Source organism: Balaenoptera acutorostrata, chromosome 3 (assembly GCF_949987535.1).
Source record: "Balaenoptera acutorostrata chromosome 3, mBalAcu1.1, whole genome shotgun sequence".
In the NCBI taxonomy this organism is placed as follows: Eukaryota; Metazoa; Chordata; class Mammalia; order Artiodactyla; family Balaenopteridae; genus Balaenoptera; species Balaenoptera acutorostrata.
Genome location: NC_080066.1, coordinates 134674901 through 134963258, shown reverse-complemented (window position 1 = coordinate 134963258; position 288358 = coordinate 134674901). Strand labels below are relative to the sequence as shown.

The 288358-nt window shown below is 43.7% G+C and overlaps 1 protein-coding gene across 3 annotated transcripts; it reads right to left on the bottom strand.

Moving 5' to 3' along the window:
• Nucleotides 1–51906: 51906 nt before the first annotated feature.
• On the bottom strand, nucleotides 51907–275615 carry SAMD4A (sterile alpha motif domain containing 4A). 3 transcript variants are annotated; one of them, XM_007192885.2, is made up of 13 exons: nucleotides 275474–275615; nucleotides 273617–274253; nucleotides 134450–134968; nucleotides 104554–104817; nucleotides 93284–93393; nucleotides 90985–91071; nucleotides 82973–83306; nucleotides 80612–80697; nucleotides 75610–75728; nucleotides 71069–71270; nucleotides 69501–69627; nucleotides 61729–61812; nucleotides 51907–56275 (listed from the first exon to the last, which is right to left on the bottom strand). In XM_007192885.2, the coding sequence occupies exons 2-13, from the start codon at nucleotides 273810–273812 to the stop codon at nucleotides 56247–56249; spliced, it is 2157 nt and encodes a 718-aa protein (XP_007192947.2). In that variant the 5' UTR covers nucleotides 273813–274253; nucleotides 275474–275615; the 3' UTR covers nucleotides 51907–56246. The 3 variants fall into 3 exon arrangements, with proteins under 3 accessions (XP_007192947.2, XP_057399912.1, XP_007192948.2); XM_057543929.1 differs by lacking the exon at nucleotides 275474–275615 and adding an exon at nucleotides 226468–226540 and having other exon boundaries at nucleotides 273617–273742; XM_007192886.2 differs by lacking the exon at nucleotides 104554–104817.
• Nucleotides 275616–288358: the final 12743 nt, after the last annotated feature.

The following is a 288358-nucleotide window of genomic DNA, read 5'->3' as shown; positions in this document are numbered from 1 at the left end:
CTGACACATCATAATCACTCAAAGTCCGTAGTTTACATTAGGTTTCACTCTTGGTGTTGTACATTCTATGGATTCAGACAAATGTATAATGATATGTATCCACCATTATAGTGTCATACAAAGTAGTTTCACTGCCCTAAAAATCATTCATGTTCCACAGTCATCACCTATTTTATTCTTGCTGATGCTATTGTAAATGAAAGTATTTTCTTAATTTCTTCTTTATTTTTTATTGTTTTATGAGTTAACTGCATATTTATTCATAGCAAATTCAAGGACATTCATTTGCAGTTGCCATTCATATAGATGTCAAAAATGCCACTTTTTGTTGTGTATACTGTGAGAGGTTAATTTCCTCTTTAGATTGTTCATTGGTTGATGTGTTTTCAAAGCCTTTTAAAAATATATTTTATTTATTTATTTGGCCACGTTGGGTCTTAGTTGTGGCACATGGGATCTTTGTTGCAGCATGCAGGATCTTTTCGTTGCAGTATGCAGGCTTCTCCCTAGTTGTGGTGCGGGCTCCAGGGTACACAGGCTCAGTAGTTGCAGCATGTGGGCTCTCTAGTCATGGCGCACAGGCTCTACAGAGCACGGGCTCAGTAGTTGCAGCATGAGGGCTTAGTTGCCCCATGGCATGTGGGATCTTAGTTCCCCTACCAGGGATCGAACCCACGTCCTCTGCACTGGCTGGAAGGCGGATTCTTAACCACTGGACCACCAGGGAAGTTCCTCAAAGCCTTTTTTAAAGCTGTAGATTCACCTCTTGCTCCCTCAGTCCCATATTCTCCTTTACAATTTATTTGGTCATTTGCTTTTGAGAAGCCCTATGTTTACCCCAAGGAATGTCAAATGCTGGAATGTCCATGGCTGTCCAACTAAGTGAAACTTCAGCTGACCAGAAGACAAAAGGGTTGTTCTCTTCTACAATACTCCTCCATGACCTTGTATTCCTACTCCTGAGGCAGCCCCCCCTCAGCCTGGTCCTGCTCAGCCTTTACCTTGGACACAGCTCTCCTTTGTTTTGTAACTCAGAGTCACCCTCCCAGGTATGGAAGAGTTCTTTCCTTTTTTTGGGAGGGTCTGTCCTTTCTGGACAGGCTTCAGTTTTAAAACATCTACCACATGACTTCCTTGGCTTCATCGTGGTGTGTTCCTTGGCTGTCAAGATTTGGGTTAAGGAGGAAGTGTTATTGTAGGACTGGAATCGGTGAACCCCACAAGACTGGACATCACTTTGTGGGCCTATTCCTGGGGAATTCCAAGGTTTGGGTTGGACGGTCGGAGTGTTTGGGTGCCTGACTTCAGTTACATGTCCATGGCCCTCTGAGTAAGAATACCAGGCTCTGGCTGACTGGGGTGGGGAGGGAAGTGACACACCCAGTCTTGTATTTAGGTAGCTTCCTTTATGCTCTCCATAACAGTGTAGTTATGACTTGCTTACAAATCCTGTTGGGATGACTCCTAGCACATGCAGTACACAGCCCTAATGCGTCCATCTGCTTTTCCTCTTATTTCTACATTCTCCTGTTTGGTTTAAGCAATGTGTCCACAACTCTGACCTTTTGAGAAATCCTTGAACTTCAGGAACTGACCGTGCTGCCCAGAGAGCCATGGTTTGGCTGTTGATCAGTGTTGAGAAGGCTGTGTTGAGGGAGAGCTGTGATGAAATGCCGGGGCGTGTATGAAAACTTCCTCTGAGGCTGTCACACTTAGGCTTTGTTGATTTTCTCCTGATTTTAGAATGAGTTTCTTCTTCTTTCTCCTTTTCCTGGATCTTTTCATGTTTGAAAATTTGCCAAATGAATAGACAAATGAGATACTTTTCTTTCTAATTTGTCTTTTTGCGGGGTTTCCAATGTCACCCATGTGATGACACTAATCTTTAAAGTCATATTTGATCTTGACTGGTAAATTTCTTTATGGGGATTTTTCTTTTTTAGAGGGCCATTTCACTTCTAAAACCCAGAGATAAACTGAATAGGAAACAGAAAAGCTAGTAGATAAAAATCAGTTTAAAACGATCAGGGACCACAGAATTATTTCATAGTGGCCATTTGGAAAGTACCTTTAACTAAGGACAGCTAATCTCAGAGAAAAATTTCTCATTTCTGGGTCCTTCTGAAAGCTGATTCATCTGTGAGCAAGGAACATGTGAGCTTGAAGTTCTCATCCAAATCTTATCTGACCTTCTCTTGTTTAACAGTTGTCAAAATCACCTCCTAATGAAGGGGTAGGAAAGAGAGACTTCTTATGTCAATGCTTGATTATTTTAACAGAATTTCCATATAAATTTAATATTTAGAAAATAATTAGAACATTAAAAGTATCTGGTGCACTTAAAGTATCGATAGGTCAACAATGAATTCTCGGGACTTCTCGGGTAGCTCAGTGGTTAAGAATCCGCCTGCCAGTTCAGGGGACACGGGTTCGATCCCTGGTCTGGGAAGATCGCACATGCTGCGGAGCAACATGCCCATGTGCCACAACTACTGAGCCTGTGTGCCACAACTACTGAAGCCTGCGTGCCTAGAGCCCATGCTCCACAACAAGAGAAGACACTGCAATGAGAAGCCCACACACCGCAACGAAGAGTAGCCCCTGCTTGCCACAACTAGAGAAAGCCCTCGCACAGAAACGAAGACCCAACACAGCCAAAAATAAATAAATAAATAAATAAATTAAAAAAAAAAAAAAAGAATCCGCCTGCCAATGCAGGGGACATGGGTTCGAGCCCTGGTCTGGGAGGATTCCACATGCCACGGAGCAACTGGGCCCGTGCGCCACAACTGCTGAGCCTGTGCTCTGGAGCCCACGAGCCACAGCTGCTGAGCCCTCGTGCCACAACTGCTGAGGCCCCTGCGCCTAGAGCCCATGCTCCAGGCTCAATGAGAAACCCCACGCACCGCAACGAAGAGTGACCCTTGCTCTCTGCAACTAGAGAAAGCCCGCGTGCAGCAACAAAGACCCAACGCAGCCAAAAATAAATAAATAAATTAATTAATAAATAATAAATAAAATCAAGGTGAAACCCTGAATCCTGAGAACTGATAATTTACGTTTCCTGCATTTTAGTTTTTTTGAGGATGGAAGAGAAATCTTCCAGATTTAATGTTGTGTGTGTGTGTGTGTGTGTATATATGTGTGTACACGTGTGTATTATGTGTGTATGTGTGTACATGTGTACATGTGTGTTTGTACCCTACATTAAATCTGGAAAAATTGTTATAAAGTGCCACTTCTTTTATGGGATGTATTAAACTTTTAATAGTACTTTCCACAAGTAGTATTTCCTCAACAGCTTTCTTAAGAATATTTATTTCATTTTATCGGTGAGCAAGTTGGGCCTCAGGGAGGATTAAATGACTTGCGTTCCTGCCACTGGGTTAGAGTGGAGGTTCCTGTCTTGACTCTCCATCTGTTGGTCATCTTGTTAACCAATGGGCCTAAACCATGAGGTCACCTCTAGCTCACCACTGTAGCTGGTTTATCTTTTCCAGTTGACCTCTGTAACTCTGAGGCCCCACTTTTTTGAATTGGAATCAGATTTGTTTTTAAATTTTAGATTTTGCGATCATGGCCCAGCCACATTTAATTATTGTGCGGTATTTGCTAAAACTGAATTTCCTGTCCACAGAATGTATTGGCCTCAACCTGTGGAATCAGATTTTTGAAGATGTATGCAATTGGCTTTGCCCTTTGAACTCAAAAGTGCTGCTGGGAGTAACTTTAAGATAGGGGTGTGAACTGGCCACCTGTAGTTCCATCTGATCACACAGTCTTAAATGCTCATATTTTAAAAATACCGTGTAGAGATTTTAAACTGGTAATATGTGTACTTAGCACAAAATTCAAACAGCACAAAAGGATGTTAAGGAGAAGCTTACCCACCTCCACCCTTGAGTGAGCCAGGCAACTGCTCTCACCAGGGATATTTTATGAAATGCTTTACTATTCCTGCACAACGAGAACCCTTCCCTTCTGCAGCCGGCTGACTGTATGTTCTTCCCGATGGTAGGCTGCGTGGCTCTAAAGTGGTGAGTGGTCTCCATAACTGTCAGAATGTAAGATCCACTACAATGATTATTTCTTTTTAGTGTTCTTTTTAAGTCAATGTTAGGTGCTTTCTCAAAAAATTGTTTAGCAAAAACTTCTGCCCTCAAAATGTGTTCATTTTACAGAACTTTGACTATCTTAGCAAAAGAGAAGTGCTTCTGGTGAACCGAGTGTCTAAAGCAGAGACTCTTTTAAAATTTGGTTTTGTTTCACTTTTCACCCTTTTTTTTGGAATAGGCAACACATTCGTTTGCATAAAATGTGAAAGCACAAAAGGATATACAGTGAAAAGTCTCTCTCTTTTCCCAGCCACTGCTGGGGACACCCAAAACCACTATTTTTGTATCACCTTCTTAAATATACTTCCAAAAATATTTAAGGCACATGTAAGAAAAGTCATACACACAAAATTATTTCTATATTATATATATTACATATCTGTTTGCTTATTTAAATCAGGGGTGCTTGACCATGTGTGTCCATCAAAATCACATGGGGAACTTTTAGATAATCCATGTGCCTGCACCCTAGGAGGACTTATTCACTATTTGTAATTGTTATTTTGAAATAAATCACAGGACTTCCCTGGTGCACAGTGGTTAAGAATCCACCTGCCAATGCAGGGGACATGGGTTCGAGCCCTGGTCTGGGAAGATCCCACATGACACGGAGCAACTAAGCCCGTGTGCCACAACTACTGAGCCTGTGCTCTAGAGCCCGAGAGGCACAACTACTGAGCCCGCGTGCCACAACTACTGAAGGCTGCACACCTAGAGCTAGTGCTCTGCTACAAGAGAAGCCACTGCGATGAGAAGCCCACGCACCGCAACGAAGAGTAGCCCCCGCCCTCCGCAACTAGAGAAAGCCCGTGCGCAGCAACGAAGACCCAATGCAGCTAAAAGTAAATAAATAAATAAATAAATAAATGTATTAAAAATTGCCCTTGATTATTCTGGTGGGCTCCCCCAGTTGTGAACCACCAGCCTAAGATACAACCATTCAGACACGTGGAACCCACCAGGAAGCTACTGGGCCCATACCCAGGCGATTTGGGCTGGAGAACAGCTGTGTGGATCATTCTGTGAGAGATCGGTTCCACCACCCAGGGTTAAGGGCGTCTGCAACCACTCAGCTGATAAGTCTAAAGGTAAATTGCCCCTTAAAAGGGACTGTCTCCAGATTAATATAATCAGTGCTGCAATTACCTGTGTATAAATCACTTAGTTCTCTGGCCTGATTTTTCTAAACATATCCTACTTTTTTTCCTCTGATTTTTAGTTGTTCATCATACAAAACATAGAAAATATAGTAAGGCATAAAGAAAAAGATGAGGTACCCATAATTACATAGCCCAGAAAGAACTACTGTTAACATTTGTTTTATTTTACTTACTTTTTAAATTGTGCAAATAATATATGGACCCTTCTGGAGTATTGAAGCAAATCTATCCAGACATAACCTGTATGTGCTTCAGTATGTAACACTAACGGATAAAGGGTAAGGAAGGATTTAAAATACACACACACACACACACACACACACATTATTACACCCAACAAAAATCTACCATGATTACTTAATATCATACCCATACTGCACTGACTCCCTGGATTGTCTCAAATTTCCTTTTAGCGTTCATTATTAACACTTTGATAGCTACTCTGCCAGTCTTTGCCTCCTGCTTCTCCCCATGTAACTGTCTACAATACTTGGATACTGTAAAGTACACATAGCCTTTCCCTCTCTTATCTTGGTATCTTATCTTGTAGATTTGTTTAAATGGTCACATGACATTCCATGGTAGAAATGTCCTAATGTCACGATCAATTTCATAATGATGGACTTTTAGGTTGTCTCTGGTTTTTTATTACTATAAATAATGCTACAGTAAACATCTCTATTTCTCAAGAATAAGGCTCTAGATATGGATTTAACTGGGACAAAGAAGTCACCACCTTTTCTCTCTTCCCCTCCCCTAAGTGACAAGAATAGATGGCTTAGGATGAGCTATTCACTGCTCAGCCCCTGCAATGTCTAGCTATCCTCTGTCTTATAGCTAAAATTTGTATAGCACACAAATTCATTTCTTTCTTTACCTAAGGGTACCTTATGCCTCATTTATCTTGGCAGGTTCACATTTTTTTTTTTTTTAATTTACTTATTTATTTATTTATTTTTGGCTGTGTTGGGTCTTCGTTTCTGTGCGAGGGCTTTCTCCAGCTGTGGTGAGCGGGGGCCACTCTTCATCGCGGTGCGCGGGCCTCTCACTATCATGGCCTCTCTTGTTGGGAGCACAGGCTCCAGACGCGCAGGCTCAGCAGTTGTGGCTCACGGGCCCAGTTGCTCCGCGGCATGTGGGATCTTCCCAGACCAGGGCTCGAACCTGTGTCCCCTGCATCGGCAGGCAGACTCTCAAAAACTGCACCACCAGGGAAGCCCGGTTCATATTTTTAAATGGAACATTTTATCAAAACGATTGTAGATTTACATACAGTTGTAAGAAACACTATGCAGAGATCCCTTGTATACTTTGCCAGGTTTTCCCCAGTGGTAAATTTAGCAAAACTATCATACAATCTCTCACAACCAAGATGTTGACATTGATAGAATTCACCAGTCTTATTAAGTTTTCTCCACTTATACTTGTACTGACACATGTGTGTATTAAGTTTAATGCAATTTTATTTTTTTATTTATATATTTTTAAATAAATTTGTTTTATTTATTTATTTATTGGCTGCATTGGGTCTTCATTGCTGCACGCAGACCTTCTCTAGTTGCGGCGAGCGGGGTCATTGTGGTGCGCAGGCTTCTCATTGCGGTGGCTTCTCTTGTTGCAGAGCACGGGCTCTAGGCACACGGGCTCAGTAGTTGTGGCTCACAGGCTCTAGAGCGCAGGCTCAGTAGTTGTGGTGCATGGGCTTAGTTGCTCCGCGGCATGTGGGATCTTCCCGGACCAGGGCTCAAATCCACATCCCCTGCACTGGCAAGCAGATTCTTAACCGCTGCGCCACCAGGGAAGCTCAAGTTTTATGCAATTTTATCACACGTATGGGTTGGTGTATCCACCACCATAGTCGATATTGAATGGCTCCAATGCTGCAGGTCCAGAGATAAAGCCACGCACCTATGGTCACCTAATCCATGATAAAGGAGGAAAGAATATAAATGGAGAAAAGACAGTCTCTTCAATAAGTGGTGCTGGGAAAACTGGACAGCCACATGTAAAAGAATGAAATTAGGACACTCCCTAACACCTTACAGAAAAATAAACTCAAAATGGATTAAAGACCTAAAGGTTAGGCCATATACTATAAAACTCTTAGAAGAAAACATAGGCGGAACACTCTCTGACATAAATCGCAGCAAGATCTTTTTCGATCCACCTCCTAGAGTAATGAAAATAAAAACAAAAATAAACAAATAGGACCTAACTAAACTTAAAAGCTTTTGCACAGCAAAGTGAACCATAAACAAAACGAAAAGACAACCCTCAGAATGGGAGAAAATATTTGCAAATGAAGCAACCAACAAGGGGTTAATCTCCAAAATATACGAACAGTTCGTGCAGCTCATTATCAAAAAAAAGACCCCAAACAACCCAATCAAAAAATGGGTGGGGGCTTCCCTGGTGGCGCAGTGGTTGAGAATCTGCCTGCTAATGCAGGGGACACGGGTTCGAGCCCTGGTCTGGGAAGATCCCACATGCCACGGAGCAGCTGGGCCCGTGAGCCACAATTGCTGAGCCTGCGTGTCTGGAGCCTGTGCCCCGCAACGGGAGGGGCCGCGATAGAGAAAGGCCCGCGCACCGCGATGAAGAGCGGTCCCCGCACCGCGATGAAGAGTGGCCCCCGCTTGCCGCAACTGGAGAAAGCCCTCGCACGAACCGAAGACCCAACACAGCCAAAAAAAAAAAAAAAAAAAAAAAAAAAAAAAAATGGGTGGAAGATCTAAATAGACATTTCTCCAAAGAAGACATACAGATGGTTAAAAAGCACATGAAAAGATGCTCAACATCACTAATAATTAGAGAAATGTAAATCAAAACTACAATGAGGTATCAGCTCACACCGGTCAGAATGGCCATCATCAAAAAATCTACAAACAATAAATGCTGGAGAGGGTGTGGAGAAAAGGGAACCCTCTTGCTCTGTTGGTGGGAATGTGAACTGGTACAGCCACTATGGAGAACAGTATGGATGTTCCTTAAAAAACTAAACCTAGAGCTACCATATGATCCAGCAATCCTACTCCTGGGCATATATCTAGAGAAAACCATAATTCGAAAAGATACATGCAACCCAATGTTCATTGCAGCACTATTTACAATAGCCAGGACATGGAAGCAACCTAAATGTCCATCAACAGAGGAATGGATAAAGAAGATGTGGTACATATATACAATGGAATATTACTTAGCCATAAAAAGAATGAAATAATGCCATTTGCAGCAACATGGATGGACCTAGAGATTGTCATACTGAGTGAAGTAAGTCAGACAGAGAAAGACAAATATCATGATATCACTTATATGTGGAATCTTAAAAAAGGCTACAAATGAACTTATCTACAAAACAAAAATAGAGTTACAGATGTAGAAAATAAACTTATGGTTACCAGGGGGTAAAGGGGGAGGGATAAATTGGAAGATTGGGGTTGACAAATACACACTACTATATATAAAATAGATAACTAATAAGGACCTCCTGTATAGCACAGAGAGCTCTTCTCAATGCTCTGTAATGGCTTATATGGGAAAAGAATCTAAAAAAGATTGGATATATGTACATGTATAACAGATTCACTTTGCTGTACACCTGAAACTAACACAACATTGTAAATCAACTATACCCCAATAAAAATTTTTTTAAAAATCCTGTGTATTCCCTTATTGTAATCACACCTCCTCCCTTCACATTTTAAAGACTCTTGATAAATATTCCAAATTACTTCCTGGCAAGGTATTACCAGAATTGGGTATCATTTAAAAATGTAATATATTACTAGGGGGACAATATTTTCACTGTCCTACCTTTATTTAACGTAAAAGACTTTAACAGTCTTTTAATGCATTTATTATCAAATTGGGTCTCAAAGAGTATTACAAATCCTCTCCTAGAGAATATGGGACAGCCGTTTCTTTCATTTCTCTGGTTATCCAATACTTTGAAACATTATTTTCAGCAAAAATCAAGTCACTGAAGCTGCCAAATGCAGTAAGCATACAGACTTCTACCTTCAACAAAACTGGTACTAACTTCATAGAAACTCTTTTCATGGAGTTGAGACAATAGTATTTTGCTTAATGGGGTTTTCTGGCTAAGGACAGACTGGAAGACTTTGCTAAAATTATTTCTAAAAGGGATTTGATCTAAATCAAAGGATATTTACCTTTTCTAAGTACACCTTAATGAAAAATAGTTTTATTTTCTTCGAGTGGGAGGTAATCTCTGGGAGGAGGGGCCCTCACAGTCTCTGTCTCTGAGAAATGAGCATATTCTTTCTGCTTGTTACTGGTCAGGGTAATCCAGGTCCTCATGGCAGCAGGCTCCTTTTGTGGGGTCAGAATTCTTACTGGTCTAAAGTGAATCAGTGGGGATCTACCTTTTATTATAAGCTATCATTTCTCCTAAAGGCAGAGCATTGCTGAACTTGGAATTGAGGCGATCATAAACAACAATATAGGGATGAACTTGGACTAGAAAGGATCTAAAGAACAGTGTAGGGGGGATAGGTGGAATTAGAAGGGACTGTCCTCAAACAAATACATCATGGGGAGTTACGTGGGCCAGAAAGGCAATTTAGGATAAATCATTCCCCAGTTAGCCTGGAAAAATGAACACATACAATGCATAGAAGATACAATTTAATTTTAGCCATGTTGTCGTGAACATTTTAGATCTAGAAATCATATATGGAATATAAGCAAAGAAGATCTGATTCTGAAAGGCTCTCTCTCTCTCTCCATATAGATATATTTAAATTTAAAACATTAAATGCATATATCCCTTGCCTCAACAATTCTACTTTTGGGAATTTATCCTCTACATGTATTTGTATACATGTGAAGGTGACATTTGTGTACAAGGTTATTTGTTGCAGCATTGTTTGTAATAAGAAAGCTCTGATTTATAAGTCAGCTCTGAACCCAAAATATGTGAAATGATCTCATGAAGTTTGGGTTGTGATTTTTAGCATCCTTCTACCCAGAGATAGATCAGAGTTTGATCCACTGTCCGTTTTTATCCCTTGGGCTCCCATGGAACAAAGTTCTGAGGTTGGGCAGGACTCTTGGTTGGTTCTTTTTGAGAACCCTTCAAGAAGTTAGTTAGCTTTTCATTATAAGTGTAGCATGTGGCCGGGCGCTGTGGCGTTCTCGACTGTATTTTACATTAGAGATTCGAGCAAGGAGGTTTTGGGGGAATTTGTTCTTTGATAAAATGTTCTGTAAGCAGAGGAAGTGAGGGATGCAGAACTGTCTTCATCATCCTTTCCTTCTTTTCCCTCAGGATCAGAAGCAAAAGGCCAAAATCTACCTTATATAAATGCCACATGAGATATTACAATTTGGAAGGGAAGTTCAGGCCTGAGTTCCTGTAATTTTGAACAGACTTTGTTTTTTTAAGCAACATCTGTGTTTCATGGTCTGTTTTAAAGACATGTAATTGCTCTCATAATTTGCAGTGTCCTGAGTTTGGGGAAGATCATTGTTGGAGGTCTAGAACTTCTGATAGTATTGGGACACAGCGTTCCCCTTCTTAGCTTTTAAATACATGGAACAAAACAAAATGAGGTATAACTTAGAAATATAACCATGGAATACTACTTGTCTTTGTGGTGAGAAATATTTACGTACTCATCATGTAAACACTGATTACTGAGGTATCTAAAAATTGTGAGAAAACCTCTCTTAGAGGAAGGAATATGAGTTAAATCCTCATCTGTCATGATGCAGCTTAGATAACATCTAAATTGAACAAGCAAGAAAGCAATTATGCTCAATTTTTAGGTAAGTAAATACAGGAGAAACAGCTAACTTTTCAGCTATTAAGACTTAACAGGGACTTTTAAGGAGTTGTCTGTGTAGCTGGGGCGGTGGGGAGGACTTTTGCTTGAATTATAAGCCTTCTGTCACTATTTGACTTTTAAAAAAATCATATGCCTGTACTTCATTAAAAGTTAAAAATATATCTATATCTTTACATATATAGAGCCAAGAGAATAGGGTGACTATAGTGTCTGTAATGATTATTTGAAATATCTTTGAATGTTACAACTAAAGTAAAGTTTTGGGGGAAAAGAGATAGAAGTGAAGTATGTGAATTCTTGGATGAAATAAAGGAATCATTGCTTTCATCTAACCTTAGTTGGCCTGAATTTTCGCATCTTTATTTCTCTGTAATTCATGGGCCCTCTGTGTTCTAGATCAGGGCTTGGCAAACTTTTTCTGCAAAGGGCCTAATAGTAAATATTTCAGGTTTGGCAGGTTACATGGTTTCTGTTGCGGCCACTCATTATAGTATGAAAGATACCCTAGACAATACATAAGTGAATGAGTGTGGTTGTGTTTCAGTATAACTTTACCTATGGACACTGAAATTTGAATCTCATATCATTCTTATGTGAATATCTAATATTCACATATAACTTAGTGTTCTTTTGGTTTTTCTTCTTTATCATTAAAAAATGTGAAAATCATTCTTAGCTCCTGGACCTTACAAAAGCAGGTGGTGGGCAGGATTTGGCCAACAGGCTGTAATTTGCCGACCTCTGCTCTAGCTGTAACACAATTATGTGGTTCCCCCCAAGCACAGCAAAGAGCTGTGGCCGTCTGGGCTTCAAGGAGGAATTGTCATGGAATAGGTCAGCATCGGTTCCCCAGCATTCACAGCCATGGAAATGATCTTTAAATTCCTCACAGGCTGTAAAGAGTTAAACTCTGTTTCTTGTCTCCTCCTCCCTTATTCTCATTTATTTTTAATGTCTAATTATAGAAACATCTCTGTGAATGAAGCTATATTTCAGTGAGTCCATCATTGCTGGAAATTTCATTACCAGAGATAGGAATAATAAGGTGGTCATAGACGTAGAGCCCTGAGTTCCCTTTGCTCCAGGAGAGCTGGATTGGGCCACCTTGGCTCCAGCAGCTTCTGAAGGGTTGGGCAGAAAGGAGGCTTCATGGATGTCAGGCTCTGTCTCCACCCACAGGTGACCAGCCCAGGTGAGTCCTGGGAGTGAGGTCCTGCCTGCCCTGAGAAGACCTCCCTAGAGACAGCACATAGCCCCCTTCCTCGTCACCATAGTTGCCATCAATGGGGAGGACACAGATCTTCCCTACATGGCTTTGTTCCCTTCAGTCTGTGTTGTGTGTTGGAATATAAAGATGAGTGAGATTGCCCTGTCCTCAAACCTAGTGAAGGATGCATGTCAATAAATATTTGAAGCATATAAAGAGCTCCAATATATGTGGAACCCACAATGGAGAGGGGAGAGTGGAGAAAGAGGGTGGAAGAGGTAGGCAGAGGTCCAATCACAGAGGTCCCTGCCTATGTCCTACCCAGGAACTGATCTGGAAGCTGTGGAAAGCTGGCGGAAGTGTGGGCTGTCATCAGAGTTGGAGGACAGTGAGGTGAGCTATTGCATTAATTCAGAGAGGATAATGAGGCCTCAGCTAGATCAGTGGCAGTGGAGGCTGAGAAGGGGATAGCAGACAGATTTAGGAGGTAGAACATGAAAGAGCTTGTCTGCAAACAGCTGAAGACAATTAGTGCGGGACAACCCCCAGTTTGGGGGGCTTGAGTGTCTGGGAATCACAGCATCACTGATCTCTGAGGTAATGATAGTATGAGAAATGGGCTTCGGGGGGTACTGGGAGTGGGGAGAAAGGTGGCTGTGGAGCCTTCGCTTAGACATGACCATTGAGATGGGACATCCGAGGGCAGATGTCTAGTAAATAAAGTTTAGGAGTGAGGTCTGGGCTGGAGGCAGAGATGTGAAAGACAAGTGCAGACCAGTGGAGCCGAGGTCAGCCAGGGAGAGGATACAGAGTAGGGAGACTGGAGATGTGAGAACTCCCCAGAGACCATCCACAAAGGGACTCAGGGAACCCTGAGAGATGGGTGTGCCCAATGCCAAGGATGGGGTTTCCAAAAAGAGTGAACGTGAGGAAATCAAGATGGATGTGTGCATAGATATGTGTCTGTGAGGATGTTTATTCTGGAGTTGTTCATAATATTGAAAAGTTGACATTGCTTAAATATCCAACAACAGGAACTAAATCATGACATGACCCTATGGTAGACTACAGCTATTAAAATATGAAAATGTATATGTAAAACATCAGCAGCAAATATACCAAAGTGAGTAATAGAAAATTCTATTTTATTATTTATTTAGTACTCATACAAGTTTTCCTATTTACCTCTTCTCTTTTTCAAATTATATACCATGAACTTGCATTGCATTGATAAGCACACCCATGTAAGTAGGCAGGACCACACTGCAGAAGTGCTCTTTGGGTCTAGTACCGGAGAAATCATTAACCTGGTAGCGCCAACACTGCTCGAGGAGCGGATGGGAACAGAGGAGGTAGAGGCTGCAAGTGTAGATTCCTTTTTGAAGAGGGTTGGTTCTAAAGGGAGAGTGAGATAAAGGGGCCATATCTAGAGTGGATGAGGAGTCAGGGGACTACTTATTCAGGTAGGAGAGTCTTGACCAGGTTCATAGGTTAAAGAAAAGAATTAGTCTCTAGGGAGATGTTGAGGGTTACAGGTATGAGACGAGATTATTGATGGGCTAGGGGCTCAAGGAGAAGGAAGGAGGAAGGGTCTAGAACTTATTTTAGGGATGACTTGTGGGCAGGATATGGGAAAGAGGATGGAAAGAATGCAAAGACATTTGATGGTGTATGAGTATGGGGAGCAAGGGTGGAGCCGGGTACTTACTGAAGCATTTCTGGGTGAGATGACTTCATGTCTGGGATTTGCTTTTAAGTACTCTGTTGGGGGGTGGGGTCAGGATTGGGGGTTGGGATAGATGAGACAAGACTAGTAAATTATTGATAATCGTTGAAGCTGGGTAATGGCAGCTCACCATATAGTCCTAAATACTTTTGTGAACTTTCAAAACGTTCCAAAATTAAATATTTAAAAAGCAGTCTTCTTACCTGAGGATAGCTGCTGGGTCTGATCTGACTCCTACCTGTGGCTATTAACCCAACTGTTTCCATTTACCTACCCCTGCATCCCAAACAGTAGATGCTTCAGCTTCCTGGCTACCTCATTCTTGTCCCAGCCCCTCTGGGCAGGAAGGGGCCCAGGGCAAGTCCCTGCTACAAATGGCTGGCTGTTTCTGAAGCAAGGGTTCAGTGGCCAAACTAGACACCTTAAAAAAGAAGGGAATTTTGAATGCAGACCCCCCAAGTAATCTTGGGCCAATAGCATCGAAACTTGCAGTAAACAGTGGGCTGTGGCACCACTTGAGCCCCCCTTTTACCACCCCCCACCCCTGTATTATGCTGTCCAGAGGTTCTGTGGGCCGAGGGGTCTCTGGGCTTGAAATCACAGTAGAATGATAATTTGGGGAAGAATCATCACATTTGTGCTGTGCTTAGGTGTCCAATTCTCCACCCCAGCAGCCGGGCATCATTCTTAGAAACTCATCTTCTCATGTAATTATAGTACCCAGAATAAAAACTTGAGACCTTTTTTCTTGAGATGATGCTTTTAAAGATTTTGGCACAGAATGAACGTTCAGTGAATGCTACCTCATCACCATCATTCCCCGACTGCCTAGAATAGAACTTTCAAACGTCATAAAGTTTTAGGGCTGATACCTCAGAGCTCATTCCTTTTAGGTCACTCATTTTGTAGATGAAGAAACTGGGGGAGCTTGACTGACTTGTCCCAGGTCACACAACTGTTAGTGGCAGGTTTGATGACAAACTTTTCTCCTTGAACATCCCAGAGTGAGTAAATCTGTTTGTAACCCTTTCAAAGCCTGGGCCCAAGTGAAGAGTGATATGGTAAAAGAAACAGTGTCCAGGATCCCAAGGCAACTTAAAAACAGCTCAAGTCCATTGCTTAACCTTCTTTACAACTGTCAAGAGCAATACTACAAAGCTACAGTAATCAAAACAGCGTGGTATTGGCACAAAAACAGACATATGGATCAGTGGAACAGAATAGAGAGCCCAGAAATAAACCCACACACCTACGGTCAATTAATCTTCAGTAAGTGAGGCAAGAATATACAATGGAGAAAAGACAATCTCTTCAGCAAGTGGTTTTGGGATAGCTGGACAGCCCTGTGTAAATCAATGAAGTTAGAACACACCCTCTCACCATACACAAAAATAAATTCAAAATGGCTTAAAGACTTAAATATAAGACATGACATCATAAAACTCCTAGAAGGGAACATAGCCAAAACATTCTCTGACATAAATTGTATCAATGTTTTCTTAGGTCAGTTACCCCAGACAATAGAAATAAAAGCAAAAATAAACAAATGGGACCTAATCAAACATATAAGCTTTTGCACAGGAAAGGAAACCATAAACAAAATGAAAAGACAACCTACTGAATGGAAGAAAATATTTTCAAATGATGTGACCAACAAGGGTTTAATTTCCAAAATATACAAACAGCTCATATAACTCAATAACAAAAAAACAAAGCAAAACAAAAAGCAACCCAATCGAAAAATGGGCAGAACACCTAGATAGACATTTCTCCAAAGAAGACATACAGGTGGCCAACAGGCACATGAAAAGATGCTCAACATCGCTAATTATTAGAGAAATGCAAATCAAAACTACAGTGAGGTACCACCTCACACCAATCAGAATGGCCATCATAAAAAAGTCTACAAATAACAAATGTGGGAGAGGGTGGGGAGAAAAGGAAACCCTCTTACACTATTGGTGGGAATGTAAATTGGTGCAGCCACTATGGAAAATAGTATGGAGGTACCTCAAAAAACTAAAAATAGAGTTGCCATATGATCCAGCAATTCCACTCTTGGGCATATATCCAGAGAAAACTATAATCCAAAAAGATACATGCACCCCTATGCATAGCAGCACTATTCACAATAGCCAAGACATGGAAACAACCTAAATGTCCAACGATGGATGAATGGATAAAGAAGATGTGGTACATATATACAATGGAATACTACTCAGCCATAAAAAAGAATGAAATAATGCCATTTGCAACAACATGGATGGACCTAGAGATTATCATACTAAGCAAAGTAAGTCAGAAAAAGAAAGACAAATTCTATATGATATCACTTATATGTGGAATCAAAAATATGACACAAATGAACTTATCTACGAAACAGACTCACAGACATAGTGAACAGACTTGTGGTTGCCCAGGGGGCTGGGGGCAGGGAGGAGGGATGGATTGGGAACTTGGGATTAGCAGATGCAAACTATTATATATAGAATGGATAAACAGCAAGGTCCTACTGTATAGCACAGGGAACTATATTCAGTATCCTGTAATAAACCATAACAGAAAAGAATATATATATATGTGTATAACTGAATCACTTTGCTGTACAGCAGAAATTAACACAACATTGTAAATCAATTATACTTCAATAAAATAAATTAAAAAAAATAAAACTGTCCAGAGGATTCCATAAATCACATAATAAATCATAAATCACAGAAACAATGATAAAACCACTTGCCTTCATCTACCACATGCGCAGTGTTTCCAACTGCCCAAGAACATCCCTCTCTGTAATTCAAACTCTCCCCAAGTACTGCTCCTCTCTCCCTCCTCTCACCCATTCCTCCAGAGGAAAGGACCCTCCCTGTTTGGGAGGGGGAGGCAGAGGGGAAGTCTCTTGGCACTTGCAGGCTTGGTTTTTGCAGGCTGGCAGAGGAGGCAAGGCTGTGGACACTTTCATGATAAGATCTTATCATATCCTTAGAAAAGCAGCTGTGAGTGAGAGGGTAGTGATGATAGGTGGGGCATACATGCCCAAAGTGGGGCCTTTTCAACAAACATTCAAGGAAAAAACATGGACTTGCAAGTTCTGAGACAATGATGAAAAGATGTTGAGAGAGCAAGACTGTGGGATACAGAGAAGGTAGTCAAATGGAGATGCTTTTTTCACATGCTGGGTCCCTCAGCAAAATGACAAATGGTCCAGTGCATCCCCCACCCATGGCTTAGGACTAAGCTACACGTCTGTACACCTTCCTAGATCCTCTTCCATCAGCTTTAGAGTTGGTGCTGCTAGATGAAGCCTTTCCCTGCCACACATGGGTATGTCTTATTGGGCCTCTTGGCTATGCTTCCTTCCCAAGTAAACCTGAGATTTGGGGCCAGTCATCCTGATGTCCTGGCTTACCTTCTTGTTGAGCTGGAGCATTTAGTGGCCAAGGAAGGATGAATATCCAAGACATCACCTATGGCTAATCAGGGCGGGCCCTGCCCTCTAGGGATCCCGTGGAGGGCTGACCATGCCGTGCTGGGTTCACGGAGGTCCATGGAGGGAACACGTGTCGAATTACTGCAGCTCTGTCCAGGCTTTCCAGAGGATTTGGATGGAGTTGGAATCATTCAGTCTATAATTCTCTGTTTCTGTCTATGTGAAAGAAATATGAAGGACTGAATCATATCTACCTTCCTAGAATATATGCGCTTTCAAATAAATATGAAATGAAATTAAGGCCAACAAGCAAATACACACATTCTGCAGATAAATGAGTAAAGAGCTTTTATCTAGTCTTGTAATTAAGGATTAAAGTGTTCTATTCTAACGCAAAACCTGCCATGTCTCATCCAGAGTAATTATAAAATTCATCATCATCGTGACTGAGCCGTGGTTCCTTCCATCCAGAGCAAGATGCTCCCAGATCACCAGCTCCTATTCCACATGGCAGGTGGGCGAGAGCGAGGACTGTCTCCTGGTCAATCAATCTGGCACCCTACTGAGCTGGGATTGTTAAGCAGCAGCCATGGTGGAGACAACAGTCCCCCAGGTGCACGCAGAGTGTAGAGAAGATGGGGCCAAGGTGTGTATAGCGATCTGAGAAGGGAGCGTCTCTCATAAGCGCCCACTGTGTTCATTTCTTCATTCATTCAACAAATCTTTAATGAATGTCTACTATATACCAGGCACAGTTCTAGACACCAGGGGTGGAGCAGAGAAGAAAACAAATTCCCACCTTTTATGAAGGGTGCCTTCTAGTGGGAAGAGAGAAAACAGGAACAGATGATATATGGCATGTCCTAGGGCTGAGTGAGAAGGACAAGGGGAGGGAGAGTGATGGGGAAATTGCTATTTGGGGTAAGTGTCCAGGAAGATCTTTCCAAATAGGTGGCAATTGAACAGAGTGAAGAGAGGATGAGAGATAAGAGGATACCTGTGGGGAGAGACTCCGAGGGAGTAGGAGTGCCAGGGCCTGAGGTGGGAGCGCATTTGAATCTGGTATATCTGAGCTACAGCAAGGAGGAAGCAGTGTATCTGTAGTCCAGGGAGAGAGAGGTGGGAGGTGGGGCCAGTCCGAGGGCCGCTTAGGACTTTCACTGAGTGAGATGGAGCCATTGGAGGGGGGTGATCAGAAAAGTGGCCAGATCTGACTTAGGTTTTACAGGGGCGGGGGAGCTGTTCTGGGGAGAATGGAGTAAGGGGGGAAGCTGGGCGTAGTTGGTGGCTCATTGGCTCATGATTTCCAAGTAAGAGATGATGGTGGCCTTCCCTGGTGGCTCAGTGGTTAAGAATCCGCCTGCCAATGCAGGGGACGCGGGTTCGAGCCCTGGTCCAGGAAGATCCCACCTGCCGCGGAGCAACTAAGCCTGTGCGCCACAACTACTGAGCCTGCGCTCTAGAGCCTGCGAGCCACAACTACTGAGCCTGCGTGCCACAACTACTGAAGCCTGCATGCCTAGAGCCCGTGCTCTGCAACAAGAGAAGCCACTGCAATGAGAAGCCCGCACACCGCAACAAAGAGTAGCCCCCGCTCACTGCAACTAGAGAAAGCCCGCGTGCAGCAACGAAGACACAACGCAGCCAAAAATAAATAAATAAATAAATAAAAATTTTAAAAAATAAAAAATAAAAGTCCCTTAAAAAAAAAAAAAAGAGATGTTGGTGACTTGGACCAGGGTGGTTTTGTTGGGGGTGAGAAAAGTGGAAGATTCTGGATAAATTGTAAGGGAGAGCCCACAAGACCTGTTGACAGATTGCCTATGAGATGTGAGAAAAGAGAAGGTTCCGAGGGTGACACTAGGACCGTTATCCTGAGCTACTGGAAGAATGGAGCTGAGGCTCTAGAAGGGACACAGCTAAACGAGGCTGATCCAAGGGCTGGGGGGCCAGGGGCACATGGAAGCAAGGCTGAAAAACTGGAGTGTACCTATTTATTTATTTATTTTTTACATATACATGTATCTCTTCTTTTTCAAATTCTTTTCCCGGTTAGGTTGTTACAAAATATTGAGCAGAGTTCCCTGTGCTATACAGCAGGTCTTTGTTGGTTATCCATTTTGGAGTGTACTTATTGATGTACAAGTGTAATTGTTCTAATGAGGAAGAAGTTGCAAACTGGTGGCCCATGGGCCAAATCTGGCGGGCAGATGTCCTTGGTTTGGTTCTCAAAGTATTTATTAAACAGCTGAATTAGCTGGTGAGGTTTAAAACTCATGGCATTTTATATAAAAATCTGGATTTCCTGCTCTTTTAGAAAAGTGGCAGATCCGGCAACCAGGTAACAGCTGATTGGCCCTGAATGACAGCTGTTCCCTCTGGCAGGGCGTGCCCTGTTTAGTGGGCAGTCACGCCACTACTCCCTATTATCTTACAACTGGGGCTACCCTTTCAGTGCCCAGTCTTCTCATTTGAAAATGGGAATAACAGTAGTACTACCTCTTGGGGTTGTTAGGAAAATTAACGGAGATAACTCATGTAAAACAACTAGAACGGTGTCTATTAGTTGTTCAGAAATGTTTGCTCTTATTGCTGTCAGTACTGTTGTTGTTATTATTAGCTGTCCGTTCTTACAGTGCTCTGAGTTTGTAATGCTAGCAATGAGGATTTCAGAAAGCTGGAAGAGGATTCTGACAGGGGTTGAGAGGTGAGCGAAGCTTCCCTTAATAAACGATGGCACCAAACCAGAAAGCAGGAGAGGAGGCAGCACAACTCCCAGACACTTCAGAAAACCGTGACCGCCCGAGCGCCAGTGGCCCCACAGATCAGGGTTCATTTCCCTTCTTCCGCCGAGCTCGGCACAGTGGCCTCAATCACCCGGTGACTCATCTAATAGCCCCGTGAGTTTGCCCAGCTTGCGGCGTCACAAATTACATTTGCAGCCTCCTTATCAGGCAAGCTAGGAAATTAAACCTAAACGGCTATGGTGTTGCTAAGTAATATGGCTGCATACACAGACACCCGAGGCTCAGACCATCACAGCCCCATTAAAGCATCATTTCCCACTGTGGCTAATAAGGTTTGAAACCTTCAAAGGAAACCTGCTGTTCTTTTTTAAGGTCAGAAAATGGGGTAACTTGGTTATAAGCAAGAGATAGAATTTCCCTTCCTAGATGCTAGGGGTGTGTGTGTGTGTGTGTGTGTGTGTGTGTGTGTGTATGTGTGTGCATGTGTGTGTGTGTCTGTGTGTATGTGTGTGTATGTGTCTGTATGTGTCTGTGTATGTGTGTGTGTGTGTATGTATGTCTCTGTGTGTGTGTGTGTCTGTGTATGTGTGTGTATGTGTGTCTGTGTATGTATGTGTGTGTCTGTATATGTGTGTGTATGTGTGTCTGTGTGTGTATGTATGTCTGTGTCTGTGTGTCTGTGTGTATGTATGTCTGTGTATGTGTGTGTGAGTCTGTGTGTGTGTGTCTGTGTGTGTGTGTGTGTGTGTGTGTGCGTGCTGGAGATACTAGCTCATGGCTGATGGAGGCAGAGGGCGGGGGTGGGGGGAGATCAGAGACAGCCATCTTGCCCTCAGGACCCCTCTGCCCTGGGCCATGAGGGCCTGGTCAAATCTACCTCTGTGTCTGGCACTGGCCCTCTGGAGGTGTTTGCAGAGTGGCTGTTGGCTTCCTTCTTCCTGGGGATACTTCTCAGTGGGTGTGGCACTAGATGATGGGAGCATTCCTGGCAATTTCTCCCTCAGGGCAGTCTTTTCTTTAGGGGGCTTTTCTCTTTCTACAACGGAGCCCTTGAGCCCAGAGTGGGGATCCTGGCCCATGGGATGCTTGGGCAGCTGAGCTGGTCCAGGGGTTTCCTTTCCTCATTTCTCTCCGGTCAAACCATCTGTGTCCATTTCAGGGTTTGGCTCCTCCTGGATCCACCAAGTTTAGAGCTTGAGGGCACAGCTCCAGAGTGAGGCAGTAGCTCCATGGCCGCCTTAGGTCAGGCAGGTAGGGACTTAGCATCTTAGTATCTTCACCCACCCCCCGTAGCTCTTCTGCAACCCCATAGTTACGCTGGGTGGGGAAGTTGTCCAAAGATTTGGGGCCGTGTGGTCAGAGGTTTGGGGCGTCTGGAGCCCTCCCCAGCTTCCCTCTCTGGGACGACTCCCTCCATCTTCTCTGATTGGACTCCTGGGATGGGGCAGGAGGGTGAAATTCCTCCTCCTTAATTTGTATTTTAAATCACGTCTTCTCCACAATGCTGAGGATTATTCTTCAAGACTCATTCAGATAGGCTGGGCCTCACAGGACTTCTGGTTGCTGAGAAGAGGGTGGGGCTCGTAGGCCCCCTGGAGGGAGATTCCTGCAGCACAGAGGATGCGGCCAGGTCTGAGCTCTTGATAATCTGGCCGAGCCCGTCCCCGTGTTCGCCAAACAGAAGAAAGTGGAAGAGAATCCCTTCTGGCATTTGTTGTATGATATGAGACTTGGCTGTGCCCAGCAGGGACAAAGACTTTCAGATTGGGGATGTCTCCCAATCAAACTTTCCATAAGGATGCATTCTTTCCCCTTTTTTTGGCCAGCTGCAGGCTTGGAGCCATCTCCCTGGGGAAGAGAGCTGTCCTTGCTCGAACCAGACTGCCCTGGGGGGCTATCTGGGCCGGTCAGTGGTCTGAAGGTTTTTTTGACATCTCCCTGTTCCACCCTCGCATATCACACCAGGAAGCACTTCACCAAGCAGGGGTCAGATTTCAGTTCAGCCTTTTGTTTTAACAAATAATTGAGTTTAGATATTGACATTCAATCGTTTACCGCTAAATCCCATTTTGTAGAGCTTTGCAAACCTTGTGTAGCTGGGGACTGTGATTTGTTTCATATGAATGCGCGTTGGCGCTTGGGTCTCATTGGTTAGTTCTAATATAACTATTTTTGCCAACTGTTTTCACTACTAATTGGCTACTTAATAAGTTAAAGAGCCGCATGATTTCTATCTCCTCTTCCACTATTTCCATGGAAGAAAATGCTGGCTATATTTAAACAGCGCCCATTTTATTTCTCTGGAGAGCAGACACTTGCTGGGTTGAAAAGATGTGTTTCCTTGGATGGTTCCTTTATGACTTCTGTTTGTCCTGCTGCTGGAAAAACTTCCAAAGTGTGAGCTGGCTCCAAGCTGAGTGTCTCCATGGCTCTGCTGACCTTCTGGTGAGTTGCTAAGCACATACATCTGCCTGTCTATGTACTTGTCCATTTCCAAGATTGTCAACTGCAGCTGAATTCCCTGGGCTGGTAAAGGGACAAGGGGAAGGGACCAGAGGCCCTGCCCCCACTGGCAGGGTCCCAGGCCAGGACAAGAGCAGCTTCAGGGCATCCCGATTTTCTGAGGGCCTTCAAGGCATCACTCTCACCTGTGGAGAGCAGCTCCTTGGTGGAGCAGCCTTTCATTCTTGAGACAGTCCCACCTCATTTAGAATTGTTTCCATCACTACTGCTGTTGGAATATCCTGGCCAAGTCTAGGGTACCCACCCTTCCTTCCTTTCCTTCAAAGTGAAGACTTGTAAGAACCCTAGAGATGGTGAAGCACCTTTAACAGTGATAATCTTTTACAAAATTCAGATCATAAACTGTTGCATATTCATGGTGGAAAAACGCTGAAAAAATAGAAAAGCACTATAAAGATGTAAAAATCACCCATAACCCAACGTTAACCCATTGATAACCACTAATAACATTTTGAAACATTTATCTCAGAATATATATATCTATATATACTCATATTTACATAGGTGTATATATAATCTTTAAAAATGGGATCATACTATTTTGCACCTGCTTTTCCCGTTTAACATTGTACTATAAACATTTTCCCATGTCATCAGGTTACACTACATCATCATTTTGATTGCCTAGCATTCATGATATGAACATGTTCTGATTTATTTAACCAATTCCCTGTTAGGTGAACTTTAGGTTGATTCCAATATATATATTTTTGCCATTATAATCACTGCTGTAATGAACATCCTTGAGGTTTCCTCTTTATGTCAAAGTTAAGCACATTTTAAAAGACTTTGATTGATATTCCTAAATTATTCTGAAAGTGCATATTCCTGACCAGCTGTGTATAGACGCTTTTTATTGCAATTTAAAATATACTTGTCGGGACTTCCCTGGTGGTTCAGTGGTTAGGAATCTGCCTGCCTAATGCAGGAGACACAGGTTCGAGCCCTGGTCCGGGAAGATCCCACATGCCGCGGAGCAACTAAGCCCGTACGCCACAACTACCGAGCCTGCGCTCTGGAGCCCGCAAGCCACAACTACTGAGCCCACGCGTCTAGAGCCTGTGCTCCGCAACAAGAGAAGCTACCTCAAAGAGAAGCCTGCACACTGCAGTGAAGAGTAGCCCCTGCTCGCCGCAACTAGAGAAAGCCTGCGTGCAGCAACAAAGACCCAATGCAGCCAAAAATAAATTAATTAATTAATTTATGGAATAAAGTTATAAAAATTTTTTTAAATAAGAAAATAAAATATACTTGTCAATTTTATAGGTGAAAAATGAACGTCTCCTTGTTAATTTTAATATCTTGGATTCTGCGAGGTTAAACGTTCTCCTTGCGGTTAATTGGCTGGCAGAGATATCTTGTGCTCCCTTGCTTCCAGACGATGGAATTTAAGCGTCATTAGTTATCACTTAGTAAGATGAAATTGGGGCGTGCTGCCAGGGAGCTGAGGGCCGTTAAAGTAGTTGCTAGTAGCCTTCGGATCCTAAAACCAATCTTCCTAAGTGTCTGTTTTCAGTCTTCCCTGAGTGGGCCTTCTAATCTGAGGGCAGGGCTGGATGGAGCATGATATGGGACGCAAGAGGCTTGGGGTGGCTTTGGGATGCAGGCAGGGCGCCTAGCTAACTAATATTGACTGATTTTCTACAGCTCCAGTCTTTCCCCCTTTTCTTCCCCTCATTCATGCAGAAAATCATATGTCAACATTTTTTCATTGCGTTTTGTGGTGTCTGTTCCCTTGACGATGGGGTAAATAGAGTGTTTGGGGCCAGGGTTGATATTTGGAGTCTGAGGTTGGTGAATAATCTGTTGAGCAGGTAGTTTAGGAGCAGCTGTGTGTGGATGCCAGGCTTCTGGTGTTTCTGTGTATGCAGGTCCTCAGGCCCAGGTGAGGGGAGAGGTAGGAGCAGGGAAGCCAGATTTGGAGGTGGTGGTCATTGTGGGCATGGGATCCACTCTGAATCAGACCTATAAGCTGTAATATGTAACCAGCAATGTGTGGGGAGAACTAGCAGTCCTGGGGTGGTGTGGCTGGGCTTTGAGGAAAAGTAGATACTCTGTGCTCCTTTCATAATACACAAATGACTTTAGTGCAGCTCATTCTAGTTAGAAGGTCCAGGGATGGATCTGGATGGCAAAATCACAAGGTGTTTTGCCCCCAGTTCCAATAACTGAGTTTATGAGGAGAAAAGCAATGGCTGTGGCCAAGGCCTGGGAGGCAGGGAAGTCTGAGGAGACGCTGGTTTCCCTCCAGCCGAAGCAGGTGGTGTGAGCTACGCCTGTGAAGCCTGGGCTAGAATGGCCCCTCCATCATCCCAAACCGGCAGGTTCTCCCAGAAGAGCTGCCAAGGTGTGAGAGAAACTGCATCATTACCCGGAATGTGGGAAAGAGGATGGAGGTTTCATGTATAATTTCCTGTCATCAGAATCCAATATAGTCATAAATAAGCTCGGAGAAGCAACCTGTAGGAGAACTAAACACGAACGCCTCTCGTTTCTGAGGCGCTGGAAACTGAGAGGAATTCAAATTGCATCTTTCACGTTGGGTTATGACTCTCAGGTAACTTGGCCAAAGCTAACTATAGTCGGCTGACATAAAGGGCCCTGCAAGGTGACATGATGCCATGGGGATGAAGACTTTTCACAATGGAAAAAGCAGGTTTGGCATAGGTAAGCTCTGAACTCTTCTGAGGTGATAATCCTGGACTCCCCATAGTTCTTTGAGGGTCAGAGACTAAGAATATCAGAGCATCGTGACGGGGATGTACATCAGCCCTCCTTGTTGGGAAGGGACTTGGGGTCTTTTGGTGTTGAGTGCACAGAGGAGAGGCTTTGGGAGGATGGGTGGCACACACAGTTGGCTGCCATGGAGAGGAGAACTGCCTCCTGGAAGGCATTTGGTCAAACTTAGCACTGTGCCAGTATTTATTATTAATTACCATGAAACTGCTTTGTGTTTTTCATAGGGCTTTCTTGTAGATCTGGTTTGATCTTCCTAATACAGAATATTTTTCACAGGGTTATTTAATTTCAGTTTTTCAGTCGGTATTTGACCAACTGCTCAGCCTCATGGATGGGCAGTTTTATAACAGGCGTGTTGAGGAAGCTACGTGTGTTTTCCAAGCCACGGCAGTGCATGTTTGAGGAGTCGGGCATGGACCCCCAGTCCTGATGGGGGCTGCGTACGGCAGGGTCAGGATCACAGAGTCAGAGCACAGTAGATGCCATTGGAGGCTTAGCTTCCCTCCGCCTTGTAGGCATTGGGACCTTGTTTTCTGCCCCAGGATGTATATGTAACTAGAATAGAGATCCTTTCACCTGAGAGCTGTTGTCTTTGCTGTTTCTGGCAGGTTATTTAAGCTCTCCAGCCCTTAGTTCTCATTTGTAAAATGAGATAATAATAGTATCCATCTCAAGGAATTGTGTGAAGATTAACTGAGTTAATACCTTAAAAAAAAGAGCGGTTAGCACAGGGAGTTTGCACTCAATGCATATTAACTATTATAATGACAATGATGATGACCATGAATATTGGATTTCACAGATGGAGGCAGCCTAGGATCCTTAGACAGTTTCCCTGTCTCCAAGCAGCGTTCCAACCAATACTTATTTTACACCTTCATGGCCTTGCCAGGGACATGGTGAACAGCCTAAGGGGAAAGGGCTATGGTTCTATCTACTTCTGGAAGGGGCTGATGGAAAAATAATCAAGCCTATGAATTCATGAAATAAAAGGTCAAATGGGAAACTTGACCTTGAGAATTTCATTAATCTCTCCAACTACATTGAAGGCAGCAGAGAAGTGACTTCTCACAAGGAACCCCAAGAATTGAAAAAGCAGATGCTGTCCTCAAACTCTTGGCTCTGCTCCTTATCAGCTGTGTGACCTTGGGCCAGTTACTTAACCTCTCTGAGATTCAGTTTCCTCATTTGTAAAATAGGAATAATACATTACAGGATTGCTGGAATTACTAAATCAGATGATATCTGTAGAGTTCTTGGAATCTGCTGAGGGCTCAATAAAAGCCAGTTTTCATGTCTGTTGTTGTGTTTATTATTATAAGCTACTATATAGCTTACAATTGACAAGTTGGAAACTGGTTACTTTCGCAACAGGGATTGTCCTGTGATGGTCCTCTCTCTCACCTTGAAAGATGTTAACACTCAGAGGAGTTCCCCCAACTTGGCTGGACCTGACCTTCTGAGCTTGGTGCTTGTGCATGTGAAGATGGGGAGAAGGTACTTCCCACCTGGTTGCACAAGGGCTGGGACCAAGTCATCTTGCCTCTGCACAGGTCAGAAATGGGGAATGTCGCATGGCTCCTATTGGATGATAGGGACTTCTGAGGATTTTTGAGGTGTCCAGACTCAAATCTTCCTCATCACTGGCTCATTTTGCTGGGCAAATACATAGGAGTAGAATGGAAGGATTACAGGGTAGATGTGTGCTTAACTTTGTAAGAAACCGCCAACTGTTTTCCAGCCTGGTTGTCCCATTCGATGTCCCCACCTGTTCAGTTTTATAGTCGCTTTGGCCACATTTTCTGGTCTTCCCCATATATCAAAGTCAGTTCTTTTAAACTTTAAAAAATAGATATATATTTTTTAAGAAGCAGAACCTTAAAAAATAAAAAAGGTCATACCTACACCCTCAATAAATAAAGCAGATAAGGAGATAGAAGTTTGGCTGAAGGGTTGGGGAGGTGCATGGAGCCTGAAGGCCTCTGTTTGCTCCGGGGCCCAGGGGAGCCCAGAGTGATGACACCACTCTAGGTACAAGTTTGAGTCAGCTTTCATCAGATTTAACTTTCAGTTGAGTTCTGAGTCGATCACAGGAACCGTGATACTGGCCAGGCCTGGGCTGCCCGCATCTCTGCCCGCCGCGCCCAGAGCTCTCCTTGGGGCCCTCCAGGCTGGCGGCAGAGCCGAGGCCCCTGGAGGCTGACCAGGCACAGCAGCCCGGCTGTGGGGATGTTTCCTGCTGGTTGGCATTGGTCTTTCCACCACCACGCTGTGTTACTTAAACTAGCTCCATCTCCAAGACAAACATCAGAAGCTGTGCGACTCCAGACACCAGGAACAAAGAAACAAATTGGGAACATTGTGCGCAAAAAAGATTTTAATAAAGATTAAACTGGCTCCGTGCATAGATTCTGCTACTCTTCTTATTGTGATCTTGACAGTGATGTGGGGCAAGCAGGTAAAGGCTGAGCCCGAGGCGGTTCACATTCCTGGCACTGACGCTGAGTGTAGCCTGAGTGGCGGCTGACAGAAGACGGGCCTTTGCAGGGGTGCTCCAGGGGCACCCAGCCTCCCAGCCTCGACTGGCTCAGGGCTCCAACCCTGAGCTTTCTCAGGGCGTCTGTGAGGGCAGATGCCTGCGCCCTCAGCTTCACTCAGCAACCCCGGGCACGGGCCTGAGACGCTGCATTTCACCAAGCTCTCCGCACGCTCCCTCCTCCTCCTTCTACTTTTTATTATGGAAACATTTAAACATGTACAAAAGTAGATAGAATCGTATCATGAGCCCCCATCTACCCACAGCCCAGCTTCAGCAGTTACCAATATGACAATCTTGTTTCATCTCTACCCCGACTCATGCCCCTCCAAGTTATTTTGAATCAAGTCACAGACATCCGATTATTTCCTCCATAGACAGCTCAGTACATATGGCTAAGAGATAACTTTTTTTTTTAAAGGCATAACCATAGTATCATTATTACGCCTAAAAAAAATGAGCAATGGTTTCTGGGTGTTTCTAATGCAGAGTCAAGGGTGAGGACCACAGGTCAACTGGGAGATCACATCCTCTGGTGGCAGGAGCCATGCCTGACGTGTTAAGAGGAAGCTTGGCATTTTTAGAGGAAGCTGGCAGGGGCCTGACTTCTTAAAATCCACGCTCACAAGAGAAAATAGAGCAAAGTCAGGCTGACAACTTGCATTGCACAAGGGTCCCTGAGTATCAGGCCCAGGAATCTTGTCATCTTGTAGTCGAAGCTCTCTAGTTATTTTTCAGACGAATTTTGTATTTTAACCTAAAGGGCAGCTGATGTTGGGTTCCATCGGGGACAGTCTCTTGAGGGCTGCCGGTCTGATGTCACTCTGCGGGCTCCCTGACATGACCCTAGGTTTCAAATGTCCAGTCAGAAAACCGGGGTTTGATTTGCGGCTCTGCCGTATAAAGGGCTGGGTAGTTTCCTTGTCTGTGTTATAAGGATGGCAGCACTGCCCCAGTCAGCAGGCAGGGGGTGTGTGCCTGAAGTAATGACAGTAGCCGCTGTGCCAGGGGAGCGCGCCGGGAGAGTTCTCCCCGGCCTGCCTGTGCTCACCGCCTGCCCCAGAGCCCGGAGCCCGTCCAGGCAGTTTTCCAGGCCCCGCCTCCACGCCCAGATCTCCAGTCATGGCTTCCTCCAGGTGCTGAGTGGGAGCGAGCTGGGCTTGCCTGACACCCAGAGCCCCCAAGGCTGGTGGGCTGCACAGGCCCTGCTGGGACTCTTGCTTCACCTCCCCACCTTCTGGAACCCTCCAAGTGTATGGTGTGGATCTCCTTGGCGGACTGTCTTCTGTGCTGGTGAAGGTGTCCTTGCCCACACCTCCCAGTCCCCTCAGCAGTAAGGCTGCTTTGGCCTTGGCTCACCAGGTGTCCCTGGCTTCCAGTGGGGGACCGGGAGAGAGGCAAGGGAGCTTTGCTGGTGAGGGAGGCTGCACGAGGGGGCAGCGAGTCGCCAGGGCCTTCTCTTGCCGTCTCTCCTCCCAGGCGCATGCTGCTTGGTGGTAGAAGCATCCAGCAAGACGGGCTCGTCCGAGTGGAAGACCGTGCAGTGAGGCCAAAGTCTCAAAGGCTCCCTGGCAACGGAGCCTCTTCCTCTCAGCAGGGGCCGGAGTGCGTGCAGATCCTTGGAGAGTGGCCGAGGGAGGGGCTGGTGACTCTGAAGTCCGGGGATAGAGGTCACTTCTCTGCCTCCTTTTAGATGCTTGGGGAGACCGAGGTGCGTCCCCAAAGGGCCTTGTCTGTCCAGGAGATACGGCTGGAGGGACATTCTACCTTTAGAGCCAGGAAGGCCCCCCTCCTCCATGAACCCCGTGCTTCCAAGGTGGTTCACGAGAGCCTCCTGGCAGAGCTCTGGCAAAGGTGCTTAGGGCCTGTCCAGCGGGTCCGAGTTGTGACTTTGAGGGTTTGTCGAGGAGGGGCATGCTGTAGGAGAGACAGCCTTGGCTGTGGAGTCAGGAGGCCCTGGGTTCCATTCCCTGCCAGTGGTGGAGGCTGGGGTCAGGTGGTACAGCCATACTGGAGGGAAGATGGTGACATCTCTCAAAATCACAAATGCACATATCCTTTGACGCAGCAATTCCACTTGTGTGAAAGGGACATACGTGCAAGGAGGTTCATTGTGGTGTATTTGGTTTTTTTTTTAAAGAATGGATGCACTTATAAATTCATTTTATTTTTGGCCGCATTGGGTCTTCGTTGCTGCGCACGGGCTTTCTCTAGTTGCGGTGAACGGGGGCTGCTCTTCGTTGCGGTGTGCGGGCTTCTCAGGGCGGTGGCTTCTCTTGTTGCGGAGCACCGGATCTAGGCGCACAGGCATCAGTAGTTGTGGCACACGGGCTTGGTAGTTGTGGCTCGTGGTCTCTAGAGCGCGGGCTCTTTAGTTGTGGCGCACGGGGTTAGTTGCTCTGTGGCATGTGGGATCTTCCCCGACCAGGGCTCGAACCCGTGTCCCCTGCATTGGCAGGCGGATTCTTAACCACTGTGCCACCAGGGAAGTCCCCATTGTGGTGTATTTGTAATAGCAGCAGACTGGCAACATCAAAATGCCCATCCATGGGCAATTAAATGACCTGTGGTTATTCCATACAATAGACTCTTGAAAAGAATGAGTCAGCTCTGTACATTTACTGTTACAGAATAACCTTCAGTGATATTGTTGAGTGAAAAAGGCAAGGTTGAAAAGAGCGTATAGCATGCTACCTTTTGTGCTTTTTAAAAAGGACTCCTTTGATACGCATAGAATATTTGTGGGCAAGTTGCAAGAAACTAAAAACTGAGGTTGTCTCTGGGGTGGTGACCTGGGGGGACAGTGGTGGGGGAGATGTGTTTTTACTGTGAACTCCTTTGTAAGATTTGAGTTTTGCACCATGTGTATGCATTTTAAATAAATACATGTAAATAAAATCTCTGGCATTTCTCTGGTATTTATGGGCTGGCTGTGTAACTCTGGGCAAGTTGCTTACATGCTCTGAGCCTCGTCTGTAAAATCAGATAAGATTAAAGTCACAGTGAGAACTGGTGGATGAGAAGAGCCTTGTGCAGGATGTGGACATAATGGGGATTCAGTGAGAGGAGCTTCCATGATTGTTTATTGGTTATGTTTAAGCTGTTACCATCCGGATGCCAGGTCGGGGAGAACAAGTCAGGCTAGGAGAGACATGATGGGGGAGGCTGTGGGCACCTCAGAAGCGAGCATCGCCTCTTTCTCACCCTCGCCTTCTCTGCAGCACCCCCATCAGGCACAGAAACGTGTACTGACTTGAGTTGTGCTGTTGATTTGTGCTGTGCTGTTCCCGAGCACATGTACGGACAGCTGAGCCAAGACTGTCCACCAGAGGGCATCAGCCGCCGCGCTGCCTCCCCTCCCGTTTCGGGAACCACTTCTTCAGCCGCCAGACTGTGACAGGAGGTTTGCCAGGGAAAAGATTTAAGGTGAGCTTTTCTTCCTTTTTACGTCCACTGAATACGCTGATTGGTTTCACTTAGGCCTGGGGGATTCTAGTCACCAAGGTGCTGCAGGAACTGGAGTAACACCCCTGGGGATGGGTGTGTGTGTGTGTGTGTGCATGCGTGGGCTCGCAAGGTGTATGACGTGTGTGTGTGTGTGTGTGTGTGCATGCGTGGGCTCGCAAGGTGTATGACGTATGTGTGTGTGTGTGTGTGTGTGTGCATGCATGGGCTCGCAAGGTATATGACGTGTGTGTGTGTGCATGCATGGGCTTGCAAGGTGTATGACGTGTGTGTGTGTGTGTGCGTATGCAGGACCCTGGGTTGTGAGTTCCGGGTCAGTTAGCATCTGCCTGGAGGTTGAGTCTGCCCGGAAACGACCAAGCCGCCCCACGCCTCTCTGCCCCCAGCAGTCAGAATGCCTATGTTCCCAGATCCCACCATCCCACCCTGGACCGCGACCTCTCCCTGGCTCTGAGTCTCCCTCATTTCTCACCTCCCTGTGGCTTTGTCAACAACCTCTGCCCAGACAGGAGAAGGAAGTAATCCCCAAGGAAATGCCATGTCCCAGGATCATCATACTCCAAATGTTCTTCCCTCTGCAGGATGACGTCCCCCAGCCCTTGCTGGCAGGGGCACTTAATAGGCTGTGTCAGCACCCTTTGCCTCCACCTGCCTGCTCACAGGAGATACAGGGGCTAGAGGACGTTTTCTCTCAGCAGCCCCTGGGTGGCATCATCGCGGGAGCTCATGGTTCCTGTCTCTAAGCCTACAGCCACGGCTGTAGATTCCGAGGGGAATGAAGAGATGGTCAGTCCATAGGATGCTTGGGTTTGTGGGTTTTTCTAGGCTGGGAAGAGCTCTGGGAACAACCCCGAGTTCTGACTTTGTAGCTTATGACTCTTGCCATTGGCTGGTGAGGCTTGGACTGGACCGCACTTGGGGTTTGTAATAATGATAATAATGTTAGCCACTAACAGTCAATAAAAGCACAACCTATGTGACAGGCACTGTTCTAGGTGCTCTGCACACATCAACTCATTTGCTCCTCTGAACAGAGGACTAAATATTTACCTCACTATGTATTTAGAACCCCACTGGGTATTATACCCTTATTTCACAGATGAAGAAACTGAAGCACAGAGAGGCAGAGTAATTTCCCCAAGGACACAGAGCTGGTAAGAGGCATAGCTGGGACCTGAACTCAGGAAATTGGGCTCTGAAGCCCCAGGGATTTGAAGCCAGTCTATTCAGTCCTGCAGCACTTTCTTCAAGGTACCCAGACGGGGAGCAATCCCATTTTCAAGGTGAGAGAAACTAGATTCCAAAATGGGCACAAAGCTTCTGCGTTCCTAGGATCTTCTCGGCATCCTGGTCAAGGAATACCCCCTTCAGAAAAAATATGGAAAGCAAAGTGTCTTGAAAATGTGCCCAAGTTGGGATTTGGGGCCCATCTGGGAGAGCTGGAGGCCCTTTCCGGCTCAGGGCCAGGGTCCTGTGGGCAGCTTCTCTGAAGGGACATCTGAGACCACAGGAGGCACCAGGCACCTCCCACACCTCTGTCGGCGGCAGAGCGGAAGTGGGAAGCAGCTCGTCCTCCTGGGGCTCCGCTGGCTGCAGGGAGGGGTTGGGCTGAAGCCTCTTCACTGCCGGCACATCCAGTGGAAGTGGGTAGGAGGCCGCTGCACGCACTTCTGCTCTCTAGCACCTGTTCCTTTTTATTTTATTTTTTGGGTCAGTCCCTCAAACGGTCAGGTTGCTGGCTTCCTGCTGGCTCTCCATTAAACCCAACCTTTGAATGGGAGACTGAGTCAGAGCTGCCTCAAATGTGCCTGGAAGGTGAGAACCGCTGCTCATAAAAGCACTTTTCATAGCATTAAATTCCGCTGCTCTGGAGTCTTTGAACCTGGAGTGATCCACAGGTTGCAGCCCAGCTGGAGACGTACGATAAAAGAAATTGGCCTACTCAGAGTCCAGTGGGAGCTGACAGAGGAGGAGAGTTGAACAAAGGTGAGGCTGGGTCTGATTCTGAGGTCTGGCGATTCCACAGTGTGCCACGGGTGGGACAGGAGGTCAACCGGCCACTCAGGATACCACCTGGTCCCATGAGGCCACTTCAAGCTCCTCCAGACTTTGAGAGCTCGAAGAGAGACAGTGAACTTAGATGAAGTGACCAGAGTTTGTCTTGATAATGTGCCCAGGTTGGGAAGGACACTGGCCAATCAGGGAGCCTAGGACCTTACCCACCCGGGCACGGGGGAGGATTACACTTCCCTGTGCCTGTGAGCAGACAGTGAGGAGAACTTGGGGCTGAGCAGCTGAGCAGTGGCCAAAGTGTTCGCGGTGGAGATGGCAGGAGGCCCGACTACCTCCTGTGGGCAGTTCCAGGCACCCTGGGAATTGGGAGCTGCACTGACCATTGCCTCAATCTCTCTCTTTTTTTTTTGGCTGCACCGTGCGGCCTACAGAATCTTAGTTCCCTGATCAGGGATAGAACCTGTGCCCCCTGCAGTGGAAGCACGGAGCCCTAACCACTAGACCGCAAGGGAAGTCCCCAGTGTTGCCTCAATCTTAATGAAAGTGTCCCTGACAGCGTGGAGTCAAGGCCCCTTCTCAGCCCATCATGTCCTTGAGTTCTACTTGGTGTTTGTTCTCTTGCACAGACTGTATTTTAGTTCCCTAGGGAGCACTCCACTTCACCAAAGCTGGATGCCCCAGAGCGCCCTCCTTTCTCCACTTGTCTGGCTTCACCTACTCTTGCTGCTCTCATTCTGCAGAGGACTCTTTGCAATTCCTCTTGAGGAATTGGGAAGAATGCATATTTATTAGGCACTGTCATAGTCTGCATTTAAAAATATATTTTAAAATGCCTGAGAACTTATTAACCACCTTTGTGCATGCTGTGGATTTGATATTTGATCTCAGCTACCTCATTAAATTTTTTTTTTTTTTTTTTTTTTTAATGAGGATCTTGAATCAGATGCGTATGTTTGATTGATTGATTGATTGATTGATGATTTTGGCTGTGTTGGGTCTTCGTTTCTGTGCGAGGGCTTTCTCCAGTTGTGGCAAGCGGGGGCCACTCTTCATCGCGATGCGCGGGCCTCTCTCGTTGCGGAGCACAGGCTCCAGACGCGCAGGCTCAGCAGTTGTGGCTCACGGGCCCAGCCGCTCTGCGGCATGTGGGATCTTCCCAGGCCAGGGCTCGAACCCGTGTCCCCTGCATTAGCAGGCAGATTCTCAACCACTGTGCCACCAGGGAAGCCCTCATTAAATATTTTTGGAAAAAAAAATCGTCAACAGGAGATCAGCCAAGATGGCAAAGTAGAAAGACCCTGAGCTCACCTCCTCTCACGGTCACACCAAAATCATAACAATTTGCAGAACAACCACTGATGAGAAAGACCGGACCCTACCAGAAAAGATGTTCTACAACTAAAGACATAGAGAAGGAACCACAATGAAACAGGTCGGAGGGGTGGACTCGCGATATAGTCAATTCCCATATCCCCTTGGGTGATCCACAACCTGGAGAATAATTACATTGCAGAGGTTCTCCCACAGGAGTGAGAAGTCTGAGTCCCACATCAGGTTCCTCAGCCTGGAGGTCCTGCACTGAGAAGATGAGCCCCCAGAGCATTAGGCTTTGAAGGCCAGCAGGGCTTACTTTCAGGAGTCCCAGGGGGCTGGGCAAAATAGAGACTTCACTCTTAAAGGGTGCACACAAAATCTCACATGGTCTGGGACCCAGGGCAGAAGAAATTTGATAGGAGCCTGAGTCAGACCTACCTGCTAATCCTGGAGAGTCTCCTGGAGAGGCAGAGGCAACTGCAGCTCACCCTGGGGACACAGACACTGGTGGCAGCCATTTTGGGGGCTTGTTCTACCATATGGACACTGATGCTGGCAAGTGCCATTGTAGAATCCTCCCTCTAGCTTATTAACCCCAGGACCCAGCCTTGCCTTGGCCCTACAGCCTGTAGGTGCTGGTGCAGGGACACCTCAGGCAACTAACTGGTGGGGACACAGCCCCACTCATCAGCAGACAGGTTGCCTTAGGACCCCCAGGCCCACAGCCACCTCTGGACATGGCCTGGCCCACCAGAGGGCCCAGGACCCAGCTCCACCCACAGTGGGTAGGCACCAGCCCCAGAATCTCCTGGGCCCTGATCCAGCCCTCCAGGAAGCCTGCTCTAGGCCCTCTACCAGCTTCAACCATCAGGGGGCAGACACCAGACTCAAAAGATCACTATCTCACAACCTGTGAACCCAGTCTACCCACCAGCAGGCCAGAACCTGCCCTGAAAGCAGCTAGGCCTTGACCCTGCCCACTAGCAGGTCAACACAAGCTTTGAGACACCCCAGACACTGTACCCAACTGTGTCAAGAACCACCCTACCCCACTCCCAGAAATCTGACACAAGCTTGGGGACCCCTGGGCCCTGAAACCAGACACCAGGACCTGGCTCTGCCCACCTGTAGGCCAGCACTAACCCCAGGACCTGGCTCTGCCCACCAGTGGGCAGGCAACAACAACAGAGTCTTTTGGACCCTGACTCCATCCATCAGTGAGCCAGCACTAGCCCTGGAGCCACCTCCTGGGGTTCTGTAGTCAGCCACCTCATGACATGGTCCTGTCCACCAGCAGCTGGCGGCCTCCACAGGAGGCAGAGCCTGGCAACCAACTGGAATGGGGGCCAGCCAAGTCTACCAGACCACCCACATAGTCAGCATGCCACAATAGAAGGACACACACAGCCCTTGTAGGGGGAACCCTTAGGGCATACAACTCAGGTGACGAGGGGAGTGTGCTGCTGGGACACATAGGACATCTCCTACAAAAGGCCACTTCTGCAAGGTCGGGAAACATAACCAACCTACAAGATACATAAAAATACAACAGCAAATTAGGCAAAATGAGGTGACAGAGGAACATGTTCCAGATGAAGGAAGAAGATAAAACCCCAGAAGAAGAACTAAGTGAAGTGGAGATAGGCAATCTACCCAAGAAGGAATTTAAGGTAGTGATTGTAAAGATGATTAAAGAACTCAAGAGAAGAATGGATGCACAGAGTGAAAAGTTAGAAGTTTTCAACAAAGAATTAGAAAATATAAAGAAAAATCAAACAGAGATGAAGAATACAATAATTGAAATGAAAAAATACACTAGAAGGACTCAACAGTAGACTAAATGATACAGAGGAATGGATCAGTGAGCTGGAAGACAGAGTAGTGGAAATCACTGATGCTGAACAGAAAAAAAAAAAAGAATGAAAAGAAATGAGGACAGTTTAAGAGACCTCTGGGACAACATCAAGTGCACAAATATTTGCATTATAGGGGTTCCAGAAGGAGAAGTGAGAAAGAGAAAGGGGTTGAAAACATATTTGAAGACGTAATAGCTGAAAACTTCCCTAACTTGGGAAAGGAAACAGACATCCAAGTCCAGGAAGCCCAGAGATTCCCACACAGTATTAATCAAAGAAGAACACACCAAGACACACAGTAATTAAAATGACAAATATTAAGGATAAAGAGAGAATATTAAAAGCAGCAAGGGAAAAGCAACCAATAACACACAAGGGCATTCGCATAAGGCTATCAGCTGACTTTTCAGCCAAAACTCTGCAGGCTAGAAGGGAGTGGCATGATATATTTAAAGTGATGAAAGGGAAGCACCTACAGTCAAGAATACTCTACCCGGGAAGGCTCTCATTCAGATTTGATGGAGAGATCAAAAGCTTTACAGATAAGCAAAAGCTAAAACTTCAGCACCACCAAATCAGCTTTACAAGAAATGTTTAAGGAACTTCCCTAAGTGAAAAAGAAAAGGCCACAACTAGAAACACAAAAATTATGAAAGGAAAAAGACCATTGGTAAACATACAGTAAAGTTAGGAAATCATCCACACACAAAGCTAGTAGAAAGGTTAAAAGACAAAAGTAGTAAAATCATCTAGATCCACAATAAGCAGTTAAGGGATACCCAAAACAATTAGATGTAAAACATAATATCAAAAACAGCAATCATGAGGGAAGGACAGTACAAATGTGGGGTTGTTAAAATGCATTTGAAATTAAGAGATCAGCAACTTAAAACCTCATGGTAACCACACACCAAAAACCTATACTGGATACACACACACACACACACACACACAGAAAAAGGAATCCAAACATAACACTAAAGATAGTCATAAAATCACAAGAGAAGAGAACAAAAGAAGAAGAAAGAAACAAAAATAGACCTACAAAAACAACCCCCAAACAATTAACAAAATGGCAATAAGAACGTATATATCAATAATTACTTTAAATGTAAATGGACTAAATGCTCCAATCAAAAGACATGGAGTGGCTGAATGTATACAAAAACAAGACCCATATATATGCTGTCTACGAGAGACTCACTTCAGATCTAAAGACATACGCAGACTGAAAGTGAGGGGATGGAAAGAAAATCAAAAGAAAGCTGGGGTAGCCATACCTCTATCAAATAAAATAGACTTTAAAATAAAGACTGTTACAGGAGACAAAGAAGGATACTACCTAATGATCAAGGGATAAATCCAAGAAGAAGATATAACAATTGTAAATATATATGCACCCAACATAGGAGTACCTAAATATATAAAGGAAATATTAACAGACATAAGGGGAGAAATCAACAGTAACACAATAATAGTAGGGGACCCCACTTACATCAATGGAAAGATCATCTGGACAGAAAATCAATAAGGAAACACTGGCCTTGAAGTAAGTCAGAAAGAGAAAAACAAATACTGTATGCTAACACATATATATGGAATCTAAACAACAACAACAACAACAAAATGGTCATGAAGAACCTAGGGGCAAGACGGGAATAAAGACGCAGATCTACTAGAGAATGGACTTGAGGATACGGGGAGGGGGAAGGGTAAGCTGGGACAAAGTGAGACAGTGGCATGGACATATATACACTACCAAATGTAAAATAGATAGCTAGTGGGAGGCAGCCACATAGCACAGGGAGATCAGCTCAGTGTTTTGTGACCACCTAGAGGGGTAGGATATGGAGGGTGGGGGGGAGGGAGATGCAAGAGGGAAGAGATATGGGGATATATGTATATGTATAACTGATTCACTTTGTTATAAAGCGGAAACTAACACACCATTGTTAAGCAATTATACTCCAATAAAGATGTTTAAAAAAAAAAACTGAACAAATTTTTAACAAAAAGAAAAAAAAAAAGGAAACACTGGCCTTAAATGATACATTAGACCAGATGGACTTAATAGATATATAGAGAAAATTCCATCTGAAAGCAGCAGAATACATTCTTTTCAAGTGCACATGGAACATTCTCCAGGATAGATCACATGCTAGGCCACAAAACAAGCCTCAGTAAATTTAAGAAAATTGAAATCATATCAAGCATCTTTTCTGACCACAACGCTATAAGACTAGAAATCAACTAAAAGAAAAATACTGCAAAAGCACAAATACGTGGAGGATTAACAATATGCTACTTAACAACCAATGGGTCACTGAAGAAATCAAAGGGAAATTAAAAAATACCTGGAGACAAATGAAAATGAAAACACAACGATCCAAAATCTATGGGACGCAGCAAAAGCAGTTCTAAGAGGGAAGTTTGTAGCAGTACAATCCTACCTCAGGAAACAAGAAAAATCTCAAATAAACAACCTAACATTACACCTAAAGCAACTAGAGAAAGAGGAACAAACAAAACCCAAAGTTAATTAAAGGAAAGAAATCATAAGGATCAGAGCAGAAATAAATGAAATAGAGACTGAAAAAACAATAGAAAAGATCAATGAAACTAAGAGCTGGTTCTTTGAAAATATAAACAGAATTGATAAACCTTTAGCTAGACTCATCAAGAAAAAAAGAGGGCCCACATCAATAAAATCAGAAATGAAAAAAGAGAAGTTACAACCCAAGCCACAGAAATACAAAGGATCATAAGAGACTACTATGAACAACTATACACCAACAAAATGGACAACCTAGAAGAAATGGACAAATTCCTAGAAAGGTACTATCTCCCAAGACTGAACCAGGAAGAAATAGAAACTATGAACAGAACAATTACCAGTACTGAAATTGAATCAGTAATTTAAAAACTCCCAACAAACAAAAATCCAGAGCAATATTGCTTCACAGGTTAATTTTACCAAACATTTAGAGAATAGTTAACACTTATCCTTTTGAAACTATTCCAAAAATTTGCAGAGGGAGGAACACTTCTGAACGTATTCTATGAGGCCACCATCACCCTGATACCAAACCCAGACAAAGATATCACAAAAAAAGAAAATTATAGGCCAATATCACTGATGAACATTCATGCAAAAGTCCTCAACAAAATACTAGCAAATCAAATCCAACAATACATTAAAAGGATCATAAACATGATCAAGTGGGATTTATCCAAGGATGCAAGGATTCTTCAATATCTGCAAATCAATCAGTGTGATACACCACATTAACAAGCTGAAGAAAAAAAATCATATAATCATCTCAAAAGATGCAGAAAAAGCTTTTCATAAAATTCAACATTTATTTATGATAAAAACTTCAGAAAGTGGGCATAGAGGGAACAAACCTCAACATAATAAAGGCCGTATATGCCAAAGCCACAGCAAACATCATACTCAATGGTGAAAAACTGAAAGTATACCCTTTAAGATCAGCATCAAGACAAGGATGCCCACTGTCACCACTTTTTTTTTTTTTTTAAATTCACGAACTGTACTTCTTTTTTTTAAAATTAATTAATTTATTTATTTTTGGCTGTGTTGGGTCTTCGTTTCTGTGCGAGGGCTTTCTCTAGTTGCGGCAAGCGGGGGCCACTCTTCATTGCAGTGCGCGGGCCTCTCACTATCGCGGCCTCTCTTGTTGCGGAGCACAGGCTCCAGACGCGCAGGCTCAGTAGTTGTGACTCACGGGCCCAGTTGCTCCGCGGCATGTGGGATCCTCCCAGACCAGGGCTCGAACCCGTGTCCCCTGCATTAGCAGGCAGATTCTCAACCACTGCGCCACCAGGGAAGCCCTGTCACCACTTTTATTGAACATAGTTTTGGAACTCCTAGCCACAACAATCTGAGAATAAAAACAAATAAAAGGAAACCAAATGGAAAGGAAGAAGTAAAACTGTCACTGTTTGCAGATGACATGATACTATACATAGAAAATCCTAAAGACACCACTAGAAAACTACTAGAGCTCATCAATGAATTCAGTAAAGTTGCAGGATACCAAATTAATATATAGAAATCTGATGCATTCCTATACACTAACAGGTACTATTAGAAAGAGAAATTAAGGAAACAATCCCATTTACCATCACATCAAAAAGAATAAAATACCTAGGAATAAACCTACCTAAGGAGGTAAAAGACCTGTACCCGGAAAACTGTAAGACACTGGTGAAAGAAATTGAAGACAACACCATCAGATGGAAAGATATTCTGTGTTCTTGGATTGGAAGAATTAATATTGTTAAAATGACCATATTACCCTAGGCAATCTATAGATATTGCCTAGGGTAATATGGTCATTTACCATAATATTTCTAGAACTAATAATTTAAAAATTTGTATGAAAACACAAAAGAACCCAAATAGCCAAGACAATCTTGGGAAAGAACAGAGGTGGAGGAATCATGGTCCCTGATTTCAGACTATATTACAAAGATACAGTAAGCAAAACTGTGGTACTGGCACAAAAACAGACACATAGATCACTGGAACAGAATAAAGAGCCCAGAAATAAACCCACACACTTATGGTCAATTAATCTATGACAAAGGAGGCAAGAATATACAATGGAGAAAAGATAGTCTCTTCAATAAGCAGCCAGCTACATGTAAAAGAACAAAATTAGAACATTCTTAACACCATATACAAAAATAAACTCCAAATGGATTAAAGACCTAAATGTAAGACTGGAAACCTTAAAACTCCTAGATGAAAACATAGGCAGAACACTCTTTGACATAAATCATAGCTATATTTTTTTGGATCTGTCTCCTAAAGTGAAGGATACAAAAGTGAAAATAAACAAATGGGACCTAACTAAACTTACAAGCTTTTGCACAGCAAAGGAAACCATTGACAAAACGAAAAGACAATCTACTGAATGGGAGAAAATATTTGCAAATGATATGAACAGTAAAGGGTTAACATCCAAAATACATAAACAGCTCATGCAACTCAACAGCAAAAAAACAAACAACCCAATTAAAAATGGACAAAAGATCTAAGTAGACATTTTTCCAAAGAAGACAAGCAGATGGCCAACAGGCAAATGAAAAGATGCTCAACATCATTAATCATCAGAGAAATGCAAATTAAAATCACAATGAGATATCACCTCACACCTGTCAGAATGGCTATCATCAAAAAGAACACAAATAACAAATGTTGGGACTTCCCTGGTGGCTCAGTGGTTAAGAATCCACCTGCCAATGCAGGGGACACGGGTTCAATCCCTGGTCCGGGAAGATCCCACATGCCATGGAGCAACTAAGCCCATGCACCACAACTACTGAGCCTGCACTCTAGAGCCCACAAGCCACAACTACTGAGCCCTCGTTCCATAACTACTGAAGCCTGCATGCCTAGAGCCCATGCTCTGCAACAAGAGAAGCCACCACAATTAGAAGCCCACACACCACAACGAAAAGTAGCCCCTGCTCGCCGCAACTAGAGAAAGCCTGCGTGCAGCAACGAAGACCCAACACAGCCAAAAATAGATAAATTTTTTAAAAAAACCAAAAAACAGGGCTTCCCTGGTGGCGCAGTGGTTGAGAATCTGCCTGCTAATGCAGGGGACACGGGTTCGAGCCCTGGTCTGGGAAGATCCCACATGCCACGGAGCAGCTGGGCCCGTGAGCCACAATTGCTGAGCCTGCGCGTCTGGAGCCTGTGCCCCGCAACGGGAGGGGCCGCGATGGAGAAAGGCCCGCGCACCGCGATGAAGAGCGGTCCCCGCACCGCGATGAAGAGTGGCCCCTGCTTGCCGCAACTGGAGAAAGCCCTCGCACGAACCGAAGACCCAATACAGACAAAAATAAATAAATTAATTAATTAAAAAGAAAATCCTTAAAAAAAAAAAAAAAAAAAACCAAAAAACAAACAAATGTTGGCAAGGATGTGGAGAAAAGGGAACCCTCGTACGCTGTTGGTGGGAATGTAAATTGGTGCAGCCACTGTGGAAAACAGTATGGAGGTTCCTCATAAAACTAAAAATAGGGACTTCCCTGGTGGCACAGTGGTTAAGAATCCACCTGCCAATGCAGGGGACACGGGTTCGAGCCCTGGTTCAGGAAGATACCACATGCCATGGAGCAGCTAAGCTCGTGCACCACAACTACTGAGCCTGTGCTCTAGAGTCTGCCAGCCACAACTACTGAGCCCACCTGCCACAACTACTGAAGCCCTCACGCCTAGAGCCCATGATCTGCAACAAGAGAAGCCACCGCAGTGAGAAGCCCACGTGCCACAACGAAGATTACCCCTGCTCGCCTCAACTAGAGAAAGCCCACTTGCAGCAATGAAGACCCAATGCAGCCAAAAATAAATAAATAAATTTATTTTAAAAAACCCTAAAAATAGAGTTGCCGTATGATCCAGCAATTCCACTCCTAGGTATAGGTCCAAAAAACAAAACAAAAACAAAAACAATAATTCAAAAAGATACATGCACCCTGATGTTCATAGCAGCATTGTTTATCATTGTCAAGACAGGGAAGCAACCTAAGTGTCCATCAACAGATAAATGGATAAAGAAGATGTGGCGTGTGTATATATATATATATATATATATATATATATATATATACACACACACACACACACACAACGGAATACTACTCAGCCTTAAAAAGAGTGAAATTTTGCCGTTTGCAACAACATGGATGAATTTGGAGGGTATTACACCAAGCGAAATAAGTCAGAGAAAGACACTGTGTGATATCACTTATATGTGGAATCTAAAAACTAAAACCAACTAGTGAATATAACAAACAAGAAACAAACTCACAGATACAAAAAACAAACTAGTGGTTACCAGTGGGGAGAAGAAAGGGTATATTGTACAACACAGGGAATTTAGCCAATATTTTATAATACCTATAAATGGAGTATAATCTTTAAAAATTGTGAATTACTATGTTGTACACCCGTAACTTAACATAATATTGTACATCAACTATACTTCAGTAAAAAAATAAATTTCCCCAACAGTTGGGAATTGGCCAGACAGGGACGCCAGGACCTTACCCACCTGGGTGCAGGGTAGGACTATGCATCTCAGCTCCCTTGAAGTCAGATGTGGCCGTGTGACTAGCTTTGGCGGATGAAGTATGAGCCGCGGCGATACTTCTGGTGGAAGCCTCATCCTTCCTTTCCTCTGCCGTGGCAAACATCAACGCTCCAGGTGGTGGCAGTTGTGCCAGCGTCAGTTCCGGAGTGAGCTGTGTGGAGCAGAGGCCCCAGCTGAGCTGGGATGGACGTGCGCCTCAGTGAGAAATAAGTCTTTGTGGTTTTAAGCCACTGACATTTTGGGGGTGTCTGTTGCTGCAGCATAATCTAACTTATGCTGACAGATATGTGGATAATCAGCTGGATGAATTCTGGCTGATGGATCCTTCGGCTAATGTGTTATATATCCCAAGAAACAACATAGATTAACCTAATTAAAGTACAAGTCATTTCCAAAATTGAGTCTTTGTGGTAGGCATTGCAAGCACAATTGCAGGTTAGTGGTGGGGGGAGAAATTTGGGAAGTGGCTCTGAGCCTGCTGAAACCCCACTGCTTACTCTGCCGGGCCTCGAGGATTCCCATAGGTAGGGCGCCCAAGGACGGTGATGGGTCAGGTGCTTAGTTCTCTAATGAGTGAATGGAGACAGCTGCCTTTTACCCTCATCTATTAAAGAGGCAGAAGCACGGTCACAGACCACTTTGGTAAAAGAGGAGAAGCAGGTCCCTTTAATGGGTGGGTCTCACCCTCGGCTGCGCATTAGAATTACCTGGGAGCTTAAAATCCCCACCCCCGGGTCACGCCCCAGACTAAGTCAGAGTCTCTGGAGGTGGGATCAGCGTGGGCAGCTGGTGAAGCTCCCTACGTGATCTGTGTGTGTTCCAGGCTGAGCACCACAGCTGTGAAGCCTCTTCGTCCTCCAACAGGGGCCATATTTTAACCAATGTTTGAGGCAGTCATTTTATAGAATTCTCCTGCCTATACCTGTGGCCTGTGTCTCAGGCTGCGACAGATGTTGGAAGGAAAAGGCCTGGAGATTCACCGCAGTCTCCTAAGTGCAAGTGCTCATATGGGGAGATCTCGGAGCCTGACAGCCAGCCATGGTCCCCTCCTGGCAGAATTTGAGAGTAGACAGACCTGGACTTGAACTCCTGCCCTGCTCTTCCCCATAACAGTTCTGTGACCTCGGACAAGTTGCTTGACATCTCTGAGCATCAGTTTCCTCAGCTGCAGTGTGGGGATGATCTAATACCAACCTAGCTGGCTTAGCACAATTGTCTCTGCATAACTACCAGCTAGTTATTATTTCTCCCAGGTGACTTTTCTTGAATGATGAGGTAGGTTCAGTAATACAACAAATTCCATCTGCTGCCTTGGTGCTCACTCCTTCAGTGGTGAATGGAACCTCGACTCCCCAGCTGCCCCAGTCAGAAACTGGGGAGGATTCTGGACTCTTCAATTTCTCTTTCAATCCCCACATCCAGTCCGTCATTAACCATGATGCTGCTGCCCGCTAAGAATGTCATAGACCCATCCAGTTCTCCCTATCCCTCCCGCCACTCACTCAAGCTTGTGCGTTGTCTGAATAATGCAGTAGCCCCTGGTGGGTCTCCCCACCGTCACTCTGCCTCTCCTCAAATCCATTTCCCAGAATGTAGTGAGAGTGATCTTTCTAAAATATAAACCTGCCTATTAGATATTAAAGCAAATTTTTAAGTTGTAATAAATAAAACAGTGGGGATGCTGGTAGATGAATAGACAAACTTATCAATGGAAAGAAAAAAATTAAGTCTAGAAATAGACCTACATACATAGAGGAAGTTGGTATATTACAAAAGTGACATTTCAAATCAGTGGAGGAAAGATAGATTATTCAATAAACAGCATAGGCACAACTGGGTAGCCATCTTTGCATAGAAATAAAATTGGATCCATACCTCATACTTTACACAAGGAATGGTTCAAATACATAAATGTAAAAAAGTGAATCCATAAAAGTACTAGAGGAAAACATAGTATATCTCAAAGCAAAATGGGCCTTTAAAAATAACATTCAAAATACAGAAGCCAAAAAAGAAAGCATCAAGAAATTCCACTACATTAAAAAAATTCTCAATGGAAACAATCACTATAGGCAAAATCAAAAGACAAACTGGGAAAAGTATTTTCACTCATATCACAGACCAAAGGTAATTTCCACAACATAAAAAGAGCTTCTACCAATTAATTATTAGGAAAAGACCAACAACCTGATAGTAAAATGGGCAAATATGTGGACAGACAGTTCAAAGGAAATTACGAATGACTATTAAGCATATAAAAATATGCTCACCCTCACTCAAATAAGTGAAATGCAAATGAAAAGGACATATATTATTTTTCACCTATTAGATTGGAAAATATTTTTTAAATTGGTGACATAGGAATTGCTGAGAGGGTAAGAAGTAAAGCACTGTCATCCATTGCTGCCAGATGTATAAATCTATGGAAGGCAACTTGGGAAAAGTTAGCCAAATGACAAATGATCAATGTGATGGTTATCAGCTTGGCAAGGCTCTAGTACCAGTTATTTAATCAAACACTAATCTAGGTGTTGCTGTGAAGGTATTTTGTAGATGTGGTTAACAGCATCTATAGTCAGGTGACATCAAGTAAAGGAGAGTGCCCTTGATGATGTAGGTGGGCCTCATGCAATCAGTTAAATGTCTTAAGAGCAAAAACTGAAGTTTCTAGGAGGAGAGATTCTGCCTCAAGACTGAAGCGTCAGTTCCTGCCTGAGTTTCCAGTCTTCTGGCCTTCTCTACAGATTTCAGACTTACCAGCCCCTACAAATGAGTAACTGCTTAAAATAAGTCCCCCATATCTATCTATCATCTATCTATCTATCATCTATCTATCATCTGTCTATCTGTAATTTATCTATCTGACTGGTGTTTCTCTGGAGAACACTGATATAATACCCTTTAATCTGGCAATTCCACTTTCTCACTTGTGGGAACACTTGTACATATGTGAAACGACCCATGTACAGTGTATTTCATCATAGCTGTGCCTGTAACAGAAAGAATGAAGGCAGCATGAGTGCCCATCAGCACAGGACTAGTGAAATCCCACTAGCTCAGAGAGTCGAGCCCTGAGCAGTCATCAGAAAGTATGAGGCAATGATAGAGAGTGTTTTCCAAAACTGATCTAAGCGGAAAAAAAGAAAAATAGCACACAATGGCAAACACTCTGCACGTTGTGCTCTTTTGTGTGTAAAAAGAGAGAAAATATATCAGTGTTTGTAAATGTATAAAATATCTCTTGGTGGCTACAGAAGAAACTAACTCTGAATGCCTGGGGGTGGGGTGTGCTGAGAGCCTGGGGCAGGAGGGAGGCTTTTCACTTAGGTTCTTTGTTCTACAAAACCAGAAACCTCGGGCTTCCCTGGTGGCACAGTGGTTGAGAGTCTGCCTGCCAATGCAGGGGACACGGGTTCGAGCCCTGGTCTGGGAGGATCCCACATGCCGCGGAGCAGCTAGGCCCGTGAGCCACAGCTACCGATCCTGCACGTCTGGAGCCTGTGCTCCGCAACAAGAGAGGCCGCGATAGTGAGAGGCCCGCGCGCCGCGGTGAAGAGTGGCCCCCGCTTGCCGCAACTAGAGAAAGCCCTCGCACAGAAACGAAGGCCCAACACAGCCAAAAATAAATAAATAAATAAAATTCAAAGTACGTTTAAAAAAAACAAACAAAAAAAACAAACAAAAAATGTGCTAAGCAAGATAAGCCAGACACAAGAGACCACGTAGTGTATGATTCCATTAAAAAAAAAAGAAAAAAGAACCAGAAACCTCATATCTGATCATATTGCGGGCAGGCAAGGGCAGCTACGGTCGTTAAGGTGCAGTTTACACTTTTCACCATGGTTAACGAGGCCCTTTATGACTCTGCCACTGGCTCCAGCCAGTCCCCAGCCCCTAAACCCACCACTGCCCATTCTCCATTCCAGTCGTCTGTTTACTTATTTCTGTTCCTCAGATTCACAAGCTCTCTCTTGCCCCCAGATCTGGAATGCTCCCAGGCTCTCTACAAGAACTACTTTTCATCAGGGTTGCTCCCTCTCTTCAGAGGAAGCTGGGAGGCTTGGTGGGTGTTTGACTTCCTGCTGGGAAGAGAGCAGCACCCCTTATTCCCCTGCTGCCCCCTCGTGGACACCCTGACCCCTGGGCTCATATCATTCAGGCTAAGAGACTAAAAAGACCCCCCAAGGGGCCTGATGGGGCATCTCAGGTTTTCTCTGGGTGGCACAGGACAGATGGCTCACTGTCACTGGACGTTACCTACTGGGTCCAGAAGGACCTTGGTTCTTGTCCCCTGCAAAGTATCCTCTGTTTCTAGACATGCAGCTGGTCAGTACCTGGTCCCCAGGAAATCCTGTTGTAGGAGGAAGACAGCAAAACTGGGGTCTGTTCCCTGAAGCCTTTTCTGGGAGATGGGTTGGATATGAACACTTTGGAAGCACCTCTGGATAAATGCAGTGACTGCAGTTGAACAAGGGCTTGGATTCTGTGTCTTAGGAGAGCAAAGTGGAGTCAGCTAGGAGATGAAGCCTTCTAGACCCCAAAGCACAGAACAGGAGAAAGCATGTAGGGTGTGTTTTCTCCACCCCGGGTTGGATATACGCATTTGGTAATGGAGGGAGGGAAATGATGTTATGTATGCATTTTATTTCTCTCATCCACAATTTGCTGTCTTTGGACATATTCCATCTTGGATGAGTAACACAGTTATAGGTCAATGCCAAAAGGGACTCAGTCAGGTAGAGGTACTGGAAATCCATGCTTAGCTTTTTCCCAGTGAACAGATCTGGGATAAGCTTAACAGAAAGCAAAGTGGAGAGGTCCAATTGGATAGATTTGATCTTGGGGTTTTGTAGGTTCATCTGACTTCACTCCAAGCCTGTTAGAATTTTATGGCATGGAAAACTGGAACTATCTTCCAAGGATGTTGGCACAAACAGGGACACCCAGTCCCAGCTATGGTCCCCACAGGGAGGTTTAACTGGAACCTTTCAGCTGTCTTGAGTTCCAATAGTTCTGGTGGGACCATTTCACTCACCAAAGCTCCGATTTTGTTTCTCCTGGATTGGACTTAAAAACATAAAACCTCAAAAAACTGTGGAACACACTATTTAAAAACATGTGCTCTGAGTCAAATGTCAACACAAAGCTGTCTTTTTATAAAGTCTGAGCTTTATAACGTTGCCAAAATATTTCTCTGTGGGTTTTAAAAGTTGAAGTAGAAACCACTGAAGAATGAAAAATATTCCTTGGAGGAAATTCTCAGTCATCAAATGGCCAGGTTCATATCACAGAGAAGTCACTGTCTGTGCACAAGGGCCCCTTGGGCAAGGCTGGTGGGCTGACACCCGGGAGGACAGGGAAAGATCACGGGCTCCAGCGGAGCCCCTTGGTCATAACTGAGATGTCGTGCTGACGTTTGCCAAAGTTTGCAACTTCCCAGGCACCTGCATTTCCTACTTTATGTACCTGTGTCCCAAATGCGTGGGCAGACCACCCCCCCCGCCCCCCCCCCCACACACAGAGGGGCCACCCTCCGGTCTCAAGACACCTGGGCCAGAAACTGAGAGGAGGAGAGTGAAGACCACTGCTCAAAGTTACCATGGAAACGGTGCTCTTTCACGTGACCCATTTCCAAGCCCTTTAGGTTTGGGCTCTAACCTCCCACCACCGGTCCCATTACCTTATGGACCCTCCTTTTCCTTCCCTGCTGACATGTCCCCTTTCTCAAGGATTGAGTTTTTAGCTCTTAGAAATGCCCAGTGAACAAAGCCCTTGCCACTTCTTTTAAAGATTTTTTTTTTTTGATGTGGGCCATTTTTAAAGTCTTTTCTTGAATTTGTTACAATACTGCTTCTGTTTTATGTTTTAGTTTTTTGGCCCTGAGGCATGTGGGATCCTAGTTCCCCAACCAGAGATCGAACCTGCACCCCGGGCATTGGAAGGTGAAGTCTTAACCACTGGACCGCCAGGGAAGTCCCAGCACTTGCCGTTCTTGAGCCAATGTCTATGCATCTCTCAGATGTGATGGTTACTCCTCTGCTGTATGGCAGGCACTGTTAGCCCAGGGGAGGGAGATGTTGGCGTCAGGATTTCCACCGTCTCATCCTGAGGGCGATCTCCCAGTCTGATTTTGCAGGCTGATCCCAGAACTTAGGGGGCCACAACAGGACTACTTTTTAGCAATTTAGCAAAAAAATAATTTTGTCTTTTGAATCTAGCATGAGATTGGGGGATTGTGATTTTCTTTCTTTTATTTTTCTTGTATTTTAAAAAAGAATTAGACTATGTGGGTTGGAAATAAACAGCCACCCCCTACAACTAAAATTCACAGGTGGTTTGAGAAGCACCGAGTGAGCTAGGCCATCCTAGAGCTACAGTTAAGCATCCAGAGGCTGAAATGCCCAGGGAAGGGGTAGTTTTCAAGTTTTGTGATGTGTGCATGGAAGATAGAAAATGAGAGTGCTTGCAGAAGCCTGTGGAACGGTATCTGTGAGATCAGTGCCTGAGTTTGATGTGCTAGCACAGCTCACTGGGAAAAGGGGCCTGGACAAAGTGTGGGCTGACACACTGTGCTTGGTGGGGGGGGCCAGATCCACCCTGACTGGTCATCTTTCTAGAGGATTAGGTTCTGGTTATGGATGAGATTTTCGATACCCCCAGGCCCTCCCCGCAGCCCCTGGGGACAATAGGTCTTGGACTGATCAGGAGTCAGGGCTACATATAGATGTAGTGACTGTTCAAGGGACAAAACCAAGGTACTTTCACAGGAGTTTGGTCTCTTTTTCTGTTCCCCCGGGCTGCCATTCTCATTAGCTTGGAGAGTATGAGTTGATTGTACCCATCTGTGCTGCTTCTGGATTCTTGGCTCAAACCCATTGCAGCCTCCTCCGAGCCAGTACGCTATATAGATATTCATCCCCCTTCAGTAAATGCAATTAAATCTTTTTGGGAGGGGCTGCTAGGGGGATTCCTGAAAACTTTACTACAGGAGTAACCTTTTCTCTAGGATTGAACATTCCATTACAAAGATGGCTGACAAAGAGCTACAGCTCTACAGATAAATTGCTAACTAACCCTGTTTTGGGCACCGTGCTGAGCCCTTTATGGTCCCTCTAATCTCACAACTCTCTTATCTCCCCTCATTCCACACATTTCAAAAGTGAGGCTCAACTTTTCTCTTGTACACTATCTCCTCCTCACAGAATACCGAGATAGAGCTCATTTGGGTTATGGGAATTTAACTGTAGGAGGAATTTCATTTAATGTCTCAGCTTACGAGGCATTTCTTCACTTTTCCAGGGATCGTTTTGGATCTTGCCAGTCTCTTGAGCAGCTTGAGCCTGGCAGAAAGGCAGTCACTGGATGGTCACTGTCACAATGTTAAGCTGTGGTTGCCTCAGAGAAATCTCAGGTTGCTAGGTTTTGGTGGTAATAACCTCTGTATCCTATGTTTTATTTTGTCTTTACCTTTCTTTCTTTCTTTTTTTTTTTTTGGACTAGAGTTTTAACTACACAAACCTTGAGTGTCATAGGCCAAAACCCAACCCAAACCAAACCCAAGGCTCAGAGAGGTTAAGTAACTTGCTCAAGATCACACAGCCAGAGAATGCTGGAGCCAGAATTCAAACCCAGGTTTGTCTCTCCAACCATATGCTTAACTGACACATTATTTAGAATTTATATTAATGTATATTATATATCTTACTGGAATTAGAAGTATTAAAATAAGATTCAAGCCATGTGTATTTAAAACCACAAGGCTCCAAGGAGGCTACTGTTTATGCTGTGGTTAAGGGGTAAAATATGATTTCAAAGGCACTGAGGGTGGAGAGCAAGCTATAAACAGTACCACCTGCAAGGTTAGAGTTTTAATTTAGAAACATGCCCCTAAGTCAGGTGATACATTTATTGGTTACTCTGGGCACAGATCAAGCTGCATAAAATTTTACACCTCTCTCCCTACCTTTTCGTTAAAAAAAAGTAGCTCATGGTTGGAAGACACAGTTTTCATAGAATGGTCAGGGGGGAACAGTTTACAGGGATGTCAGGCTTATTCTTCCTGGCTGGCTTATTTCTAAGATTCAGTTCTTGTTTTCTAATCGATCATATTGACGAAAATGAAAAAAGACACACACCAGTGTTACAAAACCTTGTATTAATCATTTCCCTTCACTTTCAATATAACGTTGATATGAAATATAGCCATGATTCTTAGTTACATGGGAGGAAATGAGTAATAAATACATTGTAGCAAGTTTAAACCACAAGGGTGTTTCACTGGTAACATTTGAAAACTGTACACTTGCAAAGAACAGCTTCTTCAAACATTAGTATATCTGTATATCAGTAAAGCTTTTACATGTAACAAACATGCTATTTCCATATATGACAAATTTAAAAAATATGCATTGCTTGGCAACATGAACTAGGCAAAAATAGTTCTTTGTTCACTAACTTTATACAGGAAAACAGGACGAAAGGCATGCATGTACAATAGGGATGCCTGCACGGGGCATGCAACAAAAGAAAGCTTTTTAAGTCAGCTTACATTAGGCATAAATACATGAGGGTTATATATTAATAAGGGAGGAAGTCTTCTGTTTGACATTATTAACATTCCTGTTTTCTTCCTATTCCTCCCAGAGGAATACACATTCACCTTTAAGTAAAGATAAAGGAATTACAAAAAAATAAAACTCACTTTGCAAACATCTCTGATGACTTGTAAAACAAAAAATCAACATTAGTGTTATCATAGCCCCATGTGCAAATTATCCTTCCCCAGGGCCTTCTTGTAACAGGCACACCTGAACGCCTTGGTTAGGCTGCTTCCCTGCACCCAAGCTGGGGCCACCTGCCCAAGACATCCCCAGAGGGCCACCGAGATGGGGGCTGCTTTCTCCTCCCCTCGCTGCCCTTCTGGTTGTGCGCCTATGCATTCAACCCAGCTCAGCCCCCAGCCCAGGCTCTCAGGGAGATCCCGGTTCCAGAGGGGGAACGTGCACCTACAAACCTTGCACTGGCAGTAGCTACAAGAGGGGCAGAAGAACAGAAGACCCGGAGAAGGCTCCCATTCCGTAAAAGGCAGCCGACGACACCTCAAAAGAAAACCTTGTTTCCCTCAGTGTCTCTTCAAATGAATGGGAGAGGGGGCCCAGCTCAAGCTCCAATCCTGAGTACCAAAAAGGGACCGTCAATACACAGCATTGGAGAGCTTGGTGCAAACAGCCGCCCTCTTCAGGGCATCTATTTTGTTTGCTGGCCCTTGGTTTAAAAAGTGAAACTCAAAAAGCATGTGGAAAACAAAACAAAACATATCAGCAGCAATGTTTCATTTCTTGTACACAGTTCATGTGTGTCTTCCTACTGTTTCTGGTAAGAAACCACTATGAATAAAAAGCACCAATAAAACATCATACATGATAACAATATCGTAGAACACCACTGTCCCTGGGACAATGTAGAGATGTCAAATACACACTGCTTAAATCAGAACAAGGGGAGAAAAAAAACCCATGTAGTGAAATAGATTTTACTCTGAGATTTTTAATGTTTACTATTTACTTAATATAAAACAGTTGCATTTGGGGGTCAATGGGTAAATACAAAAAAAGGCACTGCCGCTTTATTACTAAATATCCGACTTCACAGCCTTATATGCATGCAACTGTTTGATTTTTTTTTTTTTTTTATAAATAAAGTTCTTTTGCTTTAGGATTTTTAGATTGAGCTGTATACCTGCAGTCAACACAGGACTCAAAACAAGGTGGGGACAGGCTCCTAAAATTTATCAGAACACTCAACTTAAAAAAAAATTAAAACTAAGAGCAAAACACAACTAAGTAGATAAATCTATACACAGTCAATGAAAAATAAGCTTTTCTTTTAAAAAAAGAATTATGTTGTTATTAATAACAGACTTTATCATGGTTACCAGCCATAGCAAGTTAATAAGTAACATATCCAAAATAATATCTCTAATAATCAGATAACCATTGTTTCTATATTCAGTGAAGGAATAAATAGAAATTCAGATTTGCAAATACGTTAAGGTCTTCTTCCTTTTAAAGGATTCATGCTAATGTGATTGTGTTCACAATCTGTTTTCTGAACAACCCGAGTGTTTATGGATATATGTGTTTTGCAGCAGATCTGAATGCTTTTTAACTTCTCCACAAGATGTGTTATACCATTGTTTTTTTCTTCCATTAACGTTCTTAGCATCCAAAACACCCCTTCGCAAACCCTCTGGTCTTGCCTTTGGCCTTCAACATCTTTGACCTGTCCTTCCCGGCTCACACATGATCGTCCATCCCAACACATTCCCCAAGTAACCCTAAGCTTGCTTAGAAAAGGGGAGTGGAGGATGAATGTTAATGGCACTTGGTTAAAAAATATCAACTAAAAAATGCTGCCTCTTTCTGCAAATGAATTTGCATCTTTAGAACATAGTCACCCATGGAGAGCCCCACTCTCTTTAAAAAAATGCAGTGCAGGATGTTGTGGATTCATGTGTTCTTTGCTTGCTAAAGGCTCTCTGTGATTAAGATGTTCCCACATTTTAGACCTTAAGAAGACTTTGCAAGCTTCACAACATCCAAGGCTGTGTTGGGTGTACATTTTCAATCTTGAAGGTAGAAGAAAGCTGTTTGGATTTCATTAAGGCCTTTTAAATTGTATTTACTTCATTATTTAAAAAAATAACCCCAAGCAAACGCAGTGATTTTCATGGTCTGATCTCTTTAATTTCGACTCTGACTTTGCTAAAAAACAAACCCAAAAAATTGCACCAGACACCCATTCAATAAACATGCCTCCTACCATCTCCCTGATCCCGCCTCTGGCTGAGCTGTCACACCATCACTTACACAACCCAATTTTCCAGCGCAGAGCACATTTCCTCTTGGATTTCCTCTAATACCCTCCATTGCATCAAATTCCAAACGTAGTCTTTCTTGCCCTTAAGAAATAGAGCTATTACTTCGTGGTAGCGTAGTTTGTTAATCTCTCACCATGTAAGTAGTAGTTTTGTCTCCCTTCCGTGTGGGTGGATAAATCAGCCGACAACACAGCAAATCCCTGACGTACGTGATAGAATCATCATTTCCATCATGAAGTCGACCTTTCTCACATCTTCTTCCACTGCCCACCTGGGACGTCTCCCCGCAGCTCTCTCTGCCACTTGCTGACTGACCGTTTATACACTGTTGCCGGACCTTGCTCTTCTCCTCTTCCTCAGCGGTGAGCGAGCCAAGGGGCTGCAGCCCCCAGGCTGGGGTTCCTGCGAGCAACCCCCCAAAAGTGGCCTTTTGAGCTTATTATCTGGGTATTAAGGCCTCTTGCTAGGGAAAAATATCCATCCTTGCCTTTTCTCCTCCAGTGAAACTTGTACCCACCTGTGTGTGTGTGTGTGTGTGTGTGTGTGTGTGTGTGTAGCGAGGCTAGGAGTGATAGGATGACACCCCATGGTAGGGTGGGGAGAATGAGGTTCTCCGGGTGAGAAGCAAATCCAGCGTAGAAAGGGCAGCAGGATTCCTTTAGACTCTCTAGGTGACTGCGCGCAATCCCATAACCGATCACATGGTGGCGCCCTTCCCACTGCTCCGCCCACTCCAGCCACATCCTCAACTCCACCTACACACTTCTCCCACCCACAGGTGGGAGACACAACTCAGGCCTACGTGACCGCTCCGTCTTCCCGAGAAGCAGAGCTTGGCAGCCATTTAAAAAGACGACCCTGCTGCTATTATAAAAATAGAGGAAATAAATGAATCCATAGCAACAAATCCTTTACAAAAACCATAGTATGAAGAAAAGTTCTATCCCAACTCTTTACACATTATGTACCCTTTAAAATTGTTATGTAAACAATACACAAATCAAAGTTTATCTGAAATTTTGTTGGAGGGAATTTCTCCCTTCCTGCCCCCGTTGCCATGTGGACTTCTTCTGCGGCTGGATTTCAAGCAGGGGCCTCAGGGAATCCAATCAGGGGAGACATAAAAGAGCGAGCCGCCGTTGTGCTTTGGTCGCAGGCATCCGTGCCTTCCTCCTGGGGCCTGACTCTGAAGGCAGGCTTCTGAGAAGGCTCCCAAGGGCTGGGGCTTCTGCCTCCCTCCCAAGTCTCTCATCTCTTTCCAAGCGGTACCCTCTTTTTTTTCCCCCTCATTTCCATCCAAGAAGCCACTTGCATTCCCTCCACCCGCTCCCAGTCCTATGTTTCCCTTAGAGATCCCTCCCCATGCCCCACACCAAGCCATCCCACGACAGAAACAAATGACAAAATAACCAATCCCAGGTCTACTGATATGTTTACAAGGACGACCTACGCTCTCATAAAATCAAAATGGGAGAGGGACCAGGGGGAAAAAAAAGGTTGCAAAGTATCTTGGAGGATTCTGTGCAACCCTGAAGATGGCTAACACTGGACCCGCAGCAGTCGATTTCACGGCCAGCGCGGTCACTCTCATCTTCAGCTCTAGATTGTGGAGGTCCGGTCAACCCCGTCTGGGAGAGAAAGAAGGACACAATGGGCACAGGTGAGCAAAGCAATTCCGTTCATGCCCACCGATTCCAGCGTCATGCATGTTGGACCTGCCAGTCTCTGAGGACAGATAAGGGTTAAATTCATCCATCCATCCATTCACTCATTCTTCACATACCCACCCACTCAACATAGCTATTTTTGCCAGGAGCCATACTGAGCCTGGAAACCAAGACGAAAAGACCTAATCCTCACACTTAGTCCAAGTATATATATATCCTAGACAGGACACAGACATGTAAACTGACAATGACATATGAGGGATAGTTGCTGTAATGGAGTATGTACCAGGCACAGCAGGAACATGGGGGAAGGAGTGTTTAGGTTGCCCTTGGAAGTCAAGGATGGTTTCACAGAGAAAGGAAATGACTTTGTAGATGGTCTGGTAGGAGAAGAAAAGAGGAGGCAGGAGAGTATTAGGGTGGGGAGGGCATACAGCTCATGTACAGGCGTGATGCTGCTCATCAAATGGGGGGCCTGGGGGCGGGTTGGAGGTTTAGGATGAAGGACAGGAGGAGTGGCAGGAGGTACGGCAGAGAGCCAGCTAGGTTTTGCAATACACATGCAGGTGGACCTGTCCAGCTCATGTCCCTTTCTTTGGGAGCATCTCCCTCTCCCCCTGAGTCCCTGCTAAAAGGCTGGGGACGAGGTGGTGGTGATTGCGATCCCTGATCACAGCTGAGCAGACCAGGGGGATGCAGCTGACCCAAACTGATCCAGATTCTCTGTCTCAAGAATCTGATCGGGGGCAGAGACACCAGGGTGAGATATTTTTTTGGCACCTGGAACTGAAAGATCCAGTGGACATGGAAGAGCGCTGAGGCCACCCAGCATATGCCATGTCAGTGTTATGGAGAATTGGTGAAACCAGGCTATAGAGAAGGTGGGGGACATGCCTGTCAGAGAGGAGAGGCCATGAGTGAGCCAGACCACAGAGGGAGCGGACGGCTGCCCAACCCCTTTTCACACGGGACTGTGGGAGAGTCCCCAGAATCAGACCATGAGGGTCTTGTGTACTACTAACAGGAGCTTGGACATAGGTATTTGGGGATTTATAAGTGGTAGAGTAACCAGATTTGACTTCAGAATGGTTTCTCTGGCATGGCTGGTGGCAGGAGGACCAGTTAAGAGGTCCCTACAATGGTCCATGCTAGAGTTTCTCCAGTGAGCAGAGAGAGGCATGGATTAGTCATAGGAGGTAGAAATGACTATGTTCAGTGACCACTAAATGAAGGCCAGGATGGGATGCAGGATGCCTCCCTGGTTTCGCTGATGTCCGCATGTCAGCAGATGTGTCTTGGTCTAAACCTCCGCGTCACAAGGCCCGTCTAGCAGAGGTGCGTCTAGATGCAGTGGGCAGAGCTCAGGTGTGAGAGGGGCGTGGCCGACTGTTCCAGGGAAAGCTGGAGGACCTAAGTGACACAGAGGAGCACTGAGCCCACTGCAAGGGTCTCCTGGCCACCTCATGGGTGGTGCCAGGCTGGCATCTTGCCAGCAGGCACTTGGAGGAAAAGTGTTTCTTTCATTCAGATTTTTAATGAGATCACTGTAGGTCCACATAAGAAATAGCACTCTGTTTCTGGGTTTGCCCCTAAGGTAACATTTTGCAAAAGTATAGTATAGTATTACCACCAAGATAGTGACATTGATGTAATCTACCCATCTTACAGATTTTCCCAGTTTTACTTGTACTCATGTGTGTGTGTGTGTATAAAGTTCTACATGATTTTTTGAGAGATTTTAAAGAAGGGAAGCAAATGGCCCCTGAGAGCATCTGTTGTTTCAGATTATCAATCCTAGAGGTCCCCAGATGTGAACGAATCACCTCTTCCCGCCTTCCACGCATGTCAACCTTAGCCTCTTGAGTGGTGGCTCGGCACTGGTAACTGGCTGTGGGAGAACAGTGAGTGTGTGTATGTGTGCACACACACGCGTGTGGGTGGGGTGAGGGTGCAGAGGCCACTCCCTCGTCTGTAGAAGCGCAGTGCGCACTCTTGCTGGGCCTCACTCGTCCATTCATTAATGTCAACTTTTCATAGTTGCTGAAATGAGGAGCTGAAAACAAGAAAATCTCAACTAACCCAGCCCCAAGTTGCATTTTCACAGAATTCTCACCCTATACCTCATCCTCCAAGGGTGATGGTCGGTATTCACCTGCAGGGAAATGACCAGTAGGTTAAGTCCAGACTCACCATTTACAGTTGTGCGGGTCGTGCACTGCACAACTCAAAGGGGCACCATTCACATGCAACCATCATAGGTTTTATAATTATTATGGCAAATTTCAAATGAAAGGCAGAATAATGTCTTGAGAAAGTGGAGCCTTTTCCCGATTTGCACTTATATCAGCTATAAGTGGAGCTTTAAGTCCCAAGAAGAAGTGAGGAGAGAAGGTGAGAAGGAACGACAACGGGATCAGGTGAAGCACAAACCCCAGAACATCCAAGGATGGACCGTGCATTCGTCTTTATGGTTTGATTCACTATGGACGCCATTCTGCCGGGCGGAGCCTCGCAGACTCATTCTGCTGGTACTGAGTCTCTCTGAACACCTGGGGCCACCAGTCAGGAGCAAGCCCAGCAGAGCCAGATGAAAGCCTTAAATAAAGACTCACAAACCAAGATGGCAGAGGCAACCCACCCCCTGGGCTTCCTCACCGGTTCTGTCGGAGGGGCCTGGGGAGAGAAAAGAAGAGATGGATAGGGAAGGCCAGGGAAAAGTAGCTTAGACGAACACCGAGAGGGCAGCAGTTTCTGGAGGAGACTGAAAGAGCAGAGATGCCAGCACAAAACGATGGGCCCCAAGGCTTGGGGCCCGGGGAGCAGCCCCATTAGAATGGCCATCCTGGGATGTGGTGTCCTAGGAACTTGGACACCTCTCCCCTCTTTTCTTGAGATGCCAGCAGAGGAACATCTTTTACTACTCTGCTTTCCTCTCCCTAGTCATTCATCCTCGTGTAAGATAAGTTCACTCACTGGCAGAAATTCTGTTCCCAGCAAAGTCATCTCTGTTGGCACCTGGCAGGGGTCGACCAGCAGAAAGGTGCTGTCACAGTGGGAGGGCACACTGCTGCCACTGCACCCAACTGGGCCACCCTGAACCTAATTTGCATTCCCTGCTCAGGAAGCTGCTTACGAGGCTTCCCACCAGAGAGGATTATTGAGAAAAAACACAGCAATAAAAAGGCTTAGGAGATTAACAAGATGAAAACATTAGCAAAAAAAAACAGTTCACAGATGTTTCCTGTAAAAATAGAAGAACAGGCTAAAAATGAAGTCTTTCAATGAAGACCTCCCTTTAATAAAGAGCATTTGGCATTACTGCTATTAATGATGATGACGATGTTAGTACTTGGCGGATTGATAAGAGCTTCCAACACACCAATTACCTGAGATCTGTCAAGCCCGGGGGGAGGTCAGTCCTCCTGGCTGACTCTCACAGGCAATGCAGGACTGAGTGGCGTTGCCCCGCAAGCCAGCCCCTGTCAGGTGTCAGGTGGGAGGGCACCTGGGCTGCCTACAGGGGGCTGAGCTTGGCCTGAAGGCTCAGGTCCGGAGGCCTTCCGTTTAGGACAAAACTGAGATATAATTTGCACACCACAAATTTCACCCTTTTAAAGTGTACAATTCAGTGGTTTTGAGCATATTCACAAGAGTTGTGCAGCCATCATCACCATCTAATTCCAGAATATTTTGTCACCCCCCCCAAAAGAAATCTGGTGCCCATTAGCAGCCACTCTCCATTCCCACCTCCCTCCAAACCCTGGCAACCACTGATCTGCCTTCTGTCTCTGTAGGTTTGCCTCTTCTGGACATGTCACATTAAGGGAATCATACGCGGTGTGGCGTTTTGTGTCTGGCTTTTTCACCCATTAGCATAATGCTTTCACAGATCAGCCACGTAACAGTACTTCATTCCTTTCCAAGGCTGAAGGACATTCCACTGTGTGGCTAGAGTGCATCTTGTCCGTCCATATTCATCTGCTGATGGACCTTTGGGTTGTTTCCCATTATTCCTCAGGGGCTGTCAGGGTGCTGACCCAACCTCCCCGGTTACCTGGAGAAGAGGCGCTGGTGGCACCACACGCAGAGGTACCAGGAGTGAACCAGTGATGCTGCGAAGCTTCTAGGATCTGAACTGAATGGCCAAGGGAGAGAGTGGTGTTTGCAAAGGGGGTTCCCCGGAACCCCAGCGGGGGGTCACGGGGGGAGCTGTGCACCCCACCGTCTGTCTGCTTCAGCTAGCTCCCTTCTGGTACTGAGCGGAGGCTTGCTCCCAGGCTATGGAGAACCTCGCATGGGTGAGGTCAGGTGGGTGCAGTCCCGGCCTGTACTCTGCTCCACACAGAGCATTTACCTTTGTCCTATTTGGTTTCAGCATAAGACTGTGTTTGTAGAGACTAAAAATCTAAACATCCCTGGTCAGGAGGACAAAGCTCTCTGGAGCAGTGGCTTATGACAGCCTTTCTTTTTGCTGCTGCTGCTGGGCTAGCACAAATTGTGCCTCTCCGTGTACCCATCTCTGGCTCTGGGGTGGGTGAGCACGTCCAGACCGGACAGGGCTGTCGGGAAGGGTCACAGGAGGCCTGTCTCAATCTCCATGAGTCACAGCCTCCCTGGAGGTTGGCAGGAAGGGACGGACATCTCTCCTCTGCCTGCCAAACATCCCCAGGGCTGGCAGTGAGTCCAGGCCAGAGAAAGGCACACGTTTAGTACCAGGAGGGCACTGAAGGCCTCCCAGGGCTGTTGTGACGATGCAGGGCTGCAGACCAAACACACAGTGGGACGACCCAGCTGCTTCTGGGAGCTCCTCCAGGGGCTGCAGCCCTGCACACCACTGGCGCATCCAACTAGACCGTCCCCGTCACACTGCGAAGGACGCCTCGGACTGCTTGGGGCTCTGGGCGTCGTGGAAGCCATTGGAACAGGGAAATGTAAAAACAAGGAGGGATTTTGGTTTCAGAAATTCTATTTTTAGAGCAAGTTGGGATATGCTTGGACCGGACTGGGGGATCTAGTGCCGAGAAGGAAGGAATCCAGTGCTGTGGGGGAATGTTTCCACTAAAAGCCACGTCTTGTGTTCCTGGCTCCTCCAGCGCCCGCATTGGGCTAGGACAGCTGCGGGGCTGGGACTCCAGTGTGCCCTGGGGGGTGGAGCCTCTGGGGAAAGAGGGCAGCCTCGGTCTCCAGGGACCCGAGTCACCTCCCAGAGAAGGAGGAGGAGCAGGGCGCTGGGGGCCACTGTGTATGGTGTGGCTTGACAAGGGTCCGACAGCACCCTGCAGCCACTGTCCCTCTCCCTCCCTGTCCCCTGCCTCCCCGGCCTGTGCCCTTCCCTCTCTCCCGAGCTGTGGAGGATGGCACGTGGCTGGGGGTTCTCCCAGGTGTGCAGTGCCATGCGGGGAAGATGCACTCACCTCCCAGGGCGTGCTCGGTCATACTGAGGCACAAGGACTCCAGCCTGTTGTTGATGTCAGGTTCAGTCACGGGAAGCTGGAATTCTGCAAGGGACAAAGGGTTCCGTTGGTGACAGGGGCTCTGAGAGCAAGGAGGAAGTAGGCATGGTGTCGCTGGCTCCACCTGCCAGGGTGAGGGTTTGGAGTGCCTCCCTGGGAGGACTCGGGGGACGGGGTGGGAGAGACCAACAGGGCCGGCGTGGAGGGTGAGCTGGACTCGGGTTCAACCAATCTCTGAGTCTGTTAGACACACTGAGTCCATTGCAGCTGGAAGAAAACTGGTGACTAAAAATAGCTGTCATGGTCACAGTCTGCCAGGTCTCTGCTCAGATCCCTCCAGCGGCTTCCCATCGGAGTAAAAGCCAGCCCCTTGCCATGGCCTGCAAGGCCCCAAAGACCTGGCCCCTTGTTACCTCTCTGCCCTCGTACAGCAACCCCTTCCTTCACTCCCTACCAGGCCCTTTTCTACCCCAGGGCCTTTGCACTGCTGTTCCCTCTGCCCAGAATGCTGGTCTCTGGACATTTCCATGGCTAGCTCTCTGCCTGCTGTCACGTCTCTGGCTCTATTGTCTCCTTGGAAAGGACTTTCTGTTCATTGTATGTGAACAGAATTTTCCCACCCCATCCCTTTTCTCTGCTTTATTTTTCTTCATAGCCATCATCAACACCCGACATGTGTGTATTTGTCACCTCCTCCCAGTTGAATGTTTGCTTCATTGGATCAGGACTTGGCTTTGCTCCCTGTGCCTAGAACTGGGGCCTGGTGCATTTCTGCTTCATTGCAAGGAGCAGGAAATGGAAACCACAGCCTGGCAAGAGCCTCTTCTGAGTCCAAGACCCTGCTCGGTATCCAGTTCTCAAGTGGGGCTCCCAGAGGCTAAGTGACTTGTCAAGGCTAGCCAGCTGACACGGAGCTGGGACAGGAACCCACATGGGTCTCACCCCAGAGCTGGTGCTCCACTGCACACTGCATGCCTGCCATGCCTGTCAACACTCTCAAACTCCAAGCACTGAGAAGCAAGGGCTGAGACATCTGCTCTGCGGGTTCCCGCTACCCAGGACGATACTGTGCATTCGAACCACAAAGCCCCCCCTCTACCATGTGCACCCTCCCTATCTCTCCAGGCTCTGATCCCTCCTCCTCCAAGGGGGAGGCACCCCTGAGCCTCCTCTGTCGTGCTGGGGCTCACCATCAGCACCTTCCCCATCCTCCCCATCCTGTGGAACTCTTGAACATCCTTAACTAGTTTGGAAGTGCCTTGCAGACAGCGACGATGCTCTCAGATTTCTCTGACTCTCCCATGATACCCAGCCATGGCCTTCTGCACACCTCATACCTGTCTATGGAGTGATGAAAAAGACGGAAATAGAAGGAAACTGACAGCTATTGTGAAACTCGGACAGAACTGTGAAAGCCTATGGGGGAGGGCAGAAAAAATCAGCAGTGGGATATGTTCTGAGTGCCTGGGGAGCCTCAGCCTTGCCACTGCCTTCCTGTGTGACCCTGGGAAGCTGTTCCCTTCTTTGGGCCTTAGCTCTTCCATCTGTAAAGTGGGGAAAGGATCCTGCGGCCCAAACTGCAGGCCATTTCCTGGCTCCTTCGCATCTCCACTAGGGGGCGCTTGGGGCCAGAGCGGGGAGGGAATGAAAAATGAGGTTGATGGTTTGGTGGGAGAGGAAGTTGAAACCAATGGTGAAACCAAAGTATTTGTTTTCCTCGAGGAGCTATGCATTTCAGCCTTCCCTGCAATCTGTGTTCACCATTACCAGCTAATTCAGAGGCAGATGTCGTTTCCGTTATTTAAAATTCTCAAAAGAGAAGGTTGGCAGAATGGATCGATATGAAGAACACCGGGGAGCAGATAAGGTTCTTTCTGACACCAGTTCCAGCATCGATGGGTCTGAAAGAGAACTGTGCCAGTTCATGAGCAGACAGAGGACGACTGGGCTTCTAGGGAAGCTGGTTTCCCCACACCCGCATCCACCACTGCTCTGAGTAGGGTCGGGCAATTAGACAACCCAGAGGGAAGAGTATTTTAGTATTTTCATCCATTCATGTGAAAATCATATGCATGCAAAAATTAGCAGCCTTCAGGGTGTGAAATCTATAAAATAGAAACACAATTTTATATATAGCCAGTAGGCAAATAAAAAAAAAAAAAAACCCCAGCAGTTACAGCCATCCATATGCTCATTGTAAAATTTAGTTTACTCTCTAGCACTCCCCTTTAAACAAACACTGTGGAGAGATTTGGATAAATAAAGATGCTCGACATTTGGAGAGAAGTGTTTCAGCTGCAGGATTTCTTGCCAACACGCAGCAAAATGGCATTTTCCAAGCCTGGGATCGCGTGTTCCAAAAAAAGGGGGGCTGAGAAATGTGGGGCTCTCTGCTCCAGAATCTCCAAACCCTAGTGGCTGCTCTTTTAGGCTGAAAGTCGGCGTGCTTGCTTTTTATCCTCCAGCTCTCCCTCTGTTGCATGGGGGAGTCATGGCTCCCAATCACTCTCAGAGCAGCTTTGAAAAATTCTAAGTCTTGGAAGAAGCCCGTATGTTCACACTCCAGAGTTTCCTAATAGTGTGACTTTTTAATTGTGTATTTGATAAAAACAGATCCGTGGCATCTCCCTGCACACATGAGACAGCGGGAGACCAGACGGGTGAAGAGCGGCTTCCATCTCGGCTGGAAGCCCTCAGCCACGGGTGGCTTGGTGGGTAGAGCTCTCAACGCCCGGACTAAGCGTTTGGGCAGCTCCTGCCCACAGGTCCACATGGGCCACAGGCCAACTCTTGTCCTTGCTCCTGCTCAGCCTAGGGGCTCATCGCGTTTATCCTGGGCCCCCAGCTGTAACGGACTGGGCAGGTGTAGTTTCGAGTCTTTGGGAGGGCAAAAAGGATAGACTCTGAGCCTTCTGTCCTGTTGCCCTAGCAGGCCTGTTTCCTTAGCTCGGATGGCATCTCTGAGTACGAGGGATTCTTCCCCTCCCCATCAGACCCTTCCAGTATTTAGGATGTATTTGAGGATCCCCAGTTCTAGGATGCCCAAAGTCTAGGCTGATGTGGGACTTTCAAATTGTGCCTTTTCAGAAGTCCCACAAGAACAGGGACCACCGTTCAGGCCCAGGGTCAAGAGGATTCCGGAAGGAAGCAGCGCCCATCCCTAATGAGGTGTTGCTGCAGGGTCCACCTGGGGGACCCCCACGTGGCTTTTTCTTGGCCGAAGCAGCCATTGCAGCTGAGTCTCATGGCTGTGGCACCTGAAGTGTCCTTCTGCCGCTCTCTCCAAGTCCCTGAGGCTGAGGTAAAGGGGCCAATGTTTTTAGGACTTTAGAATAAGAAACAGGTTGGGGCATTCTAGGAAAATCCTTGAGAATCCCACTTTGTCAAGGACAGCTGAGGCCACTCTGCTGAGTAAACCAGGAGGGCTTTGAGTCTGGTTGAGTGAGAAGTGGGTTGCTGGAAGGCGAGAACTTAGGAAAGTCAGGCTCTTGAGGAAGGGGCAGGGAATGCAGAAGTGAGAGCTGCACAGCTGTGATGAGGGGAGGAAGGAAGATAAAGGGAAGGCGGGAACCAAGAGGAAAGGGGGACAATGGTGTCAAAAGGAAAAGAGATCAGTGCGGGCAGGGAAATGGGCCAATGCGGCCGTGCAGAGCTGGTAGTGGTGGGCGGGCGGCAGGGAACACAGGTACGCAGTCGTTCCCTGAATCTGCTGTGGGGAATGGAGCTCTTCTCTGGGGACCTCACTCCTAGACCTGCAGAACTAAGTGCTGCGGAAATCCTATGGGACCCACATTTTCACAAAAAATGATGAGGAGACTGGCACACGACACTATTGTACCATCTTGCCCCAAGTCGGTCTCCCTGAATTTGGCTCTCAGAAGCAGCGGGGCACAGACCCAGCTGGGTTCTTGGCTGTGAAAGAATTGATTCATTTGCCAACCTCTCTGCCCATTCTCTGCCAGTCCTGAGCAGGGCTGTTTGCCTTGGATTACTAGAAGGAGGGAGCAAATGTTGATCGGGTGCTCTAAGTGGGTCCCTGTTCTGGCCTCTGCTTCCGCAGCGCAGCCCCTTCCGTCCCCTCAGCGGAGCCAGTGCTCTGACGGCCCTCCCCCTCTCCCCTCTCTTTCTAAAGGCAGTTCTCTGGAAGGAGTCCGAAACTCACTCACACTAAGGAGAAAGGAATGATAACAGCTTTGTGCACTATGCTCCCAGGTATTCTAACGATGGAAGGATTCCAGTCATGAGCTGCTGCACAGGGGAGGTTTGCGATGGAGAACAGATACGTCACATCATGAAATGCTGCCAGGTAAGGCACTGCCTTACCCGTCTCACATCTGGGTGGTCCAGTACCAAAGGTAGTTTGCGCATGGTTTTGTGCAAGGGAAGGATGAGGTCCCCTGTGAGGCTGCCCAGTCTACCTTTCTCCATGCTTTTCCTTTGAAGTCAGCTGCTGGCCCCCCTCTGCCCTTTCCCATCAGGCCATCAGGCCCTCTAGGTGGCGAGGAGCCTCCATGGCCTCCTAGTGTCATGCCAGGGCTGCTCTGAGATCCTCTCTGATCCCAAGGGTGGCAGAGCCCGGGTCAGCAGGCTCTGCTTCCAAGATAAGGTGTCATTCTGCAAGCAGTTTCCAAACTAATTTTCCAGTTGGGAAAACACCCTACCTCTTGGAGAAACATGACCCCTTTCGCCAGGCGCCACCCTGATTTTGAGCTCGTCACCCCCCGGTGATGGTATCAGACCCTGTCCTCCTCTCTCTGGGAGGACCAGCTTCGTGTTTCTTACTCATCCCACAGGCCAGCAAGAGGCAACAATCACCGATGGCTCTCCTGGCTTGTCCTGAGAAACATCTCAAATCTGTCCACATGGGAATGAAGTGAAGAACCACCCCTCCTGCCCTGGCCTCCAAGGGGCCCACGGATTCTGTAAGTCCAGGAAAGAAAGAAGTGTCTCGCAGATTCAAGCAAGGTGACTGATGAATTGATATACAACTTGGAGGCTGGTTCTAGCCCCCTGGCTTTTCTTTATTCTTTGGAGACATTCCATCATCTTGATGGGATTATTTTAAGTTTATAGAATCCAAACTTCCTTAGAATGTACTGTAGTCTTCAAGATTTGCTCAGATGTTTCAAAATGGGTGCTTTGAAGACATCTAATGGCCAGGAGGAAACCACTATGTTGGAATGTAGCACAGTTTTCTGAGTATTTAATTTTGGGTTGGTCACACATCTCTATTCCACTTTGCGTTCACAATTACTACTGCTTGTGTAAAGATGAAAGCCGCTTTCTGTCTTCTTGATTTCTGCCTCCCTGATGTGATGCTTATGGTCTAGTCCCAGCTCCTGGCCCTCAGGCCCTAGATGCAAAGGCTGAGGAGGAACTTTCTGCGCCCATGGGGGGACTTTCTGCAGCCTGCTTTCCCTTTAGCCAGGGATCCTGGGTCACAGCTGTGCCCTGCCTTGCCCTTCATGGCCATGTCTCAGGAGGAGCCTCCCCACATAGGCCAAGGGTGCTGGGCAGGACTTAGGAGTGGCTTCTGCTGAGCCCTACCCAGGGTATTTGCAATCAGGAAATACGGAGCCGGCCTGTCCCCGTGCCGTGGTTACTAGAAATGCCGTGCCTCATCAGGGCCTTGCTGGAAGTGGGTTTGTCATGCTCGGGTGAGAGGTTAATTAAAACAACAACAACAACAACAATAACCCAAGGGTTCTAGAGTTCTAAGTCCAGTATGTGAAGAACATTATTGAGAGACTTGCAGATAACTGCCAGGAAAACTGAAAACAGTTGGAAGTGCTGCTTCTGGAGATGGGACTATGGGCTGGGAGGGGAGGGCGGGGGGAGTCACTTTCTCTTACAAGCTGTTTGGTATTATTTGATTCTTTAACTGTGGGAACAAGAGGCTTCATGGGAAGAGGGTGGAAACAATCTTAGGGTCATAACTGACCTGAGCATAAGCCAACTGTTCAGCATTGCTGTATAACAGCAGAGGGGAAACATAGTGCAGATGTAGGATTCATATCAACAGACCCAAATGGTTCTTCTCCCAGGGATGGCCCAGCTCTTCCCGGTGGGCCTGGTCTGCCCAATTAAGATGGGGGACAAAGAGGATGACTGAGGACTTGGAAGAGAGCTTCAGGGAGGTAAAAAGAGGTAGGAAAGAATGGAGAAGGCCGCAAGCGTGTTAGGATTGGCAGAGAGTGGTCGGCTACGCGAGGGCTCCCGTGAGGTTGCACGGCGGCTGGGCTGCAGTCCTGGGGCTGAGGTCAGGGTGAACTATTCATTTAAGGTAAAAGGTCTCGTGCCCAGGATGTCTTCAAATCTTGTCCAGATTCTCTTTCTACTGGGAATGGATTCTACATAATTCTACATGAAAACAGAGGCTGGGACTAAATGACCCAGGGAGAAGGCCTTCACAACCCCCAAATTTTATCAAGTATTTCTTCCTGGGAAGAAAAATAGCAAGTATCAAAATGAAGAAAAGGAGCTTTAAAACAAAAATGCACAAATAGGTATAGAGTTCTAGAAGTCAAGAAGCAACTTTCAACCAGCATCTGGACTATGTGGATGTCCCCTCCTTTCCTGACATACCTTGTGCCCGGGTGGGCTCCCTGCTATCAACACCCGCCCTTCTCCCTCGCGGCCTCTCCTCCTCCAGCCTGCCCGCCCTTCACTCCTCCATGCTTAGCCCTGTCTCACCCCCCCTGCTCAAAATCTTTTATCGATTCCCCACTGACAGCAGCTGGAGTCTGAGCTCCTCGGCCTTGGATTCAGGGTCCCACCTTTGGCTGCAGTCTTTCCAGCTCCCTTGGTCTACTTGCCGCTACTTCAGCCTGACCCCTGTGCCGAACCGCTGCGGGACTCGCCGTGGGACTTGATACCCTTGCAGTCTTGCTCTCTCAGCTCCTTCGGCTTGCAACGCCACCCTCCTCTTTCCATCTCTTCACCCTCTGCTCCCTGAAGCTCACCTATGACTCTAAGAAGCTTCCTTGCCCACCCAGGCCACAGTGACATTTCCCCTCAGACTCCTGTTAAGACATGGTACAGAGCACGTCTACCCAGGGTGAGGACCTTCTTCCAGGTGCAACCCATGTAGTAATTGCTTGCGGGGCTTTGTATGACTCATGGAGTCTAAGAGGTCACTGTCTGCACAGAAAAAGGGTGCAGGCATCTGTTGGCCTGCACATGTATGTAATTCTGGCTACTCTGTTTGAGGAGGCGTGGTCAAAAGGTGAAATTGACACGAGGTGCACCAAGCTGCTCTTTAACCAAGTAAAGGGAAGATGGCTGGACCAGCGGTCACGTGTGCCAGGAACTCCCAAACCAGGGAGAGGTCTCTCAGCATCAGCACTGTCAAGTTTTCTTTCTCTGTCTCACCATCTACACATTCCCCCACGTGTATACCAACGACACACACACTACACATGAAACCCCTCCCAACTCCCCCCTGAAAACCCCCCAGTAATATCTCTGGGTTAATCAATCTAGAAATATAGCTAGGATCAAAAACACCCCCAACAGATCGCAACCAACTCGAGCTCCGTGTGCTGGCTCCCAGCCAACCAGCCGCTATTCATGCTGGCAAGGCACGGTTTAAAAAAGGAAAGGCTTCTATAAGCTCAAAAGAATGCATGGTGACAGTTGAGGCTAAGCGCTTTCTGCCTGGGTTCACTGGGGCATCTATTTTGGCGACCTGGCCTCCCCGAGAGGAGAGCGCGGGATGGAGGGCCGGGCCCTACCTGGCTGCTGGAACATCAGCATATTCTGTGGTGAAGTGTGCACAGGCAGCGAGCGGGTCCTTTGGACTGAGCTGTGGGTGCGGCTTGGCATGCTATTGCTGCCCCCGGGGTTGGCAAACCAGAGGTTCTAGGGAGAAACACGAAAGCAGAACCCGTTAGTCCAGACACCTGGGGGGGCCCCCAGCCAGAATCCAGGAGGCAAGTACCCTGGGAGGACTCTCTGCTAACTTCTGGGAAAGGGCTTATAGGCCAGTGCAATCCATCTGCTTATTTAGAGAGAGGGGCTTCAGATTCCGTTCAATCCCCCCCTTCCCCCCTGGCGAAACCTCCTCAGCCCCAGGCTCCTTTCTAAGCCTCAGCTTAATCTGGACACCAATCTCCCTTGCTAGCTCCAAAACTCTTTTTATCCCTTCTGTTGCCTTTGCTTTTCCTATCACTTTTCTAGGAAATGGGGGGAGTTCTATAAATGTCTGCAACGAAGAGCACAAACTATTTCAGGGCTCTCATTTGATTTTCTCTGTGAGATTCTTACAATTTACTACAAAGCAAGGAGGAGAAAAAAGAACCTCTCAGCTGGCAAAGAGCTGGCACAACTCAGCTTGTGTGTTTATTATTACACGGGTGTCCTAGCAGTGATTTCCTCTTGGACCCATCTGGGGGCTTCCCACAATGGTCAGAGAGTGGGGCTTTTTCCTACCCTGTGCTGCTTCCCTGGGGGAAGCAGGGAATGAATCCTGCCCGTCTTGCCAAGGGGCAAGATCTGTGCCCCTTCCTTCAGACCACAGTCCGGTTCTGATGTCTGTCTGTACAGCAGACTTGGAAGGAGTGAATCCTGCCCGTCTTGCCAGGAACTGTTTCCTGTTTTTAAATCAAGCTTTCATCCCTTAGTTTCTCATGACAACCCAGAACCTCAGACTCACTTGGTGTCCCTCTAACCCCAGCCCCGACCTGCAGAGTCCCCACAAAGCAGGGGCTACACAGGTGGGAGGCACTGGGTGGGAGGGTGGGACTAATGGGACAAGGAGCCAGGGGACAGAGGTTGGCTCTAAATCCCACGGCGAGAATCTCTGGCAGCCTGGCCTTGACCGACTGAGAATGTTTCAATTCTCCCTCTGACAGCCTTTCTCAGGCTCCTTCCTGTGGGTTCTCCACCACAGCTGGGACCACGACAAAGGAGCTATTTGCCTCAGATAAAAAGGCTAAGAAAGCCCTTAGATGCTCTGGAAGCCAAATTTGGAAGGCAGTGGGATCTGCTGGGGCAGGTCAAGGATCAAGGCAAAGAAGAAATAGGTCTTGCATTTCTTCCTGAAGGCCCCCCGTGTGCAGGGCCCCCAAGGTTAAAGCGGTCGTGGGGCAGCCTAAACAAATCCCCACAAAGCCAGTTGCTGCCGTGGCCTCGCTTTGTCTTCCCGAGAAACAGTGCAAACAACCTCTGAGCCACAGGGACAACTGTCCTCAGTCTAGCCCCCCTGGGCCTCTCCTCTCGCCTTGGGGTTGTCTGGGGGTACGTCCTGAGCCTCAGGCCCTGAGCTGGGCCCGCCCACCCTCCTCCCCGGGGCCAAGCAGACCTGTCTTCCTTGTTTCATGATGGTGGGGTTGGCTGCGGTGTTGCGCTGGGTGGAGCTGACGAATCCGCTGGTGCCCAGGAGGCCAAGGCGGGCGGAAGGGACATTCCGGGAGGGGATCTGGTACTGGCGTGGGTTCCGTCTGCCCATGCCACCGCCCACAGAGCCAGCCGTCGGGAGGGAGTTGGACTGCCCGAAGCCGCGGCTGTGAGAGCCAAGAGGGAAGAACAGAGGCCATCAGTCACCCTCAGCCCTTCCCAGCCCCCGGGCTGCCAGCAGGATGCCTCCTTGGGGTCTGCTCACAGTTTGACCGTTATGAGGTCTACGGGGGTCAGGGTTCTATGACTAAATGACAGCTAACATCTGAGAGCTAACATCACGGGCACCGCCCTGGGACTTTGATGTTGATTCTTCAGTCCTCACGACAATCCTATGAAGTAGGCACTCTATCTCCATTTACAGCTGGAGAAGTAAAACAGAGAGCTTAATAATTTCTCAAAGGTCACACAGCCATTGGGGGGCAGGGCTGGAATATGAGCCCTGAAGGTTAACCCGTGTGCTCTACAGCCTTCTTCCACTGTGTCACGGGCCCTGAGCACTCACGTTCCCGTCAAGAGGCCACACAGCAAGAAAGCGGCAGAGCCAAGATCTGTGCCCCTTCCTTCAGACCACAGTCCGGTTCTGATGTCTGTCTGTACAGCAGACTTGGAAGGAGTGGCCTCTGAGCCCCACTAGGACGTAAGCTCCATGAGAAAAAAGATGGTGTCTGTCCTCATCAATCCTGCAGGTCCCCCCTGCCTAGATCAGCTCTTGGCAGTAAATGCAGGTTGCGTGAACGAATGAGTGAGTCTCTGGCATTATAATCACCTCTCCAAATGGGAGAGCTGACCCCATGTCTAGGGCTCTGACTCCAGGTGAAGAGGAGGGATATGAGAATGAAGATGATGATGTTTGCAATCGCTCTGGACCTAGGACACCGACTGCTCCCCACTCCTCAGGCCCTCCCCGCAGAAAGACCCGGAGGTCACAGGCTTCGCCTGGGTCCACGCAGGGAGGCGGCCGCGGACCCGTGGCATCATGCTCGGACACCGTGCTCCCATTGGTCTGGTGACCTCAGCGCTGAAGAACTCGTCCTCTCCAGCAGGCCTCAAGTTCTGGGAGGGCGCACAGCAGCCAGCAGGGTTTCAGGAACCAGCACATTCTTTCCAAGAAGAGTCAGCTTTAGTCATTCACTGATGTTTCAGTCAAAATGCTTTACCTCCGATGGCCACAAGATGGAATAGACTCGCTTTCCCAGCTACACAGGGGAGGTTTGTACCAAGCCTGTGAGGAGACTCCAGGAGACAGGGCTGACGTAGTTTAACCAGATGATGGGGAGGGGAGGTGCTGCAAAACAGTTATTTCCTGAGGGAGAGAGAGGTGTGTGTGTGTGTGTGTGTGTGTGTGTGTGTGTGTGTGTGTGTGTGTGTGTGTGTGTGTGTGTGTGTGTGTGGTGGGGTGGAGTATCTAAGTCATCAGTACAGTTGATCTCAGAAAGTGTTTCTTCCTTAGAATTCCTAAATTTCCTGGGTGGGGGGAGCAGGGAAGAGAATGCCACAGTGAGCTGGTGGCAACTGATTTCTGGGCTGTGTTTTTCCACTTCTAGGCTTTTGTGACCCAAAAGAATGGTTCCCGATTCCAGTCAGAGGCTCACGTACACGTGGTGAGAAGGACACTCACGGGTTCTAGGTCTCTTGGTTTATCTCATTCTTTCTCCCATTTCCCCCCTTTCTTCCTTCTTTTACTAAGGTATAAAATGTTTGGTTTGAAAGAAGAAATTCGGGCCCAGAGGAGTAGAAGTCATCTCAAGTGATGGAAGAGACCTCCTCTGGAGTATGGACAACGTGTGACAGGTGGGGATAAGGATCAAGTGGCTGTTTTTTGGGGGGTTTTTTGTTTTTTTTGTTTTTTAAACTATGAAAACTAGTCCTTTGGTTTTTGGAGTCAGAATTTTGGCCACCTGGTATGATGATTTAGTATTCTCCTAAGATTTTTCCTTATTTAGTGCAGACAGCTTTTTTGCTCATCTTCCTTTTTGGTTGGATTTTTCAAAAGTTATTTCATATGCAAAACAGAGCAGTCAGCGAGTGATGCGAAAATGATTTGTGCTTCCAGGCAGGCAAGACTATATTCTTAAGCAATATAACGTAGGCAGAGGATTCTGTAATGGGACACTTAGTCACGGGAGAAACGTGGACTCCTAAAGTTAGCATTCACAGAGCTGGTAGAGCCCAGAACATTTTGGGGATAGGCTGGATGGAGGGGAGAATTTGGTTAGGCCATCGAATGATGGTGGATCTCACCGTGGTGTCCTAAACTTGGTTATTACAAAGTCAGACTTATTGAGGGTTGCCACTGCTGGTAACCAGAGTGAAAGCTTAAGTCACTTAAGATCACTAGGCTTAATGAAATAATCATTCTTTCTAGGGAGAGAACAAAGTGACAAACGTAAGTTTTCACTTCTCATTCTCTTGCTCTGCCCATCTGTGTCTTTCTGTGCTTTCCTAAACCTAACCAACTGAGTTCATTTCCTTGAAATGCATGAAAAGACTGATAAAATAACATTAATAAGAACCAATTAATTTGGGATTTGTGATAGTTCAAGGAGGGGCTGGGCTGCAGTTACCTTTGTATTATGGGAAAAACAGGTCTTCAAAGCAAATTAATAGCATAAAAAGATCCCAGAGGTAATATTTATGAGAATGAATTATTTTCTGGAGCTTTAGCAACTTCCAATTGACCATCCATAATTGATGACTGAATTCATTCTGATCTAATCAATAAAAGGAGGACCAATCTGGCAAACCTTGGGTTAGCCCAATTCAAGCGTCAGTTAATAACACTGTAGAGAAGTCAAGGTTAAGGGCAACAGTGATGTGGACCAAGGACAAAGCAGGGCAGACAGAAGCAGCGGATGGCACTTTGGGGAGGAGGAGCAAAGAGCCTGAAAGCTCTGTTTTCATCTTCAACTTCTGAATTCCTTCTTCCTCTTGGAACTTGTCTCCCAAGCGCCTGGTGTTGCAAGAGGGGTCCGGATCTTCCTCCTCTTTCTTGGGGGTTTTGCTGACCTTACAAGAAGAGGGAGAGCCTGGGAAGGGGGCAGCCTCAGGGAAGAAGGCTAAGGAGCAGGGCTTGCCTTTCATCTGGGCCCCCAGGAATCCTCAGGGTGCACAGGTGGTCCAGCCCAACCCTCCAGGGAGGCTTGGGGCCAAGGAGCTGGCAATAGAGTATTGTTTTGTCTGACTCTCTTTTCTGCACATCATCCGGGGACCAGGAAAGCTGCCCACAACCGCAGTGGTTAAGAGCACTGACTCTGGAGCTGGCGCTGGCCTGCCTGGTCCAAATCCCGGATGCCACTGCCTCCCAACTCTTCTGTAAATTGGGGTTAATAATAGCACCTCTACCTCATATGGCTGTTGCAAGGATTAAATGTATTAATATTCTTAAGTGCTTGGATACCCACTTGGCACAAAGTACATGCTAAATGTTTGTTTAATAAATAACTGTGTTATATATGCTGGAATATGATAACACTTCAATTTTTACATTAATCTTCAATGAAGACTTTTCACAGATTCCAACTGGCCTTATCTCCCTGAAGTAATTTATAAAACAGTGATGTTTCAAGGCACACTTATGTAAATAAATGCCAAACATTTTAACACGGACAGAGCTTCTACATATGCACTGAGAAATGAATTCAGAACTTTCTAGGTGCAAGCGAAAAAAATGAGTATTTATCTGCTCACGTTGAAAAAAGTAAAATAGAATGTTGATTTTTCAGCATATCTGCATCATCATCATTCCCTTGTCTCCCCCAAAACTCCCTGTCATTGTTCAAGGCTTCACTCTACCCCTCCCCATGATTCCTCCCCCAGATTGTCACTGTAATTCACCTTTAATATGCAATTAGATTCCTCAATTTCAAACCAGATTAAGGTAATGGGTTCTAAAGTATGACGAGGCTTATGTTTAACTGCATCCAAGAAGCTGAAGTACTATGAAAAATCAAGAATGGTACTGCTTTACTCTTAGATTGCAGCTCAGACCAAAATAGACCAGCACTGGGCTCTTCACCCTGCCACCAACTATAATTAGCTTGTCTGCAGCAAGAAGGGAGAAAAAATTACACTACCACTTAAGGTGCGGAGAGAACAACCCGTTTTTGTCCTTTCAGAGCCCCCTGTTGTGGATAAACCACCAAGTGTTTTGTGGGCATTCATTAAATCATACCCACTCCCCACTCGATGCCCACCCGGACTAACACCGTCATTTTGACCATGTAAATTGAGTTGCCAAAGATCACATTCAGCTCTTTCTCTGGGAATCCTTTCCCTCTACAGCTTTTTCCCAACCCCACCTGTTTAAGGAATGCGATCTGGACTTGTCATAGGGCGCCCTGATAAACAAGGAATGATGCCCTGTGTAGTCCTGCCCCTGGAACCTAAGCAGACAATGAGGTACTGGAACCACCATGCATTACAAAGACTGAAATCCCAACATACTTTCTCTGCTGTCGATATCCTGATATGTCTAGAAGGGTTTTCCGAGGGAAAGACCGAAAGAGCTTCTGCACCTGCTGTTTCCATGACAACAATCGTTTTTTCTGTGTCTCTGTAAATGCCTGCAAAAACAAACAGGACTTTTTAATGGGTGACGCAGCCTGGCATTAGAGGGAGAAACACGCGATTAATAGGGGAAACATAGGAGTCCTCCAGCTGCCTTTTCTTCACCTTGTTTCCAACCTGGTCCAAACAGCAGTCAGTTTTATTTGGGAGCTGCCTGTACTGACAATTCAAGTTATTTGACATTGGAGGTGCCTGGTAAGGTACATGCCTTAAGCTTTTGACAACCCTCGATTTTGGTTGCATTTCTGGCAAATCCATACCCACCTTCCACTTTCCCCTGACTCCACTCTGGACTCTGTTTATTAACCAAGAATGAATTGCAAAATTGATTGTTGACTACTCGGGCTTTTACAGGCATTTTCATAATCCATGGAAATGCTAAACCACTCCAAAAAATCAATCTGCTTGATGGTGTGTGTTCACCCTGGAGTGGTCTGTGGGGCTTCAGAAAAGGGAATGTACTCTCTGAGTGTCTGGGCTCTGCTGAGAAATCTCCAGTTAAAGGGCCCCATGCTCTACACAACCCCAGTGCACCATTCCTCACCTAAATTTTGTCTAAGGTTTAGGAAAATGGGTAGATCTGATGCCTTCTCAAGTCTTTTCTAGTAAAACTGGTGTTTGGGGATGCTTTGCCTACTGCCCCGTACGTAACGCACTCTCACCTATATCACGTGTCTTTGTGTGTACAGCCTATGTACTCAAGCGCAGCCCAGGGAAGGACTTCACAGGGGCTATGAGACCCCAAGGCGGGGACTCTCAAATTCATGATATATTAGGATCCCCCCAGGAGACTGTTAAAATGCAGATTTCTGAACCCCCTCCCCCAACCAGAGCCTGATTTCATAGATATGGAGAGGAGTCTAGGGCGTTTGTGTTTGCAGCAAGTGCCCTGGGAATTCTGCTGCAGATAGGCCATGGCCATGTAGTGTTCTAGATGGTGAGGACCACACATGCAATATAGGAAACCCCTGTCAAGTGCCTAGAACTGTGGTCCACGCACTGTCATAAATCCACCAGATCTGACTGATTAGCAGTAACAGTGATGGAGATATCATACCCAAGTAGTTTTGTCAATAAAGCATGAAATACTTTAAGTAGAAATAAATGAATACTTAAGAGTAACAGACTATATGTCTGTTTCCCGTAAAGGAAACAGATTCCTTAAACAGGCAGAAAAAAATGACAGCTTTATTTTCTTCCAATGACATTTCATCTTTAAGGACCTGAACACAGGAGAGCTATGTGAACAAAAGCAAGAAGACGTTAGTCATATTGTGGAAAAGGTACTGACGACTTGCCAACCCCTTCCTCCTGGGTGACCTTAGCCAGATGCCACTGAGCAGAGTCATCAAGGAGGACTTCCCCAGCAGGCACTCAGTGCCCCGTTACAGAAAAATGTGCTGACACGCCTTAAGGTGCATGGTGGATGGTCTCACGGCTAAAAGGTGAGTATGTGGTTCTCCTCTGTGGTCCCTCTCATTTGCTGGTGACGCTCAGCGAGTGTCCAGCTATACAGGAATAGCTCCAAAAGCTGCAAAAGGCAAGCATTTCTGCTAGACTAATAAAGGGACGGGTAGATTTTGCTTTTGACCAGCTTATTCAGCCAAATGTTGAGCGAGGACACAAGATGCAGGTGCGCTGCTCAAGATGACTTGGGGAGGAGAGTCCAGCCCAGTGGGTCAGTGGAAGCCTCTGGATGCAAATGGGCAGGGCTCGAATCCCTGCACATCTTTATGCAAGTTCCTTTACCTGAGACTCAGCTCCTTCTAAAAACTCAGGTTAATAATACCTCATCAAAGGGATGTTGTAAGGATTAAATGAAATTCACACACAAAGGGCACTTAGGACACTCAGGACACGCCTGGCTCTTCGTCATGGTTCACCGTGTGCTGCCCACAGACACTCTGACTAGGTTTCTCGGTTGCATGGACCGGCCCTTTGGTGGCTTCATAAGCTTTGGTATTCAACCATGGCCTTAAACTCCAACCAATGACTTCGAGGTCTCAAAACGACAACATTGAGCTGGTCTGGAGCCCACCTGAGTTTCCAAGTGACAAAGGAGTAAATGGCTCACTTTACAGATGTGCATTCAAAGTGCTTCCAGGGACACTGGTTCATATGTGACATTTCCCATGGTGGCCAAGAGCACCCAAGAAGATGGAAATGTTTACGCCCCCTCAGAGAGGTCAGTTTAGCCACTCAGCAGCGGGCCAGCAGCTCACATAGCTGGGGCTGCAGATGGGAACGGGCCCCTTAGGCGTGCTGAGTGTGTGGCTCTTCTTCTCAGTCCTGGGAGCTGCGGCTGGGAGGCCTGGAGAGGAGCTAGACCCTGGCTGGTAATGAGCGATTTCTGAGAGCTGGTTCCCGTGTGCACCTGCAAATAGCACTCAGTTGTGGGAGCTCTGCTCTCGGCTGGGATGCCAGCACCTCATCTCAGCCCGCTCCAGGCAGCTCTGGGCTGCGCTGGCAGCAGCTTCCTCGGGGGCTGGAGGGGAAGGAAGACTCCACACTCCAGAATGCCCAGACACAGCTGGTCAGCCACTTCTGAGTTCTCTGCCCCTGTCAGGCCCAGACCCATATGTCTGTCTGGATGAAGATGTGTCCTACAGCGCTTGTGGCTGGATTACAGGGGTCATAAAGGGGGCAAGAGCTCATCTTCCCAGAACTTTCTCAAGACGGCGAGGAGGCGAGAAGCCTGGGCTTATAATCCAGGAGATGAAGCGACTGGTCTCAGAAATAAGATTCAGAACTTTCCTGTCCTTTCACTCCTCTAGGGAGTTGGCTCCTTTGTCCCTGGGGAGGAAGGAAGGTGTCTCGGCAGTCGACACCCTCCCATCCGCTGCCTAAAGAACAGCACGCTCGGGCTGTGAAAGGGAGCCCTGGGTCTCGGAGCCCCGGCCAGTCTTCAGCCCGGATGGAGACTGTGCCTTGACAGGGCCTCACAGGGAGGGTGGGTTCTGCACACACAGAATAACCCGAGGCTGTGGAAAATTATTCACACGTGTTTCCTCTACTCAAACTCAAATCATAAAAAGCCTCAAACACCATTTTCCCTCCCGAAGCAGAGAGCAGGCCCCTGCATCCTGACACGCATGCAGGCAAGCAGACGGGGCACGAGCTCCTTTCTGCCCGTGACTCCTGTCAGTGACGCGCCCCCCTCCACTGCAGTCGGGGGAGATGAGCCCACACGGGGCCACCTTGGCGCCTGTCACTTGGAGCTCCAGGGAGGAAAAGGGGAAAGACACAGAAAGGAGAGCCAGGATGCCCAGGGAGGGCATGCATGACGGCAGGAAAGGGAGAAGCACCAGGCCACAGCGTTGGGGCTGGTGTGGACCAATAAGGAAGCTAGTGCTCCATCCAACGGAGGCAGCTGCAGGGCTCGTTACTCTGTCTCCTGGGCTCTGCAGACTGGAGGCGAGGTGGGAGGGAACTTGTCCTCCAGTATCTTCAAGGCTCAGTGCTGAGCGTGGGCGTGGGAGAGGAAGCAGGGTTCTGGTTTGCTTTTTCAGAAATTTAAATGCTCCCCTGATCAGACCCCGCTGAAGCCTACTCCAAGCGTCCTCCTCCCCTCCGAGCGCTGTTCCCTCTGCCTGACTGCTCTCTTCCGCTTCCTCACGGACCAAGTCTTTCCCACTAAGATTCTGCTCGCCTTTCCGGTCTAGCTTGGACGGAGTGCCTCTGGGCTCTGGGTGGGTACCCACCACACCTCCTGGGCTCCAGTTCCTCGGAGGTGGCCTTATTGTCATATGTGTGATGACCTGTTTTCCTTTTGTCCCACCCACTCCCCTCCTACAGGAAGCTCCCTAGCCAGGGGCACGACCTAGGTGCTTAATAAATATCTACAGAATGAATGAGCTCTAAAATCCATCCCCTGTTCTTGCCTTCTCTCCTTCCTATTGTTTTTTTGCTGGCCCAAATGAGAGCAGCGTCAGGATTGGACATTGAAAAGGGTGAGTGGGAGGTTGGGTGGAGGCTACCTAGAGATTGTCATACTGAGTGAAGTAAGTCAGATAGAGAAAGACAAATATCATATATCACTTGTATGTGGAATCTAAAAAAATGGTACAAATGAACTTATTTACAAAACAGAAACAGAGTCACAGATGAAAAAAAAAACCAACTTACAGTTACCAAAGGGGAAAGTGGGGTGGGGGGGTGGGATAAATTGGGAGATATTGGGACTGACATAGACACACTACTCTATATAAAATAGATGACTAATAAGGACCTGCTGTATAGCACAGGGAACTCTACACAATACTCTGTAATGACCTCTATGGGAAAAGAATCTAAAAAAGAGTGGATATATGTATACGTATAGCTGATGCACTTTGCTGTACAGCAGAAACTAATGCAACATTGTAAATCAGCTCTACTCCAATAAAAATTAAAAAAAAAAACAATTCCTATAAGAATCACAAGTCAAAATACAGCAGAATAACCACCAAACCACATACAACATACACACACACACACATTATTTCTTCTGAACGCTCTCCTTTTCTCCCCGCCCTCCTCCAATTTTCCTGAGCTCAAAGGGAAAATGTTTCCACACCCCCGGGGCTAGGTGGCAGGACTGTGGTCGGCCACCCCAGGCTCGGTCCCTCGGGCAGGCTTCCGGAGCCGGACGTTTCTCTCAGGCATTTGCCCCCAAGTCAGAGCTCAGTCCAGGCGAAACTTTGGACCCCAGAGTAATATGCAAGCTGCGTTTAGGTTTGAAGCCACCACAGCCAAGTTCTGCCCGAGCTATTATTAATGACCCACCCCCCCCACCTCAAACACAAGGTGTTGGAGACGCAAATGATCACAGCACAGAAACTCTGAGAACCACTTCTAAGCAATGAGAAAAAGCAGTTTCGTGAAACCTGTCACTACTCACCTCATGGATTAGACACTTGTCTATGAGCTGTAAATAGGAACTTATATTCTCCTCGTCGGGTCTGGAGACCAAGAGTTGTGTGCACACTGGGAATTAAAAAAAAAAAAAAAAAAAGGGAAGGTGAATTAGAGAAATGCACACCCATCCTAACCTCTGAGATCTGCCTCTGATTTCCTTTCAGGACCAATATTTTGAGAGATATGTGCGACTGTGGCTTTATGTCACGTTCACAAAAAAGGCCAGGAGGCTCCTCATTCCACTGAAGTCAAAGGCTTGGTCACCACAGGAGCCCTTGCCTCCAGAAGCCCCTTTGGTTAATTCCACGCATACCATTCTATATTAAGCCTTCTGCAACCCAGCCCGAGACAGACACTCTGGGAGAGGAAGAATGCAGCAGCGTCCCCGAGCCCTGTCTTTGAAAGAGGTTCCTTTTGAGAGGGAGTTCAAAGGCATTAAAGACCATCAGCCCTTATCAGAGAGCAAGAGCCATAATTTTATGAATGAGCCGCACATCTCATTTGGAGGAGTGAGGCTGGTACATCTTTCAGGATGTGAGGTGTGTGGGCACGCACATGAGCAGGGAGCCTGCTACTCAATCAGAGGAGGGTGATTTTCTCAAAGCGATACCCACATTTATACACGCACAGGCTCACGTTCACCTACACACTCAAGTAAGTTCTCGTAGAGACAGAGCAGAGCTAGTCTGCAGGTGGAGGACACCCCCCCTCCCCCCCGGACAGGTCATGGCCACGCTGGTGTAACCCATTCTATTCTCATCCTAGAGGTCCTGATGCTCTGATTTTGATGGGAATGTTTAGAAGGCCAGGTGGAGATGGTTGGACAAAGACGTCAGTGAGAAGTAAAAATGCCTCGCCATGACGCTTGAAACCGGGCATCAGGATTCCTTTCTCTCCCTAATCCTGCATAACCAATCTGTCATAGAATCCCATTTATACCATTTCACATAGATTTTCAGTATAGCATTGTCGGGAATAACAAAACATGGAAACCATCTCAATGTCCATTCACTGTGGCCCTGTTAAATTACGGTTTATGCATACAGGGGAATAGTATGCAGCCTTTAAAAAAGAATGAGGTAGTGCTTTTGTATTGCTAGAAATACAAAGCATATAATGTAAAAAAAACAAGCTGCAGAGAAACATGTAAGCAAGACCTGTTTGTGTGTAAAAAGGATGCTCATGTGCTTATATATGATTATAATGTTTCTGAAGGGATATTCCACACCGTTTAGAGTGGTTACCTCTGAGGAGGAAGATGGCAGGGCCTGGGGTGGAGGTGGGCGTATTTTTCACCTTTCACTATCTTGTTTAGCTTTGATTTTTTATGTAGAGCGTGAATTAATTTTATAATTTATTTGAATGTAGTTAAATTTTAAAAAGACACCATGTCAGAGGACTGAGAGTCCCCTGAGGGCAGAGCCCACATGGGTCTTGTCACAGGGAAGGGGGGTGACACACCACACCCTCAGATAACCACGCCCACCTGTACCTCCACCCACGGGGCCATCTGCTCTAATCCACACAGCAAAGAGCCCACTTGGGGTTGGGGGAGAGTGAGAAGGTGGCGGGACCCACCGTGACCAGGAAGCGACTGGCATTTCAGCTCCAAGGGATGCTACAAACCATCTCCTCTGCGCCAGATTTCTACAGATTTCAGTCTTTTTAAGGACAGGTACTATAGGGAAACTCTCACTGCGCCTATAAGATTCAGCTGTCCGTTTCGTTAGAACCCAGTCTTAAATGGTCTGAAATATTGCACAATGGAAGAGAAAAAACTTGTTTCCCCTTCCCAAAGGAAAAGTACTGACTACATTCACTACATTTTTTAAATAATCGAGATTTTTGGAGAAATACCCCATCAAGCACAAATTATTCTAGTGTCAGACAGGGTCAAGGATATATGCATAAGGGCCCGGCACAGGGCAGTCACAGGCAGAAGGGGCGCTCTTACCCAAAGGACCACGTGGGAATTCTATGCTGCCTTACAGACACACACAGCGTGGCTGTGGTACCTTCCGTGGCCCGTGGGGAGGCTGCCTTCAGCCTGAGGGTCCAAAGGCCCAATGAGCGCTCCGCCAGCAGGGCCCAGCAGGCCCTGGTCTGAGGAAGCGGGAGAGAAGGGAGCCAGGGTGAAGGAAGACGCCTTTGGGGATCAGAGAGCTTGGAATTCAGATCCAAATACCTTAACCTCTCTGGGCCGCACTTTCCTCATCTGTAAAATGGGCTAATGACATGTACTCTGGTAGTTCGCCCAGCACCCTGGGGAAGGTCCTCGGGAACAGGGAGCTCTGGTCAGTGGTGTCGAGAAGAGGAAAGGGGAGGCGGGAGAATCGGGTCCTACCTTTCCCCATGACACGTGTGAACTGCCCAGGGAGATCCCCCTCTGGCAGGGGGGTGACAGCCAGCTCCCCGTCACAGCTGCTCAGCTGGTGCGGTTGGAGCCCGCCACTGGCCCCAGCCGAGGCAGTGGCCGTGGCTCCGGCGGCCGCAGTGCTGTCTTTGCAGTCGGGGCTCTGGCTCTCCGGGCCCATCAGCGAAGGCGGGTGTGAGGCCTGGGACTCCCGGCGGCGAGCCTCGGGGGTGGTGCTCGGGGAGCTGTAGGCCTTGATGGGAGTCAGGATCATTTGGTGCAGCTCCTGGAGGGGGATGCGCAGGTTGCCCCCCTCGATGATGTCCTGCATGGTCAGAGGGAGAAGACCTCCATGAGGGTCAGGAACTGGGTGACCCTCCTCCATGCCGCCCCGCCTCTTCCCCGAGCTGTTCCCACGCAGGGCTCAGGGCTGCTGACCCCTTCATTAGAATGTTCTTTGGAAGAGCAACCATTTAAAACTGAATCATTCTATTGTTAGCCCAGGTAGAAAACTTGGAAAATACATACAGGTATAGCGAGGAAAATATGATCACTTTAAAATCCCACTATCTAGTGATGATCACTAAAATGATTTTGGTACATTTCCTTCCCTGGCTTCCTCAATGCCTTTCTTTAAAATGCATTTATTTAGTTTACATCCACACACTTTAGAAGCTGTAAAACAAAGTTATACAGGGTCACATGGTGGCTTCCTGACCTGAGTGTGATTTGTTTTAGATGAAGGAACATGCTCATTCACACCTTCGTTCAGCGCATGATACAGGCAACATAGGGAGTGGTTAAAAGCACAGACTCTAGGACAGCTGCCTGGGTTTGAATTCTGACACTGCTGTGTGACCTTGGGTAAATGACTTAACCTCTTTGTACCTCAGTTTCCCTGTGGATAAAATGAAGGTAACAGTAGGACCTGCCTCATCAGCTGGTTGTGATGATGTTAATATTTGTAAAGCTGCAGGTTTCAGTGTTATGTGCTTCTTTGTTAAACCTATAAGTATGTTTTGGGTGCTCTGACCTGCTGTGCACTGGGCTAGGCATGGGGATATGGCAGGAAAGCCAGTAGGGTTCGCTCAGGGAGTTTACATCCTGCCATGAGAGGAACATTCGTCATGCTAGAGACTAAGGCACAGGGCAGGGCTGCTGGGAGGGGAGGCTCCGTGATGGGGTGACATGGGAGCAGGAACCCAGTTGAGCCTGAGCTGCAGGTTCCCAGGAAAGAGCGCTCCAGGCAGAGGGCACTGTGAGGGCACAGGCACTGAGGTGGGAGCCTGGAGGGTGTGAGGAACAGCAAGGAGGGCTGGGGTAGAACGGGGTGGGGGAGGGGAGGGGGTGGAAAATGAGGTCCAAGGAGCCATGGGGGCCTGAGTGTAGGAGTCAGCAGTCTGGGGCAGGGATGCAAGAATTTCTTCTCCAGGAGATGAGAACTGTACATACTATACAGGCAGACCTTGGACATATTCCGGGTTTGGTTCCCAACCACCTCAATAAACCAGTTATCTCAATAAAGCAAGTCACACAAATTTTTTTTTGTTTTCTGGTGTATATAAAAGTTATGTCTACACTACACTATAGTCTATTAAGTGTTCGATAGCATTATGTCTAAAAAAGACAATGTACATACCTTAATTAAAAAATACTTATTGGGGCTTCCCTGGTGGCGCAGTGGTTAGGAATCTGCCTGCCAATGCAGGGGACACGGGTTCGAGCCCTGGTCCAGGAAGATCCCACATGCCGCGGAGCAACTAAGCCTGTGCGCCACAACTACTGAGCCTGTGCTCTAGAGCCCGCGAGCCCCAACTACTGAGCCTGCACGCCTAGAGCCCGTGCTCCGCAACAAGAGAAGCCACCGCAATGAGAAGCCCGCGCACCGCAACTAGAGAAAGCCCGCAAGCAGCAACGAAGACCCAACACAGCCAAAAAATAAATAAATAAAATAGAAATCTTTTTTTTTAAAAAAAAGACTTCATTGCTAAATAATGCTAGCCATGACCGGAGTCTTTAACGAGTCATAATTTTTTTGCAATAGTAACATCAAAGATCACTGATCACAGATCACCATAACAAATATAATAATAATGAAAAAGTTTGAAATATTGTGAGAATTACCAAAATGTGACATAGAGACATGAAGTAAGAAGCAAATGCTGTTGGAAAAATGTCGCCAAAAGCCTTGTTCAACTAAGGGCTGCCACAAACCTTCAATTTGTTAAAAAGAAAAAAGAAAAAGGCAGTATGTGCGAAGTGCAATAAAGCGAGGTATGCCTGTAATGTATATAATTGTCTGTAATACATACATGACTTTATATAATACAATTAGATCCTCCTGTACATTGAGTTTTATATCCTGGGCATTATTTATTAGGAAAAGGAGTGAAAGTTGATTCTGATAGACATCTATCTGTTTGCCAGATGCTCACAGAGGCGCAGAACAGGCTCAGATGCTTGGGGCTGGAGGTCAGGGGTTGGGGGGTCTTCGCTGGTGTGGTGGGTGGACGTGCCCTGCCACAGTGCTGCCCAATGCTTATGCAGGAGACCTCTCCCCGGGACCCGGGAAGGACCATGACTATCAGGGCCCTGATTACTAATGAAGTATTTAATCTTCTGAGCGCCCAGAATAGCAAGGACATAATTTTAAAAGCCTGAAGCATGAGTACCAACCCGTTCCGGGGATCCTCTCTTACCAAGAAAAATTGCTTGATGATGTCAAGGAACACAAGCTCATGGAACGTGATCATTTCTACACCCAGACCGCCCATCAATCAGAAAGAGGAAATCTGAAGACGCAGCCTTGGACAGGCGTGTTTCAGTTCTGGGCAGCAAAACACCGACAGCCCGCCCCATCGCTGGCGGGAACCTGCTTTGTTCGTGGGTTGGAAGCAGAGCCTCAACTGTGCCTCAGCCTAGTTGGCACCCAGGGATTCGGAGGGAAGTGAAACGTTAAGTAGCCACCAGAACTGTCTCAAACCTGGCCAGGGCCACTCTCCGGCCTATTTCAGGGGAGAGAATCCCATTTTCCTTGTAAAGAGGCAGGCTTCAGAGAGTCTACCCTCTTCCTTCTAAACCTTGTGGAGAGGGCCGTGTGTGGTGAGACCAGCCTGCAGCCTGTCTCTGCCAGCCTGATGCGTGAGTCAGGACGCTCCTGGTCATTCCCAGTTTTCCCACTTCCCCAGGCTGGACCAGCCCTTTCCCAGAGTCTGATGCTGTTACGTGACTGGTTCCTTGACTTTGGACCTGGTGGTCTATCAGGGCATGACACAGGGAGGCAAGCTAGCTGACCTATGCCAGGAGAGCCCCTGCCGCCTTTTCTGACCAAACTGTGTGCCAACTGGGCGACCCCTGCCTCGAGGTCCTCCAGTTTCTGCCAACCGCCCAGCCAGCACCTGGGTGTGGAAGGTCAGCCCTGATTGAGGAGGGGAAGGGAGAGGAGAGAGAAGGGATGAGGCTTCCCCACGAAAGGGGGCTGGGCAGGCGGAGCTGGCAGGCCCGTCTGGGTGACCACATGTACCCCTGCTGTCCCATCCCACGTGGCAGCTACCACTGAGGGGAGCTAATGCACGCTTGTGATACTCTGTCAGCTGCCACTGAAACCTTGTCTGCTCTCGTCACGTGGCATGAAGGCTTCTGTAGTTACTCAGTGATGGGGAAGGAGATCTGGGTTATGCTAAGAGCTGAACTCCTTCAAACAGGGAACATATACTCATCCCAAGTTCAGATCTTATTCTACTGGGGACAACTACACCAAGAAGGAAACCATAAACATAATGAATAACGTTGGACACTTTCTGAAAATATCACAATCATGCTTTGTTTGACTTCTGTTTTGACTTCAAAGCCACTGTCTCAAAGACAACACCTGGCTTGTGACCAGTTGGCCATACTCCTGCTTATGCCAGCCTCCGTGGGGTGGCACTATGACCATCCGGTTACATTCCTGACTCTTCAGAGTGAAGTCCGGAACTTAGCACTGGGGGCCCAAGTTGAGAAGAAAGCTAGCTCAATCCTGTACCCTCGACTGGCTGTGGGAATGAATTCTCCATGTTGACCAAAACAGGGAATCAGCCCAAGTCTCTACTGATCCTTCATACCCTAAATATAATCCTGTATTATGAACACAAAGAAGCAAAAATGAACACAAAGAAGCAAAGCTGCCCGTTAACTCCCGTGCGGAGCCGAGGAGCTCACGTGAGAGCAGAATTGGGAAGGCTGGTCCTTCCTGCACAGCAGTCCGCTCAGGCAGGCACAGCTCAGGGCCGACAAGTGGGAAGGAGGCTACCATCTGACTATCCCAGCCTTCCTGGCCTGGCTTTCTTAGGTCTTGGAGGAAGACTGGTTCAGAGCCTCTCTAGGGGCATGTAACAGCCACAAGGGGTACATCATCTGGAAGCGAGAGCTTTGGCTGCCAGTGGCGGCCCTGGCACTTACGTAACTTCCCACGGCCCTATCCTTCTCTCTGGGTGAGAAGAACTGGACTCCTCACCCAACAGATAGCACTCCTGCATCTACTTAACTGTATTCTCCCTACGGGCCGGGCACTGTCAGACACGGGGGGTCTAAAAACAAATATGACAGAATCTTCGCCCTAAGATGCTTACGGTTACCGGGACCCAGGCAGCGCGAGGGTGCTGCCAGGGCAGGGAGCAGTGGGAACACAGATGTGTATGTGTGTGAGTGTGTGTGTGTGTATCTCCTTTCCCCAGGCCAGGTTCCCAGGCTCAGAGAATGGTTCAGCTGCATCATTTGGGAGTCAGTTGAAAAAAGAAAGTAAAAGCACATGGAAACATTTTCATTATTAAAGATAAATGCTGGAAAATCTGCCCTGGTGACCATTCTAATCTTCCCTTTTCCTTTTCTACCAAATACCTTGAGAAGGCTACACTGCCTGACCCCACAGCCTCGATATCCTTTCACACTCCCCGGTTCTTGGGTTTCTGCTTCCCCTCCCATCTCTCTGAAACCCTACTCATCACGGCTACCAGTGAGCTGCTGGTGGCCACTTCTGGGGGGCAGTGACAGTCCTCATGGGACGTGACCCCGCCACGGTCCCTCCCTCGCTCTCTGACCCTCGGGGGTCTGTCGCTGTTTGGTCCCTCCATGTCCTCTGCTGCTCCCCACCCAGGGTCTGTTCTCGGCTCTTATCACTCGCCACACACTTCTGGGGGTACCAACCACCATCCACACACAAACGACCCACAGCTGAGCCTTTCAAAGCCTTGTGGACTCTAGACTCGTTCTCCTGGCCACTGACTTGCTGTTTCTGCCTGGGTGTCCCACAGGCACCTCAGACTGCATCTGCCAAACTCAACTCCATTTCTCCCACGCTATAGATCCTCCTCTATTTTCAGTTCCCAAATGGCATGACACCCAAGCCCACACCTCCTGCCAATGCCCGTCCGCTAACTGACTCTCTCATCCTTCTCCACCGTCACGGCGCCCGCCCTGGCTCAGGGGTCCACCACTGGCCACGGGCTCCCAGCGAGTCCTCCCGCCAGCACTGGCTCCCCTCTGCTTTCCATCCTCACCGCGGTGGAGTGGTCTGTTTCATCCCAGGAAGACATCCCCACCAGCCTCAGCGATGACGTGGATCACGCTGGATTCTGAGAGCGCCCCTACACATCTATCTGTGGTACCTCGTGTCCCGGGCTCCCCGAGGGTGGGGACCACGAGTTCCTCAAGGTTAGCCTCCAGTGGACAGGGGAAGTCTAGTCCAAGGCAGCTGCTTAGTAAGTGTTCAGTAACTGAGTGGTAGCGCTCTGGACCTAGAGCTTATCTGCAGCGGCTGCTGGTTGTGAACTAGCCACCGGCGGGGTCCCGGCCATCTCCTTAGAAATCTCTGTGAGGTAAGAATGCCATAGGAGGCAAGGGCATGATGACAGCGTTTCCAACAGCATGATCAGCTGAGGATGTCTGGGCATGTCCGAGAAATGGCTGATTGGAGCCTGTCGCTGGTGGCCTATGTGGGGACGGGTTACCGACAACCCTCTCCCTGGCAGGGCGGGAGAGGCGCGGCTCCCAGAGAAGAGGGAACAGAGCCAGGGGCTGAGTCCTCAGTGGATGCTGAGGAGAGCTGCCCTCCCACCCCCAGGCCATCAGCTCCTGAAGGGACAAGCTCGCAGGTGCCTGGACTCGGGTGTTCCCAAGCAAGCCCAACGTGGTGGTCCACAGCTTCCCTCCTCAAAGAAGTCACACCGAATAAACTCATCATGCTTTCCGCTTGGCCTGTAGCTGCTTTCAGACTCTGTATTACATCTGTCATCTTTGTAACATTCCCAGTCCAGTGACCCAGGGAGAAGGTCTTTTTGTGGAGTCAACATTATTCTAGGTGTGAAATATAGGACACAGAAAGTGTCACCGACTTATGACAGGCTAGATAGAAAGTCAGTGGCACGTGAGGGCCGCCCGAGCCACCTTGCTGCCCTTGTGTTTCCACGTGCTGATTTGGCCCAATGTTGCACGCAGTGGAGCTGACAGCAACTCCATCTCTCTGTCCCCCAGGTGGGTGCATATCCTCAGTGACAAGAGGATATGAATGAGTTCTTGAAGGATGCTCCAGAAATAAGTGCGGAAAACATCGCTCTTTTACCATAATGCTTAGCAATCTAATCCTTATGTAAAATGTTTTCTGTGCTTTTTAACAGATAAGGAGAAAACTGGCCTGTTGAATGTTCCCCCAAAGAGAACAGTTATATAAAAACGGCAGTAATCACTCTGTTAGACAAACTGCCTGGTAAAGGAGTTGATATAAAATTAAGAACAACAACAACAACTTCAAGTTCACTTGGATAGGTTACTTGTCATTTGTGATTCACTTTAATTAAGAACAGGCCTTTCATCAAGGAGGTGCCTATGAGTAGCCTCTATCTATCCATCCAGAGGCTTAAAAACCCACCTTCCTTATAAAGAGGCATATTCTGTAACTACATATTACTTTATATTTTATAAGATATGCATTAAGCATAATTTTATATGTTGTCACACATCTTTGTGAATAAGGTAAAAAAAAAAATCCCCACGACATTAAAATGTTTATGTGCTTACAAAACTTTCTTTAGCCTCACCTACCTCAATACTTTGCTCCCTTTCAAAGGCACCCTGGGATTACTGGAAGAGATTACAACTCAAGCTCTGAAGGCAGCAAATATCAGTACCTTCCCACCCACCACTCCCAACAGCAATATACAAGGATCTCCACACTAGGGCCGAGGCAGCACTGGCTCACAACGTCTGCTCTCTTTTGGACCTTAGATGAACTCATAAAGTCACCAAGCCCTAAAAATGACATCCTTACTATGGTGACATCCAGATACCATGATAGGAAGAGAACATGCTTAGGCAGCACACAAAAAGGGATGGTAGCAGCAAATAAACTGATTTTAACAATGGAATAAACTCTTTTTCAGCACTGTGCATTTTTGAGATGGTTCCTATTAGAGTCATAGGGACCCATTCCGGTAAGTTAATGTCTGAAATTTTTCTCTGGAGAGCCTACCATGCCTGTCCGTCAAATGATTTTGATCCTCTCTGTTGAAGCCTGGGGTTTACTTGGTGTTTGCCACTCTGGGGGCAGCTTTTCTCAAAATAAGATCCTTCCCTGGGAGGACAGCAGGAATGAAGCACATCTGTATGTTCCCTACACTGATGTGTCAAGATTGCAGCCTCTGATTGTGGGCTGAACACCTCCTTCATCTCTACAAACGTATAAAAGGCAGAAGGGAATATATATAAAACATTTCCTTAGAGCTCTGGGGTGGCCAGTTGTGGGATGCCTGGATGCAGGGAATAAGTACATTTCAGCGGTTAGATTACATAGAAGCATGTATAACCAGGAAACTTCACTTCAAAATCATTTCATTTTTTTCTGACTTTGGTAAGGAAACAGCATGATACTCCCTACAAGATCTGCCGATGACACTTTCAACTGAGAATCTCCCTTGGCCCATTTTCCCACGATGAAGGTGGAAGTGGTTCATGACCCGGTAATAACTTACCCTTTCCAAAGACTTCAGGAGGTTTTGTCTCTCTTTGAGCTTCTGAATACTGATGACAATTTTGTGTCTTGCACCTTTGGTAACATTCTATAATGAAATAAAAGTTATATTTAAAAACATATTTTTAAGCATCAGCTTAGAGATTCTTGGAAGCTATTTAGTACTTTACTGTCTTCTTAGTTCCCACATGTGTGCAGACTAGTAAATATCCATTTGTCTCTCTCTTCAACATCCATTGTCATCAACCTCTTCTTACTAAATATTATAACTCCTCAATATCCATTATCATCAACCTCTTCTTACTAAATACTTTAACTCCATCTGGCTACACATTTGCCTGTGTCTTTTGGCTGTGACCTTTAGGAGAATGAGAAATAGCCAATTATCCCATTCAGCATGAAACTTCTTCATAGTCTTAAAAGATCACTTTTAGGTCATACACTCACTCCTTGTGTCCAGGTTTTATCATTTCGGTCCCTTCCAGTTTTCCTGAAGGTTCCAACCCTGTACAGAGATACGCATTGCTTTCTCAAAGCTTTCCTATGTTTACCCATCTCGAGGAGACATGAAATCCAGAGCAGTTCTCACCTGGTGTCAGACAATACAGGCTGGTTTTTGTCAGTTTGCAGCCCCTCTTGGTTCTCCATAAGGAAAACTAAAATAGAGAACTTAAACCTGTATTTCAGTCATCACTTCAGAGAGAGGATTAGGATTCACAGTTAGGATTATGGATTTTATCTTCTTAACTGTGCATCAGTGGTGAGCCCAAGGATTCAGTTAAACATTTGCTGACTAGAGAGACTGCAAATTTCCAAATAGAAGATCCTTTCTCAAATCAGGTCTCTAATATAAACTTCTGATGACTCTCACAAATATTCATAAAATTTCTCCTAAAGATGGGAACACCAGAGGTATTGCCTTTACTGAGGAAAATTAAGACCCAAATGATGTCTAAACCCACTCTTTAAGATGAAGCACTGGGGGCATATTTCTGTTTAGCCTTGACTTTGGGTTCAAGTGAATTTTTACTCTGAAAAGTCTGTGCTGGCCTCTGGCTTTGCCCTCTGTGTCAATTATTTCTTGTTTTTTCTCATGTCGAACAACTGATGACCAAGATTTTTTTCTCAACTCTGACCCAAACACAAGAATGCTCTTAGAAGAAGTTCTCATCAGTCCTGGGGATCTCAAGGAGTGATCGAGATAAAAAAGCAGTGGGAGAAGTGTTAGGAAGTTGAAATTAGGGCCTTTCATTCTCTGAGAATGTGCAGTGACTCTGGGCTTTGTCTTACAACTCAATACTGGTATTCAGCCAGGCCTGCAGAGGTTAACTGTGGATACTGAATATGCAGTGGGAAACCAGGATCTGCTGGGAGGTCTGCGTCCAGACCAGCCATGCCCCAAATGGTATAATCTCCTCTTCCTGCAGGGGAAATACTATTAGCCCATTCAGACCATTAATTCTGTCAAATCACCGCTCAAAGGAAACTGAGGTCAATTTGAAACATGCAAATAGCATTTTAAACAAGGGAAACAAAGACATTGGTCAGATCTATTTGCCCGAGCACAGCATGGTAGGAAACATGCTTAGCTTCAGGGGCTCTGCTGACTGGCCTGGGCTTTGGTATCCACAGAGGGAAGGAGGAACTTTGTCCTTTTATGGCACTCAGAGGGAACTGACATCTGAGACCTGGGGTAATCCCATTCTCGATGGCTGTCCCATGTTATTTAGGGTGGTTAGAAGAAAATATTTTGTACAACTTTCTCCATTCCAACTAAGATCTGTCTGAATGTGTTTTTGGACAAGTGTTGGGGAAGGTCTGAGACGGGAGCTGGTGCTTCTACTTTCTAACTACTAGAAGTCAGGTGATTTGTAACTGGACTGGACAATACACAACCAATCTGTCATCCTCCAAACCAGCCCTGGCTGGGCAGACAGAGGGAGGGGCCCAGGAAAACAAAAGCAGGGACACGGACTCTTTGAGGTCTTGGTCAATGTTACTTCTTCTGATTCCCCCCTAGCACCCTAGAAGTGTGCACCTAGGTTATTTCTTTTTCATAACACTCCTTCTCACCCTCATTTGCCCTGTGGTTACCTGCTCATCTTCCCATCTCTTACTGGACCCTGAAGGCAAGAACCCAGCCCTACTCACCATGGCATGCTGGCCAGCACCTGGCAGTTTCTAGAACAAGGCAAGCTGCTAGGTGGGTACAGGTATGGGTTCAAACAAGGTTTGCCTTGGACTTGAACGTCAGGTTCCACCCAGGGTACCTTCTCGGGGATAGCCAGCCAAGCACATACCTGAGCCTCCAGCTGGCACTCAGTGAGGGCCATCATCTCCTCGTAGGTCATCTGGGAGAAGAGCGCAGCATACTTGTGCAGGCGGAGGCTTTTTAACCAGGCTGGAACATCTGTGGTGCGAGATGCACAGGAGATGGGGAGAGAAATTCAGAGGGAAAGAGAAGAGATGACAAGAGATGTGGGAAGAGAGAAAGGAAAAGAAGGTGGTGGTCAGAGGGAAAAAAATGAAAGAAAAAAAAAACCTTTATGTTATTACTTGTTTAATTTTGGCAGCAAATTACAGACTTAGAAGTCTTGATCTAGTTCTGATATTCCCACTGTTGGGCTCCCTTACTCTTTACACCAGGAGGTGGCTAACTTGGGGTCCATGGGTTTCAGAGCATACAGCAATTCTCTAAAATTACATCCCAATTTGTGAATATATGGGTGCTTTTCTGGGCAGAGGGTCATCCACAGCTTCTATAAGATTCTCAAAGGGATTCACGACCCAAAAAATGTCAGGGATTCACTGCTTTAGCCAGACGACTTCATTTTTGATTTCGAAAGAACTGACTTAGAACGTAAACTACATATGATGAGTCTTCATCCTCAAGATAATTTCTTTCTAGGTTTAGTGCAGATCCCCATATGCTGTTTCTGCCACTTCCACAGTGACAGGAAAAAATCCAGGCAGCAGCACTTTCCGCATGGGTGGAGCTGCTGTCATTCTTAGCCTCATCTTTCTTCTGACTTCCTATACCCCAGTGGGAATAAGGGCATCCTGGACTCCAAAACTACCACATAGTGTGTGTGTGTGTGTGTGTGTGTGTGTGTGTGTGTGTTTGCTGACCATTTCTCCTAGCCAAGTCATGTATCTGGATGTGTCTTTGACATTCTCCTCGAATGTCAACCACATATCAGGACTTGAAAGGCCCAAAGACTGCCTAGACTATGGGATAATGGGAATTCCAAAGCACATCTGAAATAATTCCTACATTTGGGATTCTAGATTTAGGAAAATTAAACAGTAACTGTATTGAAAATCCACAGGAGAATTATTACCTTGGTAAGCACAACCAAAACAAAGCACTTGCTCATGCTCTTTAAAGTCAGGGTTTTTGAGCTGATAGGATCTTTGAGAAGTCTCTAGAATCATCTTCCCCCACCCCAGCTCATTCTACAGATGGCAAAATTAAGTCATTAAATCTAGATCACAGGGCAAGTATGTGGTGAAATGGGGACTAGAGCCAGGTTGCCAGATTCCCAGATTTTTCCTACATTGCATCAACTTTTTGTAGAATGAGGACCAAATAGTCCATCAGTGGGAAGGCTGAATAAACAGTGACTGTAAAGTCTTTGAAATGCTGAAGCATTGGATAAACGTTATTCATGCTTTCTATGAATTATTATCCATTACTAACCATGTTGATTGCAAGATACTATCTATCGCTAAGTGCTTTATTCTGAGGTGCTGACAGAATCCACAAACACTACAAAATAAGTAGGAAGCTTCTAATTTTTTAGTGTTTAGAGTAGCTAACTGGGATTGATTAAAGAGGCCTGGCCTACTCTGATATCTGCCACCTGGGTGAACCCAACCTAGTTTTAGGGAATATGGGTATGGGATGATCACCTGAAACTCAAAGATATAGCAGGGGAGAGTGGGCCTGGTGAGGTTATTTCTTGATTTGCAGTAATGTGAAGACTAAAGAGGAGGAATTTCTGGAGAAACAGAATTGGATAGCCAATGGCATTTTAGGAACAGACTCAGTCATCTCAGGCAAGAAATCACTTGACTCTGTGCTTGGAGGCCCGGCCCTTCATTCTACTGCGGCAAATGGAGAGTCCTTCTGGGACCATTGTTAACCACAAGAGACAGGGCTTCCCCAGCCACATAGTACCAATCCTCACATCCTCCTCAACTCAAGCTGTGGTTGGATCAAGAGTTCAGGACATCTGCCTCCCTCCGGTGACATCCTGGAACTATTCGACCAGACTTGATTCTCCGTCATGCTTTTGTTGCTGTTAAAACAATGCTAATACTTCCACAGAGTGAGCAGCAAATAGATGTATCTCTGGCTTTTAGGCCACTGACATGTTACTGCTTTGTCACCAGGTTTCACGTTTGTTGTTTACATCTTTGAAAGGCCCCAAGTAGCTGCTCAGAAAACTCAGTGATCATGATTCAGAGAAGTCTGGGTAACCCAATGCCACGCTTGGGTACAATCTGTCATAAAAGAATATGGAGTAACTTCATGGGCTAAATTTTCACTGGGTGCCCTACAGCTTAATCATGCAAAATCCACTGATGATGAAACAAATAGAATCCCGAGCTACTAAATCATGCTGCAAACTGGGTGCTTTATAAGCCAAGGTGACAATACGGTGTTTTAAGAGTCGGGGAGAGTGGGGTGCAAATCTTGTCTTGGCAAGTCTCAGTCCAATCAGTACTCATTCCTTTCTATAAAAGTATTTTGACAACTAGAATTTCCCTGGTTAGAGGGATGAAGAGCCTGCCTCACTCATTTAATCAAAATGTACGTCACTGGGAGTCGTTTCCCCAGAAAAGGTTCCTACACAGCTTCAGAACATGGTGAGTTAGGCCTTCCTGAAGAGTTATTTCTGGCTATGTTCCAGGGAAATGCAAGCTCTTCTTGGCCATATGTGCCTTGGGTAGGCATGTTGAACCTTCTCCTAGAGGGTCAGTTCCTAGCTCAGTGCCACGTGCCATCTCCTCCTGCAACGTGAACTGATGAACAAAGAAGAGGAAATCCCAGTTCTTAAGAACGTAGTTTACTAACCTTTCACCCCCTGGTTGGCGGTGAGGCACCTTCCTTTGCCAGGGATTAAAACAAAACTCCATTAAGAGGGAAACACACCAGAGAACTGAGTGCCTTGACCATTTCACTCCTCTGAAGCCAGGAATTCCAATGACTTGGAGGCTAGATTCTGTAAGATGTTGGCCAGGGGCAAATTCTAACTAAAAGCTCAGGTCCTTTCCCATGGTCCAGATACTACATGGTTGGATGCAAAGCTGAGAACCAGCTAACATAACCTCAGGCCTATGGTTGGAAGACACAGACCAACAGGGGTGTTTCCTGGAGTGGCTGATACGTGATTGAAAGCATGCATGCCGCCTGGACTCCTGCCTCTGGCTGGTACATAGCCATTTAACTTCATCTGGGCTGTTTCTGATAGACATGCCAATGGAGGTCCCAGACTAGAAAGTTATTCTCTTATGCAGTGTGAGAAAGATAAAGATGATTTTACTATATGCTGGAGCTGACTTCCTTGCCAAGTGTGGGAATCCTGATATTTGCTCACTCAACATTTATTGAATGCCTATTATGGGGGCTAGGCATGTCCCTGCCATCAAGGAATTTTTAATACAAAAAAACAGGTAACTCACAAAAAAATTATAAAAGTTGCAGAACAAGTGCTAAGTCTACCCAAAATTCTGTGGGGTGGGGGGTGGGGGGCGGGGGATGGGCACAGAACAATGGGCATTTGGGTTTGCCTTGAGGAGTGGGATAGCTTCACAGTAGCATTGGTCCTGGAGTCACTGGGCAGACCATAATGAGGAAGCCGTCTGAGGAAGCCATCTGAGGATGCAGGAGCAGTGCATAAGCAAAGCAGAGATGCAAGAGAGCATTCCAGGCCAAGCAAAGGCTTGGGTGAATTCTAGAGAAGAGCTTAGACATAAGACGGGACAAATAGGCAAGGGTCAGATGATTGGGATTTCTAATGCCGAACCAAGGAGAGTCAACCTTGGCTTGGGTGATGAGAAACTGTTGAAATCTGAGCAGTAGAGGTACAATCAGATGAGTATGTAAGAATGATGATGGCTGTCGATGTAAAGGCTGGGCTGGATGAAGTGGGAGTGGAGGCCAGGAGATGAAGCCAAGCTCAGGAGGGCAGTGGCAGAGGAGAAGGAAAGTATGTAAATCCACAGCACTTGAAGATTAAGGAAGTACAGGGAATAAGGGAGAGAAAGGAGTCTAAAATGGTTCCTCTGAGTAGGTTTGGTAGGAAAGTATAGGGGAGCATCAGATTTGGGGTGAGAGGAGAGAGATGGTGAACTCCATTTTAGGTCAGCTGAGTGTCATCACCTTTGAGCCACCCAGGCGGAGAAGTCAGCTGGTCAAGACCTCTGAAGAGGGGGCTGAGCTGGAGAACCACTTTCCTTGTCAGTAGCACATGGTAGTTGTTTTAGCCACGGAAGTGGGTGAGATTACTCAGGGAAGAGGGGAGAGCCAAGGTGGAGCCCTGGGAGTACCAGGCTTTTAGGGGAAGGTGAAGGAAGAGAAGCCCATGAAGGAAACTGACAAGGGCAAAGAGTAGGAAGTTTCTGGGAGAAAGCAGCACCACCCATGTGTGGACAGTGGGCTCCCATGCCACAGTGTCCATCCTTATAAAGCTCCTCTACATCTTGCTGCAGTCCACGGTGGTTTATCTTCTCATGGGCGTTTTTGATAATAGTGCTTCACCCATCTTTTATACCCTGGTATGTCTACCTCTTGGTCTTTACCAATGGGTCAAGTTCCCCATTACGTTTTCTATTTACCTTTTAGAGTTTGGATAAATCAGCCACAGAGAGGCTTTGTGGTGCACATTACAGCTCACACAGAAGCTGCGCTCCAGTTAGAACTTGGGCTGCTTTGCTCAAATGCCTGCTGCTGGAATGGCTGCAAATATCATTCAGGTCAACAGGCCATGCAGTACCTGCCCCACAAACAAGGGGGCCCCACAAGAGAGAAAGATGGAACCAATATTGCAGAAGAGCTCAATATGGGGAGCAATGTAAAGGGCAGGGAGTAAGGCATCCCTGGAAGACAGAACCATGAACAGCCGCCTTTTCCACAAGAGGCTTCACTGTGGTGGTCCTGGTACCTGCAAATGGAAGAGCAACTCCCACTCGCCACGGAGAGCCAGGCTAATCTCAGACAACTCCCTCTCTCTCTCCAAGACACGACTGCATCCTTGATCTTTGAGGGAGAAGAGCCAACGTAGGAGCAAGAAGGGACTAACTCTTCAGGGTTGAAGCAAGAAGGAAAACACGTCTTTCGAAAATGAAGAAGTCTAGCAGCATCATTAAGATAACTGAAGCCTGTTTATTTTTGGCCAGAGCGGAATGAACAGCCCCATTCTGTACCAGCCTCTGAGCAAAAGAAAGAAGGTGCCTTGGTCGCGGGTCCCTGTGGAGCTGGAGCGGGCTCCGCCATCCTGGGACGTGCCCATGGTGGCCTCCGGCTTCCACACTTGTGGGGAGTATGTGTGGGTCTTGGAAGGCACAGAGATGGTCGAGTTTGGGTAAAATACCCTCTTTGAAGGGTTTGATACAAACAGAAGGACTAAATTTCTCGCAGTTTCCATCGGCTATGACACCCGTAAGTGGTGTTCTACTCTTAGCCTGCTTTGCGTCAACAGCAGCTGGGTTCCACATCGACAGCTGTCCTTAAAGCACTTTAGCTGAAGACATGCACTTTGTAAGAAATAGCAGCTATAAGTCTCACAAGCTTTAGAATTTGGGGGAATCCTGGGGATTTACTTTTCAAAGATATCAGGGCCTCTCAGACTATCTGAAAAGAGGAAGCACAAGTCTGAGCCCATTAGGACCTATCCACACAGGTTGTATGTTGGCATTTGGGAATAAAGAAAGTGAAGTAAGCTTACTAAATCCTGGCCTTTAAGTTAGATGAATTCGAGGCAGCATCTAGAAAGTCAGCACTCAGAAAATAGTAACTTGTTCCCATAACAGCCATGCTGAAAAGTGTCCCAGCCACACACGGGGACTGTGTCACTCCCTCTCCGTCACTCACATCCTTATGACCCTCAGAAATGCTGTATTCACAACCTTTCTTACAAAGGTTTCTGATGGGTTCCTTTGTCTTACCAAAATAACACTTCTCAATATTTTTTTTTCCTCATCTCATTCTAAGACAGGCAGAAGTTCAAAGGTCTACATTTCAAAACCAACTCAAAACCCCAAACCAGCTATTTCAGAATAGGCAATATATTTCCTTTGTTATGGAGAAAAAAAGTTTACGTAAGTTTCATCTAAGAAAGATTCTTTAGAAAAGAAAACCTGAGCCTATTTTCATGGTTCCCTCCGCTCTTAATCGCTATGTTTCTATCAAGGTTACTGGACCCAAAGATTTCTTTTTTACCTTTATCATGTCTATACGCAAACAATGTAAGTTTAAATTACCCCTATATTTTTATACTAACATAGTGCCATACCTCATAAGTATACCAGCCAATGTTAATTCATAATGGGGAGGTTGAAGCTCATCTCAAGAGAAACAGACCCCACCCCCCATCTCTACCCCTCTCACACCAACAACCGCAATGAGAAAATCATGGAGCTTCTCAGTCTTAGGAGACTAAATCTACGGGCCTTACTAGCCAGAAGTCTAGTGAATTCCCCAAATGAACTTCACCGCAGGGAGGCAGAATGCTTACTGTGCAGGTGAGGAGGGGAGCCAGGGCTCTTAGGAGGGCTGAGCCAGGGGAGAGCATGGTGCACTGTGGTCCTGGCTGGAGCGCCTCCACTGGAATCTTCTACAGGTGCCCACGCTCAGCCCCCGCCGCACGCTGTCCTCCCAGTCTGTTTCTTTCCCAATTTACTCTTTGCTGTCGATGACATCATGGGCTACCCAGATGTCCCAGGCAAAAAGCTGGGCATCGTCCTAAATTCCTCTTGCTCCATCCCTGTCTACATTCAATCAGTACGATTCAATTCAGATCTCTCTCAGGTCTATCTTACAAAGACCCCACGAACACACTAACTTGTCTCCTTTCTTCGTCTTGGTCCAAATTCATTGTCCTCCTCAGTTACTGAAACATCCCCCACCTCCCAGCTGGCCTCCAAATCCAGGATCCCCTGCCCCTCCCCTACTTTGATATGCCTCCCACTCTTCTGTTCAGGTCCTATTTCTAATATGTAAATCCAAGCAGGTCATTCTGCTGCTAAATTCCTTCCATGTCAGGATAAAAGCTCCAATCTTTTGCAATGCCTAGCGTCTGGCTCTTCCCTCTCCAGACATTGTTACCATGTGCCCCTAACACACAAGCCATCGGATGATGCACTTGGTCAAGCTGTCTCATAACCATGCTTTCACGAATAACATTCCCTCTGCATAGAATGCCCTTCCCTCACCTTATATATTTGGCTAATCTGTAATCCTGCTCCGAGCTGAAGCTCCAGGCCTCTCCCTTTCCAGGAACTTTCCTTGACTTCCCTCCACTTTGAATTAGGGCCCTCCTTGCTGCCTGCCTCGACCCAAGGCAAGTCTCTGAGACAAGATATGTTCACAGATGTGCACATGCATCAGGTCTCTGTTGCTCACATGATAGCGAGTCCCTTGAGGCAGGAACCATCTCCTTCACCTCTGTCTCCCCAATAACCAGTCCAAAGCCTCTCTCAGCAAGCGCTCAAGAAAGGCAGCTGACTTGCTGAGGACAAAAATGAAACCTGTTAATCAGTCTTTCTTCCCTCATCTCTGTTCCCATAGAACAGCCATATCACTCATGAACACCCCTTGCCTTCGGATGAGTCTTTAGGTGTTGGGTTTATACAAAATTTCTGAAGACGTGATGCTAATAGGAGGGGCAAATGTACTTCTCCCACCAATGAAATTCTGTTCTCTATTTTCTTTTCCTTTCAGGAATTTATGGGAATGTCATTTTTTTCCCTCTTGGCCACCTGGAGGCTTTGTATGAGCGAAGGGGTAAGAGAGCACATTCTACTCATGTGATATGGAGGGGGAGAAGAATATGATTGAGTGTCAACTTAGAATCAAGAATCTTTCCCCTGGGATAAGTCACAGTGAAGCTTTTGCAAGGAACAAGGACAACTGAATTTAGAAACCACAGTCAGCCTATTCAGTGCAAACATGTATAACCAGTAGCCTCCACAGGGCATGTTGAAGGGGAAACTTCCATGTTCCCACTCAGTGTCCCACTTCTGTTCATTAATTTCTAGTTGAGTAGCTGATTCCATGCTTCCCTGAGCCTGAGATATTAGTTTGAGATCCCTACTGCCAGGGACATCCACTCTGTGCTTCAGAGCTGACTTAAACCTTCAGGATGTGTGTTTACTATAAAAGGAAAAACAAAGCAAAGCAGGCAGATGATGTTAATCCTCTGAGAGCAGGAGCTGGTCTACTTGGGAGAGAACTTAGTGACAATCCCTGGCAGGGAACGCTGACACCAAGACAAAAAGAGGGAGAGATGGTTGTTTGTGAAAAATCAAAAGGGCAAGAATGCTGGGCTGTGAGCTTTATTTCCCACTCTGGACCCAAGAGGCACATTCCTAAGGGACGATGTGTAGCCAAACCTGGCTCATCTGTCTGGATGAAAAGGAAGCCTCAGATGAACACAGCGTTTCGGCAAAGTATGCACAGCTGCTGTCAAGAAAGATGAATTCACACTAAATTAAGCTCAATTACGGGAATTTTTATTCTTTTCCCAAGGTGTGGGGTGAGGGCTGACATGAATCCCCTGGAGATTTGGAACTCCTCCAAATTCTACTACAGATTCCTTGCTGTTCTCGTAAACTGGGTGTCTAAAAAGTAGGAAAATAGCAATTAGATGATGGCATCCTGAGGTGGACCAGAAAGTAGCTTTAAAAGGCTGACACTCCTGCCAAAGGGCCAGGTCACAGAAAGGAAGAGACGTGGATCCAAGAGGAAGAGCTAGCTCTCTTTAAAAGCACTTCATTTGATTTCAGATTCCATTTCTCAGAAAAATACAAATTAATTTGGAAATTTAAACTGGTGTCTGCTCTTGGACAGGGGAATTGGATGACACACTCTTAGGACAGGCTCATTAAGGGTTGCTTCTGCGCTCTCCTGGGAGGCCGTCCTGAGCAGCGCTAGATGGTGGGAGCCCTCAGGGGTGGCCTTTGAGGGAAGCTGTTGCCAGGTGCAGCGGGGGAGGGGCATTCGTGTGGCGTAAACACTGGCCCCGACACTCTGGAATGATGCTGTTTTCAGGTGTGGATGTTTCTACGGCTTGACCTACCAGCTGAACTGCAAATATACTTTTCCCACACATAGAACCCTCATCGTCTATCATGTTCCTTCCTTCAAATAGGCTTTGCCATTTAATTCACTAAGGACTGTATACGTTGGGAGAAGGACCATTCAGTAGGTCAGCAGAAGGTGGATATACACAGAAGAGGGTCCTCTGTTTAGTCCTGTCATGAAAGAGCCTGTTTTCTGATCACATGCCTTGGGCCTATAAAGAAAATCTTGGCTATCAGATCTTATCTGCATCATTTTCAGATCGAAGAAGCTCTGAGGGGACAATTCTCACCAGTTCTAAAAGAAGGAATCAAAGAAGCTGATATACGGGATGTTCCTTGAACTTTGGAATATTTTGTCTTTTATTCTAAAACAGGGACAGGACATTTATTCCATTTTTCTCTCATTCATTTCTCTTTAAAAGCCTGCTCTCATTACTCATTTCTCACCTCGAAAGGCCAGCATGCAATGAGCACACATTTACCTGCTTTGGGAGAATATCTAAGGTATACAGAGGGCTTCACAACCAAAAACAAAGAAAGAAAACCAAGAAAAGAAAGCAAAAGGAAAAAAGGAAGAAAAGATAACGAAGCTCCTATGAGCAGACAGCAGACCCAGCATTCCTCTGGGCGAGGCCTGTGTCCTGGAGAACAACAGGCTTCCTGCAAGACCCTCCAAGCCCTTCAACGTAAAGGCCAGGCCTCCTTCCCAAGGTTACCAATTAGAACCACACGTAGCTTTCTTGGAAACCATCTGTCCAGACACTTGCCCAGATGCTCCACTTCACTCGGCAAGAAGCTAGTCCTGAGTAACCACGACTTCTACCCCTCTTGGGCCAAGCATGGCTGAGCCTCCCCTGCTACCCATCCCCCGCCCCGGGGCTCAGCTGCTTGAACACAGAACCATGTAGCATGAACTCAAAAATGGGTTTGGGTAGGTCTCCAAAATTACGACACATTTCCCCGAGAACTGTGAAAGAGAAAGAAAAGAGGACACACATCCCCACCGTGCCAAAAGGAGCCATTGCTTTTGCTGCCTGTTAAACACCTTTAATGACTCATTTGTATCACCAGAGAGAGGAAAACACCAAGATGTGTCCCACCTGCTCTGGGCACTCAGCACAGTACCCACCACAGATTGCGGTGGGATGGGAGGATGCTGGCCTGAGCAGCTGGGAGGAAGGAATGCTCCAGGGAAGTGTCTTTGTGTCAGATTCATGTCCCCTGGTGGACAAGCTCCATTTTTCAGCCTGGCGCTCACTTACAACCAGCACCTGGGCAATGGCGGGCATCTCCCTGTGCCACGCTTCTGTGGTGGGGAGGAAACTCAGTACACAGCCTCCTATGTCAACACTAGTTCTTCTCAAGGGTACGATCAGAAACAGCACAACCTCAGGACTATGCATGCCAGCAACAAGGGCACCCTCAGAGCCTCCCCTCAGCATCGTGGTCCCAGGAGCACGACTAGCTCTTGTTTCTCCATCTAAAATTGTTATTAGTGTGTCTCTGATGACCATCTTTCCCTAAGGGCTTCCCAGCCCTTGAACAACTTGCATCTAAAAAATACAGAATGTGCCTATCCTCTCTGAACCTACCATGGGTGATTTGGAAATCTCTATCTCCCGATGAGTATCTTTAGAAGAGGAGAGATTTACAGGGCAATGTAGGAACATTTATTTATGCTGCACAAAAAGGCCTTTATCACCTGTATGCAAATCTGTTATCAGGCTTAAAACACTGTCAGAGAGTCTCAGTGGTATTTTTTTCATGTCCCTTAAACAGATGCAGAGAAAAAGGGTTTGCAAGCTTCTTTGGATATCAAAGGAAAAGGGAGAGAGGAAAGAAAGCAACACTACGATTGCACACTAAGAGAGATTTGAAAAAAAGATCCTGTGGTTTGTTTTGCTAAATTATTGACGGTTCCCTGGCCAGAGCAGTGAGGTAGAAGGCTGGAGCAGCTCAGCGTCTTTACAAACAGGGCAGACCGAGGAACGTACGTGCAAACAGTAGATGCTGTCACCGCCAGCTGTGACACATTTAATTGTCTGCAAGTCACTGCATTCAAAAAAAAGAGGGTGTTGACCTCTCTTGCTCTTCCCAGGTTTTGGCAAGAAGCCCTGGAAGGGGAATCCGAGCCCTTTCCTCCACGGTCAACTCCATCAGCCTGGGGAGGGGCGGGCTCCTTCCTCCTTGCTGCCTACCTCTCTTCTCACCCTCCTGATTCCAAATAAAGGGATGGACTCTGTTGCCAGTGGTAGTCACTCACCTTTCATACCACTACCTTCTTCTTGGAATGTGTTACGAGCAGTGGTCTGATCTTCTAAGTGTTCACTCCCACCACTTCCTGAAGAGGCTACACTGCTTTGTGGTGACAGGGGGGCATGATCGGATGGGAGGCACTGGGGTCCTCTAGCTCGTAAGTCCTCATGAGACATCCATCCATGTCCTAGAGGCTGGTTTGGCACATTCATGGGTGGGGTAAGGGACACAGATCGTTTCAAAGGGCTGTGGTGTGCCTGGCCTGAGAGAACTGGAAAAAAAAAATAAAATGAAATAGGTTATTCCCCCCCCTTTAGCCTGGGCCGCAGAAGAACCCACAGTACCTCTTCACCCTGAGAGATGGCGCTGTCTTATTACTGCATCAGTGGGCATGGGGTGGCCCTTCCCTTTGGGGTGATTAAAAAGGATGCTGTCTGTACCTCTGGGTGGGTTGGGCTTCTCCAGGGAGGCTACATCTATAGTGCCCAGACCTGTGCTTTTGTGGGTTGGGATCTGGGTTTAGTTCCAACTCTAGAAATCAGGATTTGGAGTAGTAGCCCCATAAATCAGGTGAGGCTTGACAGCCTGGCTAAGTGGCCATCTGCCAAGACTGAAAAGAACATGTCCTGGATAATTTTTTTGCAGGGGAGGAAACACACAAAACCCGACATTACCCATGTCATTAAGGGTGGACTTCTGGAAGGGCAGGCAGGCCGGTCATCATCGTTGGGGATCTTTGCTGGGCTGAGCTAGACGAAGTGGACTAGTCCTTCCAACCAGGAATCGGGGGAACCATCACCTCTGAAGGGGGTGCAGGCTCAGCGAGGGGCCCAACACTACCAGGGGTACGGGACACAGCAGCTGTGCGTGAAAGGGCCGATTCTTTCTCTTGGCTTCGCAGGTTAATGCCAAACTTTATATTGAAAACACTTCGAGGTAACAAGGCGTTCATTCAGAAGCCAGTGGGGTGCGTGTTCAGCCCTTCCGTGCAGTGGGCAACATCTGTGTAGCCCCCATTTTTAATTTCTTTTCCAGAAAACCAGGAAAAAGCAACAACTCACATATAACTAGCCAAATTAAATTGAGGTCATTCAAGGCAGGGATTTAACCAAAATCAACGCCGAGGGAGCCGACGTTACCCTTGGTTGGTTTTTCTGGGCGTGTAAAGTGACAACCTTACAAAATAAGTCTATTCATAACTTTCTCTCTGCGCTGGCTACTGACAGGTCCAGTTTATTTTGACTGCTGCAGTGTTAACATGGAATTGAGCCACATGCATTTTTAAACATTTTTCAGGGAAGCCATTAAGTTCCATCTCAGGCTCTATCCCCTCCAGTGAGGTATGTACTCTCCCAAGTCCGGACTAGCAATGCTTTGCTGGTGTTCATCTTTGTGTGTTTTTTAGTCAGCAGACCTGACATCCCCATGTAAGAAGTTCCGCTTTCTGTTAAACCGCATTCTGCTGGGGCAGCACCCACATAGAGACCTGAACAGCAGGCTCCCTTGCCCCCCACTTAAAAAGATAAAGACCAGAGCCAAAAGTCTGAGTGTTTGCAAAAAGTGTGTTTGGGGCAGTAGAGGTGAGCGCAAGCTGCTCATGGTCAGCTGGCATTAACCAGGCCCCGAGAGCCATGGGGCTCACACCTCTGCTGTCAGTGTTTCCGTTTGGCTTCATGTGGCCAGAAGGGCAGTCTTGTGTGTGAAAGAGGGACAATCAGAAGGGGTAGAAACTTCCTTATTAACAAAAAAGGGAGGGAAAAAGGGAGCTGCCGAGTTTAGTATCTGTAACCCGAGAAATTTCTAATTTGGGTCGATTCTATCAAAGGCAAAGAATTATCATCTAACTTCAAAATAGGCAAAGGGAACACCGTTAAAAATTTTTTTTGGATCCTAACAGGCTGAAACAGCTTGCATTTCCACTAAATAGACTATGGAAGAAACTATTTTAAAAGGCTCCCTGGAAAATGCATTGCTACCTGGTTGGATCCGAATTAGCAAGAGAAAAAGAAAAAGAAAAAAGAAAAAGCAGAAAAAGAAAAAAAGAAAAAGGAAGCAGCAGCAAAAATGAAGAGAGAAGCCAATAGGAAGAAAAGCCAGACATCCAGAAAATTCATTTCATGCCTGTCTAAGTATTTATACAAAATTGGGCAGACTTGTTCAGGGCTGCCCCAAGTGCTGGGACTTTCCAGCTGAGATGTCTTTGCTTCCTGGTACCTCTGCAACCATTTCAGAATATCTGGTGGATGCTCTGAATGGTGCCAGCCAGGTGTGCCCAGAGTGGAAACGGGGCTCCTCTTCACAGCCAGGATTAGAGTGAGCCCGAAACCATAAAAACAGGCCTTGCCAAAGAGAGACACACAGCTCAGAGCTGCTGGAACCCTTAGCATTCCACCTGGTTAGAGGCTATAACTGAATCCATAACCATGAGTGGTGACACTGCTAAGAGAGTCCCCGTTTTTGGATGTGGAGAACAATACCACACACAGGTAGCAGTTGCATTCCGTTATTAGATGAAGCCAATTTGCTTCTTTCCACTGAAAGTTTTCTTAAAATCCATGCTACCTCCCCACTGATGGGTGTCCTTGGGGAGGCTGTCAGTGTCCAAGGAATCTACTAAATGTTTACCTAATTTCCCAGGACTTACAGGGATTTTTTCATAGAAACCTACACCCATTTCTTCATATATCCCTGAGCTTGACTGAAGCTACAGGGATTACGGCACGAGCTTGGTTGGTCTCTGTCTCCAATAAAAATCGATTATACCTGAGGTACAAGGACCTTTTCCCAGGGACTTTCTACCTAAGACCCCACCCTGTCTGTATCATAAAGATTCCCAAACTCAGAAATGTCCCCTTAGGAGCGAACCTGCCATAGCAACCAAGCACACTGCCTCTCGTTAAGCTTCTGGTTTGGTTTGCAGAGAGGGCCGTGGATTGAGAGCCAGCGGGGGCCCACACCTACATGAAAGCCAAGTTGTGCGGGGCAAACACCTCATTTCTCCAAAGGGAACTGAGGCCTGGAGGCAATACAGGCTCACCTTCCTGTGGGAAGGAGACTGGAGCAGGTGACAGGTCACCTGCCGACAAGGCCACTTTGGGGTGAAGACAAATCTTCAGGTAGAGGTAATGGTGACCGCGGAGCCGAATTTGGTATTACTTCAGGTGCTGGAGTACTTTGTTTGGCATAAAATAGCAGAGGAAAGAATAAACGCCATGGACAGAAAGAGTGTGAGAAAACAGGCCACACAGCAGTGGAAGGAATGAGGTGGCCCGGGGCAAAGGGTGGATGGCTGTCCCATGACTCCTTTTTCTTTTCAACCAAAAGAACTCATCTGAAGTGGTGGTAAATAGAGGAAGAATGGATATTCAGGCAAAAATAAATAAATAACATTCCTTTCCCTATGAGTAGGGAGGGGAGAGCAGTGAAGTCAGGCTTCTGAGAAGCTCTTCACACCGTGTTAGCTGCCCCAGAATAACTCTAGCTAGAGGCAGACCTTTTGAATGTTCTCGCTTGCTGACTGCTGCACGCCAGACAACAGCAGCGCTCCACTGAGACTTAAGCTGCCCCAGAGTAATATTCAAATGATGCAGAGTTAAGCACAACTTGAAAAAAAACTCACTATTGATTAGAAGTTAGCAATTTCCAGCTGAACCGAGGTCCTGAATTTTGCGACTTTATAATAATGAGCGTTGGAGGGACAGCATATTTCAGGGGGGATTCATTCTAACAATTGCCCAGGGGGGCAAAATTGTGACTCTTGCTCTTGAAAAAACTGAAGCTAAAACTTAATACTGTGTAGAGTATAGAGCCCGTATCACTTATATTTTTAGGAATAGGAAATCTCAGGTATGTACACATATATATGTATGTATGTATGTGTACATATGACAGTAGAGTACTATAATAGTTGGAACATTTATAACGTCAAGTAAACTAAAAATAAATAATAAATATTGAGCAAGTCTAGTTGAAATATGGGAAAAGCAGCTAAAAATAATCTTGCTTCAGCAGTGGAGCAGTATGATGTGAGGACAGAGGGTCTTATAATCTGGCCAAAAACTCTGTCATACCATTCGGGGCCAGCCGCCGTCTCTGACCTCCTTTAACCTTATGATTTCTTTTTCATCTCCAAGCATCTTTCATGAGGCTACTTTCAACACATTTTTAGGGGAAAATACGATACCTGGCACTGGGTTCTGTTCTTTTAAGTATTTTCTTGAAAGCCTGGAAATCAGATTTCTTTCCCCTTTCCTGTGACCAAACTTGACTTTGCCTTGATTTTTAGCTATTGAAATAAGGTTCAGGAAAAGACTTTTCAAGATAGACTCTTTTAAGAAAATTAGGTATAACTACTTCTCCTGCCTTCTAATATGACAAATAATGGGGTTTGTGGAAAGAGGAAGGTTTGGGATACGGGCCCAGCTATTTCCTTGGTCCACTGTTAGGTTAAGAATTGTACCCCACTGTCAAGGAGTGAAGTGATCCTCATACACAAACAGTTCGGACGACTGAATCTCAACTCTTACACTGCAACTTTATCCTAACAAACGGTAATGGAGATCTTTCAAAGATACATTGCATACTTCTCTGTTCTCCTTAAATTTATACAGTGAATACAAGTAATGCTTTAAAATTAGTATTATGAGCATAGATTAATAACATTTCAGAGCTGCAAGGCCCTGAAAGGCAATGTAATCCAATAATCCCTATGTTGTGAGCTGGGGGCCCCTGGGTAGTGGAAGGACCTGGGAATCCCTACGTGCACCGGTTAGTAGATGAGACGCTGTGCTATACGTGGTTTTTATACGTATGTAGAGAGTATTAAAATTAATAAAATATAAATTCATTTATATTTGCTGAATTCATACCTCTTTTTGTCATTTTTTTCATCATCAGATTTGAAGTACAATTATTATTTTACGGGGATCCCAGTTTTTTGTTAAAAACTGAGGCCCAAACTCAATAAATGATAGAGATGACTGCTATTCTCTGCTGTGTTTGCTGAGTTCCACGGGCACCTAGTGGCCTCGGGAACTCGTATGCTTAAAGTCCTCTGGTGCCTTTCACAGTTACACTACCTCCTCAAGTTCACTCCACCACCAGGTCTCATTGCTACCACTGTGAGTTTCCACCTATCTCCAGGCTCAGCATTTTGCCCTGGAGTCTAGAATCTAGACTGCTGAAGCTGATTTCCTTTTGAATAAGGGCATCAAGTACACCCATACTCCTAATGTCATTCTCTTTCATCAAACCCAATAACCTGTCTTCTCAACCCAAGGTTGGGCTCTGCAGCCTCATCAGGCCCTCATGAGTTCAGCCATATAGACATGATTTGGAATTTCACTCTTCTTTCTTCCTAAGCCAGTCTCTCCATTTCTAATTCAAGAAGTTGGCCTTCACAGAAAAACTTAACGCTTTGTTAATTTTTCAAATTCTAGACGCTCATGTGACAGAACTCAATCTAATTGCTAGTATGACTAAACTTTACAAAAACAACTCATTCTAATTTAGGGATTTAAAAAAGTAGAATGAGGAAATCAAACATTTGCATATTATTTTTAAATATTAACTTAGACTTTCTTTCCCGAATGAAAAGGTCCAGGTCAATTCCCTACTCGGGTGATACACGTTACGTGTGTCAACAGGCTATGAAAAAGCACGGGGAATATTCGACTTACGTGTTGCTAATGGTGTACTTTAACAATATTTTCTAGACCTACTCCCCAAAATTCAGGAGTATCAGTAGAACCTTTGCTGAATACACCAATTTGAGAGTTTTGCTGCAGGAGGTGGTTTGATACTTGTCAAGTTTAAAGGAGAAAAAGCTCAAGCCATTGCCAGCTATAAAATAGCTATGGCTATTGTTTCAAAGTTACTGGGGAGAGTGTGTCTGTTCATTCCCTTAGTTTAGGCCTGCTTAACAGGCATCTTTCAGGTGCCATCCCAAGAGTTTCTTCTGAGAACACTGATTTCAGAGCATCTAAGGAACTGTTACTGAAGGCTTTCCATTTTCAAAGAGTAGAGTTCTGCTAACACCACTTGTATGCATAATTCTAGACATTTGCTTTTTAAAAAAGCCAACATCTTTGAGTAAGGCTCAGTGGCGAAACGACATTAGACCCTGGATTCCTCTTCTTTAGTTGGTTTTGTGGTGTCACAACCAGTAATCTGAGGCCCTGTGGTGGGAATCTTTGGGGAAGAAAAGATTAATAGTACTGCAAGAATACATTAAAAAAAAAAACAAAAAACTTGGGTATTTAATCAGTGACATCATGCAAAAAAAAAGACAACACCAGTCACATTCATGGCCAAGAACAGATTTGTGTCGGGGGCTGGAGGGGGAAGGGAGTATTAATTATTACGGTTAAAATTAACATGCTCTGTCTCATTGCTTCAGGGAATAGATTAAAAGCAAATCTGAAAGGTTATATGCCTCAACTCTGCATGCTTGTGCTCTGCTTCTTGTCCAAAAGTTTGGAAAACCAGTGCTCACAACATCTGGACACCAGAAGATGATTCCCCCAAAGAGCTTTAGACTCCACCTCATCCTGGGGGAAGAAGAGCGAGCAGGCTACAAAGCAAAGACGTAGGGGGTGGACCGGGTGTTCCCGACAAGCCCAGGGAGGAAGCCACACGCACTCTGAAGAGAAAGTATACACTCGCCTATGCAACAAAACAAAACAAATGGAGACTCTAGAAGAAGACAGAGCTGCAAAGAACATGCCAGCAAGGCTGACAAATACACACTGCCAAATCTCTTTTTCCCTGTTCAGTCTCATTTTCATACCATATTGAAGTGAACACATTCTGACGCAGGGAAAAGCACCTGGAGAGGTTTTTCCATGATGCGAGTCCTTGTCACTGGTGTCAGCCCTTATTACTCCACAGAAGGCTCGGCCTTTGGGCAGAGCAAAGACGTATGTTTCTGCCTTCACATTATCACTTAAACATTTAGGCTTTTAAGAAGTAAATTAGAATGTTTCTGGCAGACTTTTATTGCTGCATTAATCTTTTGTACATTTCATTTGTCCTCTTTTGTCAGTTTCTATAATGGCAAAACTGGGTGTCATCCTAGAAAATCTATTTTAGAAAACTGCTGTTTGACTTTACATTGTCATTATTTATGTTAGACAAGAAGCCAATATACACATCTTATAGAAATCAGTAGAATCTTACAAGTTGGACTTCAAATCAAGCAGTCCTAAAAGGGAACTGCCCAAATCCTCTCATTCCATTCTATCAAAACCAATGACACCAACTATGGAAGTAACTTGACACCACTGAAGCAGATGTTTCAGCCAATTCGAGGGACTGTGGAATCAACCCAGCCATTTCTAAGGTTCCCGTATATTGGGTTCACTTCTACTTTCCTGAATTATGTTCCTTTTCATATCTATAGTTATATCTATATGTGCTTAACCCTTAGGCTTCTTAGACCTTAGGTTTGTCCGTGGAATTTCTACCCACGTGGTGAGTGAAGAGTTTAGACAGAGTTGCAGAATTTGAATCATTTCGATTATGACACCAAGTAAAGAAAATATTTGAGTCAAGCAAGTGGCCAGGAGTGGACTGAAGCAGTTATTTCCTTTTTTGTTTACCAGTGTGTCCATAAAAATGCTCCAGTCACTGTGTTTAAGGAAGAGAGTGGAGAAACTCAGAAAGTTAGATGTTTGATGACAAAACTACCCTCCTACCCCTTTCTTAAAAGATAACTCTCAAATTGTAATCACTGTTACCTCAGCTCACATGTCTATCCAGGAAGTGCTTCTTAGGTTTACAAAATGCGCTGTCCATCCTGTGTTTAACACTCCCCGGCTGCTGACTGAACGTGGGTACCAGCAAAGCAATCCAAGTTTGGAAGTGCAATAGCCAGGGTTTCATGATTAAGCAACCAAGCCCCCCGTCAGAGCATCAATCCCAAGGCCACTACCAGAGTCACTGCACAAATCATCAGGGTATCCTTTTGCATCTTGACACCACCAGCAGCCCTTGTCCAGAGGAGAAGGGGGTCACGCTTAAAAGGGGCTTACAAAGGATATTTTGGAGTCTTGTCTACTAACTCCTGTCTTGAGCTGAACTACTGGCAAAGTCTTCACTGCCGCTGGAACTTAAAAGGCTCCCAGATAAGAGGGCAAGGTGGCTCTTAAATGCAACAGCACTGATTAGGCAAGGACTGGCATCATTAGAAGATGCCGAAATCCTACTGCCATCAGGGTCTCAACTCAGCACCAGCCAAACGCAGGACCGGTGCCAGGATTTCAGAGTGTGAAACTCTGAACTTGGCCTTGATTAAGCAGCAATCTTTTTTCTTTTCTTTCTAGTGTTAGGAGACGGGTTATAAATAATTAGAAATGTATTATGCAGTCCTGACTAATTCTTAACTTAGTTCCTTGATAGAAGAATGAGAACTGGAGATTCTCAGCATTTCGGCTGGCAATTTACTGATGAGGGAATTGGTTCTTGTTTTCGTTAAAGCATTCAATCTAAATGTCAAGTGTAACAATACACATAAATGACCATTCAAAAAAAAAACCCACAATTTGAGCTTACACTGCTAATTAGATTATTTGGGGGGGATGTTAATTAAGAGAAATTGGATGGTTTGGGTTCTCCTAGTTTCTTAATTATATTTGATTGAATCACCATGTGATTCAAGACAAGCTATTGAGGCTTCACGCATCCCAATTCCCACCTTCTCTTCACCTTCAGCCTCTTCTCAAATTCTAAACTGTCACAACCTGACCCTGTGGGTGTTGGGACACAGTGAGATTGGTACTGTGTTTGTAAAATTGATTTACTGTGGTCTGTAATTACACATAATGATTTGAATTTTTGACTTGGCACTGCATTTTTCATTTAAACCGGATCGTTCTTCTCTACCCCAGAGAAACAGCGTTTACGTAATTGCTCTCAACTCATCGACTTGGGTATTATAAATCAGTCCTGCAATAAAAGACTTCCAGAGACACTGCAAGCATGAGGTTCCTGGCATAATTCAGGCCCCAGGACTGTTCTAGTTTAAGGACAGGAATTGAACAGCATTCATTTCTTATTGGATATGAGATGGGGAGGGCTGTCTGAAGCCTTAAGATCCAGGCAGCAAAGAGAACAGGCTGTAGGGTGATCAGGGGGGCTGGGCTGACCCCAGACAGCCAGCTCATATCCATAGGTCTCTTTGCTTATCTACATCTATGCCCACCTTGACCTGCATACAAACTATACAGTGTGTGTGTGTTCCTCTATTATGTCTTATATATCACTGATCCTCCGTATTCACAGATTCTGTATTTGCAAATTCACCTATTTGCTAAAAATTTCTTGTAACCAAAAATCAACACTCGCAGCATTCTCATCGTCATTCATGGACCTGTGCAGACTGGCAAAAAATGAGTCCTTGGAGCACGTGTTCCTGGCTGGAGTCGAACAGGCCTTGTTGCTCAGCCTTCCCATGTCAGTTCTCATACTGTAAACCAGTGTCCTTTACAAGGTTGTTCGGTGCCATGTTTTTCTAACTTCGGTGTTTTTCGTTGGTGATTTACTGTTTAAAATTGCCCCCAAGTGTAGGGCTGGTGTGCTGGCTAGTGTTGTTCAGTGCAAGGGGCTGTGATGTGCTTTAGGGAGAAAACACATGTATTGGACAAGTTTTGTTCAGCATGAGTAAGAGTGCTGTTGGCCTTGAATGCAGATATTAATGAATCAACAATATGTATTAAATAAGATGTCTTTAAACACATATAAAATAATGTTATGTATTGATAGGTTAATGAAAATGTCATGAGGTTTGCAGGAACCTAGCCTAGTATTTCGCCTAGCAGCAGGGGGGTTCAATGTTTGCTAATTCAGTGTTCACAGGGACTTCATAGACCATCAGCACTGCAAATAATGAGAACTGACTAATATAGATATGGATAAAATTCTTCATTCTGTCTTCCATCCTGGAGCATTTTTGTCTTAGGCTAGCAGTTCTCAACCTTGGCTGCACATTCAACCCCTCTGGAGCCTTAAAAAAAATCCCAATGCCCAGATCCCAGCCCAGACCAAGTAACTAAAAATCCCTGTAGTGGAGTCAGAGCATTCATACTTTCTGATGCACGTGAGTGGTTTTAATGGCTAGCCAGGCTGAGAACCACCGTCCTGGGCTGTCTTCTTACCTCAGTGTTCCCCTCAAACTCTGCCCACATGCTGGACATTGCACACCTCCCCAGGTTGGCCGCCTGGTCTTAATAAAATGCCCCCAAAGAATGGGCATTTTTTTACTCTTTAAGTCACTTTAAAAGAAAATATACACATCATCGTTTTGGCTTCACATGCAGAATTCTGCTCAGGCTCTTCAGCGCAGGATTTTATCACTCTTGTCCTGCCCTCCAGGTAAAATAGATATTTTGGAACCAGAATTCCAATGTGAATGATATCTGGGCAGAAATTTCTAAAAGACTCCCTATACAATGTTTTGACTCCTGGGCAATAGTGCCTCTTGCTGTGGCCATTTCATCCTTGCTAGGCAGGAAGAGAGGGTCAGGGGTCAGCCTCAGGCTCTCTCTGGACATGAATCAGCTGCAGAAAGCTCTGAGTACATTTTCTCTTGGTCTGGAAATGCGGTAGGTGAGAGCATAACTGATTCACAAACAGCAAAAAATGTGTTCTAGATCCACGGACCAGGAGCGTCAGCAACATCCGGGAACTTGTTAGAAAGGCTGGACTCTCAGGCCTCACCCCAGACCCAGAATTAGGACCTGCACTTTAAGATCCCGGGAGATTTGTGTGCACATTCAAGGTTAAGATGTACTGGCTACACACCCAGCTCTGACTTACTGGCTTGACACCTGTTCTGTTGATACTGGGGGAGGCATCATCTGCAGCAAATGCAGCCTGATGAAGTAAGAATTTGGGATTTGGGTTGGAAGACATATGGCCATTCTGTGCCTCAGTTTTCTCCAGCAGTAGCTATCAAAGGCTCCATCATAAGATTGCTGAAAAATTAAATCATTTACTGTACATGAAAGTGTTTTTTAAACTGTAAAGTCCTACAGAAATATTTGTTATTAGTTGTCAGAGTAAGAATAACCCAATATAAACCAACACTGCTAACTGAAAAATCAACTCAAAGTACTAGCCAGTCTAATGATATTCATAGAGCATTTTCAGTGTATTATGTGCAGTATGAAAAATATCTCTGATTGTTTGATAGTGTTTCACAGATTTACAAGAGATGAATTTTCTACCATGGCCTGTCATACCAAAAGAAGTGTCTTCCTTGTTCTTTCAGAATCCTTATCTACAGACAAACTTTTCTCTGCCCCAATCAGAGTAACGTTCCTTTGATTTAGACTCAACTTGGTCTTTCCTTTCCTCCCACTCATTTTAAGTGTTCACATTTCATTTCCATTTTGGAGGGTCAGGGCACGTGAATCACCTTCTTTTCCATTAAAGAAAAGAACCCCTCATGAGACCTTCTCTTTGTCCTGACAGTGGTAAGCAACACCGATTGCCAGAAGTCCTTATTGAAGATTCTAAGTTCTTCCATTATATTTAGAAATTCAAGCTAAGAACGTATAACACAGCTAGGTGACACTGGGTTCCTCATATGCAAAACAAGGAGGTTGGACTAGGTGAACTCCTTCCTTCATTCATTCATCAGACATTTGTTGGGTGCCCGTGTGTCAAGCTCTAAAAAGCTGAGGGCACAACATTGAAAAAGCCATTACAGCCCAGAGGATGATCTCTCAGCCCCTCCCTAAGCCAATCTGCTACGATGCTATTAGCATATTTATTCAGTGCCATTCTCATTTGGACAAGATATTCTCCTCGCATTGTTTATTTCCCCATATTTTTAAAAAAGTCTGCCTTCTAATACTGATAGAACAGCCAGTGAGGGTGTCAGGGTAAAGGAGCTGCCAGCCGCTCACCGCAGACTACATTCTGCAACAGGGAAGGCACTAACCGATCTCATCCCTCCCCTTCTTGGCTCATCCCAATGCTCTCCTTTCTCCTGCACATTTTAGGCTTTCATGGAAGGGTGACTGAACGAATGAATGCTCTGTCTCTTTAGTCTCTTTCTTTCTTCCCGGCCCTAGGCTGGGGATACTGTACTGTCCTTTCCCCAAACACAACCCAAAAGCACATCCTTAGGACCGCCTTTCCTGAACCTTCTCCCTGAAGAGGAGGCCACACGAGGGCGAGCACAACCGCAGCACCAGCTACCGTCACTAAGGCTGGCCGAGCGTCGAGCACTGCCAAACGCGCCCTCACATTGTTCCGGTCACTCCTTACTTAATGCCTTATGCGGTGGGTTCTATCATTACTCCTCCCCCACGTACAAACACACAAACACACGTTTCACAGAGAGGAAGCTGAGGTGCAGAGGGTAAGGGGCTTGGCAAAGATCACACAGCTAGGAAGGGGCGAGGGCCAGGTTTCAAAACCCAAGGTTCTCTGACTTGCAAGCTTGGCTTGTGTTCTTCAGCCCAACTCCACACTGTTTCTCATGGAAGAAAGAACTCCAGCCCTGACACTGGGCCTTGACACTGAACACTCAATATCCAAAACCCCGAGCAGGTCCACTGGCTCCGCATTCAGGGTCTCATAGTACTCATCTGGAAAATAGTTATAACAATGATAATACCTCTCCTACCTACCTCCCAGGGTTGCTGTGGGATCACACGCTGCCCATATTATCCATCCATCCATCCATCCATCCATCCATCCATCCATCCAATACTCGCTGAGCATCTGCTCTGTGTTGGGCATATGCTGGGTATTAGGAAGGATGACAAAGGCCCACTAAGATGATGTATGCAAGATCCTTTTGAAATAAATTTTTTACCTTCCTGCAAAAAGAGTTTAAGCTAACTGCCTTATTCACTCACTCATCCAACAAACACTTAGCTAACATTTCTATGCACAGGGCACTATGCTAGTGACTAGGGCTACAGGTGCCAAAAAAAGAGAATACTAAAAGACAGGGCAGCACAGATGCAAACAGTATCTTCTATCACTTATTAAGCCATCACCTTCTATCATTCAGAAGCACACAGCTGCTAGCAGCTGTAAGGCAGTGTTAATATTTTAAGTAACACTTTGCACGAAGGTGAAGAATTGCTGAAGGAAGTAAAAATGTTAGGTGATTTCAATTTCAATTAATTTGCTACAGTATCTCAAGGACTAATCAGAGTTTTTGAGGAGGTGGTAATGCACCAGGACCAAGATGCTTCTCTGAATCCCGGCTCTCCATTTTAGAATGACAGCGTCAGGAGAAATGCATAAAAGTCAGAAAAGCTCTTCTCGTCTCTCTTGCTTCTATGGTAAATGTGCATGTTGTTTCTTTGGCTATTCCATGCAGTCAGTTAAAATCCGTGGCTCTGAGTAGCATGAAGATTCCCTATAACTGAATCAGAAATCACCTGCTCAGCTGCCTGGGAAGCGTCTCTTCTTCCACTTGGGCTTTCCCTGACTGGCTCACAGAGCTTATGGTTTTGGTCTTGTGTGGGTGTTCTGAGGGCAGAGTCAGATGAGCATTTGCATAAAAAAGCCAAATCAAGATCTTTTCATTTTAAATTAAACGCTAGAGGGAATTCCCTGGCAGTCCAGTGGTTAGGACTCCATGCTTCCACTGCAGGGGGCATGTTCGACCCCTGTCTGGGAACTAAGACCCTGCATGCTGCACAGCATGGCCAAAAACAAACAAACAACAAAAAAATTAAATGCTAGAGGAGGAGCAGACTTAAGAGGAACAACCTAGTTTTTTTTCTCCCTTCAAAGATGTAAGATAACCATGAAGTTTCCCTAAACAGAAAGCTGTGCTTCAAGAAGCATCCCCGTAAAATGAACACTGACTCACCAGGTGCCCAATAGGATGGGTATAGAGCTCCTCATTCCTGAGTCAAGTCCTTAAGAGAATTGGTAGAGGCATAAAACAATGCCAATGTTTTATTTTTATTTTTACTTTTTTTTTTTTAAGATTTTTCTGATGTGTACCATTTTTAAAGTCTTTATTGAATTTGTTACAGTATTGCTTCTGTTCTTTTATGTTTTGTTTTTTTGGCTATGAGGCATGTGGGATCTTAGCTCCCCGACCAGGGATGGAACCTGCACCCCCTGCATTGGAAGGCGAAGTCTTAACCACTGGACCGCCAGGGAAGTCCCCCTATGTTTTATTGAAAAGACGTTGTTTTTGTTTAGATACCCAATGGAGTCGGTCCTGATGGGGTTTTAAAGATGGTGTTGCATTTCTTAGGCCCTTCCTCCAAGAATATTATTTTCAGAAGACTGGAAGGTGTCAGGAGCACCACAGTTTGTTTTCCTCATTTATTTACTCCCCAACTATCTCAGAATTCCAGAACTGTAAAACAGGAAGGGACTTCTTTAAGAATATGATTTAGCAATCATCCAATCTACCCCCTTGCCATTTTATCACTTAAGGAACCAGAGGCTGAAAGAGATACAGCAATTGCCAAGGTCACTGAACAAAGTTGATATTGAAGCTAATACTAGAGCCCCTATGTTTTTGGTCTTTATCATTCAAATTATATCAATGGTCATTAGTCTTTATATCAATGTCATTGATAGAGAGGGGGAGATTAATAGATCTGTGATTTAAAACAGATAATCTCTCGTTTAACACCAGAATAACACACTGCAGGACCCCAATGTTGAGGCCTATGTACAATGTAATAAACAATGTAACCCAAACACAGCAGGGTCTAGGGTCTCCAAAAACAACAGTATGCTATTGGGTTTTTCCAGAACCAGAGCTGTTGCATCTTCACAGTGGGTTGGCAATTTCCAGTTCTGGGCACTCTGTGCACCTGTTTTTCTCATATTGGCTGCCCACCACTGTTCAGCCATCCGCCACTCAAGACCTGCCACAGGACGCTCTTGTTTTTGCCAAAGTGGTCAGAGAGATTGCCAGCACAGATGTGAAGTCAGGTATTGTCTGGAGATTGGAAAAAGCAACACCTTCTTCGGCCAGAATCTTCACCAGTGGAAGACTGGTTTCTCTACTACAGTTAATCCTATTAATCAGTTTGGGTTGTATTTATTTAATTCTGTGGTTTTTATAGTGACAATATATTTATGCAGATATTTAAAACTGGGATGTCTATATGTATACCTGGAAGCCATCATTTATATACCTAATTATCTAATGAATTGACCAATCTGCCATTTGAAAAGATTGGGCAATTTCACAGGGATGTCACTATCATAACACCTGGGCCCTAGAGATGGTTATTTATTGTTTATTGACACTTTGTAATTAGCAGAACCACAGAATCTGTCATTTTAGAGCCTGAAAAAGCTTCAGGGATCATTTAATCAATCTTTCTGTTCTCCCCACACTACTTTCCAGATAAGACAATGGAAACTGAGGGAAGGTAGGTGACAGGCAGAAGGTCACATTATGAATGAGGAGAACTAGTTCCAGGAATGCTTCTACTTGGCAGTGGGATCTTCAGGCAGTCTCTTACCTTTCAAATGCAGACCTTACTTTAATAGAAACAGGTGACATCCTATTAGTAAAGAGAGTTATGGTGGGAAGATCACTATCAGGAAAAGTTTGGGCTTGAAGAAGGAGTTCTAGGGGAGGTAAGATATTTCAGATGCTTCTCATTAAAGATTTTAACTTAAGAGACAGATTTGTCCCCATTTAAAATCAATGGCTGTGAGTAGCATAAAGTTTGGTTTCAATACTTAATCTTCAAAGATTGAAATAATTATGCTTAAGATAGTTATCATTTATTGGGCTGTAAGCATTGTACAAAGAGATCTATATTACATGTGATTCATTCATGCATACATTCATTAAGTATTTATTCAACACCCATGATACGCCAGGGAGTGTTTTGGACAGTAGGCATACTATAGTGAACAAGGCCAGGTCCCTGGCCTCTTGGAATTTATAATCAAGTGGGAGAGATAGATAATAAACAAATTAACAAGTTAAAATAGACTTCCAACATATGGAGATGTTACCATTCCTTCTGGAAACTCACTAAAAAGACAGCAAAGGCATAAATGCACAAGGAAAAGGACACAGAGAAATGACAGGAGATGACAATGGGTATCAGAAGACCACTGAAGTCAACAAAATTTTGGAAGCTTGGGAACAGAAGGACATGAAGGTAACTGACTCAGTAGACCAAAGAAAGGGGATACATACGCCCACAGCAATGGAAGCATGACAGTTTACGCTGCAGAACTCCCAAGAAATTTAGGACTCCAAGATCAGGTACCTCTGAAGGCAGGGGTGCTGGGAGGCGCTGAAGACAGGAGGTTTGGTAGAAAGTATGTCTAAGGTACAGGGACAAGCTCAGATTCTCTCTCCTACCCCAAAAAATCAGGCAACTATCCTATCATCTTAGCACCTTTCTCCTGACAGCACCCAGGACCCAGACAGCCAGGCCTGTATCTTCCAGAAGGAGAAAAGGATTCCTCTAGGGGAAATGGACTAGTTCATGAGAAAAGAATTACAGCTGTGAGTCCCCAGGAAACAGCCTGGCCAGGCCCGACCAGATCTCTCCATGGTGAAATTCATACACACAAGTTCTAGTGCCTTCCTTTTAAATGAAAGGACATTTGCTTGAGATACAGGGTCCAAAACAAACAGAAAAATTAACTCAAGGAAGCACAGACAATGTTGGGAGCTGAAAAAGACTCCAAAACTCAACTGTAACGTCTTTAGAGATATTAGAAAAGGTTTGCACTTATGAAACAAGAACAGAATGCAATACGAAAAGGAACATTCAAAGAACAAGAACACTTGCCATTTGAAAATACAATAGCAAAAATTAAAAATTATATAGTAGGTGTAGAAGATAAAGATATCAACCAGAAAGTAGAACAAGAAGACTAAAAGTAGAGCAAAAAGATTGAAAACAAGAAAGGGAAAGTTAAGAAAATTAGATGATCAAAAGAGAAAAGCTATTATCTGATTAAAATCAGAGGGAATTATTTTTAAGATTTGAGAAAATTTCCTAGAACTGAAGGAGCACAAGTTTTTAGATCAGGAGGGTTAGTGTAAAATCTTTGTCTTCAAAAAAAAAGGACGGTACTTAGGCTCGGAGAGGAATTTCACAATCACTCATGGGTGGGGATTATTACCCCCTTCTTAAATATGAGAAAATAAAGGCCAAGCGAGCTTAAGGCATCTCTCCAAGGTCACACAGCTAGTCATCAGCGGAACTGGGAATCAGTGGAATCAATCAGACCCAGGTTGGTCTGACTCGAAAGCATGTGCTCTGAACCACAAGTGGATATTGCCTGAGACCTTTCTGGACTCTGATTCTGCCATCAGTGTAAATTAGCAACCCTGCCAGATCCATGCTACCAGCATGAGTTCTTGAATTAGCCAAAGTATAACAGAGGAGGGAATGTTGAGAAATATGGGATTATTTGCCCAAACTCTCCCTTCAATCGTAAAAACTAGGCCACCTCCATGGATAGATTTGGGTGGTGATGCAAACCGGGGCAATTCTGGAGAGTCAGACTCATATTTGAACTGTGGGACTTGAGGAAAAGCAAACTTCTCCAGCACCAAAGGAAGACCCAACTCTACTTGTGACAGGCTTAGAGATCGGGTTCCCAATGGGATCCTTATGACCATCATGGATTTGTTTGAGGTAGAAGTTTCATCAAAGTTCCCATTGGAAAGACGTGGTGTTGGGAGTCTATGTATTTTTTTTTAATTTTTAAATTTAATTTTATTTATTTTATACAGCAGGTTCTTATTAGTTATCCATTTTATACATATTAGTGTATACATGTCAATCCCAATCTCCCAGTTTATCCCACCATCACCCCCACCCCCCCTGCCACTTTCCCCCCTTGGTGTCCATATGTTTGTTCTCTACATCTGTGTCTCTATTTCTGCCCTGCAAACTGGTTCATCTGTGCCATTTTTCCAGGTTCCATTAATATACGATATTTGTTTTTCTCTTTCTGATTTACTTCACTCTGTATGACAGTCTCTAGGTCCATCCACGTCTCTACAAACAACCCAATTTCGTTCCTTTTTATGGCTGAGTAGTATTCCATTGTATATATGTACCACATCTTCTTCATCCATTCGTCTGTCGATGGGCATTTAGGTTGCTTCCATGACCTGGCTATTGTCAACAGTGCTGCAATGAACACTGGGGTGCATGTGTCTTTTTGAATTATGGTTTTCTCTGGGTATATGCCCAGTAGTGGGATTGCTGGGTCGTATGGTAATTCTATTTTTAGGTTTTAAGGAACCTGCATACTGTTCTCCATAGTGGTTGTATCAATTTACATTCCCACCAACAGTGCAAGAGGGTTCCCTTTTCTCCACACCCTCTCCAGCATTTGTTGTTTGTAGATTTTCTGACGATGCCCGTTCTAACTGGTGTGAGGTGATACCTCATTGTAGTTTTGATGTGCATTTCTCTAATAATTAGTGGGGAGTCTATAGATTCTTTACATCGAAGACAAATCTGGCTTTCAAGCAGGCTTCTTCTAGAGTTCTAACAGCTCAACCGAGGGCCCTAAGTCTTTGCCAGTCTAGATGATTCCAACAGAATCTAAGCTGATTGATCTAAAAGAGGGAGGGGCAGAGGGGAAAGGTATGTCTCTGTACCCTCTTCCCAAAGTCAGGATTCTTAAGTGTTTCGTATCTCTCAGCCCATGCCATTTAGGTGGCAGAGAGGTCTCATTGGGTCAACATCTCCAGAAGTAAATCAATTACCCGATATGATGAAGTGGAGTTGAAAAAACTGACCTGCGGGCAAAACAATCTCCTGGGTCAAGGAATTTCAGCAGCCCTTTTGCTTGGAGTCACACCATTTTGAGAGTTTGACCCCTGAGTGTATAAAGCTTCTTGCTCCTAAGCCAGTGCAGGGGCAGCCAAAAATACAAAACCTGGGTTAAGTATAGGAACATATCTTTGTTCTCGGCCACTTGGTGGCTATTTTTCCAGTGTGAAGACCTAAGAAGTAAACATGAAATCCTTTACTTGCTCTGTCCTTTAAGAAAAAGCACTTGTTTCTCATGTTGACCTTTCTAAAAAGTTTGTTCATGCAACTGCAAAAGGATGGAAGGCAGCTCACAGGCAGAAGTGTGGACGTGAATGAGGAGATGGTCACGAGCATGACCCTGGCATTGAGCTACCCCAGTCGAGAGCTTAAAGAGCTTTTCTCTGAGCAACTGCTTCTCCAGTACCCCATAATTAGCCTGCTCTCTGAACTGCATACAGATGGAGTGGCTGGGGAAGAGGAGCAAGGGAATAACTCTAGAAGCAAATAAAAATGATGCAGCTTCTCCAGCTAGAGAGAGATCATCACCAACAGAAAATTAGGGAAAGAACTGTGACCATACAAAGCTTTAAATTCTTTCTCACAAATCGCACAGATTAAAAAGAAAGCATTCAAGCAACACAGCTTTGCTTGCAAGACATCCACCCTCGCTGACTATTGACAAAACTCATTCCTGAACAGCCGTGAGCTATATGACAAGGCTTACCTTGAATTTAGGGTCTGCAGCTCAGATCCCGATTCTGGGACTGGCTGACCTCAGTCACACTGTCAGCCTTATAACCAAATTAGAGACACTCTTGGGAATCAAAACCTCTCAGACTTTGTAGGGGAGCCCACAGTGCTTTGAGATTCCAGGTGAATTTGGAGCTACCCTGCCAAAATTTAACAAACGGTCATTTTTAGCCAAAGGTGCCATTATTGTACTTGCAGTGAGCTCTGACTTTTAGAACAATACTTATATATAACATTCAGTCGGGATATTGAAATTATCCTGCTAAGCCTGTCAGAGTTAATAACAATATCGCAGGCACCAATTTCTTGGATAACGATGAACACGTGTGAATAATCCCCTTTCTCACAAACTATCTCCCTGAGGCCTAATGACTACTCCAAAATTCTTCCAACTTTCCAAACATGCTGCAGTCCTGAGCTTCCTCCCAATGCACCCAGTGGATGCAGACCAGGCATCATTCTAGCCAGGCCCTCACATCCACATCTTTTCTCGGCAAGTTCTCTCTCCAGCTCCTGAAGGTATTTGGGAAGGCCACCTTCTCTGTGTTTAGAAATGCAGCTTGAGGTGGGAATTAGAGCCACCTGCCCACTAAGTCTGGAAGCATAGAATGAAAGCACCATACAGGATCCTTAGGGGTCATCCAACCTCATGCCTTGATAAAGAAGAGTCCCTGAGAGTGCAGGATCCCACACTGAGCTGGAGATGGAGTGACTTTCCTAGGCCACTACTCTTTCCTTCCACACTCTGCTCTCTCGGGACTGGCCACACTTCCCTAGCCTGTATCTATGTGCATAGCCTCATTTTTCTCTACTAAATCTTATTCTGTTACTTAAGGATCATTTTAATAAATGTGAATAAAATCCTTACACTTATTGCTAATTTAAAAAGTTATTCCTGGGCTTCCCTGGTGGCGCAGTGGTTGAGAATCTGCCTGCCAATGCAGGGGACACGGGTTCGAGCCCTGGTCTGGAAAGATCCCACATGCCGCGGAGCAACTAGGCCAGTGAGCCACAATTACTGAGCCTGTGCGTCTGGAGCCTGTGCTCCGCAACAAGAGAGGCCGCGATAGTGAGAGGCCCGCGTACCGCGATGAAGACTGGCCCCCGTTTGCCACAACTAGAGAAAGCCCTCTCACAGAAACGAAGACCCAACAGAGCCATAAATAAAATTAAAAAAAAAAAAAAAAGTTATTCCTGTTAGCAATGGATCCCAAAGAAGCAACAACAAAATTTTACCTATTCTTATTCTTTCTTTTCCTTCTGGTCCATTTTAAGCTATTTAGTAAGATACATCACTGCAACAGTCCTTATGGGGATATAGGTATTTGGGGAAGGCAGCTCTCTACAGAGCTGACTCAAAGTATCTTGATTTCAATTGAGCTTATTGGAAGAACTGTGTCATAGAGCTGCCCTAGGAAGCTTATTCCACCCTAGTTTACCGCAGAGCCTGGGCTGGTGGATGAAGCACCCTTTACTTGTATCAGCATTAACAACCAGTGCAGAAATAATAATAATGAGGGCTATTATCTGTTGAGTATCTCCTATTGGCAAGTGTTTTACATGCATTTTTCATTTAATCCTCACAACCCTAAGAAGCTCTCTTAACTCATCTTCACTTAACCAACTTACTGGACCAACCGGTACTTTCCATTCCCTTCCAACTATTCATAGATGCCCGTGGCTCACGGACTCTTTACGAACTAGAATTTACTTGTGCACTTCTGCTCCCACCAGCTGACTTATTGGTGTACCAAGAGAAGGTTGAATTTGTCACCAAATCTATTTATGCCAGTTGTACTTACTATTGTAAATGTATCACTTTAAAAAGTATAACAGAAATAACATATGAATTATAAAAAGAGTTAACTGCTTAAAAACTTTGTTACAAGCTTTAGAAATATCCATTGTTTTACTTAAAAAAAATCTACTGTTGAATTCAGTGTTAGTGAGAAAACTATAAGCTAAATTATAAAAAGAGAAAAACCAGAATCTAGAAAGATTCTGTGCTCTGTTTTTGCAAATGTCTTCAAATTCCGCTTCCATTTTAAGGAAATCACAGACAATAATGCATCAAGAGTGTGATTTATACAGGAAAAACAAATAGCAGCCTCAGTCAGGAACCCTATCCTCAAAGAAAGGACCATCTCACGATACAAAAGATGGCACATGAATGTATTTACACTTTAAGTTAAAATAATATGTTTAAGGTCTTAAGCCTTTTTTTTATGATTTCCTGCTTTAAACAGCTATTGCAATTACCACATCAACCATCCAACCTATCAAGCCAATTAAGAGATCTCCTACCGAAATGTATTCCCATTTTATGGATGAGGAAAGGAAGTTTAGAGCTCAAGTAACTTGTCCATGGTCACATACCCAGTTATTGGTGGGGCTGGAATTTAAAACCAAGACATCTGACTTCAAAGCCACGTTCTTGATTTTGATCAAGACTGCCTCATCATTTATACCCCAAACTTGAATATCTAGAATGCCACTTATAGCCTTATAAGCCCCTTTGCATTGCAATGTCTTACTGTGCAAAGGAGAAGGCTAAAGTATAAAATAATCTGTTATAAATTTTTAGCTCCGTATGGGTTTGCTGGGCTTTTCCAAAAGGATGCATCTCGGCAAGGTTGGCTGTGAAACAAATCTCTAAAGCAAACCCTGTGCTCTCATTGGCTCTACTCTCTAATTGTAGCCATGGAATTTGTCTATGGGAATGGTCCAGACTTTTGGCAAAGAATGACTCTCCCAGGGTATGTTGGGAGTTTTAGCCTTTCTCCAATCCACAAAAATCCTTTATAGCACTTTCCAGATTTTGGAAGCCCCCTGCCTACCTCACTTCCCCATCTCCATATCCCTCCTCTTACTTGACTTACACCTGAGACTTTCTAAGACCGTATTTTACCTAACAGAATGTCGAGGACTGGGGTGGGGGTAGGTGATGGCAGGAATGATACCTACAGTGTTCAAGAGTTAGAAAATATACGTCAGATTAATAGTAATTGCTTCTACTAAAATTTACCCTCACCTGTCACCATGAAATTCAAGGGTTTAATTTGCTTAATGTTAACAACATCAAAGATAAGCTACACTCATGATACATCTTTCCTCAGTGTAACCTGAGTTTGTCCCCAGAAATCTTAAAAGTGAGAAAAGAAAAAAAATAAGTAAATGCAAGATTAAAAGATTTTTTTGTCCCATTGTTCTTGGAGTAGCCACTGTTAGACTATAACTCTAAATCTTGTGAAATAATAGAAATTCTAAGACTACAGGGCTCAGAAAATGTCTTAAAGAAGCCAGCCTGTTCATCTCCTTCTTCCTCCCCTCTTCCAGGCTAGTCCAATTTAAGCCATTTATTCCAGCCAGAATCCATCCTATTTTTGAAGTACAGTGGGGAGTTAGAAACACTACTGCCTTCCTCTGGAGCTCATCTAGTGTTTAATAACCCTCACTGTCATTAGAGTCTAAAAAACTCCTCCTGGATAGAGGCCGGATGGTACAGCCATGAACCAAGGCATGTGTACCATGGAGGTCTTTGACTTTTCCCAAGCAGTGGGATCTCCGATGCATAATAAACTAGCAGGCTTCTTGCTTACTGCAGTGTTTTTTTCTGATTGTTCTTCCCCAAGCCCCAGAAAACAAACACTAGACACAGTGAGGAAAAGCACCGTCCTGTAAAACCTTTGGACTCTTGGAAACAGGAGAAGGATCAGGCAGTGGCAATATTGGGTCCTCTGAGATATCACTGAGCCATCTTCACAATGTCATATCAGGAAGGCCAGGGCCATATTTAAAAAAAGGTTCCCCCAAAGGGGAAGGAAGCTGAAGCTAAAAATATATCATGCCAGCTGTTATAAATGCTTCTCAAAGGAAGCAAAGCAACTAGAGTTACCTCTTTCAAGAGCAAATGAGGGGTTAAGGATCTAAGGGAATTTTTCAGTTACATGCCAGGTTGGCTACGTTTTGGGGAAGAAGAAATTTTCCACCAAGAAAGAAAGTCTGTTGGTAAAAGACAAAATAATTCCATTAAAATTTTAAAGGAACTCCAAAGGACACCAGTGGCTCCCAAGGCTTAGGATGGGGATGACCTGCAGTCTGCAAGAGAGAAGCAAGGTCTCCAAGCCTTGCCCCTCTTTTCAGTTTCCAGGAGACCACTTGCCAAGACCTTTTCTTATCAGGCCTGCACAAAGTTGAGTGTTCTCTCTCCTCCCCTTGAATATTTGTGTTCTAATGGTTTTTTACAGGATGGCTGGAATGAGCTCGAAGTAGCTGGTAGCTTTGTAAGAAAATGTGAAGGGCAGAGAGAAAAGGACTTCCTGTGCCAAATGGGTATCTTTGAAAGAGCTGGCTTTGGCTGCCTAAGGGGCTGATGGAATTGGGTTGTTTTTTTTTCAGTTGCAGATTCAGGGTTCCCAAAGGAGCCCCATTTCCTGAGATCCACAACATCCCTCCTTTTTACCTTGCCCTGCTGAATTAGTTTTGTTTCAGGTGTGTGCTCCCTGGGGCCCTGCAGCCATCCTTTCCATGATGGGATGGACCCTCCACCCCGCAGGAAGGCTGAGAAACAAGGATCAAAGTCCAAGAAATATCAAGGCACAGGATGCCCCAGTAGTTTTTACATTTTAACTTTCAATTTTGAAATAACTACAGATCTACAAGAAATCGCAAAAATACTACATAGAGAGGTCTCATGTACCCATCCCCCCAGCATCGCCCAAGATGACATCTTACACAACTGTAGTGTATTACCAAAACTAGGAAACTGACAGTAACACAACACCCTTAACAAGACTATAGACCTTACTCAGATCTCAGCAGTTTTTGTACACACTATTTTTTTGGTATATATTTGTGCATCTTATCACCTATGTAAATTCATATAACTACCTCCACAATCAAGATCACAGCATGTTACTAAAAGTCTGTTAGTATTGAGACCAAGTTGGTAACATAAGTCAGGATGACTGTAAGGATTATGATAGAATGCTAAATGATCAATATTATCACCAAATATTTAGTGAGTTCTCAAGGACACTTTCTTATTTATTTTGGAAATCCATTAATTTCATGAACATCTGCCTAGTGAGCCCAGGAATTTATTAAGTCCCTACTGTTCAGCAAATGTTTCTGGCAGGGCGGGCAGACAGGCTTCAGCTCACATGCCATCTCTTATTGAATTACAGTGGCTGCCTCGAGGGGTATATTGAGGAGGACGCAGAGGCCACATCTGGGCTTAGCAGGAGACAGCCATTATCTAAGAGATGCTCTACCACAGGAGAGTGGCAGCTGAACACGTGCCAGGAATTTGCCATCTCCAACATTTCTGTGACTTTTTGAGGGTGTTCAAGGTGCTGGGAAAGAGGGATAAAGAAGACAAAACCCCTGTCCCCAAAGAGTTCATAATCAGGAAGGGGAGGCAAATATGTCAACCAAGAACTGGGACACAGAATGCTCAGTATATGAGTCAGTGCAAAGCAAGCATACTTGGGGTACAAGACTTGGATGGTCTGTGACATTGGTCAAGTTACTTGGCCTCTCTGTGCCTCGGTTTCCTTATCTGTCAAATGGGAATAACAATAATAGCCACATCGTGGGATTATAAGAATTAAATGAGCTAATATTTATGTAAAGCGTTTTGAAGAGTACCCAGCATGTAGTAAGCACGATGCAGCGATTACTGTTAATTTACTTTTCATGATCTATGGTACCCCCAAATTTTTAATGTATTGCTTTTATCATCAGAAAAATCAATTTAGATTAATAAAAGAAATACTAAGGTTCCAAGCTATACCATGAGACTGTAGAAGAAGTGGGCAGTTCAAATGGAGCACTTTGGAATAATTTTTGTAACGCAAAGTTTCTGAGTTCTTGCCTCAGTCTAGGCTAGCAAAGGTTGGCATGTTTTCAAATCCAAATGTAAAGAATGCTAAGAAAAATCGTGTATTGGCAATGATTTGAATAGAAACAAGTTCCTTTCATTTGTAACTGCAGCACATAGTTTTCTCCCAAGTCAAATTCTGCCAGTGAAGAGTAGAAAATGGTTAGAAAGTCAGTCTGGGGCAATGGAGGTGGCACTGGCCTGCCCACAGCAAAATTCTGTGGGCTCTTAAGAAAACCTGGATGGTTCTTTTCCTGGAGAGTTTACTTTTTCTATGGAATACTTGAGACAGAAAGCAAACCTAAAGGTGCTAAGCCAGGTTCTAGGCATGTTGTATTTGGAATTGCTTGTGATGGTCAATACAAAGGCCATGATTTGTGACAGCCAATACCTTGGTCCTTTCTGGTCCCACAGGCTCATGATGAAGAATCTGCACATTCTTGCTCTCAGTCATCAGACCCCTGAGTAGCCTTAAAAGGAGAGCTAGGTACTGAAAATAGATTCTCCCCTCTCGTCTGAAACACCTTGATGCTCTCCAAAATGGTGCTTCATAGACTCTCGATTGTCCCAACCCATTCTTCTCTTATCTCATGGAAGAAAAGCCCCAGCTCAAAGATCCTGTGGGATCTCATTTGATTCAACTTCTGTAATCAATAAAAGGTACTCTCTCCTCTGTCTAAATGGATGAAAATTGGTTGATTCTTGTTAGATTAGGACATAGTTTTTGCCCTCTACTCTTAGCCTCATCTTAATCCCTTCCTTCAAAAAATCTGTGTGGTTCCATCATCTATTTTTTAATGTATCATTTTCTCCATCTCAATGTGCCAGCACCTTCTCAAAGCCAATATACGTCCAAAATCAAGCTTATAGCTAGTTTCTCTCCCTATCTTGTTTCTTATCTCTTTGGAATCACTAACTCAACTTTCTTCTTCCCTTAAATGCCTATCATGTGTGAAGCACTTCCAATTGATCTCTAAGATCTCTCTTTGATAAATCCAACAGTCACTTCCTGGTCCTCATCTTATTGGACCTATCAGTAGCATTTGACTCAGTTGATCACTTTTTCCTTCTTGAAACCTTTTCTTCATTTGCCTTGACACACACACACACACACACACACGAGTTTTCTCCAACTTTAATGGTTTCTCCTTGGTTTGCTGCTTCCTCTGCTTTTCCCCAGCCTTCATGTTGATGTGCTAAGGCTCAGCCATTGGTTCTCTTCTCTATCTGCATCTCTACTATGGTAATCTCATCTCATAGTTTCATAGCTTTAAATATCACCCATGTGCTGAACTTCCAAATGTCTATCTTAGGTCAGTCTTCTCTCCCATACTGCATGCTCATATATCCAATTGCTTACTAGACATCTCTGATTGTCTAACAGATGTATAAACTCACCATCTATGAAACTGAACTCCCAATCTTACCCCCAAACCTACTCAATAAATAGAGACTTCCTCATTTCAACTGATGGCAGTACCATCCTTCCAAGTTGTGTAAACAAAAACCCTGAAGTCATTCTTGAATTTTTCCCCTCACAACTCATTTATTCTGTCAGGAAATCCTTTTGGCTGTACTTTCAAAAATACATCTAGACTTGACCACTTCTCCCCCCTTCTACTGCAGCCATTCTGGTGCAAGTCATCAATGTCTTGCCTGGATTACTGCAATAGTCTCTTAACCAGTCTTCATGTTTCTGTCCTTGTCCTGGTACAATCTATTCTTAACACAGCAGCCAAAACAATCCCTTTAAAACATGAGTCAGATCACATCACTCGTTTGCCAAAAATCCTCCAATGGGATTGCTGAGAGCAAAAGTCAAAGTTCTTGCAATGGCCCACAATACCCTGTAGGATGTCTCCCTCCCTGTTACCTCTGCAACCTCTCCCACTGCTGTCTACCTCACTCACTCTTTTTCAGCCAGCAACCTTCTTTGCTTTTTCTCAAACAAGCTGGTACTCTTCTATCTTGGAATCTGAAGGCTTAAGGCCAAACCATTTTCTATTGCAGTGAAATGGTCACAGCAGACTCAAGTCCCCCTAGACCATGCTGCATGGTCTGGGCTCAGGAAAGATACAATGCAAATGAGGGCACAGAGTCTGGGGGTTAGTGCTAGCACTTTGCTTCTCACTGTCTTGCCCAGTCTCTCTCATTCATTTAGCAGACACTTACTGAGTGCTTACTGTTGCCAGCCCTGGCCAGGGCTGGGCATTTACGTACATAGTCTCATTTACCCTCACCACAACCCTCGCAGGCAGGTATCATGAATGTTCCCATTTTACAAGTGGGGACCTTGCTCAGAGAGGTGAAGTAACTCAGCCAAGTTGCAGTTAGCTAATTTCAGGTCTGAGATTTGGATGCAGGAAGCAGTGACACCAAAGTCCTTGTCCTGCCCACTTTGTCAAGCTGCCTCCCAGGTGCTGAGGAGATATTTGATAGAAGCACAAGCAAATGAATGACCCAAAGGATTGCAGTTTTGATAAGCACAATTTAACCACCATTGACAATGCAGAGGGGTAAAGCAATGACATTAATGTTTTGTTAAAGAGATGTTCTTGAAATACAAGTGCTGATATGACCTAAGTGTTTGAATGAAACTTTCTGGAGGAGAGATCTGAGCTCTTACCTTCTTTACTGATACTCTGAAAAGGGGCTCTAACCCCTTTCTTCTCAAGATACGTAATATAGTTACCTTGTTAAACCTCCAAGTCCTTTTCAGCTCAAGTACTACACTGGGCTCAAAGGTCTAGGAGGCCATGACAATCATCTAAGCATTTCCTCCCCTCTGTTGGGCGAGGTAGCCACAGTGAAATATAAAAGTGCCTGTTGACTACAATCTGATAACCATCTCAAATTGTACTAATCTTATCAAGACCCCGGAATGTGTAAATCAGCAGAGATGGAAATGTGATGACCCAAGACTAATTTCAAGACAAATGACATAGAACTCAACCCCTTAAAATACAAAAGACCAAGTTTTGAGAGGGTAGGCAGCTCAGAGCCCGCATCTCTCCCAGCTATCAAAGAGTTTTGTAACAATTACTGGATTCTGTCACTGACCCAGGAAACTCCGGCCAAGAAGCTCTGTCATCCCAGCCTGCATGTGTCTGCTTGAATAGTTCAAGCCATCACTCTCCGTCACACAGAGGTTAGTGAAACTGTTCCCTGGATTACTAGTCTGAGAAAAAAACTGTCACCAGAACCTCTTACACAATAAATTAATGATGCAATAATCACCTAATTCCCCAAATTTGCAAATTATCAATATCTAAATATAAAAATGGACGAAAGAATTTAAAAATCTCATGTTGTGGCATTATCAATGCGGTATTTTAAGTACTTCTTTGATTATTCCACTAAAGTACTGTTTCAATCAATGTAGTAAAAATTCAACACTCTTATGTATTTGAGAAAACCATTTAAAAAGGCCCATTAGCCAAAAGATCCGAGTGGAGGTAGAGGCCAAGAAACTGTCACTGACAATCCTTAATCCTCTCAGATCTTTTAATTGGGGGTTCCTGCATGTTGACAGGCACATAAGGTCTAACCGCAAAAGCTTTTCCCCAAGAAAGTTATCTATGCACTGACGCTGTCTTCAGGGACACATGCAAACTAGCATCAGGGAACTCTGTTTAGTGGCAGGCCACTCTCCCACGTTGCCACTTTACAGAAGCACCAGTGGCATGTTTGTCACTTTGCTCAGCCTAAGTGGGGAGCCATAGAGAGGAGGACTCCTGGCCCTGGTCCCAGCTGTGGGCAGAGTACTTTGCTTTAGTGGTCAAAAGAGGAGGAGGCCGTCCTCTGCTCTCCCCTCCCGCAAAGCCATCCTGCCCCACCTCTCCTAAGGGGTTAGACTGAGCAAGAGAAGGCCACAGCATCCACACCAGGCCACGGCACAGAGCAGCATTCTCAGTTAGCAAACCTGCTCCCCCTGGTCAGGAGGAAAAGTGACTCTGACAACTGGGGATTAAAACCAGGAGATGCAAGGGAGGGAACATTCCAGGGTGAAATTAAAAAATAAAAAAAAAAAGAAAGAAAGAAAAAAAGAAAGGAAAAGAAACAAAAGAAGTGAAAAGAAAGGAAAATGCACAAAGCCCATGAGGTGGTCTGGTTAACCATGGGTTAGAATCAGGTTTAGAGAATCACACGGGAACTCAGTGTCTCAGCGAATCCAAAAACCCCAGGTGAAAGATAGTGGGTGAAAGGCATTTCTGTTCGTGGAAACAGGAAGTTTCCTTCTTTCACCACTTAATCTGTCTCATTTAATTTTTTCTTTTTTCTTTTTGTCTATTTGTAACCCGAATTTGGACCATCAATCATTTTTAGCTGCCCAGCATTTTTCTCTTTCCACAGTTGAAAGAACAACAAAGATGGGGTCCAAAGAGCCCTTTCCCACAGCCAATTCCAATCAGCCCTCCTCTCCCAGGGTTACAGGGTGCTCAGAGCAGACATTCCCAGTGGGACATGCCACACACAGCAAGTCGCCAAACCAGACTGCACTAAAGGGCTTCTCGGGGACTTACTTGTACTTGTGCTGGTTCCAATCGTATTGATTGTGGTGGGGACGGATGAAGAGGAGTAGAGGGGCACGTGGCCATTCTCACACCCCAGGCTTTTGTCCTGCCAGTTGGAGGCGTTGATGCAAATCCCAGAATCCCGAGAGTTCTGCCACCCATTAAGCTTGTCGTCGGAGTTCTGTCTTTGGTGATAGTAGTGCGTCTGCCCATAATCCACAGAGTCCGAGCGGCCTCGGTTCTGGCCGCCAAAGCTGGTCGACGTGCGGTCCTCTAAGTGGTTCAGCCACATGGCCAAAGCACTGCGGTCTTCCAATGAAGTGGCCGGATGGATCAAAGCATAGGACAGCAGCTGCCTGCTCTCCTCGATGTGCTGGTTGTGTTCAATGGAGTGCGCCAGGATTTTGGGCAGCAGTTTCATATACTCTACTTTTGCGTCGAGGTTTCCTGGCTTCAGCAAAGGCAGGTGAGTTAACAGGAGGGAAATCACTTTATCCTTGGATTCCTGTTGCCATTGGTTAATGATTCCTGAAAAGGAAAATATGCAGGGCAAATAAGCAATTACACCCACAGTGGCATCAAGCACCACACTGTAAAGAGAATTCCTGGGGATTAGAGTCTCAATCTACGTACCCTGGCTAAATTTTCTCAAAACAGCCTCTGCATTGAGTTGGATAACTGACCTCAGGTTGTCAGGGGGCAGTGACTTCAATGAAACATGAAACAAACGCTCTGAGATGTTTGGGTGCTCAATCTAATTCTCATGCAGGTCTCCAAAGAGGCTATGACCACTTCGGTACAAACAAATACAATTTACAGCCATTTTATTTCTTAGGAAAGTCTAGGCAAAGCCTCAGATAGGTGAAGAAGGAATAAGAAAATCTCCATGGAAAAGTGAGTATAATCAAGGGTCCATATAGTGGAGTCCGCGAAGATACGGCTGCTTTCCCTTCCCCAGACATTTGTGGAAAGTGGCTGAAGCCCTGACAAAGGCACTTGTTTGAAGTTGGTTAAACTTCCTAGACGGAGAAATCTGTCAGGGAAAAAAGGACACCCCTCAGCTCGGTGAAGTACGCCTGCACCTTCCTCAGGAGAAGCTGACTCAGAAAATGACTGTGATCTCAAAGCTAGAATGAACAATAGACCCAAGACTTAGCTCCAGTGGCACCTCCGATCACACATGCTAAGCAAGCTATTTTTCTTTAAATGTAGAAGATCTGTTTGGTTATTTTTATTATGATAAAATATACATAATATTTGCCATTTTAACCATGTTTAAGTGTACAGCTCTGTGGCATTAAGTACATACATATTGTTGTGCAGCCATCACCACTATCCATCTCCAGATCTTTATCTTCCCAAACTGAAACTCTGTACCCATGAAACACTGACTCCTCATTCTCCCTCTCCCATCCCCTGATGACCATCATTCTACTTTCTGTCTCTATATATTTGACTACTCTAGTTACTGTATTTAAGTGGAATTATATAGTATTTGCCCTTTTGTGACAAACTTATTGCACTTAGCATAATGTCTTCAAGGTTCATCCATGAAAAGATTTGTTTTTAACACTCTCCCAAGGAACCCCTCCTATTCCCTACTATTCAAAACACAAATTTTTTGCCGTTAGGTAAACATGGATTAATTGCCTTAACTGGCCTTTGAAAAGTAGCTTGTTTTGGAGACTGATAGTTATCCATGGGGCCTGGAATGATAGGAAAGAAAGCTCCCTCCAGAAAAGTCATTCCGAACACCTGAACACCTCAACTGGCCCAGTGATGACTGTAGAAGGGCTAGGACTTTCACAAAGTATCTGCAGGGTTGAAAAGGCACTTCTGGAATTTAGCAGAAGGGCTTCACAATTCTAGTGAGGCACAAACATACCAGAACAAGCTCAAGAGTCAGTGTTGACCATAAGCTACAAATGCACCAGCTGTGTAGGATAAGGCCTCTCAAGACGAAGGGGTGTATTCAATGAAAAGTATTAGGCGAGAAAGACATGGTAGGTAATGAAAGAATGTGGGCTTCAGAGTCAGGCACACATTGGCATGAATCCCAGCTCTGGCACCTAATTGGCAATGGAACTTTGGTAAGTTACTCAATCTCTCTGAGCCTCAACTCTCTCATCAGTGAAGAGTGCTACCAAGAGCACCTGTCTCTCCTTGTGTTATAAGATTAAATGAGGTAATATATCAAAAGGACCAGTCAAATACTTGATAGTGGAAATAATTCCTTCTATTTGTCTCTGCATTAGTCAGGCCCATGTTAGAGCCATGCTGGGTGGTTTCAGATACCAAGTTTTAAAAATAATAGAGGCCAGATACTCCAATAAAGATCTATTAAAAAAAACAGAGACCAGAGATGACCCAGGGAAGGTCATTAAAAATTATCAGAGTTGATACAAAGCTACAGTAATCAAGACAGCATGGTACTGGCACAAAAACAGACACATGGATCAGTGGAACAGAACAGAGACCCCAGAAATAAACCCACACACCTACGGTCAATTAATCTTCAAGGAAGGAGGTAAGAATATACAATGGAGAAAAGACAGTCTCTTCAGCAAGTGGTGTTGGAAAGTTGGATACCCAGCCAGATGTAAATAAATCAATGAAGTTAGAACACACCAGCACACCATACACAAAAATAAACTTAAAATGGCTTAAAGACTTAAATATAAAACATGATACCATAAAACTCCTAGAAGAGAACACAGGCAAAACATTCTCTGACATAAATCATATCAATGTTTTCTTAGGTCAGTCTTCCAAGGCAATAGAAATAAAAGCAAAAATAAACAAATGGAACCTAATCAAACTTGCAAGCTTTTGTACAGCAAAGGAAACCATAAACAAAATGAAAAGACAACCTACAGGCTGGGAGAAATATTTGCAATTGATGTGACCGACAAGGGCTTAATTTCCAAAATATACAAGCAGCACATACAACTCAATTACGAAAAAAAAACAAACAACCCAATCGAAAAATGGGCAGAAGACCTAAATAGACATTTCTCCAAAGAAGACATACAGATGGCCAACAGGCACATGAAAAGACGTTCAACATCGCGAATTATTAGAGAAATGTGAATCAAAACTACAATGAGGGGGCTTCCCTGGTGGTGCAGTGGTTAAGAATCTGCCTGCCAATGCAAGGCACACAGGTTCAATCCCTGGTCTGGGAAGAGCCCACATGCCGTGGAGCAACTAAGCCCATGCACCGCAACTACTGAGCCTGCGCTCCAGAGCCCACAAGCCACAACTACTGAACCTGCGTGCCACAACTACTGAAGCCCGTGAGCCTAGAGCCCGTGCTCCTTAACAAGAGAAGCCACTGCAATGAGAAGCCTGCATACCTCAATGAAGAGTAGCCTCCGCTAGCCGCAACTAGAGAAAGCCTGTGCACAGCAACAAAGACCCAACACAGCCAAAAATAAATAAATAAAATAAATTTTTTAAAAAATTTAAAAACTACAAAGAGGTACCACCTCACACCAGTTAGAATCGCCATCATAAAAAAGTCTACAAATAACAAATGTTAGAGAGGGTGTAGAGAAAAGGGAGCCCTCCTACACTGTTGGTGGGAATGTAAATTGGTGCAGCCACTATGGAAAACCATATGGAGGTTCCTCAGAAAACTAAAAATAGAGTTGCCATGTGATCCAGCAATCCCACTGCTGGGCATATATCTGGACAAAACTGTAATTCAAACAGATACATGCAACTCTATGCATAGCAGCACTATTCACAATAGCCAAGACATGGAAACAACCTAAATGTCCATCGACAGATGAATGGATAAAGATGTGGTACATATACACAATAGAATACTACTCAGCCACAAAAAAGAATGAAATAATGCCATTTGCAGCAACATGGATGGACCTAGAGATTATGATACTAAGTGAAGTAAGTCAGAAGGAGAAAGACAAATACCATATGATTATCACTTATATGTGGAATCTAAAATATAACACAAATGAACTTATCTACAAAACAGAAACAGACTCACAGACGTAGAGAACAGACTTGTAGTTGCCAAGGGTTGGGGGGTGGGGTTGGACTGGGAGTTTGGGATTAGCAGATGCAAACTATTATATATAGAATGGATAAACAACAAGATCCTACTGTATAGCATAGGGAACTATATTCAATATCCTGTGATAAGCCTTAATTGAAAAGAATATGAAAAAGTATATATATATATGTGTGTGTGTGTGTGTGTGTATGTATAACTGAACACTTCGCTGTACAGTGGAAGTTAACACAACACTGCATTAATAAATCAACTATACTTCAATAAAATAAAATTTTAAAATATTATCAGAGTCGGAAAAGAGGTAGAAAGTCAAAGGTAAAAAATAATGGGCTTACAACTGAACAATATGAAGAGATACCTGACTTTTTTCAAGTAGGGATTTCATAAGGAGATGGACAGTCAACTACTTGAAGCAAAAGTCTTCAAATTGAAGCATGAGAGAATAAGATTGGATGTGCAGTTCCAGAATGACAAAAGACTCAGAGGAGTCTCCAAGAAAGTCTCTACAACCTCCATCCTCGGGGCCTGAAGAATAGAGATAGATGGTCCAGAGAAGCACTGTCAGATAGAAATATAATGCGAGCATACGCAATTTAAAATTTTCTAGTATTAAAAGAAAAGTAAAAAGGAGGTAAAATTAATTTTAATGATATATTTAATTTAATCCATTATATCATTATATTATTTCAACTTGTAAGCAGTAAAAATTACTGATGAAACATTTTACATTTTCTTTGTATTAAGTCTTCAAAATACAGGGTGCACTTCAGACTACCCAAGGCAAGCTACAGATTCAGTGTAATCTATATCAAAGTACTAATGGCATTTTTCACAGAACTAGAACAAATAATTTAAAAATTTGTATGGAAACAAAGAAAACCCCAAATGGACAAATCAATCTTGAGAAAGAAGAACTGGAGGAGTCATGCTCCCTGACTTCAGACTATCCTACAAAGATACAGTAATCAAAACAGTATGGTACTGGCACAAAAACAGACGCATAGATCAATGGATCAGAATAGAGAGTCCAGAAATAAACCCACATACATATGGTCAATTAATATACAACAAAGGCGGCAAGAATATACAGTGCAGAAAAGACAGTCTCTTCAATAAGTGGTGCTGGGAAAACCAGACAGCTACATGTGAAAGAATGAAATTAAAACATTCTTTAATGCCATATACAAAAATAAACTCAAAATGGATTAAAGACCAAATGTAAGACCAGAAATGATAAAACTCCTAGAAGAAAACATAGGCAGAACACTCTTTGACATAAATCACAGCAATACTTTTTTGGATCCATCCCCTAAAGCAAAGGAAATAAAAGTGAAAATAAATAAACAGGACCTAGTTAAACTTAAAAGATTTTGCAGAGCAAAGAAAACCACTGACAAAATGAAAAGACAACCTACTGAATGGGAGAAAATATTGGCAAATGATATGACCAATAAGGGGTTAATTTCCAACATATATAAACAGCTCATACAACTCAACATCAAAAAAACAACCTGATTAAAAAATTGGCAGAAGAACTGAATAGACATTTTTCCAAAGAGGAAATGTAGATGGCCAACGGGCACATGAAAAGATGCTCAACATTGCTAATTATCAGGGAAATGCAATCAAAACCACAATGAGATATTACCTCACACCTGTCAGAATGGCTATCAACAAAAAGAACACAAATAACAAATGTTGGTGAAGATCTGGAGTAAAGGGAACCCTCTGTTGGTGGGAATGTAAATTGGTGCAGCCACTGTGGAAAACAGTATGGAGCTTTCTCAAAAACTAAAAATAGAACTACTATATGACCCAGAAATTCCACTGCTGGGTATATATCCAAAAAAACCAAAAATGCTAATTTGAAAAGATACATGCACCCCAATGTTCATAGAAGCATTATTTACAATTGCCAAGGTATGGAAGTAACCTAAGTGTTCATCAACAGAGGAATGGATAAAGAAGATGTGGTACATATATACAATGGAATACTACTCAGCCATAAAAAATAATGAAATTTTGCAACAACATGGATGGACTTGGAGGGTACTATGCTAAGTGAAATAAGTCAGAGAAAGACAAATACTATATGATATTACTTATATGTGGAATCTAAAAAATACAACAAACGAGTGACTATAATAAAAAAGAAACAGGGCTTCCCTGGTGGTGCAGTGGTTAAGAATCCACCTGCCAATGCAGGGGACACGAGTTCAAGCCCTGGTCAGGGAAGATCCCACATGCCGCGGAGTAACTAAGCCCGTGCACCACAACTACTGAGCCTGCGCTTTAGAGCCCATGAGCCACAACTACTGAAGCCCATGCGCCTAGAGCCCATGCTCCGCAACAAGAGAAGCCACCCCAATGAGAAGCCTGAGCATCGCAACGAAGAGTAGCCCCTGCTCGCTGCAACTAGAGAAAGCCCCCTCGCAGCAACGAAGACCCAACGCAGCCAAAAAATAATAATAGATAAATAAATTTTTAAAAAAAGAAGCAGACTCAGATATGGGGAACAAACTAGTAGTTACCAGTGGGGAGAGGGAAGAAGTGGCAGTACAGGGGTAAGGGATTAAGAGGTACAAACTATTATGTATAAAGTAAGCTACAAGAATATCTTGTACAACACATGGAATGTAGCCAATATTTTATAATAACTATAAATGGAGTATAACCTTTAAAAATTGTGAATCACTATACTGCACACCTGTAACGTACACAATATTATACATCAACTATACTTCAATAAAAAAAATTTTTTTTTTAAATCCAGGGTGTACTTTACCACTGACAGTACATCTCAGCTTGGACTAGCCACAGCTGAAATGCTCAGAGGCCATGTGTGGCTGGTGACTACTGAATTGGCGAGCACAGGGCTGGAGACATTCAGATGGGGAAGGCGGGTGGGAGGGCACAGATGACCTCAGCAGGTCCCTCCAAGCTCCCTATATTTAGCAAATTGCCACCTGACACAAGACAACCCTCATGCATTCCACTAGGTATACAGCCTTTCTTTTAAAGTTGCTCTGGGAGATGAAGGAAGCACCAGTTCTAACTTTCTCATCAATACCTTTTCAGCAAACACCCGGCATGTTTTAAATTCTGAACATGCTTAGGATGAAGATAAAATCTATTCATTAAGCCCAAGGAACTAAAGAGGCACTGGCAAGAAGCAAAAGGGCCTGAAGTGAAGATGGATCTATGTCCAATGCCAACACTGATCACACGTAGCCAGTGTATACCCTGAAAAATGTATGTTTAAAAATAAAATTTGGGAACAACCTTTAATACAAATCCTTGAGGCTGAGGAACTCCCTAGCTTTTTGCGAGGTTACTTCCCTGTTTGGATATTCTACCCTTCCACGAAAGGTCAGCCTAAAAAAAGATTAGGAACAAAACCAAAATTTATCAATAAATAGGACTCAGAGTACAAACTAAACATGTTATCTCCAGGTAAGCCCTCTCTGGCAGGGATTAACCTGGGATCCAGAGGAGGAACAAGCACAGCAAAGAGGCTGCTGAGCCTTGGTCCCTTCCAGGCCTGAAAAGGTTTTTTCTCTATCCTTGGGACAGGGCTTGGATGCTGTGGGGCTGTGGTATGGCCATGAAGACAACTATGACTTTTGTTTACTGCCTCTGGGAACATGGAAATACGATGGCCTTCTGAGGGCTAACTACACCTACTGGATCAAACTGTTTCTGCCACAGCTCCAGCTGCCATGCTGAGAGCTAACAGTACTGAATGTTTTCTGTGTGCCAGGGACTCTTCTGAGCTCTGTGCATGTAATTCCTCGTTTCATCCTCACACGAAGCTTATGACACAGGTCCTATTACAGCCTCACTTTACGGATGGGGACACAGAGGCACAGAGAGGTCAAGTAACTTGCCCCAAGTCCCCCAGCTAGGGAGGTGGCAGAATGGGGGTATGCAAATTAGCATAAAGATACATAATGACTATCATACTAGAAGAGCTTGGTTATAAGCTACATATATTAATATTTATAATGCATACGTAATTATATACTACATATATAATTATATACTACACATGTAATTATATAATACATTAAAATATAATTATATAATATATAATTACACATACAATTAAAAAAAATTTTTTTAATTAAAAAAGAAAAATTTTGGCCGCACTCCATGGCATGTGGGATCTTAGCTCCCCGACCAGGGATCCACCCTGCACCCCCTGCATTGGAAGGTGGAGTGTTAACCACTGCACTGCCAGAGAAGTCCCTAAAATGTTTATATGTACATTCTATTTACAAATATAATAATGTAAAAAAATTTTAAGAATACATGGATAAGCAGAAGAGTTAGGTCGGCTATGGAAGTGTAGAAGAAAAGAAGGTACAGAGGACAATGTACCTTTTGTGGTTTTAAAATATGTCCACTATGTCTTTGTCAGTCCTCTCCAAAAGGTGGAGCCAATCAACTCCCTCTGAGAGCAAGCTGGGGTTAATGAGTCACTTCTATCGGATAGAATGTAGCAGAAGTGACAGTGCGTGACTTCATGGATTAGAAGAGGCACTGGGGCTTTTATCTTGCTCTCCCTTGGGTTACTCACTCTGCGGGAAGCCAGCTGCCATGCTGCGAGGACTCTCAAGCCACCCAGTAGGGACAGAGGTCTGGATGGTAAGGAACTAAGCCCTGCTGCCCGCAGCACCAACTTGGAAGCAGAACTCTTAGCCTTCGTGAAGCCTTCGGGTGACTACACTCCAGAGAACATCTTGAGGGGCCCTGCGTCGTATTCCTGAGCCAGAGAAACTGTGTGTGATAACATGTTTATTGTTGTATTAAGCGTCTACGTTTGGGGTAAAGATAACTGATACACCTATCTAAGTACCCCTCTAGGAAAAAGGAAGTTTTAGCCCTTTGGCTTCTAGTAGTTCAGTCCTTAGTGCAAGGTCATTCCCATTCTGAGCTGGACTCATGAAGCTAACCTGTTGCCACGAAACATTCCCCTCACTTAGCTTCCCTCATCCTGGTTATCCACTCACCAAACAACCTTTGGACTATGACTGAGCTCCCCAGGTACCTTTAGGGAGAGGATGAACTGATCATACAGACAAGGGATTTCTAGATTCTGTGATGACGATTTTTCAGGGCAACTTAATAAATGGTTTCTGATTATGATCTGTCTTCCTGTGGAGGCCCTCCTGTGCTGATTATATGGACTTCGAGAACATCTAGTCTCTCTGGCTCCTTTGAGTACATAAGGTCCCTCCTTATGGCAAATTAATCAGCCAGCACTGATTGGCTGAATCAGTCTCTCAGGGGGAGTATCCCCAGAGCACTGACGAGAGCGAGAATCTCCACCTTCAAACAGAAGCCCGGCCCTGCATGCGGGGACTTGGTATAGGAACGGCAGGTCCTGCCCAGCTGCCCACTGGCCTTCTTTGTGTCATCCACACCACCTGCCAGGCAGAAGGAGCCTTTACTGAGATGTGTATTCAAGGAATTCTCCTTACTGGGGAAGACCCAGGAATCCTCAAAATGTTCAACTAATCGATCACTTTGTGATGCAGTTTCTATTATTATCCACCCCAATATCACTCTCGTCGGTAGACAGTCTAGAGGACGGAAGTCCAAGAACAATAAGGTTCAATGATGCCAACTCACCTCTATTACTTTCTCTGAATGTTTTCTTTATTATTTCTCTGGATAAGCAGCAGAGATAAGAGTTTTCTGGATGTTTTATGTGGGTAAAAGCTAATGATTTATAATTTATAAACCAGTGACATAGGAGTAGTAAAAAAAATCTTGAAAGAGGTATAATTAAAGACCATGAAGATTAGGAAGCTGTCCCAGTGATTCTTGGAGTGACAAAGAATATGTTTAAATACCAAATCTGGTATTATTACTACACAATGGTATGTCAATGTTTAAGGGCTCCAGTCGTTAGTAAATTACCTTTAAAGTGCTATTTTATTATACCCTTGTTTTCAGTTTAATAAAATTTACCATAAAAGAGTTTCTCACAGGTGTATTTAGGCAATTTGCTCATGCGAGAAATGGCTGGAAATTAAATGCAAACGTACAAGAAGTACTGGTTAAATAAATGCGCTAAAAGGCAGGAATACAGTGGGTCTTAAATGGTCAAAAGCTCCCTGGAAGAATTTGTATTACAAACTCAATCCTAGACACATCGTGTAATAAAGGCTTCTAACTGTAGTGCATCTTTGCACAAATCAGGGACCGAAGGACAGTGGGAATACCACATGCCATGCGTTTGGTAGGGAAGGGAGCTGAGAGGGCACCTAAAAAGTCAGGGGGAAAATGGCAAAAACCAACATGGCAAACAATGGGATTCCTGTGTTGGCACCTGCATTTGCCTACTGTCTCCCAAGGAATCCTCTTGAGCTAGAGATGGCTAAAGAAACATCCCAGTAATTTGGTGGAGCCCTGCAAGAGATGTGGATTAGACCAGTTGTGATGGGGGACCCCAGATAACATGGAAGTGGTGCTGCAAGTGGTGCTTTGGGCAGATACAAAGGATTGAGAAGATAGAAACCTCCTCCCTATTTTCAAGGAGGGTGATTGCTGGCTGGTGGTCCCCACGGATCCTTGCCTCCTGGTCTTCATGCCCTTGTGTACTCTCCCCCAACACCGAATCTGAACAGTTGTATGTGACCAACAGAGTGTGAGGGAGGCGTTCTGAGATTAGGTCATAAAAGGCATTGCAGCTTGCACCTCACTCTCTTGGTTCACTCGCTCTGGCGGAAGCTATAGCCACTCCAATTGTGAAGACACGCAGGCAGCCCCAGGAGAGGCCGCCGTATGGGGAGGAACCCAGGCCTCCTGCTAAAAGTCAGCACCAACTTGCCAGCCATGTGAGTAAGCCACCTTGGAAGTGGATTCTCCAGCTCTAGTCAATATCTTGATTGCAACCTTGCCAGAGACTTTAAGCCAGAACTACTCAGCGAGGCCATCTCAAATTTCTGACCCTCAGAAAACTGTGAGATAAACGTTATTATGTGAAGCCATTAAGTTTTGGGGTAATTTGTCATATAGCAAAAGTTAACTAGTACAGGGAGCTTCATGTTACTTGGTAAAAAGAATCACTCAAAAATGCTGCTGCCCCTTGAATTCACTAGAAAAGGCAGGGATCTACGTAGTGGACTCCATAGCCCATTATAACCACCAGCGATTTCTCTGAAAGTACGATGGTGGTTAGGGGCTGGTTATTCATAGGCACCTGACCGTCCTCAAAGAGCAAGAACCAGACACCTCTGGCCCCAACAGATACTTATAATAATCCCTTACTGCTCCCAAGTGATCTTGTCATCTTTTCAGTGGGGACTTTCCATCTTAGTCCCTTTTCTCCTGGGTACCAGCATGGCTGGGCAATCCAGGAGGTCTCCTTTGCTCCTGAAGGACCCAGGTCAGCAGTAACTAGTCCTGAAATCTCAAGTTAGGGTTGGGATTCACCTTCAGGCTTCTGACCTCCTCCTGGCAATGGCTAACTCTCATAGGTCTGAGGCTGCCCTGCCCCTGAGGGCACATAAGACAGGCCAACTCCCCCTGCCACTTGCCTCAGTTCTGACCTCTGGCCTGACGAGTATGCAGACAACTCCCACAGTTGTATCTCCAGCACAGGTTAACAAGTCCCAAACTGAACTCTTGCTTTCACTCTCCCTACACCTGCGCCTTTGGTCTTCTTTTCTATCTCAGCAAATGGCTTTTCCATCTTCCCAGTAGTGCAAGTGGAAACCTTGGAGTATCCTTGACTACCTTTATCTGTCAGCAAATCCTACGTGCTGGATCTTCAAAATATATCCAGAATCTAACTATCAATGTAATAAGCAGAATGATCTTCTTATACCAGAAGATAGGTCATGTCACTTCTCTGATCAAACATTCCAATGGTAAAAGCCATAGAACGGACTATTAGCCCCTCTGTGATCTAACCCACCCCCTACTACTGTCCCTCATTCACATCCTGGCTCTCTTGCTGTTCCTTTACATGCTAGACCTGGGCCTACCTCCCAACATTTGCACCTGCCTGGAACGCTCTTCCCCCAGACCCACATCCAGCCTCCCTCAGTTCCGTCTTTGCTCACATGTTACCTTCTTAGTGAGACCTTCTCTGTACACACTCTTAAACTGCCCACATCGCCCCCTCACCCTACACTCCCTCTCCCCCGTCCTGCTTTACTGGTCTCCACAGCACTTATCATGTGACCTGCTGTGTACCACACTCAGTTTCCATCATTCTCTACTAGAATATAAGCTTCATGAGGGTAGTGATTTGTCTCCATTTCCCCTTGCATTACCATTTCCTTATTAATCACATTTTAAAATGGCTATATAAAATTGTCCCCAGGCGGGCTTCCCTGGTGGCGCAGTGGTTGAGAACCTGCCTGCCAATGCAGGGGACACGGGTTCGAGCCCTGGTCTGGGAAGATCCCACATGCCATGGAGCAACTGGGCCCATGAGCCACAACTACTGAGCCTGCGCGTCTGGAGCCTGTGCTCCGCAACGGGAGAGGCCGCGACAGTGAAGAGGCCCGCGCACCGCGATGAAGAGTGGCCCCCACTTGCCGCAACTAGAGAAAGCCCTCGCACAGAAACAAAGACCCAACACAGCCAAAAATAAAAAATAATAAATAAATAAATAATTTAAAAAAATAATAATAAAATAAAATAAAATAAAATTGTCCCCAGGCATTTTGTTTGATAGTTTATTAGACTTTGGGATTTCTTACTCAAAATCTGAGGTTCTTTCTAGAAATTTCCTTTAAACAAAGACTGATGGACTGGGTGACCTGGGAGCAATAGTAGGTACCAACTGTCACCCCAAAACTGTTCCGTCACCTCTTTCTTGTTTGACTCTGGAATTCTGATTAATTCTAGCTTTAACGTCAAATAGAAACAGGAATATGTAAAAGAGGAAAATAAAATGAGTAGCTCAGTTTTCAAAATCTTTACTACATGCCCCATTTCAATATTCTATTTAGGATGGAAAATTTCCCCAAGTGCTAGAAAACAAAAGCATAATGGGAGCTTTTCCTGATTGTAACTGACACCAATTAAAGTAATCTTCATGATAAAGATTTGTTAGGCTGAGACAGCAGAATTAAATGCATTTAATACGACTCTTTTGCAAACATCTGTTGAAGAAGGAGACAAAACCAATGCCAATAGGACTGTGTTAAGGCTGTGGCGTGTCCAAATTTTTTTGGCCATAAGTGATTATGTTCTAATAAAACCTCATAGGAATGGGCCTCCTAAGAGTCATATAAATTAGAGATGAAGAAAATGTTACCTTACTCTTGACAAATGCAAGACAAATCTTTGCAAACCACATTCGGCTAGTTTTTTTTATACTCAAAACCCCTCCGAGGAGAGGCGTTAAATGTTCTCAAAGCAGGAAGCTTTCCCAGTCGCTAATCTTCAGTGCCCCTCTCGCCCTCCCAGACCACCACTGACAAACCCCACATACCACAAAATGACTCTCCAATCGTATTTCAAAATAATGAATTAGCAATCCTCACGCTGACCATGCAGAAGAGAAAAACAGGCTTTGCACTCCTGCGCTTAGATTCAGGCCTTGCTCTATAAGCAGCGCTGGAAATGAGAGCATGAAAAGAAGCACACTGTGGTCCAGGGAGCTGAACTGCAATGAGATTTGTTACCGAAGAACTCCAGGACCAAAATCCCTGGCAATGTCCAGACACAGTCAATGAAGGAGTGTCAGGAGGGATATAAACAAGGCCAAATTACAAAGGAGTAGTCTGTGCTCCATCCAGCAGACCCAACTGAACAACAGCCACTTCACACAATAGGTTTGTAAACCTCACAAGTCTGGCGAGGGCCAGAGTGAACCACCTCTGACCATGTGGAGACGTACTATGTCTTGAAATGAGTCTGGACTATTGAGTCACCAGGTCCCACACTTTCTACAATAATGAGGAAGTTGCTCGACAAAATTTCCCATCTTGAGAGATGGGAATCCAAAGTGTGCGTGTGAATGTGAGAACCCTGGGATGCATGTAAATATTGTCACCAAGGAACAGCCCACACATATGCCCAAAATACCCATGTTGGAAAAGTTGATAGTAACATGTTTGCATCACTCCCTTAGGTAGGAATTCTTAAATACATGTGCAAGTTATTTGACAGAGGATAGAATGGACAAATTTGTGAAGGCAGGATATTTGAATCCATGGTCACAAATGAACTGTTAATGTATTTGAAAAGAAGGGCCTGGTTAACCGCCCAAGGACAGAGTTGGGTGACTAACCCTAGGACGGAGCCAATCCCACCCTCTGGTCCTCACTACCCACAGCCCTGCAGAGGGAGTTAGAAGCACACCTCCCTTACTGGATCTCTTGAGCTATTAGCCAACTCCAGGAATTTATGCAAAGGCAAGCAGAAAAGGCAGGTTATTTTCACCTCTTACTTGTGCACTGAACTCATTTTCAGGTTAGTAGGTCTGTCGAGGCAATCACACAGAATAAGACTTTTCAGATTTTTTGAGAAGGAGGGCTACTTTTTAATTTCTGAAGTTCTCCCAGGCAGTGGGGTCTGAAGGAGAAAAGGATGGTAAAGGATGTAATTCTCTAATCAGAAATGAGAGGCCATTTCCCTCCTTCTGGGCATCTCACTGTGAAATTAAACAGAGCCACAGGCCAGTGGTTGGGCCAGAATCAGCAGGACTGGCCGGATGAGGGCACTCTGCTTTAGGAGACTTTGTGGGAATGCTGCAGGAGAAGACAAGAGCTCAGAGCCCATAGTTATAATGTCTGTGGACAAGGGCCTCTTGCTCATGCTTCCTGAGCCTCAAACATACCGTCTAGAATTCTAAACCAAAGGAAGACACGAAAACAGTGAGAGGACTTAGGCCACACTAGTCCAGAGCAGGGAGTGACAGCAACGGCCTGTTTTGTTTTAATCTGGCTTTATGCCACCACCTTTGGAGGTGGATGTATTTATCCACTGGATATTTATCTTTGGTCCCTATCAATGTATATGGCCTGGTTCTAGGGTCTCTCTTTTTCAATGGGGTGCGCAGGGTCAGAGATAGCCATGGGAAAAGTTTTGTACCCCATAGAGAAGTCTGTAATACAAAGAATTTGGAAAGAATCAGACCAGAGGGGTAGAGAAATACTTTAAAGAGCTCTCCATTTATAGAACAGGCAACTCTCTAAGGAGTAGAATCTATTTTCTAAAGTAACTCCAGAACCTCCAGCAGACCTCCAGCCAGCATCTGACACATTATTTACTAAAAAAACATGAAGAGCTTAATCAGTTACAACTATACCAATAGAGACTTAAGCTTGGCTGTTCAAATCCTAAGAGACTATTATTTATCATTAAATATTCTTTGCTGTAGATATGCCCTGTATACATCCACACTCGCTCCCTCCTGCCCCCGCCATTATCCGTGACATGGTTTAGGAATCTACCTCCTTCCTTGAATCCTGTTGATCTACTCTGGCCCTCACTACTTCTCTACCACACTGTCTACCTCAGTGGCATACGATACTCTTTCTCCTCCATTAGACCGTGGGCTCCTTGAGGGCAGGGCCAGTGCCTCCCACTTAAGTCTCTACTGTTTGTTTGCCAAGGACAGTGCTGATCACACACGCTTGCTGGACCAGACTGGAGAAAAGACACATGCACTTTTCTATCACAGCTGATGATGCAGATCTGTTCCTTCTTGGCTTTGTCTGTCTCTGGTTAGGGTGCTAAGTGTCCATAGCAGAAATCTCTGGACCAAGGCAGAATGGTGAGGGGACACTGGGCCCCAACAGAAGGGGAGGTCTGGCCTCTCTTCACAAGTGGACGCCCCCCGGCGTCTTCACATCAGCCCCCTCCCGAGGTCCTATCCACTGAGAGCCCTTCCCACCCACCCACCCACCCACCTCCACACACACACACACGCACACACACACACACACACATGTGGGGAAGCCGAGCTGCCTGGAGACTCGGACCCCGGGATGCAGATTACAAGTACCTAAGATGGGCTCAGTTGTCTTGGGGCTCCTTTCTGAGGTATTCACTTCCAAGAACTGTAGGAGTACCAGGTGCTCTAAGTAACTTGAGGAAAAGGAAAAGAAAGATAATAAAGCATTGAGAGCACAGATTCCGGCTGTATTGTTTGGGTCTGGGTCTCAACCTTCCATTTAGTTAGCTGTGTGACCTTGGGCAATTCTGTACACTTCAGGGCCTCATCTGGAAGATGAAACACTTCATAGGATTGCTGTGCTGTTTGAATTATTTAATGTGTAAAGCATGGAGACCAGTGTCTGGCCCATCGTGAATGTTCTCTAATTGTTAGCAACAGTCCCCATTATCTGAGGAACGAGGCTAAGGTTCCATGGGCCCCTCCCCTGCAGGCTGGGGAAGGGGGAGGAGGGGAGAACAGGAGAGCCAAAAAGACCTAACACACTGGTTCTCCAAATGCAGGGGGCTGCACACCTGGGAAGTTGTTAGAAATGCAAATTTGGGACCCCTCCCTAGATCTACTGAATCGAAAACTTTGTGATTAAAAACCCCTTCAGGTGATTCGGATCCAGGCTTAAGTTTGAGAACCCCTGGTCAAAGGAACTAAGAGAAAATCGTAGCCTCCTTGGTTAAGGCAGCTCCAATTTCCACCTCTGGGATGATCAGCAAGGTAAGGCTGGTGTGAAACCAGGTGGGAAAACTAATTTCTTACCAGGAGAAGGGCTGAGAGGAATCAATTCAAAGGGCAAAAGGAACCTATTTTTAAGAGGAAGTTGCTGGATTAAAAAATTAACCAACAAATAAGCCAGCAAAATGCCATCATATTTCTAGGACAGGGCTGATCTCTCAAGTTTTCTATTCATAGCCATCTAGCCAGATAAAAGGAGTGATAGCGCCTTCTAAGGCTACACGGGGGAGCCATGATTTGGCCCACGTGGGTTTTAAGAGTGTTGTCAGAACAAGAAGCAAAGTCTGACCAGGCCTGGGAAGGCTCATGAATACAAAGAAGGTGAAATTCCTGTTTTAAAGCATTGTTACCATAGAATCACGCCTTCACAAACCACCCCCTCATCTTCCCAGAGTTCTGTGTGGTCCCAAGGAGGAGGGCGGAGAGGGGTCTGCAGGAGACCCAGGGGAGCCTGGACCACAAAGCCAGGGCATTACCTCTAAACGGTTGCTCCGGAGAGCCGTTTAGTGAAGAAGTTATCAACTCACGGGTCTGACAATGAATCACGAGACACATGCAGCAACAGGAGCAAAATTCTCTTGATCAGAGGACCACGATATTTTGCTGAGTTTGGGAGGGAGGGCGCAGACGCTGTACAGGTTGTGTGGAGCTGAACACATTACACTTGAACCAGATGTTAGGTGAAAAAGTTGTAAGTTGATGGGATTATCACATAAGGGATTGCTCCATCTCCTCCCTCTCCACTTTGTCCTCCGCCTTTTCTTTCCTCCTCTGGTGTCCACTGGGCACAGATCAGCATTATTGAGTGTCCAGCTGGCTATTGTGATGTCAGAGGCATCACCCACAGTGGATGATGCCTGAGGAGACTAAGTAGCCCAGCCCTGTTTGGGGACACAGGCCTGATGTGAGCTCCCGTGACACCATGCTCCCTCCATCTACCTGATCACATCTCACATCTCCTACATCTCCAGAAGTCCTTATCCTCCCCTCCCAAAACTGATAGGGTGCTTCAGGGAAACTGAGGCACAGAGAAGCTCACCCAAGGTCAGGCAGCCATACCCTAGTATGGCCACGAACAGTGCCAGAGCTTCCTGACCGCTTGTCCACACCACTCCAGGGGACCCGGCTGCCTTTTATAGAAAGTTTCCACACACCTTCTATTCCTAACCCCGATCACAAGCATCGCCAGGCCGCATGCCTCCGAAGCACCAGCAGACTCTGTGTCACAGCCTTAGTAACGTGTCTCATTTAGGACCATGAGCACAATTTGTTTGCATGGGACACTGAATTCCTGATATTCTTCCTGGGCTGCTTTTTTGTTTTTATTTCAAACACGGCTAACTACTCAGGCCTTCTATATATCAAGAACGCTGACTTGATTCTCCAAGAAAAATGAGCAGTTTTATCACACACAACTGTTCTTGGTCATCCCCAAGGTGCCAAGAATGTCAAGAGTTTGCAGTGTGAGGGTAGGAAGAATACTTTGTTCCTAATGGCCCATGGTGAGGCAGCACCCAACTAACAAGTATTTGTTTTTATTTTGCAAGCTAACAGTAACAGTACTGATAAAATGAAAGATAATCTAATAAATAGATAATCTAATAAATAAATATATATATGTACATATACACGCACACATAAACACACATATATGTATTTTAAAGTTACCAGAGTGTCTTGATTGAGATCTAAAATGCGTAGAGCCTTTGGAAGAAAAGGAAGCAAGACCCTCAGAATAAGATCTGCATGTGAAGGTGAAGAACAGATATATAACCTTCAGTACATGGCTTGCTCTACTAATCACTGAACAGATTCCAGTACCTAAATAAAGCCTCAGAAAGCACACATATGGGAAGAACTAGCTCATTTATAAAACAAATGATGGGCCAAGACAGGGAGTGCTCACCAGCCAATAGGGTGGCTTGGTTTCTCAACATGACAGAAGTGCATTTTAACTGTGTAGTAAATAAAATAAAACTTCATTGTAAAAGAGCCCCAGTGTCCCCCATGTGATCTGTCTTTGCTGCCTCCTCATGTGACCAGCCTCCCAATTTAGAGCGTAACCAACTCCCAATGACCTGTAATAACACCATTCCCAAATTAGAGCTCTCAATTTGACTTGGCCTCGGTCCCTCCCTCAAAGCAAAATAAAGCATCCGTTTTCTTTTTTTCACATTCATAATACTCTCCTTTTGGAGTTGCCAACTCAAACCCTGTTCCAGTCAGATTGAGCCCTTCCTCTATTTTTTTTTTTTTTTCTGGTTAGCCAAAGAGCCTGATGGAAAAACACCAAGAGACAAAAACAAAAACAAAATCAGATGAAAATTCCAAGTAAGTGACATTCAGCTGGAAAAGCGATGATTCACATGCAAATAAAAATCTCCCTGAATTCACTGTTATATGACGCAAGCCCCTGGCTTCAACATAAAAAGGGCAGGATGAAATCACCCACAATTAAACTCACCGTGGAATACTGGAATTCTCTGGCTAGGCCTCCCCAATTAATGATAAGAAAACCCCCAACTGTAACAGAATGAAGCTAATTGTGCTGGATCCCAGGGCATCCCCACCTCAGCTGACATTCACTGCCGGATATTCCCCAATCCAGCTTTCTCCACCTTCCCTCCACCCTGACCTGGACCAGCATAGCCTACATGAAGATGGGGCTCCGGTCTCCCAGGGGCAGCCCTCCTTTCCGGGAAGACATCAGGGGATTGTGCTGAGAACCCTGGCCCTCTCACCCCCACTCACCACCCCCAGATGCTAGCGTGCTAGGGAGCTTTCTTAGGCGCTCTGGGGAGCTCTCCCCAAGACTAAACAGAGCCGTTGTCTGAGCTTCACATCATCATCAGCCTCTGATCTCAAGTCCAGCCAGAGATAGTTCAGCAAGTCACCTCCCCTGACTGATAAATAATTTACCATTTCACTTTCCCTTTTTTTCCAGGGGAAAGTTGGTCAGACACCACTTTCTTCTTCTCCAGATGGTTCCCTTAGGATGCACAGTCCATCAGCCTGAGAATCACAGAATTCTGGAGATGGAAGGGCCCTCAGAGATTCTCTGGCCCTTCCTTTACTAGTTGTGGGCCTCCCACCTTTGTTCCTCCCTGATGGTCACCTGGGCTGAGCCTAGCCACGGGGAGCCCACTTCCACCATCAAAGAGAGCTAGAATTATCGAAGCCCTAATCCATCTCTCTGCAACCTCTTTCCATTCAACAGAGGTCAGTTTTTCTGAAACTACAAAGAATAAATCTACAGATACTTGTACACTCGTGTTCATAGCAGCGTTATTCACAATGACCAAAAGCAACCCCAAAATCCATCAATAGAGAATAGAGGATGGAGAAACAAAATGTGGGCCATACATACAATGGAATATCATTCAGCCTCTAAAAGGAAGAAAATTCTGACACATGCTACAACATGAATGAATCTTGAAAACATTATGCTAAGTGTAAGAAGCCCCATACAAAAGACAAATATTGTAGGATTCCACTTAGATGAGGTACCTAGAATAGGCAAATTCATAGAGACAGAAAGCAGAATAGTGGTTACCAGGGGTTCAGGGGAGGGAGGATACTACTCTTTAAACTGTAAAGAGTTTCTGTTTGGGATGATGGAAAAGTTCTGGAAATGGAGAGTAGTGATGGTAGCACAATATTATAACTGTAATTCATGTAATAGAAAGGCACATATAAAAACTTTTAAAAAGCACATTTTATGTAATGTCTATTTTATTACAATGAAAAAATACAATAAAAAATCAACTTCCCCTTTCACAAGATAGCCATCCCCCTAAATTTTCTTTTTCAGGCTAAAAATCCCCAGTTCCTTCTAATAATCTTTTTTTTTGGGCCGCACGGCACGTGGGATCTTAGTTCCCCAACCAGGGATCAAACCCGCGTCCCTGCTGTAGAAGTGCAGAGTCTCAGCCACTGGACCGCCGGGAAAGTCCCATCATCTTTAGATAATATGATTTCTAGACCCCACGGCCTCCTGGCCACCATCCTCTTGGTCCAGGGTCCTCAGTGTCTCCCCAGGGTCTCCCTCAGAATCATCCAGCTTAACCGCCAATCGAAAGGCTCACAGAACGGGCCCACGGCCTGCCTGTTTTGGCTACCAGGACAGAAAGGTCTAGGTTCAAAACACATGCCCTATTCCACCCCACCCACCCTGCGGCTGCTTCCCCAGGCCCAGATCCATTTCCCAGACAGCTGTGGGCAGCTGCAGCTGAGAAGTGAAACCAGCAGAGGCAACCGGCGGAGGGGTGGGAGTGGGGGCAGTATCCTAGCTGAGCATGCTCTGGCCTTTACACAGATCTCCCTCGTTTCTGTGGGTGTCTGGCAGACGGAAACGGGGCAGGCACAGGAGGCGTTTCTCTCCAGGCACTCGGGGATGCCTCTTAGGCACCCACCAGAACACACCAGCAGCCTGTGGACAGCATCACGGGGGGCTCAGCTACCCCGGCTAGACCAGCCTCGCTGGGCTTGAAGCACTCGCCCCTATCGGACCATCTGGAAAAGGTTTGAAAGTTTGAGGCAGGGAAAGTTCCCTTTTGCATTTTAAAGGATGTTGAAACTGAGCAGCCTGGGTGTTGGTCTGATTCCACAAGTGAGTAATCCGTTTCCTGAAAGTAAACTGCTCACCCTTTGGAAGTGGACCAGGGATTCTGGGGTACCATTTGAAGTGTCACTAGCTGGGTAAATATTTACTGGCACAAGCCATGGAGCTTTTCTAGGAATGTCAGTTAATTTACTAAGTTAATGACCCTTAAGGTGGCACCCTTAAAAAAAGTTAATTTGTCTTTTATAATGGGTGAGCAGTTGATGCCTGGGATGGGGTATTGGGGGAAGGGTGCTTCTCTGACTGCTTAGAATAACCACATATAAATTAAAACCAGGCCTGACTTTAAAGTCTCTACCTTCTAACTTTTCTTGACTCCCGATTTTCTATTAAAATCTGAGCCAATGATGGGTTGACTTTGGAAAACTCTGTTTTCTCTGCCAATAATTTGCCTGGAGTTTCAAATGACAGGATTTGAAAAATCCCTTCTCTGTGAGTCTAGTGGCCTCAGGGATTCCATACAGATCTCCTACATCCCCACTTATTCAAAGACTGTGCGCCTCTGGATATACCTGGAGACGTGCCTCCCGTGCTCCTGTGTGGAACAATTTAGACTTTAGTCAGGTGGCTTGGAAAAGGCTTTTGCGTTGAAGAATAAAAAAGGTGATTTCTTTTTGGCTCAAATGATCACCTAAACAATCCTCTCAAAAAGACTCCTGTGCCTCCTGCTTCATGAAACAGGCAATCTGCAGGAAGTAATCTAAATTTTCTGATTAAAACTATGCAGACAGAGGAGTGTTTCTGGAGCTCTGCTGGAAGAGAAGTGTGTGTGTGTGTGGTGGCCTCTGAGGTAGGAATAAAGCAAACTGAGAAGCGATTCTCAGTGGAAGAATCATAGATGTGTACAAAGCTGATAGAGAAAAGGTCACTCTGGATTCCCAATCTCATGCTCAGCCTGCCGCCAGCACTCTTCAACCTCTCTCAGAATGAGCCCTTTTAGAAACAAATTTAGGATCCATATGTGACTGTGTTGGGCTCAGACATCACCGCCACACTCGGGGGTCTTCCTAGACAGAAATGGGGGTTTCTGTGACCCTGCCTGAACCCTGGCGTGGTCCTGCGCCTCCGACTGTGTTCTACCTCACAACCACTTGTGCCCGGGTTTTAGGCCAACCCTACAGTATCCTAGAATCAGATGCCATCTACCTGCTATTCCATCCCCATCAGGGGTACCCCGGGAGGGAGATGGCTGTGACTCCAAGAGACGACAGCTCTCCCCCAGTGTTCTGGAGCCTGAGCCTGTAAAGGCCAGAGCATCAGCACATACTTCCATCCATGGAGAACCAGACCGGGTGCTCGCTTGGGTACACAGCTTCCCCCAGCAGGGCCCACCTTCAGCAGCACTGCAGAGCGGCTGGCGACGGAAGAAAACAATATGCTGGCTGCCAAGAACACAGGCTTGGTGATCCAGGTAGCCAGCAATGCTGAAAACGGTGTTTTTCCTTGTTCATTCGTTTCCTTCCTTTCCAACAGGCCTATGTACAAGGCAGCATGGCTTAAACAGAGGTCACCGAATGCCTGAAAAATAGGGCTGGCCTATCCTGTTAGTAGAGTGGAAATTTGCTCTTACTTTATTTCCTTTTATGCTTTAATTTGGCACACATTTATTCTCCATTGCATTATCTTTTGAAGAATGCAGCCATAGTCAGAGTACAGATCCGGAACAGAACATCATGGGATGTTGATTGTGTGCTGAGAAACTCCATCTTCAATACTTTTTGGAACAAAAGTAAATGCTTAGGGCTTCCCTGGTGGCGCAGTGGTTGAGAGTCTGCCTGCCAATGCAGGGGACACGGGTTCGAGCCCTGGTCTGGGAGGATCCCACGTGCCACGGGGCAACTGGGCCCATGAGCCACAGCTACTGAGCCTGTGCATCTGGAGCCTGTGCTCCGCAACAAGAGAGCCCGCGATAGTGAGAGGCCCGCGCATCGCGATGAAGAGTGGCTCCCACTTGCCACAACTAGAGAAAGCCCTCGCACAGAAACGAAGACCCAACACGGCCAAAAATAAATTAATTAATTAAAAAAAACCCAAAACAATGCAAAAGTAAATGCTTAAAATACAAGTGATGATCAGTAAGCATTAATATCAACAGGGTTACCAGGAGCTGGGAAATGTCAGAGAGAGTCACAAGATGAGCCTTCAGTGGGATGTGTGCTGGGATGGGCACTGGATGAGAGTTAGGGGTCCACATGCGGTGTGTGTCCCTTGGTTACCATTGGCACCAGCACTCAACAGCCCCCAGGAAACCACCTTATTCTATTTTCTGTGACTCTATCCTGTACAGACCTGGCCCGGGAGATGGAGAGGTCACAGAAGAGAGCAAATGGACTGAAACTACTAGTAGAGACAGGAGGCCGACAGGGAACTGAACAAGCCCCAGCTACGTCTGCTGCTTTCTGAGTCCCGGGAATAGGTGGAACTTACAGCCGTCTCCCCCTATAAACTCATACCTCAAGATTCTTCCATGCATGCAGCAGGCTCCCTACGACCTCAGACGTTAGAGCCCACATTGGGGGGTGAGAACAGGGCTCCTTCTTCACCCAGGGATCCCTGAACCACACGCCCCTTTAATGGAATACCCACCTCAGGCGTATTCGTAATATTCACCCCTGCACTCCCTGTAAGGCCAGTCCTGTGACCAACACTGGATGTCATGACAGCTCTCTTCAAGAGCTCTGCATTTCTTCTTAAAGTGGGATATTGCATCAGTCATAAATCTTTTTCCATCATCTGGAGCAGTGGTCCGTCACAACTTACTTCTACTGCTTGTCGTTGGGGAGATTTAAATGTAAGGGAACCGCTGAACTGGTCTCCCTGAATATTTTTCACTTGGGGCTCCATCAAAAAGTGACTAAAAACTTGCAAAATCAGCGGTGCCCCACACACATAATGATCAACATGCTCACATAATTACATTTACCTCCTCAACCTCTGGTTATGAATATCTAACATCTGTGGAGGACTTTCTTTAAAAGTTGGCAAAATCTCTATCTAAACATTATCACATCTAATTTTCAAGACAAGTGTGACTAGGCAGGCGGTGAGAAGCTGAGGCTGGTGGAGGTGAAGCCATGCGCCCCAGGCCCTCTGTGCAGGCTTAATTCCCGCTCCCCAGCCCGGAGCTGCTGTCCTCTGGCCTCTTGCTGTGAGGCTAGGCTAAGGCTTGCTGGAAGAAGGTCTGCACCGCTCAGCCTGACCTGTTCACTGTTTTCTTAGTGATTCTTACGAATGACTCTAAATGTCCTGGATGGACATCAGAAATTTAATAATAGTTTACGCGCACATCCCAGCATGTCTCCAAAGCAATGGAGAATCAGATTCTAAAAGCAAATAAGACACTGCTTTATTCTCCTTTCTCTGGCTCTGCTGGCGGGGTGTGAGTGAGTTGGGTGTGTCGGGTGAGGGGAAAGAGCCTCCAGAACATACCATTATGATTATCTAACAATAACAACACTCTTCACTGGCAGCGTCCACTGAAAAGATTAAGAGCATGAGGTTTCTTTTACTCTATATGGCCATGAGCTTCCGAAGTAAAAAACATAAAGTAAAAATATAAACTGCTTCATTAGGTCTCAGTGATGCTGGGTACTTTGATTGAGTTTTCTTTGAACTTTAACATGATGAACTGAAAAATGTGTTGGAACAGAAGTTTCTGGATCTTGTTTCAACTAAATCACTTTTCAATTTGCCAGAAAAGGATATGTAACAAATGTGGCTCAATTTAAGTAACTTAATTTAGTTAACTTTCCCTTAAAATAACCCTATCAAAAAGTAATCATACACTAAAAAGGCCTCAATACCCGCATTACAGCCCTAAATATCACCTCTGCTCACAGCCCAGGGACAAACACAATCCAAGTCTCTCAGCCACAGACCTCAAAATTACACCACCTTGGCAAGATGCGACTCCACGGCAGATGCATTCGAAAGTGAGTGGTAGTTATTAAGGCCCAATTCTCCACGCGTTGTCTTATTAAGTTTTATTTTCTGAGAAGTAACTTTTTTTTTTGTCAAACTGAAGAGCTGGCAGTTGTATTAAGACTGTTACTCTTTCACTTGCATAGTTCTTATTCTACAGCTCCATAAAGCCTAAGAAAAGATTTCTGTCTAAAGAAATACACAGGGCTTCCCTGGTGGCGCAGTGGTTGAGAATCTGCCTGCTAATGCAGGAGACACGGGTTCGAGCCCTGGTCTGGGAAGATCCCACATGCCACGGAGCAGCTGGGCCCGTGAGCCACAGCTGTTGAGCCTGCGCGTCTGGAGCCTGTGCCCCGCAACGGGAGGGGCCGCGATAGTGAAAGGCCCGCGCACCGCGATGAAGAGTGGTCCCTGCACCGCGATGAAGAGTGGCCCCCACTTGCCGCAACTAGAGAAAGCCCTCGCACGAACTGAAGACCCAGCACAGCCAAAAATAAATAAATAAATAAATAAATAAATAAAATTTAAAAAAAAAAAAAAAAAAAAAGAAATACACAGTGATGTCAGACGTGCTGGTGAGGTTTCCCACCAAACAACACGGGAATGAATGATGGTGAAGGACTGTGGAACAGCACACTCACGAGGGAACGTGGCCCAGCGAGACTCTGAACACACACACAGCATCTTCTCTGGATACACACACACCTGTCCCACCATCTCTGCCTCCAAATCCTCCAGGTCACTATCCCATCCTGTCCTGTCTACCTCAGGTCGCAGACAAGATCCTCTTGTCAAATCCTGAAGGTTGTCAAACAGAAAGCAGTACTTGCCCTCACACATTCTGAGAGATGGGTGGATCTGGTAAGGAGAAACAGGTGGAAGAGTTACCATGTGGAAACCAGCCACACGAAACAGCTTGCTTGAAAGCTGTTTCCCAACTGCACACGGGGTCTCAGGGTCATAGCCTTAGGTATTCAGCCTAGGAGTGTAATCTCTTGTGCCTCAGTTTCCTCATAAGGAAAAAAATACCCTTCCATCACCAGCCACTTCCAAAGAATGACATGGCAAACATGATTTGTACATCTAAAGTCAGCATGAAGTGTATTGATAAGGCATTCGCTCTGAAAGTCCTTGTCTAAAGATCTTTACTCCTATGAGCTAAAAGCTTCACTCAGGCTCAGGCCTCGGGGTATACTCTGAAATCCAGTCTTTGCCTAGGATCCTGCATCATCTGGAAAGGGAAGAAAGTTTAAATGTTCTTCGTTGCACATTGGTATTTTTAGCACACTTAGAAAAGATTAGACTGTTTTTCATGTAATTCATTTCTCATAATATTAGCACTTATGTTTTAAGAGCATGTAGCAGGGACCTATTGTTAGAGAAGACAAGATTAGAATAAAATGGCTGAGTTATCAGGTATATTGCTCATTCTCTTCTGTTGCTGAAAATATCTCCTCAATGACTACTTTCCAATTAGCAGCGCCCAAATATTCCTGGTCCAATGGACTGTAGACATATAAGAATCACCAAAAGCCAACTTTAAATATTTGACCTTCAGTCCCAATCTCCAAGAATGATGGGCAGCTGGCTCATCTGTGAGTTTCCACAAAGTCCTACCAGTCTGTCAGACCCAAAATTCAAACCCAAGTCAGTAAAAAATAAGCGCTTGAATATCTGTCTTCCTTGTTTCCCCCACTTCTTCCTGCTGCCTATTTTTTGTATTTTTAACTACTAACTACTTTTAAATGTTACATAGCACAAAGAACGGGGAATGACACTTGAAAAATGTTTGGGGACAAGTTTGGGTCAAGCAGAAGGTAAAATAAAAGGTTGGGATTATCCAGGGTTTCAATCATCCATGCTCTCCCAGTAGACTGTATATTATATATATAAATAAATGTGCCACATGCACACACAATTATAGATAGGTAGGTAGACAGAGAGATAGAGGGATAGAGAGAATAAATGAATGATATTTGGCTGCAAGTCATTAGAGACAATTTAAAAGGAATTCAGATACTAGCATAAACCCCAGGAGACTAATTCAGTAGACAAAAATGCCCTTTCAACCAAATAGTTCCAACATATGAGAGAATTTCCTCCTTTCACCAAAGCCAAATATTTTACTGTGCTTTAACAGACTAATTAAAACAACATTGTGGTATTCAAGCATGCGTGGCTTATGGAGAAGAACCTCCACTTCATGAGCAGACACTGAATCTACGGCAAGAATTATGCAGGAGGAGCAGAGACCTTGCTTTGTTTCATTAATATTCACACATCCACTTGGTAAGAACTGTAGCTTGGAACTATGATTTCCATTACAAAGCCCCTGAAATGCCAGGAATGAGTCATGGCATTGTGCCTGGGCAGTGCACTGATTTTCTCCATTAAACAGGCGTACATACTGACAATTTCCAGGAGAAAAGCTGAATGAGTCAGTTTCAGGAATAAACCACATCAGAATGCTATGTGCGTGGGGGAGGTAGGGTAATAAGAATGGCGTTTTTGGGTTATTGTTTTGTTCTCTTTAAATAGAAGCATTCATAAAATGTATTTCTCCAAAGATTGCCAAAAGCAATAGATCCATCCAATTACAAGGATTCTAACACCATGACCCGTTAGTTACCCAAACACTACACAGTGTGGTAAAACTGCTAGGACCAATAATAGCTTCTCAAGGACAATTCCACAGCCCCTTTCACACACACTGCACTACCTTTTGACCACTTCCAAACACCTTCTCTTGTCCTGACTTTCTTCTTCAGGTGTCTTCCACTAGCCGGCTTTCACAGAGGCATGGGAAGTCGATAGAAGGTAACAAGTTGGATAACAAAATGGCCAGAATTCAAGCAGGTCATGGGCAGTGTTTCAGCAGGTACACAGACCTCTGGCTTCAGTGGGAAGCAAAATGCATAACGCAAGGCTCTAGACCATGGGGACCTCTTCTGCATCCTGGCACGCTCCCTCTTGCCATTCTAGCTAAGGAAATTGGAGTCCAGATGTCTTTAGCTGTCCTCTTTCTTGAGAATAGCTTCCTAGGTTTAAGAGATAAAGACCTAGAACACTGTCTTCCTGGCTATCTATTAAGAAAATTTTTATTTGAGCATATTTTGGGAAGCCCAGCAAGGTAGAAATATTGAAACTGAGAAGAATCACAATGAATGGAGAATTGTGAATACGCCAAAAGCACTTGTAAAGCCAAAATGAGCAGTTAACAAACAAGGGTGATTATGAAGAGCCGGCCTATCTCTTTTCTAATAAGAAACTGCTTCAGTATTCAGGGGCTCCTTTGTCCAGGATTATACTCAGTTGTTCTACATCTTTCCTAGGACTGAGCCACAAGCTTGCTTTTTCTTTTTTTGGATTTGGCCTCCAATGTTTAGGCACGAGTCAGTACACACAGATGAATAGATTAGCTGAGCTAATTTAAGGGCGCCCTACCATGGAAGGATTCTTTTTTAGCCCTCTATATTTAGGTTAAGGTTTGTGCCTGAGCAAGACACTAACTGAAGGGCTGAATTTTCTAAACCGTGCAAGGGAGGAAACGCTTTTATGAGATCTTCCTAACAGGCTACTCGCTTGTTCCCTGGGCTCTGATGTCCCCATAGCCACAGAGCCTTAAAACAGGCCAATTATGGTGACCTCACTGACATTACGGGGTGACTCTAGCCTCGTTTTCATAAATGCAGTGAGCACACGCTGTGTTGGGGAATCCTGGCTGGTAAATATCCCTGCCAGACAAAACTTGATAAAACTTAATTTGATATGACAGCTTGATTGAATTGCTACCAGAAGCAATCATTGTGATTAAATCACAGAGTTCCTAAATCTTACAGTTGGTAACAAACTCAAGACTTTGAAGCTCTTCACTGCTGAAACATGAATTCGCATGTTCTTACCCTGTTGCTTAATGAGACCTAATGCGTGGCTAAGGAATAAGTTTAAAGTTTGGCCCTCAAGCAAACACTTCAGAAAGATTCCGTGGCTTCCTGGGTATAAAATAAGCTGCTCTCCATGGTAGAGGATGCTGTGCCTTCTTTTAAAATCTCTTCCCATCCCACTGATTTGGGTGTCATTTGGGGCATGGCTACATCGATGCTAAGGGATATACTGCACTGTCACTATGACAGTGTGTCAATGGATTTCCTTCTCATGTTTTTGACATTTAAAGGCATCTGCAGAAAGGTAGACTCGACCTGTGTCCTCCTGCTGGCAGAGACTAAACACCTGCATGGTAGAAACCAAGCCAGGATCCACTCAGTGTCAAACGGGCCTTTGGAGAACAGAATCAATTACCCACTGCCTTTTCTTTTGTTTCTCAAGTTTTAAGCATGCTGCTGTTTCATTCTTACTTGTTTAGAGAATTTCTATCCAAAAAGCAACTTAGAAGCGCAGCAAAACTCCTGCCCTTCTCTCCCCAAACGTGGACTAGATTGACTTGGCAGCATCTTTGCTGCCACTGAATATATTAACTTCTTAAACGAGGCAAACCTTTCCAGGTTCTTCTCACTCATTCCGCAGGGACATAAGCTTCCTTTGCATAACCCCTTCTTCCCATTGAAAAGAATGAGAACGCCATGCTTTAACATTTTGGCATTTCTTTGTGGATGCAAGTGGAATGCTAAAAGGGATTTAGGTCCCAGTGGGGAGAAGTAAATGAATTTTTCACACGCCTCCCCTCCTTAACTGTATGTGCCCTAAGCATGGCTTTTTAAGACTCAGAGAGTAGGTTGCATGCTCAGATAGCATCGGAGGCTTCAGAGAGCAGGGAAGACTGGTCCCCGGAGTTAAGGTCTGAAAAAGAAAGCAATCCAGATCCAGGGGCTGAGGTTTGAAGTTTAACAGTAATGGCTGTGACTGTTTACACAGACAGAAGACAGTTATTTAAGGGCGAAATTTGATCTACCTTTAGCTCAGCCAAAATGATGATCCGAGAGAAGCGTTACGCTATTTCTTCTTAGACTCAGCTGCTGAAGGGCCCGCACAGCGGCAGGGCTGCCAGGCGAGGGGCCGCTGTTTCTTCCCAAGGGCCACAGAGCCACCCACCCTCACCTCAGGGCCCAGGGCCGCACTGTAGAGCTTCCTCCAGTGATGCCTGGGCACCCTGACAGCAGGTGGGGATTCAGTGGACTTCCCGAATGTTCCTTCTAAGCGGGCTGAGAGGGTTAATGAAACCAGTCCAAACTTCAAGTGCTAAAAGCAACAGGCAGCCTGCTTTGCTGACACCATCACAAAACCCACGGTCAAGAACAAGACAGCCATTATTTCTTCACGGATCCTGAGGGAGCGTCTATTGCCTGTATTGTTTTCTAACTTTGGAAGCACTAAATAAGGATAACTTTTGGTTCAAGGTAGGAGACTGAATGTTTCTATGACCTCACTCTTTCTTACATAATATATTAATCAGGACCTTTAGGCCTAAGTTTGAAAGAGCCAAATTCTGCCTCTGGACATGTGTCACTCCCACTGAAGTTGATGTGACTTGGCCGTCAGACAGCTGGGGGCAAACTTCACTCTTCATCAAGGATGTGATGGATAAGCAGTGGTTTCCAAGAACAGAATACAATGCTCTGAAAAAGAGCCACCAGAGGAGGATGGAAAAGATGCCTTTAAAGTTCACATCAGCAAACACTCCTCATCATTCCTGAATGTGCATGTCTACCTTCCTAGCTTGCAAGGGAACCTTTGAGCAACGGCCCCAGGCACCTCCCTGGAGATCATTCTAGATCTCAGGTGCACCACGGCTGCAGGCAGAATGCAGCCTGGGCCAGAAGATCTCTCTTCCAACTGTTAATACGGTGATATTTCACTCTCAGTCACTTCGTGGGAAGATGCATAGCAGGTTTCAGAGCCACAAATGACTTTATAGTTGCACTTTATCATTTCATTGTTTCCACATTACAGACAGACTTTTATGGAAATTGATCTTGATTTGGTACATATATAGATTTATCGTGTGTTACCTTGTTCCAAAAAGAATTTAAAATGACTTACATGTGGTCTTAGGAACTGCTCCCACATCCCCATAACACTTAAAAAACAATACAGTCGGCCCTGCTATCCACAGGTTCTGCATCCTCAGATTGGAATCTGCGGTTGCGGGACCTGAGGACACAGAGGGCTAACTGTATCATCCTCTTGTAACTTGGACGATTCCCTAAAAATTGAATGTAGCCTTTACACAGCTAAAGTTGAAAGTAAATCAAACCTAAGGCATTCCAACCCTTCAATTTTTCACTTAAAAACAAATCCCAAGATGACGGGCATCCTCTCAGGGGCTCTGTGACTTTCTGCAGCCCTTTCTGAAGTCCTACTGACCCAGCTATGAGTGCGGAGAGGATGGGGCAGAGTGTGACAGATTCCACGCCCGCACAAAGCGCAGCACCCACAGATGACTGAAAACAAAGTCCTCTGTGATTGGTTTTGATCATCCCCACCTCCCCGCCACCCTAGCAAAGAGAGTAAAGATGACTGCGTGCATTCCGAGGCTTAAAAGAAATAAAACAACAACAAAAGAGCTGACTATACGCTAAAGAAAAAAAATCTGTAATCTGAAAAGGAAGCAATAGATGGGGGCAACGTGTGACGTTTCCTGCCCTCGCCCCTCCCCCCCGCCATGCCTCTGCACCTCCCACCTCTTTGTCCCCGACTTTAACTTCCTGCTGGGGCTCTGCTGCACATCTTCCCTGAGGTGTCAATTCAGGCCTGATAATCCAAGCTTCGATTTCACGGCCGCTGGCATCTGGTGAATCGCCAGGTTCACTGGGACTGAGATGTGGAGACCTACCCTCAGACAGGTTCAGATTCTGGCTTCACGCACACTGAATTCTGGAAGACTGAGTACGTTTCACATTTTCAGTAAGGTCCAAGGTTCCTGGCCTGACACTCAAGACCCCCCACGGTCTCATCCCAAGCCGCCTTCCTCCTCTCTCACCTTCCCCAAGCCCGTGCCTCAGTGTGGACTCTGCCTTGGCTCATGCAACCCTCCATGTGGAAGAACGCCGCCCACCTTCCCTTGAAGGGTAAATCCATACCTGTTCTTTGGTAAATTCATTTAACAAACACTGACGGGGGACTCACTGTGTGCCAGGCGTTGCGCTAAGCACTTTACCTATCTCACTTAATCCTTGCAACAACCCTGAGAGGTAGGTACTATCGTTATCCCCATTTTAAAGATGAGGAAGCAGAAGCACAGAGATGTGACCTAGCCTGGCGCTCAAGGAGCCGCAACCAAGTAGCAAAATGCCAAGGTTCAAACCTGGTGATCCAACTCCAGAATCTGCATTCTTAATGATGATGCTGGCTGCCTCTTTCATAAAACCTGCATGTCCCAACTCCAGCTAAAATTTCTCTCTCCTCCTAAATTCCATAGCCCTTTAGTGCTCTCTCTCTTACGGTCCTACCATTTTCTTCCTAACTTTCAAGATGTTTATGGGCGTTTCCTCTTTCCTGGTAGCAGGTAAGCTCCTTGAGGACAGAATCCATGTCTGATTCCACGTTGGCCCCTATGATTCGCCCCCAAGCCCTGCACATGCTCCGTGGGCGCCTGTCAACCTTTGCGTGTTTGTAGGTGGAAGAAAGCAGACAAGGAGGGAAGAAGGGACCCACTCGGCTAAGGGATCCCCTGCTAGAGTGAGGAAACACCTCATTCTTTGTTTTCATCCCTATGTGGCTGTGACTTTTATGTTTACTTTGGTTGTTCTTTTTTTCCTTTTTGGCCGCACCGCGCAGCATGTGGGATTTTAGTTCCCTGACCAGGAATCGAACTCGCGCTCCCTGCGTTGGAAGCGTGGAGACTTAACCACTGGACCACCAGGGAAGTCCCTACTTTGGTTGTTTTTGGAGCAACTGTAGCTGCTGTGGTGGAAGGCAGGTAGTTTTGAAGACTAAAGCTGTGTGCTATGTGCATGCGAGGCATCAGCCGTCAAGTTCCCCTTTGTTCTTCCCAAATGCACGAGCTGCTTATAGAGGCAGCGGTAATGACAGTGATGGCAAGATCAGCAATAACAACAACAAAAACTCCTATCAATTATCATATACCCGTGCTAGGCACTTGCTATCCAGCATTTGTAATCCTTTCAATAAAGCTGCATCTAGGCCTTATTATCCTTATTTTACAGATGGGAACTGAGATTCAGAAAGGCTCACTCTTTTGGCCAAGGTCACAAGCTGGTAAAACATACAGTAGAGAGTTGTAAACCCAGTTCTGCTTCCCTCAGGGTTGATCTGGGCTCCTGCAGGAGCTAAGAAGAGCAAGTCACCTGGCCTGTTCATTCCCTACTTCCTGGACTCTCTCTGTGGTTTAGTCTTTTAGGTGAAAAGCTACCCTCACACATGCACAGTTCTTGCAAGAAACCAGATGAACAGTAACCTACTTTCACATTGCTCAGAGAGCCCTTAATTACTAGGAACAGACAGGATCACAGTCACAAAAATGTACCATGACATCTACAAGAGGGGGGTACAGGTGGGGATGGGGGGGCAAGGGATGGGACCAGACAGATTTGTTTGGAGTCAAAGAGGCAGAGAGAGAACTAAATGTTTTGTTTAGAAGAAAGAATAAATCACTTTTCATTAATCTATAAAGTTGTCTTACTTGGGCCACAAGAAACACTCGACGCGTTCCGAACTTCGCCACAGAAACATGTTACTGGTCTGGGGCATAAACAACTATTTTTCCTCATACAGGAAGAGCAATGCTTTTCACCTCGCAGGGGTGGGGCAGGAGGGAATCCCTCAAAATACAGCACACACTTAAACATGATTCTGCTCTGATTCATCAAATCTGCAATAGTATTCAGTCCACTTTAGGATTCTTGGCGCAAAATGTTCTTTAAATGCTTGAGAAATCATCTTTCCAATCTCCTAAGTGATAGGCTACTTCCCCTAATGTGCTCTTAAGCTCACGACAAGTTTAAGTTAGACTTTTCTGTGTGTGAGAAAAAAGTGGTGCTATCACAAGCAGAAGTACTAACAGCTACTGGGGGTCAAGTTAAAAACCAACCACGTTGCAGCTCAATATCAAAAAAACAGACAACCCAATCCAAAAATGGGCAGAAGACCTAAATAGACATTTCTCCAAAGAAGATATACAGATTGCCAACAAACACATGAAAGGATGCTCAACATCTCTAATCATTAGAGAAATGCAAATCGAAACTACAATGAGGTATCACCTCACACCATCAGAATGGCCATCATCAAAAACATCTACAAACAATAAATGCTGGAGAGGGTGTGGAGAAAAGGGAACCCTCTTACACTGTTGGTGGGAATGTAAATTGATACAGCCACTATGGAGAACAGTATGGAGGTTCCTTAAGAAACTAAAAATAGAACTACCATATGACCCAGCAATCCCACTACTGGGCATATACCCTGAGAAAACCATAATTCAAAAAGAGTCATGTACCACAATGTTCATTGCAGCAGTATTTACAATAGCCAGGACAAGGAAGCAACCTAAGTGTCCATCGACAGATGAATGGATAAAGAAGATGTGGCACATATATACAATGGAATATTACTCAGCCATAAAAAGAAATGAAATTGAGTTATTTGTAGTGAGGTGGATGGACCTAGAGTCTGTCATACAGAGGGAAGTAAGTCAGAAAGAGAAAATCAAACACTGTATGCTAACACATATATATGGAATCTAAAAAAAAATTGGTTCTAACGAACCTAGGGGCAGGACAGGAATAAAGACGTAGACGTAGAGAATGGACTTGAGGACATGGGGAGGGGGAAGGGTAAGCTGGGACGAAGTGAGAGAGTAGCATTGACATATATACACTACCAAATGTAAAACAGATAGCTAGTGGGAAGCAGCTGCATCACACAGGGAGATCAGCTCGGTGCTTTGTGACCACCTAGAGGGGTGGGAGAGGAAGGGTTGGAGGGAGACGCAAGAGGGAGGGGATATGGGGATGTATGTATACATACAGCTGATTCACTTTGTTATACAGCAGAAACTAACACCCCATTGTAAAGCAATTATACTCCAATAAAGATGTTAAAAAACCCAAAAACCAACCACATTAACAGTGGGCTAAATAAAAGAGTCAAGGTCACTTCTAACGATAAAAGCCCCCGTTAAATATTCTTCATCTGCTTGATTCGCTGAATTTGACATATAAGCTACTCATTTCTAGTCGTGGTGATTTCAAGTCTATGACTTTTTCTTTAAGAAAGCATTCCATGGAAAGCACACGTTCTAGAGCAGCGGTCCCCAACCTTTTTGGCACCAGGGACCGGTTTCAGGGAAGACAATTTTTCCACAAACGGGAGGGGTGGGGGGGATGGTTCAGGCGGTACTGTGAGCGATGGGGAGTGGTCCAGGGCCCAGGGGTTGGGGACCCCTGTTCTAGAGGGAGCCTCAGAGGAGAAAGTGGCAACCTTCCCCTCTCTAAGGGACTCCGAGTTGGGGGCATGTAGACTCCTTAACAGACCCTGGACTAAGTCTCCTATAATGAAGAGACTATAAGGAAGAAGATGTGGAGCTGTGTTGGGGGAGTTTCACAGTAATTACCTTGCAACAGGGATCCAGGCAGCAGCTACAGACTCAGCAGCCTGGCCACTGCTCTGGCTTATAAGTGGTGCTTCTTCTCAGTTTGAATTAAAAGAAGATGAAACACAGCAGCCTAATCTAAATTTCCTCTGCTCAGTCATCTTGGACATTGAATTGAGCTCCCTGCTTCTTTCTGTATCCTTCCCTGTCTGTCAGTCCTCCCTGATCCTACAGGGGAACACGGTAGAGGAGGAGCACAGACTCGGGGGCCAGACTCCCTGGGTTCAGGTCCTGATAAGTGTCACTCACCAGCTCTGTGACCTTGGGCAAGTTACTTACCTCTCTTGCCTGTAAAATGGGGCTGGTGATAACAGTACCTATTTCATAGGGATGTTATAGGGAGTAAACTAGAAAGGGGATTAAATTAAAATAAAATACCTGTATATGTATAACTGATTCACTTTGCTGTGTACCTGAAACTAACACAACATTGTAAATCAACTGTAACTATACTCCAATAAAAATTTTAAAAAAGAAACTTAAATAAATAAAATTAAAATAGAAATGCATGTCAGTGTTAGCTATTATTATTTTTTCCTTCCTGTCTTCTTTCATTTGCTTTCTTTCAACAAATAGTTACTGACTATCCCCTAGATACAAGCCTCTACACTAGACGCTACATGAACTTTAAATATAGACAGGACAAAGTCTGTGCCCTCCAAGGAAGGACAGAAGGTAAAAAGTTATCTCAGGAAAAAAATCACCGGTCTGGGATTTGGGGAAACTGAACTTCAGCCCCAACACTGCCAGTAACTTCTTTATGGCTTTCTCGCCTGTGGACAAGATCCTTCTAGGAATCTTGACCAGAGAAAGGAATAGTATGCAGCCAGGCCTCATGTCATCTACCATGTCATCTGAGTGATTACACAGCCAGTACCACAAAAACCCAGAAGGAAGAGACACGGTTTCTTGTCCAGCCAGTCAGAGAAGGCAGCACAGGCTGCCAATCTGTGCTCGGCCCTGAAGGATGGGGCGGAAGTAGGGAGACGGAAATGAGGGCAGGCTGTTTCCGGTGGAGGAAGGCACACGTGCAGACGCACAAGAGTATTTAGGAACTAGGAAACAGAATATTTCGGCTGTTGCTGAGAACTGGTTTTGGGAAAGCAGGAGCGAAGACACGAGACGTCAGCTTTTGAAGGGCTGGTGCGTGAAAAAACAAGTGGCAGTTTTTGAAGAGCATGGCGCGGTATGGGGAGATCCATCTGCTGGTGGCCACAGGAGGGAGCCGGGTGGAGAGAGAACAGTTGGAGGACAACTGCACCAAGAAGACACAAGGACACAGGGTGAGGGGTGTCTGCAGCCTCGGGAGGGAGGGGGCCCCCATGGAGCAGCTGTCAGGTCTGGGGGGCTCTCTTAACCTCTCTTATCCACAGTTCTCTCATGTTAACAAAATGATAACACAGCAAAGTGTAAGCACAGTGCCTACACGTGGTAAGGACTCAGTAAACGTTACCTAGAAAATAAAGTGATGGATGTGAGAAAAACTGTCAGTGGAGAATTACTGTTCACCTGGAAGTCCCAGTTATTGGTGAAACAAATAGCAGGTGACAGCAAGAAAGAGGGGGACCATGGAGACTTCCTCCAAGTCACCAGCACAGTGGGCTGGGAGAAGATGACCAAGAGAGTGGGTCATCCAGGAGAACATCAGGATGTGGAGGCATGGCATGCACCTTTCCTTGACTCTTCAATCAGAATGACCTGGGGTAGCAATACTGCAGTTGCCATGGAGACTAGGGAGAGAATAAAAGCCAATGCCCTTCCTGGCCCTGGAGCCCTGATCTCCACACATGGTCCCTGAGGAAGAGATGAGGGGTTCTACCCTCATCTCTCAGCACAAAGCCACTAATGATGCCAGTCACAGATATTACTGCATCCCCTAAGAAGACAGTAAGCATTATTGTTTCCATGTTCAAGGTGAGGAAATTGCGCTGAGGTCACTTGGTGAGCTGGTAACAGCTGAACCCAGAGCCTGGACTTTGTCTTGGACTTGAAAGCCTGTTCCTCTCCCAGCTGTCTCTCAGGCTGTTTTTACCCCATTCAGTCTTCACAAACAGATCTAAAACCATACTGCAAAATACAAGAGCATGAAATTGGAAATAAAATAGGTGCTTCTACATCTATTTAAATCCCATTTATTTTTAATAACTACTAAGGTTAAGCTTTGTGTGATAGGTGAGAAGTTGGTTTAAATCTTGATTTATCTCTTGGTTGACTAGTAAAACATTGTCATTCTGCTCAAGTGAAGAAAAGGCCCATCGAAAATGTCACACTTATTTAGCTTTTTTTAAAACTAAGTGTACACCTCTGGGGCACTTTCTTCCAGGGTCTTAAGCACCTGTGATTTGCCAGCTTTTAGTTTGCTGGTATATTCCATTCCTCCAACATGTGGTGGGTACATATGTGTCTGCAGGCCTATGGCAACCAAAAGGCTAATGCTCACGCTGTCAATCACACAGAAATTCTCATCTTAAGTGGGAATCATTTGTCCTTCTAGTTAAGTGTCTTTGACAATATATGCTATTTATAAATCAAAGGCATCTGGCTCGGAATGGAGGCTAATTACAACCACAATAAAAATAATAAATACAAACTGGTTAGCAGGAGAGTCTCCAGTATGAGCAAAAACAATTACGTCAATAGGCCTACCTTAACACGGAAGTTAATGAGAATATCAGGCCACCGATCAAGGACCTCACAAAGACATTTTTAAATTAAATCCACAAAGCATCGCTGTCCCTAGTACTTCCCATAGGTCCCTCCTTCCATTGATCTTGAGGGTCGCCTCTTGACCTCAGTGGCCCAGAACAACACTTCTGGGGTTTTCCCACTATCATCTGCTGCTTCTTATGCCTTATTCCACAGTTGGGGTAACCGCTAACTCTCCGTCTTGCTTAGTTATGGTGGGCTTCGAGTCTCTCACCAGACTTAATCTAAGAACCCAAAAGTCTCTCTTTTACTAGGTTTTACCTGAACAACAGTGGAAGCAATTTGTCTCTTAAACTCACTCCCTGAGCTTTAGGGTTCACACCCTGCCTAGTTGTGCCTTCTCATTATGAGGAAAGAAAATCCACTATTAACTCGAAGTAAGGAAAACCAGATTCCAGGTTGAGACAGCCCCTTTCTTCCAAAAGCCTGAAATATCAGGTGAGGAGTTCTTTCAATCTGTTCAGAGTTTAGTCAGCACATTCTGGTTATTCTGGACCCAGAAAATCCTCAGAAACCAGGGTCCATTATGTAGGGTCAGAGAGATGGGCACGGATGATGATCAAACAGGAATTAATGAGGATTGAGGAAATCCAACCAATTTCACCTGGAGATCTCTGTGGCCATCCATCTTTTCCGCCATCTGCTCCAAATTTGGACCTATGCCCTGAGAGGCAAAAGAAAAATCCATCCATCTTAAAAGTCCACTCAGGTGAAATGCCATTAAATTGCACTATTGTCCAGAACTGCAGAGAGAAACATTTCTTTTCTAGTTTATCTGGCAGCCATCAGTTGTTCCTCATTACCCTGAGAGAAGCATCTGGTTTAGGCTCTAGAATAAAATACCTCACAATCTATCAAAATCAAACCCCTAAGAGCTAATACTGAAAGGAAGGACGGCCTCTTACTTGTTGGAGGTGGGTGGATTCATGCTTTCCCATGAAGTTCATATTATGGTGTACTTATCTTTGGGAGCTGCATTCCCTGGGTGAACAGGAACCCAATCGTCATACCTGTTTTATGATTTTAAGCATTCCACATTAGCATAAATTAAAGCACATTCATATGGCTTTTATTGTTCAAGATGACAATCACCTCACTGTAAAATATTATTCTTCCTGAGGTTCTCAGATACCTCTGTTAACTTGTCCGGAATCCACAGGCATTCTCACGTTTTTCCTGCAGTTGTTTGTGCTCTGATACAGAGTCTAGACACAGCACAGAAATAGAGGGAGGTCTTTCCACAATGTTTGTAGACCAAAGAGGATAAAAAATGACTTAAAACACACTGGGTTTTAGGACACTTCAAATAAGATTTCTTTCGCTATATCCTGATCTCACTTCATGAGAAATAGGTATATTCCTAAACCATCTAACGTAAGCCACATGGTAATAAATTAAAGCTCGTTATTTAAAGGAATTCCCTCTCCTTCTCTCTCTCTCTCTCTCTGCTGAGTTCACATAAATAAACATATATTCAAACCGTTTTAAGCCAAAGATCTTATCTTTCTTGGAACAAGTGCTTTGAAATATATTGTTGTTCAACTCCAAATGGTTTCTCCCCTATTTATTTCGGAGTTCTTTGACCTCAACTACATTTGCGTAGGGAGAGAGAGGGAGAGAGAAGGAGAGAGAAGTAGAAAGAAGAGGAGGAGGTGGTAGAGAAGGGAGAGAGGAAGAAGGGGAGAGAGGATGGGAGAGAGAAAGTGAGTGTGCTCCAGAGAGCTTGTGCAAAGGGTTCAGCCTACAGTTTCCCTCAATTAGCATGTGTCCTTGGATGAGTGTGCTAAAGGAGGTGTGTCTGCTCTCTCCTCAGCCTGGCTCAGCTCTCTTGTAAATCACATAGTATAAGCATCTTGATATGCTCAGTAGACATGTATATTTTACACAACATGCTGCAACTAAAAAAGAAACTCTAATCCAACACATATAGTAGCTTGGATTGGGTTGACAATCTAAAAAAAAAAAAACTGGTTAAAGCATGGAATCATAAAAATGATACTCTTGTTATATATATCAACTGACATTTATTCATAGATATTTAAATATATGAGCGTACGCTCATTCACAAATTTGGTACAGGAGCAATGCCTTGTCTTTGATGATGGGTCCAACTGTCTGGAATTCCCAATTGTCTTTCCTGTATAAACCAGAGATCTACTATAATTTTCAGGTTTAGTTTCTTAAAGAAGAAAACAACCCCCAAACAACTGAAAAGCAATCTGACTGGGGACGCTGCCTAGATTTCTATGAATTTTCCCCTAATCTTTTAGAATTATCTTGTTTATACTTCATTTGGCCACAGTTTTCGGGTTTTTTTAAATCAAAGTCATCATTGACAAGTCTTTCCAAGACAACAGTATAGTTTTCATAGAAACACCTCTCCTTTTCACACTCATATATATCTGTTTACATAATATTTAGCTACATGTCCCAAATGGAAAAAGTACAACTGGCATAAACAGGTTTGGCAACAAGCAACTCTCAACTGGCTTCCAACTGAACTGACTGGAGAAGGAGGAGGGCCCACAAGACAGCAGCTGACTACCCCAGCATGCCACAGACATCTGGCACTTGCCAGAGGGAAAAGAGCAAAGCCTGATGGCTGAGTGTATCCAATGAGCTTCTCTGTACCTCATAGAGGCTCAATCAAAGAAATAGCTAATGATCTATTCCAATAATGGAGGGGGAAAAATGACCAAGTTGGACCTAGGGAGGAACTGTAAGTCGGTCTCTAACCTGATGCCTTCCTAAGACTTTGAAGGATAATTTGGGCTTTTTTTTTGCCATTTGGAAGATGTATTTTTTTTTTTTTTGGTCTGCTTAATTTTTATCTTACAGACTATTGGATAAACCTCCTCATAAGATGCAATAAGTAACACTGCTGTAAACAGGACAGAAAGAAAACGTAGCTGTGCTTTTGGCTAAACAGAAAGAAAAATGAAAAGACAGGATATACATTATATAAGTATATAAATATATAAGTCTATACTATACAGGTATGTATATACTTTTAAATATGTAGTATATTATATGTAAAAGTACATATACTATGTATTTTAAAGTATATGTATACTATATACTTTCTATAATATATACTATATACTTAAAAGTAACTATTGTATTTATATAAAAGTATATATTCTATACATTTTAAATACATAGTATATATTATATAAAAATATATACACTTTAAAATATCTAGTATGTTATATATAAAAGTATATATGCTATATATTTTAAAGTATATATACCTGTCTATATATTATATATAATATACTGTCTTTTAGTTATATATGTGTATATGTTATATATATAAGTGCATATACAGATGTCTATGGCATATACGTTATGTGTGTGTGCGTATACTTATCTGATGGTGCTTTATGAGGTGTGGAGGTTCACACTGTATCTTAAGATCCTTTGACTAAAAACTTGAACCCCTAAAATTCTAGCTGGATTGAAAAATCGACTTAGTTTCCTTGGTTCAGTACTTCAGATCTCAGTCTATCATTTTACTCATCATTGTTACTATACAGGGTTTGGATAAAAATATTCTAGATGAAAAGTATCTGAGGCTGAATCCAGTCTCAGTGTTGAGGAGTGAAAGCCCTTAATCGTCCATCCTGGCTAATTCCACTTTGCAATACTTGCAGCTGTGAGGGATGGTATATTTAAAGGGGTTTTATTTAGCTCTGGAGTTTTATTTATTTATGATTTATTATTTACATCCTGCCTACTTCCATGAAGGATTTGAGGCAGCTTGGCTCTTCAGTTAAGCCCGTCCTAGATCAGTTCAGTCACTTCTCCGTCATACTGCTACGTCCAACTTCAATGAGTAGTTTTCCCAGTGTGATCAATTAACTCGGACCCCTGTGGTCCGGGCCTTCCACTGAGCAACAAAGGCAGTGCATTTGCAGAGTCTGTGACCTTTGGTTTGCTGCCCAGTGCAGGAAGCCGCCCCAGCAGCACAGGAAATCCTGGACGAACTTCCCAGGGCATCCCCTTTGGTGGCCAAACCTCTCTGGGGGATGCATGGAGTGTGGAGACCCACAGGGTTGTCAGCAGCTCCACATCCTGTGTCGAGGGAGCAGAAAAGTGGCCTCAGGATGCTCCCTGGTGAGAATGTAGGGTATCAGTAAGTGTCCCAACCAGTAGGGGTCTCCACCGATATGTTCTATGATCACACACCCTTCTGTGTGAAGCAAGAGAATGGGGAAAGCCTTGACCCTGGCTCCCATGGATCTCCACTCTGTCACGTCTCTGACTAAATGGAATAAACGCTTACACAAAAATTTTTAAATAGCCGTGATAAAAATGGATACCACCAGGGAAGGTGGCAGGTCTCTTGTGAACTGTGAGACAGTTCTCAACCATGACATGTCTCAAATTGCATCTCCACAGGCTGTGGAGATATTGATCCCCTCAGCCCTCGAGCAGTCAGGGACGGCCCAGGGTAGCTGGGTCACCCCAGTGTGCTGAACAAATGTTAGCACTTTCTCACATGCCCGGGCACATAAGGGATTGAGAACCAGCCACAGCCATGTGGAACTGCAATCCTAAACATCTCTCTTTTGTACAGAGCCAGAGATAAGATGGATGCTACGTTCCCAAGTGTCATTAATACTTCCTTGCCTGATTCCTCACCTATGATATCAGGCCCTCACAAGTACCCTGTGAGCAAGGCATCCCCAATGTACAGGTATGCAAACTGAGCCTCAGAAAAGCCAAGTAACTTGCCCAGAGCCATCTTTTTGAAAGCATCAGACTGGCCCAGTTCTGCTCATTCTCTACTTCCTGCACAGTGTGTAGGACATGCCCAGCCATGAGGTGCACCTAAGTCCCCAATCTGACCTCTCTTCTCATGAACAATCATAAAAGATTATTTGTTAAGATTAATCTTAACGAATAAAATTAAGAGTGGGAATCAAAAATGAAAAGTAAGGACATTATGCTGGGAAGAGTTCCTTGGAGGAAGCCTCTGAAGATGGACTGACCCTCATTTGGGGACTGAGTGGACACCACAGTGGGAGTATGACAAATGGCGGAGAGGGCAGGCAATACTGGGCGAGGAGGAGAGTCTTCTTGTCGGGCAGGCTGTGATAGGGCCCTGGCAACCCAGAGCAGGATGTCATACAAGCTTTTGGAAATGTGGGTCTGAGGCTTGGGATAGGGGCTATCTAAAGATGGGACTTGGCAGTCATTTGCTCAGAGAAGAAGGCTGAAACTTTGGGGCTGGCTAAGGCCTGGCAGGAGAATATAGCCCAGATCCAGACCATGAGGGGGGTCGCTGAGCCTCTGTGAGAGGTCTGGGAGCTCTGCAGCTCCAGGTTAAAATTTCTAATGAATTAGAAAACAGATAGTTACACCTTCCCTTTAAGCACCTTTCACATCTACTTCGTGGGATTCAATGTAAGAAAATTCTTGACCTCAAGATCCTAGAACTTAAAGCTGAGCTGGGCTGTTAAGGGTATCTTTACCCCGCAGAGCCTCAGCTCCTGGGATGAACGGAACAATCTTCAGACTATCCACATCTACCAATTGCAAAGTAGAACCCAAAGGGGACATTCTCATGCCCAAGGTATAGATGGGAAAAAGGCTGGCTCTTCATTGGCTGATTTCAAGTCCTCATATGAAGTTTCTTGACATTATCACTTACTGCACATGGCTGACCTGGCCTACAGGTGCAGCTGGCCCCTAGGAAGGAGCTGGTGGTCATTTTACATGACTGCACCACTGCAGAGGACAGACAGGTGCCCATGCCTTAGTAGAGAACCCAGCACAACTTTGACAGCAAGATTGCAACACTCTCTACAAAAAATCTTGACCACAAAACTAGAAATAGTACTTCCAGCTGACCTCAACTCTTCCCCTCTGAAAACCTAGCATCTGACTTCTCAACTGGCAATGAACAAGCAAGACCAACAGCCCAATCACATTGTTAATTCTAGCTGCCTTGGAAAATAAGAAAGGGGTCAGGGAGGAAATCTGTGCTTACAGGGATGGGAACACAACAGAGTAGTGAGGAAAAGTATCTATGTGAACCTTACTTACAGAAGGAAAGTTTTACAAACTTATGGTTACCAAAGGAGAAAGGGGTGGGGGAAGGATAAATTAGCAGGTTGGGATTAACATATATACACTACTGTACATAAAATAGATAACCATCAAGGACCTACTGTATAGCACAGGGAACTATACTCAATATTTTGTAATAACCTATAAGGGAAAAGAATCTGAAAAAGAATACATACAACTGAATCACTGTGCTGTACACCTGAAACTAACACAACATTGTGAATCAACTGTACTTCAAAAAAAAAAAAAAAAGAGAAGGATTAGCTGATTATCAGTTTTAGTTTCTCATTACACCACAGATAGGTGGTAGGTGGATTAATTTGCTTCAGTGGCCAATGTTCCTGTAATATTTTATAGTAAAATATTTTAATGGCTAATATTAACTTGTAATTTATCACTGTAAGTTTAGTGAGGAAATTGAAAAATGATCACACTACAGGTGTTAAACACATCTATAGATTAGATGGAATGCATGCATTCCTGTAAAAGGCATCCTGAATACCAGTCAATCTGGCACTGACTCCCACTGGAAAATAGTTGTTAAGTTTCTCCAGGGTATGGAGAAATGGAATATAATCAGGTTATTTGTCACCTTGCCCTGTGGGCTTAGCAAAATATGAGGAAGCACATAAAAAGCTAGTCACAGAATCGGCTTTACAATTATTTTTGCTACTTATTTTAAAGCACATCTACACAAGTGTCTCAGCATCACTCACTATCTTAGCAGACAGGTTCATGCCCATCTGGTATGTCAAGAGCTACCACCTCCAGATAAGGCAAGTTCAAACTCAAGCGGGAAAGTCCAGGAAACAGTGACCTATGGAAGAGACCCAGACAGGAGTCCACCGCACTGAGAACAGAAGACTCTCCAAAGGTGCACGTTGGGAAAAGAAGACTTGACAGCTTCAGATCAGAGTATCTCTCCATGTCAGGAGGGAACAGTACACAGTGAAAAACAATCTAGACAGTGACATGATATGAAAATCTACTGAAATGGTGAAGGGTAAAACCGAAACCAAAGGTTACCAGAGAGTTGAATTCTACAGTAAGGAAAGTTAAAGGGTAAGAATCTAACCCATTCTGCCCATCTGATTTGTATTCATTTTTTCATGTCCACTAGCTTCCTCAATAATATTCATTATAATAATAATAATACGTATGTAATGATCATTTATTATACGCCAAACACTCCTAAGCACTTTCCATGTATCAACTCCTTTCCTCATCAAAACAAACCTATGAGGCAAATTCTATTAATATCTCCATTTTACAGATGACAACATTGAAGCACAGAGAGGTCAAATAAATTACCCAATGTCACACACCTAGTAAGAGGTAAAGCCTGGATTTCCAGACATTTTGGCTCCAGAGCCTTTGCACTTAACCGCTCTGCTTTCCTGTCTCTCAACGAGGAGGAATGTCCAAAGGAGAGAAAAAAAAACAATGGCAGTGAATAAAATGGGCTCTACCTAAAGCTTGCTGGAATAAATTCAGTCTACCAGTTCCTGCTGCTCTGAGTCTGTCGTCCCCAAGGAAAGTGGACGCCATGATTGCCCTCTCCCACCCCAGCATCCATCCCACCTCACCCCCACTGTAGGGAGGACATGGGATTTGGGCAGACTGATTCATGGATGTGGTCTCTGAAAAAGCATATCTTCTACATGTAAAGCAACAAGCTGGCATTTTTGTTTATGGATTAGCCTCCTCTGAACTTGGGAAGTGTAAGTCTTCCCAGATCATCCATGAGGTAACTGATCAAATCAACCTTCAGATCTACAAAGCTGAAGATCAGACCTCAGTCTACAAAGAAAAGAAGCAAAGAAAAGCAGTGTCTCTTGAAGCCCAACCCAAAATAGTCATTCTAATGAATAGCCTAATTCACTTCTCCAAGAGAGAATAAAAATAAACACCATTTACTGAACACTTCCTATTACTGAGGAGCTATTTCATAGGCCATCTTCCTCGTGCATTCTTCTGTGCTCTCCCCGGAGAGGGGGCAGGGGTCTATTAGCCATGGAGTGAAGGCTGGCAGTTCCCAAGTATCACAGGTCAACACTGCTTCTAGGACAAAATTTATATTGGCCTGTGGTTTAATAAGAAAAATCTGAACAACCCAATATGAGTTTTTCTGGAAGCTCTATGTGTGTGGTATAGAAGACTCTCCTTTATTCTGAGATTATATTCTTCCTACTTCTGGTGTTGAAATATCTTTTCTTTTATGAAAAGATTATAACATTATATGACAAATTTTCTACTGTTGTTTTTAATATCCTTACTCCCCAAGATGAAAGCTAACAACTCTATATTGAGCCTCCTGAATTAAAAAAAAAATTGTTGTTAGATCATAAAATTCCTAAGTGTAGGGTTGCTAGCCCGGGGGCTGACATCCTGGGTTTTGCTTGACCTCAACCACAGAGAAAATTTAGAAAACAAGGAGACAATTGGGTGGCTGGAATGTCCCCTGTGCTGATGTCTTCCCTGCTAAGCTCCTAGCTGACCTCCAGTTACTCCCTTAGTCCCCCGTGGCTGCTACCAATAGGGTTTCCCTATCCTTCCTGGCCAAGCTGACGTGCTGGGCAGAGTTCAGGACACAGCTTTAACTGTGGTTTCCTGATTAGCAGAGAGACTCCAGTTAGGCAGGAAGGAGTTCAAGCTTGAATATTATATGTCATAGTCATCTACCAGTTCTTAGGAATGAATACATCAACAGAAATGACCTGGAGCAAAAGAGTATTCCTGAGAAAATCCCCAACAACTCAGAGAGAGACTCTTGTCACTGCACTTCATCTTTTGTGCCTTCTTTTTACAAGAAAGTGACACATTTAAGACTCAGTTACTCTAAAATGTCATTTAAGCCAAACAATATTTGAGAAGGTTAACGGTGATTGAGAGAAATGAGTGCTAACAGGAACCAGACAAAACATCTACACGACTTCCTGGCTAAGGAAGAGCGTGATGAGAAGAGACCCCAAAACAGGAGTCAGGAAATGGGGTAGTTGAGTGGTTCTGCCATTAGATTGCCTTAGAATCTTAGGAGAAACCATTCTCAGGTCTTCTACTTCCTCACCTGCAAAATAAGATGGCTGGTCACTCTGCATCCTAAAATTCCCTGATTCTGTTCATTGTCTGGAGAAAAGAACAAAGTACCTTCATGTGTCAAGAAAGATTGTGAGAAATAATACTGAAAAAAAACCCTTGAAGGTAAAGTGGAAAGTTCCTCAGGGGTCTCAAGGCCCTGATCAGACACTGATGAAAGATGAGCCCCAGGATCGGAGCCCCAGGAACACCTCCAGAGGGGTTCTCCCCAGAACAAGCTTCCAGCCAGAGCTGAGAAATGAAGAATAGGGCCTGTATTGCTGAGACCAAGAGAGAGAAGGTAAGGAAGAGAGCAGGAAGAAAATAGGAGGGAAAGAAACATAGAAAAGGCAAAGGCCTAAAATAAGTGGGATCCTATGAGTATCAAAGAGCATGTGAGCAGAGAGCACGGATGAGTAGAGCTCTGTAAGGGGTTGATAGCATATGGGGGAGGAGTGGAGTGGAAAGAAGAGAAAGCTGAAAAGAGAGACAGGGCAGAAGAGCAGAGGGAGAGCAAAGAAAGAAGGAAAAAAGATAATCAAGACCTCTGCCTCTCATTCTGAATACAAGTAGAATTTCTTAACTCTCCCATCACCCATTCATCAAAATAAGTCACCAGATGTGAGGTCCCAGGGCATCCTGCCAAATTAAATAGAGAAAAGCTGCACCCTTAAAGAGAACAAGATAGTATCATTTTCTATAATTCAGTGCACACAGAGGCAGCCCATCTACACACAGATATGGAAGGAAAAAGTCCACCAAGGGTCCATAGCCTTAAAAAAAAAAAAAAAAAAGATTCTGGCCTAAGCTATCCAGAAATAGAACATTTTGATTACAAAATAAAAACTAGGTCAATAAGATGATAGACGTGATTTAAATGAAAATCACAGTATTTGTAATGGGCTAAAAATGGTATCAATATTACTGCAGAGAAGGAATATAATTAAATGTATTTTTAAACAGCAGCTCCCCGACCCAGCCCTACAAATCCCAGACCGGCCACCAGTATTTCTCCACCTCATCGCAGAGGAATGTGCTGGCATGCCACAAGTTGGTCTGAAGAATGCAGAGTTTCCTACTACTTTAGAAGATCCCAAATGACACTGGTGAGCTACATTCTTTCACTCGTAGATCACTGTGATTCATTTATAAAGCAAAGAAATGGAAAGGTTAGAGATCTGACCATTTCATTCTTTTACCATTTTGACTATATGGCCAGGAAATATGCAACGGAGGTCTGACTGCCACAGTTCTCTCAGGTCCACTGAAACCAGGAGAATTCCAGACCATCATAGGAGGTGGTTATAGATCCTAAGAGTTTAGCACAGGCTAGGACTTAAGATAAAGGGCAGAAGTGTACATTTCTGGTTTTCTTTCTACAATTTGCAGTGTGAACTTGCAGAGAACTTTAACTCCTGAGTATAATTAATCTTCTAAATTCTCACATGGGAGGAAGGAGGCAAAAAGGAGCAAGATGAATTAGCCGGAAGGAATAATGTTCTGGACAGTGAAGACAATTACTACAATAAGCACACAAGGGCTTCCCTGGTGGCGCAGTGGTTGAGAATCTGCCTGCCAATGCAGGGGACACGGGTTCGAGTCCTGGTCTGGGAGGATCCCACATGCCGCGGAGCAACTGGGCCTGTGAGCCACAACCACTGAGCCTGCGCGTCTGGAGCCTGTGCTCCGCAACAAGAGAGGCCGCGATAGTGAGAGGCCCGCGCATTGTGATGAAGAGTGGCCCCCACTTGCTGCAACTAGAGAAAGCCCTTGCACAGAAATGAAGACCCAACACAGTCAAAAAATAAATACATAAATAAATAAAAATTAAAAAAAAAATTAAAAAGATAAAACCTTTAAAAAAAAAAAAAAAAGCACACAAAAGTCCTTGGGCATTTCCTCGGATGTCTATACAGAAGCCAAGTCCTAGGACTCTGTTTATGAGGAAATATCAATGGCCCTTCCAAATTTGGGAGGCCTTCAGAGGCCAAATAAAGATTAAGTTGAATACATTACCACTCTGGAATATATATGTATACACACATATGTATAGTATTCCTTATTTAAGGATATCGCATCAATATTTATATCATGGATATCTCAAATAAGCTATCAGCATGACCACATATACATATTAATCATCCAGAAGAGATTATTTACAAAATCTCTTTGTGGCTAGTGCATTTCTACTAGTAAGTTTTTAAAAAGAATCAACTCTTTAATATGCTTAAATTCCAACATACCAACTTAGTTGCAAGGCATTCATTCATCCTTAGAAAGCATAAGCTTACCTCCCGTAAGGAAAATCTGTTAAATGACAACTGAACTTGTCAAACAAAAGACGAGTAGAGAACTTAGTCATTTCATGTTACAACTCATGTAACTGAACTTCCTCAGGGCAATTAAGTGTGTGTGTAAAATATCATTAAGGTAGTGTCCACTTCACCCCCTCTTTACTTTGAGCATTATAATAAAAGGCATTTCAATAAGCAGTGAGTTGACAGATATCATAGCCATGATATGTCACTTTCTGTAAGTGACATAAGGAGCTCTAAAGGCCTGGTATTCTGAGTCAAGTGAAATAAGTCACTATAATAGGTCTTAAGGAATTCTAAACCAAGAGAAAGGCCAAAAAGTTAAGGATCATCTGAGCTCATCCTACCACTCTCGGGGTTGTTCTTATTTATAGTTCCTCCCTATCACCAGGGCCGCTAAACCTTGAAATGGAAATAGTGAAGCAGAAGTATGGCAAGGGTTGCTGCAGACAGGAGAAACTTCTGCAATATCCAGAAAGCACGGAGCTCAGTTTTTCAGATGAAAAGCACTCAGTATCGGTTTTAACTCTGACCTTCCACGACCTCAGTCTGGAGATCCTGATAGGGATGAAAGAAAAGAACTAAAAGGCCAAGCAAGTAAAAACCACAGAAAGAATGCTCAGTGCAGGCATACGACATGGGCATGCCTCTCTCTGTTCCGTGAGTCTGGTGGGGGGAAAATGGATTATTTATAGGGGAAGGGAAGGAGGATGACAAAATAAGCTCTTGACAAAGAGGATAAAAGCTTATGCTGGGAAAAGGCATCGCAGTCATTTGCACTCTCATGGGATGAACTTGGTCTAGCAGTGACTTGGGCATATTCTGGTTTCTCAGCAGGGAGGAACCAGCTGGGGCCTGGGGACACTGGTGTTTTGGGAGAAACAGCTGCTTGAGCACGAGTGTCGGAAGGAAGTCCTCTTCCCTACTGCCAATCCACAAGACACAGAACTGTAATACAGTCGCAGGAGCTACTATAATGAGACAAAGGGGGACAAGATTGAGTCAGTGCCGATTAGTGCCCCAAGAGTTTGACAATGGGACCATGCCAACAAATGCAAGAAGGGAAAACACCAGCCAATAACAGGGGGATCCTCGTCTAACAACAGGACTTGGGGAAGGAATTCTAATTTTATCTATTTAAGCAACTATTAATTACTTATACAGGTTTAGGAACACGATGGACTGGTGAGTCAATAAGGGATGTAAAGGTTTCTCTATAAACAACATGTAAACCCTCTATTCCAAGTCTTTTATCTGATAAAAGTTGTGAGTCTGACAGATTTAATTCACTTTCATTCACTTCTGTCAACTTGTCAGTGAACTACTAGAGAGGAGGTAAGTGGGAAGACAAGAAACCTCTCTCTAGAACAATCATCCCCTTAATAAGAGCTCTCGATAACCCCTCCCATTACCCTATTTGTACGTTATAAGCCAGTAAGCATAATAGAAAACCTTCTCCTCCTTTTTAATAGCTATTCTTTCCAATGGCTAAAAGTCTGAATAGACTAGGAACTAATACCGAGTATATCAACACTGGCCATTTTAATGGGAAAAAATATGAAATATATATCTTCATGTAAATGGAAGTCCTACATTATAAAAGCAGGCAAGATGATTATGTGTGACAAATACTTAACAGTCAAATGAGAAAAAGTAGAAAAAAGTTCTCCCTTCTAAAATAAACTAATCTTTTTCCAGCGTACAATCCTCCTAAATTCTGACATTTATGCTTGCTTCAAAAAACAATTTAAGTCAACACTTCCCACTCTGTTATTCTATCCTGAGGCATACAAATTTTATTAAATAGCCTAAAAATGCTCTCACGCACAAGGAGCAGGCAAAAACTGACTTGCACCATGACAAAGTCAAGCTATAGGCTGACTTCTACCCCGTCGTTGTGCTGGCACCAAACTAACCTTGAGTTCTGCTTGCCCACTCTCTCTCCCTCCCTTCCCCCTTCCTTGAGAACCATACCAAAGCCTCCCAGTGTGCGCTCTCCCAGCGATCACCACCACACTACGCCAGTGTCTTCAAAAACACCTTCTCTGTTTCAACAACATCACAGTCAGAATGACATGTTCCTCTCCTGGTCAACGCCTCCATCCCAAAACAGGATCCTGCGAATTCCTAAAACCTCTGTCCCATTCTTTTTTTTCTGGTTAATTCTTTTTTTTTTTAAACATCTTTATTGGAGTATAATTGCTTTACATTGTCGTGTTAGTTTCTACTGTATAACAAAGTGAATCAGCTCTACGTATACTTAAATTCCCATATTCCCTCGCTCTTGAGTCTCCCTCCCACCCTCCCTATCCCACCCCTCTAGGTGGTCACAAAGCACCAAGCTGATCTCCCTTTGCTATGTGGCTGCTTCCCACTAGCTATCTATTTTACATTTGGTAGTGTATATATGTCCATGCCACTCTCTCACTTCATCCCAGCTTACCCTTCCCCCTCCCCGTGTCCTCAAGTCCATTCTCTACATCTGCGTCTTTATTCCTGTCCTGCCCCTATGTTCTTCAGAACCATTTATTTTTTTAGACTCCATATATATGTGTTAGCATATGGTATTTATTTTTCTCTTTCTGACTTACTTCACTCTGTATGACAGTCTCTAGTTCCATCCACCTCACTACAAATAACTCAATTTCGTTTCTTTTTATGGGTGAGTAATACTCCATTGTACATATGTGCCACATCTTCTTTATCCGTTCATCTGTCGATGGACACTTAGGTTGTTTCCATGTCCTGGCTATTGTAAACAGTGCTGCAATGAACACTGTGGTACATGACTCTTTTTAAGTTACGGTTTTCTCAGGGTATATGCCCAGTAGTGGGATTGCTGGGTCATATGTTAGCTCTATTTTTAGTTTTTTAAGGAACCTCCATATTGTTCTCCATAGTTGTTGTGTCAATTTACATTCCCACCAACAGTGTAAGAGGGTTCCCTTTTCTCCACACCCTCTCCAGCATTTATTGTTTGTAGATTTTTTTGATGATGGTCATTCTGACCGGTGTGAAGTGATACATCATTGTAGTTTTCATTTGCATTTCTCTAATGATTAGTGATGTTGAGCATCCTTTCATGTGTTTGTTGGCAATCTGTTTTTCTTTGGAGAAATGTCTATTTAGGTCTTCTGCCCATTTTTGGATTGGGTTGTTTGTTTTTTTCATATTGAGCTGCATGAGCTCTTAGTATATTTTGGAGATTAATCCTTTGTCGGTTGCTTCGTTTGCAAATATTTTCTCCCATTCTGAGGGCTGTCTTTTCATCTTGTTTATGGTTTCCTTTGCTCTGCAAAAGCTTTTAAGTTTCATTAGGTCCCATTTGTTTATTTGTGTTTTTATTTCCATTTCTCTAGGAGGTGGGTCAAAAAGGACCTTGCTGTGATTTATGTCATAGAGTGTTCTGCCTATGTTTTCCTCTAAGAGTTTTATAGTGTCTGGCCTTACAGTTAGGTCTTTAATCCATTTTGAGTTTATTTTTGTGTATGGTGATAGGGAGTGTTCTAATCTCACTCTTTTACATGTAGCTGTCCAGCTTTCCCAGCACGAATTATTGAAGAGGCTGTCTTTTCTCCACTGTATATTCTTGCCTCCTTTATCAAAGATAAGGTGACCATATGTGTGTGGGTTTATCTCTGGGCTTTCTATCCTGTTCCATTGATCTATATTTCTGTTTTTGTGCCAGTACCATACTGTCTTGATTGTTGTAGCTTTGTATTATAGTCTGAAGTCAGGGAGCCTGATTCCTCCAGCTCCGTTTTTCTTTCTCAAGATTGCTTTGGCTATTCGGGGTCTTTTGTGTTTCCATACAAATTGTGAAAGTTTTTGTCCTGATTCTGTGAAAAATGCCATTGGTATTTTGATAGGGATTGCACTGTATCTATAGATTGCTTTGGGTAGTATAGTCATTTTCACAATGTTGATTCTTCTAATCCAAGAACATGGTATATCTCTTGTAGGTTTTTCCCTTTCATCACTTTAAATATGTCCTGCCACTCCCTTCTGGCTTGCAGAGTTTCTGCTGAAGGATCAGCTGTTAACATTATGGGGATTCCCTTCTATGTTATTTGTTGCTTTCCCCTTGCTGCTTTCAGTAATTTTTCTTTGTATTTAATTTTTGATAGTTTGATTAATATGTGTCTTCACATTTTTCTCCTCGGATATATCCTCTATGGTACTCTCTGTGCTTCCTGGACTTGATTCACTATCTCCTTTCCCATATTAGGGAAGTTTTCAACTATAATCTCTTCAAATATTTTCTTCGTTCCTATCTTTTTCTCTTCTTCTTCTGGGACCCCTATAATTCGTATGTTGGTGCATTTAATGTTGTCCCAGAGGTCTCTGTGACTGTCCTCAACTCTTTTCATTCTTTTTTCTTTATTCTGCTCTGCAGTAGTTATTTCCACTATTTTATCTTCCAGGTCACTTATCCGATCTTCTGCCTCAGTTATTCTGCTATTGATTCCTTCTAGAGAATTTTTAATTTCATTTATTGTGTTGTTCATTATTGTTTGTTTGCTCTTTAGTTCTTCTAGGTCCTTGTTAAACATGTCTTGTATTTTCTCCGTTCTATTTCCAAGATTTTGGATCACCTTTACTATCATTACTCTGAACTCTTTTCCAGGTAGACTGCCTATTTCCTCTTCATTTGTTTGGTCTGGTGAGTTTTTACCTTGCTCCTTCATCTGCTGCGTATTTCTCTGTCTTCTCATTTTGCTTAACTTACTGTGTTTAGGGTCTCCTTTTCACAGGCTGCAGGTTCGTAGTTCCTGTTGTTTTTGGTGTCTTCCCCCAGTGGGTAAGGTTGGTTCAGTGTGTTGTGTAGGCTTCCTGGTGGAAGGGACTGGTGCCTGTGTTCTGGTGGTTGAGGCTGGCTCTTGTCTTTCTGGTGGGCAGGACCACAGCCGGTGGTGCATTTTGTGGTGTCTGTGATCTTAGCATGATTTTAGGCAGCCTCTCTGCTAATGGGTGGGGTTGTGTTCCTCTCTTGCTAGTTGTTTGGAATGCGGTGTCCAGCACTGGAGGTTGCTGCTCGTTGAGTGGAGCTGGGTCTTAGCGTTGAGACAGAGATGTCTGGGAGAGTGCTCACTGATTGATACTACGTGGGGCTGGGAGGTCTCTGGTGGTCCAATGTCCTGAACTCGGCTCTCCTACCTCAGAGGCTCAGGCCTGACAGCCGGCCGGAGCACCAAGACCCTTTTGGGAAGTCTGAGGTCTTCTGCCAGCGTTCAGTAGGTGTTCTGTAGGAATTGTTCCACATGTAGATGTATTTTTCATGTATTTGTGGGGAGGAAGGTGATCTCCACATCTTACTTCTCCACCATGTGTAAGGTCCTCCTGGTTAAGTCTTAAAATGTGTGGATTTCTATCCTCCAAAGAAACTTTTAAAATTCTCGGGCAGCCGTCCTGTCACAGAGTCACCCGAGGGCCAGGCGTCCTGTGGGGGGCTCCTCTCCTCAGTCCTGGAGACACCTGAGGGGCAGCCTCCTGTCAGGGGCTTCCTTGTCAGGTGCAGTCGCCTGAGGTCTGGGCGTCGGGTCTGAGTCATGCGGGGCACTGGGGTACTCGCCTCCTCTGCTCCACAGCGCAGCGTCAGGGTGTTCGGCCAGCGTCTGAGGCCCAGGTTACGGCTTCCACCCAGATTTACACCTGGGACCCAGGTTTACGACTTGAGGGGGGGGTGTTTACGTCTCCCACTCTTGAATACTCTTGTCAGTCAGCTTCTCTTCCTCTCTTCTGGCTCCTCCCTTCCCCTAAAAACCTTAATAAACCACAACTCCTCAAATCATGAGACAACTCCAGGATCACATGTTCAACTGCCCACTTGACAGCCCCACTAGGATGTCTCATAGGCATCTCTAGCTTAATATGTCCAGAACTGAATTCTTGATTTTGGCTGTAAACCCCCAGTATTCCTTCCATGGTCCCCATCTCAATAAACGGTACCACTCACTTAGCGCAAAAGCTTAGAATCACTGCCGACTCCTCTCTGTCTCTCACACCACATATTTCCTCCAACAACAAATTCTGTTGATTCTGCCTTGAAAAATTATCTCCAGAACCCACCCACTTGTCTCCACATCCACCATTGTTATGCTGGTCCAAGCCATCAGCATCCCTCACCTGGAATACTGGAGCAACCTACCTGAGCTCCCCGGTTCCACGCTTACTCTTTCACTAAAGTCTATTCTCTGCACCACATTCAGAGTGGTCATTTACAAAGTCCAATGAAACTCATTGTTATCAAACTTTTCCAAAGGCTTCCCATCACACTTAGAATAGAATATAATCCAAAGTTTTACATGGACCGTACGGCTCCTGGTAGCCCCATAGCCTATAAGGCTATGCCTCTAACTTCATTTCCTACCACACTTTGCCTCACTCACTCCACTCCAGTCACTGACTTTGCTACTATTTTTTAAATGCTGTACAATAACTCTGAATGTTTTCTATGCACATGGATTAAATATTATCACTATGCAAATGTTAAATCTATTTATCCATCTACCAACCTGCTTCTCAGATATAGCCTCAGGATACATACTCTGTTTATAAGGCATCTCAAGCTAGATGTCCCTCTGCCATCAGAAATTAGTGCAGAAAGGAGCTGTTTTTCCATCACCAGGCTGGAAGCCTTGAAGTAGCTGCCAACCTCCACTGTACTTCAACCCACAATCAGTCAGCTGCCAAATCCTGCCACGTTCCCCACCACAGAAGTCCCGGTTGGCCCTTCCCTCTTGTTCCCTCTATTCAGTCTTGTGCCTGCCCCACTCATCTCATGTCTGAAATCCCACACCTCCTCCAGTTGCCCCTTTGCTTCCTCATATTGCTGTAACAAGTGTCCTTCCAGAGGGCTGACAAGAGCTTCTCTCTACACTCAAGTTCAGGTCCATGCATCTCAGCCTCCATTCCTGCCTCCTATGACTTAATCCTTCTACTGCCTTCTACTGTCCCTATGCTATCCAGTATGATAGCCACTAGCCACATGTGGCTATTTACGTTTCAATTAATTCAAATTTAATAAAACTTAAAATTCAGTTCCTCAGCTGAGCTAGTCACAATTCAGGTGCTCAGTGGCCACATGTGACTGGTGGGTACCCTGTCAAACAGCACAGCTATTCAATTAATTGAATATTAATTCAGTTTATATCTTTTTCAGTGCTTGCTCAGCTGTTACGCCCTTACTATCTGCTCAATAAGGTTTACTATTTTAGACTGAATGCTCTTGGGGGCAGGGCCAATATTTAATGATGCCAGGCATAGAGAGCTCTTTAAAAAGTATGTTTTAATAAGGGTAATAGCATAGTGGGAAAGCACTTAGGCTTTGGAATTACCCTGCATCTGAGTTCCTTTTCTGCCACTTGCTAGCCAGGGACCTTGGGCAAGTTATCTAATCCCTCATCATTCTTGGTTTAAGCATCTGTAAAACAGAGGAAATAATAACTGTCTTCCTCATAGGGTTGTTGTGATAATCAAATGAGATCAGACCTGTTCATCTCTTAGCAATGTTTGATACATGACGACCACTTACTTATGTCAGCTGCTGCTGATGATATCAGTTATTTTCAATAGTTGCAAACAAAATAAACTTCAATACTTGAGGAAGTTGGAAGCAAGATGAAAGAGAAATCCTGAATACAATTGCTCTTCTTAGAGAGTCAAATGAATATCTTCAGAATACAATGTGATGGATATTACTTAAATATCAAACTGTGGAAAATATGTATCAGAGTAACATAAATTTGAACATTTCCATTCTGCTTCTTGTATGAAAGCTGCATAGAGTTTCCAGTTCTTTGGAAAATTTATTTCAGGGACAGTGGAACCTTGCTTGGCAAGTGAAACAACTTTCCATTAGTTAAATGCAAGAAGGATGATTTCATTTTAAAAGTGAAATGTGGAAAGTGGTTAAATGGGCAGGATATAACTAATCATGCTAGTCTTTTTAAAAATCTGAAAAACAAAACAATAATAGAGAGAAGAAAGACTTATAATTGAAAGCACATGTGGGTATTATTTGATATTGCGTGCTTAAAGGTTCATCATCCCAGTGAACAAATAAAGTGGGTACACACATTCCACGCATTTGGAGCATTAAGATCTCTCTCTCCCTGTCTTCAGTAGCTGAAATTCAGATGTGGGCCCTGAATCTGGGGTAGCTCAAGCAGAGGAGCCATTCATTAGGCCTCCTCTTGGACAGGTGGTATTAAAAGATCTTCAACTAGCTCTCCCCTGTATAACTGCGTGATTTGGATTCAGCCTCCCTCACTAAAACTTGACTCTCTGATGTGAAAATTAATGAAGTCATTAATGATACTGAACAGAACCCAGGAAGCAGGGACTCCTGTGGCTCAAAGGCACCAGCAAGCTAAGCTGGGTCATGTAGAGGAAGCTAACCCTGGAACCATGCATTCTATCTACACAGAGAATGGAGTCAAAATCATACAGCCCCAAATCGCACCATTCAATTTACTTGGACTTTAGAGGAAGAGTTACTGATTTACAATGAAACACAGAGTAACAATACAAAGGATGGAGTACTGCAACTAATTTAGGAAGGCCCCCAACACTTCTTTACTTTTGATCATTGTAAAAAACAAAAGAATCACAGAATTATATAACAAAATCCTACCAGCTATACGAAAAACAAAAAAGAAAGATACAGGAAATCCTCTCCAGAGGTTTTTCAAAACATAATACTTCTTAACAGTCAAAACTCATTTAGAGGGAAATGGAGAAGTATCCTGGATTCTCAAAACTTGAATCATCATGGGAAAGTTTTTTTAAGCAAGAATGCCTTAAATGACTTTTGTTGTCATTTTTTAAAGACCTAAAACAAAAGGAAAGCTTATTTTAATACTTTGATGCTTCCATAATGTTGACAGTTATATTTTCTCAATTCTAATATAATATATTTTCCAGCAGAGTGCCTTATTCATTTTTCAGTGGAAGGAAATAAAATTCAATATGCATAAATTTAAAGTCTTGTGCTTTTTTTACAAACAAACAGGTTTTGTTCGAAAATTTTTTTTTACCAAGTGTACACAGTCACATATTGTTTTTATAATTAAGATAATTTAAAGAAATTAGCAGAGTTATAAATTCACATAAAAGATGTGTTGCATAGTTGTATATGTAGAGCTAATTTCTAACACTAGTTACGTCTGGGCAGTGGAACTGGGGGTTCCACTGGGGGGTTGGGAGGCAGAGAAATAAGACTATTACTTTTTCTTTTTTTCTTTTTAACATCTTTATTGGAGTATAATTGCTTGACAATGGTGTGTTAGTTTCTGTTTTATAACAGAGTGAATCAGCTATATGTACACATATATCCCCATATCTCCTCCCTCTTGTATCTCCCTCCCACCCTCCCTATCCTACCTCTCTAGGTGGTCACAAAGCACCAAGCTGATCTCCCTGTGCCATGCAGCTGCTTCCCGCTAGCTATCTATTTTACATTTGGTAAAGACGATTACTTTTTCACTTTAAATCCTTGAGGCCTATTCAAATTTATTTTTGTACCTATTTTGTATAATTCTTTTAACTGTACTAGTTAGAAATCAAATAAGTTAACTTGAAAATAATTAATCCATATTATTGGACCATTAACCTTTTGTATCCATTTCACTGACTGTTACTTAATAACTCTAGGTAGCATTTTCAGCTAACTTTTCCTACAATTTGAGTATGGGATCACCAGATGACAGAGGCTCTCAACTGGTACAACTCAGTCAAGTTGCAAATGAAGAAGCTGAGATCCAGAGAGGTTAAAGGATTTGTCCATTGCTTCAAACTGCCTGACTCTGGAGGCAAGGCTCACCCTCAGCTCTTGGGCTTTTTGGTTTATGCTCCTTCTTTATCATATCGTGTTGCCCGTCACAGGTTCTACAGCACCACTCATGGGTTAATCGAAGGTCTGAATCATAATCATGAAGTTACTACAGCGTTACAAAAACATAACTCCTCTACAACTAAAGCTGTACACTGTAATTAAACCCTGAGCTTAAGGATGGTCTTGTGCAGAGGACCTGTATGCAGGCAGTGATGGGAGGACTTAAGATCAGGGATTCAGCAGTTTTCTGCCTGAATCTGACTCCTCCGCTTCCTAACTGTGTGACTAACTGCATGTAACCTCTTTTTTGTTTTTAATGAATGGTTCTTTTGTTCATTTGTCTATTTATTATTTTTTGGCCGCTCCACGCAGCATGAGGGCTCTTAGTTCCCCGACCAGGAATCGAACCCGTGCCTCCTGCAGTGGAAGCATGGAGTCTTAACCACTGGACTGCCAGGGAAGTCCCTGCATGCAACCTCTTATGCCTTCTTTTTCTCATCTGTAATATCATAATAAAAAACAATATCTACCTACTTAATGGAATTGTGAGGATTAAATGATATCATTTATGTCAAGTACCTAGCCAAATGCCTGGTATATAATAGGTGCTCAATAAAAGTTAGTTATCATCAATCAAAATTTAAATTCATAAACTAGGTATAATTTAGAACCTTCCACACTAATTCCTGTTTTCAATCTATTACAACCATAGCCTCTTCCCCCAAATTTGATTATAAGTGCTCATCTTTGAGAAGATCTGCGTTTACCACAAGTTAGTAACCTCAGAAAAGGCACACCTCCTTGTCTCATTCTTCCCAGCAGTGGGACAGACAAGCTCGAATTTAACAAATATGTGTGAAAACTCTACGGAATGGTTAAGTTTCCTAAACAGAAGATATACTTTGTTTTGAGCCACCCCTGCATCATGGCTGGTCATTATGGTTTGCTCTCAAGTCTCCAGATCACCCAACTGACCTCTGACTGTGTCCCCAGCTCGCCACCAAAATGAGAGCTTGTCCTAATAGGTCCCTCGTGGGCCTGCCTGCCTTCCCAGTGCTGTGTGAAGCCTCTTCCCTGGGCACCCCCATCCATTAGAGCCCTTCTTTTCTCCTTCCCACTGGTGGAGAGGGCTCTTTTCTCTAAGCCAAAAGTGAAAAACAAAAAACAAACAAACAAAAAACCTGTGACTCATTTCTTTTCAATTCTGGAGAAGGCAGTTTTCCACTATTCTCTTCAGTAAAGAAGAAGTCAAATCCCTGTGACCTCCTTAACAAAAACACTCTTTGAAGGCACAACAGAATAAGCAATAACTGACAATTTAAACATACCTGGAATACTTTGCCACACATACTTCTCTGAGTGTCTTATAACACCACAAAACTTCAAACAGCATACCAACCCCTGCCTACCGGCTTAAATGGAAATTAAACTTTCTAAGCCCATTGTCAAGGCATTTCAGGGATATTTTAGAATGTTTTCTGGATATGATAACAACAATCTATTGAGAGCTCCGGCTGTAAATCTTTGGGCCTAAGGAGACTTCCTAGCTCCAGGCTGGTACTTCCATTAAAGGGCAGACATTTGCCAACGTCTGGTTTAGCAACAAAGTCAAAGGAGCAGCTCTGGGTTTTGAAACCAAACAATCATGGGTGTGAGGCATGCACTTGCTGTGACCAACAACTGGGTTGAGAAGAAGGTTCGCAGTCAATTCATCTGCGTGGAGTTAGACCAATAATGAGCTTACTCAGTGAGTTTCACAACTAGGGCAAACAATTCTGAAGGGTGTATTCCTTTTTTCCCTTTCCTATTGTTCTTCTTTTTCAAAATCAGATTTGTTGAAGAGGAGTAGAAGGAAAGTCAACAGAGCAGGGGACGGAGTTCTTTTTTTTAAATTAAGATATAATGGACATATAACATTTTATTCGTTTCAGTTATACTACATAATGATTTAGTATGTAGTATAACTGACACACACACACAGGGAAATGGTCACCACAATAAGTTTAGTTAATATCCATCACCACACATAGTAACAAATTTTTTCTTGTTCTGAGAACTTTTAAGATCCACTCTCCTAGCATCTTTCCGATATACAATACAATATTGTTAACTATAGTCACCATGCTGTACACTATACCCCCATTAAGTCCATAGTAAAGGCACTTATCTTGTAACTGGAAGTTTGTAACTTTTGACCACCTTCACCCATTTTACCCACTCCTCCCACCTCACTGCCACCTCTGGTAACCACAAATCTGATCTCATTTTCTACGAGTTTGGTTGTTTTTTCTTTGGTTGGTTGCTTGATTTTAGATTCCACATATAAATGAGATCATACTGTATTTGTCTCTCTCTCACTTATCTCACTTAGCATAATGCCCTCAATATCTATCCATGTTGTTGCAAATGGCAGGCTTTCCTTTCTTAAGGTTGAATAACACTCCATTTTAATATGTACATCTTCCTTAAGGGACGGAGTTCTTGGAGCAAGGTTCTGACCAACTTCCCTGCTCTTGCCTGTTGTCTAAATGATTTTTACCAAGTTGCTTGCTGATTCAATGCTTTATTCTTACTGAACATATGCCTTCCTACCCAGATATTAGAGGAACTAAAGATACAGTTGAATCAGTAAATTGCCTTGAGACCTTTGAGGAAAGGAAGTTATTTTCCTTTACAGTCCAGGGCTTTCCAACTGCATGTTGGATTCGCTGCTGGGTTCTCCATCATTTAGAGGCTCTGGCAGGCCAGTAACACTGTGTGATATATCACCTAATAGTTATTAGTGCTCACCGGCGTATGACACCATGTTCAGAAATACAGGGTTTGCAGGTATGGTTACAGCAGACTTGCCTCCCCCTTGATTCAGAAAGCTTTCCTCTTCATCTGACTCTCTGCCCTTCCTCCTCCTCCTCCCCTTCTCCCCCAACCCCCCACCCAGGAACCAGGAAGCTGGATCGTCCACTCAACAGGATCTTTCATCCCTGTTATTTCAGTGACTTAACACAGCACCAGGCACACAGGTGGTATTGAGTGAATGTCTGCTGAATGAATGAATGAACTTGGTATCTATTGCTGCCCAGGTAGCAGAGCAAAGATTTTCCTGGATTTGGGGCCAGGTCAGCACCAGATGAATTAAAAAAGGATTCTTCTACAGCCAATGCCAGGCCAATTTGAGGGCAGCAGTTATGTCAGGTTTGCAGACATCTTGTTTTTGTGTCACCTATATCCACCTCCAATTCTCAGAGTATACCTGGTACCACTCTTGTTGAATGGAGAGCCCTTGTATCATACTCCACTAACACTACTTTTCCAGCCTAGACAAAGTCTCATCCCTAGTGTCATGACCTCAGTCCTCAGTGTGATGCCAGGAAAGAAACCTCGTAAGTAAGTTCAAGGCATAGTGCTGGGAGAAGACTAGATATATGCATTTTAGAAAGAGACTTAGAAATAATAGTTACCTTCCAACAACTTAACATTTACTGACTTTTTAGTTAAAGCCTAGATAGAAAATTAAATGCCTTTGCTCCTCCACACACAATAAATGGCTCCATACGGAAACTACACTGGACTTGGAGTCAGAAGACGTGGGTTTGCATCTTGGGTCTGCCTTTTACTGGCTGGTTATCATAAGCAAAAGATGTACTCTCTCTGATCTGAAAGGTTATCACATGTAAAATGGAGAGGGTAATGCCCTCACCTCATAGTGCTGTTATATTGATTAAACGTAGTTTAATTTATAGAACAGCTTTGTTAAATCTGATGTAGTAAATGAATGAGGTGAAAACAGTACAGAAAAGAAGGGTCAAGAAGACTAGTCCTTGAAAATCCAAAATATAAGATAGAAGGGAAAATTAGTACCACATGAAATGAGTTCCAGAGGAGACTTGGGTTGTGATCTGTACGGCCTAACACATAATCATAATATCAAAATTACAAGTGGTCCCTGCCTATAGACCCAGAATTGTTGGTGATGTTGGTGATGAAGAAAGAGATGATGATGAAGACGGTGCCTTTACTGAGTGAAGACCATGTATCTAGCACTATTCTGAGCACTTTATATGTTTTATCTTGTTCACACTGACAAGAACCCTAAGAAGTAAGTAATCCTATTATCTCCATTTTACAGATGAGAAAAGAAACAAAGGCCCAGAGAGTTTAATTCATCATACAGCGCAATTCTCTCTGAGCACATATGTTTCTTTTCAATAGACTGTTGAATGGGAGGAGAAAAGCATCAGGAAGTTAAAGCAGACTTTTATTCATCAGGACTGAAAGGTTGAAACCCAGAGTAGTGAAGTTCAAGAGCAGGGGTGGAATGAAGTTATAGACCCTGAGAAGAAACCTGGGAGAAACCTAGTGGAAGAGACCAAAAGGAAATTCTTTATTATGGAAGACAAAACCTAGTCTGCCTGGAAGGCGAAGGCCAGTAGGAAGCAAGGAGAATGTAACTGTTGGGAAATCAACAGAGATCAGACTGTGGCATTTCCCCCACAGCCTGCCCAATGCTCCAGGCACACTAATTAGCAGGTGTTATTCTCCGAGGCACGACCTGCTGCTGTGACAATTGAGGACTGGGGTGAGGGCACACTGATGAAGCTGCTGCCATCCCAAAGCCTCGTGCCACCTCTGAGTATTCAGCACCATTCCTGTGAGCAATGACAAGGGGAAACAGCTAGAGCTAGCTGTCACCACCAGACTGCTAAGGAAACCAGAAAGGCTGCAAACAAAACCGCCAGCTTCTTCACGACCACCCGGAACAGTCTAAATTTGGAAAAGGAGCCCCTTCTGCTGGGAACAGTTTCCCTCAGTGGTGAGCCCCCAAACAGGCTTGTCTTAGAGACCATCAACCAAAATGAGATCTATAAATCCTGACAATGTCTTTGCTGTTCTCTATTTTTCTCCTTCTAAATCAGTAAATAATTGATTCTGTATCAATTGGGACCTCTTACATCCCAAACACAGATAAGAGATTTCAGGGATTAGCTAGGGATCTTCATGGTCATGAAACAAATTTACAAACCAGAGTAAAACGTGGAAATCCATGGCACAAAAACTGCCAGATACTGTTATGAGAAAGAGAGAAAGAGACACAGAGAGGCAGAGAGAGAGATAGGGAGGGAGAAAAGAAGAGAAGGAAAGAGAAAACACTTCTGAGGAAAGGGTATTTGGTCTCGTTTAATTGGGGGAAGGAAACAGAAGCCACTCTCTGCCTTGACTTGCTTGGGTAAAAGGCTTGCACGGGTGATTTGAAGGCACATGGAAAACAAAATACCAAGGTTATTTTTTTTTATCAAACACAAGTACTTTACTCTAATGAGCCAAGTTATGCAGACTTTTTGGCCACACAGATCCAATGAAAATAAACACAATCGCAAGGATTTGGCACTTTTAAAAGGGAGTAATTTGTCAACAGAAGAATGTTAGACCTCTTTACATCCTCATCAATGAGCCAGATGTATTAGAACTAGAAAGTGGTAGCATGTAAGCATGTGTGTGTGAGTGTGTGTGTGTGCGTGTGTGTTCTAATCAACGCCGACTTGACATTCAAAACATCTAATCAACGTAGGCAAGTAGCAGGCACCACTAGCATCCTGAGGAAACGGATGCAGTGATATGAGCTGGCCTGTCTGAAATCCCAAAGCAAAGGACAAACAACCTAAAAACCGCGGGGTTGAACATGGGGAAGCAGGCTCTGCAGAGAAATGCTGAGAGATTCTGACAGAGAGAGGAGCCTATCTGAGGGGAAAGGAGGGAGACACTGACATCACCCGCTCCACAGGTCACCCCGGCTGCTGCTGCTTCATGTGGCCCAGCTGGGATTGGCTGTGAGAAGTGGCCCCCACTTGTGAGGCTGGCTGTCCCCCACCTCCTCCTCTGCCCCCTCACTCCCAATCCTGATGCCTCCATTGGAAGAGAAGGTGGGGCTAGATGAGAGCAAGGTGTTTTAGACAAGCATGTAACGCACACGGGAGAAACAAAGATGCTGATATAGTTCACCAAGGCTCAACCACCATGTTTCCTTTCTTACATCTTCAAGACTGCAGGGTAGAGGAGATCACAACAATAATAATAATAGCTGCCATGTATTCCATGCCCCTACGCACCAGGCACTGTGCTAAGAACCTCACATAAAATATTTAATCCAGTTCTCACGATAACTCTGTGATGCAGGTTATTTACCCCAAAACAGAGATGAAGAAACAGGCTTAGAGAGACTAAAGTCACTGCTGGGATCAATAAGTACCAAGTGGCACAGTCCACAGAGCTGCTAAGCCATGTCCCTTCCTCTAGCGTGCCAACCTTGCTCAGCCATTTAGAGAGATAAATGGGATTCTGTGCCCTAAGGTTAATAAACCTAAACTTGGTCAGATTTTAACAAGTAATAAATGCCAAAAGGCAAAATCAACCCTTTCTAATATAAGGAGAAATGTTTTTCAACAACAGCATTTATAATAGAACTGGCTACATGTCCACTCTCCTAGAACATCAGTAGACACTGGATCCAGATAATAAAACTAACTTTTCAATTTCTAGCTTAGCTAGAAATTATTACAAATAGTTTTCATGATAACAGAAATTAATTTCAGGATTCTATTATTACTCAAAGTATAATCTATCGTGAAACAGTAAGTGACTAGCTTAATCTCCTAGAGAAACCTTTCTTGCTGCTCAAAGATAGTAAGTATAGTTGGAGTATAGTTGATTTACAATGTCGTGTTAGTTTCAGGTGTACAGCACAGTGATTCGGTTTTTTATATATAGATATCTATATCTATATCTATATCTATATCTATATCTATATAGTTATAGTTATAGTTATAGTTAGTAATATATATATTCTTTTTCAGATTCTTTTCGCTTATAGGTTAATACAAAATATTGAGTATAGTTCCCTGTGCTATATAGTAGGTCCTTGTTGTTAGAAACTGTTTTACTTACAGACGAATCTGCTTTTAAATCAGGAAATTTAACAAATAGCTCCTTTGATAATTTATTATAACTCCTCTTCTTCTTTCACGTTTATTCTGCTTAAGAGGGAATATCCATAAGATTAAAAGTTTATAATATCCATCACTAAACATTCACCTTCAGAATAGCAATATTCTAGCATTCTATTACTTAGGTTCAAGGTAAAATATTAATGTACACAGAAATTTGGGTAGGATTAACAGCCATCTTAGCATGACAAATGGGGCAAATTCCATGCACAACATTATGGGACACATCAGGTTAGAATGCTCCTCAGACCAGCTGCTCTGTGATGTGTCTCCCTGGTACAGTCCCCCATGAGTCACGAGGATCACAGTTGCCCTCAGCCTGTGGCATTCACCAAGTGGCCTGCTTAAGCAAAGACAGGACTTTGCTTCTGCTCCTGGAGAGTGAAGACTCCATATGTTGTGCCACATTTTCCTTGTAGCAAAAATAGCCTTGAGGATTTACATCCCTTCAGGAAGGAACGGTGTACGGATGGTGACCCTTTGGCAAAAAGCTACCAACGTTGGGTCTCTGTGCAATAACTGAGCTGTTCTGCTGCTCTTCCTTAAACATAAGCGCAACGTGTTAGCAGAGAGGCTATTGAGTCTGGGCATTGTTTATTGGTGTATGAGGAAGTCTTAATAAAAATTTCAAGAATTCAAGAGATCCTCAGTGGCACATGAATCAAAAGGGAAATAAATTTCATCTGCTGGGGATTCTAAAAGGCCATTTAGAACCAATTTAAGACAACCAGTGTCAAAAAAGGGTCAAGAAGTCATCACTGTGTCACTAACAAACCTACCTTCCATCCCTGCTCATTTCTCTTCTTCTTGAGAAGCCAGAACTGCTGGAGGAAGATGCTTCCCTTTTCTTCTGAGGATGCTGTTGACAGCTCTGGGTCCACTAGGTCTCTTCCCAGTCTCCTCTGTGCTGACACACAGTGCTGACTGCTAGATCTCTACTCCATTTGGAAGAAGGTAAGACTCTCACTTGACCTATGAGCAGCTCTGGACGCAGCAAATCTTTCTCTCTTCCTTGATGATCCTTCTTCATTTGGCTTCTAGGGCTCCACGCTCTCCTGGCTTTCAGCCAACCTCACTGTTGGCTCCAATTCATCCTCCTTGGCTAGTTCCTACACTTCTCTCTGACTCTTGACACTGAAACGACTCAATTCTTAGTCCCTGTCTCTCCTCTATCTTCCCTCTCTCCCTTGGTGATCTCATGCAGTCTCATGCCCTATAGATGATATTTAAGGCAAACAACTTCCAAATTTATATCCTCACTCTTAATCACTCTCTTGAATTCTAGACTTGTATATCCAACTGCTTATTCAACACTGGACTTGGAGATATAATAAACAACTCAAATTCAATATGTCCCAAACTGAAAGCATTTTACACATATTAAGTCATTTATTTATAATCACCAGATGAGAATGCTGAAATTACTCTCATTGTATAAAGAACAGTGAAGTACAGAGAGGTGAGATTACCTCCCCAAGGTCATACCTCTAGTGAGTGACAGAACCAAGAAGCCACTATCATCCCGAGGCTTCTCTCTCCCTGTCTTCCTCCCCTTTGCCCCCCACACCCAAGCCCTTAGTCCTTTGTGCCCAATCCATTAGCAAAGCTCGCAGGCTCCACCGCCCCCATCTCTACCACCACCCCAGGCATTCAAGCACCATGCTCTCTCTTGCATGGGTCACTGCAGTAGCTCCTAAGTAATATCCCTGCCTCCCTCCACTTGCCCCCAACTGTCTACTTTCAACCCCACAACCAGAGTGATCTTATAAAACCAAACTTTATTCCCTCTACTGGCTTCCCTTGCATGTATCAATAGAACACACTTCTGCGCAGAGTCAATGCGAACCCTGTCTTCCTGTCCAACTCACAGCCTGGTACCCTCCTCCTCCCCTGCCAGCCTTCAACCACACTGGTCTGCTTTCATGCCCTTGGACACACCAGGGCCACTTCTGCCTTGTAGCTTAGCCCCAGCTGTTGTGACCCTAGATCTTACATGGATGGCTCTGTCTTATCATCTAAGATTTAATCTCAATGTCACATCCAAGGAGTGACCTTCCTTGACCACTCAGTTTAAAGTAACCCCTCCCTCTACCCCACATACTTTCCCTTATATACTCTAGTTAGGACTGTGGATTGATACAATCTCTTCAGACAGCCAGCTGGCAATATCCATCAATACCTAAAGGCACATACATAGCCATTTGACCCAGCAATTCTACTTCTAAGAATTCATTCTAAATATAAACTTGTACATGCGTGAAATGATATATATTGCAGGGTTATGTATTGCTGTGCTGCTTCTTATAGACAAACACTGCCAACAACCTTAATGGCCATGCATAGGAGCTCCTTAAATAAACAAGCCTATTACAAAAAATGGGCAAAGGACTTGAACAGACATTTCTCCAAAGACATGCAAGTGGCTAATATGCACATGAAAATATGCCCAACATCACTAATCATTAAGGAAATGTAAATCAAAACTACAATGAGGTATCATCTCATACCCATTAAGACGGCTACTATAAAAAAAACCCCAAGTGTTGGCAAGGATGTGAAGATATTGGAATCCTTGTAGACTGCTGGTGGGAATGTAAAATGATGCAGCTGCTATGGAAAACAGTATGGCAAGTCCTCAAAAAATTAAAAATAGAATTACCATATGATCTAGCAATTCCACTTCTGGGTATACACCCAAAAGAACTGAAAGCAGTATCTCAGAGAGATATTTGTACACCCATGTTCATAGCAGCATTATTCACAATAGCCAAAAGGTGGAAGGAACCCAAGTGTCCGTTGACAGATGAATGGATAAACAAAATGTGGTATACACATACAATGGAATATTATTCAGCCTTAAAAGGAAGAAAATTCTGACGCATGCTACAACATGGATGAAACCTGAGGAGATGTCAGGTGAAATAAGCCAGACACAAAAAGACAAATACTGTATTATTCCACTTATATGAGGTACCTAGAGTAGTAAAATTCCTAGAGACAGAAAGTAGAATGGTAGTTGCCCAGCGCTAGGGGTTAGGGGAAAATGAGGAGTTTTTGTTTAATGGATACAGAGTTTCAGTTTTATAAGATGAAAAGAGCACTGCAGAGGGCAAGTGGTGATGGTTACACAACAGTATGAATGTACTTAATACCACTGAACTGCATACTTAAAAATGGTAAATTTTATGCTACATGTATTTTACAATTAAAAAAAAAAGCTAGGGCTTGCCTGGTGGCGCAGTGGTTGAGAATCCGCCTGCCAATGCAGGGGACACGGGTTCGAGCCCTGGTCTGGGAGGATCCCACATGCCGCGGAGTGGCTGGGCCCGTGAGCCACAACTACTGAGCCTGCGCATCTGGAGCCTGTGCTCCGCAACAAGAGAGGCCGCGATAGTGAGAGGCCCGCGCACCGCGATGAAGAGTGGCCCCCACTTGCCGCAACTAGAGAAAGCCCTCACACAGAAACGAAGACCCAACACAGCCATAAATAAATAAATAAATAAATAAATAAATAAATAAATAAAATGGAGATTTCTTTAAAAAAAAAAAGCTAAAGACTTAGAGATCTCTAAGATACATGTGTAAGCTTTAAAAAGAAAAAGTTGCAGTAAAATGCATACAATACAGTCCCATTATATAAAAATGAACGTAAATATACATGCATAGGAAGGAGACAAATTGTCATCAGCAGTTGTCAGTAAGATGGGAAGGGGAAGATGAAGCAGAATGGGAATGTTCGTGCATCACTGTGTGCCTCTGTATCGACTGAACCTGGTACAGTAAGAACATATTTGTATTAGCTTCCTAGGGTGGCAGTAATGAACTGAGTGGCTTAAATAACAAATTTATTCTCTCCCAGTTCTGGAGGCTAGCAGTTTGAGATCAATATGTCAGCAGGGCCACACTCCCTCTGAGACTCTGGGCGGAGTCCTTCCTTGTCCCTTCCCAGTTTCTAGCGGTGGCTGTCTATCTTTCCCGGGTGTTCCTTGGCTTGCAGCCGCAATCACTCCAACCCCGCTGCTGTCGTCACACAGCGTTCACCCTGTGTGTCTCTCTTCACTTGGCATTTTCCCTTCTGATAAGGACACCAGTCATATTGGATTAGGGCCCACCTTAATGACCTCATCTTAACTTGATTCCATCTGCAAAGACCCTATTTCCAAATAAGGTCACATTCATAGCAACTGGGGGTTAGGACTTCAACGTTTTTGAGGGGACACAATTCAAATTATAATAATATTTGTGTTTAAAAAAACTATATTGTGTGTGTGTGTATATATATATATATATATATATATATATATATATATATATATATATACATACACACCACATCTTCTTTATCCATTCATCTGTCGATGGACATTTAGGTTGTTTCCATGTCTTGGCTATTGTAAATAGTGCTGCTATGAACATCGGGGTGCATGTATTTTTTCTAATTAGAGTTTTCTCCAGATATATGCCCAGGTGTGGGATTGTTGGATCATATGGCAACTCTATTTTTAGTTTTTAAGGAACCTCCATACTGTTCTCCATAGTGGCTACACCAATTTACATTCCCACCAACAGTGTTGGAGGGTTCCCTTTCCTCCACACCCTCTCCAGCATTTGTTGTTTGTGGACTTTTTGATGATGGCCATTCTGACCAGTGTGAGGTGATACTTCATTGGAGTTTTGATTTGCATTTCTCTGATAATTAGTGATGTTGAGAATCTTTTCATGTATCTATCTGCCATCTGTATATCTTTTTTTGGGAAATGTGTCTTTAGGTCTTCTGCTCATTTTTCAACAAGACATGGAAGCAACCTAAATGTCCATCGACAGATGAATGGATAAAGAAGATGTGGTATACACATACACACACACACACACACACACACACACACACACAATGGAATACAACTCAGCCATAAAAAACAGTGAAATAATGCCATTTGTAGCAACATGGATGGACCTAGAGATTATCATACTAAGTGAAGTAAGCCAGATAGAGAAAGACAAATATCATATGATATCACTTATATGTGGAATCTAAAATATGACACAAGTGGACTTATTTACAAAACAGAAAGAGATTCACAGACATAGAAAACAAATGTATGGTTACCAAAGGGGAAGGGGGTGCAGGAGGGATAAATTAGGAGTTTGGGATTAACAGATACAAACTACTGTATATAAAATGGATAAACAACAAGGTCCTACTGTATAGCACAGGGAACTATATTCAATATCCTGTAATAAACCATAATGGAAAAGAATATGAAAAAGAATATGTATATATATGTATAACTGAATCACTTTGCTGTATACCAGTATCTAATACAACATTGTAAATTAATTATACTTCAATAAAAAAAAAAGATTTTTAACAAATCTAATTTAAAAAAACTACAGTTAAGCTCCCTTGAACACTCTACTTACGAGCCTTCAAGAGGATAAGTAAAGATCCTTTAGAGCAGCAGTCCCCAACCTTTTGGCACCGGGGACCTGTTTCATGGAAGACAATTTTTCCACGGACCAGGGGTGGGGGGGGGGGGGATGGTTCAGGCGGTAATGCTAGCGATGGGGAGCGGCAGATGAAACTTTGCTGGCCTGCCCGCCGCTCACCTCCTGCTGTGCAGCCCACTTCCTAACATGGGTCCCGGGGGGTTGGGGACCCCTGCTTTAGAGGCAGTATTTCAAGAATTAAGAGCCTGGATTCAGGAGTCACACAGCAAAGGCTCGAATCCCAGTCAGCCATTTACAAACTACGTAACCTTGGGGAAGTTTATTAACTTCTCCTTGCCTCAGTTTCCTTATTTTAAAATAACAGCATCTAGTTCAGATTGTCAGAAGGATTAAACGAGGTACAAAGTGTTTAGGGCACCCTAAGTGCTCAATCAACGTGAGCAATTGTTGTCACGGTTATCACCATTTATAGGATCTCGAAGACCCCTAGAAAGCATTCCTGGGCACAGAGTGCCTTTATTTTTGCAGCACCTACTGAACGCCCTTCTCCATCATTCCTTGCCCGAGAGTCTCATGCCTGACTTCACAGCTCCAGCAATTTCATTTGATATAGGGTTACACTACTACACTAAATACTCCTCCTCCACACAGCTATCCAACTCTCATCCTGGGTGTGATCCCATCTGCAGTGTGGCAGTTGAGCTCTCCATGGCTGACAGGGTCTCTGAGCAGTGCCACCTAAGCCATCAGGGCAGAACGCTCATCACACCACGTGCAGCCCACAGAGGGATGCAGAGTGGTCCTTGACCTCAGACCTCCCACTTTCTGTGATCGGTGCCCTAAATTTAGATTTTGATCTTGGCCTCACTTGCTGCTAAATCTGTATCCAGTTAATCTTACAGGGTTGTGGGGGAGGAGTCATGTTGCTATGGCAACCCAACAACTCTGGGCAGAAGAGAAGAAATGGAATCTCAGGATGGAGACCACCAAAGGTTCAGAAACTGCCATTTCTGCCTTTGTTTCACAGAAATGAATCTTGATATGCTAAAATAAACAGACCTCTCTTTTCTTTCTTTCTTTTTTTTTTTTTTTACAAGTTTCCAGCCATTGACAAAAATAAAAGCCTGCTCATACAAGTATTCTATTCACATGTCATTTCCTAACAGGATAGAAACTAAAACTCACACTTCATTCAGCAAGTCAGGAAGTCAGCTGATTTCCTTTAAAGCTCTCTCTCTGCATGAAACGAGCAATTGTCCAGTCTGGATTTTATACATAATATTACTTTTTGACCTGCAGTTTACAAATAAACTAACAGAGGGACACAAATAGAACTTGGGCCCTCTCATCTCCCAATGGTTTACAGGAGCCGGGGGAGGGCAGAGAAAGATGAAAGAAACTGCCTTGGGATGCGGAGACCTCATCTTCCAGCAACTTCTATGCTGTCCACGCTGTGACAGAGCCGCTCACATACACCAAAGCTGACTCACTAGATTTTCCTGTCTTTGTTTTCCTGTCTACATTCTGGTGGAGCTTCTAAGGAATAGTAAACGATTGAAAAGGTAATTCCCAGTCAAACAAACACATGAACACAAACCACGGATTGTGTACCAGATATGCAGGCACTAAGTAATCGAAATTTGACCAAAGGGACTTTCCTGGCGGTCCAGTGGTAAAGAATCTGCCTTACAACGCAGGAGACATGGGTTCGATCCCTGGTCAGAGAACTAAGATCCCACATATCGCGGGGCAACTAAGCCTGCACGCTACAACTACTGAGCTTGCGTGCCTCAACTAGAGCCCATGTGCCGCAAACTACAGAGCCCACCGCTCTGGAGGCTGTGCACCACAACTAGAGAAGAGAAAACCCTCAGGGCACAACTAGAGAGAAGCCCGCACACCCCCAACGAAGAGTCTGAGCGCCCCAACGAAAGATCCCGCGTGCTGCAACTAAGACCTGATGCAGCCAAAAATAAATAAAATAAATAAATAATAAATAAATCTTTATAAATAAATAAATTTAAAAAGCCGACCAAATAAAGTTCTGGTACACTAGCTCAGGCTAGGACCAGCCAGAGGACAGCAAAGTAACTAACAGGTTTTGTCTTTGAAAAACTACTCTGGGTTAAACTGAGAACTGACATCTTAGGCAGCAGTTAAAATTTTCTTTAAAAGAAAAAAGGGTCAGAAGCACCCCTTGACCTGATTTTCTTTACTTTCCATCATTTTTACCTCCTTTCCAAAGACAGTTGTTTTTGAGCTTGAGTGAGGAACAGAGTCAGTACTGGAGTAGAATTTGTTAACTCAGGGGTCTGGGAGTGGGAAGGTAAAAAGATGATGAGTTAGCTTGGTTATGATTATGTAACTTTTCTGAATTTCTAAGGGAATGGCAATTGCTTAGAATTACACAATAAGATTTTATGTGTAAACAGCTGAGAAAAGCAGGATGTGATCAGGAAAAAAAACTCTGGAGCAGGAGTCACAGACTCAAGTCCTTGGCGTGGCTCTATCACTGAACAACAACCACATAATCACAGACAAGTTAATAAACTTCCTGAACCTTGGCTGTTTTAACTATAAAATGGGTATAAAAACACCTGCCTTGACCTCAGTAATTCAAATTGAGGAGCAAATGAAACCACATACATGAAATCCTTTCATGAACTATTAGGTACTGCTCAGTGAATGTATTGTTATTTCAACTAGAATCTAGATTTACTGGATGTTCTCCTGCTTTGTACATCCTTCAGCCTCCATAGGAGTTCCTTATATCTAGTGGGGACAAAAATGCAATTGAAAACAAAATTATGCCAACCAAATATGCATATAGTTTTTTAGACCAACTTCCCCAAAGTTGGTTTAAAGGTAAGCTGTTCTACTTAGAAAGTCAAAGGAGTCAGCCATCACCCAGAAATCAGCGATGCAGCCACAAGGTACAGAACACCCGTAGGGCAAAGCAGTTTTTCTTCCTGAATGGCAATTCCATAATGAGTTCACTCACTGTTGTGCAAGAGATAAAAAGTTTTAGTTCATAAAATTCTAGTTGGTAGCCTGCCATGTCAATTAGCTTCTTACTCTATGTTCATAGCATTAACACTAGATTAGAACTAATTACCCTCCAATTAACAATTTAGAGGCCATTAAAATATAGATTAGCATGAAAGAAATACAGTATCCTGTGGAAAGTTAAATTCTGATGGAAAGGAGATGAACTTTAACATCTAACATTTCGTGTGTTAATGACCCTGTGTCAGGTGCTAAAAGAGGACGTTAATTAAAGTAGAGCTACTACCTTTCCTGACTTCCTGAAACTTGTGTTTAAAAGGACAAAGTAACTCAGACACGCACACACACACACACACGTATGTGTACAAACACCTAGCAGTAGAGCTGCTATCCAGTATGACAACACCAAACCTTGGTATTGTTTGAAACAGACTTTGCTTAGCATGTTTCAGAAACAACTAGAAGTTTTTAAGCAGAAGTCAAAGAGAGATCAAATAAGAGTGGGATCATTTAGAGGTGCGATGTATAGAGAAATGATGCAGGAAAGAAAATGAAGAAAGGAAGGCCAAGGAGACCGTTAGTCGTGATCTGAACAGGCCCAATGAACAACGCAGGACAGCGGAATTCAGCAAATTTATGTTTTAAATTGTTTTATTATAAAGTTCTATTCCTTAAGTACTTCTTGAGTACTTTACATTTCAAACTGGCAACCACCTAACTATGGGGTCCTTTCTCCAAGAACACTTGCAAATGTGGAAACAGATTTTTAAAGAGGTGTGAAGGGATTTAACATCTCATTGTGTAAACATCACCTGGTGATCAGAAGAGTAACATTCTGTCAATAAACGAGCCCCACCTGGGTTCACAAACAAATCAAAATGGCTTTTCCAGGTTCTAGAAGGAAACCGTATTCTTGCTATTTTCGCCACTGAACTTTGGGGCAGCTAATTACAGAACGGCAGTGTTTACCTTACTTTCCCTACAATCTCACACCTAGTGTAGGGAAGACTAATGACAGTGTGGGGAGGCAGAAACGTGGGCGTAATTGCTCAGCAAGTTGGAGCACTTGCACTCTGGTTGCAGCAGCAGGAAAGCCCATTACTCCAGTTGCCGAATTATGTCTCACTGGAGTCAGGTTTACAGAAATATTTATAGGATTAGCAGAACACTATCACTGGCAGTTTCTTTGGGTTGCCTGATCTCCTGAAAGCTTTTTTTTTTTGCAAGGGATGGAGGGTTGGGGAAGGAGGAACAAGGGAAGCCACCCACCAAAAAATGCTGTGTTAAAAAAGAAATGGTTGGGCTTTTTGCCACAGCACTGTAGTGTTCAGAAAAAGCATGGGGACCCGAACTCACGTCACTATTCATCCTAAAGAACAAACGGACTGACGATGGCTGTCAACTCCAGATATGCGTTCCAAAGACTTCGATTAGCCAACAAAATCCTTACATTTGGAATGCCCTCTGAAAAGTTGTATTTATTTTTCTGATACTTTTTAAAAAATTATTTATTTTTGGCTGCGTTGGGTCTTCGTTGCTGTGTGCAGGCTTTCTCTAGTTGCGGCGAGCGGGGGCTACTCCTCGTCGCGATGCATGGGCTTCTCATTGCGGTGGCCTCTCCCGTTGTGGAGCACGGGCTCCAGGTGCGTGGGCTTCAGTAGTTGTGGCACACAGGCTCAGCAGTTGTGGAGCACGGGCCTAGTTGCTCCGCGGCATGTGGGATCCTCCCAGACCAGGGCTCGAACCCGTGTCCCCTGCACTGGCAGGCGGGTTCTCAACCACTGCGCCACCAGGGAAGCCCGATTTTTGTGATACTTTTTAAGAAAAACTACTGCATATCTTTCTGTATGCTTCAAGTTTTAGTCATTTGTGGTCACTTTCCCCCACAAAAATAAAATCTCTTTTCCCAGGTTGTCCTACATATTACAAAGTAATTGTGATGTTCATCAACTGAACGCAGTAATTGAGAGTAATTGTACAGTCATATGAATAAAACTATTTGCTTTCTTGGCAGTTCTGTCAGTTCTCAGTCTATTAAAAGTCACAAGTGACTCAGAAGGAAAACAGCATTCACTTTCTAGGTCTCAACTGTAGGCTTTTTACCAAACCTCAGTGAGCACATCATTTGCACTCAGTTAAATTGGTTGTTTCTGAAATTTCCTGCTAGCACTGAAATAGATGTCAAAGCAGGTGGTCTCCAAAAGGTCTTAGATCAGTAATGCTTGGGATCCCTGGCTCAGTGAGGGTTTGTGTAATAAGAGTCAATGGAAGTGGTTCTGGAAGAGAAGTATGGAGTCATTCAGTAATGTTTGATGTCTTTGTCCTTCTCACATTGCACAGTGATGTGTAAGTTACCATGTGACTAGAGAAGACATCATAGAAATTAAATAGGAGTGGATGAAATCAAACCAGTTCCATTAGACTGTCTCTTCACACTAAGTTCTTATGAAGACAGAAATAGCCTTCTCATATTTTTCCTGGTTGCAAACTTAGAGGAGAAGGGCCCTGGGCAGCCATAGTCCATTTCCTTCCAACAGTTCAGGGAGAGTAGAAAGAATGAGAATATTCCAGGCCAAGAGATTCTAAAGGAGGTAATGCAGTAACAACTGGGAGCTCCCATATGTTTTCTCCAACTGTGTTCATGACATTTCTACATTGATACCCTCCCTTAACTCAAATTCAACAAGTCCAAATCAAGCTCATCCTTGTTCCCTTCAAAACAGATCCCTATCTTGATTTCTCTATTTCCACCAATGAAATTAGCCATCATTTTCCCAGTGTCCAGTGATTAATACTTTGGAACCATCTTTTACACATTTCCTTCCTTTTCACCAATGGCCAAGCTATTTCTGAACAAAGTTGCCATCATAGTTATCAATTAATATCAACAGATTTGGGCCCCCTGCCCCACGCTCCAATATTCACTGATATGGACTTGACTTAGCTGTGAATGTAAATGTTCTCCCACCTGCTCAGGGTCTTTAAAAAAATGGAAGTGGGCTTTATGATACTAAAAACAATTTGGAAAGTACACAAGGACTACACCGAGGTCCTGCTGAGAAGCTAGAAACAGGAGAAGTAAGACAGCCTCTAAGAGACAAAACACAGGAGCAATACCTGGGACAGGTGTGTAGGCAAGCAAAGACACCTAATGGGACTAAAGAGCAACCAGGCCATCAAGACCTCAAAAGAAAAGAAGCTGGCCAGCCATGGGGTCAGAGCGTATGGAAAGTCCTGGGGGAAGCATTGGCGGAAGCCATGAAAGGCCAGCACGCTCCTGGGAGCTGGGAGAACAGCAGTGAACAGAACAAGTCTCTGCGCTCACAGGGCTGTCAGTCTAGTGGCGGGGACTGAAAACAACCAAACTTAGAACATAAGCCTTTCCATCCACCCAATCTCCCTGTTCTGATTCCCTACTCACCAAGGAACCTTCTGGTATGATCTGCCTTTTCATCTAGGTCTGCTTGCAAGGAGAAAAAGCACTGCCCTGTGGCAGTCATATTTCTCACTGTAAATTCTCCATGGCCTGTTTTCATACTTTACTCTCATGAGTTTGGAGACCAAGTCTGCCCCTAGAGATGGATCTCCTCCAGGTAATGTTGACACATCAGACCAAGGACTGGACCCAGGAGTGTGGTTCATTCATGGCAATATCTTGACACATTTTCACTTAACTTTGCCAAGTTCTTAGTCTACAGTAGAATCATGTGACTCCCAATGATCCCAACTGTACTCAACAAAATCTGCCTTTATAGAAATGATCTCAGCAGCAGTGATGTTTCTGTTTTCAAAACAACAAAATCTATTCTAGACACTATCCAATGGGTTCCAACAGTTTCTAAATCAATTCATTATTCAGCTACAGAACGAAACCACTTCCATTTGCAGCTGCCATTCAGACCCATCAGCCTAGGAGGGCTGTAAAAAGTGCTCCTCAGACTTGACGGTACATACCTGGGATGCGGGCTCTGATTCTGTAGTGCTGGCGCTGGGCCTGAGATTCTGATTTGTAACAAGCTCCCAGGCCATGAGATGCTGCTGATCTATGAACCCCGCTTTGAGGAGCAAAAATCCCAATACCCAGGCTGCATGACAGACCAATGAAATCAGAGTCTCAGGGGCTGAGACCAGGAATCAGGAATGCTGAAAGCTCCAGGATGATCCCACGGGCAGCCCAGGCTGAGACAGACCAGCCTAGATGCTGGTCCAGGGGCCAGGAGCCTTCCCACAGCCTGAATCGCTGCTCCTGACACTCAAGAGCAAATCAGCAAAGCCCTGTCTGCAGAGGCCTGAGCTGATTCCATTGTTTGAAGGTCCTAATGCCAAGGCAGAATTACCCAAATTGTGGCATATTGTGAGTGTTTACATTTATCATGCCAAAGCCTTTACACGAAGTACAACTTTACATGTAAGTTCATTTGAAGATAACATCACAAGTGCACATCTGAGGCCCATCATAATCCTACATCCTACCTCCCCTGGCAGACCCTGAACAGTGCCTCCACCAGTTGCCTGGTTATTTGAGAAAATTTTTCTCTGAGAACTAGATAATGAGAATGCAAAGTGGAAGAGACATTATAACTATTCCTTTCTCAGTAAAACATCAAAATTGATGTAACAAAATAACTAACCCTAAATTATTAACTTCTAATTTAAACAAAAACAACAGAATATTAATATAAAGAAATAAGCTTTTTTCCCCACTAACAAGCTGTATCCTAGTGTCACTACCACAAAACTACTCCCATTAAGGAAAATTAGTTTTCTAAGTCAAAATCACAAAGATTGTACACAGGTAGCACATTCTTATACATGAAAAATCAATGAAATATTTCCCTTCCTCCAGAGGAAAATTTTCATAAAAGAAATAATCATTATTCTATTCCTAAATTTCATAGATTATGAGTAACACAGAAGAACTAAATGAATGAATAAAAATAATTCTTAAAGATTAATTGCTGCAGAATTCCCTCCAAAATATTGTTCTCCTCTGCTTCACTGACATATCAAAAGTGAGTCTGATTGTACTTGGACACTTTCAAAATCAGAAGATTTCCCCTTTTTTTTCTTAGACAATGTGTTAGAAAGCATCAATGTTCTGTACATTTTAGGGAATAGATTTGTTTTGTGTTTTTGTTTGTTTTGGGTTTTTTGGATAGAGGAAACTAGAAAGAAAGAATCTGATCTGGAATCTAGGGGATGCTTCTGTCCCTTAAAAAGGAGATCTGAAAATAAACACAAATTGAACAGCCTTCAGGCATTTTTAACCCTGAGGGTCTTGCTTGGTGATAGCCTTCTTGGGTTCTCTGTGTTGGTGAGTGCTAGCAAGTGGAGGCTATTCTGTGATTGTGCCATTTGGGTTCAAGAGTTGCTATTTTAAAAATTCAAACAGGAAATCTGGGAGTTGAAATGCACCAAACCTTCCCCTAGAGGTCACACCTTCAAAATAGCTCTCAGATTCAGCTCTTCCTTTCTCCCTTCGTCACCTGATCTCATATGAAACTTCAGTTGAACATAAAGAAAAAGAAATGGAACAATGATTTCTCCCCCCTAGGTTCAATTTTTAAATTACGCCTACGTTTGCTCATAAAACCCCATAGCTTTAGCCCATATTCCTCAAGACTTCTTTCCTACCTGGTTTAATTCCAAAAAAAAGAAAAAAAACAAACAAACACGAGCTCAGATCTAAAAACAGTCAAAATCGCTCCACCTTATACCAAGAGAAGCTGTTCCTAAACTGGGAAGGCAGGGCCAATGCCATACAAATCTGCACTACTTATCCGTTGCCTCATTTGGGAATCCTCTGGGTAGACCACAGCCACCATAGCAGAAAGAATGCCACTGACTATTCTATTCACTTGGCACTTTAGGCTGGGCTGTTAGCCCCAATTTGGGGATCAGATTGACCTAGTTTTGATGATGATGATGGAGGCAGCTAAGACTTAACCAGTGCCTATTCTTGTTTCCGGCACTGTTCTCAGCAGTTTCCATTTGCTTATTATTTTAATCCTCAAACAACCCTATGGGATGGGCACTGATGTGAGGTCTCTTTACAGGTAAGTTTGGGTTTGAGAGCTGCTAACTGTGACGCCTAGGATGAGTTAGTTAAACTCCCAAACCCTTCATTTCAACATCTGAAAAGTGAGGATTATAATATTGTCAACCTCGTGAGATGATGTATGGAAAGCTCTCCACACTGGCCTGGAGTATATATGGTACCCACTGAATGGTAGCCATCTATATCAGTTGGATGCCTGGAGCAAGAGGTGCTCACCGCAGTCTCATGGCTATGCATCACCTCACATCACAGGTGAGGCTGAATTAGGGAGATGCTGTCAGTGGTTAGTGTGGCTAAATTTAAGGTCATCCACATGATAGTTCTCCTGAGATCAATGAAAAAAGACAAACATCTCCCAAGTTCAAAGGAGAACAATATTTTTTAAAAGTAATTGACTTGCCTACCTTTGTTTTTGTCTTCCAGCTGAAACAAAAAAGGTTATCCCTAGCCACAAGCATGATCTCCTTCCCGATTTCTTAACATGTTCTGGATTAAATTAGTTCGAGTCATTTCTCCAAGTTATATGTTATGTAGGGAAAGAACACCTGTTATGTTAAATGCACTGAGTGCTAAGATGCGTCTTACAGACACAGCCAGAAGAGAAAAATGTAAATGAGAAGGCAGGATCTCAAGATTATCTCTCCTGCCTTCAAGGAATTAAAGAATTTTAAATATAATTTAGAATGCAGTGGTAAGAAAGTTGTTATCATTTTCAAAGTCTTGATAACAACTATATCTGAATACCAGAAACTGATCTTGGCTAATTAACATTTTGACTTGAAATAATTACCTATTAATTATATCAATAAGTGGATTATCATTCTTAGCAATTTTTCCATTTATAATTCAAGCTATTTTAAATCATTAACAGATGATGGCAGTTGTATTCATGTTGGAATATATTCTACAAACCTACTCTCAAAATATATTTAAAGTGACATATTGATCCATAGAGGGGTGCTTTCTTATCTTCCTATATGAAAACTATATATTTTTTCAGCATTTAAAAAAAGACATGACTTTTTTATAGAATGCTAGCCCTATTGTATAGTTAGCCTTAGGAAAAAGTACATTACTTTATAGAGGTCCAATAAATAGTGAAATAAAACATTTTTCTTTCCTGCCCAAGACACCTCTAAGTAATCTTCCAAAGGGCAAGTGTTAGCTTAAAAATAAAACAAACAAAAGAAAAGGGGGAAAAAAGGAAAGGAAAGCATCTTAGTGATTGGCCAACTTCTGTGAGTACCAGTCAAGATTAGCAGCCCTGAGGGAATATACCTTAGTAACTGTACCTGGCTCTCTCCACACTAGAGAGAGATCCAGGAAAGATCTATTAAATCAAATTAACATTTAAAAATATATTTGAAGACATATTTATCTATCCTAACATTGGCTTAAAATCTCTAGATCATTTTCAAGTTTGAAGGGAGATAAATTTGATAAATGCTTGGGTGGAGGTAGTTTGGCTAAATCTGTGATTTCTCAATGTCAAAAGACTTATTTGATATTTCCTTTATGATTGATTCTTGGTAGATATTGTTTAAAACCTCAAAACTGCAAAATGTACTATCTCTTGGTTTTGAAGCAGTAGTATGTTAGTAAATGTTTTAACAACTGATTCTCTGTGGGGTGAAAGGCAGGATTTATAGCATGTGCCAATTTCCCTGGTATTAAGACTACCAACATGGTTGATTTCAGGCTACCTAGGCGATGTCATTGAAAGTGCAGTTGGGAAGAGTTGTTCTCAGTCAGCTCGTGGGAGCTGGTGTGAGCTGACTCTAGTACACCACTGGAAATAAAGTACATCAGCAATACCATATAGCTCTAGGCCAAGTTTATTCTGAGTTGTACCAGAAGCCACCTCATCCAAATTGAAAGCACTGAACTGTTTATTCTTATGATGTCTGTCACCAAAAGACTAATAGTTTGGGGGCACAATCAATTGCACACCCTTGAAAAAAAGCAGGGTAATGAATGGAATGGCTCCTTAAAGAACAAATCTTCTCATACTAATCTCCTCCAATAACCCAGGGCCAGGCCTAAAAGGTATCATCTATCTTGATGTCAGGAAGGCTTTATGTCTTTCCCACACAATGTAGTCATCAATAAACTTGTGAAAACATAGTTTACATCGTGCTTAAAATCAGGTACCCAATTTTCAAGAAGTTTCTAAGCGAGGCATAGTTATGAGTTGCAGAGAAAAGAATTGTTTTGGGTACACTTACTGAATGGTGATCCAGGTCCAGTTTAAAGTTACCATCGTTAGTGCCTGACTATTAATTCTATAGATAATGTGCAAGTAGTGGTAGTTACAACTCTGATGGAAAAAGAGGTAGGATGACTTCTTAAAACTAATCATGAAATCCAATGGCTCATCAGAATGACTCCATGCAGTATGGGATACCAGACATTTGCTCATTTTCTCAACTTCAAAGAAGACCAAAATGTGAATCCACCAGGGAACGGGCTACACCTAAACTATCTTCCTATACCACTTTTCTCTGAATTGTGAGGTTCTTCTTCCTCCCATAATTTTAACAAACCAAGCCTGAGCTCATGTCTTTAAGAAAATGGTTTATAGCTTTCAGTAAAATTACTGACATAGTAATTCATATTTGCATGTTCTTATAACTTATTGATCATTTATGTATTTTAATGCACAGTTGTATTTCTTTCTGATTGAAAGAGCCTACTGTGTTTGGGGATCCACAATCTTTTCATGTACAATTGAGAAAGAAATACCTATGGAGAAATATCCTGTGGAATATATTACCTCAAGGAAATGAATGACCTTTTCACCTTCCCTCCTTTATTCTCAGAGAATTGCAAAAAAATGGTACCATATTTAAACACCTCTACTTTATTAAATACATAACTTCAGTACCTTTAAAAAACCCTTTGGTTTGTAAATATATATTTTGTTACTCACCGGGGTTTTGAATAACTTGTTTGACACATAAGTAAATCAAGGATAAATTTTCCTCAAGGGTAAGTTGACTGGAAACAGATTCCAGTTCTGGCTTCAGCTTTCACTAGCTCACATTCAAAATTCTCCTTTCTCAATTAAAGGGAATTATTTCTTTATTGCTACCTTATAAAATACAATTTCCCATTTTTTTGAAAACTCAGAATTCTTGAAGTGTGCATTGTTACTTCAGGAAAAATAAACAAGGTTGGTGACAAGATAGGCATTACAAGGCTCTGAATTTGTCAAAACAAAATAATTACATCAATTTAGCAATAATAAATCAACAACAGTAAGTTTAATTCTATAAAAGCTTAGTTTAATCAAAGGAATTCACAAGTCAAGTTTGCATATTATTAAATTCTGGAATAAGCCAATGAGAGAGATTATGCTGACTATATCCAGTTATCTAAGGATGGGGCGATTTGTTTTGGATGATTTGAGATATCGCCTTGCCTCAATCAGCAAGCTTGGGACCTCAACCAGAGCCTTCCTACGCGCAGATCCTACTCTTTAAAGAGTACTGACACAACCACCAAGACATATGCAGCTTTATACAATGGCACAAAGCTCTAACCAGCAGAATAGGCTTCTAATGGGATACGAAGAGCAAAACAGCATGATAGATTAGTATGTAATCTTTCTGGGAGATGTGTCTGTTCATGAAAGACTTAAGTTCTAAAGAGTCAAAAACAAAAACTAGGCCTTGCCACATAACTCAACAGAGTTATGGAAAAAATTTTTCCCCAGAATATAAGAAAGTGTGGAGTAACTCTGAATAGTTTTAAAGAGAACAATATAGACAGGTATAAAATGTGCATGAGCAGAGGCAGCAAGGCAATTTATAACCTTTCCTATGGGAAGGTTTATATTTTCATTCTCTACACTTAAATAGAGGCAGCTATTTAATGGTAGTTATCTTCTCTAGAAATAATGTGTGGTTGATACAGAGTCTCACGGGATATACTGTAAATTGTATAGCCAACTATAAATACAAGTAAATTTTATTTGAAAGAGGATGGAGTACAACGAAATTTTATTCTTACACAGGAAATTTCTGATGAGAGAATTTTTTCCCCACTCACTTCTATTATATAATTATATTTGCCTTGCATGTGGGCAAAAAAGTTCCTGTAATTATTAATAATGTTTTATGTAATATTATATAATAATGTAATATAATAAAATAATAGAGTAAAGCTTTTTGAAATAGTATATTTTTAACACTATCACTTTCAGGTAAAATATTCTTACTTATTAGTAATACCACATTGCGATTTCAAATAAGTCACAAAATAAAAATGATAAACATTAAAATAGAGAACAGACAGTACCTAGCTGCAGAATTTTTTTGTATTCTCAAAGCTTATTTATATACAGGTTATAGAGAACTTGCAACACCTTTTTCAAGAAACAAGGCTATAAGAGGTGATGAGGGTCCTAGGTAAACCCACAAATATCTATGTAGCCCAGGATGTTCCTGAAATGTGGTACTTAAAGTATCCAGTCCTGAAGAACCACAGGTAACAATATTTCTATATGAAATAATTCAGAGTTCCACCTTGAAAAGTCAAATACATCTCCTGTGCTCTGAACAGGTGTTTCTCAAGGGTCAAGAGACTGGTTCATGTTTTTGTATTGTTAGGAAAAAGAATAAAGTGTCATCATTTACTAATCACATAATCTCAGGTATTTCCTCAACTGCAAAATGAAAGTAATGACACCTGCCCTAGTTACTTCAGAGGTTTGCTGTGAGCATTCAATGAGATAGAGTACCAGAAAATTACATTCTAAAACTACCTCCCTCCTCTCCTGGCAGGTAAGTCCTCATTTGACAGATGACCCAGAGCACGCGGGAGGCTGGGTGACTTGTCCAAGGTTGCAAGGTGAGCTTGTGAGAAGCCTAGAGAAGCAGCCAGGGCCCTTGACTTCTGGTCCATCTCCCTCTGCACTACATGTGGCATCTAACTTACTCTTTTGGCAGTTAATCTTTATGGAACACACACTGGGCAGAGTACCAAAGAAAGGTGACAGTAATAATGGTACATTTTGAGATGACTGAGCTGAACTCCGGAGAACCACGTCCCGACCCTGGCCTCACCTCTGACTCTAGGACTTAATTAGACAATCACACAGCCACTTCCCACTTCACAAGCTCTCTCTCTTTAAATTGGGGGAAATAATGTGGCTTCTCCAGTCTTCCTCTTAGGAGGCTGTTCTCTGGCTCTTATTTTAACTGGTAAATAACTGAAAAATCAATGAAATTTTGTTGTAAAGCTCTGTGTCCCTTAGGCAAAAAGGGCAAAAACTGCTTGCTTTTATTAAAGTATTGCTGGCAACTAGAAACATTTTATGAAAAGAGAATAAATAGTAACTGTTTCCCACGTATTTATACAAGCCCTACATCAGGTTTTACAGCTAAGGGGATTTAATTGGTGTGTAGGGGGAAGAATGAAGAGGGAAACACACAAACCACTGGCACAGAAGACAAGAGAGATCCAGACCAAGTGCCTTTTAAAAGTCACTTCTAGGGCTTCCCTGGTGGCGCAGTGGTTGAGAATCTGCCTGCCAATGCAGGGGATACAGGCTCGAGCCCTGGTCTGGGAAGATCCCACGTGCCGCGGAGCAGCTGGGCCCGTGAGCCACAATTACTGAGCCTGCGCGTCTGGAGCCTGTGCTCCGCAACAAGAGAGGCCGCGATGGTGAGAGGCCCGCGCATCGCGATGAAGAGTGGCCCCCGCTCGCCGCAACTAGAGAAAGCCCTCGCACAGAAACAAAGACCCAACACAGCCATAAATAAATAAATAAATACTTAAAAAAAAAATAATGACTCCCTTCTAAAAAAAAAAAGTCACTTCTATTATCAATATCTGATTTTATGGTATATATTTATGTCATTTAACAACCAAATTTTTGCATTATCCATAAAATGCTTATTTTAAAGCTGAGGTTCTCAAACTTTTTAGTCTTAGGATCCAGTTCCACTCTTAAAAATTACTGAAAACCCCAAAGAACTTTTGTTTATATAGATTATATTTATCTAGATATACTATATTATAAATCCAGATTAACTATATTATAAATTTAAATGAAGAAACTTTAAAAATATTTATTCATTAATTTATTTTAAAATAAGTAAACCCATTATACATTAAAGTAAATAACATATTTTTATGAAAAATGACTGATTTCCAGAAAAAAAATTTAGTGAGAAAGGCCGCAGTATTTACATTTTTGCAAATCTCTTTGATGTCTGTCTTAACTGAAGTCAGCTAGATTTTCATATCTCCTTCTGCACTCAATCTGTTGTGATGTTCTTTCAGTTAAAATATATGAAGAAAATCTAGCCTCACAGAAATGTAGCTGGAAAAGGAAGGAATATTTTAATAGCCTTTTCAGATAACTGTGATATTCTTCTTTGATAAAGACTAAAACGTCACAACTGGTCGTTTCCTTAAAGGTTACTTGCAACGTGGAATCTGAATCTTTACTGATGAACTTGTACTCTAAATAGTCATGAGATAATGAGAGCAAAAAGGCAAATAATGTCTTAGTATTATTGCGAAAATGTGTTTGACCTTGCAGATCCTCTGAAAATGTCTTAGGGATCTTAGGGTTCCCCAGACCACACTTTGAGAACCTCCGCTTTAAAGATACAAACTGTCTTATGATATGTAACTGGTAGAATGAGGGATATACTATGTGAAACTTAAGGAACACGGTGTGGAAGAAAGATCAAGTGCAAACAAATCGGTCACCCCCTGGTCCACCTTCATGTGGACGTGGGAACTGGAAAGCAGGCGCTATAAGGCAGGAGCCCCAGCTGGAACCCAGCAACAGTAGTTGCACCATAATGGTCCAAACATCTCAGACAGGGTGACCTTTTCAACAATATGTGAGAACCCTCGGGCACATTGTAAAGACATTTTTATTGCATCATGACTGCTCACAACCAGCCGCAGACCTTTAAACCAGCCTAGTATACATACACCATAACCTACCACCAACAGAGGCAAACCAGAAACACCCAGTCCTGGTCATAGCAATGCCTGCTACCTGCTTCATGTCATCCCAACCTGTTCCCACCTCCCTCCAATCTCCACCCAGCTCCCAAGCCAAGCCTTCTGCCCCTGTACGCATCCTGTTTTTGCTGTTAGAATCAGCGAGTATATTTGCTTCCCTTGGCTCTTTCTCTTTAGGAGGACTGTGTCTCTTTCCACTACTGACTGTCTCAGGTAGCCCCCCATTCCAACCTCCACACTGGTTTTAGCCCCTCACACTCAAGTCCTGACACCCAGGTAGATGAGTGGGTGCAGCTCCCTCAAAAGGGCCATTCAAGAAAACTGATATTTTTCAGTCTTCTTGTACAAATTTTTCTTTTTGTCTGTTTCTTAGCATAGTGTGACAGAGAACACGGAAATAAGTCATTTTCATGCTATTAGCACATTTAGGGAACAGGCTTCCACAGTAATTAATCTAATGAAGATGACCCTAGACTGAAGAAACAGCAATTAGAGTTGCCGGAATAGACATCAGGGAAAATGAAGACATTTACATTCAAAGAAAGATAAGATTTTTAAATAAGAGGTAAAATTAATAACAGCCCAAATTCTATGGAGCAGGAAAGAGCTTCTAATGACTCAAAGAAGGCTGGGAGACATGCAGATTACACTGTCATATTCAAGTGAATACAAAAGTGATGGTATCCTATCATGAAAATATGGACATTAAGGGATAGGCTAAAAGAAAAGGAAAATTAGAAGAAACTGACTAGCTATATGCAATCTAATGGAAAGGATTTTCTCTGAATAAAAATTTTTTCCAGGTAAATTTTCAGTTGTTATTTTCCAAACATAAATAACCAACTATTTAAGTAATAATTCAAATTCTGTGCTATTCAGAGATGCAATTTGGAAACCAACAGAAACCCTGTTCCAGTGGTGCAAGGAACCCACTACGACCTACCCAGCTGACCTCAGCAAGGGGTCTGCACATCTGGGGGGTCGATCAAGGGAAGGCCCATCTGGGGGTTTCCATCCAGATTGAGGAGATCTGTTGACACTAATTATTAGCAATAACAACAGCTCTTGCTGGTTTATTTCTCATCAAACTCAGTGTGTTACTAGAATCTAGTATGTCAGGCTCCCTTTTTGACCTTATAGGAAGCCAGGGGACAAAACCAGAGGGGAAAAGCCTAACATAAGGAAGAGTTTCTTCAAATGCCTTTTCTATGCTGATTTCTATGTAAAGGTTGATCAAATGGTTTGCTGGGACCTGGGGCTACCTAGGGAATTTCAGCCCACTCTGGAAGGCAACCAGTGTTCTGAGCACTGCACACTCACCAAGCAGAATGCAGAGCTCTGTGAAACCTCGAAGGCCACTTGTAGGGCAGAGAAGGAATACGCTCATTATTGTTGATGCTGTTACTATTAATAAATGGGGCTTTATGAATAAAAAGGGAAGTGAGCTATGACATTATTAACATTAATTTTCCCTTATTACTTCTTTAGTTTTTAGGTTTTTTAGGTTTTTTTTCTTCTTTAAGACCCATATGCCCAGCCAAGAGTCAAAGGCTTCCTTTCGGCTAAAGTACTATATTTCTATGCCATTATTATATATAGCCTTGAGTAATCACAAGTAATATGATTTTTAATGTACAAATTAAATGTGCTATAAATTCTAGATATCATCATGTTGGCTTTTAATCATTATTATTAGGTGAAACCTTAGAAAAAATTTAAGCCTATCATGGGCCCTGTCAGCTTCTTATTTTAATTCTGAAGATTTGGGCATATCTGCTGTTCAGAGAGAGAAAGAATCAAAACTTCCTCTTTTTCCATCTGGCTACAAGTGCTTTTCATAGCTTATTTTTTCCACACTCGTTCCTAAAAAATGCACTAGAGCTGAGCTATCGTGAGATTGTGTCAGAGTCAAACTATTATATCATTGACTATTAGCTATTTCACAGGAGAATCAAACTGCCTGACTTTTTAAAAAAATCAGAATGGACTTTTATAGTAGTAAGACTTTGTCAACAGAGACTGAGTGCTACATGCAACTTGGCTCAAAAAAAAATTGAAAGCTTCAGAAATTAACTTTATCACAGAAAACATTTAGCTGTAAGCAATATCCAGCTGTAGAGGCACAGAACCAAAGGTCAGAGAAATGTACTAAAAAATAAATACTTTTCAGACACCGAGTGGAGAGAATAGTAAGAGCTAGTGTCAGCCTGTTGCTGTACCAGGCTGAGCTAGCTGGTAAGTTCTCCGGTAAAGAAAACGCTTTTCTGGAATGATTATAATGGGTACTCTGTGAGCTCTGGGGCCTGGACTTGCTTTTCTATAGATGACTTTGTTCCTTCTTTACATTGTAAAGTTCAGTTTATATTTTTGTAGAAATACATTCTCATCATTTCAAATGACGATGCTGATTCGGCCACATTTAAGTTTCATTCTCATTTGAAGAACTGAGCCCTAGCTTGTCTGGAAGAGAAAATGCTACAAAAACTCTTGCTTCCTTTTGAAACTTTTATTAAATATTCCCAACTGAATGAAAGTAATCTAGCTCTGGAAGGGATGGGTCATATTTATAGAGAAAAACAAAAACCAGGTTGTGGAAAGATGGAAAGACAAAAGGAATTCACTCACCAGATGAAAGTTAGAAACACACCATACATAGTCAAATCCCCTGTGATACTCCAACTAAAAATCAGCAGTGCCAACAAAAGAGGTTTCTAAAAGTCATAATAGGCTCCCATTTTTCAGAGAGTAAATAAATTCCTTACTGGGGAAAGAAATCCACAAAGAGATGGTAATTTAACTTTTATTTCAAAGACTAAACAATACAAGATCCCACAAGCAAGTTTAAACACTCCAAGAAGATATTCTGAATGATTTTGCTAACTTTGGCTGTCAGTCTGACTCATGAAGGACTTAACTAACTGCACTTTCTTTGATAGCCAAGAAAGGTCCACTCAGAATAATCATGTGGCAGAAAAAAGAAGTGCAGTGTGGCCAAGAGGAACCTGTGATGATTTATTAGTCAATTACAGCTATTTCTTTCAAACTGTGTCCTATTAAATTCACCTTCCTCTCCAGATGCATAAATTAACCCTGCACAAAAGCATCTGAATAGCAAAAAGCACATTATTCTCCAGAGGTGAAACATCAGGGGCAGACACAGCCTCCCTTTGGTGACCATATTGGAACTGTATTAGTTTCCTGTTGGCTACTGTAACAAATCATCATAAACTTAGTGGCTTAAAAAAAAATGATACTTTTACAATCTTATAGTCCTGGAGGTCAGAAGTCCAAAATGGGTCTCACTGGGCTAAAATCAAGGTGTCAGCAGGGCTGTGTTCCTTCTGAAGGTTCTGGGGGAAAATCCATTTCCTTGCCTTTTCCACCTTCCAGAGGCTGCCCACATTCCTGGGTTCACGGCCCCCTTCCATCCACAAGGTCAGCAGCGGCTGATCAAGTTTTTCTCCCATCACATCTCTCTGGCATTGACTCTTCTTCCACCTCTCACTTCCCCTTAAGGACCCTTGTGATTACACGGAGCCCACTCGGATAGTCCAAAAGAATCTTCCAGTTTTAAGGTTAAACTAAGAACCTTAATTCCATCTGCATGTATGCCATGTAACATGAGATTTTCGCGCGTCCCTGGGATTAGGATGCAGACATTTGCTGGAGGCTGTTATTCTGCCTCCTACAGGTACAAAGAATAAGACAAACATTTTACCTTCCTCTGCCTCTCTTCTGTTACAAACTGTCCAGCCAGAGTTATTCCACATCCTTGGGTACAGGCACCTCACCTTTAAAAAAGCAGTAATAATAAATCTTGCTTCTCCTGCTGTCCCCTCTACCTCTAAATCTGTGACTCTATGACTAACAATTCTTTCCATGTTTTCACCTAATAAAATCATAGCCTTCATCTCCCACTAAAAAGACAACGTCGGGTGGCTCTGAGTACGATTCCCTCCTTCCAGCTAGCTTAAATGCAAAATTCACAGCTCAAAGAATTTGGCAAGACATTTGTTCATTCATTCACATATATTAACTCAACACCTACTGTGTGCCAGGCACAGCAAGTCCAGTATTAAACAAAAGAGACATACTCTGTGCCCTAACTGGGCTTAGTTTAGCATTTTCCTATATTTGCTGGCAGGATATAGAGGGAAGCTATTTTCTACTATTTATGCCCCACCTCTTTTCAATACATATCTGAGAACATATGATAAAAACACAGGTGCAATGCGAATCTATAAAATCAGGCAGGGTGTAACAAAAATTAATAGTTATCATGACAGGTGAAGGTCTGGATTGAGACATTGGGACTCAAAGCAGATTTTCTAAGTTTTGTATGAGTCACCTCAGCATAATAAGTGCTTTCCAATACATTATCTCCACTGATCCACACTGACTTGGTCAGGTATGGAAAGTGTTCTAATCATCCCCAATTGGCTGGTGTGAAATTCCCCAGAAAGCTTTAGTAACTTGACTAAGGCCACACAGTAAATGGCAAAGTCTGGGACTCAGATTCAGGTCTTAATTCAAATGATTTGCTCTCTGTCGTTTTTGTGCTATTAACTGAGAGCCCTTCTCCTTGCCTGGCTTGCAGGATGCCCTGCTGCTTCTCCTAACTTCGAAGCCCTCCTTCTTCCTACACACTTCTTACTATCTCCTACCATGAGCACTGCCCAATACTCCATTCTCTTCTCAGAGCTTGAACCAGCCCCTCTTCGTAAATGGAAACTATGTCTACCTCCCATGACTACCTATCCCCGTGAGGAACTTCCCTCTGACACGGAGCTCTCTGAGCTCCACCGCCAGCTCTCTCCACCTGCCCATCAGGAATGTCCACTGGGATGACGTAACCCAGGCCCTCCATTCCCTGGCCTTAGCTCTATTCCCTATTTCCACCACTGACATCACTAAGCTCCTGTCTCTCCTTTATAACTTGTTCTGTCGAGGCCTCGTGTTCTCATGACTCCAATGGTAACCCAGCTCGGGTAAGAGTCATCCCCTCAGACTCTGTGGAATCTCCACTGGCCAGGCTACCCTCTGACCCCCACGTCCCACCAGGCAAGAAGGAATATACAGCCCAGAGATGAATTTCCCCCCAAAGTAGGCTCAAATGTTCTCTCTTCTTGGGTAGCACCAAAGACAACGTTGGCAAATACATGAAGATGTGTCAACCACCCTTACACCTTCTTCAGCATTTCCACAGTGAGGAAGAAACCCAACTGAAGATTCTCTTCAGCCACCAAACTAAAGGACAACAAGAGGCGGGTATCAAAAACATGGTGCCAGGTATCAGGAAGCTTGCTGAATGAAGAACTTTCTGAGTCACTAAATCTCTCTGGACTTTGAAAACAGCCTTTCAAACAGACATTATGAAAAGACATTTTACAGAAAACCCTCAAGAAATGTGCTGAATGAATGCTGACGGTCTAGTGATGATTTCTAGAGCACCGGGCCTGTGCCCTTCACCTTTCTGAGGTTACTGTGCTGCCTCAGAGAAGCAGCCTTGCGCCAGCCTGACTGTGCAGGGGCCATACTCCCTGCCAGGGCTCAGCTCTGCCTCCCACAAAAGGACACGTTAGAAGCAGACACGTGCCACGGGTTAAGCAGCACCAAGCAACATTCCGCAAGCAGCTTGTAAAGAGTGACGTCCTATCAATCTGTGATGGGCAACCAGGACCGCAAGGTGCTCTCCAGTCTTGAGCTCTCACTATTGGAAACTACAAGTGAGCCTGCCTGAGGCATGGAAGCAATGTTGCAAAAGCATGTGGGGACACACACACACACACACACACACACACACACACACACACATACACACACACCAGAACTAAGCCATGTAGAGGTCTGAGCTCTTTTCCTTACAGTAGAAAGGACACGCTTTCTAGTTCGTAAAAGGTGGGTCTGATCCTTAAACTTATCTGTACAATTTCCTCTCCCTCCTAGTACTGGGCTGGCCAAAAAGTTCGTTCGGGATTTTGTAACATCTTGTGGGAAAACCCGAACGAACTTTTGGGCCAATCCAGTACTTAGAACAGTCCTAAGGTAAAAATGGGCACCTAGTAAACACCGAATTGAGTTCATTCTTGCTTTATTCTAAGTTAAGCTCTACTCTTTCTCTACCAGAGAGTCAGAAGAAGGAGGATAACTTGCTTTTAACTATTTAACGAGGATGTTTTAAAGACACGAATTCCTTAAGAAGTCTACTTGTAATGTCAGTCATGGCGGAAAGTGATTACTGTGAAAATTAGATTTTTAAAGTTATATATATATATATGTGTGTTCTTAATGACCCAATCTATTTTTTAACCATTTTTTACTGAAGTATAGTTATTTTAGGAAAATACAGTTTATTCACAAAGATTTTTACGAAAAAAATTAATTATAATATTCAAATACCAAGCAATGGAGCAGTATAGAAATTACAGAGCCATTAAAATTATATTTGTAAAGATATTACAATGATAATACTCATCATCATTATGTTATCATTTTAAATGTAAAAGGGTGCAAAATTGTTTAGAGTATGATTATGATCACAATGATATTAAAAACAGCACAGAAGAAAACAGAGCAAAGTATTAACAGAAGTTGTGTTTGGATAGTGGTATAAAGTGTTTTCCCTATTTTATTTCTACATATTTTCTAACCGTTCTATTATAAACATTATTGCTTACAATAAAAAGTGAGTTATTTCCTAAAATGTTAAAATATCTGAATAGTCTCAGGCTTCAAGAAATGCTCAACACTGACTCTCCATGTTCTGCAAATTAGCTCTTCTTTCCTAGGCATGCACTATATGCCAGGCCTGACCAAGTGCTTTACAGTCTTTACTTCTTAGTCCTAAGCACCACCCTAGGAGGAAGGAAAGGCTATTATCCCTGTTTTACAGATGAGGAAACTGAGGCACACAGCAGTTAAGTGAACTTGCCCAAGGTCACAGAGCTAGTAAGTGGCTGAGTGCAGTGTGAGCCCAAATGGTCTGCCCCAGAACTCATCTTTGTAACCCCATGCAATGCTCTCTCTACAAGACTCTAGCAGAGACACTGATAAAAGTAATGCAACCCTGGCAGGTGCTGCAGCTTCTCTGGGCCTCAATTTCCCCATTTATAATGGCACCTACTCAATAGAGTTGTTGTGAGATGATACATGTAAACACAGTGCTGAACACGATGCCTGGCACACGGCAAGCACTCACTTAGTGTTAGCTCTGGTCATTTCTAAAAAAGAACCAGTGGCTTCCCTGGTGGCGCAGTGGTTAAGAATTCGCCTGCCGATGCAGGGGACACGGGTTCGAGTCCTGGTCCCGGAAGATCCCATATGCCGCGGAGCAACTAAGCCCGTGTGCCACAACTACTGAGCCTGCGCTCTAGAGCCCACAAGCCACAACTACTGAAGCCCATGCACCTAGAGCCCGTGCTCCGCAACAAGAGAAGCCACCGCAATGAGAAGCCCACGTACCACAACAAAGAGTAGCCCTCGCTCGCCACAACTAGAGAAAGGCTGCACGCAGCAACAAAGACCCAACGCAGCCGAAAATAAATAAAATAAAATAACTTAAAAAAAAAAAAAAAGAACCAGCACCTTTGGCCATGGCCCCAAACCTGCAGCAGGATGGGCAATCCACAGGGCCTCCTGAGAACTGTCCTGTGAGACATCTGCTTCACTGTGGGGCTTTCCTTCCTATTTTAAGTGATGCAATGTAATAGCAATGTGATAGCTACTTCACTGCAATGTAATAGTACCCTTCACTCTCCTTTTTTCAAAACTCTGCTTTTCACCAAAGCACATACTTTTTAAAATATATGCATCCAATCTTTCCTCCTTGGAATTACAGATGGCAAAGAAAATCCAGGTCACAAATGAAAGTGTGACTGACTTCAATGCCGCTAGCATGCACCTAGGAAATAATGCCAACTTATCTGGATTTAATGTTGATGAGTTAGAGATAGCTTCCATTAGATATGCTCTCCTGGTCTTTCGCTTTCTCCGGGGTGGATTTTCAGCATCCCGGCTCCTTGCTTTCTTTGCAGCAGAACCTCAAGCTGACAGATATTCATCCTGTGCTCAGGGAAGCTACCGCCACTGTAACTGTCATGTGAGCAGGAAAATTAAAATCACAAACAATGCTATTATTTTTCAGCAGGCTACTTAGCTTATTAAAGATCAGTTTCCAAGTGGTAAAACTTAACTGTTCTTAAGTCCAGAATCAGACAGATTGCAAACCTGAAAAGGTCTGGGCATGAGGAAAAATGGCTGGGCCACTGTCACGGGGTACCCACTGATGCTACAGCTCACAAATAAGACACTGCAGTGCACGGGTCTGCGACAGTAAAGCGGCCTAGAAACGCACATTAGCAGAGACAGCTTCAAAGACTGTGATGCTCTGTTTCTCAGTTGAGGAGCAGGGGCGGTTATTAATCTTTAATGGCACATAAATATGATGTACTCTTTTGTATGAGTGATAGATTTCATGATTTAAAAAAAGATCAGGGGCTTCCCTGGTGGCGCAGTGGTTGAGAATCTGCCTGCCAATGCGGGGGACACGGGTTCGAGCCCTGGTCTGGGAAGATCCCACATGCCGCGGAGCGACTGGGCCCGTGAGCCACAATTACTGAGCCTGCGCGTCTGGAGCCTGTGCTCCGCAACAAGAGAGGTCGCGATAGTGAGAGGCCCGCGCACCGCGATGAAGAGTGGCCCCCAATTGTCGCAACTGGAGAAAGCCCTCGCACAGAAACGAAGACCTAACACAGTCAAAAATAAATAAATAAGTAAATAAATTAAAAAAAAAAAAAAAAGATCAGAAGTGCAATGGAAACTCAAAGTGCATATTAGATAGAATATAAATTTAAGGCAGGGAGCTCTTTTTCTCTTCATTTAGGATTGATAAACAATGTTTGTAAGAGTTCATAAAATTTCAGACTACAAGAGATGGAAGACCACCTAATCTAATGGGTTTCCAACGGTGTTCCCAAAATAAAATTCCATCTTGCGTAGACACACCATAAACTCCTTACTCAGAACTGGGAGGTTTTTTTTAAGAAAAATGATTTTTATTAATAGTTTACTATATTTTCAGAGAACTGGGAGTTTTCTTAGCACTGGAACTTCACTTTGTACATCAGAAGAGTGGCCTAAGTCTCTCCATTACCTGCCACCAGCCCTGGTTCTTCCTTTCCTTCTTGATTCAGGAGACTCCTTCCCATCACCTGAATTGCTTCAATAAAGATACAGATTTAATTTATGTGTCTTCAAGAAGTTCAGAGAGAAATGTACCATGTGCCTTACAGAGACATATTCTATTTAAAAGGCATTATGGAAATCTACCATTCTTGCAGAAACAGTTACTAAAGAGGGAGAAATCAGCAACTTCAAACACCAAAAACTGGAACAGCCAAGCAAGGAGCAAACAGCTAACAATACCATAAACAACTGTGGTCAGCAAGGGTGAGCTAAGGGAATAAAGCACTCAAAAAAATAATAATAATAATAATAGTGTATACGGGCAGGGGGCCTACAGAAAATCTTTGTACCACCCCCTCAATTTTCCTGAGAACCTTAAAGTGCTCTTAAAAAAACTGTCTTAATAAAAAATAAAAATAAATTTTTAAGAAAGCAAAAAATTCTTTAAAAGAAAATAATGGAAGTAGAAAAGATCTCCCTGTTTAAAAGATGCCTTCTATGTACCAAATGTACCAAATTACAAAAGAATCCTGTGTCCCTGGGAATGACTAATCCACATACACCAGTCCTGGAATAGTCCAACTACTTACTCATAGAGTAATACTAAAACAGGACTCACTTGCTCCATCATACAGTTGGCTGTAGGCCAAATGCCCATACAACCATTAAAAAAAATCACAGGCTAATGGGCATTATGGGAGCCAAGCTATGCACACTGAACTCCAGACAGAGCTAGGTACCACCAGCTTTGTAAACACTAGCACTGATTAGTTTCTGCTAGCTCAAAGCAAAAGGTAGCTATTGTTAAATTACCCGAGAGCTCATGTATGTCAGAGTTCAAAACTCATATTCGTACAACTAAATTATATATATTCTACAGTGTTCTCAGGTTTAATTATCTTTGGGCTAATGAAAGTAAGATAAATAAAACAGTGACACTTTAAAGTAGTAATGGCACTACAACCAGTTTTATTTCTTTTTAAGTAAATCACTAGATGTCTCTATCAGCTTTGCCTTAGCAGTTGGGAACCACCATGGCCCTGACAGAGATGTTACAAGTTAAAGGAAAGTCCAAGAGTCTTGGGCACTGTATACAACGTGCCTGGCCTGGCCTCTCCCTCCTACAAGCCCCGGTCGTGTTCATGCTTGTCACATGGCCCTGCCCACCCCCTCATCCGGGATGATGGCATTAGGATGGGCACTCGATGAAAATAAACTACTCTGTAAGTAGCCAGTGACCTGCACCCGTGTTCCTCAAACTCTAATGGGCAACGAATCACCCGGGGGTCTTGTTAAAATGCATATTCAGATGGGGAGGGTTGCACTTCTGTCAAGATCACAGATGAGGTCCATACTGCTGGTCCCCAGTCTGCACTTGAAGTAACAAGGACCTAGACATTTGGACTGACAGACATGATGCACTGAGACAGAAATCCAGCAAGTATCTGTCTTAAGGGCCCAGATCATCTCAATTCTAGCCCCTCTGAGGCCGGAAAGGTTCCTGTTCATGAAGTCTCATGCCACTCCCCTGAGAACTTATTTGTATGCCTGCAATAGAGCCCCATTTCCTCAAGCCAGCTCACGCTGGCTTCTGTTTCATGTAACCAGAGGAGCCTTGACTAGGACAGGCACAAAGGGACGTACCTTCATCCCTGAAGCCACTGTTGGTGCCATTCTGGTTTAAAAGGGGGTGGGGTGGGGGGTGGGCATCTTCTAGCAATAGGTAAATACTTTATTCCAGTTGAAAATAATGCAGCAGTACATGGATGTGCTTCCCCTTTGAACAGCGATTTTCCACTTAATCCTAAGGGAATGGTCCAGACCTGGAAAGATGTTCCAAGTAAAGGGGTTGCTTATTCCATGGTTACCTAAGCTATGAGCACTCACTCCCACATCCCCCTTCTAAACCACAAGCCTCCCTGGGTCCAGCTGAGACTTTGAAGGAAGAAAAGTTGTTTCTGGTACCATCTGGATCCCCAGGATCCTGCTGTCTCTGTCTTGCTTTCCCCTTTGTTTTTATATTGTTTTCCTTGATATTCTCTCCATCATTCTTGCCAGATGCCTTTGGAGTTTTCTCCTTCTTCCAATGACCTAGAATCATCATCTTATCCTAAAGTCTTTAAGTCACTCTAGCCAGACTGTAGCCTTATAAGCCCAGCACCCATATCAGTTCTTATGGAAAGTGACATAAGGGTGTCTGAGTTTTTTCTCCAAGTCATCAGCCTTGGTTTCTGCTTAAAACAACAACTCTGCACCCAGACATGCAATTCAACTAAAAAATGCTTTATAAATTCTAACCCTAAAGTCTCCAGGGGAGCCCTGGGCTGTGAGATCCACTATTTAACCTCAACAAAGTCTACTAGCCAATTACTCTAACCCTTATACTGTACCTAAGACAAGTGATGGCTCTTTGATTTACATGAAAATAAAAATATTTGCACAGTAGCCTTTATAACGTTATACTTTAAACTATCAAAATGTTGCCCAGCTTCAGTTGAGGATTGTATTCCTTTTTTGCCCCTATTCCTGTTTTTCATCTCTATCCAAATGTGAATGAATCAAAAAGGATAAAGAAGTTCAGAGGGAAGCAGGAGACTAACACCAAAGACCAATCAATAATGTGACTGTGACGATAATGCAAGCGATACTATTTTATTTATAATCTGAACTACCTACTTCCATAAAGGATTTTAAATGCCTTAAAATAAACACATGTACAGGATAATTGGAGTAAAGGAAAGAAGAGCTAATCCACATGGAAGAAAGGGGAGATAACTACCAGGAAATAGAGATGAGAGTTATTGTAACGAAGCACTAATTTTGGCTCTCAGCTTAGGAAATCACAGCTAAAAAGGAAACATGATAGGTTAGGAATTCTCAATTTCGTAAATGTGGAAGCAGATGGATTTGCTAGAAGGGACAGTCCATTTTCTACTGCTGAGCTCAAAGAGGAATTTATGGCATAGTCCCTCCATAAAATAAGGAAGGGGGACTTCAGCTGAAGCCAGGTGGCCATTTCCTCCTTGAACTGTTGGAAGCAGCCAAAGCCCAGATGCTGAAACCCAGATCTGCGCACAGCTGAGTTAGCATAGTCTAAGCAAGCTGGTCTCTGGTGCTAACATGGTAAAATGGTAGCTCTTGGAGAACTGGAGTAACTGATAACCAACCTGCCCTGCAGACTGTTTCCTCAAGGAAGGATTAAGGTTGTGACGAGCATTTCAAGTGCAGTGTGTGGATACTGATGGCTGATGTTCTGCTAAGAAAATGAAGGACATTGCCTTGAAATCTTACCAGGAAAAGGGCTCTACAATAGCTCCTCCAGGCAAGACCCATATTATTTGTCGGTAGCATGCTTTTAATAAGCTTCACATGCTAAACCAGTTACTTGAGGGATACCAGCCCAAAGTTCTAGGCAACAGAGAGAAATCATGTTAGTCTAGAAAGTAGAGAGCAGGGGTTCTCTGGTGGCTAACTCAAGTCACAAAAACACCACAGCACAGTTCCAACAGAATAACAAATTCTGAGAGAAATCACATCCTGTTGACAGTTCACCAGATTACAAGCAGCTTGGTCAATGTAAGTACTGGGTGAACTTAATAAAGACGTTTTTAGGAACAAACAGAAAAACGAAACCCGTAATAAGAGCAACAACATCCCGGAAAATGTCTTCCAAAGATCCTAATTTCAGGTGTGGGCACTTAATGCTGCAATATTATTTCATAAGTAGCTGCCTCACCAGACTGCCTGGGTTTATGACAGAGGAGGGGCCTGGCTCCCCTTTGGTCTGGCAGAAACCAGGCATCTCACTTGCCTAAAAACAGAAAAGGAACATTTGGCTATGATTTAAAAAGAAGAAAGGCCAGGACACGGCTTTGCTTCCTGGATTTTAAAATTGAAATCTGATCTGCCAAAAGTTGTTATTACTCACTCCAGTCTGGCATTAGGAAATAATGTGGTACAAGGTTTGGAGTAGAATGAAAGTAGGATTAATGATCTGGGAGTATGCAGGAGTACATGTCTCTTCTCTCCAAGATCTAAGACTACAAGTCCATAAATTCTCCTGAAATTTTTAGTTCGAATGGAGAAACCCCGGTGTTTTAAGAAGAAAAGAGGCACAGAGTTTTAATGGGATGTCCACTGAACTAATTAACCTGTAATTTGAGGACTAATCAGAAGGAACGCTACCTGGAAAATTTAGGAATAGTATTACTGCTGTTATTGATGATATTGGTATATTTGTATATTGCTTTGTAGTTTACAAAGTACTCTATATTTTCACCTAGGTATTAGCTCATTTAATTTTTATGATAATACTAGGAGTCAATTATGGCATTCTTCATCACCGAATGGATGAGAAAATTAAGACAAGCCAAGTAACCTGTCCAAGATCATATAGACAGAGAAATACCTGGTCCAGAATTAGAACTCAATTCTTCTAATTCTAAATCTTTTATCATAGAAATTGGAGCCCGTTTCTCTTGATACAACCCAAGCACTACAATGTTTTTTAAAAATCTGCTCGTACTACAAAGAAAAAAAATTTTTTACACAAAATTTTTGGGCTCCACATCAACTGATGAATGGATAAACAAGAGGTGATATTTCCATACAACGGGATATTATTCAGCCATTAAAAAAAGAATGGAGTACTGATACATGCTACAACATGGATGAACCTTGAAAACATTATGCTAAGTGAAACAAACCAGACCACATATTGTAGGATTCCATTTATATTAAAAGCCATTTATATTAAAAACAGAACAATAGAGTCAGAAAGTAGATTAGTGGTTGCCTGGAATTAAGGGTGGGCACAAAGAATCTTTTACAGGGTGATGAAAATGTTCTATAATTGGACTGTGGTAATGATTATGCAACTGTAAATTTGCTAAAAATCATTGAATTGTACACTTCAAATGGGCGAATTTTATGGCATGTAAATTTTACTTCGAAGACTCTGTAAAAATAAAGATTAAACATTTTAAAAATTATGGGCTCCAATTTTTCCACGTATAGTTTAAAAAAGATAATTTAAGGTTCTGAGATTATAATGATGGCGCTAGTAGATAAAAATGTAGTGTGTTCCTGTCACACTACAGGTTGACCTACGTAACAGGTTGACTTTATGTTGGCTTATGTATGTCCATATCTGAGACCTCACTTCTTTGAATAGTGGCTATTACTCCAGAAATATAGGTCAATATGACAATAGAAATTAAACATCTTACAAATAGGTATATTATTTGGGAATACCTATCAAAAATGTAAATGTGCATTACCCCAGGGGCTTCCCTGGTGGCGCAGTGTTTAAGAATCCGCCTGCCAATGCAGGGGACACAGGTTCGAGCCCTTGTCCGGGAAAATCCCACATGCCGTGGAGCAGCTAAGCCCATGCGCCACAACTACTGAGCCCATGTGCCACAACTACCGAAGGCCGCACACCTAGAGCTCGTGCTCTGCAACGAGAAGCCACAGCGATGAGAAGCACATGCACTGCAACAAAGAGTAGCCCCCGCTCACCGCAACTAGAGAAAGCCTTCACGCAGGAACGGAGACCCAATGCAGCCAAACATAAATAAATAATTTTTTTTTTTAAATGTGCATTACCCCAGCAATTCCTCTCCTAGGAATTTATGCTAAAGAAATCAGGGTAAGTACACAAAAGTGTGAGTAACAGGATGTTCCTGACAGTGTTGTTTATATTAATAAACAGGTTGTTTATCTTCTTCTCTGCTTTGTCTTGATTTACTTATTTTTTGCCATGAGCTTGTGTTTCTTTTAAAATCAGAAAAATAAAGCAATTTTTATAAAGAGAGAGAGATAAAAAATAACTTTTCACACGGTAAACCTATTTTTCCTAAGGAAAAGATTAGGATCAGTGTTTGAAAATATGTGCATTAAAAAAGTACAGCACAGTATTTTAAAAATTTATTTATTATTTATTTTTGGCTGTGTTGGGTCTTCTTTTCTGTGCAAGGGCTTTCTCTAGTTGCGGCAAGCGGGGGCCACTCTTCATCGCGATGCGCGGGCCTCTCACTATCGCGGCCTCTCTTGTTGCAGAGCACAGGCTCCAGACGCGCAGGCTCAGCAGTTGTGGCTCACGGGCCTAGTTGCTCCGCGGCACGTGGGATCTTCCCAGACCAGGGCTTGAACCCGTGTCCCCTGCATTGGCAGGCAGATTCTCAACCACTGTGCCACCAGGGAAGCCCGTGCACAGTATTTTATAATAGTGAAAAACTGAGACAAAACTAAATTTTTTTCTATGATAACAATATTTAACAATCATGATATCTTCATAAGATTGGCCATTACATAGTCATTAAAGATGTTGACGTTTGCTTTTATTACTGAATACAGAAAGCCAATTATAAAAGAAGATGTATACAGTATTACCTCATTGTGTGTATGCACATAGCTATATGCATACATTCGCAGAGGAAAACTTTAGAAGGCTGTGGCTATGTTGCAATTAGCCTTGGTGGACAGGATAACATAATGGTTATATTAGGCAAAGACTCCAGAACCAAACTGCCTGAGTTTGAATACTGGATGTACCATTTTCTGGGTATAATCTTAAGCATTTTAACCTTCTTTGTGCTTCACTTTTCTCATTTGTAATGAGAAGAACAATCATGACTACCTCATAGGCCATTATGAGGAATAAAAAGGTAAAGCACTTATTTAGCAGAGTGCCTGGCACACAGTGAGGGTCACACACATGCTATCATCATTATCCTTGATGCTGGGGTCATCCATGGTTGCTTTTATATTTTATCTGTATCTTCCAAGTTTTCTACAGTTTGTGCGGGTTTTACATGGATTACATATGTAATGTTTAAAATAACCAATTGGGGCTTCCCTGGTGGTCCAGTGGTTAAGACTCCATGCTTCCACTGGAGGGGGCACGGGTTCGATCCCTGGTCAGGGAATTAAGATCCCGCACGCTGCGTGGCGTGGCCAAATAAATAAATTAATTTTTTTAAAAATAAAATAACTGATGGCAGGGATTTGAACAGATGTATGTACACCTATGTTCATAGCAACATTATTCACAATAGCCAAAGGTAGAAACAACTTATATGTCCATCAACAGATGGGTTGATAAACAAACTGTGCTATGTACATACAAATGGAATGTTATTCAGCCTTAAAAAGGAAGGAAATCCTGATACATGTATACATCTTGAAAATATTGTGCTAAATAAAATAAGCCAGACACAGAAGAACAAATATTGGATGATTCCACTGGATGATTCCATTGGATGAGGTACTTAAAGTAATCAAATTCATAGAGACAAAAGTAGGATGCTGGTTGCCAGGGGCTGGGGGAGGAGGCATTGGGGAGTTAGGGTTTCATGCACACAGTGTTTCCCTTTGGGAAAGATGAAGAGTTCTGGAGATGGCTGGTGGTGATGGTTGTACAACAACGTGAATGTACTTAATTCCATAGAACTATACACTTAAAAATGGTTAAAATGGTAAATTTTATGTTATGTATGTTTTACCACAATTTAAAAAATTACATAGACAATCTTTAGGCTTAAGGAGAGGGTAACTCTGAGTCCATTCATTCGGGCCCCAGCATGTACCCAGCTCTCGTGAAGGGACAGAGCAGCAGTTAGGAGAAAAGAATGGACCAAAGAGCAAAAAGGCTCCTCTCCCTATTTCCAGAGCCTCCTCATCTTCCCTCTGTTTCAAGGTCCCCTGGGCCCCACCTCAGCCTTTCTCTTTCCCTAGCATGCCCTTGTTCTGAAATAAGGGATGAGTTGGGAACACATGCCATTCAACAACCGTTGCTCTATGGAAGAGAATGAAAAGTTTAAAAGAAAACTTAGAGACTGACCTAAAAGAGTAAAACTGAACTTCATTCATCTATGAAAAACCTTCTCCTAGTTAGTCTAACACTCAGACTGTGTCTCTAGGGACAAGATTAGTCTCCCTGTCTCTCTATTTCCTTTGTAGAGAAGTGTGTCTTCCAAGACAGAGTTCATTCTCTTTCTAGATTGTGTGACTCATCTGTCCTTCCTTCTCTAAATTGCTTTGTTGAAGCCAGGTTCATGAACTCAAATGTCTACAGGGACCAGGCAGAAGCAATATGGGTTTAAGACCACAATAGGGAATGGTGGGGATTGAGGCAAAGTGAAGAGCTCCTACCTGTCTAAAGGGGTAGCTGCTACTAGGCTTAGCAGATTGTTTCCATACAGGAATGCATGTTCAATGCTCCCAAATTTTCCACTTGCCAAAAGAAGTACAAAACTCAGATTTTGATGTGAATCTCCCCAAAGACAATATAGATTTTTTTCTTTTAAAGAAAATACCGTGACCCAAACAAAACTCTTCCGCATGGGGCTCCCTTTCATGACATCTGATTTAGAGGTTAGTCTGCAAGCAATAAAATCCTAACAAATGAAGCACACCAGTTAACCCTTCAAATGAACACAGGAATGCTATGAACAGGGAAGGCTACTTTTTATAACTTAAAGACTTTCCTCCCCAGCTGGATATTCTCCATTTGCCCCTCCAGATCCACGCCCCCCTCCTTCTTACCTTGCTCTGTGACCCAGGAGGCCACCCTCCTCAGACTACATCTCTTGGCTCCCTGATCTCTGGGGTTTACTTGGGTCATCCAGTGGAATGGCCGGCAGGAAACCAAAGGGAGGGAAGAAAGAAAGGCTGGGGTATTTATCCCCCAGTTCCTGCTGCTGCAATCTTCCCCTGAAAGGCCACAGCTCCTGTCAGGCAGCACTTTCCTACAGCTAAACCTCTTACAAGTTACAAGAGATTCTCTCTGTCCTTGTCTCCTTAGGACCAAGGAGTGGCAATGGCTTTCTATTGTTAACTCTAGGATGCTTCGCCAATTTTTGTTGATTTCCCTGACCTCTGCCTAGATTTTGTTAGGAGTCCCCCTTATTTCCTCCATTACCCCTTTTGAGGGAGCCAATCTCTTTCTTGCCAGGACCTGCCTGGCACCTCTTCCCATATCACAAACCACGATGTACTTATGATACTAAACAGACAAGATCAAGATCCCTCCCTTCCACACCTACAAGTCTGAATCCACAGGGAAAGAGGTGAGGCCACCTTGACTCTATTTTTTCTGGCTTTAAAGGATATTAATTCTTGAACCTTACATGAACTCTTAATTTCTAAATCACAGTTCCGAATTACTAAAGTCCTTAGATTACCAGTGCCACTCTGGAACAGGTAACAGGAAAGGCAAAAAATGGTATCCTCCCACTAAAAATAAAATTTAGAAATCATATATGCTCCACAGGGCAAAGATCTTTTTCTTATATTTTCTTGAAATGCCCACATAAGACGGTTAATAATTTTGAAAGAGATGTGTCATTAAGACATGTTATATTGACGCTTTTCCTCCCATTTAACCCCATTGAACACTTTTAGGAGCAGGGAATTCCCTGGTGGTCCAGTGGTTAGGACTCCGTGCTTCCACTGCAGGGGGCGCAGCTTTGATCCCTGGTCGGGGAACCAAGATCCCCCAAAAAACACTTTGAGGAGCAATGCTTAATCCAATTATCTTAATATTCAAGTATCAATATCATACACTAGAGAACAAATGTATGGGTGGGGGGAGGAATTGGGAGATTGGGATTGACACATATACACTATTGATGCTATGTATAAAATAGACAACTTATGAGAATATACTGTATAGCACAAGGAACTCTACTTGATGCACTGTGGTGACCTAAATGGGAAGGAAATCCAAAAAAGAGGGGATATATGTATATGTATAGCTGATTCATTTTGCTGTACAGCAGAAACTAACACAACATTGTAAAGCAATTATACTCCAACAAAAATTAATTTTAAAAAGTATCATACACTGAAGATCTGCATTAAGAGGGACACTACTCCTCTAGTCCTCTCAAGACTGTTTCTTGACTCCTTGTATTGTAGTTAGGAATGTAAAGATTTTAGTCAACACTACTAGATTTTTCATTTCATTTTTAGAGAACTTTTCAGTCATTTATTCAGTAACTATGTATTAATCTACATACATTTAGCACCAACTATGTATCCATTCTGACTCTGAGGCTGTGAGATATGAGGTCCCTGACCTCAGAGAACTCAGTATCTATGCTATTTACAAGACAATGAGATAATGCTTTAGTAGGATGTGTCCAAATGTGAGAACATCAACGAGGAATCTGCTAAGTCAGTCTGTAGAGCTAAAAGGGCTGGACATCATAGGTGACCTCTGTGTTGGGACATGAAGGATGGAAGAGAGGAAGGTATTCGGATGGGAAAGCATGTGCAAGACACCAAAGAGTGACAGGGGCAAGTCTTACAAGTTTCTCTCTCTAATACTGAGTATAGCTCATGGCACAGAGTAGGCTTTTTTTTAAATGAATGAACAAAGTGGTATTTCACATACAGAAATTCTACTGTTTTCATTATTTAAACACCTGTTAGAGTAGCAATATAATCAATCATTCATGGTTGGCCCTAAACTGTAAATAGACCTTGTGAAATTCATTATTTGCAGTGTTCCCAAGATTAAAAGTCCTAATGTTGGCAATGTACATTCCTGTCACTTAAACTGCAATGCAAAAATTAAGCTCCAACAAGTTGCTGATATGTTAGTATGACTGAGACTAGCTTAATATTTTCAATTCATTCATGATTTAGTAATCTTGTCATAGTGACAATTTTAATGTGTTCCCAAGGGAAAAAGTACAACCACCAATTAAATCTGATTCAGCGATAAAAATCTAACCTCTGAATAATAATATTGGGCTCTTAACTCTTTCCTTTTCTTAAGTTTTCCCTTCTGCTATAGTTTTCTATACCTAACAAGTTCTGTCCTGTTATTTGCACTTAGCATCTTACCTCTAACCAGGAGAAACTGCACGTGGTCTCTATACTTCAAAGGTCTGGACAGTTACTGATTACCAAATTAACACAAGCATTTTAAAAGGTAGCATTTTTTTCTGTACATTATTCATACAATATATGCTAACATGGTCATTCAGTGGCAAGGAGTATGGGTTATGGGAGACTTTTGCTTTCTATGTTATACATATCTATTATAAAAATCTGAAAATCTACTTTTTGTTTTACAGCAACCGTATTTTACTTTGTAACAAAAGAAGCAGTCATTTTCTTAGAGTAGGTAGGTACATGAGTCATCTTCCTGTATATGATCTGGTCTCGAAATTTCAGCAGATACTGCAGAAGAAATCCCATCAGAACTAGGGCAACAGTAATCCTTCCTTCATTTTCACAGGGAACTAGTAATCCTACCACCCATCCAATTCTCTCCCACTTGCTCATTCTCCCGCAGCTCACAATGGGCCAGATCTAAGAAAACCATCTCTCTCCACTGCCTGAGAAACTACCTTTTTAAAGAGAAGCTGTATGTAGGTCCTCTCCATTTAAAGATGATGGGTTTTTTAATTAATACCAAATATACTTGTTAAAATACAAGTTTAAATCAGCTGGATAAAAACTCTTATACATACTGGTTCAAGTGCACCTTAGTTTAGGTAGATGGTCACTATTCCAGCCTATAAGAGGGGGCCAATTTTCAATCAAAATTAAGCAAAATAAAGTATTTGTAAAATAAATTTCCATTGGGCAAAGACTATAATTTACCAGATATTGTTTCTCCTGAAACCATTTTCTCTTTCCTTCTTGTGATTGTCTCTTAAATTATCTAGAAAGTAAATACCATTCTTTTACATTGCCAGTTTTCAGGAGTTTTTTTTCTCTAAAAAAAAAAATGAATAGAGAAACATAACTTGTTAATGTAATTCATTTGAGACTCATTCTGGCTAGAACAAGAAATATTTGATGGATGGAGAAAAGAAAAATGACAATGAAACCAGCCACAGATATGAAATATAATAAAAATCCCAGAATACAAAACTAACAATAATCATAGTTACTTAATCATGAAGAAATTAATTAGGTTAACCAGGAAGCAAGAATAATAATTATGACAAGAAGAACAAAAACGTAAGCCTCTATAATTATAGAAAACTAGAAATCATCTAAATTTACAATAACAGAGAAATGCTTAAATAAATTATGTATCATCCAAACAATGGAATGGTATGCATCCATTAAAAACCACATATTCAGAATGGCAGAATGCTGATGTTACTGACGCTGAATGCTGGGTATCTAGGAATTTATCATACTGTTCTATTTTTTGTATGTCTAAAATTTTCAGTAAAACCTGTTTTATATAAATATGTTTCCTAAGACTATTTAGTAACGAAGGACAATTCTTGTGATATAACATTAAGTGAAATAAGCAGGGGGTAAGCCAAATACAAACCATATAAAGTACGTGATTCTAATTTTGTTTAAAACATAGATATACACAGAGAAAACAGCAGCTTGAGTGGCTCTGGGTGGCAGATCAGTAATGATGATTATTTTCTTCTTTTACTTTTCCACAAATGTCTTAACAATGAACGTGCTTTACTTTTATAATGAGCAAAATGACAGACAGGAAAGAATTCATATTTGGGAAAGGAAAGAAGACAAGAGAGTGCAGCCCATGAGCGAGAGCTGGAGAAACATCAAGCATTCCTAGGCACTGCATGGGACGAAAAGACTGAGTCAAGTGGACCATCTGAAGCTTGCAAGCTATTCAAGGAGATAACTTAAACATAAAAAGATACCTGATGCCACTGGGCTGCAGACAAGTGTTGAATAAGGAGTTCTTACAAGTGCTACAGTAGTTAAGAAAAATAGAAAGTCACTGAGCTGTGGTAGTTGAGGAACGATGACTTCACAAGGCTGCCCAGGGAACTGGGCTCTGATGGGTGGGTGCGGTTTATAGAGAGGGAGATGGAAGGAACTTGGAGGAGAAGGGGTGGTTTGAGGCACACGTGGAGGGAAAGAAAATGTGGGACGCAGAGCAAATAACTTTGCCTGAAACAGGGTTCATGTAGAGGAGTAGTAAGAAATATAACTTCTGTCAGGTTAGAGTGAAGGTTTTCAAGCTCATCAGACTCCATGCCCCCTTTATAATCTGTAATGAAAATCACAGGTAATATAACGTAATCCACAGGCAATTCTAATAAATCAATGTTACGACCTAGCTGCAATATAAAGGAGAAATAAAAGGAAAATAATTTATAATGGTATAATATACATTACAATATGTACATTTTCAGACACGAGATCTCCAGAAGACAAAATGAAGTGGTCAGATCCTCGCCCCTATCCTACAATCACTATGAATGCAACAGCTATGCACACCAACTGATAGCCAGTTACAAACCACAAGTAACGGTGCCAGTGTGGAAGGTGACTCTAGATAAAGTCCAGAAGAAAAAAAGATACAGACCTCCAGCCAAGTTGTGCAAAAGTACCTTTTGCTTATAGAGTTGGATGTAGGCTCTGATAATTATCAGTAGGGTTTTTCACTTCCCTGTTGCCTGGTGGACATTGGAAAGTCAAGTGGGAAGCAGGGAAATTCTCCAAGGTGGGCATCTGCCCCATGCATTGCAGGACTTCTAGCCTCCTTGGCCAAGCCCATTAAATGTCAGTAGCGTACCACCCCCTAACATTGTGAAAACCAACACCATCTCACAGGTTTCTAAAGTACCCCATAGAGGCCATGACCACCGTTGTTGAGAAGGACTGGGAAAGAATCAGCATTTATGCTAGGGGCACTTGGGCAGGACATTTTTCTCGCGGACACAACTGTCTCCTGTCTCATGTCTTGCAGGATGTTGGGTATCCCTATCACGGGTGCTAAAATCCTGTCATGGTGATAACCAAAGAACAGCCCTCATCCATCCTCTTTGGGTGCTACCACTTCGCCTTTGAGAGACACTAGCTGAGATCTTAGAAGGTTTGAATGACAAGTTACAGAAGCAAGTGGGGAAAGGGAAGGTCTGAGATAAGGAGCTCTGACTTAAAACTTGCAAGTCTTTCTATTATGCATCTCTCAAAGAACTTAAGTTCAGAATCACATGATTATTATGTAAAAAATGAAAACTATAATAAAAGCACCCTTGAACACTTACTAACATTTAACTTTCTCTCAAATCCTAAGGCAACCTTTGGCTACTTCTAAGCTAGCTGCTGGAAAGCATGTCACCTGAGTGTCTGGGAAATACAAACTCAAGAGCTGACCACATTTGGGTTTTCATGTTACTCAAGTGGGAAGGCCACTTGGAGTGAGGCATGAAAAGAATGTAATGTCACGCCTTAGAAAGACTCGGCACAACTAACAGAGTGGCCATGACACAGCTGGGAGAGGGGAAGACGCAAAGACACTCAGGAGAAAGAAAAGGGAAGATAAGGCTGTCTAATCAGTGTCTTCCTACCTTTTATAACCCAGATCCTTTTTTTTTTTTTTTTTTTTTTTTTTTTTTTTTTTAATGAGGATCTTGAATCAGATGCGTATGTTTTGATTGATTGATTGATTGATTGATTTTGGCTGTGTTGGGTCTTCGTTTCTGTGCGAGGGCTTTCTCCAGTTGTGGCAAGCGGGGGCCACTCTTCATCGCGATGCGCGGGCCTCTCACCGCCGCGGCCTCTCTCGCCGCGGAGCACAGGCTCCAGACGCGCAGGCTCAGCAGTTGTGGCTCACGGGCCCAGCCGCTCCGCGGCATGTGGGATCTTCCCAGGCCAGGGCTCGAACCCGTGTCCCCTGCATTATTAGCAGGCAGACTCTCAACCACTGCGCCACCAGGGAAGCCCAACCCAGATCCTTTTAAGATAGACATTTTTAAGATCTCTCTGTCTCCTTACCCTGCTTTATTTTTCTTCATAGCATTTATCACCACTTACAGTGCCAGCACATCACAGGCATGCAAATATTCAGTGAATTAATTTATTCAACAAATATTTATTGCATGCCTGCTATATTCCACGTTCTGTTTCTGATGCTGGGGTGGGAAAGCAGTCAACAAAACTGACAACACCCTTCTTTCACGGACTTTACATTCTAGAGGGGGGTTTGGATGATAAACAGATACATAATTTAATATGTCATATGGTGATGACATGGTGAATAAAAGAAACCAGGGAAGAGATTTAGAGAAGGTGGTCAGGAAGGTTTCTCTGAGAAGGAGACATATGAGCAGAGACCTGAAGGACATGAAGAAATGAGCCACACAGACATCTAAGGAAGAGGGAATTCCTGCCTTTGAAAATTAAAATGAAGCTATCATGATTAAAACAAACCAAAGCAATGGACTTTGCTTTCAAATTAAGGAAAGGGCTATGTCTTGTATACTGAGGGATCTCAGCTTCTAACACCACAGATGTCGCTTCTTACCAAAAATACGGTTTTGAATAGGCACAAAATAAAATTAGTGAATGAATGAACGACACAAGTCACCTTATTACCTTCTGGAAGGACACGCATACTCCCCACATTGAGAATCACTGGCTTAACTGATGTTAATATCACTTGGCTTCTGAAATAATTTCACAAAGAGTTGAGTCTTGCTATTTATATGGCAGCACAAATCTGATTCAGAATGGACAGAAAAATATCAACATGGAAAATCTAACCAAAGTATTCATACCACATATGGCTACAAAATTCCATCCCTGGAGTGAAAAGCATGAGGCTTTTTGACCCAGTAGGTGTCTATGAATCAGAAAGTCATCAGCTGTGACAGGCCTATAGCAGTCATTGTTACCATCCCCAAGTCTGGGCATTCCTGATAGATGAGTATGTAAATTACTCTGTCTTCAGAAAATTTCACACACAATGAATCACTTACCCATTTTAACTCTTGTCCCACCTCTAATGTGCTTTGATATAAAATGGACCAAACTCCAAAATGAGAACTTTCTTGGATGAAAGTACTAATTTGAGCTTGTGGGTATACTATTCAAACAACGCAAATACAGACATATCTTGATTCTTAATATGTAAGTCGTATACATTTTAGTAACTTAAAACTCTTCTGAAGGAATTAAACTAAAACTGAGCAGCTACCTCTTCCTTCCTTCTGGAAAACTAAATGATACCACACAGGAGGAGAAAATAAGCTTTTGATAGAAATATCACTTGCTCTCAAAAATCCTTTTCCTACCAATAGACTGACTGCATCAAAATCTTAAACTTCCGGACATCAAATCACGTTATACAAACTGGAAAGAAAAAAAATATATATGTGACAGTGATCATAAATTAGTAAGTAAAAACAAATGCCCTGATGGAGAAAGAGACAGAAAGAAAGGATAAAAACTATAATTGAACCATAACTATAAAAAAAAAATCATCAAAGAAATGTACCTGAAAATAAGAACCTAAGAAAAATAGGTTTCTTTTGCTTGCTTTTAATTATATCCATTGTAGAAAAAAGTGTACGAGAATTAAATAATTAAATGTTCACAGGAACAGTCATTTGCCCAAACTTTCAGAAGGGCAATATGGTTAATATACGCTAAACAAAATTGTAAGGATGTGTGACCCAGAACTTGCATTTCTGGGCATGGATCCCAAGGCAATAACCATGCTTTAAAGGCTGCTTATCACAGCATTGTAAAAAACTGGAAATAACCTAAATGACCAAGTATAAGGCTTTGGTTTAATAAATTATGGCACAGCCATACCATGAAATCCTATAGTCATTAAAAATACTGTTGGAAAAAAACTAATGGTGATGCATTAAAATAGGAATGGTATATTAAGTTTTAAAAGGCAGTTCAAATATATTTTTTCAGAGAACAGCATATAAACACATGTATACACTACATATAAACACGACAGTATGTTCATATGGTCCTACTTTTGTGTATGTGTGTAAAAAAAATTATGTACTGATGGTAGGAAAGAAGACTCAAATATATTCGATAAAATGAGAAATAAGATTACAGGGGTTATTTATGTGATCTCTCTTTTTCAGTTTTTCCCCATAGAAATGTAATGCTTCTTATAAGAATGTTGTTTTGTAAAAAAAAAAAAAAAAAAAAAAAAAAACTCTTCTACCCAATTTGCTAGGACCTGATGTGCACGATGTGATAAATCTTTTCAGACACAGGAGAAAGTACGCTTACTAAAATAGACTTCTCAGAAATAGCTATTGTGACAAATTCCATTTCATCCATTTAATGCCTCTAATTCCTTATATTATAATATTATCTAGAATAAACTTAGATTGGAACATTTATTTTAATCAGAAAACATGTTAACAAGTGTGTTGCCAAGCAATTGAGTAAAGGGCAGTAACGGAAAGATCTAATTCAAGTAATTAAATCATATAAAAAGTTAAATAATAACCTAAACATAACTATCTATTTCATTCTATTGAACAAATTTTACTGTGAGTGCCTACTATGTGCTAAGCACTGCACTGATAATTAATTTGACAGAGCCCTCTCCTAAGACCAAAGAACATTTAAGTCTAAAGGGTTCACCTGAACAGTTGCCCCTAAAGCCCAGCAGAACAACAGCTCTTCTGGTAAAAATTCCTCTGCTTCATAAAGAAGATCCTGGATATTTCATCCCTCAGCTGCTATGTCTCATCTGCAAAGCTCTCCTGTTCCTGCACACGCAAGACAGCCTACCCTAAACCCAAACCTCAACACTGACATGCGATTTGCCAAAAATGAAGTCAGTCTAGCACATAATCACAATTCCAATGGTAAAATAATGCAATGCTTTATTTGAATCACATTTCAGTGAACGCAGGCCAACTGAAGCCACCTGTTACTTGCATAGACCCCTCTTTTAGCAGCTCAACAAGAAAATACTATAAATATTCATTCTTTATAAATTGCTCAAAGGTCACTTTTAAAGGGAAGGTTATCAATGGGACAGCTGGCAATAGACTAGCTGTATTTTAAAGACTCTACACCTGCATTTTAAAAGGCACTGATAATAGAGATCACTGTAATGTACTATTACTACATTGGTGGGGAAAATTAATGGAAAATATTACTACATGTATAATCCCTAGGAGCATTATATTTGATAATTTAACCGTGAACATCAAAATCATTTAAATTCTATAAAATACTATTTGCCTGAACAGGGTGCACATCTTTTCAAAAGGTTCACTGAATAATACCAGTGTTAAAATAATACCAGTGTTACAAATAACCTCTTTAACCTGCTGTAGCAACAGTCTAGGTTTTCAACAGCTGTCAAAACAGATTCCAGCATCCATTCTACTCAAGTGTGTTAGAAGAAGATCTTAAAGCTGTCAGGAGTGTCAGGATGTGGGTAACTTAGTATAAAATGTAACCCAGCTGACTCCACCAACTACAGAGAAATGGAGAAAGCTCGCATCAGCTCAAAGAGAAAAGATCCATCAAAGGGAGTAGGACGAGGAGGAGATCAAGTCCAAGAACAGGTAAAGTCCCAGCTCCGTGCTCAGACATGATGGGTCTTACCTAATAGGAGCCTTCAGATCAGGATTCTGAAAAGCCATGTCATTCAGTCCCCGTAACAGGGGGGACATTTCCTAGATACATCCCTGCCGCTACTGGGGGAACTGCTGGTTCAGGACAGGGTTGCCAGAATCAGCAAATAAAAATACAGGAACCCCAGTTAACTCTGAATTACAGATACACCAAACAGGTGTTTTTTTTTTTTTCTTTTGTATAAGTGCTATAAGTATGTCCCATTATTCATGGTGCATCTGCAAGTCAAAGTTACCTGGGCATCCTGTATTTTATCTGGCAACCTACACGAGGGTGATAAAAAAACACAGGCCCTTCCTTCCTGGAGCCAACATTTCAGTGAAGGATATCAAGAACTAAGAAGGGTAAACATGTTGAACTTTTTATTTTAAAAAATGTGTTCTTTATACATTTCACCAAGATTCACCAGTTCTTAATCTTTGTCACCTTACATATGACAACCATTTGAGAATAAGTTGCAGACATCATGTCCCTTCACCCCTAAAGACTTCAGCATGCATCTCTTAATAATAAGGACATTTTCTGATGTGACCAAGGCATAAGGATAATATTAAGAATATTTAAAATTGATATAGTATTATCCTCTATAGTAGATAGAGCCCACATTTAAATTTCACCAATTGTCCTAATACTGTCCTTCACGGCAATATTTATTTTCCCAATCCAGGATCCAATCCAGAACCCCATGTTGCATTTCGTTGTCATCTCTTTGTAGCTTCCTTTACCCTGGAACCGTTCCTTAGCTAACACAGTAATTGCAACCCAGTGTGCTAAGTGCCAAGCTGGTCGTGTGCAGAGGGGATGTGGGAGCACCGGGGACGGCAAGGCACCTCCTGATTTGTCTTCACACAGACACAGACATCTGCTCTATCTAAGGACTGAGCAGCTCATGAACACCACTCACCATTTGACTTCCTGTGGAGTTCAACAAAACACTCCAGCATTTCCTATTTTAACTCTGGGAATCCTTCTCTCTCAATGAAAAGGGGGGAGCATCTTAAAGAAAACCAGCAGTAGCAGCAATTCTTGTCCAGATTACTCCTACTGAAAATACTGCCAACTAAACCTATATGCACCGTGGTGATTTTCGTGTAACTCATCAGCACCTTAATATCAGAATCACACACGAAATCCAACTTTGATCTCACAGCTCACAGTTTCAATATTTTAACTGTGCTCAGATCATCTGCAAATACCACAATAATCTGGAAAATTTGCTAACACTGAAATTCTGCCACTAAAAGAAAAATGTGAGGATAGCAAGTTTTGTTTAAAAAAAACAACGAACAAGAACAATGGCAAAAGACAGTTCTCCTTTTCCAACTAACGCTTGTTCAGTGAAAGGTAAAGGTGAAGATAATATTAAAGAACAAAAAGCAGAGTGTAATTATTTTCTTGTTTAGCTGAGGTATACAAAAATACTCAAAGGTTTCCCACTGCATGTTTTAAGTTGGATAATAACTTTTACGAAAAAGTTACCTCTTTAATAATAAAGCTTAAATAAAAACTTAACTATCACAAGTTCTTAAAGAATCCAGACCTGCCAATTAATGTAGAGAATCCCTGTGGCAATGTTTTCATGCTCTACGAACTCTCATACCAGAACATTTGCAGGCAGGGATATAGTGGTCACCACACAGCATTTCATGTAACCTTCCCCAAAAGAAATTCTTTAGCACTGACATCTGAAGTCCTTCAAAGTGGAAGAGAGTGCACTCAATGATCTAATCAATTAAAAGGATAAAAGTGGACACAAGTCGAACTTTGACAAGTTACAGCCAGACCAGCCTGTGGGGACTCCGGGCCATCAGCTACAAGTCCCAGTTGAATCATCAGATCCAGGCCTTGGTCCAGGCCCAGAGGTGGCTGGTATTTATTACTAGAACTGTGTGTTTATTTCAGCTCTTGCTAACAAGCAAAAGTCCTGAAAAAGAACCCATGGTTATCTTTTCCTGGACCTCTTAAACACCCACATTCCCGAACTTTTTATCCCATTGTTTCAGTTGGTCATTTGAAAATAATGTCACCCCGCATTTATATAACATGATTCAGCTTACAAAGTACTTTACACATAGGTGATCCCACCTCATCCTGGTAACAGCCCTGTGACTCTTGTAGAGGTAACTCCATTTCACAGATGAGGAAACTGAGGCTCAGAGAGTTTAAATCATTTTTACACAGTGATACATTTCTAAGCAATGATGCTAAGCTAACCCACGTCTTCTGTAAGGGACTGAAAAGTAACACATCTATTTCTCTCATCTGGCCTTTATCACATACCTCTTGGTAACAGCACTAGCATTATCATCTTGTCCTGTTTTTATTACTCAGTCTTTATGCAATTAGGTTTTTCTCACATCCAAGATGTAAGCCCCGTCTGGACAAGAGCCATGAGTTAAATTTCTTTGTATTCACTCATCCATTCTTTCAACAAAAACGTACCAAAACCACTTGAGTCCAGGCACAATATTCAGTGCTGGAGGACAAAAGTGACTAAGACACAGACTAGTCTGGAAGATGAACAATGACAAAGTCTTGCGACAGATGCTGTAAAGGAGGTGCCTGCAGGGTGCCAGCGAGCCCTGAGGGGTCAGGGGACGTTCTCAGGAGGAGTCTCGGCTGCTCCGCAACACCACCATGCAAAGGAACTGCTTCACCAACCAGTGAATGAAATCCCTCCCGCAGGGGCCATAGGGGCAGTCATGAACGACACCCAGTTCTCTGCTGGGATTGAGGGTAACTCCAGTGGCTGAGTGAGATCCTGCATAAACCAAGAGGACATTACTGGAACTGTGATTAAAACATGCCAAAATAGAGCTTCCCTGGTGGCGCAGTGGTTAAGAATCCGCCTGCCAATGCAGGGGACACGGGTTCGAGCCCTGGTCTGGGAAGATCCCACATGCCGCGGAGCAACTAAGCCTGTGAGCCACAACTACTGAGCCTGCGCGTCTGGAGCCTGTGCTCCGCAACGGGAGAGGCCGCGACAGTGAGAGGCCCGCGCACCGCGATGAAGAGTGGCCCCCACTCGACGCAACTGGAGAAAGCCCTCGCACAGAAACGAAGACCCAACACAGCCAAAAATAAATATAAAATAAATAAATTAATTAAAAGAAACGTTTAAAAAAAAATTTTAAATAAAAAAAAAGCCAAAATAAAGCCAAACCTTCCTACGCTATAACTCTGTCATTTCAGAATATGAGTGCTAATCATTCTCCAATGAAAAAAAATCTGTGCTTTATTGTGGGTAAAGAAACAAAAAAGAGGGGGGCGGGTCTGGAAACAACTTCGAGGAAGGAGACCATCCTGATGAACGCTTTGACAATCAGGTAAACAGAACATCTCCCATGCCCAGCATGGCCATTCAATGTGGTGACCACGGTGGCCGAGTCAGCCGTGGGAAAGTTGTGGGAGATCAAGGTCTAGGACGTAGATGGCCAAGAAGCAACTGGCTGTAACACCAGCCCTTCCCTACTAGCAGGTACCCTTAGTGGATCTCAGTCTTCTCAAATCTTCAAAAGAGGGGCTGGAGTAGATAAGGCCTCTTCCACCTCCTTAATTTTTATGCTGCTAGAAAATGAAATAAGTAGAATTCACTCTTAGACCAACTATATGTTTTCCTAAGCTAATCTTCAGAAATTTTCCACCATTTACAAACAACAGGAGAGCTTGTTTTAATTTACAGCCCTCAAGTTGGTGCTTTGCCCAATTCCAAATCCTAAGGAGATCCTGACCCAGGATCACCAATTGCTAGTTTGTCAAAGTCAAGGATACCACGAGCTATTAGATAACTCATTCCTCATTCCTTCTTCTCTGCAGCTTGCCGAGCCTGTATCCTTCACCAAGTCCTGCCTGTTCAGGCAGAGGCAGCAGAAGCCTCCTGTTCCATGAATCTCCCTAATAGGAAGGGAAATGTTTGAATCAATGTTTTTCACTTAATATTTTTTTTAATGCCAGAGGAAAAAAGAAGCCAAGCCATGTCAAGCTACATAGGATTAAAATGTGATCAATAAGAGGGACATTAAAATAGACAAGCTGAAAAGAATTTTTCCAAGATTGAATTTATAAAATGTTATTCAAGCTACCATTAAATATCCTTAAGTACTTTTCTTTTAAACACCAACATTTTATTTACCCAAGAACTGGGAGAGATCTGCAGCATTCTACAGTGACGAAGATTTAATATGGGCTTTTAGATCACAAACACCTCGGTGACCTCAGCACATTTACAACCACTCTCAACCTAAGTTTCCTCATCTGTAAAATGGAGATAACATATAGTTTCTATTATATACACAGTATTTATTATACTACTTTGTATTATGCACATACTATTATACTATTTGTATTACCTACATAGTATTATGCTACCTTACTTTATATATATATATATAATTTTTACACACAAAATACATAATTCAGAAACCAGTTATTAATCACTTACTATGTGCTAGACTCTAGGTAATAATAAGTACATTATCTAATTATTATTATTATTATTTTTTTTTTAAGAAATTCACGTTCTTTTATTTATTTATTTATTTATTTATGGCTGTGTTGAGTCTTCGTTTCTGTGCGAGGGCTTTCTCTAGTTGTGGCAAGTGGGGACCACTCTTCATCGCGGTGCGCGGGCCTCTCACCATCGCGGCCTCTCTTGTTGCGGAGCACAGGCTCCAGACGCGCAGGCTCAGTAATTGTGGCTCACGGGCCCAGTTGCTCTGTGGCATGTGGGATCTTCCCAGACCAGGGCTCGAACCCATGTCCCCTGCATTGGCAGGCAGATTCTCAACCACTGCGCCACCAGGGAAGCCCACATTATCTAATTATTGCAATATATTGCATTCATTTTCTTTTTTTTTAATTTATTTATTTATTTATTTATTTTTGGGGGGCTGTGTTGGGTCTTCGTTTCCGTGCGAGGGCTTTCTCCAGTTGCGGCGAGTGGGGGCCACTCTTCATCGCGGTGCGCGGGCCTCTCACTGTCGCAGCCTCTCCTGTTGCGGAGCACAGGCTCCAGACGCGCAGGCTCAGTAGCTGTGGCTCACGGGCTTAGTTGCTCCGCGGCATGTGGGATCTTCCCAGACCAGGGCTCGAACCCGTGTCCCCTGCATTGGCAGGCAGATTCTCAACCACTGCACCACCAGGGAAGCCCTGCATTCATTTTTTTAAAAATATTTATTTATTTATTATTTTTGGCTGTGTTGGGTCTTCGTTACTGTGCAAGGGCTTTCTCTAGTTGCGGCAAGCGGGGGCCACTCTTCATCGCGGTGCGCGGGCCTCTCACTATCGTGGCCTCTCTTGTTGCGGAGCACAAGCTCCAGACGCGCAGGCTCAGTAATTGTGGCTCACGGGCCTAGCCGCTCCGCGGCATGTGGGATCTTCCCAGACCAGGGCTCGAACCCACGTCCCCTGCATTGTCAGGCAGATTCTCAACCACTGCGCCACCAGGGAAGCCCTGCATTAGTTTTTACAACCATTAGTTCTGCCTCTTTGTCTCACTCATCTATTCAATAATTGAAGATAGTTGTGTGTGTGTAGCTATCTGCACAGTGCCCGACACTACAAAATGCTAAAAAGGGGGGGAGGGAAGAAAAGGTATCTAGTACCATATAAAGAATATCCTATAGTCACTTTTATTTATTTATTTTTTTGGCCGTGCCACGTGGCTGGCAGGATCTCAGTTCCCAGACCAGGGACTGAACCAGGGCCAAGGCAGTGAAAGCCCAGAATCCTAACTACTAGGACACCAGGGAACTCCCCTATAGTTACTTTTAGAACTACACAGAGGGAACAAAAAAGATTTGGAGACACAGATAGCAATTATGATTTACCTTTGCTAATAAATGACTGATACACTCAGAGATTATCACTGCTATAGTGTGACTCAAAAGAAACAAGACTGCATTCAGTTCGTTACATCTCTTCTTAAATGTGGTGGCCCTAGTCTTCATGGTGACTTAGACTCACCACACTGCCTACTTCAAAAAAAGCACAGAAAATCACTCTAATTTGTATTTCCTAAACAAAGTGCCACAAATCTGTAGCCCAAACAGGCTAAGAAGCACAGGAGGAATACGCTGGAAATAATTTGAAGAAGACTTTTAAGTCTTCTTATCCATTGACTCCTTCCCCCTTATCCATTGACTCCTTCATTCATTTATTCATATTCTCTCTCTCGTTCTTTCTCCTCTGCTCTGGACAGTTCTGGATAAGTTTTATCTTTATTCCTGATTCACAGAAATCATAGACTCTTAAGGTTAGAAGGGACTTTGGAGGTCACTAAGAGGTCACGCTTCTTTCCTAAAGAAATACATACTGTCTCCCTGCAGTGGAAAAGCACATGGAGGCGTTCTGAGGCCGAGCTGCTTGTTTCCTCCCTGACCAACAGAAAAATGACAGCTCCTACCTCATCTCAAAGGGTTGCTGGGATGAATATATGCAAATGATAATGTATGCAAAGAATTCAATAAGGTGCCTGGCACAGAGCAGGTGCTCAAGAAATAGGGGCCAACCTTATTTAGAAGTTATTCTGTGCCCTGCATGATGTTGAATGCTTGCCCACCTCTGGTGAAACTCAAGCCTCTGCCTCCTAAAGCAGCTTGTGCCATTGTTTGGGAGCTCTCACCATTGCCAGGTTTTCCTTTACTTTGAGCTAAATGAGCTTTGGCTTCCACACACTGCCCTCTACACAGATATGGAATGGAACCCCTCAACTCCAAGCTAACTTTTCAGGGAACCAATGACAGTTGTCCTGTTCTCTGCTCATCCTTTTTTCCAGCCTGAATGTTCCCCCTGGTTCTCAAGTGCCTCACCATCCTCCTTCTGCCAGCCACATCCTGACTCATTCATCTTCCTCAAAGTGTGCAGTTCCTCAGAACTGCACCCCACACTCCGGGAATGGGCTGGCTTGCCGAGAAGGCCTGTTCTGAATAAAATATTATTATACATTGCATTGTATATACAATGTATTGTTAAAAGTTTAGCGGTTTTGGGGGCAACCCCCTTGTGACATTATTCATACTGAGTTCTAAGTCCACTAAAAGCCCAAAGTCCTTTTCCTGCACACTACTAATAAGCCATGTCTCCCCCAGCGGAGGTCTAGGGGATGCAAATCTAGAGGCTACACTTTTAGTGGTTTAATAGTCATCTTGTTATATTGAAATATTTTGGATCATGATTCTGTCATCAAGCTCTCTGCTATCCCTCTGGGTTCACCCACAGATTTGATAATTACACCTTCTCAGTCCAGTTTACACCCCATTCCTTGCCGTGGCCACCAGCTTCAGGCAGGTGTAACCTGACAGCACCCCACCTCCATCACGCCACTTGTCTCTAGCTCTCTGCCTTGGGGCTTCTCCAACACCATGCCTGGGACACTGTGGAAAGGATCAGCACTTGCACATGTGCAAACCTGGAAGTACGGGGACTTAGCACCCTGGGGCAACCCTTGACTAAGAGGAGAGAGGAGCCCGTGGATAAATGCCCACCACGTCTGTCTCTCCCTTCTGAGGCACAGTCTGCATGGCCCCTCAGAGGGTCCCATGGGACTGAGCCCCAGTGCCCATGACAGTGACCAGCTCAACCACATAGGCTTGTGTTGGCTTCCCCTCCTTCCCTGCTTCTCTCCTCCCCAGCCCCCTTTCCTGTTCCCCAGGATCACTGCCAAAAATAAACTGCCTGCACGCCAGCCCTTGCCTCATGCTCTGCTTTCTTGGGGACCCCAGGCTAAGTCGCAGTTAATATGAATAATGATGTAGGACGTGTGAGCCCCAAGGCACAGCACCAAAGACCTCCCTTAAGGGCGACAGCGGCAGAAGTCACTCTAACGCCACCCAGACCTCTTATGGGTGGGTGACTCTCACCCAGCCCTCCCGTCTCCACTTTACTCATCAAGAAATAAGGGGCTTTGTCAAAGGCTGTGCTGAAACTTAGATATGGAATGCCTACCAGAATTCCTGTAATCTGCCCAGAATACAGAAGACTCTCCGTAAATGTCAATGCTATCTCCCTTCCTTTCCTAGTCCCCCATCAAACGGGAAATGACATTAGTTCTCCATGACCCAGTCTTCCCATTCTTAGGAAAACCAGGCTGCTTCCTATTTCCTCATCCAAATGCTCATATATCAAGTTTCAGATACTCTTCTGGTATCTTGCACAGGATTACTGCTGACCTCACATATCCTTACAAGGTACAGAACTTACTTTTTTCCTCCTTTTTGCCTTCTCAGAGACATCATTATTTATGGAGGCTTCTGATGATTCCTCTATTATTCGTTCACAACTCTTCAGAAATTCAAAAGTGGTTTTGCATCGCCATTCTACTCACATATTTAAATCGCATATTTGGTGCACATGCTCACTCAGATATAAACGTATACAATGAAAGTACGGATTCTATATGTATTTATGCTGCACACACACACTTCAATTCTACTTACAAATCAGGATAAGCTGCTTCAGAAGTTCCGATGTTGCATTTTATGGGAGGACGCTGGGGAAGTAGGAAGAGATCTCTCCCATCCGGTCTCTGGAGTTAACATTCCTGCTCTTACCGGCTCAACTTTACAGTCCATAGCGTCAGCACACACACACACACACACAAATCTTTCCTGGAACCTCATTTTCCATGAGACACTGATCATTAGAATGCCTGGAAATTCCAGCAGGGGCACGGCCAAAAAGCTCGGGAAACGCTACAACATAGCCCAGATCTGCCTTCCTCAATCCCAGCCTCCATTCAGGCTGTGACGATCTCCAAGCCTGGGGAAATCACAGAGATTTCAAACTGCTCTCCTTGGAAAGTTAGTGTTGGGGGGTGGAGATGGGGTTTGGTGGGAGGGGGACCATCCACTTGCCATAAGCTTTCATCTAAGTTTTCGTTTGCAAACAAAAACCTTGCAATACTCATCCATAAAACTTGAAAGCCAATGCACCAATTACCTCTAAATTACCTTCCACCTCTAATAGCCTATGATCTTTCTACTCAACGTGTGGTCCACAGACCCGCAGCAGCAGCACCACCTGGGAGTTTATTAGAAATGCAGGACTGTGTCTTTATTCCCATCTTGCCACTAGGTTCTTCATGACCTTTTTTTTTTTTTTTCCTTAGATTCCATATATATGTGTTAGCATACTGTATTTGTTTTTCTCTTTCTGACTCGAGAGAGTGTCATGGACATATATACACTACCAAATGTAAAATAGATAGCTAGTGGGAAGCAGCCACATAGCACAGGGAGATCAGCTCGGTGCTTTGTGACCGCCTGGGGGGGTGGGATGGGGAGGGTGGGAGGAAGGGAAATGCCGGAGGGAGGAGATATGGGAACGTGTGTATATGTATAGCTGATTCACTTTGTTATAAAGCAGAAACTAACACACCATTGTGAAGCAATTATACTTCAATAAAGATGTTTAAAAAAAAAAGAAATGCAGCAACTCTGGGCCCCCCACAGGCCTCCTCAATAAGAATTTTCGGTTTAACAAGATCCCCAAGCGATCTGTATGCATATTAAATTTTGAAAACTAGTTTAAGACACTTTTATCTTTTCCTATAAGTCAGCGGTCCGCAACCTTTTTGGCACCAGGGACCGGTTTCGTGGAAGACGATTTTTCCACGGACCGGGGTCGGGGGAGGAGGGGTGGGGGTAATGGCTCAGGCGGTAATGCGAGCGATGGGGAGCGGCAGATGGAGCTTCGCTGGCTCGCCCTCCGCTCACCTCCCGCTGTGCGGCCGCTTTCCTAACAGGCCTCTGACTGGTATCAGTCCGCGGCCCAGGGGTTGGGAATCCCTGCTGTAAGTGTTTAACATGTTTCTTCTTAACACTAGTTCTAATCAAAGTAACATATGGAAGTATTCTACTAAAAGGAACCAAGAGAACTAAGTCTCATAATTTTAATGGGTAATTTTAGGGGAAAAAATTTGGGGTGAGCTGATATGTTGTTTTCCTACTATGTTAGAAATCAGAGGAGTGTTTGGATGGCTCCTTCTTCCATTCAAGAATTCACTCCTGATGGACAATATGCACCATGCTCCCCTCTTTCTAATGTACTCATACTCATCTTTCAAAGGCCCAGGAAGGACTTCCCTGGTGGCACAGTGGTTAAGAATCTGCCTGCCAATGCAGGGGACACAGGGTTCGAGCCCTGGTCCGGGAAGATCCCACATGCCGCAGAGCAACTAGGCCCGTGAGCCACAACTACTGAGCCTGCCCGTCTGGAGCCTGTGCTCCGCAACAAGAGAGGCCACGATAGTGAGAGGCCCGCGCACCGCGATGAAGAGTGGCCCCCGCTCGCCACAACTAGAGAAAGTCCGCGCACAGCAACGAGGACCCAACGCAGCCAAAAATAAATAAATAAATTTATTAAAAAAAAAAAAAAAAAAGGCCCTGGAAGCCTGCCCCTTACATGGTCCAACAGACTCCCCCTATATGTGTGGTTTTCTTGACAAAACTTTCATTAAAGGTACTAAAAAGGCAAGAATCTTGTAAGCTCTAAGCACTTGTTGCAAATGACCCACTCAAGTTTACTTCTTCCATTCCTTACTTCTTGGACGACCCAACCCATCCTGTTCTCTCCCCTTCACTCAAGTCCACTTTTGTTCTCTCACTGGAAACACAGCATTTAGCAACTTTTTACGGTCTAATTATTATATATACAGATCATCCTTAGCTTACAACGGGGTTGCCTCCTGATAAGCCCATTATGAGTTGAAAATGCATTTAATACACTTAACCCACCTAGCTTAGCCTTGCCCACTTAAATGTGCTCAAACACTTTCATTAGCCTACAATTGGGCAAAACCATCCAACACAAAGCCTGTTTTATAATAAAGTTTTGAATATCTTATGGAATTTATTGAATACTGTACTGAAAGTGAAAAACAGAATGGTTATATGGGTCCAGAATGCTTCTAAGAATATCGGGTTGTTTTCCCTCGTGACTGTGTGACTGACTGGGGGCTGCCACTGCCCAGCATCACAAGAGAGGACCGTGGGGCAGATTGCTAACCTGGGAGAAGATCAAAATTCAAAATTCCAGGAACGACTTCTATAGCAGACATATCGCTTTTGGAATCGTAAAGTCAAAAAATTGTCTAATTCAAACTACCGTTAAGTCAGGGGTCACCTGTATATATGTTGTTTTACCTCCACAACTCGAGTGTAAGCTCCTTGAGGGGAATCATCACACCTCCTTTGCCTTTGGACACAGCTCCCAGCTCTCGGCTGCAGGACTTGGTGAATTAATAAGTAGTGAGGAACTTGATCCCACAGTTTCTTACCAGATACTCTTCTCCAGGTACCACTTAACAGTATTATCTATTGCAGAAAAGAAACCACTGAATCGTTTGATTGATTTTTTTCTCCCTGCTAAACCAAGACAAGGAAAACTGTATTAAAATGATGATACCTAGGTGAGAACAAAACCCTAGAACTAGCTTATGAGTCCCAAGGAGTGAAATGCTCCTACATGTAGTAAAAGCAGCAGGTTCCTCTGAACTCCGGCTGGCTCCTGGAGTGCAGGCTTCAGAGCAAAGCCCAAGCCTTAACTAGCTAACCTTGAGAGAAAGCTTGGCTCCTCTTCTGAAAGTTCTGCTTTCCTTGGAAGATTCCTGCCTCAGGCGGCTTCCACAGAAGCAAAAAATAGCTCAGAGGAGACGTCTGATTCTGCATCTTAATCTATGTGAACTGGATGAACTCAGTAAGGCCTTGGAAGGAATGATTAGAAAAGATGGAAAGAAAGGAACAGGCTAAAAATTCAAAGTAGTAATTATATTTTTAAAAGAAAAAAAGGATTTTAATGAGCACCACAGCTTTCCTAGCAAATGACTTATGTAAGGCACTTCCCTCATGGATGAAAACCTCCAAATTTTACTCAGGTCAAGGAGGAGAGTATTTTCTCTTCTCTGGTGTTTTCAATTCTTATTAGAATTAAGCTTCTGCAGGCTATACTGGGGAGTTTTCAGTTACTTCTCAGCCCTTCTGACCCTCATTTCACTCTCAGTTTGTTTATTTAAACATAAACAAACCAATTTGACTGCTATAAGTTTGTCTGCCTTCTACTTGCTTTGATGGGACCTATTTATAACACATACTCAGTTGCTAAAGCCTTTGAGCATCCAAGCTAAACAACCACATGCAATTTATTTGCAACAAAGATCACAAATGTGTGTGACCTGCTCCCTGTCATCCCAGACCAACCCAAAGAAAATTACAACACCCAAAGTGAAAAGTGTTTCAGATATAAAGTCCCTAGATATTTCATTCCTCAAAATGATTTCTTTTTTTCACATTCACCAACTAAAGGTAAAAAGTGTTGACAAGTTACTTGGGAAAACTGGGTCAGGGCTGTGTTTTTTAGGACTCAACATGATATAAAATAGAGTAATACAGCTAAAATATAGAAGGTGGAGCAAAGTAGACTCATATCTTTTCAGGTTCCAAGTCATCTTCAATCTCTTCCGGATAATCCTTTAAATAAAAGATGCCCTATCAGGACTTCCCTGGTGGCGCAGTGGTTAAGAATCCACCTGCCAGTGCAGGGGACATGGGTTCAAGCCCTGGTCCGGGAAGATCCGACATGCCGTGGAGCAAGTAAGCCCGTACGCCACAACTACTGAGCCTGTGCTCTAGAGCCCACAAGCCACAACTACTGAGCCCACGTGCCACTACTACTAAAGCCCGCGTGCCTAGAGCCTGTGCTCTGCAACAAGAGATGCCACCGCAATGAGAAGCCCAAGCACCACAATGAAGGGTGGCCCCCACTCACCACAACTAGAGAAAGCCCACTCGCAGCAACAAAGACCCAATGCAACCAAAAATAAATAATTTTTTTAAAAAAGATGCCCTATCATTTAGGAAAACATTAGTTATATAAATTTCATATTAATTAGAGGCAAATTTAAACCTGGGGGACAGAATAGGTCCTTACTGGATTGTTAACAAGTGGCTTCCAGCCAATAACAAGGTTTCATTAGTCCCATTCTACAGATGAGAAAACTAAGGCTCAGAAATTAAGTGACTAGCCCAATTCAAAATCCATACTCTAAGAATCCTCTAGACATATCCTCTCCTATGGATATAAATAAATGGTCACCTGGTAATACCTTCTTTTCCTCTCTATCTCAGTCTTTCCTTCTCCCCCATACAGCAATGCTGGAGCAACAAAGCTGCCTTGGGCTGATGATGCCACCATGTGGCCAAAATGGAAATTGTCTGAACCAAACTTTGCCTCACTTCTCCTATTTTTGCCTCTCAGAGAATCATGCATATATTACAAAGCTTTCCCAAAAGTGTACACAGACACACACACACACACCCCTTTCATCTTTTAACTTCCTTCTTCTTCCCTCCTCATTCTCAGAACACCCCTGCCTAAAAGTCTTCTTGGGTTCTCTATCATCTCTGCAGGATTAAGTCAAATTCCTTAGCTAGCAAAGTCCTGCACACACATGACTTCTGTTTTAACTTCTCTCTCTTATATCCCAGCATTCTACACACTTTGAGCCACTCTGAACTCATTATTTCTTGCACACAACAAGGCCCTTTCATAAGACAATGTTTTCATAAATGCTATCTCTTCTGCTTGGAAAACACCTTCAAGCCTGCTCTCTACAATCCTTTTTACATACTCAACCAACTCCTATTCACCCTTCAAAACTCAAACATATCTCCTCTGCCATGGAGGACTCCTCCAGGCAATTAGCTGTACATTCACAATACTCCCAGAACCTCTCCCCTACCCTTTTTATTCCTATATCTATGCTTCTGTACCTGTGATACGGTATTAGTCATTTACTCAACACTGGGTATCCATGCACCAGGCATTGGAATACAGTAAATTACCTTTGTATTCCCACTGCATAACACAGGGCCAGGAAAGTAGTAGGCAGTCAGTAAATGTTTGTTGAATGAAAAAGTGAAAGGAGACTGGGCCGGAATGAAGCTAGACTGTGCCCAGCGTGAGGCATCAGGTGAATAAATTTTGTTTTAAGGCCAAACAAGTGGGTTAACCTTACCTAAGATAATCGTGAATTACAGCGGCCACAGCAAGAACTTTTAACTTGGATAAGCTTTTCCATTTATGAGGTGCCCTAGAGAAAAAGGGTTCTCGGCCAAGCACTCACTAAAAATAGAAGAAGGAAAACTATTTTTCTGCCTCTTCATGACCTTCTGGTGGCCAGGATAAGACCAGCTGGGACATCCCACTCGTTCCAGAGCCTGCAGAATCCTGGGGAAAACTGGCAGAAGAAAGCAAAAGCCGTGTGGCTGACAGGGTCTTGGTGCTCTGGCTGGGTGTCAGGCCTGAGCCTCTGAGGTGGGAGAGCCGAGTTCGGGACTTTGGTCCACCAGAGACCTCCCAGCTCCACGTAATATCAAATGGCGAAAGCTCTCCCAGAGATCTCCATCTCAACACAAAGACCCAGCTCCACTCAATGACCAGCAAGCTACAGTGCTGAACACCCTATGCCAAACAACTAGCAAGACAGGAACACAACCCCACCCATTTGCAGAGAGGCTGCCTAAAAACATAATAAGTTCACAGACACCCCAAAACACACCACTGGACGTGGTACTGCCCACCAGCAAGACAAGATCCAGCCTCATCCACCAGACCACAGGCACCTGTCCCCTCCAACAGGAAGGCTACACAACTCACTGAACCAACCTTAGCCACTGGGGACAGACACCAAAAACAACGGGAACTATGAACCTGCAGCCTGTGAAAAGGAGACCCCAAACACAGTAAGTGAAGCTAAATGAGAAGACAGAGAAACAAACAGCAGATGAGGGAGCAAGGTAAAAACCCACCAGACCAAACAAATGAAGAGGAAATAGGCAGTCTACCTGAAAAGGAATTCAGAGTAATGATAGTAAAGATGATCCAAAATCTTGGAAATAGAATGGAGAAAATACAAGAAACATTTAACAAGGACCTAGAAGAACTAAAGCGCAAACAAGCAATGATGAACAACACAATATATGAAATTAAAAATTCTCTAGAAGGAATCAATAGCAGAATAACTGAGGCAGAAGAATGGATAAGTGACTTGGAGGATAAAATAGTGGAAATAACTATCGCAGAGCAGAATAATGAAAAAAGAATGAAAAGAATTGAGGACAGTCTCAGAGACCTCTGGGACAACATTAAATGCACCAACATTCAACTTATAGGGGTCCCAGAAGAAGAAGAGAAAAAGAAAGGGACTGAGAAAATATTTGAAGAGACTATAGTTGAAAACTTCCCTAATATAGGAAAAGAAATAGTCAATCTAGTCCAGGAAGTGCAGAGGGTACCATACAGGATAAATCCAAGGAGAAACACACCAAGACACATATCAAACTATCAAAAATTAAATACAAAGAAAAAATATTAAAAGCAGCAATGGAAAAACAACAAATAACATACCAGGGAATATCCATACGGTTAACAGCTGATCTTTCAGCAGAAACTCTGCAAGCCAGAAGGAAGTGGCAGGACATATTTAAAGTGATGAAAGGGAAAAACCTACAAGCAATATTACTCTACCCAGCAAGGATCTCATTCAGATGTAAAACCTTTACAGACAAGCAAAAGCTAAGAGAATTCAGCACCACCAAACCAGCTTTACAACAAATGCTAAAGGAACTTCTCTAGGCAGGAAACTCAAGAAAAGGAAAAGACCTACAATAACAAACCCAAAGACCCATATATATGCTGTCTACAAGAGACCCACTTCAGACTTAGGGACACATACAGATTGAAAGTGAGGGGATGGAAAAAGATATTCCATGCAAATTGAAATCAAAAGAAAGCTGGAGTAGCAATTCTCATATCAGAAAAAATAGACTTTAAAATAAAGACTATTACAAGAGACAAAGAAGAACACTACATAATGATCAAGGGGTCAATCCAAGAAGAAGATATAACAATTGTAAATATTTAGGCACCCAACACAGGAGCACCTCAATACATAAGGCAAATGCTAACAGCCATAAAAAGGGAAATCGACAGTAACACAATCATACTAGTGGACTTTAACCCCCCACTTTTACCAATGGACAGATCATCCAAAATGAAAATAAATAAGGAAACAGAAACTTTAAATGATACATGAAACAAGATGGACTTAATTGATATTTATAGGACATTCCATCCAAAAACAACAGAATATACTTTCTTCTCAAGGGCTCATGGAACATTCTCCAGGATAGATCATATGTTGGGTCACAAATCAAGCCTTGGTAAATTTAAGAAAACCGAAATCATATCAGATATCTTTTCTGACCACAACGCTATGAGACTAGATATCAATTACAAGAAAAAATCTGTAAAAAATACAAACACATGGAGGCTAAACAATATACTCCTTAATAACCAAGAGATCACTAAAGAAATCAAAGAGGAAATCAAAAAATACCTAGAAACAAATGACAAGGAAAACACGAGGACACAAAACCTATGGGATGCAGCCAAAGCAGTTCTAAGAGGGAAGTTTATAGCAATACAATCCTACCTCAAGAAACAAGAAACATCTCAAATAAACAATGTAACCTTACACCTAAAGCAATTAGAGAAAGAAGGGAAAAAAAACCCAAAGTTAGCTGAATGAAAGAAACCATAAAGATCAGATCAGAAATAAATGAAAAAGAAATGAAGGAAACAATAGCAAAGATCAATAAAACTAAAAGCTTGTTCTTTGAGAAGATAAACAAAATTGATAAACCATTAGCCAGGCTCATCAGGAAAACAAGGGAGCAGACTCAAATCAATAGAATTAGAAATGAAAAAGGAGAAGTAACAACTGACACTGCAGAAATACCAAAGATCATGAGAGATTACTACAAGCAACTATATGCCAATAAAATGGACAACCAAGAAGAAATGGACAAATTCTTAGAAAAGCACAACCTTCCAAGACTGAACCAGGAAGAAATAGAAAATATAAACAGACCAATCACAAGCACTGAAATTGAGACTGTGATTAGAAATCTTCCAACAGACATAAGCCCAGGACCAGATGGCTTCACAGGCAAATTCTATCAAACATTTAAAGAAGAGCTAACACCTATCCTTCTCAAACTCTTCCAAAATATAGCAGAGGGAGGAACACTCCCAAACTCATTCTATGAGGCCACCATCACCCTGATACCAAAACCAGACAAAGATGTCACAAAGAAAGAAAACTACATGCTAATATCACTAATGAACATAGATGCAAATATCCTCAACAAAACACTAGCAACAGAATCCAACAGCACATTAAAAGGATCATACACCATGATCAAGTGGAGTTTATCCCAGGAATGCAAGGATTCTTCAATATACACAAATCAATCAATGTGATAAACCATATTAACAAATTGAAGGAGATAAACCATATGATCATCTCAACAGATGCAGAAAAAGCTTTCGACAAAATTCAACACCCATTTATGATAAAAACCCTCCAGAAAGTAGGCATAGAGGGAACTTACCTCAACATAATAAAGGCCATATATGACAAACCCACAGCCAACATCATTCTCAATGATGAAAAACTGAAACCATTTCCTCTAAGATCAGGAACAAGACAAGGTTGTCCACTCTCACCACTATTATTCAAAATAGTTTTGGAAGTTTTAGCCACAGCAATCAGAGAAGAAAAAGAAATAAAAGGAATCCTAATAGGAAAAGAAGAAGTAAAGCTGTCACTGTTTGCAGATGACATGACACTATACATAGAGAAACCTAAAGATGCTACCAGAAAACTACTAAAGCTAATCAATGAATTTGGTAAAGTTGCAGGATACAAAATTAATGCACAGAAATCTCTTGCATTCCTATACACTAATGATGAAAAATGTGAGAGAGAAATTAAGGAAACACTCCCATTTACCATTGCAACAAAAAGAATAAAATACCTAGAAATAAACCTACCTAAGGAGACAAAAGACCTGTATGCAGAAAACTATAAGACACTGATGAAAGAAATTAAAGATGATACAAATAGATGGAGAGATATACCATGTTCTTGGATTGGAAGAATCAACACTGTGAAAATGACTACACTACCCAAAGCAATCTACAGATTCAATGCAATCCATATCAAACTACCAATGGCATTTTTCACAGAACTAGAACAAAAAATTTCACAATTTGTATGGAAACACAAAAGACCCCGAATAGCCAAAGCAATCCTGAGAAAGAAAAAATTTACAAACAGCTCATGCAGCTCAATATGAAAAAAAACAAACAACCCAATCCAAAAATGGGCAGAAGACCTAAATAGACATTTCTCCAAAGAAGATATACAGATTGCCAACAAACACATGAAAGGATGCTCAACATCACTAATCATTACAGAAATGCAAATCAAAACTACAATGAGGTATCTCCTCACATAGTCAGAATGGCCATCATCAAAAAATCTACAAATCATAAATGCTGGAGAGGGTGTGGAGAAAAGGGAACCTTCTTGCACTGTTGGTGGGAATGTAAATTGATACAACCACTACGGAGAACAGTATGGAGGTTCCTTAAGAAACTAAAAATAGAACTACCATATGATCCAGCAATCCCACTACTGGGCATATACCCTAAGAAAACTTTAATTCAAAAAGAGTCATGTACCACAATGTTCATTGCAACTTATTTACAACAGCCAGGACATGGAAGCAACCTAAGTGTCCACTGACAAATGAATGGATAAAGAAGATGTGGCACATATATACAATGGAATATTACTCAGCCATAAAAAGAAACAAAATTGAGTTATTTGTAGTGAGGTGGATGGACCTGGAGTCTGTCATACAGAGTGAAGTAAGTCAGAAAGAGAAAAACAAATACCATATGCTAACACATACATATGGAATCTAGCGGGAAAAAAATGGGTCTGTAGAACCTAGGGGCAGGAGGGGAATAAAGACGCAGACGTAGAGAATGGACTTGAGGACACTGGGAGGGGGAAGAGTTAGGTGGGACAAAGTGAGAGTCGCATGGGCATATATACACTACCAAATGTAAAGTAGATAGCTAGTGGGAAGCAGCCACATAGCACAGGGAGATCAGCTCGGTGCTTTGTGACTACCTAGTGGGGTGGGATGGTGAGGGTAGGAGGGAGACACAAGAGGGAGGAGATATGGGGATATATGTACACGTATAGCTGATTCACTTTGTTATAAAGCAGAAACTAACACACCATTGTAAAGCAATTATACTACAATAAAGATGTTAAAAAAAAAAAAGAAAAAGCGAAAGAAAGAACTACAAACAAGATCTTATCCAGGAAATATCATCAGGAAAGCCTATACTCTTCTGCTTTCCTTTTACTCAATTTATGATCTAAAAAATCAACTAAGGTATGGCATACCTATACCATGGAAACCAAAAATCATAAAAACATAGGACCCACATCTTTGCCCTCTAATGAGAGTAAATACACCCACAAGCCCTTTTTAATCTCCACAATTAATTTTGTCTTTAACACCACCATTTCAGATAATCCTTTCTTTTGTATTTAATAAGTAGAGTAACAATCTCTTTGCCATTTATTTACTACAAACATACGCAATTTCCCCACAAAATATGCACTGTTTTGTGAATTAATAAATTTGTCGATTCACTTGTGAATCTCCATTTATTACACTATCTCCATTGGAAAAAATATTTCAAGTTCAAATGACAAAAGCCCTAAACTAGTACCATACAATCCATTTTTCTTTGAAGATTTCCAAGTAAAGTCAGCGGGTTCCATTTTTAGGTATCAAATGACATTTTAGCACCAAAAACAGACAGCTACAAACTTAGACTGGCCAGAAATCTCAATGTTAACCTGGGCTGGTGGCTGAAGGGCACGTATCTAAGGTTATGAGAGTTCTGGAAACAAGCCTCTACTTTAGAGAGCTGATCATGACCAGTACCCACTGACCAAATCTGGAGTGAAACACACACACACACACAACACACACACAAATCCATAAGGACTAACTCAACCATGTTCTTTGGATCTCAGATGACCACGAACCTGAGGCAAAGGATGAACCAGTGAATCACTAGAATCTCAATAAATGCTAAATTTAAGAGAACAAAAAGTTAGTATCAAAATACATCCCATGGATCTTAAATAAACCATGTTTAATGTGAAGGATTATCTATTTAAAGTTAGTCCTGTAGAAAACAGAGCCAAGTTTGCACTATTAGTAATTTTTTTGTTGTTATATCTGAGGTCAAGCCCCAGATATGAATTTCGTTCTCATGCACCAAGTTTTAAAATCTCTGAACACCAGAAGAAATATGTGCTTGTTTAATTGATGATTACAAAATAAAGTAAGTCACACATGATGATTTTGGTATAGGAAACCTCAGCCAGCCAAGAAATGAGTCATTCTAAACAGCCTAGTTTTCTGAATGGGTAATAGCTTCACATGCCAAAAGAGCTCTGGAGGTTAATTACCTTGAGTGTTAATATTTCCAACGTTTATGGCATATTTCCCTCTCTTCTCAAAGAGTGTATTTTAAAATTTATCTTTTTTGGTAGTTCACTCTCATTAATGGTAAATAGCAATTATGGATTTATGTTATTACAAAGTAATGTCTGCAAGTCCGATTGAGGGTTCCTACCTTAATATTCCCAAACCTTCAGGGCTTTTGTTCCCAACTCTCGTATCTAAAGTTATAATTTTTCTGTTTCTTTCCTAGTTGTCAAGCTGTCAGGGGCCACTTTTCACCACTGGTTACAGCAACTCCTCACCCCATTCTAAATGTGCTACCCCATATATTCTATGGATCATTTTTCAAATAAAAAAAGTTAGGATTGTTATCTAAAGTAAGAGTAAGTTCTGAAAGAGCATCTGAAGTATTCTTCCAGACTTTACGCCATCTATTCCAATGCTGAGTAGGCGTTTTTGCCCCTTTCCTGGTTCTTGGCTAGGTTCCAGATACGTAAGAGAGCTGTGCCCCAGACAGGCATTCTACAACAAATCTTGATGTTCCTTATGATCCCTTAATGCAGAAGTAAACCAAACCATCACATGACCTCACTAATAAATTTCTGTCCTGGCCACATAAAAAAACAAGTGCAAAGTTTCCAAGGAAGCAAAATATCCAGGTTGAAAGATTAATCCAGAAACTGGAAAATGGTCCCTATCTTACATAATGGTTATGGTTTCATATATCTACAGCATTTAGCATCATGAACAGGTAGGCAGCTTACACAAATAAGTATGGTTAAAAAAGTTTTTCTGAGGGGAAAAATAACCAAATGATGTTTTTAAACTCACAAAAGGTCAATTTTTTTCTTGGTTTATTAAATTAAAAGATTTTTAAGCTAAGCAACTTCTTTTTAATTCCATACATCTAATGGCTTCACTTACTAAACGGATGGCTGCTATGTTGGGAAAAGTCTTCTCCTTTACTCAAAGGGAAAAAATGTTGCTCTAACATTTGAGTAACCTAAGGATTAACTATCATTGTTTTAAACAGCCCCTACAAGCACTGAGGTCAAGCATTCAACATAAATCACTGTACTTAAATTCTGTGCATTCTATAAAACACAAAAGTTTATATAACCTTGCTTGTCAAACCTGTAAAAGCAAAATCAAGCAGGTGATCCAGGCTACCCTGTCACATTAAGAATGGAAGTAAAGAGGGACTTCCTGATGGTCCAGTGGTTAAGACTCCAAGCTCCCAGTACAGGGGGCCGGGGTTCGATCCCTGGTCAGGGAACTAGATCCCGCATGTCACAACTAAATAAGATCCCGCACGCGGCAACAAAGATCCCCTGTGAGGCAACTAAGACCCGGTGCAGCCAAATAAATAAATAAATAAATATTTAAAAAAAAAAAAAAAAAGAATGGAAGTAAAGAGAGCAGGTCATCAGTTATCCTAGTTATGTTTCCACACCCTTATGAAGGAGACTGGCCCTTCAGCTATTTATAAACACAGAACTGAAAGGGAAGGGGGCCCTGCCACTGCCACCCTGGTGAGTAACCAACAGGGTGGGCTGTTAGGCTCAGGCTGAATCCCAGTGGGACCTGTGGGATCTCCCTCAGGATGGCCCACCATACTAGGCAGCACCGGATCCTCTGGGTGCAGTCCTCTCTGGTCAGGAAAAGGACTGAGGATTTCCAGCAGTCACTGCCAGCCTATGATTCTATATATGGAAACATCCCATCCTAGTGCTTCCAGCACCATGAGCACCACACCAGGGAGGAGGAGTGAGAAGCAGGCCAGCCCTCCTCTCGCTGCCCTGCCGGCACACTCACTTTCGTGTCTCCCAGGCCCTGCTGCCCTGGACTGGACCCTGCCATCAAATGGCAGCCCAGCCCTCTGCTGAGTCTTGCAGGCTGGCGGCTCTAACATGGAACAGCTGGAAGAGGACCCTGCATTCTTTTCTCTGTGTAAACACTGGGGGCTCTGTTCACCCTCCTGCTGCAGCATGAACTAAAGAATTTTCCTCATCCAAAATTACAACCAACAGACCTTTCCCCATCCCCCATCCTTACCTCCCACCCTCAGGCCCAGATATAATTTCAGTCTGTCACCACCCATGCTAGCAAACAGCAAACTGCTGAACCTTTCAGTACATTCACTTTCTATGCTAGTCGAGGTGTCTGTAAATACACTAGCAGGGTAATAGGAAACAATTCTGTTATGTTCAGTAAAGTTTCCTGACAAAAGCATTAAGGACCCTGATTCATGCCTGCTCCCTATGAGACCCTTTCCACAAGATGTATGTCAATATAAATACTGTCGTGATAGTTCAGTATAACCACGTAGTATACGAACTGCAAATATTTTAATAGTCTATAGCATCACCTACAAATTATTCTGAAGACAGACCTCTAAAATTGGAATATCCGTGGGGAAAAATGAATAATAAAATTGGATTTTCATGTATTCCTCATACAGCCTCATCAAAGCTTGTCTTCTGAAGGGCAGTCCCAGGCTTCTTCATGTGTTGCTGAAATCCAGAGAGCCACGTTGCCCAAGAGAAGAAGAAAGGGGGTGGGGGGGTGGGGGAAGAGACCAGAAAATCCAGACTCTACGTGACCTGACTTACTTATTTCCCAGGAAACTGCATGAGAGAAAAATCAATCATTCATGCTACCGTAGCTACCACACGGAATGGACTGAGGGAGTTGACAGTGGGCAAAAAAACGAAGCGGCCAGCGGAGGTTAGTGGGTGGCAGGGCCTGGGGCGGGGGCCGGTGGCGGGAGACGCCAAGGACCCGGAGGCCTCGAGGTTCTGTCGCCACGGACCAGCGGTCGGGGGGCGGGGCCAGGCCCGAGGCTGGGAAGGGGCGGGGGGGGGGGCGGTGGACAGGACAGCGGGACGGCGGCGGCCGCGCACTTACCGGGACTGTTGGCCTCGCCTTCGAGGACGTGCAGCTCGGTGCAGTCGGCCAGCGAGTGCTCCAGGCAGAGCTGGAGGAAGCGGGCCTGGGTCTGGCTCACGCGCTTGAGCAGCGACAGCAGCGCAACAGTCTGCTCGCACTCGTTCCAGCCCTTAAACCAGCCCGCCAGCACCCCGACCTGGTCGCGAAACATCATGGTTAGGGGGCGGCCCTCGGTCTACAAAGCCCCCTCCGAGCCCCAGCCCGCCCCGCCCGCCCCAAAGTTTGGCGGAGCCGCAGCCCAGCGGCCGCCGGAGACGCGTTCCCGTTCCAAGGTGGCTCTGGTGCCCGGACGCTGCAGGTACTGCCTCGGCTCCTGCCTCTCTCGTCTGGTTTCAGTTACGTTCTGGTGGTTCTGGCTGATTTCCCCAGAGATGATGACAGACAGTAGCACGGAAATGTTTTTTGTTGTTTTTTTTAAAATAACGATTAAAAAAATTTTTTTTTCCCCACAAGGCACACCAACTGAAGAATGCTCTCTTTCCCCCCGCCTTCTTCTCGCAGCTTCGGGATGGTGATTTCCGGCGTCCCGGGGTCTCTCCCCCGCTGGGCGGCAGCTCGGACCCTTCACACCCGCATTCCCGAGTGGCGATCACCACTGGAAGGAGAGAAAAGGCTGCAGTGAGACCTCGGCCAGCGAGGGAGCGCGCCCGGGAAACGAGTGCATTAGAGGGGGTGGAGGGGGGCGCCCCGCGGGGGGTTTGGTCCCCCAAATTCCGGCCGCCCCCTCCGCAGCCGGATGCTGGAGAGGAACTATTCCCGTTCTGGGAAAGGCAAGAAGCCTCCTTCCCAGGTGCGTGAGGAGACCGCCCGGCTCCCTGTTGCTGCCGCTGCGAACCGCTAGTGCTCCCCACACACCCCACCCGGGGTGGCCTCGGGGACTGTGCCTGCAAACGCCCGCACCAGCAACAGATCTTTCTCGCGCAGAAAACTTGCAATGCGGCTGCGGAGGGGCGCGGGGGTGGGGGTGGGGGCTAATGCAAAGCAGAGGCGGAGGCAGCAGCAGCCCGAGTTCCTTCCTCCTCCTCCTCCTCCTCCTCCTCTCCCTCCTCCTCCTTCGCCACCTCCTCCTCCCGGAGAAGCAGCCGAACGGCTGCAGCTCCATCTACAGCAACAGCCAGCATCTCCACCGCCAGGCGCCCCTCTGGATTTAGGCCGTGAGCAGCCGCGGCAACAGCTCGAGACAAAAATAAACTCTCCCCACCCAAAGCTCAGCGTCCAGCGGGCGGAGGCGCAGCCGGAGCCCCGGCTACCCCGCGCCGCGCCGCTCCAGCCCACCCGGGAGGGCTCCGAGGGCCTGCTTCGCCCTGAGCGATCAGATGTGTGCGTGCGTGTGCGTCTGTGTGTATGTGAGTGTGTACGCGTGTGTGTGCTGTAGGCATCCTGCCCCCGCTGCCGCCGCCTACGGGCGGGTCTGTCCGGCCCACCGCCTCGCCCGCGCGTCCCAGGCCGAAGGCAGCACGGCTACGGGCGAACGCCGAGCGCGGAGACAGCCGAGCCTACAGCACTGCCTTCCCCGGCGGGCAGGGCGGCTCCGCGGGAACTGCGGCTCCGCGCCGCCCGCACACGCCCCTAAAGGACCGCAAAGAAGAAAAGTTCGGTTTCGGGGGCTCCCCCAGTCCTAACCCTGTTCGGGTGGCAGCCAGCGGGCGGCGAAGAGAGCCCAGCGACTCAGCCAGCCCGCGAGGGGCGGCTCGCTCCCGGCACCCCGTTTCCCGGCTCTCAGAACTTCCCGGCTCCCAGAACTTCTCCCCTCCGGAAAGGGGACCCAGTAACCCACGGGCCCCATGCCTGAGGCAAAAGAGAGAGGGCGCTCACCTGGGAGAGGCTCATCCTGGCGGCTCGCGGCCCCAAGCGCGGGTCCGGGACCGCAGCGGCTCTCAGCGAGGTTGGGGGCGCCCGGAGCGCGGGCTGCGGGCCATGCCGTCGGAGCGGGCGGCGCTGAGAGAGTGCGGCGCTGCGGGTCCGGGCCGCCGCCGCCGCCGCTCCTGCTGCCTCCAGTGTCGGCTCGCGGAGGACTGAGCCGCCCGAGCCGGAGCTCCCCACATGCTACTGATTAACATACACCATTACATCATGGGCTTGGCAGGGAGCGCCCGAGAGGGGGGGAGAGGAACCCGGGCGGCGGCGGCAGCGGCGGCAAGCGGGGGGAGTCGGGGGAGGATCCCCGGGCCCGGCCTGCGGCGGGGGTGTGGGGGCGGGCGGATTCCTAAGTGGGGACCAGAAAAGGGGAGGGGAGCGGAGAGGGAGGAGCCGGATGGCGCAGAGGGGTCGGGTTGGAGGAACGGCCGGGCGGAGGGAAGAAGTTTGGGGAAGGGGAGGGGTCCAAGTGAATGCCTGCCCTCTGTTGCCTGCGTGTTCCGGAGGGGCCGGGGCGCTCGAGACGCCGGAGTGCGGGCCGGAGGGGACCCAGAGGGCGCTTGAGCGGGGACGGTGCTGCCACCGGCTGCTCGTCCTTGGGAATGTGGTTCCCCGACTCGGGTGACCCCTCGGCCCAACTGGGGCCCGGGGGTGACAGAGACCTGGGGTCAAGGGCGCTGGAGGCGTGGACGGGTTCCGGGGGTCGAGGACGCGAAGGGCGGAGGAGGCAGAGGGGCGGTACGCAGTGCTGGAAGTGCCTGGACGCCGGACGGCCCGGGTCCGAGGAGTACGAGAAGTTCCCGGGCTGCTCACCCCTCGCCCGGGTCGGACCTTGGATGCCCTTTGCTCCTGTGGGCGGCCTCGCGGCTAGCCCCACACCCCTCTCCGGCCTTTCTCTCCCCTGGGGAAGCCGCCTGACTTCTGGGGCCAGCCGGGGAGCTACACCTGGCGTCCGGGCTGCGGCTGCGGCTCCGGCTGCGGGCCTGGAGCGGAGAGGAGCGCCGCCCCAGGCGGCAGGGAGGCGGGCGAGGCCACCTGTCAGCGCGTCTGAGTCGCCGGGCTGGGCAGCCTTTATCTGGCCCTGCAGAGTGCACGAGGCCGGGCAGGGGGCTTCAGAGGTCCTCGCCGCGCACAAGAGGTTGGGGGTGGAGGTGCAGCGCCGAGGCCAAGCAGTTAAGGGAGGGCTGGGAAAGTGCCCTCGGGTAGTCTCGAAAGTAAAGGATTGGTTAAAAATACCCTAAAACGTAACAATCGCTGTGCCTTCTAATAGTAATCGAATATTCACAGGAGGACTTGATGACCAAATCCAGGCTGTCTCTGTGTTTTCAGTGAACAGTGAGACCTGGAACATTTCTCCAGCAACTTGAGGAGAAATACTCTTTATAAGAGTACTTCTGATAAATTAGTGAAACCTATGCTTCAAATCCTGCCTTCCCTACTCTGGCTAATACAGTATTTCTGAAGATAAAGTATCTGAGATATTATTCCACTGATTTACCACTTCCTTCTTTAACTCCAGCATATGTTCCTGGATTTTCAATCATTTCTTCCTTCCGTCCTCAAACCTAGTTTCTGCACCGCTTAGTTCCTGTGAGACATGTGACAGCACCTAACCATCTGTTGGAGTATTGAAAGGTCTTGTGGAGCTGCAAAAATGTAGGTGTTACCATTAAAATAGGGTGTGTGAATAATTTTCTTAAGCTCATCATTAACCAGCCAGGAAAGGTATCTGCATAATTTAATGAATATTTTGCCCTAAAAACAATTCTAGATTCAGTGTTTTAATTTTGTTTTGTTTTATTATTACAGAGGCAGGAAATCTTGAAATATTTTCTCCAAAACATTATTATCATTAGCTAGTACTTAGTAATAACTTCTATCAAGAAATGGGGAGAAGGTTTAGAGCATGGTCTATCTCAGTATATACCTTGCTATCAACTGCAACCAAAGCAGAAGTTCCCCACCTGGGGATTTTGGAAGCCTCCAAGAGTGATTTTTTAAAAGAAAGTGAAAAAAAAATCAGTTTCATTAACTTATTTATTGTCACCTGCAGTTTACTAAGCGAATAGTAAAACTAAGAAACGAAAACAACAAAACCTTGAGGCAAATTGAATTCTGCTTAAACTGAAGAAAGAAAATACTGCCACCTACTGGAAAAGTGTACTTCTTACAGCAGCCTGTGACCTAAGAAATGATCCTGATTTAGCTAATTTTTGAGCTATTTTTTAAAAAATACAAAGAGGAGCATGACTCATGAGTTGCCAGCCTGCCTTGTTTTTGTGGGTTCACAATACTTGTGATTTCCCTCACCTCTGGGCCTTTTCCCTGACTGGTAAGGGAGTGGAGATAAAACCCAGTGATGCTGCTTCACTATTCCTCACAGAGTGAAGTCAGGACTGAAGGAAGGAAAGTAATACTATCAACTAAATATATATTTTTGTCTTAAATATGGACTTTCCTATTCGAACCTTTACCCAGTTTTTATGGATAATTAAGAAGTGGCTTTGGGATTGACATGTACACACTGCTATATTTTAAATGGATAACCAATAAATTTTTTTTGTAAAAAAAAAGTGGCTAACAAGTACTAAATAGCCACATGACTTGGAGTTTTAGAGCAAATTCTAACTTCCAAAGAACAGTTGCTTATGCGGTAATCTGGGGGGAATGGGATTTAGGTGAGCTAGAAACATGGCTGGCAGGCAGGGAAACCATTTCTTGGTTAATGGAGACAAGCCCAGGTGCTTCTCCGTACTCTGTACTCAGTAAAAGTGCAGAACCACTGATGAGCATGGAGGCAAGAGTAGGCTACTCAGGCCAAGATGTAGAGAAGGAATTGACTATGAAAAGATTAGACTTGGGGGCTTCCCTGGTGGTGCAGTAGTTAAGAATCCGCCTGCCAATGCAGGGGACACGGGTTCGAGCCCTGGTCCGGGAAGATCCTATATGCCGCGGAGCAACTAAGCCCGAGCACCACAACTACTAAAGCCCTTACGCCTAGAGCCCGTGCTCCGCAACAAGAGAAGCCACCGCAATGAGAAGCCTGCACACTGCAACGAAGAGTAGCCCCCGCTCACCGTGACTAGAGAAAGCCCGCGAGCAGCAATGGAGACTCAACGCAGCCATTAATTAATTAATTAAAAAAAAAAAAAAGATTAGACTTGGGTGACTGAACAGAAGTGCCCAGGAGTGAGGAACTTTGAAGACTGATTGAAAGTGAGCCAAGCTGGCATCTGCATCAGATAGAACTCTATCTGTGTAATATTTGCCACTGGGATCTAGTGTGCTTCTTGAAGAGCATGCACAGCTACAGTAAAGTAGTTTTTGTGTTAAGAATATTATTTACAAATAATTGTAATGCCTGCCCTCATAAGGTCTGAAAATAACTGGCACATTACTTGGCACATAGGAGGTACTTGATAAGTATTAGTTTTCCTTCTTTGTAGGTACAAATTAGAGTATGTTAATTTGCCTAATTTACATCTTGGGTCTGCCTCACATAGAAGCATGCTTTTTCATTCTTCAAAGACATGCCCTCTCAAAAGCCATATAATAAGGCCGAGGACGGTATTGCCAGGGCTTGAATCAGGATTCAAGGGGATGAAGAGAGAGATGTGGAGGAAGAAACTGCAGAACTGGTGACAGATGGAATGTGGGAAGGCTAAATCAGGAGTCAGGTCTGCTAAGATAGCAACAGTGAAAGGCAAGCTGGGTGAGGCCCAGGAGCCGTGGCTTAGGGAGACTAAACTTGAGTTCAGATCTCATTAGAAGAAGTTCAGAAATATCTCAGTGTTGGCAGGGGCACACATTCAGATAGGAAGCTGGTGTTCTGTTAGCCCAGGGCAGAGTGCTAATGGCCAGCACCAATTTCCTATACCCCTAGCACGTTTTTATACTGACGGGATCGTGGCAGATAACTGGCCCAGGGTAAACCTGTCTGGCCGAGCCTCAGGTAAAGCACTGGGACTCTTGAGGAATCTGCTTTCACTTTTCACTGAAGTTCTTACCACTCTCAGGATAGTTTTCAAATTTTCTTCAGTTCCTCAATTTAGAGAATTTTTCCAGAAAAAAAAGACTTCTTAAACCCAGTTTTAGGTAAATAGAATGCCACTACCCAAAGGCCATACCAGGTGTGATTAGTTACTCTTCAGGAGTCAAACAAGAATATGAATTGGATGGACATGCTGAATCCATAAGGAAAAGGTCTTTTTTAATTTTGGTAAAATATGTATAACATAAAGTTTACCCTTTTAACCACTCTTAAGTATAAAATTCAGTTGCATTAAGTACATTCACATTGTTTGTGCAACCATCACTAACTATCCATTTCCAGATCTTTTCCATCTTCTCAAACTGAACTTCTGGGCTTGTTAAACAATAAATCCCCATTCTTCCCTGCCCTCAGTCTCTGCTAACCACTATTCTACTTTTTGTCTCTATGAATTTGTCTGTTCTAGGTACCTCATATAAGTGGACTCATACAGTATTGTCCTTTTGCGTCTGGCTTCTTTCACTTAGCATAACGTTTTCAAGGTTCATCCATATTACAGCATGTATCGGAATTTTATTCCTTTTTAAGGCTCATTAATATTACATGAAGAAAACTTCTGAGACAGCTTTCTCTAGAATGGAGTTAGATAAGAAAGGTGAACTCTAGTTTTTAGAACATTTAGTCAGGTACACTGTCTATTTGACTGATTTCTAAAGAGTATAATCCAAACCAATTAACTGGTACTTAAATAAAATATAAATTCAAGCAATTGAACCACAATTTCAAACACAAATGCAGATGGGTTCACACTTTTTAAAAATAAATGTGAAATATTAAATTATAGTTTTTTACAGTAAAACATCTTATAAGGCGTCATAGATACATTTTCAAATAAATACAGTCAAAAGGTTAAATGTAAGTGCTGCAAAACTACTCCTATTTATAGGATTTGTATAGGTCAGGATTACAAAAGTAGGAGCTTAGACCTTTTAGAGAGATAACTTGTCCCAGATTGGCATGAGAGAAAGAAAGTAAAAATTACTCCTTGTAGAAGTCATCAAATCCTAATTCTGACCTTTGTTGTTGATTAAAGAATTGCCAGTATCTTTTCCAACTGCAAGTGCAATTGAAATGTGTCCACAGTTTTAAATAGCTGAAATTTTTAAATGCACAAGTCTAAAGTCATATTTCTATAATCTAAACAAAGATCAGACTCCCCTTCTCCAATATTCTTTAAAGCAACCTCTGTGATGAGAATATTCCAAGACTGCTGGCACCAACAACTTTCTCTTTACCAGGTACTATTGTTGCATAGGATACGTTAAATATTGATTAATCCCACATTTTTCCACATCCTTGGAATATCCCCATTCAGAAAATTTATGAGAAACTGCCTGGTTATACATTTAAATTTTACTGCAAGATTTCTCAGAGCCTTCATTATGCTAACGTTCATTGTGCTCTTCTGGAGAGTAGAGTATATGGCAGGTCCTAAAGTGACTTGAGCCCAGAACACATTCTTCCTAGGTCTTGTAGTATCGTGTTGCCTGGGATATGTTTTGGGAAATGCTGGGTCTGATAATGGGTTCAAGAAAAGCAATAAAAATGATGAAAGAATTTAAAATTGTACCCATAGTTCAATGTTGAAAAAAACCATGTGCTTTTCATACAATGTAGGAAGGTGACTAGTGATTAAGAGCACAAGCTTCAAGCAAAACAAAACAAAGCAGAACTGGATTCAAATCCTAACTCTACCACGTAGTAGATGTGTGATATGGGCTATTTAACCTCAGTTGGTCTCAGTTTTCTGTCTACCATAGTAAATTGAGCCAGGTATATAGGAGGTAATATCTAATTGCTATCAATTAGAGTAGCCAGGAGAGAGACAACACCAAGTATTTTATCAGAGATCATGCATATAAAGAGTTGGTAACTGAAGAGTCGAAAGGAAAACATGAAGGTATCTCACAGGTAGCAACTGCAGGAAGCAGCTACCATCCACAGGGCTAGGGAAACAAAATGAAGAAGTTGGAATTATAAAAACTTAGAAGTTTGGAGGACGGGCCCTCAGAGCTGGAACGCTCAGCCCTCTGAGGAGGGGGCGTTGCTAGGCTGGGGCTGGCGTCCTGAGGTGGGGGTGAGGAGGCAGGTTTGGCAAATGTTGGGAGGACTGCAATCTGGATTCAACTGCCGCTCCTGGAATTAACCACCATTGCCAAGGTAAAGAAGCGAGGCTCCGGCGATGCTCACAGGGACAGGAAGCCAACATGAAGCCCACAGGAAACAGACAGGCAGGAGCAAATCCCTCCTTCCTCCTGTCTTCCAGTTTCCCTCTATTGCTCCAGTTTGCAAAGCCTCATAGGGAGCCCACTGGCAAAGCATAAATGTGGTTTGCAGAGTGTTACCCCAGCATCACAAAGCCGGTTGTAGTAGGGTGGGTTTGCAGCTGAGACGCAATAGCTTAACGGTTGGCACAAATACAAAGCGCTCAGAGCAAGGGAAGTATCTGACAGCTATTCCTCCTCCCCTAACCTGACTAACTGACTCAGTCCTATGCCTGGGGCGGATTTGCAGAGTTTCCATAGGACCTAGCTACAGTAAAGAGAGAGGAGAGTAAATGCCTGGAGGTTCAACTAAATAAATAAAACAAATAAGGTAGGCTTAACATCATAGCTCAAACTTCTAACAACTAAAACTGAACCCCTGGTTCTGCCCCCTTCCTCCCTCCCCAAGATGCATTCCCCCTCAGTCTTTGAAAATTGCAACTTGGACAAGGTTACCTCCCTTCTTTGGCTCTCCAAGGTCTTCCCACTGCACAAAAGACTATCCTAACTCCTGCCCATGACAACACTTGCCCTCTCTCCAACCCCAACCACATTGCTCCTTCGCGTTTATTCACTTCTAGTCACATAGGCCTTTTCTCTCCCTCTACTACCCAAGCTCTTTTTCACTTTGTGCTTTTTGTTCCTTCCATCCAATATGCTGTGCTCAGGCTTTTTTTTTTTTAACACCTTCATTGGAGTATAATTGCTTTACAATGGTGTGTTAGTTTCTGCTTTATAACAAAGTGAATCAGCTATACATATATATCCCCATATCTCCTTCCTCTTGCATCTCCCTCCCACCCTGCCTATCCCACCCTTCTAGGTGGTCACAAAGCACCGAGCTGATCTCCCTGTGCTATGCGGCTGCTTCCCACTAGCTATCTGTTTTACATTTGGTAGTGTATATATGTCCATGCCACTCTCTCACTTCGTCCCAGCTTACCCTTCCCCCTCCTGGTGTCCTAAAGTCCATTCTCTACTTCTGCGTCTTTATTCCTGTCCTGCCCCTAGGCTCTTCAGAACCCTTTTTTTTTTTTTTTTTTTTTTTAGATTCCATAGATATGTGTCAGCATACAGTATTTCTCTCTTCACTCTGTATGACAGACTCTAGGTCCATCCACCTCACTACAAATAACTCAATTTCGTTTCTTTTTATGGCTGAGTAATATTCCATTGTATATATGTGCCACATCTTCTTTATCCATTCCTCTGTCGATGGACACTTAGCTTGCTTCCATGTCCTGGCTATTGTAAATAGAGCTGCAATGAACATTTTGGTACATGACTCTTTTTGAATTATGGTTGTCTCAGGGTATATGCCCAGTAGTGGGATTGCTGGGTTGTATGATAGTTCTATTTTTAGTATTTTAAGGAAGCTCCATACTGTTCTCCATAGTGGCTGTATCAGTTTACATTCCCACCAACAGTGCAAGAAGGTTCCCTTTTCTCCACACCCTCTCCAACATTTATGGTTTGTAGATTTTTTGATGATGGCCATTCTGACTGGTGTGAGGTGATACCTCATAGTAGTTTTGATTTGCATTTCTGTAATGATTAGTGATGTTGAGCATCCTTTCATGTGTTTGTTGGCAATCTGTATATCTTCTTTGGAGAAATGTCTATTTAGGTCTTCTGCCCATTTTTGGATTGGGTTGTTTGTTTTTTTGATGTTGAGCTGCATGAGCTGCTTGTAAATTTTGGAGGTTAATCCTTTGTCAGTTGCATCATTTGCAAATATTTTCTTCCATTCTGAAGGTGTCTTTTCATCTTGTTTATGTTTTCCTTTGCTGTGCAAAAGCTTTTAAGTTTCATTAGGTCCCATTTGTTTATTTTTGTTTTTATTTCCATTTGTCTAGGAGGTGGGTCAAAAAGGATCTTGCTGTGATTTACGTCATAAAGTGTTCTGCCTATGTTTTCCTTTAAGAGTTTTATAGTGTCTGGCCTTACATTTAGGTCTTTAATCCATTTTGAGTTTATTTTTGTGTATGGTGTTAGGAAGTGTTCTTATTTCATTCCTTCACATGTAGCTGTCCAGTTTACCCAGCACCACTTATTGAAGAGACTGTCTTTGCTCCATTGTATATTCTTGCCTCCTTTATCAAAAATAAGGTGACTATATGTGCATGAGTTTATCCCTGGGCTTTCTATCCTGTTCCATTTATCTATATTTCTGTTTTTCTGCCAGGACCATACTGTCTTGATTACTGCAGCTTTGTCATATAGTCTGAAGTCAGGGAGCCTGATTCCTCCAGCTCCGTTTTTCTTTCCCAAGATTGCTTTGGCTATTCAGGGTCTTTTGTGTTTCCATACAATTGTGAAATTTTTTATTCTAGTTCTGTGAAAAATGCATTGGTAGTTTGATATGGATTGCATTGAATCTGTAGATTGCTTTGGGTAGTATAGTCATTTTCACAATGTTGATTCTTCCAATCCAAGAACATGGTATATCTCTCCATCTCTTTGTATCATCTTCAATTTCTTTCATCATTGTCTTATAGTTTTCTGCATACAGGTCTTTTGTCTCCTTAGGTAGGTTTATTCCTAGGTAGTTATTCTTTTTGTTGCAGTGGTAAATGTGTTTTAAGGAGTGTTTCCTTAATTTCTCTTTCAGATTATTCATCATTAGTGTATAAATATGCAAGAGATTTCTGTGCATTAATTTTGTATCCTGCCACTTTACCAAGTTCATTGATCAGCTCTGGTAGTTTTCTGGTAGCATCTTTAGGATTCTCTATATATACTATCATGGCATCTGCAAACAGTGACAGCTTTACTTCTTCTTTTCTGATTAAGATTCCTTTTATTTCTTTTTCTTCTCTGATTGCTGTGGCTAAAACTTCCAAAATTATTTTGAATAATAGTGGTGAGAGTGGACAACCTTGTCTTGTTCCTGATCTTAGAGGAAAAGGTTTCCGTTTTCACCATTGAGAATGATGTTGGCTGTGAGTTTGTCATATATGACCTTTATTATGTTGAGGTAAGCTCCCTCTATGCCTACTTTCTGGAAGGTTTTTAACATAAATGGGTCTTGAATTATGTCAAAAGCTTTTTCTGCATCTAGTGAGATAACCATATGGTTTTTCTCCTTCAATTTGTTAATCTGGTTTATCACATTGATTGATTTGTGTATATTGAAGAATCCTTGCATTCCTGGGATAAACCTCACTTGATCATGGTGTATGATCCTTTTAATGTGCTGTTGGATTCTGTTTGCTACTATTTTGTTGAGAATTTTTGCATCTATGTTCATCAGTGATATTGGCCTGTAATTTTCTTTCTTTGTGACATCTTTGTCTCGTTTTGGTATCAGGGTGATTGTGGTCTTGTAGAATGAGTTTGGGAGTGTTCCTCCCTCTGCTATATTTTGGAAGAGTTTGAGAAGGATAGGTGTTAGCTCTTCTCTAAATGTTTGATAGAATTCACCTGTGAAGCCATCTAGTCCTGGGCTTTTGTTTGTTGGAAGATTTTTAATCACAGTCTGAATTTCAGTGCTTGTGATTGGTCTGTTTATATTTTCTATTTCTTCCTGGTTCAGTCTCGGAAGGTTGTGCTTTTCTAAGAATTTGTCCATTTCTTCCAGGTTGTCCATTTTATTGGCATATAGTTGCTTGTAGTAATCTCTCATGATCCTTTGTATTTCTGCAGTGTCAGTTGTTACTTCTCCTTTCTCATTTCTAACTCTATTGATTTGAGTCTTCTCCCTTTTTTTCTTGATGAGTCTGGCTAATGGTTTATCAATTTTGTTTATCTTCTCAAAGAACCAGCTTTTAGTTTTATTGATTTTTGCTATCATTTCCTTCATTTCTTTTTCATTTATTTCTGATCTGATCTTTATGATTTCTTTCCTCCTGCTAACTTTGGGGGTTTTTTGTTCTTCTTTCTCTAATTGCTTTAGGTGTAAGGTTAGGTTGTTTATTTGAGGTGTTTCTTGTTTCTTGAGGTAGGATTGTATTGCTATAAACTTCCCTCTTAGAACTGCTTTGGCTGCATCCCATAGGTTTTGGGACGTCGTGTTTTCATTGTCATTTCTTTCTAGGTATTTTTTGATTTCCTCTTTGATTTCTTTAGTGATCTCTTGGTTATTTAGTAGTATATTGTTTAGGCTCCATGTTTTTGTATTTTTTACAGATTCTTTCCTTTAATTGATATCTAGTCTCATAGCGCTGTGGTCAGAAAATATACCTGATATGATTTCGGTTTTCTTAAATTTACCAAGGCTTGATTTGTGACCCAAGATATGTTCTATCCTGGAGAATGTTCCATGAGCCCTTGAGAAGAAAGTGTATTCTGTTGTTTTTGGATGGAATGTAGTATAAATATCTATTCAGTCCATCTTGTTTAATGTATCATTTAAAGCGTTTGTCCTTATTTATATTCATTTTGGTTGATCTGCCCATTGGTGAAAGTGGGGTGTTAAAGTCCCCTACTATGATTGTGTTACTGTTGATTTCCCCTTTTATGGCTGTTAGCATTTGCCTTATGTATTGAGGTTCTCCTTTGTTGGGTGCATAAATATTTACAGTTCTTGTATCTTCTTCTTGGATTGATCCCTTGATCATTATGTAGTGTCCTTCTTTGTCTCTTGTAATAGTCTTTATTTTAAAGTCTATTTTGTCTGATATGAGAATTGCTACTCCAGCTTTCTTTTGATTTCCATTTGCATGAAATGTCTTTTTCCATTCCCTCACTTTCGGTCTGTATGTGTCCCTAGGTCTGAAGTGGGTCTCTTGTAGACAGCATATATATTGGTCTTGTTTTTGTATCCATTCAGCCAGTCAATGTCTTTTGGTTGGAGCATTTAATCCATTTACATTTAAGGTAACTATTGATATGTATGTTCCTATTGCCATTTACTTAATTGCTCTGGGTTTGTTATTGTAGGTCTTTTCCTTCTCTTGTGTTTCCTGCCTAAAGAAATTCCTTTAGCATTTGTTGTAAAGCTGGTTTGGTGGTGCTGAATTCTCTTAGCTTTTGCTTGTCTGTAAAGGTTTTAATTTCTCTGTTGAATCTGAATGAGATCCTTGCTGGGTAGAGTAATCTTGGTTGTAGGTTTTTCCCTTTCATCACTTTAAATATGTCCTGCCACTCCCTTCTGGCTTGCAGTGTTTCTGCTGAAAGATCAGCTGTTAACCTTATGGGGATTCCCTGGTATGTTATTTGTTGTTTTTCCATTGGTGCTTTTAATATTTTTTCTTTGTATTTAATTTTTGATAGTTTGATATGTGTCTTGGTGTGTTTCTCCTTGGATTTATCCTGTATGGGACTCTCTGTGCTTCCTGGACTAGATTGACTATTTCCTTTCCTATATTAGGGAAGTTTTCGACTATAATCTCTTCAAATATTTTCTCAGTCACTTTCTGTTTCTCTTCTTCTTCTGGGACCCCTATAAGTTGAATGTTGGTGCATTTAATGTTGTCCCAGAGGTCTCTGAGACTGTCCTCAATTCTTTTCATTCTTTTTTCTTTATTGTGCTCTGCAGTAGTTATTTCCACTATTTTATCCTCCAGGTCACTTATCCATTCTTCTACCTCAGTTATTCTGCTATTGATTCCTTCTAGAGAATTTTTAATTTCATATATTGTGTTGTTCATCATTGTTTGTTTGCTCTTTAGTTCTTCTAGGTCCAAGATTTTGGATCATCTTTATGATCATTACTCTGAATTCCTTTTCAGGTAGACTGCCTATTTCCTCGTCATTTGTTTGGTCTGCTGGGTTTTTACCTTGCTCCTTCATCTGCTGTGTGTTTCTCTGTCTTCTCATTTTGATTTACTTACTGTGTTTGGGGTCTCCTTTTCACAGGCTGCAGGTTCGTAGTTCCCATTGTTTTTGGTGTCTGCCCCCAGTGGCTAAGGTTGGTTCATTGGGTTGTGTAGGCTTCCTGGTGGAGGGGACTGGTGCCTGTGTTCTGGTGGATGAGGCTGGATCTTTTCTTTCTGGTGGGCAGGACCATGTCTGGTGGTGTGTTTTGGAGTGTCTGTGACCTTATTATGATTTCAGGCAGCCTCTCTGCTAATGGGTGGGGTTGTGTTCCTGTCTTGCTAGTTGTTTGGCATAGGGTGTCCAGCACTGTAGCTTGCTGGTCGTTGAGTGGAGCTGGGTCTTAGTGTTGAGATGGAGATCTCTGGGAGAGCTTTCGCCATTTGATATTACATGGAGCCAGGAGGTCTCTGGTTGACCAATGTCCTGAACTCAGCTGTCCCACCTCAGAGGCACAGGCTGACACCTGGCTGAGCACCAAGACCCTCTCAGCCACACGGCTTAGAAGAAAAGGGAGAAAAAATAATAATAATAAATAAATAAATAAAGTAAAATAACATAAAAGTTACTATAATAAAAAATAAATATTAAAAGTTTAAAAAATAAAAAAGAAAGAAGGAAAGAAAAAAGCGAGCAACCAAACCAAAAAACAAATCCACCAATGGTAACAGGTGCTAAAAACTATACTAAAACAAACAAACAAAAAAAACGAACAGACAGAACCCTACGACAAATGGTAAAAGCAAAGCTATACAGACAAAATCACACAAA

Excerpts from the sequence above, each read along its gene's own strand:
- SAMD4A (XM_007192885.2), bottom strand. The coding sequence starts at position 273,812 with ATGATGTTTCGCGACCAGGTCGGGGTGCTGGCGGGCTGGTTTAAGGGC. Across the intron at positions 75,729-80,611 it reads ACAAGTGTCTAATCCATGAG|GCATTTACAGAGACACAGAA; the intron begins GTGAGTAGTGAC and ends TTGTTTTTGCAG. Across the intron at positions 71,271-75,609 it reads GGATATCGACAGCAGAGAAA|CCGCGGCTTCGGGCAGTCCA; the intron begins GTATGTTGGGAT and ends TGGCTCTCACAG.